Raw genomic sequence first — 288,358 nt, 5'->3', positions numbered from 1 at the left:
ACTGGAGTCATTTTCCTCAGAACAGAAAGCTGATGGGGAACCTGATTGAGGTGTACAAACTTATGATGGGCATTGATAGGCTGGATAGAAAGAAAAAATTCTCCGTAGTTGTGGGGTCAACAAGGAGGGGCATTGATTTAAGGTAAGAGTCAGGAGGTTTGGGGGGACTTTACTGTCACTAAGGGTGGGGTTGTTATCTGGAACTCACTGACTAAATGGTGGTAGAGACAGGGACCATCACAACATTGAAGAAGTACTTTTGTGAACATGAAATACCATGACAAATAAATTTACAGGCTGAGTGCTGGAAAATAGGATTTGAATAGATAGGTGCTTGATGACTGCTGTGACAAAATGATGGAAGGGCCTCTTTTGGTGCTCAAAAACTCTCTGAGCCCAAACTGAAAAATGTTTTGCTGAAAAAGAGATATGCTTTCAAACTTTTCATCACGTATTCATCAGGACAGGAGTGAGAATAACAACTTTTACAGAGAATAATAATTTAAATGCGGAAGTATCAAGGTGCTGATTGGTTGGTACTTTCACTCTGATTGGTTAAGGCCCTGTTGTGAGGGCATATTGAAGAACAGTAATGAGACTGTTGTTTAATTGGAAAAGTGCAGTCCTCAAAAAATTCCTTTTTCCTGTAGAGCAGTGCTTCCTGCATATGAATATGTGCATCTTCTAATGAGCTAAGCTGCGAGCCCAAATGATAATCTTAAATTTATTGTCAGTGTGATTCTTGGTACATTCGAGATTGTTGATTAAGTACTGCCCATTCGTAGAATCACATCTGATGTTTGTTAGGTACAGTTAGTCCTCTGCCTGTTGTGAGCAGCCGAAGGCACATACTGATTACCACTATCCATTAGTCATTGGGATGTATGGTCTATGAATCTGGCATCATCTGAAAAATGTGATCAGAGATAATGGGAACTGCAGATGCTGGAGAATCCAAGATAACAAAGTGTGAAGCTGGATGAACACTGCAGGCCAAGCAGCATCTCAGGAGCACAAAAGCTGACGTTTCGGGCCTCGACCCTTCATCAGAGTAGGATTTAGGCCTGAAACATCAGCTTTTGTGCTCCTCAGATGCTGCTTGGTCTGCAGTGTTCATCCAGATTCACACTTTGCTATCATCTGAAAAATGCCCAGGTGTGCTCTGAAAAGTTAAGGTGCCTGAATGTCTGCAGCAACAGGTGATGCTAGCTACCTTTTTGATGCTACACTAAAATAGCAGGTCAGTGCTGCTGTTTTGCCTATCGCACAAACACCTAATGAGCTGTTTGAATTTCGGTATAATTACATAACATAAGCCATACATCACAATGTCTTGTGGATCATCCTAAGCAGCACATCCTTTGCCTATTCATAATCAGCTGAGTATTGACTAAACGCAACCATCCTGCACCAGCAAAGCTTAGAATATTATGTCCAATGTTCAATGCAACCAGCAAATAAGTGGCACTTGTAAAACAGTCCTAGTTGTTTCAAGGATTGCACTAACAACAGACTTAAGATTAGTATTCAAGCTTACAATATGGCTTGTGTCCACTTGCTATAAGTTATTTTCACAAGCAGGTCCCAGACCTCTGCAGGAGAAAGGAATATTGGGCATTGTGCCATTATAATTAAGCAAAAGCATGGGGTACATTGTTCCTTTGTATGCTATCCATGGCAATGCCTTGACCAATTACAGAGATAACAAGGTGTGGAGCTGGATGAACACAGTAGGCCATGCAGCGTCTTAGGAGCGGCTCATAAGATGCTGCTTGGCCTGCTGTGTTCATCCAGCTTCACAACTTGTTATCTCGGATTCTCCAGCACCTGCAGTTCCCATTATCCTTGACCCATTACAGTCCATTTGCCAACCAATCAACATCCATTTTCTCATACAGCACAAAGTATTTTACCTCATGTTCATACTCTTGATGTACTACAGCTGAAAGGCTTTGGACAATGGCCTTTACCCATTGAGCCATCATTAAGCTATTGTAATCCACTGCTATTTTGCGATTTTATATTTCTTTGCTTCCGGTATAGTTGTTAATTACTTCTCTTAAACATGGCCAGCAAAAATGATAATGCTCTACCTAACTGCTGCCTGCATGTCCTCAATCTTTCTGACTTTCAAATGTGGGGGTGTCTCAGATTACTTGCCAATATTGACATTGTTCCATTCCCATCATTGTTCTATTCCCGTCATTGGTTTCATCCAAGGAAGCAGTGTACAGAAGAAAAAATTGGTTTACAAATTGAAATGAGTCAGGATTCTGTCTGCGTACAATCTTGTGCTTCATCTACTAAATGTGAATAGATAGGAGAGGTGCGAAAAACTTTGGGTTGTTTTCTCTGGAGCACCGGAGGCTGAGGGGAGGCTTGACAGAAGCCGATAAAATTATAAAGATGCATAGATAGGGTTAATGGGCAGAATCTTTTTTCCCACGGATGAAATGTGTAAAAGTACGGAGCATGCATTTAAGTTGAGAGAGGGAGAGTTTGCAGGCGATGTTACTGGCAATTTTTTTACATGGAGTGATAGCAGACTGGAACGCACTGCCAGAGTGGTGGCGGAGTCAGATATGATAGGGGTGTTCAAGGGAATTTTAGATAATGACATGAACATGCAAGAAATGAGGGATATTGGCCGAGGGTAGGCAGAAGTAGTTAGCTTAATTTGTCATCATTTTCGGCACAACATAGTGGGTCTAAGGGCTCATTCTTGTGTTGCACAAATCTGTGTTCTATGTCCACGATAGAAGCAAAATTTAAAATTACCTATGGCTGTTGCTTTAGAATTAAATAAATTACCTAAAATCAGTGATTGTAATTGTAGTTATAGTTGTTGAGAAATCCCTTGGCAAAGAACATTTCCAAACTATAGGTTCCAAAGCACACCTTGTTTCCTAGGATGCTATCATAACTTATGAAAGATCAGCAGAGACACAATTTATGTGTCAATATATGATTTCTGCTGATCTGTAATTGTAGATACGTAGCCAGTTCTTTGAACAACACCATTCCTACTCATGACCTCTACCACCGAGAAGGACAAGGGCAGCAGATACTTGGGAACACTACCATCAGCAAGCTCCCCTCCAAGTCATATAACATCCAACTTGCAAATATATCACTTCTCCTTCACTGTCACTGCGTCTAAATCCTGGACTTCCCTTCCCAACAGCATGGTGGGTGCTCCTGCATCCAAAAGATATCAGCAGTTCAAGAAAACAATGCACCGCCATCTTTTCAAGGGTAATTAGGAATGGATATGAATGCTGGATAAAACAGCAACACCTACTGTTCATGAATGAATTAAAAAAGAAGTCCCTGAATTAATCTCAGCGATAGCGTTGACTACAGTCAACACTGCCCTTACCTGAAATCAGCAAAAGATAAGGGCCCTAGGTCCATGAAGTCATAAATTTGTTCATTCTTCCAAATAATTCAATGGTTTCATATAATTCCATATAATTCAATAGCTTGTTTCAGTGGTATTCATTTCGATGTTTAAAATAGCTTGCTTGGTAGTTAGTTAACAGTTAATTTGAGGCAGAGATACTGTGCATTGGTTTCAATGTTTCCATTGCTATGAACATAGGCAATTGAGCCCAGTCACAAATAATCTTGTTTACTACTTTGCTACTGTGTAAAGTCAATAAACCAGGAGACTGGGTGTGAATAAGTCATTACAGTAGTTACTTTAGAAACTGGAATATACAAGTAAGCAACAGAGTGAAACTATTTATTTCCTGTTTTTCACAGAATTTTCCTAAAGAATGCAGAGTCATCAGTGATGTCTTAAATTATAAATGGTCTTGGTGGTGAATTACTACCAGGATTTCAGTTGAACTTCAACCTAATTTGATAGCATGGAAACCTTCTCTCAATAGGAAATGAGTGTGGGTGGCTTTAATTAAGTTTATAATTCTGTTTAGACTTTTGTCGAATGAACTCGTCCCTTTCTTTTAGTAAGTGATAACGTACATAAAATCTGTAAACTCTATGGTGAACCCCAATCTGTTACAATGATTGAAAAATTAGTCAGAGCCTGAATGTTCCAAGTGCTAGCCTTAAAGCAAATATTCTTGATTTCTGGAGCAGAGCCTCCACCAGCACCTTGATGTCAATTAATTGTGGGCAGAAGGTCCTTAAACAGGGATGAACATATGATTGTTACGGGTATGCCGGATATTACCAGCTATATTTGGTTGAAAGTGGTTCAGGACTTGTTTTTAGCAGTAGCGGCTGAAAAGAAGAGGACAGAATTATCTTTAGTGCAAGCATTGAAGCATATTTATAGAAGTTCCTGAAGAAGGGTCCAGACCTGAAACGTCAGCATTCCTGCTCCTCTGATGCTGCTTGGCCTGCTGTGTTCATCCAGCTCCACAACTTGTTATCTCAGATTCTCCAGTATCTGACTATCTTTGATATTTGTGAAAGTGCATTTTATTCCCTGATCCCTTGGAATTTGGTGATATCACACTCCCATAGATTTCCTTTACCACTATGCATTCTTTTCCTGCTCCTTCCCAATGGTAATGAATCTGAAATCAAGATTTCATTGTCTAAGGAATCATATTACTGGATTTTTCAGTAACACAGACTTATTGCAATAAATATTTGAAACAATTGCAGAATTTGACATGCTATTTGAAGAGTGCCTTTAAAGATCTGAGAATGTTATCTATACAAATTGCATGACTATAACTATTTACACTGTAATACAAAAGGAATATTAAAACTGAGGCTACTAAGCCACCTCTAATTGGCATTGTTGCTTTAGTTTTATTAAATTTTATGTTTTATCTAAATGATGCACTTTAAATGAGTATGTAATTCTTCATATGGTGGGAATGTAACACCTCAGACATAGCAATAATGCTTTAAAAATGTGTATCTAGTACAAAATCAAACAACATATTTTTCTGATTGACTTATATGTCTATTAAAAATGCCAGGATGATTTGCCAAAATATTTGAGATTAACAGAAAATAATATTGTTGATAAGGATCAAAGATCCTGTATGAAACCTGATAGCCAAAATACATTTTTCTTTGAAATCCAGCAGCCTAGAAAGAATGACCGTAACATGACACGTTCAAACATTCAGCTTTTTCTTGTTGCTTTAATCCATCAATTTCCTTTGTCGCTCAGATCAATATTTATGGCTAAATATTAAATTCCAGGAGAGGCATTTTGGGAGCAGATTCAGGCGAAGCAGAACTTCTGCTGCTCCACGGATATTCCCATGGTGCTATTTTATATCCAATGGTCAGTGAATTGAAATATTAGGGACAGATGCCCATGCCATTTGTACATTAATGTGGGACTTGGCCTTAGGTGCAGGGGACAATGTAATTGGATTGGCAATTTTGGTCAAGTAGTCTGAAGCAATGGAAATGGGCTTCAGTTGCATGCCATGCATCCAATATGACTGCATTCCTGTCATGGTTCAGCGGTAACACAAGCGCTGCTGAGTCAAAATGTATGGCTTCAGATCCCATCGCAGGAACTAAGCCTAAAAATCAAGGTTATTACTTCAGAGGAGTACAGTCAGAGGTGTATCTATCAGATGAAATATTAAACTAGGGCCCTGTTTGCCACTCAGTGGTTGTAAAAGATCCCATAACACTATTTTAAGGAAAAATAAGAGAGTTATCCCTGATGCTCTGGCCAAACTATTTCCTCAATCAAAGTTACAACGATCTATGTCACAAAGTCATTAAACCTTAAATGGACTTCATTGCCTTCAAAGTAATTTAGGCATCCTGTTGTTGTATAAGGTGCTAAGTTAATACAAGTCCTTCTTTCTGCAATTGGCATACAAGCTCACAAACATTGTCATCATAATTCAATTTTTTGACGTATGAAAAGAAACTTGAATTCTTCAGTGGGGCAGTACAACAGTGTTGAATGTTGCAAGATACACAATTATTGCATGGTAGCAGCACCAAGGGTTGGAAGCTCAGGGAACTTGGACACAGAACAGTGTTCCATGCACTGGAAGACAGGTTTGGGGGATAGTTTCAAGGCTCAGAATTTGACCGCAATTACCTTTCTTTGGATGCATATGCAGTCAGAAATGCTGTTTGTTTCATTTAGCTTGGACAACATATCTTGAATTTATTTTTGCAAGACCACACATAACCCAATTTCATTGCTCTTATTTTGAGTTAGCTAATATGGAGTAAGAATGAACTGTGTAAAGTCCCTGTTAAAATATTGAAATTAAAAAATCATGTTCTGCATCAAATCTTGTGACCTTCAATGAGGCGCAGCTCACATTTATCTTGCTTATTTGAAATAGCATCTTGACAAGCGCAAGTGGTCTTCTACCTCATTTAAGTCTGCAGTACTACAATAAAGAAGAACTCAGACCATTTTTCTGAGATTCCTTTGCTGTTGCTATAATATGAGAGTGCTCTCCAACTCCTTTCTGAACTTAGTGTCACTTCTCTCTGTGTTTTAACACCGTCCAAAATCCTGTAACCAACCCCAGTTCTCCCAGTTCTTTGTACCTCCCCAATACTCCTGTACAAATTGACTCATGTTTCCAAGTCCAAGAGCCATTCTCAAACATGAGTTGATGATTAGTCTTATTACTACTTCTTCAGTCACTGAAGATGAGAATCTGCCCCATGAAGGGTCTAGGCCTGAAATGTCAGCTTTTATGCTCCTCATGTTTATGCTGCTTGGCCTGCTGTGTTCATCCAGCTCCACACTTTGTTATTTGGATTCTCTAGCATCTGCAGTTCTCATTATCCCTGAATTTTAAAAAAAGACAGCACTGCTCAATCAAGTATGCAAGTGGCTTTGATGTAAAAGTTTGTGATCCAGAAGATTTAGAACATTACAGCACAGTACAGGCCCTTTGGCCCTCAATGTTGTGCTGACCTGTCATACCGATCTGAAGCCCATCTAACCTACACTATTCCATATACGTCCATATGTTTATCCAATGACGACTTAAATGTACCTAAAGTTGGCGAATCTACGACCGTTGCAGGCAAAGCGTTCCATTCCCTTACTACTCTCTGAGTAAAGAAACTACCTCTGACATCTGTCCTATATCTTTCACCCCTCAATTTAAAGCTATGTCCCCTTGTGCTCGTCGTCACCATCCTTGGAAAAAGGCTTTCCCTATCCACCCTATCTAACCCTCTGATTATTTTATATGTTTCAATTAAGCCGCCTCTCAACCTTCTTCTCTCTAATGAAAACAGCCTCAAGTCCCTCAGCCTTTCCTCGTAAGACCTTCCCTCCATACCAGGCAACATCCTAGTAAATCTCCTCTGTACCCTTTCCAAACCTTCCACATCCTTCTTATAATGCAGTGACCAGAACTGTACGCAATACTCCAAGTGTGGCTGCACCAGAGTTTTGTACAGCTGCAGCATAATCTCTTGGTTCCGGAACTCGATCCTTCTATTAATAAAAGCTAAAACACTGTATGCCTTCTTAACGGCCCTGTCAACCTGGGTGGCAACTTTCAAGGATCTGTGTACATGGACACCGAGATCTCTCTGCTCATCTACACGACCAAGAATATTACCATTAGCCCAGTACTTTGCCTTCTGGTTACTCCTGCCAAAGTGCATCACCTCACACTTGTCTGCATTAAACTCCACTTGCCACCTCTCAGCCCAGCTCTGCAGCTTATCTATGTCATTTAGGAACGTGTCCCATGATGCCTCAACAATCTTTCTGTCGACCGTTCTGATAACCTGCCACCTAAGAATCTCGTGCGATTACCAGGGACTGCTCTCAAATGCAACTCCTGCAGCTCCCATACCTACCCAGCAACTCACCGGTCAACGAAGCTGGCTGGTGCGGGCCTTGATACTAATTTTAAAATTGCAATGTGGGCCTGCTATTATTTTTGGTAAGAACTCTCTACTCCCACGAATTGTGTTGTCAAGTATGAAGGCCATTGCTGCAGATTTTATTTCTGTGATTCTTCACCAGCAGCACAACCCTTAGAAGTAAATGTTTGTTATTTAAAGCCCTTCCTTTTTAGCCACGATCTGCAGAAGTGAGACTCAATTGTTAGCACTTGCGTGCTTTCAGCCGTCACCATACATAATTTACAGTCAATTTAGTGCTAGCCCCAGGGTTTGAAACATTTGTTTCTTATCAGAGTATTTGTAAATGTTTTGGAAACAGAATATTGTGTTTGGGGGGATGACACAGGCTGCAAAGCAGTACTTAAAGAATTTGGTAAAAATCATGTTGTAATATGCAAGCTTATGCACATTTTCAAGTTTGCTATGTAAACACTTCTGTTCATGTTTAATTCAAATTTATCAGAGAAGTTAATGAAGAGTTTTCTTGGGGAGAGGAAGTTGTGATTGAGTGCACCAGCAGCTTGTTGCATGCCGTCTCTGATCCCCGTGATTGCACAGGCATGTTTGCATGAAAATTTGCTACCGGCATATGCCTATATAGTCATAACAGGAAGCTGTAATTCTTAGATAACCGGGTATAGAGCTGGATGAACACAGCAGGCCAAGCAGCATCAGAGGAGCAGGAAGCTGACATTTTGGGGCCGAATCGTCAGCCTTCCGGGTCCTCTGATGCTGCTTAGCCTGCTGTGTTCATCCAGCTCTACACCTTGTTATATTAGATTCTCCAGCATCTGCAGTTCCTGCTATCTCTAAGCTGTAATTCTTGTTGGCCTTAAAGACTTGTTATGTCTGCTTTCCTGCTTCTTGATTGAATTTCCGTCTGAAAATCTACTGCCTCTGAAGACATTTGTAGGTGTTTTCCACTTATTGCACTGACATTAACAAGTGTAGTTTGGTGCTACGAAAATAAAATACCTATGTTATTTACCAGCATCGTTCCATATTTGTGCTCCTGAGATGCTGCTTGGCCTGCTGTGTTCATCCAGCCTCACATTTTATTATCTATTACTCAGCTGTATAATTCAGTCGTTCTGCCTGGGCAAGATCTTCTGGAGGCTACAATGCTGATTTCTCCTTTTTGGATCTCAGATTATTGTTATGTGTGAGAACGACTGCGTACTGTAGCCAGCTGCCTCTCTTGTACCACATAATGGGGACTTTCATTGAACAGTGATATATTTATTGATGGGGAGAAGGCTAATAAGGATAATCCTCTTGGCATTTCTGGCTGGATACAATTATAGGTGCTTTAGCCCTGTCTTTTGTATTCCACATTGACATACTGGTTCTGCCATTGTTATTGATAAGAAGCTCAAGAATCCTCTTGCAAATGCCAGATCTGTTCCGTATAACAATGTCATTGCTCAGAAATGTGGAAACAGGTATATCCTGTCCCAATTTCTACATTTCTATTTTTCCATTTTCCCCAAGGATACTAGTGAATTGCTAGATTCATAATTCCCCATAACTAATGCAGGCTCTTTGTTCCAAATCTATGTAATTGACTGAATTCAAGTTCTCAAGATATTATGATCAGATTTGAACACTGGATCTCTAGATTTAAAGGCCAGGCCCCTGATTTATTTGTTCACTAGCATAACTGTTACGCCCTGCTGCGAGCCAACTTTAAATGAAAGTTCACTGGCAAGCAGGAAGTAGACTCATGGGAGCTCCCATGAAATGGAAGTGGAGAAATATGGGGAGCATAAACAAAGTTGCTGGAAAAGCTCAGCAAGTCTGACAGCATCTGTGAAGGAAAAACAGAGTTAACGTTTTGGGTCTGGTAACTTCCGTTCTGAGGAAGGGTCACCGGACCTGAAATGTTAACTGTGTTTTTGCCTTCATGCTGCCAGGCTTGCTGAGCTTTTCCAGCAGCTTTGTTTTTGTTCCTGATTTACAGAAGCCGCAGTTCTTTTGGTTTTTGTTGAGAAATATAGGGAGGCCTGGTTCCCTTGATGCCTCATCCTTCTGGACAGACAAGGGAAAGATTTTAATTCACTTACAAAGCCCATTCATCCTATTACTAGCTATCAACCTGGCCTTACATAGTAGTGAATTAGCCCTCAGATACACGTTAATATCCTGGGGTCTCATTAATGTAATTGGGCCTCTGTTTGTTCAAATGTATGAGATTTATGTCTCCTGTACAGTACATCAGCAACTAAACTGCATTGAACAGCTAAATCGGAATCTCCAAAGCAATGTGACAGTTAGGTTGAATGTTCCATTGAAGATTTATTCCAGGGTAACACAAAGGGGGTTAGAAATTCAATGCGACTGATTGTGGGGTAAATTCTGTTGTTACCTAGGAGTTAATCTAGGATTTCAGCTAACATGTCCTGGAGTAGTATTCAGGTAAGCAGCAGAGCTATACTCTTTTGTGGATGAACCCAAGGAGCAGAGGAATTGCACATCCCCATGTTCATTTTGAGAGCTCAGTGTGATTGGGGCACAATCAAATAAACAGTCCTGTTTTCTCAGATTGAGATTTGTGGTGATGAAAAATGGGCAGAGCAATAACAGTGTAGTAAGAAACAGTATGTGGCTTTTTTAAATGTAAACAAGCCAACAAACTCTTTTGCCCATCTCTGATGTAGCTTCTTCGTGAGCTTAGTACACCAGACAGCAGCAAAATATGAGCCATACGAATGAATGGAGATTTCTGAACCTCAGCCCACACATGAGGGAGAGGTGACAAGCTGAGATAATGGAGTTCAGATCAGCTCAAAGCAGCTTAGAAACTTACAGAAATGTATTTTTATTGCCGGCTTTTACAAACAAAGCTAACAATATTGAACATCGGAAACTTAGGTTCCATAAAGATTAGCTATTTTCTACTTTACTGACTACAAGATATGGTCAGTGGTCTACCACTACAGCAAGAAGAGGAGCCTTCAAGTTAACACCTCATTCAGTATCATTTTAAGCACCACACCCACACAAGTAGATAGTGATAATGATAATGAGGTGGAGGAATGACTTGGTGTACAACAAAGCACTGCTAATAAAGGTATAGAAGGGATCTTGCCTAGCAATGGATAGTAAAGCAAAATTTGCACTAGTTACATGCCTCTCCTCATAGTGGTCTCTGCAAGTTTAATGTTTAAGGCATTTCCACCAGGAGAAATGCAAAACCTACAGTCTGGAGCATGTTCTTGCATAATATTCATAATTACTGCAGGAATGTCTAGTCATTAGCTTAACCTGAATTTGATAAATAAGCAGCAATGATGGTTTTTAATGAACACAGCAATGAGATATGGGAACAGTGAACACAAGAGTGCTAAGGAGAGGTTTCAAGAAGTCAGTCAGGCACACTGATCTGAGCTGTCAACCCAGCAAAGGTATGCATATACAGGAAAAGTAACAAGTGACACACATACATCTAAAGAACATAATTGCTCAAGTATCAGAAAATCTGTGGAATCGCTGCGAATTGTGTTGAAGTTATCTTGTCACTGGCAACGCATGACATGACAACCTTTGATGAACTTGAGGAACAATTGGTCTTCTATGAGGTGACAGTGAATGTCACTAAAATGGTAGATCACACTTTGAGGGAGATTCTCAAGAAGCTATGGCACAGCTCCTATGTGGCCTGCATTCTTTTCATACAGTCTTTTGCAGCTGTGGCTCCATTATCACAAGTGTAATTTGAAAACAAAAACAGAAGTTGCTGGAAAAGCCCAGCAGGCCTGGCAGCATTTGTGAAGAAAAAAAAATCAGAGTTAAGATTTCTGGTCTGGTGAGCCTTCCTCAGAACTGATAGTGGCTGGGAAAGTGCCGGTTTATTTGCAAAAAATAGGGAGGGGGATGGGGTGGGACATAAACGATACGATAGAGTCTGACAAGAGAGCAGAGCAGTTGGATAGCAGCAAGAGTGGATCAGGGCGTCCCAGAGGGAATGGTACCGTGGTCGATATGGCTGTCAGTCAAATCCGATCCATCTCCGCTCTTCCGCCCTCACCCCTTGTCTTCCCTCCCACGACAGCAATAGGGTTCCCCTTATCCTCACCTACCATCCCACCAGCATCCACATCCAGAACATCATCAGACGCCATTTCCGCCACCTCCAGCGAGATGCCACCACCAGACACATATTCCCCTCCCCTCCCTTGTCCGCCTTCCGCAGTGACTGTTCCCTCCGGGACACCCTGGTCCACATTTCGTTCATGCCCAACAACACCCCACAGCCCCACAGCACCTTCCCCCGCAACCAGCAAAGGCGTAACGCCTGCCCATTTACCTCATCCCTCCCCAGTTTCCAAACATACCCTCCAGGTGAAGCAACACTTCACCTGCACTTCCAAGAATCTAGTGTATTGCATTTGCTGCTCACAATGTAGTGTCCTCTATATTGGGGAAATGAAGCATAGAATGGGCAACCGCTTCTAAGAACATCTACATTCTGCTCGCAAAAAGGACCCTGAGTTACCCATTGCCTGCCACTTTAACACACCACCCTGTTCCCTGGCCAACATCCCTGTCTCTGTCTTGCTGCAGTGTACCAGTGAAGGTCGGCACAAGCTGGAAGAACGACACCGCATTTTCCACTTGAGGACCCTGCAGCCCTCCGGACTCAATATCGAGTTCAATAATTTTAGGGCCTAAATTCTCCTACATTCCAGACCCCTAGCCCATGCACCAGGCCTTGTTATCACATACCCTGCCAGTACACACACCCTGTTGTTAGTCACTAACAGTCCCTAGCCTGATCATTGGCAATTCCTTTGTCCAACCAACTTGCTCCTCCCTCTCTTTGAGCTCTATCCCATCATTTACTCCCTACCCCATCCCCCTCCCTATAAGCTGACGTTTTCCCAGCTACCATCAGTTCTGAGGAAGGGTCACTGGACATGAAACTCTAATTCTGATTTTTTCTTTCCAGCTGATGCCAGTCCTGCTGAGCTTTTCCAGCAACTTCTGTTTTTGTTCCTGAGTTGCAGCATCCGCAGTTCTTCAGGAAAGTCAACGCTTTGGCCGCAGTCCTGACAAAGGGTTTCACCACAAACTGTTGGCATTCCTGCTCCTCGTCTATGCTTTTCCAGCTCCATGTTTATTGTCCTGAGGATTCATCAGGTATTTAATATTGCAAATCATGTTGACATATGTTATTAGAATTCTGAAATGGTCTGCTTTAGAGAAATTCCATGCTTCTTACATGTTCCAAAAGTGGCAAGGCACCTGTTACCCTTTATCACACCATTCCTTATCTTCCCAGATGCCATCTATCTCCTCTCCATAGCCTGTGCTTCATTCCCAGCCTTGACTCAACCCCATTGCTTTGTCTTTCTTGGTGTGGAACAGGGTCATCGTCACATTCCCATTGGCAAATATGGCCTCAGGGTGAATGTTGCATTGTATTTTCACTCTGTCTGTTGCATCAATATCTGCTTATGGAGTTTAACTAACTTTTCATTTAACCTGATTACTTTCTGGAATAAACAAAAATGAAACTTAAAGACTTATGTGATTATTGCTTATGGAGTTAAGTATAAACTCTCTATGTCATTGTAATTTCATTTGGAAATTCATGTGGATTAACTCATGTCACACCCAAATTTCACCCTAACACTATGCAATAGTTAATATGTTGGGCTTTGAATAGGTCTACTTTCACACAACGAACTTGAAAGGATTTCAAAGCTTGCCCATGTTTGAATTATTTCCATGGTATTGATGGATTTGCCTGCAAGAATAAGGAAATCAGACATGTAGAAGACACAGAGTGAAACTATCCACCATGGTACAGCATGGCTGGACTGATCTAGTCCCACTAGCAAGGGCCTTATCCATTGTTCCAACACCATATACTTGGCTACATTCTGTTGGAGATTGATTTAAGTTATATATATATTTCTGCTTTCTATATGCTGTGCTGTATGTTTTTCTACCATCCAGCATTTCTGAAGTTAATGATAGAGAATATATCACTTGACATTTTCCCATAACTAATGTATTATTTGTTACCTCATGCATATATCCATAGAGGATCATTGAAGTGAGCTCAGTATGTAAGAAATGAATAAAACTCCCCTTCTACCTGCTCCTGGATGAGCAGATTTATTCCATAAAATCTGTAACTCAAACAAAAGAAATTCTGAGCCAAATGTGTTCCATGATAGCTATAGTAATACAAGAACAACATTTACTCAGTTGCACTGAGGTCTTGGACTCTTATATCAAGGATAAGGTCTTGCAGAAAGACTTAGTCAGTTTAGGAGAGTGGTCCAGGAAATGGCTGATGAAATTCAATGTGAGCAAAAGTGAGGTTTTGCACTTTGGGGAAAAAAGAATACAGGCATGGACTATTTTCTAAACGGTGAGAAAATTCGCAAAGCAGAAGTACAAAGGGATCTGGGAGTGTTGGTCCAGAATTCTCTAAAGGTTAACTTGCAGGTAGAGTCCATAATTAAGAAAGCGAATATAATGTTGTTGTTTATCTCAAGAGGGTTGGAATGTAAAAGCAGCGATGTGCTTCTGAGACTTTATAAAGCCCTAGTTAGGCCCCATTTGGAATACTGTGTCCAATTTTGGGCCCCACACCTCAGTAGGACATACCAGCCCAGGAGCGTGTCCAGCGGAGATTCACACGGAAGACCCTGGAATGGTAGGTTTAACGTATGATGAACGGCTAAGGATCCTGGGATTGTACTCATTAGAGTTTAGAAGGTTGAGGGGAGATCTAATAGAAACTTACAAGATGATGTATGGTTTAGAAGGAGTGGATGCTAGGAAGTTGTTTCCGTTAGGCGGGGAGACTAGGACCCATGGGCACAGCCTTAAAATTAGAGGGGGTAAATTTAAAACTGAAATGAGATGACATTTCTTCAGCCAGAGAGTGGTGGGCTTGTGGAATTCATTGCCACAGAGTGCAGTGGAGGCCAGGACGTTGGATGCCTTCAAGGCAGAGATCGACAAATTCTTGACCTCAGAAGGAGTCAAGGGCTACGGGGAGAGTGCAGGAAAGTGGAGTTGAAATGCCCATCAGCCATGATTTAAATGGTGAAGTGGACTTGATGGGCCAAATGGCCTTACTTCCACTCCTATGTCTTATGGTCTTATGGTCTTATGGATATATTTAGAGCATCTCCGCGCATATGGCTTGGAGGAAATATTCTTTTATTGTTTTGTCTGGCTCACAGTGAACAAGGTAATTGTGTCCCTTATTTAACTACCCTTTAATTGGATTAATGTCTGGTAATTGGATGTTACTTCAAGGACGCCTTGTAACTAGATTTCCTGACAATTCTATTTGTTATTCATGGTTAGAAAAGGAAAAGAAAATCCAAGAATGTTTTAGGTGTAGAAGCTTGATTACACACTATGGGTAGAATGGGGCCTGAGTGATGTGGGTTATAGTGATATGTATGGCAGAAACAGACGACAAGTCCAGTGAGGCGCATCTCAAACCAAGAAACAACCTGTACCTTCTTTTATGCTTTTTATAAACGCACGCTGAGATTCTCCTTTGGGAGTGGTGAGTAGGCAATGGTGATTATTGGTTCTTAAATGCCTCACCGCATTGATATTCAGCCTCTCATAATATTCATATGCTCTAAACAAGTCTGATGTTCAGAATACTCAACGAGGAAATCAAAACATGCGCTGAAAGGCCTCCATGTTAGAAATCAGGGAGCATCATCTCTGGCACACTCCATGACCACTGGCCACATGCATCCCACATCCACAGAGATTGACATCCAACAGGTGCCAGCCTCTGAGCATATTCATGGGCACATCCCTGATCTACATTATAAGAGGCTGCTGGGCTTCAACTCTGCACAGGTAACTACCATTATAATTTCTGTGGCAAGGACAATACACACTCAGGGATATCAACAGCTCTTATAATGCTGACTCACTCTGACTTTATCTGGATGTTCAGATTATACCTGCATTGCCTTGTCTTACCTTGGTTTTTTGTACTTTTCCCCCTCAGGCAGAAATACCAGGATACTGCTGCCTTGCCTTGCCTTGCAGGTACAGAGACAGGAAGCTTGGATGTAAGTTGAGGAGGTTAGCCTTTGCTTAAGATTTCCTAGAGCAGCAAGTCCAGGGGCAAACTCTGATATCAGCCCAGGCCCTGCTCAGGGTGGTGAGAGCCAGGATGCCCTCTACATCGAAGGTGAAGAGCAGGATGTAGGACAGGTTATCACCCATCTTGCTTCTTTCTGCCATGGTGTGTGTTGTTTTCCTGCTGGAATGCAGGAAAGCAGATATTACAGGTGATGTAAATGGGTGGCAGAGTTGCCTTTTTTGTGAAAATGGGGAGGTGCTCCAAGCAAAGGAGTAGGCAGCTTAGAGGGCAATACAAGGTTCATAGTTTCAGGGTTTGGGCTTGGTGTCAGCAAGTGAGAGAAGATGTTGCCTGCAATAGCAAGGGTGCCAAAAGGGAAAAAGTTTAAAAATGGTCAGTAAAAGCTTGAAAATGAACATATTGGTCTTAAAGGGGCTCCATTTTGAAGTATACAAGTATGCGTCATTGACAGGTTTTATTATTTTATTCCTTGAGTGGTTTAGCTTGAGTGTTGGTGGGAGATGGCGAGAATGGCAGAGGCAGGGTCTGTGTGAGGTATCAGAGATAGAAGATAATGGCACTTAGGCTGGCAGAGTGATGAAGGATTATAATGCTGGGCATTCCTGTAGATGGATTAGACGACTTTGACACAGTTTGCAACTTTGCAGTAGGCTGGCAAACTCCAGTGTAATGATGTCTGATGCTGGTCCTCGTGGAGGAGGAAGTCTCACCAGGGCACCACCCCGTCCAGAAGGACTTCCAAGTCCCTGCCTACAAAGCAGGGTGTTGATTTTCCCCATGTCCAGGGCCAATGTCAGCAACTGTGTTGAGCAACTCCGGACTGACAAGAAGGACATTCAAAGATGCCACTGGTGCAAGAGATGGTGGTCTTTTGTGGATATCGACAGAGTGGCGTGTAGTTTCAGGTCAGCATACGGTAACTGAAAATAGATATCGAACATGGGAGATGTCAGATGTGTGGTCTGAATAATTAATGAGACAGCTTTGATATGACATGTCAAGAAAACACTCTAGGCCTCAATGTGAAAAACACTCAACATAACTCGGACTTAAAATAAACCATAAGATTCAGACTTATGTCTCAAGCAAATTGGAATTTTGGAATTTCATTTTATTAGAAATGGTGAAACAAGCCCCAAAACATGAAATGCTTTGAAATTAATACATTTGTGAGTTTACATTTTTGCAATTGATTGGCTTTGAGAAGTTTGTTTGGAAGTTGTTCTTTCAAATTTATTGTAATTAAAAGCATGCATTTACATTGAACATTTGATGACTTCAGCATGTAGCTAAATATTTCAAGCCAATGAAATACTTTAGACATCATGACATTTTTAATGACTTGGACATAGTAAGAACTGCAGATGCTAGAAACGAGAGCCAATAAATGTGGATCTGGAAAAGCACAAGAGGTCAGACAATATCTGAGCAGCAGGAAAGTAAAGACTTTGGGCTGAAACCCATTATCAGGACTGAGGAGGTTGAGGGGAGCCCAGAAATAAATAGAGAGAGAGGGGTGGAGCTGAGGGAAGGTAGGTGGGATGGAGATAGATGGTTGTAGGCAGATAGTTATTGTGGTTTGTCACTAGGAAGGGTGGATCAGATAAGTGAATCAGAAGATGGACAGTTTGAGGGAGGACAGATTTTTAAGCTGGTGAGGTTAATATTCAGGTCATTAGGCTGTAAGCTTCTAAGGCAAAACATCAGGTGTTGTTCCTCCAGTTTATATTTGGCCTCACTCTGACAGTGGAGGAAGCTAAGGATGGACATGTCACCAGGAGAGTAGGAGGGGGAGTTAAAGTGGATGGCAACCGGAACGTTGGGTTGGTTGATGTATGCAGAGCACAAATAGTCCGCAAATCAGTCATCAAGTTTACGTCTAGTCTCCCCCATGTAGAAGAGACCACTTCGGGGGCAACGGATACAGTAGGTGAGGTTAGATGAAGTGTAGGTGAATCTCTGCCATATTTTGAAGGATTGTTTGGGGCCTTGGATGGAGGTGAGATGGGAGGGATAGGGGCAGGTGTAGCGCCTCCTGTGGTTACAGGGAAAAGTGCTGGGTGTGGTAGAGGTTGTCAGGCTATAGCAAAGGTAGCAGATAAAAATCTATCTAATGGATTACTTTGAAGAGCAGCCACTGTTACTTTGTTGGCAAGGATGACATCTAAATTGCATTTAATAAAGTTCCATGAACAGCATTGAGATAAATAATCAAATGATTTTTTTTGTGGTGTTGGTTGAGGGATCAATATTGCTTAGAATGTCTCCACTATTTTTCAAATTGTAGCCTGTAATGTTTTCCATCTACCTGAAAGAGTATACCAGGCTCAATTTAACATCCCACATGTAAGAGTGGCTGAGAGTTCATGACGGACTCATCATCTGGGGCAGTGCCACATGCTCAGACTAAAACATCAGCTTTGCTTATGTGGGTCAGTACATGGAATTCACCTTCAACCACAGTCTTCTTCCTGGAGAGGAAAGTGCTATTAATTGAGCTAGTTTTAGAAAAGAAATTCACAAGACATGGGCATTACTGAGTCAGTCCCTACTTCAGGTCCCTTGAGAATTGCCTTCAGGATTCCTTGCAATCCACGTGCTCTAGGCACGCCCCCAGTGCTGTCAGGAAGAGGATTTTAGGATTTTGACCCTGCAACAGCAAAGAAATGGTGATTTCCGGTAAAGTCCCAACATTTACTGGTGTTAAATTATTGGAAAACTTTGCAAACAAGTTAACAAACAAAGAAGGGCTTTTATAAAAGGAAGTACATTCAATAAATTCCAAATACTAAAAAAATTACACAGTAAGATAAAACACAACATAAACAATTACTTCAATAAATATCAATATGTCCCATTGGAAAAACAGTGTAGTAAAATAAATATATAGAATTTGTCACATTTCCTCTGATCGTAAAGTACTCCAGAGTTCAGTGGTGTAGCTGGTGGAGTTTTAATTAAAGGTGTAGTTGGAGGGAGGGGTGAATTGTATGATGTAGACATTGATGTGGCAGTAGATAAGAATAATGTTTTTGCACTGTTTCACCTTTTGGTTTTGAATTTTAAAATGCTCCCAGCAAGGACCAAATAGCAGAGTCAATCACTCAATAAAAAACAATACTTCTTGCCATATTTGTATCTTACTCTGTTACCTGTTTTATTTTAAATTCTTCAGCTGAATTCATGAGGTCTACCATCATCTTTGCCGTAAGTTGAGCTGTCTGAAGCGCTTCTTCCTCTTCCCTTTCGCATTCAGTTAATTTCCCCAGTTCTTCTGCTGAGAATTCTGCTTGATGAGATTGAAGCCACATTCCTGCTTCTTTGTAGCCAGGCTTTCAAGTGCTCTCCCTCCGACTTGTTTTGCCAACTCAACAAACCCAGCATCCAGACTGGGGAATCTGCAAACCATTCACAGCCTCTGTTGCTCTTTATTTCAGAAGGTATTTCGGTATTTTCTAATCAGACTGCATGGAGATGTTATTACACACCTCCGCAAGGGGTGGGACTCAAACCCAGATTTTCTGGTTCAAAAGGTACAACACAATGCAAAAGGTACAATCCTATAACACAAGAGCCTTTCAGCAGACATTTGTAGTTGATTCTCTAATCTCATCCCATAAATTGTTAATTAACTCTGTTGTGAGGATTTTGAATTCCTTCCAATGCCCTTGAAGGACAAGAAATTTTTTCTCAAATTATACCCTCAGGCAGAAAGTGATTCTCAAACCAGTCAACAATCACTGCTGCTGTAACTCAGGTACTCCCGTTAGCCTTCCAAAAAACTGATAAATCAGATTTATTTTTCCCTCTAAGGTCTCAAATATTTCCTAATCCTATAAGCCAAAATGATTTACACTTAAGTCAGTCACATTGGCACAGGAAGGGCAATAACCTATGCTTTGCTGTTTAAAATTAGGTGCTGTCCTTGCTTCTTTAGTTATGTAAGTCATTTAGCATTTTTTTCCAAATTAGGTCACTTCAGTCTGCATTAATTCCTTGTTTCGGTTGGTACTTTCTCTCTTCAATACATTTCTGAAACTCCTTGGGATGGTCTTCCACAGTTACATGTTCAGCTGATACAGCCTTCCCCACCAGCTTCGCACTCTGAAAAGCAAAATGCTTTCTATTGAGATCAAACAGGGGGATGAAAATACTTTAGAACAGGAAAGGGCATCCATCCCATACCACCTTCATTGCTACTATTATCACCAATACCACCAGCACCACTCTCTTTGCCACATTTTATGTGCCGGTATGATTCAAGCACCTTTATTTCTAATAATTGGGCAATTGACTGGGATTTTTTTGGCAGGGCTAGCGCTCTATCTGCACACAGGTAACTTCCCTGTTGTGTTGTAACTATTTCTTCCAAATATCAATCTTTGTGATTTACATATGTTAACGTGGCAGTGTGACTGCAGCGGCACTAGGACTGCCCTTATTTTACCTTCAGATTGCCTCAGAATCTAAACTGTAGGATCATCAATGACCAATATGGTAGCACCTAGCACCATTTTTTAGTGTACCTAATAGTGTTCATTTTTGGATATTGTCATCATTTTTGTACTGCTTGGTGCAAATTCAATCAATTTTAAATAACAATGACAGAAGGTTTGACCAGATACTGTACCTGTACAGTAATACATAGTACTATACACTTAATCATCAATTACTGTAAATCATGACAACAATGAACACCCATGTGCAAACATCCCAATCCAAAAAAATTATGGACATTTCTCCCATTGTGTGCACTTTCCAGAGCAGAAAATATAGTTCTGATATGTCATTAATGTGTCCATATCTTAGTTCTTTATCAACACCTTTTCTTTCTTTTGATGTTTTCTGCAAGTTTCCTTTTCTTTTTGTAGACTGCAGGGAAGCAAACCTTAGATTTACAATAGGTGAAACCAGTGCACATTAGGTTTTGTTTGAAAAGACAGTGAAGATGCAAAAGGCAGGACTTTGCTGCACTTCCAACTCAGGATAGTGTGCAGCATGGAGGGCAAATTGCAGATGGTGATTCCATGCATCTGCTGGGTTTGTTTTTATAGGTGGTAGAGATCGCAGGTTTGGAACATATTCTTGAAGGAGCATTGGTGAGTCATTGAGGTGCACCTAGTAGAAGGTACACAGTGCTGCTTCTAAATGTAGTGTTGGGGGTACTGAATGCTTGAGCTAGTCATTGGGTGGCTAATCGTTCAGGCTATATTGATCCAGACATTGTCAAGCTTCTTGGGCATTATTGGAGCCACTGTAAGAAATTAATGGTGGTATGTTAAAAAGCAAAATGTTTGCTGAAGTAACTTTCCAGACTCTGTCCTCTCTTACTTAAAGAGAAAGTGCAGTCCTAGCATTGAAGCTGTAATCACTTGAAGCTACTCCATTGGGTAGAACATGTTCTTCTGCAATGACAACAGACTTGTGAAACAGCTGTTCTACACAGAACCTGGTCACACTGGAAGACTCTCTGGAGGAAGATAAATGCTGTGGGAGACACTCAAAACACACTTGAAGAGACTATGCATCCTTAGTGACTCATGGAGGTCTCAGGCTTGTGACTGACAGGAATGGAGAAGGCTTATTCCGCTGAACGTCTGGAATATGCAGAGCCAAATTTGAAGCGTTGCAGAATGTGCACAAACCTCCAAATAATGCATCTGCCCAACCTTCAAGCACCACTGGTCTGCACCTGGCAGTTGTATCATTGATACCCAGCGGTGAAGTGCTGGAAGATGGAGGCTGGCTAACTTTGTTCCACTATTTTAGAAACGTGGTAAGGAAGAGTAAGGGAACTATAGAATGGTGAGCCTGACATCAGTGGTGGGCAAGTTATTGGAGGGAATCCTGAGGGACAGGATTTACATGTATTTGGACAGTCAAGGACTGATTACGGATAGTCAACATAGCTTTGTGCTTGGGAAATCGTGCCTCACGAACCCGATTGAGTTTTTTGAAGAAATACTCAGGACGATTGAGGGCAGAATAGTGTATGTGATCTATATGAACTTCTGTAAGGCGTTCAACAGGGTTCATCATGGTAGACTGGTTAGCAAGGTTAGATCACACAGGATACAGGGACAACTAGCTATTTGAATACAGAACTGGCTCAAAGGCAGAAGACAAGAGTATGGTGGTGGAAGGTTGCTTTTCAGACTAGAGGTCTGTGACTAGCAGTGTGCCACAGGCTTGGTGCTGGGTCCACTGCTTTTTGTCATTTATATAAATGAATTGGTTGTTAACATAGATTGAATGGTTAGTAAGTTTGCAGATGACTGTAAAATTGGCGGTGTACCGGACAGCGAAGAACGTTATCTCAGAATACAACAGGATTTTGATCAAATGGCCAATGGGCTTAGGAGTTGCAAATGGAGTTTAATTTAACTAATGTGAGGTGCTGCATTTCAGAAAGGCAAATCAGAGGAGGACGTATACACCTAAAGGTAAGGACCTGGGGAGTGTTGCTGAACAAAGAGACATTAGAGTGCAGATTCATATTTCCTTGAAAGTGGAGTCACGGGTAGATAGGACAGTGAAGAATCTGTGTGGTTTGCTTGCCTTCATTGGTCAGTGCCTTCAGTATAGAAATTGGGAGGTCATGTTGCAGCTGTACAGACATTGGTTCGGCCAGTTTTGGAATACTGTATTCAATTCTGGCCCCCCTCCTGTAGGAAGAATGTTGTGAAACTATAAAGGTTTTGGAAAAGATTTACAAGGATGTGGCCAGGGTTGGAGGGTTTGAGCTATAGGGAGAGGCTGAATAGGCTGGAGCTATTTTCCCTGGAGCATCGGAGGCTGAGGAGTGACCATATAGAAGTTTCTAAAATCATGAGGGGCATGGAAAGGGTAAATCGGCAAGATCTTTTCCCTGGGGTGGGAGAGCCCAAAACCAGAGGGCATAGGTTTAAGGTTAGAGGGGAAAGATATAAAAAGGACGTAAGGGGAAACATTTTCATGAAGAGGTTGGTGCATGTATGAAATGAGTTCCCACAGGAAGTGGTGGAGGCTGGTACAATAACAACATTTAAAAAGCATCTGGATAGGTGTATAAATAAAAGGAATTTTTTAGGGATATGGACCAAATGCTGGCAAATGACTATTATGAGGTGGCATAATTTTAAGGTGGTTGGAGGAAGGTATGGGGGGGATGTCAGAGGTAGGTTCTTCACGCAGAGAGTGGTGGGAGTGTGGAATGTGCTGCCAGCAGCGATAGTGGAGTCAGATACTTTAGAGACTTTTAAGCAACTCTTCAATAGGCACATAGAAAATAGCAAAATGTGTGGTATGCAGGGCAGATTGTTGTTAGTAGGATCATAGGTCGGCAAAACATCATGGGCCGAAGGGTCTGTACTGTGCTGTACTGTTCTACGTTCTATGTTCTTAAATAGAGCTATATTTGTATCAGATATCTGGTCAGCATGGACGAGTTGGATGGAAGGGTCTGTTTCTATGCTGGACATCTCTTTGACTCAGTAAGCATCTTTAGCAAATAGTCATTATAGAACCAGCATAGAAGCAAGTTATCCCTGAAGTTAAAATAATCCGTAACACAGAAAGAGCTGATAGTTACATGGTAGTTTTTACAACATTGTGGTTATCTAAAACGTTTCATACCAGTAAATTACTTTTGGATGCAATTAATGTTGGAAAATATGCAGCAATTTGAATGCAGTACATTCCTGAAACATCAACAACATAATAAGCAACATAATCTATTTTAGTGAGGTTGATTGAATATTGCCAGCACCCTGCTCTTCACAGGAACTTCACACCCACTTGTTAAAGCAGACAGTTTAATGTTAACATTAATTAATGTCTAGATTCTTTTCCTTTTCATTAATTCAGTAGCAAGTGTTTCTAATGCCTGTTCTTAAAATTCCACAGCACACTAGTCCACACTTTCAAAGATAAGGCCAGTAACTCTCACATTTCTGAGTAAAACTCACTGTTAATACCATTTTTTTATGTAAGCTAGGAAGAATAAAATTCAGGAAGAGACAGATTCCTGCTTAAAAGAGGTTGAGTAGTAAGTCTCAGATGATCTCTTCCTTTTTAGTCTCTCCATTTGAAAGTTTCCCTGGCTCTTTACAAGTGTGACATCGCTAAATTCCTCTCCATACAGCAACCGAATTGACAGCGCAGTCACCTTTTGGCTCTATCTCTTTAAAAAAAAAACACACAATTTGCACTTAAAAGTTCAGTATATCTGTAGGTGATTTGTGATTATGACCCCTGGTCATGATATAGCCAATGAAGTATTTTTGAATTGTAGTCACTGTTGTAACCTGAGAAGTACAGCTGTCAATTTCCATAAAAGATCCTCAAAGAATGATATGAAAATAACCAATTTGTTTTTGTTTTATTAGTTCATCCTTCATCTTTCTAAAGAGAAAAACCCTAGCTTTGTCAACCTTTCCTCGTAAGACCTTCCCTCCATTCCAGGCAACATCCTGGTAAATCTCCTCTGCGCCTTTTCCAATGCTTCCACATCATTCCTGTAATGAGGTGACCAGAACTGGACACAGTACTCCAGATGTGGCCGCATCAGGCTTTTGTATAGCTGAAGCATAGCTTCACGGCTCTTGAACTCAATTCCTCTGTTAATGAAATCTAACACACCATACGCATTCTTAACAACTCTATCCACCTGGATGGCAGCTCTCAGGGAACTGTGAACATGAACCCTAAGATCCCTCTGCTCCTCCACACTGCCAAGAATCTTTCTGTTAACCCTGTATTCTGCTTTCAAGTTTGTCCTTCCAAAATGAATCACCTCACACTTTTCAGGGTTAAACTCTATCTGCCACTTCTCAGCCCAGCTCTGCATTCTATCAATGTTCCTTTGTAACATAGAACAGCCCACCGCACTGTCTACAATGTGACCCACCTTCATATCATCCACAAACTTGCTAATCCACCCTTCCACTCCTACATCCAAATCATTTACAAATATCACAAACAGAAGACGACTCAGAACAGATCCTTGTGGTACCCCACTCGTACTGACCACCATGTTGAATATTTTCTGTCCACTACCACCCTTTGTCTTCTCAGGGTCAGCCAATACTGAATCCAATCTGCAACATTTCCCCCTGTCCCATGCCTCCCTACCTTCTGCATGAGCCAACCATGGGGAACCTTATCAAACACCTTACTTAAATCCTCGTTCCCCACTTAAGGATCCCCGTTTTATTACAGACTTGAAAAGGGATGAAATGTGCCACCTTTATTCATCCACTCTCATAGTTGGCTACAATGAAGTTTATTTAAAATAATCTCTTCCCCTTGTGAATAACCTTTTCCCAGATGAAGGTAATTTATGTTTTAAAAGGATGCAAGTTAACCAGACTTAGCAAAGGATTGCGTCTATTTGTTAGAAGAGGCAATAACACAACACACCCGCACTTAAATTACGACTAAGAAGTGACCCCCAAAATGAAGTTTAATAACAAGATTTATGGTTGTTTCTGAGTGGACAATAAAATGTTATGTCTGTTACAATGGATGTCATTGGTGACGTTGACTTTGTTGGATGTCAGTTTCAAGATTCAAGTTGCAGCCACATCTGGAGTACTGTGTCCAGTTCTGGTCACCTCATTACAGGAATGATGTGGAAGCATTGGAAAAGGTGCAGAGGAGATTTACCAGGATGTTGCCTGGAATGGAGGGAAGGTCTTACGAGGAAAGGTTGACAAAGCTAGGGTTTTTCGCTTTAGAAAGATGAAGGATGAGAGGTGACTTGATCGATGTGTACAAAAGGATCAGAGGTATAGATAGAGTTGACAGCCAGACACTTTTTCCTCGGGTGGAGGTAACTATAACAAGGGGGCATAATTTTAAATTAAGTGGAGGTAGATATGGGGGAGACGTCAGAGTTAGGTTCTTTAATCAGAGAGTGGTCATGGTGTGGAATGCATTGCCGGAGAGGACGGGTAGTGGATTCGGCCTCATTCGAGGCATTTAAGAGGCTATTAGATAGGCGTATGGATTATAATGTAAGGTAGGGGTGGAAGTTAGATAGACCTTAGGATTAGGGTAAAAGTAGGCTTTTACGTTGTGGGCTGAAGGGCATTACTGTGCTGTACTGTTCTATGTTCTATGTTCTAACCTCACTGGGGACTGGTTATAGCAGTTATAAACAGCATGAAGACATCTGGTTGTGAAAAGTGCTAAATAAATGGGATTCTTTCTTTTCTTCTTTCCTTTGAGTGAAAGATTCTGCTGGACGAAACTAAATTCAAAGATTTGTTATTTCCTGAATGTAGATATGCATGAATTGCTAGCAAGGTGATTAAAATCACCCAAAGCAAAATATGTAGGTGCAAGAAACTTGGTCAGTTTAAGAAGTTATGTTGTAGTCTGAAACAACAACATGGTTTCTGTGTCAATTGCCATTATAAATGGATCTTCTCCTACAGGTGTTCTGGATGTGAGTTTGCTCGCTGAGCTGGAAGGTTAGTTTTCAGACGTTTCGTCACCATTCTAGGTAACATCATCAGTGAGCCTCCGACGAAGCGCTGGTGTTATGTCCCGCTTTCTATTTATCTGGTTAGGTAACCTAACCAGATAAGTAGAAAGCGGGACATAACACCAGCGCTTCGTCGGAGGCTCACTGATGATGTTACCTAGAATGGTGATACCAGATAAATAGAAAGCGGGACATAACACCAGCGCTTCGTCGGAGGCTCGCTGATGATGTTACCTAGAATGGTGATGAAACGTCTGAAAACTAACCTTCCAGCTCAGCGAGCAAACTCACATCCAGAACCTCAACCTGAGCTACAAATCTTCTCAAAACTCACTAACAGGTGTTCGCTTTCTCATCTACATCTGCTCTTATTCCCACTTTCTTCAAACTTAATCCTTGAAAACTATTGTCCCAAACCCAACACCTCCCCAGCTTTTCTTTCCAAAGCCCTTGTTGTCACCTTCCACATTTGCACCCATTTTTTCTGGAGCTCCCTGTTTGAATCCCCCAGCTGGATTTTCACCCTAACACAGTACAGCAATAGCCATCAGCAAAGACACAGATGAAATCCTGTATGTTTGTCGCAGGGATAAACATGCCTCTTTACCCTTCCTAAACCTGTCAGCAGCCTTTGACACAGCTAACCACTCCACACGTGTTCCAATGCATTTCCACTCTTCTACTACTTTCACATAGATCCATTCTTAATTGTGTAATTTTAACCAGAGAGTAACACTCAAAATAGCTTAACTCTTGCTTCAGTACTGCTACCTTGTGTACTCCCTCTGAGCTTCCTCCTATTTTTGACCTGTATGCTCCCACTGTGTGACATCATCCAAAGGCACAATATTAATTTTCAAATATAAACAGATCAAATAAAACTAGATATACCTCACCAACTATCTCAACTCCCCCACCATTGCTATCAGGCTGTTTATCCAACGTCTAATGCATCATGAATAGAAATTTCCTTAATTAAATATTGAGAAGACTAAAGCTTTGTTTTCAGTGCTGGTTCCAAATTGCATTCTCAATCCACAGACTCCATCCTTCTCTCTGGCAAATGTCTAAGATTAAGCCGGTTCGATTGCAAACTTGTCTCATGTTTGGGCTCAAAACGAGTTTTTGAATTTGTGACATCACACGGAATGCTTATTTCCATAACCTTGTCAGACTTCTTATTTAATTGGCCGCTGAATTCCTTGTTCATGGCTTTATTATTGTTAAACTTAACTATTTCAATGCACTGATCTCGCATATTCTATCCTCCGTAAACTTGAGGTCATCTTGATCTTTGCTGCCCCTGTATTAACTCATGTGTCCCATTCTCCAAACTGTGCTGCTGGCCTACATCAGTTACTCATCAAACAATATCTTCATTTTAAAATTCTACTTCTTGTTTTCAAATCTCTCCATATACTTGTCCCTCCCAAGTCTGTAATCTCCTTCAATTGCATAATCTTCTGCATTCCTTGAATTCTGGTGTTTTGTGCATTCCCAAATTTAACTGTTCCACTGTGGACAGTAATTCTTTCAGCTGCTGGGCCCTCAGCACTGGTGGTCCCTTCCTATAACTCTTTGCTTCTCTACTTCATTTTCTTCTTCCTTGAAAATACCCCTTCAATCTGAGGTCTTCAACCAAAGTTTGGCCACCATATCCCTTATGTGGCTTAATATGCTCAGCTCTCCCATTGTTGATGATGGGGATTTTTGTGAAACCCGTTCCTCTTGTTAGTTGTTTATTAGTTCACACCATTCACAACTGGGTGTGGCAGGACTGGAGAACTTAGTTCTCATCTGCTAATTATGGGATCATTTTGATCTGTCTGTCTCAAGCTGATCCCAACATTTGGTGTGCAAGTTCATTGTAGCCTCACCAGGCTGACATCTCATTTTTACATATTCCAGTAATATTACATGATGCCAATATTTCCCCATTAGTATTTCTATAAAATGTAAAACTTATCTTAATTTTTTTGACTGTTTAAGAATCAAATATAGTATAATTCATCATCAAAAAAGGTGTCAAATGAGATGCAATGGATTGTCTTCTGGTCATAGCCCCTGTCCCAATTTTCAGTTCCAGTTATTAGAACAGCATATATAAAAGGTTACTGTCCCTTACCAACTCTTTTGATTGCCTCTGTTCATGTCCTCTGCTTCTTAACTTTTTAAAAAATTCTTTCGTGTAAGCACATTTTCGCCCATTCCCCGGAGATTCTATTAATATATATCTTCTTTGCAAATATGCATCCTATTCCATATGAAATGAAGTTTTAGTCTGCACCACAGTTACAACTTGTGATGAAGCATTCCACAGTCAAAGAGCCCCAAGTTCAAAAGCTTTCCTCCTCCTTTCCCATTTGTTTCTTCCAGTGGAAATCTGTGTTTTTCATCTCTATTTTTCCACAAGATTAGTGAGTTCATTGGCTAAGGGCATGTTGCTTAGCAATGCTAATAGCACTAGTACAGGCAGCTCTTGGGCCAGTTTACTTAAAATGGCACAGGCATTTGTGGGTAATCTATGAATAGCAACCATTGGAAAATGAACAAGCTACATGAAGAGGGAGTTCCCATTTTTCCATCATTGGAAATTATCTTTCGATATTTACCCACATTAATTTTTCTTGGTTTCCCTTATGCCTTAAGAGTCTTCCATTCTATGTCAACACCATCCTCATGACTTGGTTTGATCTGTGTCGAATCTCAGTCCCCACACCCATTCCCAGTACATTAATCTCATTGCCATAAAGTACATGATACAGCCAATGGCAATGTACTTTAGGAGAATTGCATATTGAGATCTCAGGTGTCTCCGGCTACACATATGCCACCTTTGAGTCTACTTGCTTCTTACCACTAATTAACACTCTTCAATAATGAAGGCAAAATACTGCAGATGTTGGAAATCTGAAATAAAATCAGTCAGTGTTAGAGAAACTCAGTGGGTCTAGCAGAATCTGTGGAGTCAGAAACAGAATCAACATTTTGAGGCCAGCTCTTCAACTCATTATGTATTGTAACACTCCTTTACTTACCATTCAATATGCTGGGTTATCATATACAGCTATCTAACACAGTATCGAAGACTTCTCTCCTCACATACTCATTCTAGACTGGTGTTTCTCTCTTGCTGATGCCAGTGTCATGTTAGCAGTTACATCACCATGGTTTACTTAGATCACACTGCCTCCATTCAAGACCAAACTTCCTGACCACCATTCCCCCTTCTCGGTAATGACATCCTATCTACTAATTTCAATCTCATTTCTCAAGCTTCCATTCCTCAGTCTCAATCTTTGTTCAGACCCCAACAACAAAAAGATAATGGTAGCATTGTGGCAAAATTATTTAACAAACAAATACAGGGAACACCACTAATTCTCTGGAGACATGAATTCAAATCTTGTCATGTCAGTTTAGAAATTGACATTCAATGAAATTAATATTATGATCGGACTGTGAAGCTGAGAAATTTTTGTTAAAAGGTCCCTCCAATGCAGTATGTTCTTTAGAGAAGGAAATCTGCTGTGATTACGCGGTCTGACTTGTATGTGATTGACTCCCATCTGACCTCTGAAATGACTTGTCACTCAGGGCAATTAGGGATGGACAGTAAATAATGGCCTAGCCCACATCCCATGAAAGAAGGGAATAAAAATTCCAATCACAGAAAATGTGCTTTCCGAAAAAAAACATACTATTCTCACTACATTCTCAATTGAGGAGGGAGAAAATATACATAATATAGGGATCACTTTGCACAGGTTAAACTATTATCAAATTTATGTGTACATAGAAGTGTGGCGATAAAAACGAACTGTTGATTTTTTTTTAGCTCTTAGATGTTCATGGAAATGGCCCAACAAGCAAGTTACTTTATAAAACTGTTACATAAATGCCAAATAAACTCAACAAGACTGCCTGCCTTTGACCTAGGCCCCTCAAAATGACAGAAGAACACCAAGCCCAGTAAATTCCACAAAGCCCTTCACGATACTAAAGGAGAATTGGTTCAAAATTAATAGAGCTGTTCTAAAAACTATTTAAGCAACAATAATCATACTCACAGGCTTATGCCTTTCAGCCACAATATAACTTGTCCTAGTGGATGAACAGCCCACCAGATGAGGCAGAATAGTGATATAGCAGGGAGGGCATTGAGGGTCATCAACATTGACTGAAGCCACCTGTGATGCTTCATGAGATGAGGTTAAACATGGAACAGGAATCTTCCTACTAATTATCACTTACTGCCTTCCCTCACCTAATCAATCAGTACTCCTCCAAGTTGAATAATATTTGGTAAAGCACAGACAATCAAGGATGACATCAGGGCGGTGCTGAGAGATGATATAGGTTCTATGGCGAATGAGGTTGAATCTATTTAGGTGGAAATTAGAATTGCTATGAGGAAAAAAATCACTGATAGGCGTAGTCTATCGGCCACCAAATAATAACTTCACATTGAGGCAGGCAATAAACAAAGAAATAACTAATGCCTGTAAAAAATAGGTAAGGCAATTATCATAGGGAATTTCAAGCTACATGTAGATTGGTCGAACCAGTTCGGTCAGGGTAGCCTTGAGGTGCTGGTGAGGCCACACCCGGAGTACTGTGTGCAGTTTTGGTCTCCTTACTTGAGGAAGGATGTATTGGCACTGGAGGGGGTGCAGAGGAGGTTCACTAATTTGATTCTGGAGTTGAAGGGGTTGGCTTATGAGGAGAGACTGAGTAGATTGGGATTATATTCATTGGAATTCAGAAGATTGAGGGGGGTCTTATAGAAGCATATAAAGTTATGAGGGGAATAGATAAGATAGAAGTAGAGAGGATGTTCCCACTGGCAGGTGAAGCTAGGACAAGAGGGCATAGCCTCAAGATTAGAGGGAGCAGATTTAGGACTGAATTGAGAAGGAACTTCTTCACTCAGAGGGTTGTTAATCTATGGAATTCCTTGCCGAGTGAAGTAGTTGACACTACTTCAGTAAAAGTTTTTAAAGCTAAGGTAGATTTTTTTTTGAACAATGAAGGAATTAAGGGATACGGTGAGAATGCAGGTAAGTAGATCTGAGTCCATGAAAAGATCAACCATGATCTTATTGAATGGTGGAGCAGGCTTGAAGGGCTGATTGGCCTACTCCTAGTTCTTATGAATGCACTTCAGGTACAGGGCTTTGAATGGCTGCATTTACCTTTTCTTCACTTAACCTATTTTTCTAGTTATTCTGTTCAGAGATGTTGTTATACATCTCTGGAGCAAGTGGGAATTGAACCTGGGTGTCCTGGTCCAGGAGTAGGAACACTACCTCTGCACCATAACAGGGGTCCTCTGGCTTATACTTAAATAGAAGTAGATTAATTGCAATCAATTCATCTGTTCATCTTAGATGCTTTTCAGCGACAAGTTTCCTTGCACCTGTTTGATCTGATGCCATGAAGAATCTCAAAGTCAATGTTGAAATATACTTGCATCACTCCTTCCTGATTGCGTACCACTGTGCCATCATTCCTGATTTGTCTCTCCTGCCAAGTACAACATACAGAAATTACATAAGAATGGTAGTAAAGGAGACTCAGATATTGGCTGTATGATGCTACGAGTATGGCAATGTTAGGCTGTTACAAAAACAGAAAATGCTGGAGAAAGTCAGCAGGTCTGATATTACCTGTGGACAGTAAAAAAACAGAATTAATGTTTTGAGTCCAGTTGCTCTTCTTCAGAACAGCATTATTCTGAAGAAGGGTAATTGGACTTGAAACATTAACTCTGCTTTCTCTCTACAGGTGCTGCCAGACTTGCTGAGCTTCTCTAGCAGTTTTGGTTTTTGTCTCAGATCGTCAACATCTGACGTTCTTTATTTTATTTTAATGTCAGGCTGTTGCCTAACTAGTCCGTAGCTCAGCTCTCCCAATTTTGGCCCAAGTCTCCAGATGTTTGTGAGGAAGGCTTTAAAGGTCCAATAGGATCGATTTTGCCTTTGTTATTTCCAGCGTCTAGGTTAGTGATGGGTGGTCTGTCCAATTTTGTTCAAAATCAATCCCTCTCCAAAGGTCGGAGGCAATTCACTGGGTAATTAGAAACACAGGTTTTTGTGGTTTGTCTTTAGAGCTACATGTAAAAACTTAAGATTACACATTCATCAATTTACAGAAGAAGATTGAGGGAGATAGAAAACCAACTATTTGGTACATTGGGTAGCATTCAAGAAAGCCACCATTCAAAACAGAGGAGCCTGACCTGAATTTGGCACAGGGCTTTACGCATACACATACCAGATTTTATTCAATTCCTTGAACAATATCTCTTAAACAGATTTAGCAAAATATTAAAAACCTTTGTTTGTTTCGGTGGTAAGAAAACATCTTTAAGAGTTTTCATACTCTCTGAAACTTTTGCAGCCAGTGATGCATTCGCACATTTCTCTGTAGAACAAATTTGCCATCTACTGTATAAAATTAGAATATTATTTTCCAAAGCCTTTTCTGATTCTCGATTTCGTTTCAACCGTACTGGGTGAAGAATAAAATCTGTCAACACTAGAAACAGAGTACTTTCCCCTTTTCAGCACCAAATGTCAACACCAAGCACTTTCAAGTCAAGTGCAGCATGTAGCATTTTCTCCAATAATTTCACTATCAATTAGTCAATTTAACAGCACCCTCTAATGGAGTAGTAATATTTTTTCACATTTCACATTAATTATTTCCATAGCTTCCCTGAGTAAATGAGATAACTTATTGCCAATTTCAGACAAGTTAGGAGCTTGCATCCCACTCCTGTTAGATTTGAGCATTTGCAATCAAGTTTTTTAAAAAATGGGAAGGCAAAATAATAGACAAAGTTGAAACTGGCTTTTTAAAACTTCTTAAAAATAATTTCTGAAGAAGGGACTCAACCCGAAACATCAGCTTTCCTGCTCCTCTGATGCTGCTTGGCCTGCTGTCTTCATCCAGCTCCACAGAGAAGCTGCATTTGCCTCTGGAAACAGACAGGAGTTGCACACATTTCAAGCAACAGCAAAGATCACTGTGCCCGTCCACATCTACTTGAACTGCCAATTCTGAAAAAGGGTCTCGACTCGAAATATCAACTTTCCTGCTCCTCTGATGCTGCCTGGCCTGTTGTGATCCCCCAGGTCCACACTGCGTTATCGCCAATTAAGTCTCGTCTGGCTACTGCAGACCTCTTATCATGCAGAAGGTGATGCTCCTCCTGATCAATGTTCTCAATTTCCTCCTCAGAAAACTGGTACCACTCTCCCACATTTTCAGCATCGATCAAATTCTCTCTTTGTTTGTTCCAATTATCCAATTACACTGACAATAGCACATCCTGTGTAGGATGTACTGCAAGGCCTCCCCAAATCAATTCAAGCATTGGAACCTCACATTTACCAAGCCTATCATTTTCTCCATGATAGGCCTGATGGAAGAATAGGCTGCAGTGTAACTATGCACAGCCTCAATCAATTGTTTGCTCAATACAGGCAGCAGCAATGCTTGCAGAGGGTAGCCTTGTTTCACAGGAATCACCCTTGTAAGGCAGTTTGCTCTTGAAACAAAGCAGTAAGATAAGAGTTCTCAGAGATGTTGGTAGCATGACAGCTTTCGGGGTACCTGGCACAAACTTCTAAGATGTGGTATCAATGATTACAGATGACTTAGAACATAGAACATAGAACATTACAGCACAATACAGGCCCTTTGGCCCTTGATGTTGTGCCGACCTGTCATACCAATCTCAAGCCCATCTAACCTACACTATTCCATGTACGTCCATATGTTTATCCAATGACGACTTAACTGTACCTAAAGTTGGTGAATCTACTACCGTTGCAGGCAAAGCGTTCCATTCCCTTACTACTCTCTGAGTAAAGAAACTACCTCTGACATCTGTCCTATATCTTTCACCCCTCAATTTAAAGCTATGCCCCCTTGTGCTCGCCGTCACCATGCTAGGAAAAAGGCTCTCCCTATCCACCCTATCTAACCCTCTGATTATTTTATATGTTTCAATTAAGTCACCTCTCAACCTTCTTCTCTCTAATGAAAACAGCCTCAAGTCCCTCAGCCTTTCCTCGTAAGACCTTCCCTCCACACCAGGCAACATCCTAGTAAATCTCCTCTGCACCCTTTCCAAACCTTCCACATCCTTCTTATAATGCAGTGACCAGAACTGTACGCGGCCGCACCAGAGTTTTGTACAGCTGCAGCATAACCTCATGGTTCCAGAACTCGATCCCTCTATTAATAAAAGCTAAAACACTGTATGCCTTCTTAACAGCCCTGTCAACCTGGGTGGCAACTTTCAAGGATCTGTGTACAGGGATACCAAGATCTCTCTGCTCATCTACACAACCAAGAATATTACCATTAGCCCAGTACTTTGCCTTCCGGTTACTCCTGCCAAAGTGCATCACCTCATACTTGTCTGCATTAAACTCCATTTGCCACCTCTCAGCCCAGCTCTGCAACTTATCTATGTCTCTCTGCAACCTACAGCATCCTTCGTCACTATCCACAACTCCACTGACCTTAGTGTCGTCTGCAAATTTACTAACCCATCCTTCTACGCCCTCATCCAGGTCATTTATAAAAATGACAAACAGCAGTGGACCCAACACCGACCCTTGCGGTACACCACTAGTAACTGGTCTCCAGGATGAACATTTCCCATCAACTACCACCCTCTGTCTTCTTTCAGCAAGCCAATTTCCGATCCAAACTGCTATGTCTTCCACAATTCCATTCCTCCGCATTTTGTACAATAGCCTACTGCAGGGAACCTTATCAAACGCCTTGCTGAAATCCATATACACCACATCAACATTGCACTGATGAAATTGAATGGAACCCATTTTTGTTGATGAGGTTAGCAGTGAGCTGGTATGGTGCCCTCAGTGCAATGTTTATACAGTCTGTAATGCCTTCTTACCTACGAGAAGCCAGCTAATTTGGTAAAGACTACTGCACAGACCTCATCATGGGTAAGCAAGATAAAGTGATGTGATTCGACATAAACTACAATTGTCGCAGACTTGACATATCTGTGCTGCAAGGGTTCCCAGTGGAACCTTGAAAGTGGCTGGTTGCAGAAAAATTTTGTTCAATATTCAGTTTGATATCTACCAGGATCGGATGGCCACCCAGTCCTTCATGTGATATGTCAAGCTCCAGCAGATGAGACAATTCTATGACAGTGTCCCAGGAAATCTTTAGTCTATGGCAACACTGTACCTCGTTCTTCTGGAGGAAAGGCATCAAGGACAATAGACTCTTGGCCTCCTGCATCTTCTGCCTATCCCGAGGGGAACTTCTGTTGCAATCTCTTGATGTGGAGGCTGTTTAACAGAGGTTGCTACTGGTCTTGAGATTGCTGGTGCATCAGTTGACTTTGTTTTTCCCTTCACATCAGTTGACCCTCACTTTCTCTGTGCCTTTATTATATTGCAGAAACAGTGACAGTACCCCTGCTGAGGACAGAACTCAGACATTAACTTTGTTTTTCCCTCCACAGGCCTTCTGACATCCACTAGAATATCCTGGTTTTATTATCATGCTAGACTGTCTGCCCTGCTTTGGACCAAGGGGGTTGTGGCTGCCGATCACCATCCCTCCTGAAGAAACCATGTCTTCCAATGCACTATCATCTTTTCGCTCTTGGCATCCCATGCTGCCTCCAATCTCCAGAAGGAATTTGCCCAATTTTTCTACCACAGGAATGGCCCTGGACAACACCCTTGTAATTTTCATTGATCTAGCCCCCTGGTCTGACCTTGGCCTACCTCCGTGGCTGACTTGGAGGCACTGCACCCGCCCAAATTAGTTGTATGGGAGCTGCAGACCTGACTGCGGCCCATGTTACAGATGATATTGACATAGAACCTCTGACCATGACAGCCCCAAGCTGCTGATCATGCTCAAGCCCCTGGGCTTTTATCAGAAACTGCCCTTGACTTACTGTGCTCAGACATCCCCTACCCTGACTGAAAGTTCTCTCCCTTCAACTGGGTGAGCACGACATCACTTGGCATTTGAGGCATGATCATGTGGTTGTAGCGTATTTAGGGTATCTGCTGCACAGAATTCTTATTTGCAGAAATAGGCCATTTGGCCCATCAAGTCTGCACTGACTCTCCAAAGAGCATCCCACCCAGGCCCACGCAATCCGCTTAACCTCGCATATATCTTGGCTAACCCACCTAACCTGTACATCCCTGGACATTATGGGGCAATTTAGCATGGCGATCCATCCAGCCTGCACATCTTTAGACTGTGGGTCTGGCAGAAACCCTCACAGATACCGGGAAACATGTACAAACTTTGCACAGTCACCTAAGGCTGGAATCGAGATAGAGTCTCTCGCACTGTGAGGGACCAGTGCTAATCACTGTGTCACTGTGCTGACCACAATAAACTGCTAGCACATGGCACAGTTGTGAGACTGATGTACCACAATGCTTTAACAGCAACATGTCCACCCTGCGACTGATCACTGTTGATAGCCATGACAAGCAGCCTGGATTTATGTCTGTGCTAAAAGACAAGTCAAGAAGTCAATGCAGAAGTACTATAGCTCTGGCCAAGTGAGTAACATGCAAAAAAGCAAGGCAGGAAAAGATGCTGTGAACATCCAAGTAACCAGAAAGTGAGTGAGTGCTAGGACAGCTAGCAAGGAGGCCTGAGATGCACTCGGGAACAATCTACGAGATGCGTCTCTGACACAGCACACTAAGTGTCCTGCAGCAACAATACAATGAGAGGGTCTGGTGCACTCCAAACTACATCAGTGAAGTGCAGAATCATTGTGTAAGTGGATCAGGAATGTGGCATGAGGGTATGAAGAAGCTGGTACAGATGCTAACTGCCCATGAATTATATTCTCAGTGCTGGTGACTGCTGTCCAAGGTGAGGCTCACAGTAGCAAATGGCGAGCTAGTGTCATCAGGTCGAATTGATGCTGTCCAGTTTCTTTCTGGGGGAGGTGTGGGAGCCCAGAGATTATATATCAATATGGCAACATTTGGCAACAATATAATACAGGCAAGCAGATGCTCCTGGTCTCTCACCACACAACATATTCTTGTCCTATCATTCAAACCTTGGAGAATTGAGTTTTGTCATCTCAATATGGAGAATCTCATTTCTGTCAATCTCACATTATTTTCCTGACTGAGTCACCAATGTTGACGTAACTCAGAGACTGGGAAGATTCCACTAAAAATATCAGCTATCTCACTCGCCAATTCTTTTAAGACCCCATGATAAAGTCCATTAGGTCTCAGGAACTTGAAGCCCAGGGCTGTTCAAATTCTGAATGTCATTTCTCTGTTAACTCTAATTTTTTTGAAATGTTCCCTCCCTTTCTTTCCTGAAATGCAGCGACATATCAGATTTCATTTGAAGACCAGGGCAAAATACTTGTTCATGTCACCTTACTATTTTTTCAAGATCACTTTCTATTGGCCCAACACTTTGTTAACTTTTTCCTTTTAAATAGTCGTGAAAACCCTTACTACCTGCGTTTATATTTTTAACCCTGTTTTCTCTCATTCTATTTTGCCCTCATTTATCTTTTCATCAATATTTGTTGTTTTAAATATTCTGTTGAGTTAAAAACTACCGACAGTGGTCTCTCCTTGAAATATTTCTTTCTTGTTGGAATGTATCTATTCTGTGCATTCTGAAATATTCTCTTAAATCTCTGCCACCGCATCTCTATTGACCTATTCCTTAACCTAACTTGCTGGTTCACTTCAGCTAGTTGTAATCATATTTGCTTTCATTTAAGTTTAAAATACTAGTTTTGAACCTCAGTCCTCTTTCTCTGAAACTGAATGTAAAATTCAATCATATCATGCCTGTTGTGACCTGTGGGTACCTTCACTAAGATGTCATTAATTAATCTTGTTGCACAATACTAAGCCTACCATACATTTACCTCTCGTCAGTTCCAGAATATGCTATTTTAAGAGAGTATTCAAAATTATTCTACGAATTCCTCTTCTAGGCCACTTTTCCCCATCTGATTTTTCTAATCTATACGTAGATTAAAATGTTCTAGGGTTATTACCTTGCTTTTTTGATGATCATGTTATTTCTTCCTTTATACTCAATTTACTGTGTGGTTATTGTTGAGCAGCAGTGGGGATGGGGCTGAGCACTACTCCCACAAGTGACACTTACCTTTGTCATTACTGATCTATAAACAAACCATGATTTCCTAAGATCATCCCCCTCAATTGTATTAATATCATCAGTAATCAATAGAACTACGACTCCACCATTTCGTAGCTTCCTATCCTTCTTAAATTTCTTATATACTTCAATACTTATTTCCCAATCCATGTCATCCTGGTGCTTTGTATCTGTAATGGCCATCACATCATACTAAATATTCAAGATAATAAAATGCGAGGCTGGATGAACACAGCAGGCCAAGCAGCATCTCAGGAGCACAAAAGCTGACGTTTCGGGCCTAGACCCTTCATCAGAGATGATGAAGGGTCTAGGCCCGAAACGTCAGCTTTTGTGCTCCTGAGATGCTGCTTGGCCTACTGTGTTCATCCAGCCTCACATTTTATTATCTTGGAATCTCCAGCATCTGCAGTTCCCATTATGTCTGATACTAAATATTCATCTGTTTTGGTTCAGATGCCATGTGCATTCACATACAGAGCCTTTTGTATTGTCTTTTTGTTACCTTTGTAACTTATATCATTAGCTCTTGATTCACTTAGACGTGTACTCGCTATTCATTTGTGTCATAGTCTATTTATCATTTCCCATACCTATATCTTTCCCTCTTGCATTGTTTCTACTTTTTGAACTACCTCCCTATTTCAAAGTTAATTCTTTGTCTCCACCAGTCAGCTTAAGGTTTGAAGCTCTGCCTACTTCCCTAGTTATGCACCTTGATACAATTAATATGGACAAGTTACTGGTTCTAATGAGTCTAGCTCTGAGGGAAAATTGTCTGTCTCAATCAGATGCCTGCTGACTTGAAAATATTTCTCAGCAAGCTGTTATTTTCTTCAGCTTCTGCAGAACAAATGGGCATTCTGTAGTCACTGTAAGAAAACAGAATTCAACAGTTTCCAGTGGACACAACATTTTAAGGACAGGAGGAATGAAGAATGAGGTAGGAAGATGAAAGTATTTTTAGCAGGACTGGCTATTACAGAAAATGATAGAATTATCCAATGGCTTGTGAAAAAGTGCAATGCAAATACTGAAATTGCACTTGGATGTGACTCTTGCATCAGGAAACAATCACATAGTGGGGAAAATCCCACCCCACCCCGTGGTTGTGCGATACAGAGGTATCATTATAAAGATATAGTATCAGAGATAATGGGAACTGCAGATGCTGGAGAATTCCAAGATAATAAAATGTGAGGCTGGATGAACACAGCAGGCCAAGCAGCATTTCAGAAGCACAAAAGCTGACGTTTCGGGCCTAGACCCTTCATCAGAGAGGGGGATGGGGAGAGGGAACTGGAATAAATAGGGAGAGAGGGGGAGGCGGACCGAAGATGGAGAGTGAAGAAGATAGGTGGAGAGAGTATAGGTGGGGAGGTAGGGAGGGGATAGGTCAGTCCAGGGAAGACGGACAGGTCAAGGAGGTGGGATGAGGTTAGTAGGTAGATGGGGGTGCGGCTTGGAGTGGGAGGAAGGGATGGGTGAGAGGAAGAACCGGTTAGGGCGGCAGAGACAGGTTGGACTGGTTTTGGGATGCAGTGGGTGGGGGGGAATAGATGGGCTGGTTGTGTGGTGCAGTGGGGGGAGGGGACGAACTGGGCTGGTTTAGGGATGCAGGAGGGGAAGGGGAGATTTTGAAACCTCTTCCGCACCTACACAGGCCCCAAACCCCACCTCTTCCTCCGGTACATTGATGACTGTATCGGCGCCGCCTCTTGCTCCCCAGGGGAGCTCGAACAGTTCATCCACTTCACCAACACCTTCCACCCCAACCTTCAGTTCACCTGGGCCATCTCCAGCACATCCCTCACCTTCCTGGACCTCTCAGTCTCCATCTCAGGCAACCAGCTTGTAACTGATGTCCATTTCAAGCCCACCGACTCCCACAGCTACCTAGAATACACCTCCTCCCACCCACCCTCCTGCAAAAATTCCATCCCCTATTCCCAATTCCTCCGCCTCCGCCGCATCTGCTCCCACGATAAGACATTCCACTCCCGCACATCCCAGATGTCCAAGTTCTTTAAGGACCGCAACTTTCCCCCCACAGTGATCGAGAACGCCCTTGACCGCGTCTCCCGTATTTTCCGCAACACATCCCTCACACCCCGCCCCCGCCACAACCGCCCAAAGAGGATCCCCCTCGTTCTCACACACCACCCTACCAACCTCCGGATACAACGCATCATCCTCCGACACTTTCGCCATTTACAATCCGACCCCACCACCCAAGACATTTTTCCATCCCCACCCCTGTCTGCTTTCCGGAGAGACCACTCTCTCCGTGACTCCCTTGTTCACTCCACACTGCCCTCCAACCCCACCACACCCGGCACCTTCCCCTGCAACCGCAGGAAATGCTACACTTGCCCCCACACCTCCTCCCTCACCCCTATCCCAGGCCCCAAGATGACATTCCACATTAAGCAGAGGTTCACCTGCACATCTGCCAATGTGGTATACTGCATCCATTGTACCCGGTGCGGCTTCCTCTACATTGGGGAAACCAAGCGGAGGCTTGGAGACCGCTTTGCAGAACACCTCCGCTCAGTTCGCAACAAACAACTGCACCTCCCAGTCGCAAACCATTTCCACTCCCCCTCCCATTCTCTAGATGACATGTCCATCATGGGCCTCCTGCACTGCCACAATGATGCCACCCGAAGGTTGCAGGAACAGCAACTCATTTTCCGCCTGGGAACCCTGCAGCCTAATGGCATCTATGTGGACTTCACCAGTTTCAAAATCTCCCCTTCCCCTACTGCATCCCTAAACCAGCCCAGTTCGTCCCCTGCCCCCACTGCACCACACAACCAGCTCAGCTCTTCCCCCCCACCCACTGCATCCCAAAACCAGTCCAACCTGTCTCTGCCTCCCTAACCGGTTCTTCCTCTCACCCATCCCTTCCTCCCACCCCAAGCCGCACCCCCTTCTACCTACTAACCTCATCCCACCTCCTTGACCTGTCCGTCTTCCCTGGACTAACCTATCCCCTCCCTACCTCCCCACCTATACTCTCTCCACCTATCTTCTTTACTCTCCATCTTCGGTCCGCCTCCCCCTCTCTCCCTATTTATTCCAGTTCCCTCTCCCTATCCCCCTCTCTGATGAAGGGTCTAGGCCCGAAACGTCAGCTTTTGTGCTCCTGAGATGCTGCTTGGCCTGCTGTGTTCATCCAGCCTCACATTTTATTATATTATAAAGATATAGTTAGCCATAAGAGTGCATACCTTTCAGAGATTAGACAAGGAAATAAAGGTTTGGCCAATCTTAGAACAAAGGTAGAAGCAGAATTCCTAATAATCATTAAGAACGTAAGACCATAGACAATAAGTTAAAGGAGCAGAATTAGGCTATACATTCCACTGAGTCTGCTCTGTCATTCAATCATGGCTGATATGTTTCTCAACCGTGTTCTCTTGATAACCTTTGATTCCCTTACTAATCAAGAGCCTATCTCTGTCTTAAATACAGTCAATGACTTGGTCTCCTGTCTTCTGTGGTAATGAGTTGCACAGATCTAACACCCTCTGACTGAAGAACTTCCTCTTTATTTCAATTCCAAAAGGTCATCCCTTCATTCTGAGGCTATGCCCTTAGGTTCTGGTCTCTCCTTTTAGTGTAATCATCTTCTCCACATCCATTCTGTCCAGACCTCTCACTACTTTGTAAGTGTCAATGAGAACACACCGCTCATCATTCTAAACTCCATTGAGTACAGATGCTGAGTTCTTAATCACTCGTCATATGACAAGTTTTGGTGGCTGCCAATAAACTTGAACAGAGACAAACACAAGGAATCAGACCTTTGGAGACAGTTTGGAGTTTATTTTAAGAAACCAGATTTGGAGCAACCCAACTTTAACATATATGGATTTAGACTTTAAAAGTCCTCGCACAGGGAAGTTTGAAGAGCAGACTTAGCATTAGGTTCAAATCATAATTATCCTTCTCTTTATTGGACAGCAGATTTTTTTGCTATTATCATTTACACCTCCACTACGTGCATATTTTGTTTCTTTTCCCCAATGCCTTTGTTCAGAATTCTTTTTCAATGTTTAATCTCTTCTGCCTTTCTCATTATCAGAGACGTTACCTAATGACCTCTCCACCCTGCAACATCTTCCTGGTGTCTGTACTTGCTTGAAGCTTTTACAAATTTAGCTTTTCCCAGTAATAACAAAAAAAAGTTCCCTCCATTACAGACCAAACTCAGCATCTTTTAGGGCCATTTACGAGTAGACACCAACCATGGATGTTCTCAGAACCTTCCTATAAGAAATACCATGAAATAACACCCAGTCATTCTTCCAGTCGGTTTTCTCATCACTAATTTAACAGACGTTTTCGGGTGGAATGACTTGCACAGAAATATTTCCAGTCTTTCAGCAAAAATCATGCTCTAGATATCATACTCTATTAAAGAAGGTGGCTTATTCAGTATTGCTTAACGTAGATCATCAGTTTGGCAGGACACATAAATATTTGTCCATGATGAAGCTGATGCTATATTAGGAAGCTAAGTGGCAGACATCTCAGTGTTTCCCATTGCCACAAATGAAATGTAGAGTTTGATTCTGAATCTTGTTCATGTGCCAAAGGAAAAATATCCAGTGTGTTACAATGATTATATATATGGACAATCAAATGTTCTTCCATCGTCAGTTATATCGGAGATCATTTAAGGACTAAAGTGGTTTCAAAAAATGGTTGCTGTGGTCACCTGACCACAGACTGAGGCAAGTCCAGAAGACTACGGTGGAATAAATGAGATCTTGAATTTACCGTTTCATCTGAAGATATTAAAACTAAGTAACTAAGTTTGTGTCAAGAAATTTGCACCATCTTACTTAAGTTCACACTTGTATGTTAATATCACATACTCACAAACGAAAAGCTCATTTTCCACTGAGCCAGCTTGGAGAGGCAATGAAGTTAAGAGTTGGAAATACATGGATTAACTATATTTCAGTAACTGTTTTGAACAGCATGTCAAAGGGAAGGAAACATGAAGTTGTAACAAGTTGTTGAAATGCTTCTCTCTCTCTTTTCTCTTCATCTTTGAAAACTACACATGGTGGAAATATAAATTAGAGAAGTAACTATTTACCAAAAACTCTCAAATATCCTCAAACTTTGCTACCACTAAAGATACAATCAACAAATAAAGTGAAGCCTTCATTATTCCTATCTCTGTCAGACCTTTTTAATAAAAATATTTATTATCTGATGTGTGTGAGAGAGAGACTTAGATTGCCTTTTATCATTTCTTCTCAGCGTAAGTAACTAATACCATTTCTCCTATGTTCAGTGAAGAATATCTTGCAATTGACTCCTTAATTTTGGTAAGGTGTACATTTTAATTTTAACGTGATAAATGCGCGTTTAAAAGAAATAAAAATATTTACTGCAACTGATAGTGTTAAAAAGAAGCGAGATGACTTTGCCCCCTCTCACCCGGTTGCAACATAGCATGTTTGGAGTTTTTTTGATATCACTTATTGAAAATAATCTTGATTTTATTTATTTTTGATTTTTGACTTTGTCGCATTTGAACAGAGACCTTAAGGACCAAAGTATCTTTCATTCCTTCTGAGCTGTCTTCTGAATTATGTTCAATCAGGTTGACATAATGACTAAATAAACAAGCTTTATTTTTGAACAGGTGATAAAACACACCATGGATAATCATTGAAATACTATTTATTGACTTTACTGACATTTTGTATCTAGCACTGCAGTTTTGTATGTTTTCGTGATTGAATCAACCATCCCTTTCTCAAATCTCATGGCACACCAGCAAAGCAAACCAATCTCAGTAGCACCGACGATGCACAATGAATGGGCCCCGTTCTTTGTAATCTTCCTGGCGAACCCACAAAGACTGGAAGGCGTGGAGTGAGGCCAAGATTGAGCCACCAATCCAGACGCCGTACTTCCTCTCTGGGACAGCGTGCACATTGGTTTTGGTATCTTTGGAGACCAATGCAAAAATCTCTCTGCAAAACCGTGAGTAAAATCCCTCGAACATAGTGGAGCCTCCGCTCAACAGGACGTTATCGTACATGAGTTGCTGAACCTGGGGCTGAGTTTTTTTCAAGCTGTTGATGGTCATCACGTGAATCCCTTCTTGGTTCGAGCCCATGACCGACGGCTTGAAGAGAGCTTCTGGACATTTCATTCGCTCCTTGCCAATGGTAATAACATGGCCATCGGGGAGTTCATAGTCCACTAGGTACTCTTGGTCAGACAAGTTGGGCTGTTTGTCCTGATCCACGGCCACGTAGCAGCATTTCTGCTTGATGTCTTCGACGATGTACCTGCCTTTCTCATGAAACGCGTTGCCGGCCTCACTCAGCAGCTTGATCAGGTAAGTGGTGAGATCGTGGCCTCCCAGGTCGATCCGGCTGATACCATCGGGCATGTTATAGCCGTCATGGACGGGGACAGAGTGGGTGACGCCGTCACCGGAATCGACCACCAGCCCGGTGGTTTTCCCGTAAGAGTAGACAGCCAGCACGGACTGGTAAGAGACATGCATAGCGGGCACATTGAAGCGCTCGAACAACAGCTCCGCGATCTTCTCCCTGTTGGTGGTGGGGCTGAGGGGAGGGTCTGAGATCAGGATGGCGTGCTCCTCCGGCGAGACCTTCAGATCCTCGTAGAAGACGTGGCGGAGGAGATCTTCCGCCGCGACCCAGTCCACGATGATTCCTTGGCGAGTCGGCCGGATCAGTTTGAGGTCTGGCTCGGTCGAGACCATTTTGCCCACGGTGATGTTGTTCCGTTTACTCCTCCCCCTCGGGTAGCCCACCACTGAGCCAACCAGTGACTGGGGCATGGGGTCGCCGGCGTAGCCCACTTTACAGCTGCCCGAGCCTATGTCCACGACCAGCGCCCCCGTCCTCATCACTGAGATTCTGGGCGGAGCCTCTGGCTTATCTTTTGACTTGACATCCTTAATTGTCCCGGACAGTGAAGGCGGTCTGGAGATTTTCGCCTTGTCCACTGTGCGAGACGGAGGCCGCTGAATTTTCTGTAACATTCTCGTAGTCTTCAAAGAACAACTAGGCGGGTGTGCTGTGTTTGATAGTCGGGGATATCAAGTTAGTAAAGCAGCAGGTGTGACATTTGTTAAATTCACCTTTACAAGGCAGGACATCACAGTCACAATTTACTTCATCAATTATGACGGCGCTGAGATGCAATTTGCAGCTTCAGGCAAATTCTGGCAACATTTTGTTGTCATGATCTGGAAACGAGTTACTCTATTTTTTGGCTGAAATAAGGACGCCGCTTTGATCCGATTATAATCTAATGTGCACATAATAGCTCGAAAAGTATTCTTACAAAAAAATTGTCACATACAAACTGCTGAAGACTTGAGGGCGGGCTGCTATTTTAACTCGAAGGTTGCTCTATGAATCACTTATAATTCGATGTGATTTTGTAAGCTTTCACAAAATATTTAATATTTTAATTTGCAAATTAAGTACTTGTTTTATTATATTCTTGGTATTTTACATGAACTTATTTTTAATGTTTCCTTTTGACTACAGTAAAAATCTTAAGAGTTCAGTTATAATCTAAATGCATGGACATTACAGTTGCCTGCACAGGATTGTGTACAGTTTGTTAAATTCAGAAATGGCTTTGCACCAGTGGCTCCTGTCCTAATCTTGATTCAGGCCAAACTGAGGTGAGTGTGTTTACATTGCTGGAGATGCAGATGAATGATGGGATCATGAAACCTCTGAAAGATGTGTCTCCGCTGAGGGAGCCAGAGATAATCCAAAACTGGGACATTCCCCTTACAAAACTGGCCACATCGTGCAAATAGGCAATGATAAGAATTTGGGCCATATAGTAGATACTTCAGCAAAACCAGCCTCACAGGTAATCATGTCCATATGGTCACATGAAAATAAAGCTATCAAATGACCGTGCACACCAGAATCTCCCAATTCACCATTGTGTAAGATTCAACACTATGCCACCCCACACCCTCATCATGATTTCAATAGTGCATCCTCCATCAGAGTCAGACTGTATCGGTTCAATACCCCTCTAAGACATTTTGTTAAATGGTGTTTTCTCAAACAGGATGAAAGAAAATATACAAAGCCATCCTCCCTCACCTCTTCCGGAATGTCATCCTCAAAAAAAGGTCATTCTCCTCGGTGATGTCCCCTTCTCAGAGACAACTGGCCATGTGATCTGACAGAGGAAGAACTGTAGGAACTCAGGTGCTCAGCTCATGTGTACATCTGTTTATACAAGACTTGGCTCAATTTAGGAGACAGAAGGTGGTGATAGAGGGTTGCTTTTTGGAGGCCTGTGATCAGCAGTGTGTTGCAAGGATCAGTGCTGGATCCACTGCTTTTTGTCATTTATATAAATGGTTTGGATGTAAATATAGGAGGTATGGTTAGTAAGTTTGCAGATGACACCAAAATTGGTGGCATAGTGGACAGTGAAGAAAGTTATCTCAGAGTACAATAGAGCCTTGATCAAATGGGCACATGTACTGAGCAGTGGCAGATGGTGCTTAATTTTGATAAATGTGAGGTGCTGCATTTTGGTAGGGCAAATCAGGGCAGGACTTATACAGTTAATGGTAAGGTTCCGGGGAGTCTTACTGATTAAAGAGACCTTGGAGTGGAGATTTATAGTTCTTTGAAAGTGGAGTTGTGGATAGACAGGGTGATGAAGAAGGCATTTGGTACACTTGCCTTTATCAGTCAGTGCATTGACTATAGGAATTGGGATGCCATGTTGTGGCTGTACAGAGTATTGTTTAGGCCACTTTTGGAATAATGCATTCAGTTCTGTTTCCCTGCTATGGGGAAGATGTTGTGATGAGGTGAGGGAGGATGGCTTTGTATATTTACTCTCATCCTGCTATGGGGAAGATGTTGTAAAACTTGAAAGGGTTCAGAAAAGATTTACAGGGATGTTGCCAGGGTTTGAAAGTTTGAGCTATAGGGCGAGGCTGAATAGGCTGGAGCTATTTTCCCTGGAGCATCGGAGACTGAGGAGTGACCATATAGAAGTTTCTAAAATCATGAGGGACATAGATATGATGAATGTTCAAGGTCTTTTTGCCAAGGTAGGGGAGTCCAAAACTCGATGGCATTGGTTTAAGGTGAGAGGGAAAAATTTAAAAGGGACCTAAGGGGCAACTTTTTCATGCAGAGGTTGTTGCACATATGGAATAAGCTGTCATAGGACATGGTGGAAGCTGGTACAATTACACCATTCAAACTGGGTATATGAATAGGAAAGGTTTGGAGAGATATAGGACAAATGCTGGCAAATGGGACTCGATTAATGTAGAATATCTGGTCAGCATGGATGAGTTGGTTCAACGGGTCTGTTTCTGTGCTATCTCAATGACTGTATGACTCTAGAAACCTGTCACTCACCTTTTCTGATGTATCAGATCATTGAATCTCTTTCTGAACCAGACCTGTGTCCGTCTTTGCTGCTGGGCTCCATTGCCAACTAAGCCTCTCTGGATGCATTGCTTCTGCCAGAAGATAGTGTGGTATTATAAACTTTAAAACTTTAATAACTGTTCAAAGATTGAAAGAAGTAGCAATAACGCTGTCTGGAATAAACTTTTAAAGGACAAGATAAACTTATATATTAATTGAAAGCAATTAGCTATATCAGGATGAAGAACAAGTTGAGGCCACAAAAACAAAACTTCTGATATCTGCTTGATAAATAGCTGCTTTATGCCACAAGGACAACTGATTATCCTGCAGAAGAATTTAAGAAATTAACTTCAATGTCTACAAACATTCAACACTGAATGTAACAAGGAACAGACAAGTTACTTTTGATAAGGAAGCAAGCTGTAGACTCAAGAACTCCAAAAGAATAATCAATATTTGGTTTGGAAGAATCTAAAATCATCAATATTGTTACACCATAGACCAAAAAGATGAAATCATAAGAAATCCACTCCTGAGCCCTTCATTAGCAGAACTTCAAAGAATAAATCTCTGGACATTACAGACAGATACTGTTGGTTGAAATTGTTGCTAAATTTGGCCTTTAATTGGGTAATAGCAAAGTTAAGTTGAGACTTAACTTGCTTTCTTAAGGGGTCTTATTTTGGTTGTTACAAGCAATAAAGTTTAAATCATTGTTTCACTATTTGATTGTCTAGGAGATTTCTTAATAAGTAGCTGAATTAAATGTGGCTTGTGGTGACTTACGCACAATAATTCAAACAGATAGCTTTAACAAAAACTGAAAGAAATGCGGACGCTGTAAATCACGAACATAAACAAAGTTGCTGGAAAAGCTTAGCAGGTCTAGCAGCATCTGTGAAGGAAAAAACAGAATTAATGTTTTGAGCCCCGTGACCTTTCCTCAGAGGCCAAGATATCTTTAATGGCTGGCACTGCATTGATTAACAGTGCAAGGTTGCATCTGAGAAACTTGGTACTGCATGAGGATTCATGACCAAGTCTGTGGTGACTTTTGAGGTCCCTCCTGCTCCATAATGATTGCCATTCACTGTTTCAAATTGTCTTGTTTAACTATGCTACACCTCCAGGTTCCTCCTCATATTGCTAATTTACTGCTGAACTGGCTTCCCCTTAGGGTATGGAAATTGCTAATACTGCCACAGGGTCAGAATCTGAAAATCCAATCCTAAGTATTAGAATAAGGCAAATCTGAAATTGTTTCCTCTGACCCAAACATACTCTATATCCCACCATGCTAGTGACTGACATAAAAAAAATAACACAGAGAGTTGTGAGAGCATGGAATGCGTTGCCAGCAGCAGTTGTGGAAGCAAGGTCATTGGGGTCATTTAAGAGACTGCTGGACATGCATATGGTCACAGAAATTTGAGGGTGCACACATGAGGATCAATGGTCGGCACAACATCGTGGGCTGAAGGGCCTGTTCTGTGCTGTACTGTTCTATGTTCTATGTTCTAATCAGACACAGTCGCAGGGAGCTAGTTAGCTTTGCTGGACAGCTGGTTAATGACGCAAACAGCGTGGGTCCAATTCCTGCACTGGCTGAGGTTATCATGAAAGACTGTCCTTCTCAACTTTTCTCCTTACCTGAGGTTGTCGTGTTAAATTGTCAGCAAACGATTCTCCTTAGCAAGAGAGCAGCCCTATGGTCTTGTAGGACTACAGACTTAATTTTGTCCTCAACTAATTCATGTGGGTTCTCTTTGATCAAGTCATACCATTTTACGCAAAGAGATCAAATTGTATCTGATGATAGAATCCGGTAACTTCTCCTGTTTACTTCTGGAATTAATGCAGGACTTCCCATTTCTTACTTACAAGTTGCCCCTTGAGAACATGACTGCAAAAACAGCAGATTCCACATGTACTATGACAACACTCAGCTGTTTATCTAGCATTTTTATTGATACCTCCATTGCATTAGATTTTACATAATGAAGACATCTAGTATTGGATGTATAGAAATATATTCCAAACTAATACAAAGAAACTTATTTGAAATTGATTAGTTTCCAACTTCATACCTTCTCAATTTCTGTCTTTACAATGTATTCCTCTCCACGATTGCATTGGTCCACCTGCTGTCTGAACACTTTGTTACCTCTAGACTCGACTATTCTATGAATCTCCTAGCTGGTCTCATAGATTCCATCTTCAACACGAGTGCCTTTATCCTAACTTACAATAATGTCCCATCCACCTTGAATCTTGCTGTTGTACGTTGATTCCCAGTTCAAAAATGCTTCTCATTTTAACTTCTTATCTTTGTTTAAATCCTTCTATGTCATCAGGTTTCCACATTTTGTGAAACATCTTCAGTTCTTTAAACTCCTTAAAGGTGGCAGCATGGTGGCTCAGTGGTTAGCACTGCAGCCTCATAACACCAGGGACCCAACTTTTATTCCAGCCTCAGATAACTGTGTGGAGTTTGCGCATTCTCCCCGTTTCCTCCAGGTGCTCCAGTTTCCTCCCACAGTCCAAAGATGTGCAGGCTAGATTTTTAGATTAGATTCCCTACAGTGTGGAAACAAGCCCTTTGGCCCAACAAGTCCACACTGCCCCTTGAAGCATCCCACCCAGACCCATCCCCCTATAACCTATACCCCCTGAACACTACAGGCAATTTAGCATGGCTGATCCACCACCTTTGCAAGCTCTGCATTGTTCCAGTTCTGGCCTGTTACACATCCTGATTTACTGTACTAGAGCATTAGCAAGCACTGCCTAGGAACTAAGCTTTGGAATTGCCTCACTAAATCTCCTTATTGCTTCTTTCCCTCTCCTCCCTTTTTGAAACTCCTTAAAATCTGCCTTTGATCAAGCTTTTGGTCACCTGTCTTAATAGGTTCATCTGTGTGTCAGAAGTTGAATGTTGTTTGATAAGACTTCCACTAAGCATTTTAGAATGTTATATGTCCTTTGTACTGTTAGATAAATATAGCAGTTTTTGCTCTAATTTTAGTATGGTACCTATCCTAATTTGCATAAGAATAATATACTTGATAAGATGGGCAGTGCACAATATAAGGTGTGGTTTATGTGTTCTGTCTGAGGACAGGTCTTTGGCCCATTGTCTGCTGATGCTTCATCCTGAGATGATTTCTTGCCACTTTTTGCCAATGGTGGTATTCCATTATCTTCCCTGAAGCATGGCAAAGACGCAGAGTTCAAATTGACCTTGGCCAGAATGGGAATTAAATCCACAGTGTCGACATGATCCTGAATTTTAGCCAACTAAAGTTACCAGCCCAACTAAGGCTTTTGGAAAGCTGACTGACAATGCACTGAGTTTGATTGGCCATTTGGGTGACAAATTGGCCATGATTTTCCGGTTCGGCCCATATAATTTATCATCACTGTTGTAGGGCATTTAACAAACATACTGTTGCAGCTTTTCAGATTAAAAACTGGAGGTCACCAGGAGCTGCTGCCAGTAAAGCTCTGAGCAGTGGAACGTGGATTGCAATCACAGGATAATAACTGCACAGGTAATATTTTTATTTCAAAACTTTTTTTTAACCTTTATTCATTCACAGGATGACAGCGTCACTGGCTAGGCCAGCATTTATTGCCCATCCCAAATTGCCCAGAAGGTAGTTGAGAGTCAACCACATTGCTGTGGGTCTGGAGTCACGTGTAGGCCAGTTCTGTTAAGGATGGAGGTTTCCTTTCTGAAAGGACACTAGTGAGCCAGATGGGTTTTTCCCAACAATCGACTCATTGTCATCACTAGATTCTTAATTCCAGATATTTACTGAATTCAAATTCCACCATCTGCCATGTTATCTGGATCTCTGGATTAACAGTCCAGCAATAATACCACAAGGCCATTGCCTCCTCTTATATCAGGCCTGAAATGTTAACTTTGAGTGTTTCTCACTCCACAGATGTTGCCAGACCTGCTGAATGTCTCTATGACTTTCTGGTAATCTGTCAGATCCTGAGCAAACTTTGCTTTCTTTTCTTTGTGTGTTTCCTGGAAGTACACTCTGGCTTCACTGAAATCACCAGAACTATCTAAAGATTTACCTTTAGGGTGACACTGCTCTCTTATAAGCAATGAAGCTGTTTAAGTCAGGTCCTATCTAAAATGGCAATCAGAGTCTTATTTACATTACAAGACCTCAATTTTCAAATGAAAACTAGTGCACTACTCGAATCAACTGGACACTTTGAATACACTGTAGGAGGCTACTTTTGCATTAGAGCTGAATGTTGTGTTACATCAGACTTCTCAAACCTTGGAAAGTCTTACATTCGGCAAAATAAAGCAAGTTATCTGCATCTTTGTGTACATTTCTTTAATGATTTTATTCCTTAAATATAATTTCTAACGAAGTATTTTTAAATAATACAGTAATCTAGAAGCTCACCTGAACATATGAAGAAACATATTTGAGATTGATATTAATAGTTCTGAATATTTGATAGCAAAAATTAAGAAGCAAGTTAATGTATTAACTTTTTTATCATCCCTACACAAAATGACAAAGTTTAAATCTTTAATATTTTGAAACTATATTAGTGCAAAAGACGAACATGGTTCTCAGTAGCATCTACGATGCACTATTAACGGGCCTTCTTCTTCATAATCTTTTTGGCGAATCCATAAAGACTGGAAGGCGTGCAATGAGGCCAGTATAGAGCCACCAATCCAAACAGCATACTTCCTTTCTGGGACAGCGTGGATTTTGGGTTTAATGTCAGGAGGGGCCAGAGGAAAAATTTCTTTGCAGAAACGAACATTGAAGCCATTGAATAATGTGGTGCCTCCACTCAGCAGAACATTACTGAGCATGAGCTTTCGAATCTGGGGCTCTACTCGGTTCAAACTGTTGCTGGTCATGATGTGAATACCTTCTTCGTTTGATTCCATGACCGATGGGTTGAAGAGAGCTTCCGGACATTTACATCTTTCCTTGCCGATGGTGATGACCTGACCGTCTGGTAGCTCATAGTCTACATCGTGGGTTCCCTCGTTCGCATAATCCACGGCCACGTAGCAGCATTTCTGCTTGATGTCTTCGACGATGTACCTGCCTTTCTCATGAAACGCGTTGCCGGCCTCACTCAGCAGCTTGATCAGGTAAGTGGTGAGATCGTGGCCTCCCAGGTCGATCCGGCTGATACCATCGGGCATGTTATAGCCGTCATGGACGGGGACAGAGTGGGTGACGCCGTCACCGGAATCGACCACCAGCCCGGTGGTTTTCCCGTAAGAGTAGACAGCCAGCACGGACTGGTAAGAGACATGCATAGCGGGCACATTGAAGCGTTCGAACAACAGCTCCGCGATCTTCTCCCTGTTGGTGGTGGGGCTGAGGGGAGGGTCTGAGATCAGGATGGCGTGCTCCTCCGGCGAGACCTTCAGATCCTCGTAGAAGACGTGGCGGAGGAGATCTTCCGCCGCGACCCAGTCCACGATGATTCCTTGGCGAGTCGGCCGGATCAGTTTGAGGTCTGGCTCGGTCGAGACCATTTTGCCCACGGTGATGTTGTTCCGTTTACTCCTCCCTCTCGGGTAGCCCAGGATTGACGTGAGAACCGAGTCGGGCCGGGGCTGGCCGGCGTAGCCCACTTTGCAGATACTGGACCCCATGTCAATGACCAGAGCCCCCGTCCTCCGGGTGAAGCCATTGGAATTGAGCCTGGCCTGAGGTTTCATCCCGGACGGAGGCTCCTTCTGTCCCATCCGTGATGACGAGGACTTCGACCCTTTCCCCTGCTCCGCGGGAGAACCGGGAAAACTTGTGGACATTTTGTTTCGTGCGCACCAGCCGATAAAGAATGCGGGAGTTCAATCTCTTCATTATCACCACGTGGGTACATCACAAAGTCAAACAAAAGTATCCATTGTGACGTGGATAGATGTATATATTTTGTTGGTCGTTAATTTTAATTTTTTTTGCCCATTCTCTAGCAATAAAATATGTACTTTTTTTTCTGTGCAAAGCCAGAGCTCTCTCCCTCCTCCCCCCCGCCCCAATCCAAAAGGACGCACATGGAACGACAAACCGGCTTCTCCTTCGCTTCTGAAGGTGGAACAACTGAAGACTTCTGGAGAATCGCGGGAACGAAAACCGTAACGTTGCAGCCGTGTCAAGGAATTAGCCGTGAGTATGTCAGGCTGAAAGTTACGGCAGATAGCAGGAACTGCAGATGCTGGAGAATCCGAGATAACAAGGTGTGAAGCTGGATGAACACAGTAGGCCACGCAGCATCTGAGGAGCAGGAAGCCTGACGTTTCGGGCCTGGACCCTTCTTCTGACCCGTCTACACCTTGTTATCTCTGAAAGTTAGGAGACGTTGGTTCTCTCGTGAGCACAACGTGCTGAGAGTGACTCATCTAGAGCAGGATCCCGGGAGGGAGAGAAAGAAATCAGCCGGGATTTTCCTGACAATCGTTATTGCAGCGCAACCGAGGAATTGCCCGGAAGGTTCTCTATGTTAATTGCCTGGCCGCCTGGAAAAGTGTGGGAGAATTAGGAAAGTTTGAGCGAAATTTAACATAGAAAATAGGAACAGGAGTGGGCCTTGCGGCCCTGCGTGTCTGCTCTACCATTCAACGTGGCCATGTCTGATCAACTCAGTGTCCTGCTGTCCCTTTCCCCTCAAACCCTTTGATCCCCCTTACCCCTTCAAAACTGTCAAACTCCTTGAAAATAGTCCAACCCTTGCCCTCAAAACAGAGAATAACATAGGCTCACCACTGTCTGGGTGAAGAAATTCCTGCTTGTCTCAGCTCTGTATTCCTGAGTAATTTTTCAACTATTTCACACACTGCCAACTACACCTCCACTCCAGATCCTGAACTGACAACACCAACCTCACTCACCGTGAAACAACATCCCACTTCTCAATATTCCGACAGCCAGACCAACGCAATCTTTCTTCCAACTCCACCTTTAATCCCCCTTTACCACCTGTGTTCACATTCCTTTTTCCTCTGCTGTGCACCTGATCTCCATCCCCATCACTGCACGCAATCCTCCTTCCCCCATTAGGTACTCATCCCTTCCCTTCCCCTCTTCATCGGATGCGGCCCTCAGAATCTGATACACACCCTCCCTAACCCCACCCCCGCTCGACCGAATTTCTCCCACCCGTCCCAACTGACCCTAGACAATGCATTGTATTCCAGACACCTCTCCTCCTGCCTTCCTACCCTCTACCCAGGTGGCCCCCCATCCAGCTTGTGCCCTCCATCTACTCAAAAAAATCCAAAGAACTATTGATGCTGGAAATTAGAAGCAAAAACAGAAAAAACATCTTTTTTGATGAAGGGTCACTGATCCAAAATGTTAATTTTGCTTTCTCTCTAAGATACTGCCAGACCTGCTGATTTATCCCAGCAATTTCTTTTCTTGTGTCCGACCTCTACTCATCTGGCCCCATACCCTCTACCTAGCTGGTAGCTTACTTACCAGGCACACAGCTGTACCCTAACATTGTATTTACGTACTTATGGTTTGATAGCAGCTGTCAAAGTGACTGGACCCTTAAACGTCAGAACACAGCAGCTGACTGCTGTGAATAGGAAGCGTGGTTTGTCTTCCTCCAACATTTCTGTGACAAGAAAGAATGATCAGAATGGAAGGCCATCTCTGTATTTCTGAAGCAGCTCTGTTCAGAATCTCATGTGGAACTCGTGCTTTTCATAAAAACGTGCTGCTCCTTGGAAAATTTAGCCCTTCATCTTGTATCAGAACTGGGAAATATTAGACATGTAATATGTTTTAAATAGATCAAATGGTGGAGAATGGAAAACAGCACAAAAAGGAAGCTTTGTGATAAACCAAAAGACAAAGTGATTCCACAAATATATTAAGAGTAAGAGGGTAACTAGAGAGAGGGTAGGGCCGCTTAAAGATCACGGAGGTCATTTTTGTATTGAGCCCCAGGAGATGGGAGAGATACTAAATGAACATTTCATGTCAGTTTTTACAGAAAGAAATTGAGGCTAGAGAACAGAGAGAAATAAATATTGACATTTTAAACACAGTTCACATTACAGTAGAGGAAATTCAGGATGTCTTAGAAAATATAAAAGTGGATGAATCTCTAGCACCTTATCTAATGTATCCGAGAACATTGTAGGAAATAAGGTTGGAAATTGTGAGACCTCTGGAAAAATATTTGTGTCATCTATAACTATGGGTTAGGCGACTGATGTCTGGAGGGTGGCTAATGTACCTTTTTGTAAGAAAAGTTGTAAGGAGAAACTGGGGAACCATAGACCTATGAGTCTGACTTCAGTTGTGGGTGAATTGTCAGGGGTGATTTTAAAAGATGGGATTTATGGACATGTAGAGAGGCAAAAATTGATTAGGGATGGTCAGCGTGGTTTTGTGTGAGGAGGATTGTGTTTCACAAACTTGATTGAGTTTTTTGAGCAAGTTATGAAAAAAATTGATGAGAGCAGAGAAATAGGAATAGAAATATTTGGACTTTAGTAAATCCTTCTGTGTGGTGGACTAATTAGTAAAGTTAAGTCACATGGGATTCAGGGTGATCATACCAATTGGATATAAAATTAGTAGAATGACAGGAGACAGAGAGTAATGGTGGAGGGTTGTTTTTTAGACTGGAGGCCTGTGACTAGCGATGTTCCATAGGGATCAGTTCTGGTCCTCTTTTATTTGTCATTTAGGTAAATAATTTGCATAAGAGTATAGAAGGCTTGGTTAGGGATCTTGCGGATGTCACCAAAGTTGGCGGCATTGTAGACAGTGAGGAAGGTTTTCTAAGATTACAGAGGGATCCTGATCAAATGGGTCAATTGGCTGGATAAATATGAAGTATTGCACTTTGGTGCAACAAACTACTGTGTGAAAGTCTAATAGAAACACAATAAAATGGACGAGCCTTTATTGATCTAGACAGTGGAAATGACAAACATGGGCCCTGTTCAGTTGACCTGATAATGTCCTTCTTTGTCCTGTGTGAGAGAGACCTGTCCCACAGACTAGCCCAGCAATAACATGCATACAGCATAGCATAAACATATATAATTGTAATGTTGACAATTAATGTCACAGATTCCTCTATTATCATCATTGGGCATTTCTGTTATATTGGCAATACAGAGCCATTAGGAATGGCTCAGTAGTACCACTACCGATTGCACTAGTCCTGAAGGACAGATTAGACATCTGGCATGTAATGAGACCCAGTTTGACCTCTTCATTACTGTTACGAATGTACCTACCCGTGACAATGTTGTAAAAGTGATCACTGCCAGAAGACCTAACATAATCAAATTTTGCCTCAATGATACTTTCCAAAAAAAAACTTTTGAGATGTCACAGTTCTTTTCACATGAAGCCAGAGATGCACTTAATGCCCCCATGGTGTGCCAGGTGGTGAATACCCAGTTTGACGATTTCCTGGATGTTATCAAAGGACTTTATGGTGCCCTTTTTCAGTACCAAAGCCTTTATCACCAGTATCATGGCCCAGAGACAAAGAAAAAATAGCGAGATTATAAATCTTGTTGGTGGAATTGGGAGTTGGGATCTGCCTATGAAAGTTGTCTAAGATATAAATGTTTAAACAGTCTAAATGTTAAGAACGTTAGAAGAGATCCTTAAACCTAACAATTCGAGAACATTATATTGTAGCGCTTTACAATGTTAAGTAACATCATTTTCCCAAAATCCAGAAATTTGGTCATGCATGACAGCATTCATTGCCCTAATGATAATGGATAGAAATGGTTATTTTTTTGGGATATTGCTAAACTTTGTATGAAGTGAAAATTCTAAGTAACATTTCCATGACAAATCATTTTGCACGTTGCATAGTTCATTCGCAGTTTTTGAAACGTGAACTTGAAAAGTAAATGGCAGAAACTGTATATGATTGTGCTTTTTAAACTTTGAAATAACATATATCTAAATAAAACATTGCGCAAACCTCACTAAAGTAGGGAATATCAATGAAATACTTCATGCTGTAGGAATAGAGGGAGTGCAGCAGTCGTTTAGTACACTAATTCCTTGGATGACACAACTATTTTATGAGGAGGAATTACACCTATGTTCTGTGGAGTTTAAAAGAATGAAAGGTGATCTCATTAAAAGTTACAAAATCCTTAAATGGCTTGACAGAAAGAACTTTTCTCCTGGCCAGACAACAGTATTGGAGTGAGGACCGAGTCATGTAGGCTGGGATGGAGACGAATGTGTTCACTTTGGTGTTGAATCTTCTCTGTCCTGCAGGGCTGTGATATCTCAGTCATTGTGTATGAGCAAGAAAATAATTGATATATTTCTAGACACTAGTAAAATCAAAGGATATGTGCATAGCATGGGAAGATGCCAGTGAGATCTATGATCAGCCCGATCTAGAATGGCAGAGCAGATTCAAGGGGCTGAATGATCTATAGTGGCTCTTGTCTTTTTATATTACGTATTCAAGAGTGGCTGAATAAATTCTGTATTTTCATATACTTTAGAACTACACCAGGTGGCACCATAGACACACATGAAAGATACATTGGTGATTCTCATAACAAATATACCATGACAGCTTATAAATGTATGTGGCACAATGGTCTAGTTATACAAAATGTAACACTACTGTTGAATTTTCATTGACCTTTTTATCACAGAAGAGTGTTTTGCATGCAAAAATTACTAACTTTTAAACAAAAGTATGTGATTGAAGGATCACTTGGCTTCAGGAACTGCAGATTTGATCACACATTGAATGTACATTTACTTTTAGTCCAGCAGTTCATTAATAGCTGGTTTTGTGTGGTGTTAAATTAAGCTAAATTCACAGCTAATAGCCGGTGAGAAATGTTTGTGAGTTATTTTAACAAATTTATTTTTAATATTTTTGGGATAGTGTGTTAGAGTAAATAAGGAGACATTGTTCCCACTGGCATGGCATCAGTATAAATCCAAGGTAATTGGCAAAAGAAACAGGCAGTGAAAATTTTTAATACAGCAGATTGTAATAAGTGGGAATGCACTGCTTGAAAGAATGGTAGATGGTTGAATTGTAATTTTCATAAGGCTACATATATTTGAAGGGGACAATTTTGAAGAGCTACTGGAAAGAGTGACGGAGCTGCACTAATTGGATATTACTTACCAAAAGTGTGTACAGGCATGACTGACTTCCTTTTGTGTAGTATAACTTCATTACATAAGGAAGATTTAGCAATTTCCTTTGTTACTTTATCATTATATAAATCTGGTGCAATTGACTCTTCGACCCTAGAACTGCTCCTTTTATGTAGTGCGTTCCAGATCACTATTCCTATCTCACATTCCTTTTCTTGCCAGCCTATGGTCAGGGAGCTCCCTGCCAGTGGAAACAGTTTCCCCTTTTTTAATTTGTCAAAAAATCTGGAAAGGAAGGTAATAATAGAACTAAATAAATGATTTTATTCCCTTGTGCTTTGGGTTTGTAACTAGTTTGGTCATTGAATTTTTCAGTCTGAGTTCAATATTAATGTAATTTATATTTGGAAATTATAAATTGAGGCAGCTTACTTTGTGTGGGAAGTAAGTATTGACACTCTTCATTTTTCTCCTCATAGCAATGGTAAACATTAAGTGTCAATTATTGAGATTTTCAATACAAAACACAAAAGACAATATGATGAATTACACATGCATATTAAGTAATCATGACAGAGATGCCTTCAAATGACTGTGTGTCAGATTTAGTTTACTATCATAGGACCCCATACATCTGTTAACATGTTTCACTCACCGCTGTTTTATTGATAATCAAAGTCTTTTAAAATCTGTTTCCCAGCAATAAGCAAGATATAAAAACAATACAACACTAAAAATGCTCAGCATGCTAAACGGTTTCAGTAGTTTTTCTTTTTGTTTCAGATTTTCCAGTATTCAGCTTTTGTATTAATTTTATTCAAAACACAAATCTCCACCCCAGATTATTAAAAGACACGAGTGTCAAAATTGCAGGTGCTTTCGTCATGATTTTGCTAATTAGACTGGTAGGTTCTTAAAGGCAGTCAACTATTTAAGACAGATAAACAGGCAAATTATAGGCTCAGTGATAATGGGAACTGCAGATGCTGGAGAATCCAAGATAATAAAATGTGAGGCTGGATGAACACAGCAGGCCCAGCAGCATCTCAGGAGCACAAAAGCTGACGTTTCGGGCCTCGACCCTTCATCAGAGAGGGGGATGGGGAGAGGGTTCTGGAATAAATAGGGAGAGAGGGGGAGGCGGACCGAAGATGGAGAGAAAAGAAGATCTCTCCATCTTCGGTCCGCCTCCCCCTCTCTCCCTATTTATTCCAGAACCCTCACCCCATCCCCCTCTCTGATGAAGGGTCTAGGCCCGAAACGTCAGCTTTTGTGCTCCTGAGATGCTGCTGGGCCTGCTGTGTTCATCCAGCCTCACATTTTATTAAATTATAGGCTCATTTGTTGTGAGGAAGTTACTGGAATTTATTACCCAAAGGCGATCTCATCAGTGAATCTTGCACAACTTAGTGCCCTGTACTGAAGGAAAAATAGCAAATAAAGCCACCACGTGTAAATTGGTGTCTCCCATCTCATTTCAAATCCTAATCTTATTAACGTCAAGTTTTTCATTAAAAACACAGGCAGAAAGTTTCAATTTCTTAACCAATGGAATAAACCTTAAAATTTTGTTACTTCACTTACAGTTAGCACACTTGGCTGAAATACCAAAGAGAATTTTGGCTGTACCTGATTGGGAAAAATCAGCAACTTCTTATTATCAAAAAAGTAGAAAATGTGAAAACTGATGAAGCTTCCCCACTAACAGGTTAAAACAACGCTAGAAGCTGTTAGTGCCTTGAAGGTGACAACAGATACCAAATCCATCAAGTTCAGAAGGAGTTCAACCGTAAAAAAAATAAGGTTTAAACTTTATTTTGCCATGACAGAATATCTGTGCTGGATGAAAACAGGTAATTGATTTTATTGTGATTTAAATTATGTACGAAGGTGACGCCCATGAAAAACTTGTTCTTCAAACATCATGCACTTGTAAAGTTATTTAAAAAAACAGAATTTCAATGATGTGGGTTGTAAACTGGAGGACTTAAATTCATTGAGCATCATCTTCTTATGAACTAGGAGCGGGGATGACATTTGATGGTTCCCTTGAAGTGAAAATTGTGCAGGGTTTTAGGGAAAAAGCAGGCAGGAGAATGGCAGTAAATCATAATGCTTATTTAGAAACTGGTGAACACAATTGGCCAAATAGCCTCCTTCCACTGGGTAACGGTTTTGAGGTTCATCTCTGTGTTAAATGGACAATTTGATATTTTTAAACTGTTAAGTCTAGCGTTAGGCTCCCCCACAAGAGGAAATATTATTTTCCCATCCACCTATAATTCCTCAGAATCTTAATTGAGAAGAGAAATATTGGAGAAACTCAGCGGATCTAGCAGCGTCTATGGAGACAGAAACTGAGCGAATGTCTTGAGTCTGATTATATGACTGTATTTCAGGACTGATCTTATATGGTTCAATCAAATCCTCTCTTCCAGTGCAAAGTTTGAGTATGAAGCAGGCACAAGCCTCTTGTCCAAATTTTCTTCACAAGGCAGTCTGTCCATTGTAGTTGTTAGTCTAGCAAACATTCGCTGAACTACTTGCAATACATTTACATCCTTCTTACATAAGGACTATTAACCCAACACTGTATACAGTACTTCAGATGTGGCCTCAACAATGTCCTGTGTAACTAATCCCTAACTTCCCTACTTTTGTTTTAGTTCCTTTACAATAAACAAAAGCATTTTGCTAACTTCAGTAGTTACTTGCTGTACCTGCCATGCCAACCTTTTGTGATAAATTCACTTAGAGAGCCAGATTCCTTTGCATCTCAGAGCTGTGCAATTTGTAACCATATAAATAATATGCTTCTTTATTTCTCCTGCTAAATTTGACAAATTTACATTTTTCCCACTTTGTACTCCATCTGTCAGATGTTTTCCTCATCATGTAGTCTATTCATATAATACTTGTATCTATATTATTTTGTTCAATGACCTTCAATGTGGCACCCTGCCAGGCAATCCAAATGCACCACATCACCCCATTATCCATGTTGCTTGTTGCTTCCATAAAATGATAAACTAGTCAAAGACTATTTCCTTTTTCATAAAAACATGTTGACTGTTACTCAGTTTCAGATAGTTTTCTGCCATAACCTCTTCAATAATGGATTGACTATTTACCTTATAACAATTTTTAGGCTAATTGGCCTGTAGTTCACAGCTTTCTGTTTCTCTCTTTTATAGAAGAATTATATTTGTTATTTTCCATACCGCAATTAATTATATTTGTCACCATTCTCATTTTTCCTACAAAGGATTCATGACCAACATGATGTTGAAGAGGAGAATAGTGAAGAAGCCGTGTTGGAAGTAGAATGTATTAGAGTTGAGTGCAGTAATATATTTTGTGAATATGGAATATCTAGGATGAAGTTAAGTCAGTTGAGAACTGTGGGAAATAAAGTTCCCAACCTACTCAGAAAATAAGAGATAACAAGATGTAGAGCTGGATGAGCACAGCAGGCCAAGCAGCATCAGAGGAGCAGGAAAGCTGACGTTTTGGGTCGAGACCCTTATTCAGAAATGGGGGAGGGGAAGGGGATTCTGAAATAAATAGGGAGAGGGCAGAGGCGGATAGAAGATGGATAAAGGAGAAGGTAGCTGGAAAGGAGACAGACCGGGCAAAGAGGCGGGGTCGGAGCCAGTAAATGTGAATGAAGGTGGGGAGTTAGGGAGGGGATAGGTCGGTTCAGGAAGGATGGACAAGTCAAGGAGGCAGGATGAGATTAGTAGGTAGGAGATGTGGATGGGGCTTGAGGTGGGAGGAATGGTTAGGGAGGCGGGGACGAGGTGGGCTGGTTTTGGGATGCAGTCGGGGGAGGGGAGATTTTGAAGCTTCTGAAGTCCACATTAATACCCTTGAGCTGTAGGGTTCCCGAGCGAAATATGAGATGCTGTTCCTGCAGTCTTCGGGTGGCATCGGTGTGGCAATGCAGGAGGCCCAGGATGGACGTGTCGTCCAAGGAGTGGGAGGGGGACTTGAAATGGTTCGCTACTGGGAGGTGCAGTTGTTCGTTGTGAACCGAGCATAGGTGTTCCACAAAGCGGTCCCTAAGCCTCCGCTTGGTTTCCCCGATGTAGAGGAGGCCACAATGGGAACAGCGGATACAGCATACCACCAACTCAGAAAATAGTTCACTTTGTCCAGTGAGAATATTAGTGCTGAAGTTGTTGCTGAGGTGAACAATTTTGAATATTTTCTTCAGAACGAGAGCTTTCTCTTTAGCAAATGGAGTAGACTGGCTGGAAAGCCCTTGATTCTGATAGGTTACATGGATTGAAATTTCATAGTGCTGCATGAAGCCTCTTAACTAACATTGGGAACCTGATGTCTAATGAGTAGAACCAAACAATGCTGAATTTCACCTTTCTGTTTGTACACTGTTTGGGGAAAATTGGATCAAATATGAAAGCAAATACAAGAATTGCAGTATATGTTTTGTTTATACTATTTCTTTCTGATCTAGACAGTATATGAATTTCATTCTGCCTGCTCACGTACAAGTTTGTGGTCAACATTAAGTGAATTGTGAGTGGCTTGCCATTTGAGTAAGTGCAAAACAAACCTACACTTGGTAAAGGGGATATATATTTGGCCAGAGCTGATGTTGGAATTCATTGCACATTTCGGTGTATTATGGGGAGCACATAGGAATGGTACAACATGGCAGAGAATGGGCTGTAAGTTTCCCTGGCATGGCATTAGAACTCTTGGGTTAGGAGGTTGACAGGAGGAGAGGTTCTCTATTTATAGGCAGCCCTCCAAACAAACCCTGACAAAGCAATGGGAACAGATAGGTATCCAAATCAGTCTCAGCAGTTTATCCCCATGGGCCTGGATGTAATGCCAAATGAAGGTGAAAATAGCGAACACAATGCCACATGACAAATGCCACCAATTGCCACCACTAGTTCATTTGTGACCTAGCGGCAATCCTCATCAACCACATCTTTTACACTTAACATTCATAGCTTCATCTCACCGGGCAGGCCTCACATCCAATTTCATAACTTGAGTGCAGTGCTGGCTGTTCAGTTGTGACATGCTACATGAGCACATTGTACCACACTCAGTGTCACACTTTCTTCTGTCATGCAGGACAGGATGGTGGACAACTGAAGGCAGCAGCAACTAATTGTACAGAGGCATAGGTGTATGTCTTCAGGCATATGTGTGTATCCTCAGTCCAGTGGAGGAGATGGTACTCACTGTCATTTGTGGCAGCTGTGACTGAGGACATAGCCAGCAGTGAGGCTGAAAGGATCAAGGTAATGCATGGTCAAAACCTAATTTTCTTGCCACTTCAGCCTCATCATCAAGTTTCCACTGATGCTTAAGATGCAGCTCTTTCTTTCCATTGTTCCTGTCATCCCAGTCCTGTCCTCTGACTTTCTCTTTTCAGATGTTGATAATTTAACCTGGCAGCAAGGCAAAGGTTTAAGAGTGTGTAGCGGAAAACACTGATGATGTATCTTACAGTCACAGGTATGGCCACAGAGACTGGCACTCTGCATACCTTAGAGGGTGGCATAGAGGGAAGATGTGCATGTGATAAATCACCAGGCATGTGACTTGCAGCCTGATGAGAACTAAAAGGTCACTCATTTGCCTGCTTGCCAGAGAGTGAGATCAGAGAAGAGTTCTGCTAAAAGAGACACAGAACATTGCTGAGATCGGAAAAGGTTGATTGACATATATAAAGAAATGCTTAATTGCAGCAATTGTGAAGAAACATGGAAGAGTTTGGGATCAAAATTGGTACAGGTTTTGTGCAGAGCTCAGAGTTCATCATTTCCAGCACGGACAAAGGGAGGTCAATTCTACAAGGAACGTACAGACTAATGATCTCATTGTCTGATGTTCAAAGATTCAGTTTCCGTTGAAACACAGAACATCAGTCTTCTGAGTGCTGTATTAGAAATGTAGACAGATGTCACAGAAGCTCAGCTTGTGGTCATGCCAGTGCAGCTGATTGCCATGTGATTTGAGGGAGCTACCACAACAGATCTTAGCAGTCCAGCATTCTGTTCTTCGCCAGTTTAATAGACTTGATGAGGTGCTGCTTTGTGGATGTGACAATGGCTCTGTGCAGCACAAACCTGCTTTCCACCCTTAATATTACAGCCTCCAGGCTCACAATGCTGTCATTCTGCCAGTGTCCTTGCCATTGCCTGTCAGCCACCTACTGCACATGCTGGGGCCAAATCCAGACCTTTTCAGGCCAACGCTGTTTGAGATCATGCTGCAAGGCTTCCTGCAGACTTTACCACTGAAAGTCAGCAATGTTCCACCAGGCATGTTGAAGCTTGTGGCATAAGCAGCACGAAGCCAAACAAAGACAGAAGGAGACAGGTTCCAGGGGAATACAGCAGGCAGATTAGTTAAGTTGGGGCTGGATTTTACAATAGCTTGTGGGATCTGGAGGGAGATGGGGGGTGCTTTTCAACCGTCCCCTCACTAGGAAAATCCAACTTGCTTCTTGCAAGCCCACCTAATAGCCAAAGCACTGTGCGGGAGGGCTAGATTAGTTGACAGTGGGATTTTGAGCTCTCATTTAGGAGTCCTGCACTCAGGAGCTGCTGGCATCATCAGAGTCAGGAAGAGAACAAGACTCAGAGATCATCCAGGATTTTAGGGCAGCAAGGTTATCCTAGAGTCCATGGACTGGAAGAGGGGACATGACATCTTTTGGGGGAAGGGGGTGGGTTGTGACTTGATGCACGCAGGGGAATCCCTACCCCAAAACAGAAATGCCCTATTATCTGCTATTTTCTTATATAAACCACTCCTGCTTGACTGGCCATGCCAGCAGTGTCTTGATGAGTTCAATGTATTACTCATGTTAATGGATTTATTAACAAGCCTAATTGACTCTTCAATAATTATTCACATACAGCAAGTAGGCAGTCAGTTTCAGCACTCATCCATTTTAAGTATTAAAGAGCTGAGGTCAAGTTTGGGTGGCCTGACAGTGAGCTTAATACCTGACCAATTGTAAGTGCCCGCCCTTCCAATAATGCATCCAGTGGGCAGTGTTGGTAAAAGTTATTGGATGGTTTGTTCGATAAAAGTTAATTTAAGACATCTGTTTAATTTGTGATGACTTTTATTTCGGAATTGTGGTGAAAAGCGTAGTGGGAAAGTAAGTGGAGAGCATGGAAATTGGTTACTGAATGGGGTTGCATACTGTAATGGGTTGAATTGATACTTGTGCAGCATAAAGATATTGTGGGTGCTTGCAGAATACCAGGCATTTGGTCTGTGTGCTGAGCATGGTCACATTTTTAAACTGCATTTGTGGAGTGAAACCCCTTATAGCAAGTTGGATAAAATGCCTGCAAAGCAACTTTTAATCTCAGATAAAGAACATTTTGTGAATAACTCATTTAACCAAATTACTCTTGATTAACATTACATACTTATTTTCAGGGTGAATTTGTGCAGCATTGTTCATTCCTAATTGTTGACAACCTAGGAATGTTTTCCAATGTCTTTTGACAGATTTTAATTGAAACTAAGGTGAGGAATTACAAACATTAAACAGTTTCAGAATGTACTGTTGAAGATTGACAATCATTAAATTGTCTGTCTTTCGTACTGATTTTTGCTTGACATTTAGCTGCTAAAAATGACAATACCATTCCACCCAAGGAGCAGTTAGGGTGTAGATCTTTTGCATTTGTGTCTAATATATTCTGGAATTATTTCTTGTGTTTTAATGATTGAATTCTGCGACACTGCATTATTCAGTGTTATTTTAATTGAGAATATGGAAAACGATGGAAATAAACATCAATCAATGTATGCATTTACCCCTCTGTTTTTGACTTTTTACATGTATCCATTTCTAAAATTGAAAATCTAAATGCAGGATACAAGCTGAACAATACAATATATTTAGTAGTAATAGTGAGGGGTATGGAAGGCAGTCCTGTTCTTCAGTAACAATGGGATAAAGACCTATAAGAGGTGACACTCGGGAATGATCCTAAGCTTTGGTAGCAGAAGAAATAATCCGACAAGTTGATGGAACTGGAGTAATGGTTTTAATGCCTGGTAATAGATACGGGGCTGCCTGGAGTTTGGCTATATGAAGTGGATGCAGTAATTCTTTGATACGGCATCAATATTGAGGGGAACTCTTGGGTTTTGAGAAGGCAAACTGACAGTGAGGTTTAGCTTAATGATGGATCACTGGTATGTGTCAACAGTGAGGGAAAGTCTAGGTTTTTACCTGATAGCAGTTCCATACCATGCCTGGCATCACTGCCTTGTGATGTTTCATGATTCTCCATAAGCAACAAAATCAGTGTTTTCTGATTGGATCCAGCTCATTTCCACTTTGCATGTGCCTTTTGTACTTTGACTCTTTGGGGTCAGTTTCAACACAGAACCGTGAATGAGTATATTTTTAGCACCTGCATTGCTGCACCCTCAACTTAATTGTGTCAGCAGGAAGACTGAGCTGGTTAGAGCAAACACAGAGAATGCTGGAGAAACTCATTAGACCTGCCCGCATTTTTAGAGGGAGAGTTAACATTTTGAATCCAGTATGACTTTTCTTCAGAACTGAGCTACTTGGAGGCGTGGGCCTCATTAGTCTTCCACTTGTGAGCTGTAGGTGTCAAATATGCTGACTATTGCAGTTTCCCAGTTAAAGAAGATAAAAGTAGATTTACAGCCAGCTAGAGCTGATTAGTAACTGGGACCAAGATTGGTAGGATTTGGAGGAACTGTTACAGGTCATGAGACCTCATATAGGCTGGAGTTTTCTGCTGCTGCTCCACTGAAAAGAAAAATGTTCCTCAACTACTTTGTGAATGGCCTTTGGTACTGATTAGGATATCCAGACTACACTGCACAAGGCATAAGGATCCAGTTTTCATATGGAAACAAGTGGATTGCTCAATCTTTTTCAAGCGCGTTGCAAAGTTGTAAAAAACCAATCTTAAAATTGCCCCATTAGAAGATAGAATATGTAGTTAGATCATTAAAAATTAAATTCATTCTTTTTGTTTTGAAGCATAATTAACTGAAGAAAGAAGTTTACAAATGCATTTCCCTACGTCTGTCAGTCTATAACAGTTAATGACACTTTTCAATTTAATGGACAATGAATAGTGTGTAAGTAGTGGATAGCCTGTCATTTTCTTCACTTTGCGTATAGATATATCTTCATTGTTTATGCTTCATAGATAAGTGCTTGGGTATATGATCCATGCCAGGATATATCTGATTGTACCCTTCCCTGGTCATTGTACAAAATAATGCTGTGTCCTAACCAATGCCACGTTGAAACCTATCACCTTTCAGTCAGATTATCAAGTTCTAAATTCTATTGGCCTTGTTCATGCATTTATCTGTATACACTTGTACTTTGAAATAATAATATACTTGAACCACAAACTGTCTCACTTAATTGATGTTTCAGTATATTTTGGTTGAATCTAAAATCCTGAGTAAAAAGATAATGGTGGCTTCCATCCAAAAATGTAGTACCTCAACTCTTCTTTCTCCTAAATTACACTAATCAAATATCTGTCCATTCCACTAACCTGCCTATAACCTTTGAAACTATTTTACCATCTTCCTCTTTATGTCAAACTTTATTGCGCCTCAACAGTAAATTGCAATTCTTTACTTCTGTTCCAAATCATCAAAAGAAATGTAAGTTGACCTATCCTTGACCTTTGCTGTTTGCTGATTCCCTTCTCTGATTCTAACAAATTTAGTGCCACCAATGGCAGCTTATAAGGTGGCAGATTTCAGTATTAACTGTATGAAGGCCAATGGACATCTGCGGTTATCTGTATTCCAGTTCTGGTGCAGCCAGTGAGCACTGACCTGAAACCCGCCTCTATATCCTTCAATGGAGACTTGATGAGATTTGAGGGTAGGGCATGTGACACACCAGGCAGAATCTCATTCGCTTTTCAGTTACTAAACTATTTTTTGACTATCAACAAGGTGGGTGTCACATCTTATATTTTCTCATGTTATCATTTAGTTCATTACCATTTAATTCCCCTTTTCTTATCAAGATTGAATTAAAACATCTACAAAGCTCTTGCAAAGGCTCAAACATTTTGAGTTTTGCAACTTAACCTTTCATTGGCCATGTTCCTTAACAATTTAATTGCATCCAGTTTTGTTTTCCTAGTGTGAGTACTGAATTGCCTTATAACAGAAAAGTACTTCCTATTAGCAGGTTACTATTCTGGTGATGCTTACTCCAGTTGTTAGTTATGTAGACATGACTAACACTCATTTAAGAATATGAAGTCTTTTGTCTCTGCCTTTAATATAAAACAGTCTCAAGGGAAGTCTACAAAAGAGAATCCAAGAAGGGAAATTAATGTGAACTGTTTTTGCACCTGTCACTCTCTGGCAAGCAACATATTTTATGCAGACTACAGCAAAAGTTAGTCTTTTGACTTGACCTCAGAATGTTTACAGTTGTTTTGTATAGACCTGCAAAACCTGCAGATTAGTTGGCAGAGCAGAGAGCGATTAGCACCTTATTTGTTGAGACATGTACTTGTCATACGCTACTCTTATTCCTGCCGAAGGCTGACTTTTGAATTGAACCAGCATATAGGACACCATTGGGAATAAAAATCAAATGTGCAGAATGACGTAATCTCATTTATTCTCTAAACAGAACATAGAGCCATACTGAATAGAAACAGGTCCTTTAGCCCACCATGTCAATGCTGATCAACAAATACCAAACCATATTAACCCCATTTACTTGCATTTGGTTCATTACCGACTCTGCCCTGGCTCTCTAAGTGCTCATCCAGATGCCTTTTAAATGTTGTCCTCCACCCTGTCAGGCAGCATGTTCCATATTTCTACCAGCGTCTGGGTGAATACTTTTTCATATCTCCTTTAAACCAATTCTCCACACTTTTAACTTTTGCCTTCTGGTCTTATGTATCTGATGTATCTGCCAAGGGGAAGAGCTCCTCTGCCTTTGCCCCTTATAATTCTGTAATTTATAATGCCTCAATAAGATCCCTGCTCAGCCTCCTCTGCTCCAAGGAAAAGAAACCCACCCTATCCAGTCTCTTCTCATAACTAAGACCTTTCATCACATACAATATCCTGATGAATTTCCTCTGCACCTTCTCTAGTATAACCACATTCTTCTGGTTGTGTGGCGACCAGAGCTGTACACAATACTCCATATTGTCAAACCAATGTTTTGTAAAGTTGTAACAAGACTGCCTAGCTCCTATATACTATGCCCTGGCTCATGTCAGCAAGCATTCCATGTGCTTTCTTCACTGTCCCTGTGCAGTCACCTTCAGGGATCTATGGTCTTATACACCAAAGTTCCTTTGTTCATCAGTAGTCCCTTAGGAATTACCATTAATTGTCCTTAACCTTCCTTTATTAGACTTTCCAAAATGCATCATCTCATACTTATTGAGGTTAGTTTACCAACTGACCAATGTCAGACTGCAGCCTGAGACCATCCTCCCCACTATCAACAACGCCACCAATTTTTGTGTCATCTGCAAACTTACTAATTAAACCTTCTACATTGACCAACCCTTATGAGATTTTTGCATATCCCAACTTCAAATGTGACCTTACCTACCTTACTAAATAGTTCGTGCCCCCTCCTGCTGTGACTATGAAAATTCCCTCTGCAAGTTGACGTTTACACATTGGACTCGTGGACAGTATGATGTCCCTGTGCTGATAAATGAGGATTTTTTTCAATTTGATAAAGTTGACCATTTTTGACTGTTTCCAACAAGTTATACTAACAGTGTTCACTGTTTCCAATGGGGAAAAGCTGCTGGAATCAATTATATCTGACGGATGTCATGTACCAATTACCGTAATAGTTCAACCATTCCAGTTAAACTCTTTTTTCCCTCCTGGGATATGACGGCAGCATTTTACTTTGAAAGAAATGTATATTGGTAGGTATCTGGGTACAAAAGCTCCTCTCAACACTTTCTCAGAAACTCGTAGAAGGACTCACCCTGCCAGTCATCATCGGGTTTATAATACAGACTCTCAAAGTTATGATACTGGATTAGCAACCCCAAGGTTATGGGTTCCAATCAAACACTGAACACAGAGACGTGAATGAGATTAGTGGTTAGGTTTTGGAGATGGTGGGAGTGACAGCACAGTCAGCATTGAATCTCTCAGATAGAGAGAGTGACTGGCTGTGGCACGGTTTTGCGATACAAAGTCTTGGCTGTGCTTTGGCAGGGATGAGGACTGTTATGAATGTTTGCAGGTTGATCGCACAGACCTGCAACTGTTGCATCAACACGAGCATAGTGTTAAAGGAAACCCATTGTAAACTGCAAGAATCCGTATAACAAACTTGTAAATCTCTTGTCTCTCCCTGACATGAGTTAGATGCCTTGCGTACACTCTCCCCCTGCCCATCACTGGCATGTTTGTTGTGTGCAACACAGTTCTCATTAATTTTTCTTCACCCATTCATTCATCTAAAACATTTTTCTCACGTAAAGTAATTTTAATTAAACAATGTGTTTCTTTCTGTCACTCCTTTATGACTCATGTGTTTTCAGATTGCTAACATTGTGGTTTACGTCAGTTGTTCTTAATTGTACTCAGGTTCCTATAGTTACAATCTACAGGCTAGGTCACATATGAAGTGTAAGGCTGATAAATATAACACTGAATTTCTCAAACAGATTGAACCCAAGTCCTTGAATAGACCATCAGTGAGCTATGTCTCTGGCTTATCCACTTGTGCTTCCTTTTGAGGGACTGCCCGGGATGATATCATGTTCTCCTACCCTGAGGGATAGTCAACATTGTGCCAAAAGATGCCCGGCATGGCAAGTCATTAGTTGTCATGGATTTTGAGGGTTGTGAAATTACTGTTTACTCTCAAATCCTGAAAGGCCCAGGGCCTGTTTGTCTTCAGCTGTATTCCAAAAGCCTGGAGACCAATAAAATTGTAATTTGCAAGCTTTCGCTTGTGGACTCAATGACAGTAGCCTGCATATCCGCTTGGGTTGTTGTGGTGGCAGAAACCTTGATAGGTGTGTCTGAAGCTGCTGGATACTCCAGGCTGTGAGAAGTATAGTCTTATTTCATGGTTTCATGAATACAGGCAATGGCCTGTTCCATTATTGATCCTATCTGTTGCATATGGTCATGAAGAAAATGATATGTGAAGTAAGAAGCACACTAATGGAGTCACAGGTAGATAGGATAGTGAAGAAGGCATTTGGTATGCTTGCCTTTATTGGTCAGTGTATTGAGTATAGGAGTTGGGGATGTCATGTTGCAGCTGTACAGTACATTTGTTGCCAGGGTTGGAGGGCTTGTGCAGTAGCAGAGTCTGAATAGGCTGGGGCTGTTTCTTTGTAACATTGGAGGCTGAGGAGTGAGCTTAAAGAGGTTTATAAAATCATGAGGGGGATGGATAGGGTAAATAGCCAAGATCTTTTCCCCAGAGTGGGGGAGTCCAAAACCAGAAGGGCATAGGTTTAAGGTGAGAGGGGGGGAATTTAAAAGGGACCTAAGGGGCAACTTTTTCATGCAGAGTGTGGTGCATGTATGGAACAAGTTGCCAGAAAAAATGGTAGAGGCTGAGTTTTAAAGGCATCTGGATGGGTATATGAATAGGAAGGGTTGAGAGGAGTATGGGCCAAATGTTGGCCACTGGGACTAGATTAATTTAGGATATCTGGTTGGCATGGACAAGTTGGACCAAAGGGTCTGGTTCCGTGCTGTACAACTCTAAGACTCAATGACTCTAATCTCACTACCTCACTGCACAGTTCCCTCAAAATAGAATTATTGTATTATTGTTTGCCCAATTCTTTGTCCATTTATTTTTTTTTTCTTTATATTCTTCAAGAGCATCATTGATTCAACTACATCACATATAGCAGGTCTACTGTATCTGTATATCAAATGCTGAACGTGTATGTCAAAAGGTTGATATTTTTGTTTATTAGTAAATTAGTGACCAAGTTGTTATGATTGTTGAAACAATTGCAGACAGTCAATATTAGGGTGAATGTGATTATAATATAGTAGCAACATGGCAGAAAAGACTTACAATACTGCCTGTCTCTACCCTATACTGACTAATATGAATCAATATTTGGGGGAATAATGTAGATTGTACACAGCATTGAAACAAGCCATTCTGACCAAATCAGTACATACTGATGTTTCTCAATCAAGCCTACTCCCATCTTTCTCCATTGAATCTATCTATTCTCTTCTCCATCATATGCATGTCAACCTTCCCATGGAATGAAAAATTATCTCTGTATTTACTTTATTAAAATCTCTCATAAGTTTAAACTCTCTATTCAGTCAACTCTCAGCCTTTCTTTTTGAGAGAAAAGAGAACCAGTCTGTTAATGTTTTCTGTTGTCATCTTTGTAGATCTTCTCTGCAACCTCTTCAATACCTCTATGTCCATTTTGTAATATGACAACCAGAACTTCACACAATATTTCAAAGTGTTGTCTAACCTGGATTCAATTCAGATTTAACATACTTTTCAATTCTATTCCTCTAGAAATAACACCTTGAGTTTGATTTCCTTTATATGGCCTTGCCAACCTGTGACGCAACTTCTAGTGATTGATGTACTCTGGAGATACCTCCTCCACACCACCTAAACTTGCAGTTTCACGGTAATAATTGACTTGCTCATTTTTCCTACCTTGTATTTGTCTGTTTGAACTTCATTTGCCAATTATATGCCCAGATGGCTGCCACCTCATTAGATTATTAAGATCTTTGTATCAGTCATAAGTCGCTGATGGATAAATTGAATATTGAGTGGGTCAACCTGATTGCGTTGATGTCAGAAAAAAATGGCCTTTTTTTTGTTACAGACTAGGAAGGTATATTATAATGTAAGGAAAGTACATGCATCCTACACAAATGCTTTGTGTACCTATGCAATAGATAAGCAAAATTCACAATTGCATGGTGCATTGTACAAAATGACATTTATAAATTCAGTAGCACCCAGCTTTAGTTATGTACTCACTTTTAGCATTGGCCAAGAACAATACAAGTGCTCTTTATGGTGGTAGATGACCATACCTCTTCTTCTGGTGTACTCTATTTATTTTACTGTATACAGACATAAATGTAATCACTCTTTTGCTCTTACTGGTTAATAGAAATGTATTTTCTGGAAAAAATCTTGTTACTGCCTTTATGAACTGTCAAGGGAGTAGCAGCCTCTCCCTTTATGAAGTAATTCAAAGAGTTTAACATATTACTCAAACTTTCTCATGCAATGTTAGAATGGCACAAGGAGTTGCATAAGTTTTTTGACTGCCATTGATTCAGTATTTTGTCCCTGGACCAAAAAGATTGATTCTCTTCTTTTACAGATGGAAGCATCTTACATTTTTTTGGCTAAATCCAAGTTGCATTGAGTTTATTGGGGGATTTTGTTTCACTGCCAGACCTAACGCATTCTCTCACTGTATCTTACCAGACTCACCTCGTTAATTATCTACTCCACTCCTATGACATCCAACATGTCCTATTCCAGAACTGTCTTGCTATGTGCCATTCCCAGGCTAACTCAGCACTGAATTGATATCTGCCAAATGACTGGCATCCCTCATGGTTGTACCACTTTTAAAAGGCAGCTGGGTACCCAAACAAGCACTGGCATTCCAAAACTGCACTGTTCACTCAATAATGTTCTTGGAAGACTGCAGAAAAGGGGAGGTGGCACCACAGTTCTCTGCTAGAAGTCTGGATGTCTTGGTCAATGGGATGGTGCAAAGGAGGACAGGCAGAGGAAACCATGCCACGAAAACCTAGCAATCTGGTCTGAGGTTGCCACCAAGGTCAATGGCATATCGATGGCCAGGACGAATGACCAGCAGTTTCAGAGAAATGTCAGTGATCTTCTCCATTGCACCAGGGTAGGTATCACACTCCCCTCTCTACCATTTCACACTCAAAGGAGCCAAAACTGAATGCAATCCTCTGGATGCCATATCACCAAAGCCTCGTACAGTTGCAGCAACAAATACTGACTTTTACATTCTATTCCTTTTGCAGTAAATGCCAAAATTCTATTTGTCCTTTTTACTTGCTGTACCTGCCGTACTACCTATCTGCACTTCATGCATAAGGGCACTTAGACTTTTCTGCGCTGGAGTATTTTAAAGTTTCTCGCCATTTAGATAATAGGTTACCTTTTATTCTTTTGACCAAAACGGATAAACTTGCACATATCCACTTTAAGCCCATCCAGCAAATATTTGCACATTTACCTAACCATACATATTCATTTGTAAATGTCTGATTTCTTCATTTTAACTCACTTTCCCACTTATTTTAATGTTGTCTGCAAATTTGGCTGAGTACTTTCTATCCTTCCATCCAAGTCATTAATGCAGATTATAAACAAGGTTCAGTCTGAGGATCAAACCCTATGATATTCCGCTAGTTACTGCTTGCCAACCAGATAAAAGACTCATTTATTCTGACTGTCTGCTTTCTATTGATTAGTCAAACTTCTATCCAAGCTAATATTTATACCCCTAAACCTGTGTGAACTGAGCTTGTGTATTAACCTTTTGTGTTGCATTTTATCAAATGACTGCTGGTAGTCCACATATATTGCATCTATGGGACCCCATTTTCCACCTTGCTTGTTACAGATTTAACGACCTCAAGCAAATTAGTCAAAGATGATTTATCCGTCATTAAACCACGAGGACTCAAATGGATTGTGTTTTGCCTTTCCAAATGACTCCCTCTTATTAAGGAATTCTAACAATGACAGATGTTAAGTTAGCTGGTCTGTAAGTTCCTACTTTCTGCCCCTCTGCCTTTTTGAATAAAAGAGACATATTAGCATTTTTTCCAGTCCACTGGAACCTTTCCAGAATTGAGGGAATTTTGGAATATTCTAACCAATGCATTCAGTATCTCTGCTTTCACTTCCATTAAGACCATAGTATATAGACCGTCAGGCCCCAGGGGCTTTGGCAAATAGATTGACAAATAGAAAAGATTTTGGGTTAAACCTAAGTTTTAGGTTACCCTAAGGTTTAGGTTTGATGCACATTGCTCTGATCAAAGTAAGATTAGAAATGATTTATGTTGCAGATTATTCTGTTTTGTTTTTAACTGTTACAGGCAATTTGAGCATAACAAAGGGAATGTGGTAGTGAAATTTTCTAGTGATGAATGATTATAGCAGTACAATCCTGATGTATATGTCTTTATGGTACCAGTTGTAGATTTACACCCATGATGTTTCTAAAGGTGGAGTCTGCAGGTGTAAAGCCTCAGTGATGCATGGGTGCATCCGCAGCAACTTCTTTGCAAAATGAAGGATCCTGAAAACTCTAAATAGTAGCGGGCTGCCTGAAAGAAAGTACCGGCTTCCCTCACCAAAAGAGGAATCGTTAAGGGAATCTGCTATAAAAGTGCGTATTTAATACCTTCTCAAATGTTCTACTCATTTTCAAGAATCTAGGCCTGGACTCCAGATGGGTTGCCTCCCATCAAGACATCCATCTGTACCTGATGAGTCTGAGCAAGCCTGTGATATTGGACACCTCTGAGTCCTGAGGAACAATCAAACCTGATTAAAGAAATCTCCATCCTTAAACAAATATCAGTGCCTTTTGCTGGTTACCACAGGTTCATTCCCACAGGATGATCCTGAATATTTGTATGTTGAAACCAAGGCTATCCTAACATAGCATGGGTGTGAATTGTATTAACTGCGCAATGTTTGTGTTTGTATCAGTGGAACTGAATTGATTTTAAAACTGAGAAAAACATACTAACAACAATTTTAATCCCCAATGCTCACAAACAAACTTTACTAGATTTAGTGACAAACTCAGGGAAGTTATTGTACACAGTGTGCGCTATGACATTGTTTAAATATAGTTTGTGACCTTTCGGTAACCATCTCTGGTATTCTGAACTTTGCAGCTGGGAGAAAGCCAAATACAGGAGTAGAGATTCAATTTTGGTCATATTTGGCAAACATGTTTTTTCAAAGTGTGCTTGAAAATGCATGTTTTATCAAAGTGAATACGTAGTTGAAAATAATTTTCATAGCCACAAGCAGAAAATCTTTCTTTAACCCATGCAATTGGTCAATACAACAAAATATATCTATTCATCGATGTAGCAAAGAGTGGTAATTTGGTGCAGTTCCATTAATATCACTGAAATGCGTGCATTTTAAAGTAAAAGAATTTTTGAGATGAGTATCTCATACTTCAATAGTAAATAATCTGATTTTAAATTCATGCCGAATGCACCTCTGGCATTTCAAAGCTAATGTTGATCTTGCTTTTGTACACCTCCTGTACAGCTGTAACTTTGTATGCCTGGCTCTGTTCAAACACCTAAGATCTGTGTGTCCTTGTATATTATGATCTGCCTGTACCACATGCAGAACAAAACTTATCACTGTACTTAGGTGCAGTGACAACAATAAATCATATCGAACAAATCAAATTACTGAAAATGACTTCAACAAACACATTTGTTCATTTCATTGTTGTATGCTAGCCAATTTTCATTTTGGTAAATTCTATAATCCTTGATTTGTTAAAATTTTTATGCAAGCCTACAATTGCCTGTGCATCGAAGAAAATAAAACTACCTCAGTTTGAAGAAGCTGACAAAAGGCTAGAATTTCGGCACAGTTGGTGGAGGTTCTTTATTATTTTGGCTTGGGTGTGGCCAGTTTTGCAGAGGGATAAGAGATGAGAAAATCTCAATGTGCAATTAAAAATTGGAACCTTGAAAGTCATAATTTCTGGCTTACTCCCAATGCCAAATTCAAATGAGGGAAAGAATGGCTGTAGAGCTGGTGTTTTGTTCAGGGATTCAGATTTCTGGACAATTGGAATGTCTTTTGGGTTAGAAAAGACCTGTTCAAAAAGGATAGGTCTAACGTAAACTGGAAAGGGACTAATATCTGAGCAGGGAGATTTGGTCATTCCGTTAAGGGAGACTTTATTCTGATAGAAAGGGGGAGTGGAGAAATTATAAGTAGCAGTATAAACAGAAAGATTGATGGGGAAAGTTCTGAATGTGAGGAGAGCATGATAATTAGAAAAGAAAGACAAGAGAGATTCAGAGTATCTAGAAACTCTGAAGAACTAAATTGCCTAAATTTCAATGCAAGGGGAATTACAGGTAAGGCTGATGAACTCAGGGCATGTTTAAGAACATGGGATTTGGATGTCATAGCTATTACAGAAACTTGGCTGAGAGATAGACAAGACTGGCAGCTCAATGTTCTGGGAACGATAGAAAAGGAGGCATGAAAGAGGTCTGAGGCATTTTAAATTAAGGAATACATAACTGCTGTAACTAGGGAAGATATTTCTGAAAAAGTGTACAATGAAAACATCTAGATAGAAATTACAAATAAGAAAGATCACTGTGATGGGATTGTACTATAGGCCCCCGAATAGTAAGAGGGAAATAGAGAAACAAATATATAGGGAAATCTCAGATACTAAGCAAAATAAGGTTGTAAAAATGTGGGATTTTAATTTTACAAACATTCACTGGGGCTACCATAGTGTTAAGGATTTGTCAAATGTGCTCAAGAAAGTTTTCTTTATCAATATGTGGATGCTCCTACTAGAGAAGGAGCAAATCTAGACCTTTTTGGCAATAAGGCAGGGCAGTGACTGAAGTAAAAGTGGGGGAACACTTTGGATCTAGCAATCATAATTCTATTAGTTTCAAAATGGTTATGGAAAAGGATAAGATGGAGTAAGGCAAATTTTAATGGCATGAGACAAGAACATTCAAAAGTTGATTGGAATAGACTGTTCGCAGGTAATAGGACATCCGACAAGTGGGAGGCATTCAATAGCGTGATGACAAGAGTTTAGAGGCACTTTGTTCCTGTTAGAGTGAAGGGTAAGGCTGGTAAGATAAAGGAATAATGGATGAATAAAGATATTGAGGTTCCAGTCAAAAATAAAAGAGAACCTTATTTTACATGCAGACGTCTGCGTTCAATTGGATCTCTTAATCAATATAAATAGTGTAGGGGCATTCTTAAGACAGAAACCAGGAAGGCAAATAGGGGATATAAGATACCATTAGCTGATTGGGTTAAGGATAATTCAAAGAGATTCTACAAGTACATTAAGCGACAAGAGAGTGACTAGAGAGAGGGTAAGTCCTCTTAAAGGTCAAGGTGGATGTCTTTGCGTTGAGCCCCAAGAGAAGGGAGAGATACTAAATGAATATTTTGTGTCAGTTTATACTGTGAAGAAAGAAATGGAGTGTAGAGAATGCAGAAAAATAAACATTGATGTTTTAAAAGCAGTTCACATTACAAAAGAGTAAGTTCGAGAGGTCTTAGAGAATAAACAGGTGGATAAATCTCTAGGACCTGATCTAATGTATCCCAGAATATAATAAGAAATAAGAGAGAGGTGCCTGATGACTGGAGGATGGCTAAAGTTGTATCTTTATTTAAGAAAGGTTGTAAGGAGAAACAGGGGGAAACTACAGACCTGTGAGTCTGACTTTAGTTGTGGTTAAATTGTTGGAGGTAATTATAAAAGATTGGTTTTATTTTTAGAGACATTTAGAGAGGCAAACATGGATTAGAGATAGTGTGGGTTTGTGTGAGGAAAACCGTGCCTCACAAACTTGATTGAGTTTTTTGAGGAAATTACCAAAAGATTGATGAGGGCAGATCAGTTGATGTTGTTTACTTGGATTTTAGTGAAGCCTTTGACGAGGTTCTGCATAATAGACTAATTTGTAAAGTTAAGTCACAGGGAGTCAGTGTGAGCTTGCCATTTGGATACATGAATTGGCATAACAGCAGGAGACAGAGAGTAATGGTGGAGGGTTGCTTTTCGGACTGGAGGCCTGTGACCAGTGGTGCTCGACAGAGATTGGTTCTGGATCCTCTTCTGTTTGTCATTTATGTAAATGATTTGAATGAGAATATAGGATATGAAAGTATAGGGTGTGGAAGGTTTAAGTTATGAAGAAAGGCTGGATAGGCTGGGACTTCTTTAACTGGTGCATAGGAGGTTGATAGTCAACATGATAGAAGTTTATAAAATAATGAGAGGCATAGATAGAGTTAATGGTAGTTATCTTTTCCTTAGGATGACTAGGCATGGTTAGTAAGTGCAGATAACCCAAAACTAGTGGCATTGTAGACAGTGAAGAAGGTTCTGTAAGATTACAAGGGGATCTTCATCAGATGGGTCAAGAGGCTGAAAAATGGAGTTCAGTCTGAATAACTGTGAGGTATTGTGTTTTGGTACAACAAACAAGGATAGGGCTTATGTAATTAATGGTAGGGCCTTGTGTAGTGCCATAGAGCAGAGGGACTTAGGACTGCAGGTGCACAATTCTTTGAAGATTGTGTCACTTGTAGGCAAAGATGGTTACAAAGGCGTTGGTCATGCTTGCCTTCATGCTCAGTCCTTTGAGTGTAGGATTTGAGAAGTCATGTTGGGAGACATTGGTGAGGCCTCATCTGAAATATTGTGTTCAGTTCTGAACATCCAGTGAAAGGAAGAATGTTATTAAGCTGGAGAGGGTTCAGAAGAGACTTACCAGGATGTTGGTGGGTGTGGAAGGTTTGAGTTATAAAGAAAGGCTGGATAGGCTGGGACTTCTTTCACAGAGCATAGGAGGTTGACAGCGGACATGATAGAAGTTTATAAAATAATGAGAGGCATAGATAGAATTAATGGTAGTTGTCTTTTCCCGAAAATGGGGGATTTCAAGACTAGGGGGCACATTTTTAAGGTGAGAGGAGAGAGATTTAATAAATATGTAAGAGGCAATTTTTTTTTACACAGCAGGTGGTTCGTGTGTGGAATGAACTTCCTGGTGAATGTGGGTACAGGTATAATGTTCAAAAGAGATTTGGATAAGCACATGAATAGGAAAAGTTTGGAGGGATAGGGACTAGGAGCAGGCAGGTGGAACTAGTTTAGTTCGGAATTATGTTCAACATGAACTGGTTGGACTGAAGGGTCTGTTTCTGTGCTGTGTGACTCTGTGACTGTCTGACCTAATGCAATAATCCGGCAAAGTAAGTTAGTGCTTTAACTGGTTACAGAAGTCCTTAAATCAGTCCTGACTGACTTAAAGCTCAAATGCAAAAGGAGGTGATTTTTTTTACAGGAATATTGGAATCAGCCAGGACATTGTTCCAGTTCGAAAAAGTGAACAATGACCATAATATGATAGAGTTTAGTATTTGGCTTATATGGAATGAGTTGCCAAAGGAAGTGTAGAGGCTGGTACAATAACAACACTTAAAGGCATCTGGATGTGTACATGAGTATGAGGGGTTTAGAGGGATATGAGCCAAATGCTGGCAAGTGGAACTGGATTAATTTAGGATATGTAGTTGGTATGGATGAGTTAGACCAAAGGGTCTGTTTCCATGCTGTACATCTCTATGACTCTATGGTTTGAAAGTGAGAAACTTGGGACAAAAGCAACTATGCTAAACCTAAATATAGCTAACTTCATAGGGATGATGGCATCATTAGTTGGCGTATACTGTAAAGAGTTTAGCAAAAATGATGTTTGAGAAACAGTGGAAGTTGTTTAAGAGAATAGTTATAACTTACATTGAAGATAAATCCCAAACAGGAAGATAAATTCAAAGAAGAATGTAAACAGACCGTGGTTAACCAAGAAAGTTAAAGATAATATCAAATTGAAAGTAGAAAAGACGGGCAATATGGCAAAGTTAATGGTAAACTAGAGGATTGAGAAAGTATTCAAAACCACAGGAAATGATCCAAAATAATAGAGGGAGAAAAATTAGCTGTAAGCCAAAGCAGCAATTCACATAAAACAAAGAGTAAGGGCTTATTTTAAATCAATAAAAAGCATAAGAGAAGTTGAAATGAACAAAGATAATAGGAACTGAAGATGCTGGAGAATCCGAGATGACAATGTGTAGAGGCGGATGAACACAGCAGGCTAAGCAACATCTTAGGAGCAGGAAAGCTGACATTTTGGGCCTAGACCCTTCAAGGGTCAAGGCCCAAAATGTCAGCTTTCCTGCTCCCAAGATGCTGCTTGGCCTCCTGTGTTCTCATCCAGCTCTACACCTTGTTATCTTGAAATGAACAAAGGCCTTTTAGAGAACAAAGAACAATACAGCACAGGAATAGGCCCTTCAGCCCACTAGGCATGCACACATCCTAGTCCTTATTTAGACCTGCTAAATACTTCTGTCTTTGTGGTTGAGGGTTGAAAATTGATATGGACACTGTTTGGGAACTGTGAGGACAAGGGCCTGTTAGAAAGGAAGCAGGCCTGCCGTACCTTAGTCAGAGCCCCACAGTTTCCATTACTGCCTCAGATCTTGCATCTGCATAATTTTAGCTTGTGGTCCCAATGAGGGTCCCAACCCTTACTTTGGAAACTCTGATCTACTCTCAATCATCAGCAAATCAATTGATGGGGATTTGTGTCAATTGGCGCTTAGTCAACAATAACCAGCTCAGTTTATGCTGCACCAGGTTCTGGAGGTGGCTCATCAAAGTCTTCACAAAGGCAATCAGAAATGAGAAAAATAAACGCTGGCCCAGCCAGCCACACCCTCTTCCCTCTAAAGAATAAAAAAACATTGTTAGGCTGTCTTGAATACTGTGTAAGAACACTCAGAAAGCCCCATCTTTATCATAATTTTAACAAAAAAAATTGAACAGAACAAAAGTCATTTTGACCTGGCAAAAGGATGTTTATTTCAACAAAAGTTGCCAGACCTGCTAAGTGTTGTTGATTTTTTTTCCCCTTTGATGGCAGATTTCCAGCATCCTCAGTATTTGCTTTTTCACACCTCTATCATGTTTGCCAGCAAGTTTAATTATGATGGTCATTACCAGGGTAAAAGCTGTAACTGCGATAGGTGCGGTCATAAATATTGAAATATCAGTTCCTGACAGAAGTTGGGCTTCCCGCTTTGATTTTACACCTTCTCGGTATTCGTGAGCATTAAACAGTTGCCATATCTTTTGCCTGGTCCATCTATCCACAACTTTTTAATTTCTATTTGAACATTCACAGTTTGTAATAAACATGACACAGTATTGAAAGAAGTCTTCTCCACAGACTTCCTGTTTGGGAATATTCAATCAGGAGTGGGCCTTTTAGCTCTTGATGCCCATTTTGCCTTTCAATGAGACCATCATGATCTGTTAAGTTAATACCCTTGGTCTTGGAGAATTTCTTTTGATACTTTTTAGATGATAAAAGTCCATCAGTCTCAGGTTTTGTATTTACAAATTTTCTATCATTAAATTTCTTCTTGTTGAAGAGAATCTTAAACTTTTCCCATCATATGTGCACAGGAGTATTTCCTGACTTCAGTCTTAATGACTATGATTTTAATTTTTAGACCGCAGCACCTAATCTTTGTCAGCAGAAATAATTTATTTCTACCTGTCCTGTTTGTTCACTTTAATAGTGTGAAGACTTTGTTCACATATCCCCGAAATGCTTTAAATTTCAGAGAATATGATCCTGGTTTGTGTAATGTGTTCTGTAATTTAAACCTTAGAGTGCAGGTGTCATCTTTTCATCTCGTTCTGGGCCCCCTCCACGATCTAGCTCTCCACAGAATGCTGCCAGAATTGCAAGTAGTACTTTAGATGTCGTCTATCCAGACCTATCCATAGTTGTAGCACAATCTCAACCTACTGGTCGATATAAAGGCCAGCATTCCATTTTGCTTTCTGAATATTTTCTTGTACATTTTTGTGATATTGTTATGACCTATGTGCCTGAAATCCTAAATTTCTTTGGACATTTATTGTTTCTCACTTATCACCAATTAGAAAATGCAACTTGTATCTAACTGTCTAAATTGTATGAATACATTTTCCTACATTGAAATCTACTTGTCACAATGCCTCTCCTTCACCTACTGTATCCATATCTCTCTGTGATGTTATGTTTCCGTGTCCACTGCTTCTTATGATACCTGCCTTCCTGCCATTGGCATATTTAAATACGTGGCTTTCTGCTTTGTCTTCTGGGTCATTAATAAATTAATAAAATTTGTATCTTTGCTTAGGGGACATGAGGAGCATGTCCTCCCAAATAGAACACCTGCCTTTTACACCTATTTTCTATCTTTTTCTGCTAAGTCAATTTTCAAAAAGTAAACAATTGCTTTCAATTCCATGGACTTCAGCATTAGCTAATAATCTCTTAGGAGGGATTTTATCAAATACTATTCTCAATGTCTACATTTTTAACAACAATGGGCATTCCTGTACCTGTTATTTTAGCCCAATTGTGTTTGTCAGACATATGACTTTACAAATTATTTACAATTTTATACTGGCTCTCTGACTGAAAATTTTCAAGATGTTCGGCCACGCCACCTTTAATTTAGTAATTTCTCACAACAGATGTGAGACTTAAAGATAGTAAGAACTGCCGATGCTGGAGTCAGAGATAACATTGTGGAGCTGGAGGAACACAGCAGGCCAGGCAGCATCAGAGGAGCTGGAAAGCTGATGTTTTGGGTTGGGACCCTTCTTCAGATATGGGGGAGTGGAAGGAACTTTGAAATAAATAGATCAAGGAGGTGGCAGTGATCACAGGCAGATAGTGGAGCGGATAGGTTGGAGAGAATACAGACAGGTCAAGGAGGCGGGGATGAAGCTAGTAAAGGTGAGTGTAGGTAGGCAGGGGTGGGGATTGGTCAGTGAGGTGGGAGGAGCTGATAGGTGGGAGGGAAGATTGTCAGGTCAATGAGGTGGGGTGAGAGGGGGTGCTGGTCTTGGGATGAGGTTGGTGGTGGGGAGATTTTGATGTTAGTAAAGTCCACATTGAGACCATTGAGTTGTAAGGTTCTAAGGTGGAATATGAGGTGTTGTTCCTCCAGTTTCTAGGTGGCGTCATTGTGCCACTGGAGGAGGCCCTGGATGGACATGTCACCCAGGGAGTGGGAGGGGGAGTTGAAATAGCTTGCGACTGGGAGGTGTTGTCATTTGTCGCAAACTGAGCACAGGTGCTCGACAAAGTGGTCTCTGGACCCTTCTTCAGAAATGGGAGGGGGGGTGAAGGAGGTTCTGAAACAGAGAGGAGAGGGGTGGGGCTGGGGCAGGTAGGCGGGATGGTGAAAGGTAAATGCAGGTAGGCAATGGTGGGGATTGGTCACAGTATTCTAATCTAAAGGATTGGCTCTTGGATTGAGAAAATTTTGGAAGATTATTGATAGTGCATCAGAAATGTTCTGCATTATTACTATTTTTTTCCTTTTGTTAGTTTTTGTGAGGCTGTCTCTGATGATTTCCGTCATGCTATCTTCTCTGTCACTCTAAATGTCAATGCATAGTGATTATTCAAAATCTCTATGTTTTCTTTATTTTGAATAGCAGTAACATTTTTATAAGTTTTTAACTGGCCCTCCTGGCCACTCTCTATTCCCTAATATAATAGCATTTTTTTTAGTCTTTCTTTTTGATTCACTTGCAATTTTATTTTGATAGTCGAATTGCCTGCTGCTTGTTGCTCTTTGTATCTTTTCCATATAACTGGGCGTGTGTTTTTTATTTTGCACTTTAGTAAATCTTTTGTCTGTTGTAGGTCATGTCTTAACTCTTTCTCATCCACACTCAGGACATAAACTGGTTCTGTATCATATTGTATTCCTTCTTAGTCACCTTTTGCTGACTTTCTATCACTTTATCTGTTAAAAGATTTCGACAGATTAATGTGGGCAGTGTGTATCATCATGTTGAAATCAACCATGTCGAAATCTAGGTTCAGATGATAAAAATAGAGAAAAACAGTTCCATTGCACAACTGCATGCAGTAGAAACATCAAATTGAATGAATACAGGCAAATTTAATTTGGAGGCTATAACATTGACATTACTAAGATCTAGTTGCAAGACAGTCAGAAATGGCAATTAAATAAACAAAGATTTTAATGACTGGAATAGGAGAGATGCAATGGCAGGGAGGAGGAATTTTGATTCAAGGATGAAATAATTTCAGTGCTAGAAGTGCATGTAACCAAAGGGGAGCAGGTAGTGCAGATTTCACAGGTAAACCTAAGAAATAAAAAAAAATTTAAGACAGTGAGGAGTGTTGTATATAGACCCTTCGTAGCAGCTGTGAAATATCAAATTGTGTCATTCCAATTATTAGACACACACATAGCCAAGGTAATGTGACAGACCAGCATGTTAAAAATGACTGAATTTCCTGACCAGACAGGATTACTTTCATCAGCAAAACATACAAAAAAATGGGCAAAAGTGGGGTATTGTCAGCTTGGCAGGCTATGACAAGCACAGTGTTCAAGGATCAATGATGGGACCACAGCTATTTACATCAAGATTAATGACTTAATCAAAAAGGCACAGAATAATGTATCAAAGTCTGGGACAATACAAAGTAATAAAGGAAGGTAAGTTGTGAGAAGGATCAAGGCAGGCTGTAAGCAATTTAGGCAAGTTAAAGTGTGTGACAAGATGACAGAGTATAATATGGAGAAGTGTGAAATTATTCACTTTAGGATGTAAGAATATTTTTAAAATGGCATCAAACTTGTAATTGGTGATGTTTAAAAAGACAGGGGTATGCTTATATAAGGAACACACAAAATTGTACACAGATACAGCAAGCATTTCGTCACCATTCCAGGTAACATCATCAGTGAGCCTCCGACGAAGCGCTGGTGTTATGTCCCGCTTTCAATTTATCTGGTTAGGTTTCCTTGGGTTGGTGATGTCATTTCCTGTTCTTTTTCTCAGGGGATGGTAGATTGGCTCCAAGTCAATGTGTTTGTTGATGGAATTCCTAGAAGCATGGCATTCCAACCGGAATTCCATCAACAAACACATTGACTTGGAGCCAATCTACCATCCCCTGAGAAAAAGAACAGGAAATGACATCACCAACCCAAGGAAACCTAACTAGATAAATAGAAAGCGGGACATAACACCAGCGCTTCGTCGGAGGCTCACTGATGATGTTACCTAGAATGGTGACGAAACGTCTGAAAACGAACCTTCCAGCTCAGTGAGCAAAGTCACATCCAGAACCTCAACCTGAGCTACAAATCTTCTCAAAACTCAACAGCAAGCATTTGGGAAGGAAATGCTATTATTGACTTTTGTTGTACAGGGATTAGAATTCCAAAAATAAAGAAGTCTTGATATAATTGTCCAAAACTTTGTTTAGATCACAACTGGAGAGCAGTGTGTAGTTTGGTCTCCATATTTAAGGAAGAATATACTTGCTTTGAAAATTGAAGGTCATTTTATTTGCCCTGAAAGAAGGGGGCTGTCCTTTGATGAGAGATTGACAAATTGGGCCTGCATTCTCTGAAGTGCAGAAGAATCAAAGTAATCTCATTGAAAAGTACAAGATTCTGAAGGGGCTTAATGGAATGATCATGGAGAGATTGTTTCCCCATGTTAATAAATCTAACATAAGGGTAGATAAGAATAATGATTCGGTCATCCAGGACTTAAAGCGATGAGATATTTCTTCACTCAAACGGAAACTTTGGAATTCTCCCTCCTCGAGGGTTGTATGTGCTCCTTTGTTGACTATATTTAGAGCTGGGATAGATGTAAAATTGTATATTTGGTCTGTCAGGGAACCATAGAATTTGACAAGCAATAGGGAAAATGGAGACAAAGCCCAAGTTTGTATTGAATGTAGACTCAGACTGCTGAATGGTATACTCCTATCTCTTGCAAATTTCTGTGTTGAAAATAAAAAGCAAAAAGTAGTCCTTTTCTCATCAAATCCCACATTGTTCTGTGTTTGCTCTTTGATAACCATTCTATGGTAAAGCTGATATTGTTGCTTTCTGTACACTCCTTTGGGCCTCACTCAACTTACAGCTATTCACTCAATAGCTTTCTAATATTAATTGTCACTAATTGAGGCAACAAATTCAGATCATTGACTACCACTAATAGTTGTATTAGCGATAATAGGAACTGCTGATGCTGGAGAATCCGAGATAACAAAAGCGTTGAGTTGGATGAACACAGCAAGCCAAGCAGCATCTTAGGAGCAGAAAAGCTGATGTTTTGGACCTAGACCCTTCATCAGATAATCATCTGATGAAGGGTGTAGGCCTGAAACGTCAGCTTTTCTGCTCCTAAGATGCTGCTTGGCCTGCTGCGTTCACCCAGCTCCACACTTTGTTACCGCTGACAGTTTCCGGTTAATCCTGATGAATTTTTCTGCAGTTTTTATAGTTTCAAATTAATTTCAAATTTAAGCTTAAATTTAAAGTAAAACTGAAAAGTCAAGCTAAATTTCAGTTAAGCAGTACTGATTTATTTGAACCTTATTTCTGACTGTTGTACTGTGCTCTATGTTGACCACTGTCATCCTCATTAGATATGGTGTCACATAAATAACATGGAAATTGGCCAGGATGTTGCATTATTTTTGGCTAAGTGTGGGGCAGGTGCCTTTAAAGGTGAGTTACAGCCCCGTCCACAATCCCTTGAAGTGAGAAAGCTTGCTGGAGCAGTGTCAATCAGGGACTGAGGTGCTGATTGGCAGTCTTTTCAACCAATCACCTGGAGGGAGGCTGTCAGGGTGCAGACTACTGGCTAAGAAGCAGCCATAGAGATGGGGATTAGTGAAAAGGTAAGTGATTTTTATGGAGGATTCATGGAGTGCAAGTTGTATAGTGAGAGGTCTCAGTGTAGGGGTTGTAGGCATGAACCTTTCCCACTAACCCTTCTTATTATCTCTTTTTTAAAATTTCTTCTACATAAACATAGATTCTTGTTCTAGCCATTCGTGACTTTCATTTTTGAGTCTTCTAATCTTCAGAGAGTTATCCCTATTAACAGTTCATATGACAATAAAATATGAAGCGCTCTTGGGATACTTCTCGACGACTTCATGTAGATCACAGGTATCCATTTTATAGATCTGTTGCCAGTCCAGGTGGAATTTTTGTAGCCTGTCCCTTCCCAAAAGTTGCGTCCTGATCCTTGCACCACCATTAAGGGGAGTCAGACTGTCTGTTGCCAAGATTTACCTGGGGTTACAACGATCCCAGTAATATATAAGGGTTCCTAGTGCTGGTGGCCAATCAAGTCTTGCAAGCTTAAAGGCATAATGCTCCATCTGAGCTTCCTAATGGTTTTCTCCCAACAATAGATACAGTGATACGTGAATCTACCCCCATGTCTACGGAGTGGCCACTTACTTGGAATTCTATCTTAATTGGGGCCATTTATGAAGCAGTGATGCAAATTGAACTGTATCAATTCCTCATCCTCAGGCATACCCTTGTCTTGCAGTGGCTTCACCCTTTGACTTAGGTGGTATACGTTTTGCTAACCTTGTGTGGGGCAGATCCAAGACTACAAAATTGATATGGATGTTCTTGTTTCTCCCTATTTGTAAAGCAATGTCCTGTCCAGTTCTGGAACCTTGCAGCCTCTGATTCCATTTATCCTTCCTTACCAACCAATGGGAACTGCAGGTGTTAACTGCTGGGGACTTGGTGCTAAAGTGTAGGGGTAACCCAAGGCTGAGGATGGTACCATGTATGGACCCCTGAAAGTCCAGAGCTCTTTTTCTGCATTTTTGCAGGAAAGGGCTAGTTCTATGGCCTTTTTGAGGTCCAGCTATGGTTGAGTAAGTAACTTCCTTTGGGTCACAATAATATTAATTCCACAAACTAAGTGATGTCTTAACATTCCTTGAAATGCTCACCCGTGCTTAGTGTTTACCAATGTCTTCAGCCTCATCAAGAATTCAATAACAGGTGGTCTATCTACCATGTTCAACCTGCACCACTACAATATAACAGATGATTTGGGGTCATAGTCATCTGCTACCATTCCTGTCAGTCAAAAAATTCTGACTGTGGATACTGGAAGTCAGGGTCCCACAAGCAGTCAAGAGAATGAAGTTTTGATATGGTCCCCTTATATCATGTTTGCTTCAATAAGATATCTGATTCTTCTGGCGTACTCGGGCCTATCCTCCACAACCACATCATAAGGTTCGAGTTTCCCAAACAGTAATGTTCCAATACTTACCTGTCACGGTCTTACAGATCTCGTTGAAAGGCAACACAATTGGAAACTTTACTCTCTTCGTCAATTTAATAGTTCAGGAAGCCAGACCAGAAAGAAACATTATTTATTGTTGAACATCAAAATAGAGCCACTACTCGTGGCATACGTAGGCTAGTCCTAGCCCAGGACAGGCAATTGTAAAGAGTTCAGGTGATAAGTTTTAGCTGGGCAGGCCGTTGCCTGTATCCAAGAGAACTCCTGCTCATTGAGTTCCACAGGGAGGTTAATTAGTGATTCCTTTTGGTCTTGTCATCACACACACAAATGCCAGGCAATGACCACCTCCAATAAGAGACAATCTAACCACAGCATCTTGACTTGCAATGGGATTATCACCATATCCCCCACTATCAAAATTATGGGAGTTATCAATAACCAGAAACTGAATCAGACAAGGCATATGAACACAGTGGCTACAAGAGCAGGTCAGTGGCTAGAAATCTTGTGAGTAATTCACTTCCTACCTCTCCAAATCATGTCCACCATCTACAAGACACAACTCAGGAGTCTGATCACGTGCCTGCTAGACAGCAGTTCCAAAAATACTCAAGAAGCTTGACACCATCCAGGACAAAGCAGCTAGCTTGATTGGCAGCACATTCATGCCTGCCACCATCAATGATCAGTAACAGCAGTGTTTACCCACTGCAGAAATTCACCAAAGCTCCTTAGACAGCAGCTTCAAAACCCGCAAATACCTGCACCTGCTTCAGGCAAGATCCTTTCCAAACCGCTCACCACCCTGACATGGAAATATATCTCATCCCTTCAGTGTTGTTGGGTCCAAATCCTGGAATTTCCTCTCTGATAGCATTGTGGATCTACTCATAGCACAGGGACCACAACAGTTCTAGAAAGTGGCTCACTGCCATCTTTTCAAGGGTACCTCGGGATGGGAAATAGATGCTGACCCCGCCATCAACACCCACATCCTATGAATGAATAAAAATTCCTCGCCGTGTAATCACTGTTGCATGCTCCTTAGTGTTGGATTTCTATTTGCCAAATTTCAGTAAAAGCACTTATCCAAGGTGGAACAGCATTGAGGGTTATCCTGTGGAGAAAAGCTGAGTCTCCACCTTTGTTCTGTATACTGCTAGTTTTGATTGATGAAAATGTGTAGTTTTGAAGAAACATCCAGATGCAATGGTGTTAATAATGAAATATGAAATGAAATATAAGTAATTTATTCTTGGCTCTCATTATTTTGACACGATTTACAAAAATAGACAGCTTTTAAATGTTCATCACCCAGAAAAAAAATTATAAATATTTTAACCTACTTCTTCTATTATTCAAATATTTTAAATAGTTTCCAATAATTATGTAATAGAATTCTTAGATCACCACAGTACTGATTATTATTGAAGTTCATATCATTGATATTCTTGTAGGTGACAGAGATAAATCTAACATTTAATATGATGCAGATGTATGGACTGATGATAATAATTTACTGCAGCTGATACACAATGAAAATATTCAAGACAGAGGAGTGTGACAAGCATTTGCCTCTTTTAATATTTTTTAGCTTTAATACCTGAACATTTTGTCATCAGTATAAAATATTCTTTGACTGCTATTTTCCTTCAGTGCTTTTCTTCAAGTAAAGTCTGAAAAGTTTCATAGAGGAATGCAGAGAGTTGCAACAAATAATTCATTTGGATTAGTTCCATTTAGTTACATAATTGTAACATGCTATTTCTACTTTAATCATTTTCTAATTTGCATTTTTGCTGTTTATCACCAGATTTTTCTTATCATTAATGCTTCTTGTCAGTAGAATTTTTGATGTGGAAAGTAGAAGCCAGCAGGGTTTTGCATCATGTTGTAGGACCCCTGGTACTTTCTTTTCAAGCACAATGCAATCTGAAAGAATAAAATGTTGGTAACTAAACAGATGAGAATTATCTCCCCTTCTGGCCACTGAGCGTTTGGCTCCTGATGTGTTCCACCTAGCAGCAATATCTCAATTTTTACTTGGGTATTGCGAAGTTAATCTCTGGTCTGAATATTGACCAATATAACTTTAGAATTTCTGTATAACTTTCAGTTTCTTTTTATCAGGTAATGTTAGTGATCTGATGTGGTTTATAGAAACTTTTCCTCCCTTATTTGCTTATTTTGCTCTCTTTGAACAGATAATTCTCTACAAATGCTGACTTGATCTGTGTTTTCAGCACTTTTTTTATGCTTAACACATGCATGCTTGAGAATATTTTTAGAGGAAACGTTAGAACTTGTTCTGCCTTACAACAATAATTATGCACTGTTAAATCGTGGACATAAATGATTCCTCTGACTTGTTTGGCTCATGATGTTACATGGCATGCCTTTATTCTGATCTTACTTCTACAATTTCCTATTGTATTCTCTACACTTATAGATTTCAGCACTATGCACAATATTGTATAATCTGTTGTACGTACCAGTATACCTCCAAGGACGAACAGAAATAGAATAAGGAGTGCAGTTAGAACGATGAGTATGATTCCCCAGTATGGAATTTCTACTTTGTTACTGGAAATCGGTGCTTTAGCTTCTGCATAAATACAATACAAATTGCAAAACAATTAATCGTGAAATAAATGTGAATTAAATCTTACAGTGCAAGTGATGTACCACAACTTATAAGGTACATTTGTCAGTAAGTTGGAAACTATATGGGGGTCATTCTACTTTTTTAAAATTTTGGGTGAAGGCAACTGTTGTTAAAATCAACTAGACTCAGAGATAGAGCTACATCATAGCTCTGATTCTGTCAGCAAAACTTCCATTGGGAACTATCCCTTGCATAGCCTTATTTGAATGAGTTCAAACATGCAACTCATAGTGGACTATTTTGAAAAGGTTGTTCACTATATCTGGTGTGAAAAGTTAATTTCAACTTTAGATGAATCTAAAATGTCTTACAGATATGGTAGTTAGCCTCAGAATCATTATTCCAAATATGATAGTCTGGATGAAGCATTTAAATGTACCAGTGATGGTGTCAGATAGTGGTCTTGTGGTCAAGTACTAATTCTGACGGTACTGTGGCTGTACCTACACCGAAAGAACCAGAAAGGCTCCAAAAGGCAGCTTACTGGCACTTTCTGAAATATAATGAGAGGTGGGCAATTAATACTGGTTTTGCTAGTGATGCCCAAATCCCAAGAACAAATCAAAACAAGCTAGATGATGCATTGTACAGAGGTACTTGATTCAATTGGTCAGAGATAAAGGTATGAATGTAGGAAAGGTGTTGAAATTGTCTGGCTCACAAGAAATCTGCAGTCTGTAAGAACATTCATAAAGCAATTTTTTTAAGGGAAAAACATTAAATTACGATATATACTTTTAATCAATCCATTCAGAAATATTATGATACACTTATGGAATAGGTGGGACTTGAATCTGGGCATTCTAATCCAGAGGTAGGGACACTACCACTATGCCAGAAGAGGCCTACGGAATCATGATTGACCACAAAAAGGTTAGAATATACCAAGCATGACTGGAATTGTAAATTTTAAGTTGACCAGAAGTGAGCCAGAACAGCTGTCAGAGTTAGCATTTAATACTTGAAGTAAGATGGATTGTTTGCAACCATTGGCAATATGTTGAATATAGGCAGTGAAACATGTAGATTGGTGCCTAGTATATTGGTAGCAGTGATGATGATAATGATTTGTTATGGCTCACAATCAGTATGTAAGTACAGCTTTAAGAGACACACTTAAGATATAATCACTGTATGATAGCGAGTGTCCTGAGAATGTAATGGTCTTAGGTGTTATCTTGCTTGGGACCACTTGCAGGACAACATGCTTTGAAAGCATGCTGCTCTTCAGTGACTGAATCGTCTAATACTAGCCAAGGCACTCATGTGTCTGTGTAACTGAATGTAGTAGACAGCTATTAAAAAAACTGTACATAATCATTCAGTTCCTCATAATCCACACCAAGTCTCTTATGTTACAGGAGATATCATAAGCATTGCCACATCTGGCAAATTGACCTCAGCATAGGGGAAAATTCTTGCAGATGCTGAAATCTAAACCGAAAAGAAAGAAATATTAGAGATCACAGCAGGTCAGGCAAAATTCATGGAGTGAAAGCTACCTAGCATTTTCAGTCTGATGACTCTTCATCAGAGCACCCTTCAGCTCTGATGAATTGCCATCTAGACTTGAAACGTTCGCTTCTGCGTCATTCCATCATTCTACAGTAATTTGCTGTGTCATTTGCATTTGAGTTGCCAGATCTACTGAGTGACTCAGACTATCTGCCGATGCATAACTAGTGATCACATGATGACTGCCTCACTGCCACACCAAATGTCATGACTATTGACATGATGAAGCAACAAAGCAACACTGAACTATTTGGGAAGTAGCACTCAGCAGAACTTATGTCACTGTTTACTAATAATTTCTCTGAAAGCCAGCACTGTCGCATTCCCTCAATGTGGAGGTGCTGGTGTTGGACTGGGGTGGATAAGGTCAAAAATCACACGAGACCAGGTTATAGTTCTGGAACAGTGAGGTATTCTATATTATTTGCTGTCTGCCTGGGTTGTCTATTAAGAACTCATCCACTGGTGACGCTAATAACAGCAAAACTAATTTTCCATTCGCTAACTGTGTCACACCTTGTTTCTGCATTGATCTTCATAGCATGTGCTTGGTTGTAAAACAAAATAGAGGCCACTTCAAAACTGCAGATCAGGTGAAATCATGCCGTACCATGTATGGACATCAACTAATCAACCTTGCATTCTCTTCCTTCCTGTTTCCCACGTGCTATAATTTGTCCTAATGCTCCCAAATGGCTACCTAGGTGCATGACTAGTGGCCAGGAACACCTCTGACTTTAAGAGGCGAAGAGTACAAATGACCTTGGAAGACAACTTTTGGTAATTCCAAGTCTAGAGAATCTAGTTTCATGATGCTCATTCACCTTTGTACACACAACAAACAACTGTGACATCAAAGGCATGAGCAGAGTGACAGGCTTGGGTAATGAATGCAGTCATGCTGAGAGAGGACAGTAGGATTTTGTTCCACGGTTGTGCATGGGATATCAACCTAGCCATCCTGGAAATCTATTGGAGGACAGATTACTGAACTGCTGTGACACCATGACACCAGTTTGCAGACAGCAGTTCACAGCTATGTTAGCAGCAGCCTGAGCTTGCATGGAAGCATGTCTGAGATTGCATTCAGTTGCTAAATGGTTTCTGCAGCTCTTGCTGCAGTAGGCTTAGGAGCTTGGATGTCAGGCATGGTTGGATCCACAATGGTGCAAATGGAGTTGGCTATCCTTTTCATACTAAGAAGAAAGGAATCCATGCTGTGTGCAAAGCCCTGTGCCAATTTGGGGGTGCCCCCCCACCCAACCCATGTTCCTTGACATTGACTATTGGTTCTCTGGCAGGCTTCACAAAGCACAAAGCAATTCGTTGTGCAGGGCCACCAGCTTTCATCAATAGATGCAGAGTAAGTGATAGCCTGGTGTTACTATTACTGCATTGTAAATCCAAAGACCCGGGTAATGTTCTGGGAATCTGGATGTGAATCCTGCCACGGCAGATGACGGAATCTGAATTCAATGTAAGTCTGGAATTAAGAGCTGATAATAACCGTGAATGCATTGTTGGGAAAACTCATCTGATTCTGTAATGTCCTTTAGGAAAGGAAACTGCCATCTTATCTGACCTGGCCTACATGTGACTCTAGATCTGCAGCAATAAAGTTGATTCTGAACTGTCCTCTGGGTAAATTAAGGATGGGCAATAGATGCTAGTCTAGCCAGTCAACTCCTCGTCCTGTGAATGGATAAAAAAGATGCCTTTTGAAGTGCGCGTTTGAGTCTCATGGAGTGGAAACAACTTTGACCTCTAGTACATTTGGCCATCTGAAAGTGAATGGCAGTATGGCTGTGGTGTGACTAGTGATGGGTGTGGATTCCTATGTTATGATCTTCTGGATGTGGATGCTGGTGGGATGGTAGGTGAGGATAAGGGAAATGTTATCGCTGTTGCGGGAGGGAAGAAAGGGGTGAGGGCAGACGTGAGGGAGATGGATCGGACCTGGTTGAGGGCCCTGTTGACAAAGGAGCTGGGGAATCCTTGGTTGAGGAAGAAGTTGGATATTTCAGAGACTACCTTGATGTTGGCCTCATCTCAGCATATGCGATGCAGACAGTGGAACTGAGAGAATGGGATGGAGTCTTTACAGGAAGCAGGGTGTGAGGATTATAGTCCAGATAGCAGTGCTTTTCACCCTCCCAGCCTGATCGTTAGCGTCTCCTTTGACCGTCCAACTGTCTTTCTCTGTCTTTGGGCTCTATCCCATCGTTTACTCCCTACCCCACCTACCTCCCTATTTTCTGCATATAATCTGACGTTTTCCCAGCCACTATCAGTTCTGAAGAAGGGTCACCGGACCAAAAACGTTAACTCGGTTTTTTCCTTCACCGATGCTGCCAGACCCACTGATCTTTTCAGGAAACAGCAATACCTAGTTAGCACATTATTAAATGTTATAAGCCCATTTATAAGGCATTGCATGGAAGAATGAACAAGAGAAAATGATGCATTGGTTAAAGCATTCAGTGCAGTCCCAGAGGAAATTATGTGTTCTTAGCACTTGGAAGAATCAATAGAACTATTTGTCATGTATTTGTAACACGTATCAAGATGTTGCATGTCTGGAGATTTAAGGATGAATTAATTAGCCTGTATCATAGTTGGTCTGAGGGATGAGAATTTGTTGGACTTATTTCAAACCAAGGGAGGTTTGACATTGGAACAGGTAATCACATTAAACATTGAGGCAAAAACAAAGGACCCAACTTAACCTGTTCTGCAAAGAAACATTGGGAATCCTTTTGGCATGGTCAGATGGGTAGGCCCTAAGATGGCACCGTCATCATCCCAAAGACAACCAAAATGCTAAACAGTGGGATTCAGCGTAATTGACTAAATTTAAGTTGTACAAATATGGGCCAAAGCAGAACCATTGGCAATGAATGGCCAGCAGGGATAGCTGTCTGCATTAAAAGGAGTATAAGATATTAATTGCCTCAAAAACAAAGGAAACGTCTTGCTAAAGGAAAATTTCCAGAGCATTGAAAATCATACACAAGGTTTAGGAAAATAAAAATACAGTTTAAGTCAATGACCTTCTAATTGTGGTCTGAGAGAGTTAATGCAGATTTTAGACCATGAATTTGAAGGGTTTGAAACATAAGTCAATCTCAACACAGGAGCAAGTGTTTCAGTATTTGGAAACATCTTGCCATGGTTAAAGTCTGCAAGGCAGATCAGTAAAATAAAACTTCAAAGTCCAGGAGGCACAGATCTTCAGGTTACTGGGCAAACTACCACAAAATGTAGTTGTAAAGTATGAGATGTTGATGTCTCACTCGATATACTGAAGAATCCTATTAAATTGTTATGCAGCAATGCACATATTTTTCTGGATCTCACGGAGAGAGTGGATACAACTTTTCAGAATTATGACATGTCAGAGTTTCAGCCAGAATTTGCAATATTATTCAAAGTTTGAGGCAAATTGAAGCATAAGTATCATGTTATTCTGCAAGGAGATGTTAAGCTGATCTGCTTGTTTACTCCCAGGAAAATTCCTCATCCTTTGAGGAAGGTAAAATTACAGTTAGACCACATGGTTGAAAATAGAGACATGTCACTAGACACAATAATGCTCAGGGTTAGTGAGTGTCCCCAAGACAATTGGAGAACTAAGATTATGCTTGAATCTCCATATTGAATAAACAAGTTAGAAGAGAAATCTGCCTTATTTTGCCTGTCAATAACAGTTTGGCCAAATTGCCAACAAACATGCTTTTCACAAAACTGGATGAAAACAGTTCATTTTGCCAGATGTCCTTTCACCATAAGTCAAGGTTATTGGCAACATTTATTACACTGTTTTAGTATCATTATAGAGGAGTCTGTGAACTACAAGATGCATTGCAGAAATTCACCAAGGTTCCTCAGACAGCATCTTATAAATCCATGACCACCAGTATTGAGAAGGACTAGGGCAGCAGCTACAAAGCAACACCACCATTTTGCAAGTTCCGTTCCAATCCACTCACCATCCACACTTGGAAACTTATCACCATTCTTTGTGTTGGTGGGTCAAAGTCGTGGAGCACCAAGGTATTATGGGTATACCTACACCAAATGGACTGTAGTATTTCAAGAAGTTAGCTCACCACACCTTCTCAGGGGAAACATGATGGGCCATAAATGAGGATTTAGCCAGTGTTGCCCAGATCCCATGAAAAAATAAAGAAAACCAACTGCTGTTTAGGACCTCCTATGTAGCAGAGATTCCTAAAACAGGAATGTCTGGAATTCTGAAAGGGAAGTTGCAGACAATTTGCTACATGGATGATATCTGAATGCATGATAAAATGAAGAAGGATATGACCAGAAAGATATATAAAAATTAGGGCAAAACAAAATGCAGGCTAAGCACTTTGTCAGATATCATCATTCTGGAGAATTGGCATTAAACTCGAAGGACACCTAATCCAAAAAGTAAGGCATCATAGTAGATCCAACAAAGATCAGGACCAGTTGTGAATTTAAAGCACTGAAGCGTATAAATGATATAAATTGCTTCGTTGGCATGGTGAATGAAGTGGGACTCTTTATGCCTAATTTATCCAGTCTTACCCAACCTTTTGGAGAGCTTTGTAAGAAAGGCCAGCTTTGGCACTGGAGTCAAGAACAGACAGCAGCTTTTGAGAAGATTGAAAACAAGCTTTTTTTTTCTACTGATGAACTTGCACATCACAATCAAGGCTTCTTCACTATAGTAACCACAGATGCATCATCCACAGGAGACACTTTACCAAAGTGGAAACTGACGGAAGAAGAAAACTTTTATACTTTAGATCAAGAGTTTTGATGTAAACTGGATTGGGGTACACAGCCAGAGGGAAGGAACCATTAGCAGGGATGTAAAAGATTTATAGCCTTCCTTTTATTCCTGGTCATGTTACTGGAATTGAAAGAATTTTAAAAAATGCCTTTCCACATACAAAAATTCAGAATTAGACAATTGAGTATGAATATGTTACAGGCTATGTTACAGGCAACATGCTTATAATTAGGTGATAGCAACAGTGGAACAAACAGAAAAGGAAGATCTAACCCTGTGGCAGAAATGCAGCCTTATTCTACAGCCATAACCCAACAGTCTCCTGGCAACAGAGAGAAAACTCAGAGTAATTCCTACAGATCAAAAATCTGACAAGGAGAGCACAAAGGTCAAACAAACCTATCTGCAAGGGTGGTCAAAATATACCCCTGCAGACAAACTGCTGAAAAGTACTAGAAAACAATAATGGAAGATATATTTGTGTTTGACCAAGGTCGATGAAATGGTAAATTTTACAGAGGCTCCATAAGGAACATTTAGGCATCACCAAATGCAAGGCAAGAGTTAGGCAATCAGCACATTGGTAAGGCATTTCAAGACTAGATTATACTTTATCATACCATACATATGCCAAAAACAATTAACAGCCATTGATTTCCTCAAGATTTCCAGATAGACCATGGGCAGAACCATCCACTTTTTGTCCAATAGTGAACCAGCCTTGATTCATGCTAATTGGTAGTTCTAATGAAATAGTTCGAGTTGATACTTTACCCACTGTTAAGCTGTTACTTTTTAGCTGATAGAGATTTCCAAGTAAGGTTGTTTCATTTGTTCCAATAGCGAATTCTGTTCTGACTTCTTCTGCTGTTACTAGTTCATTTGTATTGTCGAGGTTGAAGTAGCTCAAGCAGGTGCATTTAACTGAACCATGTCTGATGAGGAAATTCAAAATAAAAGGTTTGAATCTTTTCCTCTTCATAAATATGCAAAGCCCAAATGGATGAATAACTTGACAATATGCGTATCCCAAAGATTCATAGAATCCCTACAGTGTGGAAATAGGCCCTTCAGCCCAACAAGTCCACACTGACCCTTGGAGCAGCCCACCCAGACCCAGACCCCAACAATCCACCCAACCTACACATTCCTGAACACTACAGGCAATCTAGCATAGCCAATCCACCAAGCCTACACATCTTTGGACTATGGGAGGAAACCAGAACACCCAGATGAAACTGGGTGCAGACACAGGAAGAATGTGCAAACTCCACTCAGTGACCTGAGGCTAAAATCAAACCTGGGCCTGTGGTACTGTGAGGCAGCAATGCTAACCACCGAGCCACTGTGCTGCCTGCAGTGATTGAGTGTATATCACAAGTACCTGCATTTCAAGTTTGAATCAAACTATCTCATTCTTTCACAATACCTTTGCAAATGCAACATTATAGTATTAGTTAGACTATAACTTTTGTTGTGCCATTATGCAATGTTCTCGAGAGATGTTCAGAATTCTGTAACACATAGGACACATTCTGTGACCAGGTTTCATTTCAGTTGTTCCCCATAGGACATAGTTCACAGAGCAAAGTGAATCAGGAACTTGTTTTGAACATTAAAGCTGTGTTTACATTTCTTTTACATTAAATATGTATTTCTGGAGCTGCTGAAAGTTGACCCAGGATATTTTGAACAAAGCATGCAGATTCTGATCAACAACTGGCTAGATGAACTATCTGTACATATGATCAGACAATAACTACAGGCAGGAGGAAGGCAGGAACTGTCAGAATAATCACCAGCAATTAATATGGGTGTGCATATTCTGTACCATGATGTAGTTGGTGAATTAATTGGGTGGGGAGGAATCAGGGAGATCAAGATCGTAAATGTGACTGGGGCAGCCAATGTTTTCCTTATGATTAAAGGTCATCACTTTGTTTAACCTCAATGGTATCTAGCTTGCACCATAAGTCTCTTACCTAAGCCCTGTAACTTTAGAGGTGCGGTAACTCTTCTTCAAAGAGCTCTTTTTAAATAATCCTGTGAGCTGAAAAACATATACCATAGTCAGTACAGATTTCAGATTTCGTATAAAATATGCAATAAGCACTCCTGAAAATGTTGAAAAGATCCATTGAGTTGATCTTAATAAAAAGAGCACAGATTAAGAATTGAATAACACCCCGTCAATAAAATTCATTGCAAGTGTGATAAAGATGCACATAAATACTATTATTTCAGAGTTTTGGAGAGTTCAAATGGAGTCAGATGGATTTTAGTTTCAGTTCTGTGACGGTACCTGATTTTTTAAAGGCGTCAGACATAAATATATCATTTCTAAGAAAGAATGTCATTCTATTAAATGCACAGCCGATGTGAGTGGTGTTATTTGATGAAATGCCAATACTAGTTTAATTCCCATTCAGCAGAATCAGGAGTTCATGAGAACAGCTTCACCTAGCGAAAGAATTCTAGTCTGTGAAACGTCCATGTTGTGAAAGTTTGTAAGGAAGTTTTTAAATTTTTCAGAATTGAAAAGAGGCATCAGAACAGTAAAAGAGGTCAGGCCAGCATAAGTAGAAAACAGACAAAACTATCATAGCAGTCCAAGAAGACAGAACTGCAAACAGTCAGTTATGCAAGAAATAAGTTGAGAAAAGAATGATACTTCTCTGGGACTTAGTAAGTCTAAAGGGTATTATTGAAAAATGGGTAGAAACTTCATTTTGTGATCAGAGATAGCAGGAATTGCAGATGCTGGAGAATCCAAGATAACAAAGTGTGGAGCTGGATGAACACAGCAGGCCAAGCAGCATCTTAGGAGCAGGAAAGCTGACATTTCGGACCTAGACCCTTCATCAGAGAGGGGGATGGGTGAGGGTTCTGAAATAAATAGGGAGGGGGGGAGGCGGAACGAAGATGGATGGAGGAGAAGATAGGTGGAGAGGAGAGTATGGGTGGGGAGGTGGGGAGGGGATAGGTCAGTCCGGGGAGGACCGTCAGGTCAAGGAGGCGGGATGAGGTTGGTAGGTAGGAAATGGAGGTGCAGCTTGAGGTGGGAGGAAGGTATAGGTGAGAGGAAAAACAGGTTAGGGAGGCAGGGACGAACTGGGCTGGTTTTGTGATGCAGTGGGGGGAGGGGAGATTTTGAAGCTTGTGAAGTCCACATTGATACCATTGGGCTGCAGGGTTCCCAAGCGGAATATGAGTTGCTGGTCCTACAACCTTCGGGTGGCATCATTATAGCACTGTAGGAGGTCCATGATGGACATGTCATCTGAGGAATGGGAGGGGGAGTTAAAATGGTTCGTGACTGGGAGATGCAGTTTATTGCAAACCCAGCATAGGTATTCATTTTATTAGGATCCTTATGACATGCCTTTATGTTTTTTTTTCATCTTTAGTGTAATAAACCTGTATTCTTGTGTTAAAGAATATTGGGGCCTTGTGAGAATATGTTGAGTGACTAGCCACCAATTATAAAAATGTAATTTATAATCTATCAAGTCACATTTTACTCTGAGATTTGACTCATACAGAAAAAGGCAAGTGATGTATTTGGTCTTCTGGACATGAAATTTAAATTTTAACAGTGATTAGAAAATAACCCTTACCATCCTGGTAATGTTGGCAGCAATGCTTTGATATTCAGGAGAATTTATGTCATTAAGTGCTTCAGTAAAATTTCTGTTTATTATTGTGAAGTTAAGCTCAAATGGCAAGTCTCCTTCCCGGACTGCAGGTAAAGTTACAGTTGGTGTTATAGTTGGTTTCAATTCTTGATAGCCTAAAATTAAGGTATGAAATGTAAATATGTTGCCCAGGGCTTCAGCAAAAGTATCAGTTATTATTCAGAATCTAAAATGCACTTGTTCCAAGGAAAGCATTCGAGATTCGTTTTTCTTTTGGTCATCGGATCATTTTCTGGGAATAATCTATATCAATTATGCTTTTCTTTAGCATTCATCATTTACATCTTGATTATTCATTAAAAATTTCAAAACTTGAAGAGAAAAACAGCAAGACAGGGCAGCAGTTTTTGTCACAGTTTGGGCGTTGGTGTTTAACAAAGTTCATAGCTGATGAACACCAGTCAAATTCAACCAATGTATTGTATAAACTGTGAAATGATGTAGCGTACAGTAACGTGTCACTGTTTAAGCTTTATTATTATTTAATTTGAATCAGTACATACCATTTACATAAAGGCTGTCTTTGTTCAATGCATATTCTCCCAATGCAGTGATTTTCTCAGTGTTGTCTCTGAACTCATTATAAACAATGGCTTTATCAACTTCATTCACAGTGGGGTTATTTTTAAAAGAACAGATTGCTTCAACCTTAGTCTTGCCTTCATTTCCAGGCCTGGGGAAAGTGAATATAGAATTTGTAAAAAAAAATCCCCACCAAATGCAACAATGATTCATTAAAATATTAACAATTCTCAATATTTTGCATTAACAATACATAGGCATCTTTTGTAAAATGACTAAGATTGTTTAATTGTTTTACTATTACAACACATTTTTGAAATATAGTGTAGATACTTTTTTCTATACAAAAACAACATTGGATATATTAACATTAGTCTGATTACTTGGCTATTTAACTAAAAATAGAACATAAAATATACATTTTTAAACAAATAATTTGTAATATAGTGAAGGTGTAACGAGCAAAAGGCAAATTGCTTGTCTTTTCCTGACACTGGCTTAAGGATTCTCTGACATCATCCAGAAAATTTATCCATTATGGTGGCCTCATGCCTAAAACATTGCACTTCCATCATAAGATCACTGAGGTAAGGTGTGTGTCTAGGATATGGACTGCCCATTTTGAGAGATCCAGGTTTCATACAATATCTGTGTTGTGGTGCAGCATCAGTACAATACACTGGCCTCCTCCAGATTGATGAAACAAATTCAAACAACTGTTAAAGCCACTTCCTGGTACATGCATACACCAGGGTCTTAATCAGCTATTTTTCTCAGAGAGTCAGGTTGGTCAGCTTCTTTTGTCATATATAAGCATTTCTCACGGGATTATTTAGGTTCAGTTCACGAGCCCCAACCATTGTTAATTTGATAGGAACAGATGCAGGTTCCCGTGGTGGGTATAATCTAATTTCCAAAGCAGTTATATCTCAGCATGATTTCCGTCATGCTTATTGAAAATAATCGTCAAGTGATCAAAATTAATTTTCAATATAGTTACAAGATGGTTGTACCTGATCATGGCCTTTATTTCTAATGTGAAAGCTGAAAGCTTATTAAACTGAAATAAGGACAGCTTTTAAGGGCAGGTAGTCACTTCGCTGAATATTTCCAATCTGTGGAGCAGCTACTAACCCTTGTCATTTTAGTTAGTTCTTCTCTGGTTCACTGCTATTGACCTTTTCACAGTTCCAATGAAGTTAATTCATGTTCAAGGAAAAAGATATATTTTCTTTCCCTTGGGTATTTTACTGCTGTCCAGTTTTAATATTGTTTCAATGACAGAATGCAGATATACTCCCTTCATGTTTCCTGCATGTTGCCAATCTCTCTTTTATAAGCATATTTTTCATTTTGCCTCTTACACTTTCATGTTAATATTGTTTCAGTCTCATAATCATTTTCTGTTTTCCATTTTATTACCTTGCTTCTCTGTGAGTGGATCCATGTGTGTATTTGTGCTTGTCTCAGTGTGTGGCAGAGTAGCTGTGTGTGTGTGTGTGTGTGTGTGTGTGTGTGTGTGTGTGTGTGTGTGTGTGTGTGTGTGTGTGTGTGTGTGTGTGTGTGTGTGTGTGTGTGTGTGTGTGTGTTTTTGTCTGCAGGTATGTTTTTGAAACTACCATTCATCTTATCTATACTTTTGACATTACCTCTTATTTTGATTGACCTGCTGAGAAATTCCAGCATTTCCTACTTCTGTTTTAAATTTTGTACGAAAGGCATTACTGTACTTTCAACAGGCTTCTGGAGAGATACGTTGATGCAAACAATGAATGGTTAATGGACACTAATCTTACCTGAAAGATGCAAGTTTACAATGTAAGAATGCTTTCTTTATCTTGCTTTTTCTGTAGAGATTTCTGAGCTATTAAAAAAGAAAATCACAGAAAATGTTTTCGAGACAGAAGCACACTGTTGATATTGATTGATATCAGTCAAAACATAATGTATAATTCCAGTCTCGACATACCAAATTAATAACATGGCTTGATGTAGCTTGATACGGAGAAGAACCAAGGTTTTGCAAATCTGGTATGAATGTCAGGTTACTAATTGTGAAGGTGACATTAAAGTCAGTGGATCTTGTCCCCTCATTTGGAGATTGTGTCACTATCACAACTGGCTCTTCAGCTATAAGGAATAAACGTTGTACAAGGAATAGAGCAGACATAAGAATTATGTAATTGAACATTTTCCTAACTTTGTACGTCACATTTGAATTAATTTGTAGCATCTAAAATATGATTTTCTTCATTAATATTAGAAACCAGAGAGAACTGTCTTAAACGTGGGGCACAAAATGTAGGTTACCATTTATGTCACACACACCATTTGTGTAATGGGGGTTTGGGGGTTTAGGAGTGCAGAAGAACAAATATCAAGTACTAGTGATTTGAGATAGCTTTGGCAGATAAGGAGAAAGATAATCCAAAGAGATTCTGCAAGATCATTAAAAGCGAGCGAGTGACTAGAGAGGGAGAGATCTTAAAAATCAAAGAGTAGCTTTTGTATTGAACCTCAGAAGACAGGAGAGGTAGAAAACAAATGTATCATGAAAAATTGCTGGAAGAGAGAAGTGGAAGCTAGAGAACTTGGGAAATAAATATTGATATTTTGAAAAAATACAGAAGAGCAAGTGCTGGAGGTCCTAAAACATGTAGAGGTGAATAAATCTCCATGATCTGATATAGTGTATCCGAGGATAGCACAGAAATACAGCAAGAACCTCTAAAAGGGAAAATAGATGCTGGGGAAAATTCTAGAAGTCCACAGTTGCAACCAGAAATATGGAGGCCGCAAATGCTGATGAGCACCATAATTTAGAAGCCTTGGTGTAACCAAAAAAAATTGAAGGGAAATTTATTTTCCTGCCTGAGATACCGAAAGTGCTTTGAAAATTGTAAACCACTGAAAGGATGAAATCCCATTAATGAGGAAAAAGATGGGAAGGAGCAAGGGAACAGAATGCAAGATCGGGAGAAAGTCAGAGGGCAAGGGAGATTGGAGATCACAGATGTCACAGCAGAAATCCCATTTAATGCAGGAGAAAGTTGCAGTATCAGAAGAAGCTCAACAAACTCACTTGAGTTGCCTAAGTATGAATACTATTCGGTACTTGCACCCCCATTATCATAGGACTCCCTTTTAATAATTTGCCTTTACTGTGTGACATTAACTCCTTCTCTTAAGGCCAAAAGTAAAAGCAGCATAGGCTACATGTCCCTTTAAGTATGCTGTTCAATAAGATGACAGCTGATCTTCAATTTCACTTCCCCACCTGCTCCTTTGATGCTTTGAAACCAAAATGCTGTGCTTCTAAGCATTAAAAATACAATATGACCCCATGTTCTAGATTCTCTAACCTCTCTATTTCTGAAGCAAAATAATGAGGATGCTGGAAATCTGAAATAAAAACAAAAGTACTGTTGAAACATATATCTGGCAGCGTCTGTGGTGTGAGGGACAGAGTCCAATATGACCCATCTTCAAAAATGAAGACAGGTGGAAAGTAACTTTTTTTAAATGAGGAAAAAGATGGGAAGGAGCAAGGGAACAGAAAGCAAGATCAGGAGAAGGTTAGACAGCAAGGGAGATTGGAGATCACAGATGTCACAGCACAACACAAAGTGCAACACCTCCTTTCACTGCACATGCTTACCATTTTAATACACCATCTTTCTCTCGTGCTCACATTTTTGTAATATGATTTGCAATGCTCCTTTGAAGCCCAGCAGAAGTTAAAATAACATAATCTCTGGACTCAGTTGAATTCAACTTTCATTTTGCTATGTATTTCTCTCTTTATCACCTTCTTTCTTCCCGACCCGGTATCTGGTTTTCCTTATTTTTCTTTCAGAACAACTAATCTAAATTCCACTATTTAACATCTATTAAGATATAGTCCAGACCTATCCCTCCTCTAAAACTATTACCACTCCCTTCTTCCTTTTGTTTTGTGATAACTGTGATGTTAAAACCACCTAAACCCTAAACTTTGTCTGACCTTTCATTTCATCCTCCCAACATTTTCTATTGCCATCACATTTTCACCTCTTCCTTCAGTTCCAAGAGAGAGTCACACCAGATGTTAATTCTGTTTCTCTCTTCACATATGTAATCTGACCTGCTGAGCTCATCAAGCACTCAACATTTCTATTGCTCTCTCTTTCTAACCCATTAAGCTTTTTAGAAACTTGTATTGTATTAAGATCACCCCTTATTCTTCTGAACTCCAGAGAGAATGTGATAGTGCCTCATGACAGTTCACTCAGGGAGTCTTAGCGGCATGTTGTGGTGTGGAGCTAGTCTTTGCACACATGGTTGACCAGGAATTTCTCCCACTCTTACCATCAGCTCTTGGCACGTTTTAGAAGGACTTGCACATTCACACTCAAAATGTCTGGCCACATGAAGCATGCATCTTCCTTGGCCATCAAGTCTTAGAGTAGGACTTGAACCAGAAGTTATGCTTGGTGACAGACACTTCCCAATGCATCACGTGACGTCCGCATTAGAACATAAATCCAATATAAATATAGATAAAAAAACCAGCTGAAGCTGTAAATAATAAACAAAAACAGAAATTGCTGGAAAAGATTAGCAGGTCTGGCAGCATCTGTGAAGAGAAATGAGAGTTAACGTTTTGGATCAAGGTTCTGATGAAGGGTCACCGAATCCAAAATGTTAGCTCTGATTTTTCTTCATGAATGCAATATATTCAGCCTGTCAATTGGGAACTAATTCTGTGAACCTTTTTCCACCAACATAGGGAATATCGTTTCTCAAATTACCACCATTTCAACTCTACTTTATCCCAGATCTATTGCGCTAAGCATTAGCTGGTCTACCTCAACTGACAAATTCTTCAAGCACCTCACAAGACCTATTAACACACTTCAATTTTGGCAGGAATAGAATGCACACAACGTAAGCTGAAACTGGAAGATGAAAGTCAGACTAAAAACCCACTTCTCATTTGAACTAAGTATTCCAGTTACTAGAGACAGTAAGAACTGCTAATGCTGGAGTCAGAGATAACTCAGTGTGCAGCTGGAGGAATGCAGCAGGCCGGGCAGCATCAGAGGAGCAGGAAAGCTGATGTTTTGGGTCAGGACCGTTCTTCAGAAAATTATGTTTGATGCTGCCTGACCAGTTGTGTTCTTCCAGCTCCGCACTGTGTTATGTATTCCAGTTACTAGTATGGTCATAGTGACTGATAAAACTGAAGAAGATTTCATGTCGGACTTCTTCCTAACTTAGTTGTTTTGCTCCTTCTGGCATCTATTTCACCCCACAAATTTTGTATTGGAACCTGCTTTAACCGCCAACATCTCTGATTCTGTTCTTCCACAAGCAAACGTTTTTTCTCTTTTATGGCAGGAATGCCTGTTAATGCCTCTCTGCGGGAAGGGGAGGAGGTAAGCCTTTCTGAAGATGCACCATCCTTCAATCAGACCTTCACAAGATCCAGTTGAGGTAATGGTATGCCTCATTTTGGGCCTGAGCGGATAGGGTCTAGGGCATAGGAATATGATACCACAATGTCAGCTGTCAAGAACAAATGTTTGCCCATTAATTATACTATCAAGAACTCAAGTACAAGTAGCATTCTGATGTTTATTCATCAAATATCAATGGGCCGAAGGTAATTTTAAAGGTAGACAGGATGGATTTGAGAATGAAAGCTTTAAAACTGTGATATTATCAGATCGTAACAGTCAACAAGTGGGAGGATGATAGACAAACCGGTGAACCTGAGTTAGGATGCAAGCTGCAAAGTTTTAAAGGGTGTGAGGTGCAAAGCCAGATAGGAGATCACGACCCATAATCAAGTTGAAAAGTAATGAGGCAGAGTTGAGGGCTTCAACATGAAATGAACTGAGGTAATGGACAGTGAAGCGATGTCATAGAAATGCAAGTGGAGAGCTTTGATGATGGAGAAGCAATGGAGTTCAAATTTCATCCTGGGATCAGATCCATGACTAACATGGTGAAGGATCTATTTCAGCCATAGACAATAGCCAAGAAGATAGATAGTGTTGAAGACAATGGGGAGCATGCTTTGAGAAAATGACCAATATCAATTACTTTGGTGACCCCGATATTTAACTGGGGAAGATTTCTCTTAATCTAATATGAAATGTTGGACAAGCAATGTGACAAATCAAATTCAGTGGAGGAATTGAAACAGGTGGTGGTGAGGCAGTTTGGAGATAATTATCAACATGCAGAAAATGATGTTTTTAATATCAGTGTTAATGGCAATTTTGCTTTTCGCAGTCACAAATCCTCTGGACCACTTTTTATTTCTTCACTTATTTAATTACTATTTCTGTTTGCCTTGCGGTAACAGTCCTTTTTTGTCATTTAATCCCTCCTGCTTTCCAATTTATCACAGACCTTGTCTTTTATTTTTTTCCCCTCCTGCCTTTCAATGTTTTTGCATTTTCTCTGACTCTCTCCCTATGAATGCCATCTGACCTGTAGAGTATTTTCAGAAGATTGTTTTTATTTCACATTTACAGTATTTGCCAACTTGGAATCTCAGGCTTCTTTTAAATTTCGCTGAGAGATCTAATTCAAAGTGCAAAATTCTGCTTCTGCTCTAGTTGCTCACAGCTGTGGTATCAGTTTATTAATATGGTTAACGTAAGCTCAAAGTATGGAGGAGCACATGTAGGTTTTCCAGCAGAGATTTCCAAAAAATTCTGAATTCCAAGAGTAAACCTAAACAGTTTATTGAAATAGGAAACTCTAAACACATTTTGGCCTGTAATAGCAAACATGGTCTCTCAAATATTTTGGACAGAATATAAGGTAACTTTACACTGGGAATCTCCTTTGAGATACCCGCTGTAATAAAAGGAAATAGTAAAGAAACAGAAATATAAACCATACTCACTGGAGGAGGGAACAGCTTCGTGGTAATCTGAAAAATCAAAATCATGTGTTTTCTGTTACATACACTTAATGGAAAGATTTCCTTAGAGTGAAATAAAATTCATGAATTTGGATGAAATATGCTCAATTTTACATGATTCATACAATGAAGCTCAAAGAATGGAATATAAAACAATGGATGTCTCCTTTAAATGCTAAATACCATTGACATAAAGGCTGTTAGTGTCCAGTGAATATGCTCCTAAAGTGGAGATGCTCTTTGTATTGTCTCTGAATGTGTGGTATACGGTGACTTTATTAACTTCCTGAGGATTGGAGTCATTTCTGAAAGAACAGACTGCATCCATACTGGTGTCCTCAATATTTGCCAGGCTGTAAAATAACCACATAGACAACAAAATTAATCAGAAAATATAACCTCAAGTGCAAGTGAAGTCCGTAAACTTCCATCGCTGTTTGAGCAAAATACTGAGGCACAAATTCCACAATTTTGTTTATCGAAAATATATGCCCATGTGTTGCTGTATTTAAAATGAATAAGATTTAACTAATGCTCATGGATGACCAAGCATGTTGAGATTCTATTTGTACAAGGATATTACTTTAAAATAGTGATTAATTTCCCATCCTATTCTATGACTGCTATTAATTTATATGTTCACATCTTCAGAACTCTGTAGAATAACTGGAAGATTATATCATTTTAACACATAAGTGACATGAAAGGACTTACTAAATGTTAAAGCAATCTTAAAATAAATTTCACTGAGGTTTAACATTCATTACCTGAAAGAACGAACTCTACAGCTTGAGAATGTTTTGTTGATCTTGCTGTTTGTAAACAGGTTATTTAGCTAAAGGAAAGTAATAATCAGAGCTTTAGAGATAAATTTAATACAACTACAATTAATTTCAATAATTAAGTTGTAAACTGACCTGGTAAGCAATAATATTTGCTGCAGATTTGTACAGTGCAGAACTGGAAGATTGTAGTGTTGCAGTCAGGGCCAGGTTAGTAATAATGAAGGTCACATTGAAATCGAAAGGCTGTGTTTGCAAGTTTGGTGTTGTGCTCACAGTTGGTGATACTGCTGTCATGAAGCAAAAGAAAAGCATTGAATTGGAAATAAAACATCTCTGTGACTACATCATTTGTCTTACAGACTGAAACAAAACAAACCAAAAGTTTGGAAGCCATCACAGGATATTTCAAATTGGAGTGAGGGCTTCTAGATGTTCGATGATAACGTTCACCCAAAATTCACTAGCAATATTTGCAATCACACAGAGAAAAATTTCTGAACTAGTGATTCTGCAATTGTTTGCTTATCTGCAGAAAACTGTCTGTTTGTTGTTTAGTCTCTTATCTTCTTTGTATCTTAAATTTGCTTTAAGTTTGGGTTACAGCCCTATTTGAAAGCATTGTCAGTCCTGTTCTTGTTGCTCACTGTGAGAGTATGAGTGTATTATCATGGCTCAAGTATGTAGACAGGGTGATATAGCACACACAATTCCAAGGTTCATAATAGTTTTTTAGAAGAATATTTGCAATAATATATAAACTGGGCTCAAATAAAAATATCCTCTCTGTTACCTATTATGATGAAAGGCAATATGACAGAAACAGAAATATAAACAATACTCACTGGAGGAAGGAACAGATTCGTAGTAATCTGAAAAATTAAAATCATGTATTTTCTATTATATATGTCTAAAGGAGACATATCTTTAAAAAGTGAAAAAGGTTCATGTAAATGCATTAATCATTCTCAATTTTATCAGATCCACACATTCAAGCTGAAAGAATGGAATATGAAAAAGACAGAATATCTCCTTTAAATGCTAAATACCATTGACATAGAGGCTGTTAGTGTCCAGTGAATATGCTCCTAAAGTGGAGATGCTCTTTGTATTGTCTCTGAATGTGTGGTATATGGTGACTTTATTAACTTCCTGAGGATTGGAGTCATTTCTGAAAGAACAGACTGCATCCACACTGGTGTCCTGAATATTTGCCAGGCTGTAAAATAACCACATAGACAACAAAATTAATCAAAAAATATAAACTCAAGTGCAAATGAGGGCTAAAAGCTATCGAAGGGCCTGAGCAATATTCTGGAGCAGAAATTCCTCAATGTTATTTATTTAAAATGTAGATCTGTGTTACAGTGGATAGGTTTAAAATAAATGGGATTTAATTCATGCTCATTGATGGTCAAGCACATTAAGATTCCATTTGTACAGGGATATTACAATTTCTTTAAAATAGTGATTAATTTCCCATTCAATTTGCAATGCAACAGCACATATTTGCTTATGTTGACTGAACTAAATTTATTCAGCTCTTCAGAAGTCACAGGCCATTTGTCCCTGCGAGCCTTTTTCTCTTTGGTAATGATCAAGGCTGAACTGATTGTGGCCTCACAGTACTTTCCTCTTACCCTATAAATGTCATTTGACTCACTTGTCATTATAGAATCAATTAGGAATCGATCTAACTCAGCTTCAACAGTATTCAATGATCCTAGCTCCACTGCTGTCTGGGAAGCAGAATTCTTCAGATAAATGACCCGCTCAGAAAAATAAACTTTCTTTGATTTCTGGGAGCTCATATTTTTACATTGTGTCCCCTCAGTTATGGTCTCGCTTATAAGTCCAAACCCCCTTTCAGCATCTAGCCTGTCACATATACCCGGATTCTTATTTGTTTCAATGACCTTAATTTACTGTAAATTAAAACTGGTGGTGGTCTAAGCTTTTCTCATAAGATATGCTGCTTTGATCATCAGATGATTAGCATTATTTATTTGTTCCTGCTACATAGCTATGGGTTCAATAAGCAAAGATTTTCCTATTTTTCACTAAACATTTTGAGTTGTGAGGGTTAAATGACTCAATAAAATGATGATCGTTCCTGAGCCAAGATGCCACAGGATCAAAAAGCCACAGAATACTGCACAGGGTTAGACAATCTCAGGAATGTATGTTAATAAAATGTGAGGCTGGATGAAAACAGCAGGCCAAGCAGCATCTCAGGAGCTTGTGCTCCTGAGATGCTGCTTGGCCTGCTGTGTTCATCCAGCCTCACATTTTATTATCTTGGAATTCTCCAGCATCTGCAGTTCCCATTATCTCAGGAATGTATGTCTTTGCTTTCTACGAGCTAAGGTAATGAAATTTTTCACAGTGGTCAAGTAGCATTAGCTGTTCCTGGAGCAGCTTGCATTCTCTCTTATCACTGAAGAATACCCACAAAGTGGAAACGGGCCATTCAGCTCAACAAGTCCACGTTGATCCTCTGAGGAGCAGCCCACCCAGACCCCTCCTCCTAACCATGCATTTTCCCGAACCTACACATCTCTGAACTCTATGGATAATTTAGCATGGGCCAATACACCTAACCTGCACACCTCTGGAGTGTGGAAGGAATCCAGAGCACTTGGCAGAAACCCACGCAGACACAGAGAGAATGTACAAACTCCACACAGACAGTCGCTCAAGGCTACAATTGAACCTGGGTCTCTGACGCTGTGGGGCAACAGTGCGAACCACTGAGCCAGAACTTGGTTGAAGGTGTTTAGACTTTACAAGTGCTTAAATGACCATATTAAAGCAAAAGTAATTTTTGGAGGACAGAACTCAAATATTGGTGAAAAAAATACATTGTCAATGATTTTCAGTCATTCAGACAATGCACAGGACAATAACAAAAGGAAAACAACATGTATACTGCAGGAGAGGGGAGTGCTGTGTGTCACAGAGTCATAGAGTCATAAAGCACAGAAACAGACTCTTTAGTCCAACCAGCCCATGCCGAACATAATCCCAAACTAAGCAAGTTTCACCAGCCAGCTCCTGGCCCGTATCCATCCAAAACTTTCCTAAACTGTATATAGCCAAATGTTCTTTAGACATTGTAACTGTACCCACATCCACCACTTCCTCAGGAAGTTCATTCCACACGCGAACCACCCCCTGTGTAAAAAACAATTGCCTCTTATGTCTTTTTTAAATCTCTCTCTACTCACCTTAAAAATGTGCCCCCTAGTCTTGAAATCCCCCATCCTAGAGAAAAGACAACTACCATTAACTCTATCTATACTTCTCATTATTTTATAAACTTCTATCAGGTGGCCTCTCAACCTATGCTCCAGTGGAAAGATATCCTAAATATCAAGCTTTTCTTTATAATTCAAACCTTCTTCACCCAACAACATCCTGGTAAACCTCTCCAGCTTGATACTAACCTTCCTATAACTGGGCAACCAGAACTGGACACAGTATTCCAGAAGAGGCCTCACCAATATCCTACACAAAATCAACATAACGTACCAACTCCCATACTCAAAGGACTGAGCATTGAAGCCAAATATGCTATATGCCTTTTTAAACACCCTGTCTATACGTAATGTAAACTTCAAAGATTTATGTACCTGCACTCCTCAGTCCCTATGTTCTATGACACTGCACTTGGCCCGAAGATTAATTGTATAAACCCTACCCTTGTTTGTCGTACCAAGATGTAATACCTCACATTTATCCAGATTGTACTCCATCTGCCATTTTTCATCTCATTGACCCATTTGATCAATATCCCCTTGTAATCTTAGAAGACTTTTTTCACTGTCTACAATGCCACCAATGTTGGTGTTTCTGCAAACTTACTAACCATGCCTTCTATATTCTCATCCAAATCATTTATATAAGTGGTAAACAAAAGAGGGCCCAGAACTGAAACCAATGGAACACCACTGGTCACAGGCCTCCAGTCCAAAAAGCAGCCCTCTGCTATAGAACATAGAACATAGAACAGTATAGCACAGAACAGGCCCTTCAGCCCACAATGTTGTGCCGACCATTGATCCTCATGTATGCACCCTCAAATTTCTGTGACCATATACATGTCCAGCAGTCTCTTAAATGAGACTTTAAACTGTGACTTTCTGTCTCTTGCCATTAAGTCAATGATGTATCCAATTGGCAAGCTCACCCTGAATTCCATGTGACCTAACTTTACTAATTAGCCTACCTTGCGGAACTTATCAAATACTCTACTCTACTAAAATCTAAATAAACAACAACTACTGCTCTGCCATCATCCTTTTCGGTAACCTTCTCTTTCTCTAATGGTACAACATTAGTCACCCTCCACCACTGCATAGTTATAAATGATGCAAATATTTCTGCAAGGCGATCTCTTAATTTCCTCGATAATTTCCAATAACATGGTGGGATACATTAGATTGGAGATTTAACTATCTTTATATTCTCTAAGACCTTCTGAACTTCCTCTTCTGCAATGTGAACTGTTTTTAAAACATCAGAGTTTATTTATCTGCATTCTCTTGACTCCATTTCTTCCTCCACAGTAAACACTGACGTGAAGTATTAATTTAATATCTCTCCGGGGGCTCGACACAAAGGAGGTCTCCTTGTTCTTTAAGAGGCCCTACCCTGTCTCTAGTTCCTCTCTTGTTGTTAATGTATTTGTAGACTCTCTTTGAATTATCCTCAACCTTATCTGCCAATGCATCAATACCCAGTTATGGGGTACCTTCAGAACTCTGTAAAATAACTGGAATATTATATCATTTTAACACAAATGTAACATAAAAAAACTTACTAAATGTTAAAGCAATCTTGAAACATGGTGCTGTGGTTTAACATTCATTACCTGAAAGAACGAACTCTACATCTTGAGAATGTTCTGTTGATCTTGCTGTTTGTAAACAGGTTATTTAACTAAAGGAAAGTAATAATCAGAGTTTTAGAGACAAGTCTAATACAATTACTTAAATTAGATATTTTTAATAATTAAGTTGTTAACTGACCTGATAAGCAATAATATTTGCTGCAGATTTGTACAGTGCAGAACTGGAAGATTGTAGTGTTACAGTCAGGGCCAGGTTAGTAATAATGAAGGTCACATTGAAATCGAAAGGCTGTGTTTGCAGGTTTGGTGTTGTGCTCACAGTTGGTGATACTGCTTTCAGGAGTAAAGAGAAAAGCATTGAATTGAAAGTGTCAGATCTCTGTGGCCATATCATTTGTCTTAAAGAGTGAAACAAAGCAAACTAAAAATATGGAAGCCACCACAGAATATTTAAATTTGGAGTGAGGACTTCTAGACGTTTGATGATAACATTTACCCTAGTAATATTTACTATCATATGTCCAAGTGGAGAAAAATTACTGAACTAGTGATCCTGCATTGTTTGCTTATCTGTACGAAATATCCAGATGTTGTTGCATCTCCTCTTACCTTCTTATTATCTTTAATTTGTTTTAAATTTGGGTTACAAGACTATTTTTAAGTAGTGCTGGTTCTGTTCCTGTTGCTCACCCTCTAGTTTGTTAATATGGTTCAGGTATGCAGACAGGATGATACAGCACAAACAGGATCCCTAGTTGAAATGTCATAAAATCTCATTTCCAAGGGCAAACCTTTTATAGAAGTAGAATTACTTATTGACTTTAAAAAGTAAATACTGTACACCTAATGTTTGCAATAATATATAAACTGGGCTTAAATAGAAATGTCCTCCATGTTATTCATTGTAACGAAAGTAAATATTAAAGAAACAGAGAAATATAAACCATACTCACCCGAGGAAGCAACAGATTCGTGGTAATCTGAAAAGTCAAAACCATTTTCTGTTATGTAAAATTGATGGACAGTCACCTTTAAAGCTTGAAACAAATTTCATGTAATTGAATTAATCATTCTCGATTTTATCAGATCCACACATACAAACTGAAAGAATGGAATATGAAAAAAGTCAGAATATCTCCTTTAAATGCAAAATACCATTGACATAGAGGCTGGTATGGTCCAGTGAATATGCTCCTAAGGCAGAAATGCTCTTTGTGTTGTCTCTGAATGTGTGGTATACGGTGACTTTATTAACTTCCTGAGGATTAGAGTCATTTCTGAAAGAACAGACTGCATCCACACTGGTGTCCTGAATATTTGCCAGGCTGTAAAATAAACACATAGACAACAAAATTAATCAGAAAACATAACCTGAAGTGCAAGTAGGGGCCCATTATTTTCGATGGGTGCCTGTGCAAAGGTTTAAAATCCTGAAGCAGAAATTCCTCATTGTTGTATATCTAAAATATATTTCTCGTGTGTTAAAGGGAATTGGTTCAAATTAAATGGGATTTAATCATGCTGACTGATGATTTTGTACATTGAAATTCATTTGTAGGAGATATGTCTACTTGCTTAAAATAATGCATCCATGGCATTCACAAGGTAGCATATTCAACACATCCAGTATCAAATCTCACCAAACCTGAGAACTGATAACCGGCTTCTTTTGCATGCATCTTCTTCTTCAGACAGCATCTTGATTATTTGAGGGCTTCCTAATTATATGGGCTCTGCCAAGGAGGCAGTGCTGAAGTCTGCCTTAGCTGGAACAAAATCAAACTTTGTGCTGTCGATCTTATTATGGGACCCACACTAAACAAAGTTAATTGGCCAGGGATGACCATATCAAATACAAGGAGACAGCTGGAAGCCACAACCCCAGGATAGAGAATAACACTGGTCTCACTGAGGTTCCTTGTAAATGGTGATTTTTTTTTCAAAGAAATGGTAAGCACCCTCATCAGTAAGAATCTACAGCTCAGGAGGAATATCAGGTCTCAGTGCAATTTACTGCTCCAATACTGTAATTTAAGCACTTCCAACATCTGAATGCCTTCAACAAGAGACAAGCAAGTTGCTTGAGGCCATACGTATCTTCTCCGATCACTGTGAAAGCTTTCATTATCTCAGCCTGCAGAAACAGTAGAGTGCAAAGATGTATATTCTGGAGTGTTTACAAAAATACAGCAGAAATTGGAGTATCCCCGTCATGTCTGTTACATTTTGGATTTTATGACCTGTTGATGCTTTGGGTCCTGGCTCAGGAAAATCTATCCTTTTTAATAGGCGATTTAAATCTTTCAACACAAACTGTTTCAGGAAATATAGAATTATCTTGCTACCTAAAACATGCACAGATATCTAACGCAAACAATTTAAAATTAAATAATGCTAATGCACTCAGTACCAAATCCACAATCAGAACTTTGTAGAATAACTGGGAGAAATTACCATTGTAATATTTTTGTAGGATAAAATGATTTATTAAATGCTAGAGTAATCTTTAAATAACTACTGTGAAGCTTTATTGTCAATATTCCTTACCTGAAAGAGCAAACTTTGCAGCTTAAGAATGTTCTGTTGATTTTGCTGTTGGTAAACAGGTTGTTCATCTGAAAGAAGGCAATAATCAGTGTTTTAGAGGCAATTGTAATTCAATTCATTAGAATACATATATTTTTTTAAATAATTATGTTATGGACTGACCTGATAAGCAATAATATTTGCTGCAGATTTGTACAGTGCAGAACTGGAAGATTGTAGTGTTGCAGTCAGGGCCAGGTTAGTAATAATGAAGGTCACATTGAAATCAAAAGGCTTTGTTGGCAGGTTTGGACTTGTGCTCATCATCGGTGGTACAGCTATTAGAACACGTGAGAAAAGCAGTGAATTGAAAATAAAACATCTTTGTATAGCAATCACTTGTTTTAAAGTCAGTAGGGCAAAACAAGGCCAACATATAAACCACCACAAAATATTTCAAGTTGGAATTAGGGCTTTTTGATATTTGCTAATAGTGTGCATTCAAAGGCCTTTCAACAATATTTGCTATCCTCTGTGCAACAAAACAATGTCAGAAGTCACATGATACCAGGTTACAGTCCAACAGGTTTATTTGAAATCAGAAACTTTCAGATCACTGCCCCTTCATCCTGGTGTAGTGTATCTTCCGACCTTATCCACTCCAGTCCAAGACCGGTACATCCACATGAACTCAACAACATCTTATGAACAGGTGATCTTGCAACTGTTCGTTTGTTATAGACAATTGTCATGTCTTGTTGAGTCTTGCTGGAGCCTTGAATTCTTTTGCAATTTCTTCCAAGAGGCCAGATTCTGAATGCTGCATACTTTGTTCTAACTGCTTATTGTTTTAGTGTCAGTCCAATACCATGACAGACATAAGGACAGAAGATTATCATCTTCGTCTCTAGCATATATACAAACTCTGGTGAAAATTTCATGAGTTCTCAATTCCATGAAGGAATGGTTTATAGAAATAAAAATATCTAGTATCGCTAATCAGTAAGTATTATGTCCTTAATGCCTGCAACAATTTAAGTAAATAATCTGTCTGTGCTATCTACCAAAATAAAAGGGAATTTACTCACTGGAAGACGGAACAGCTTCATGGTAATCTGAAAAATCAAAATCACATATTTTGTGATGTACGTCTAGTGGCATGTTATTATTAAAGAGTGAAATAAAGCTCATAAATTTAGATTAATCATCTTGAATTTTATCAAATTTACACATTCAAAATCTTAGAATGCAAAGTAATATTCAGAATTTCTCCTTTAAATGTAAAGTACCATTTATGTAGAGACTGTTAGTGTCCAGTGAATATGCTCCTAAGGTGGAGATGCTCTTTGTGTTGTCTCTGAATGTATGGTATATGGTGACTTTATTAACTTCCTGAGGATTAGAGTCATTTCCAAAAGTGCAGACTGCATCTACACTGGTGTCCTCAATATTTGCCAGACTGTAAAATAAACAGACATACAACAAAGTGTCTTAGACAACGTAATCAGAAATGCAACTAAGGCTGTAGAGTTTTCATGATGTCTGAGCAAATGGTTAAAAAGTTAGGGCGCATAATGTCCTTGTTGTGGTACATTGTATGTTAAAGTGAATAGGTTTAAATTAAGTTGGATTTTATCATGCTAATTGACTATTGTTTTCATTGAATTGCCTTTTTACAGGGATTTATTTTTAAAAGAAGTTATTATATCCCAAAATACTAGCTACTGGTATTTGCAAGGGACAAACATATTTTGTTGCAGATCCAAATCTATTTAGCTGACAGAGCTGATAATTGGTTTCTTGTGTATTCTTTTGCTTATGGTACCTTCCTTGATTATTTGAGGATTACTGAGCTCCTGCAAAAACAAAGATTTTACTGCAGGGCAAGGAGCCTGGCTCCAAGACTTCCTCAGTCTGAATGAAGATCAAAATGCTGTGAGTGTAATTGTAAACCACACACTGGCCATCTCGCCAATTGAGTTAACTGGCCAGGAATGACTTCTGAGCAAACATTTTAAAAGTTAAGATGTAAACATCCTTGTTTTGGGCACACTGAAAATGTTTAAAGCATTCCCAAACAGAAGCTACCTGCTAGAAGCCAAACCCAGGATGCAGAGCAACACTGACTTATGAGTTTAATGTGAATGATGAATATTGCAAAGAAATAAAAAGCAAGTCATGACTTCTCCTGTACAAAACATCAGCTTAGATGATCGGTGCTATTATCTAATAGAATATTGTTACTCAAAGCACTTGTAATGTTCGGAAGTTTTCAACATGAGTAAGCTATTTGAAGTCCATGCAAATGTTGCAAAATCACTGTCAGAAACTGTCAAACATTTTTTAATCTTACATTGCAAAAATGGTAGTGAGCAAGGACGTACATTCCTGAGTAAATCTTCAAAAATATGGTGGAATTTATGATATCTCTTTTATGTTTGATTACATGCCAGAATTTGTGACCTGTTGATGCTTTTGGATCTTGCCAGAAAAATCTGTTAGTTTTAGTCAGTCACTTAAGTCTCACACCTCAGAGTTTCATGAAATATCGATAAACCATGGCACTTACAGAAATTGCATATGCCTGATTAGTAACAAACTGAACATTAAAATATATTAATGTTTTGATCACAGAATCATGGAGCAGAAGTCTACAGAATAAGAAGAAACTTTATCTTTTTTTAGGATTTTTGAAATAGGTTTACTACATGTTAATGTAATCTTGAAATAAACACTGAAGTTTATTGTCAGCATTCCTTACCTGAAAGCATGAACGTTACAGCTTAAGAATGTTTTGTTGATCTTGCTGTTACTAAACAGGTTGTTCATCTGAAGGAAAGTAACGAACAGTTTTAGTGACAAAGGTAATACAACTAATTTAAATATATATTTGTAATAATTGTCAACTAACCTGATAAGCAATAATATTTGCTGCAGATTTGTGCAGTGCAGAACTGGATGATTGTAGAGTTGCAGTCAGGGCCAAATTAGTAATAATAAAGGTCACATTGAAATCAAAAGGCTGAAGGTTTGGAGTTGTGCTCATAACTGGCAATACCGCTGTCAGGAAATATGTCAAAACCATTGAATTGAAAACGCAATATCTCTGTGATTGCACCATTTGTATTAAAGACAGTACAATAAATTATTCAAGGTAGAAACTGTTGCAGATAGTTTCAAACAACCAGATTTTAATGCCTGATTATATTTTCACTTAAACAGCCATCTGGTAATATTTGTAATCACAAATGCAATTGGTCAAAAACTACCTTTCTTGATTATCTTGCAATAATTTGCCTCTCTGTGGAAAATTGTCCTGATTTTGTTGAAGCTGTCACCTCCCTTGGTTTAAATTTGGGATACAGGTCTAATTCTAAATTTTTAAAAAAATGCTGCTCCTCTTCTTGTTGCTCAGAGTATTTGCATCAGTCTGCAAATATAACTGACATAAACTGTCAGGACTACATTGTACACAGACCATTTGCAGCTGAAACTAAAAAATTCTGAATTCCAGGATATAACCAGATGGGTTTTATAAATGGGACTATCTGTTTACAGGGCAGATGGGTAAATAGTGGTAGTATCACTGGACTAATCAGTCAGAGGTTAAGGTTAATGCTTTGAGGATATAAGTTTGTAGCTCAACACAGCAGCTTGTGAGATTTAAATTCAATCCAATAAATCTGGAAAATAAAACTAATTTCAGTAATGGTGATAACCCTATCATGGATTGTCATAAAAACCCAACCGTTTAACCGATGTCCTTTAGGAAGTAAATCTGGTCACCAATTGAGCTCAGTTGGCTGGAAGATGAGTTTGCAAAGCAGCTTGATGCCAACAGTATGGGTCTAATGCCCATCACCAGATGAGGTTACCAAGAAGGACTCTCCTTCTCAATCACTGCCTTTGCCTGAGGTATGGTACTCCTCCAGGTTAAATTACTTCCAGTCATCTCTCTCTAAACAGAGAGCAGCCCTGTGACCTGGTAAGAACTGTGGCGACAACAAAAAATCTGTCAACTTTACATGGTCAACCTACATGTGACTCCAGTCAGACAGCAATGTGGTTCACTCTTAACTGTCCTCAATTTACGGGCAACCAAATATTGGTCAGTGAGATCAATAGTCACAGACGGTGAAATTTATTTTTTGAAAAAGTAAATATCACATCACAATTGATATCTGGCAATGCAGGCATCTGAATTTCCTCTGTGTTACCCACCGCAATGTTTAAGAGAAACATAAATATAAACTATACTCACTGGACAAAGGAACAGATTCATGATAATCTGAAAAAAAAAATCAAGTGTTCCTGTGATAAAAGTCAGGTGGAAAATGATCACCAAATACTGGAATAAATTCATGCGTTTGATTTAATCTTCCTCAGTTTATCAAATTAACAATCAAATTAATGAAACAGAATGTAATAGACAGAATGTCTCTTTTAAATACTAAATACCATTTACGTAGAGACTGTTAGTGTCCAGTGAATATCCTCCTAAGGTGGAGATGCTCTTTGTATTGTCTCTGAATATGTGGTATACAGTGAACTTATTAACTTCCTGAGGATTAGAGTCGTTTCTGAAGGTGCAGACTGCATCCACGCTGGTGTCCTCCATATTTGCCAGGCTGTAAAATAAACACATTGACAACAATGTGAGTTTGAAAATATAAATGGTAGTGCACATTAGGAGTACTTCATGGTGCTTAAGTATGTTTTTAAAATACTGAGGCAGAAATTCTTCAATGTGGTACATCTTAAAATATATCCATATCAGCTGTATGCTGAAGTGAATAGGTTAGAAGTAAATAGGATCTTATCATGGTGATTGACTATGGTGTACATGGATTTTATTCTGTACAGGGATATTGTTTGTTTAACATAGTGCATTACGGTCCCATAATATTCACAAGGTGACAATATATTTTTGTTCATGATATCAGAACCAAATCTGATTCACTCATGGAGCTGAAGACTGGTGCTTTCTACTTCATCATTTAGCAGCCCTGATTAATTGAGGGTCACCATGTCACAGCTTATATCATAGTTTTACTAAGGTGCGGGAGTAGATGATGTGCTCCAAGTGTTCCTCACACAGATTGAACATGGTGGTGTAATTGTGAACCACAAATGAGTTATCTCCTTTAATGAGTTAACCAGCCTGAGAGGCATGTAGCCAAAGACGCACAGGATATAGAGCTCACTGAAGCTCAATGTGAATGATCTTTTCTGGTCCAAGACACCATAAGTGAATTGTGCCTTTACCAGGAAGAAAACTGCATCTCAGATGAAGCATCATTCTCTGTGCTGTGAACTGCTCAAATCACCATTCAAGCTCAAGCAATATCAGAATGTTTTAACAAAAATAGCTAGTTGCTGAAGGTGACACGCAGATGTTGCATAATCGCATAAAAGTTTTCATTGTCTTAGCTTTGTGAAACAGCTGAGATTGTATCCATGAAAGTGTTTTCAAAGTATGCTAGAAAGTTTAGCTCTTCCTTTATGTCTGGCTGTGCAAGAATGCGACTTATTGGTAGCTTGTAGTTTTATGTGAGGAAAATATATTCTTTTCATCGGCCATTTAATCCCACAACCCAAAGTTCTCAATTAAAAAAGACCTTGACCCTCTACTTATATCTAACTGAAACAATTAACAATACGAACCATCTGATCACAAAAACGACTGTCAAAACTTATAGAATAACTGAAAAAGGTTGCCATTGTAACTTTTCTGTCAGACAAAATAATTTAATAATTGTTTAAGTAATCTTTAAACCTCAGGAACATTTATTGCATATCAACATTCCTTACCTGAAAGAGCGAACTCTACAGTTTGAGAATGATCTGTTGATCTTGCTGTTATTAAATAGGCTGTTCATCTGAAAGAAGGTAATAATCAGTATTTTAAAGACATATTTAATTCAATTAATCATAATACATTGTTAATAATTAAGATGTGGACTCACCTGGTAAGCAATAATATTTGCTGCAGATTTATACAATGCAGAACTAGGAGATTGTAGAGTTGCAGTCAGGATCAGGTTAGTAATAATGAAAGTCACATTGAAATCAAACGGCTTTGTTTGCACGTTTACAGTTGTGCTCATAATTGGTGACATGGCTATTAGGAAACATGAGAAAAATGTTGAATTAAAAGTAAAACATTTCTGTGTCTGTCTCATTTGTTTCACAGACAATAGCACAAAATGCACCAGAATCTAGGTGTACATGCAGATTGTTTCAAGTTTGTGTTAGGGCTTTTGGATATTTGGGGATATGATTCATTCAAAGTGCCATCTGACATATATTTGTGATCACCTACACTACTGGACAAACACTGCTTGATGATCCTGAAGCAGTTTGCTTGTCTGTAGTCTGAAAATTGTCCTGATTTTGTTGACTATCTTCTGATTTGGAGTTCAGTGCTTGTTTTAAAATTGAGCGACACGTTTAACTCTATGCACAAAATGCTGTTTCTGTTCTGTTTCAGCATGAGCCCATCAATATAATTCACATAAAATTTTAGAATGAACATAGCACAGAGTCTGTGGCTGAAACTTCGAAAATTTCTCAGTTCAAGGTGTTTATTTTGTCTAATAAACAAGATTATCTAATAACAATAGACATAGATCAAAGAATGTCTACAGTGTGGAAAACAGGGCCTTTGGTCCAACAAGTCCATGCCAACCCTCAGAGCATCTCACCCAGACCCATCTCCCTATAAACCACCTAATATACACATCTCTGAACACTATGGGCAATCTAGCATAGCCAATTTCCTGGCTTACACATCTTTGGACTGTGGGAGGAAGCCAGAGCACCAAGAAGAAACCCAAGCAGACACGGGGAGAATGCGCAAACAGACAGTCACCTGAGGGAGGGGTTGAACCTGGGTCTCTGGCGCTGAGAGGGAGCAGTGCTAACCACTGAGCCACTGTGCTGCCGTAAATGGTAACACGGCGAAATGGAAGTAATATCATTGGGCGAGTATCCCAGAGGCTCAGACAAGTGCTCTAGGGCCATGGGTTCCAATATCACCACAGCAGCTGGTGGAGTTTAATTTTGTCCAAAAAGTTAGGAATATAAAACTCTCCAAAGTAGTTGACGAACAGCAATATGATTGCCACTTAACTTCCTTCAGGGGCAATCAGGGATAAGCAACAAATGTTAGCCTTGCCATCAATGGCACAGCCCCGTGAAATGATTGAAAGAAAACTCGAAACAGTAGCTACTGCCTCTCCGATAATTTTTGGCAATTCAAGCATTTTGATTTCCTCTATGTTATCCATCGTGTTAAAATGCAGAGTTAAAGGTATACGGAAATATAAACCATACTCACTGGAAGAAGGAACAGATTCGTGGTAACCTGTAAAATCAAAATCAAGTGTTGCAATGAAAAATACACGGTGAAAAATTATTATTATAGAAGGTTATCCTTGATTTTATCAGATCAACCCATTTAAATTGATCAAATAGAATGTATCAGACAGAGTATCTCCTTGAAATACTACATACCATTTACATAGAGACTGTTATTGTCCAGTGAATATGGTCCTAAGGTGGAGATGCTCTTTGTGTTGTCTCTGAATGTGTGGTACACGGTGACTTTATTAACTTCCTCACGGTTAGAGTCATTTCTGAAAGTGCAGACTGCGTCCACACTGGTGTCCTCAATACTTGCCAAGCTGTAAAATAAACACGTAGACAACAAAGTGACTCAGAAAGCATAATCTGAAATGCAAGATAGGAGGACTAAACATTTGTGAGTGCATCAACATGTGCTGAAAATACTGGGGCAGAAATTCATCAATGTTGTGTATCTTAGAAGAGTATCAGCTATGTGTTAAAGTAAATTAGTTCAAAGTAAATGGCATTTGATCATGCTGGTTGACTGTTGCGCCCACTGAAATTCCTCTATCCAGGGATATTATTTGTTTAAAATGATGTATTAATTTCCCATAATATTCACCAGATGACAGCGTACTCCTGCTTATGTTCTCAATATTTAGTCTTTTCTATTCCATGACAACTGTTTTCTGATGCATTCTTCTTCTTCAGGTAGCAACCTTGGTTAAGGGGGGCCACCAGGTCTGGCGTATATCACGATTTTACTAAGTTGCAGGGTGCGTCAGTGCAGGTTGAGTCAGTGCAGGGTGAGTAGGTGCAGGGTGAGAAAGTATAGGGTGAGTAGGTGCAGGGTGAGACAGTGCAGGGTGAGGAGGTGCCGGGTGAGGAGGTGCCGGGTGAGGCGGTACAGGTTGAGTCGGTGCAGGGTGAGGAGGTGCAGGGTGAGACAGTGCAGGGTGAGGACGCGCAGGGTGAGAAAGTGCAGGGTGAGGAGGTGCGGGGTGAGAACGTACAGTGTGAGGAGGTGCAGGGTGAGAAAGTACAGGGTGAGAAGGTGCAGGGTGAGAAGGTGCAGGGTGGGTCGGTGCAGGGTGGGTCGGTGCAGGGTTGGAAGGTGTAGGGTGGGTCGGTGCAGGGTGGGAAGGTGCAGGGTGGGTCGGTGCAGGGTGGGAAGGTGCAGGGTGGGTCGGTGCAGGGTAGGTCGGTGCAGGGTGAGTCGGTGCAGGGTGGGTCGGTGCAGGGTGTGTCGGTGCAGGGTGGGTCGGTGCAGGGTGGGAAGGTGCAGGGTGGGTCGTGGCAGGATGGGTCGGTGCAGGGTGGGAAGGTGCAGGGTGGGAAGGTGCAGGGTGTTTCGGTGCAGGGTGGGAAGGTGCAGGGTGGGTCGGTGGAGGATGGGAAGGTGCAGGGTGGGTCGGTGCAGGGTGGGTCGGTGCAGGGTGGGTCGGTGCAGGGTGGGTCGGTGCAGGGTGAGTCGGTGCAGGGTGGGTCGGTGCAGGGTGGGTCGGTGCAGGGTGGGTCGGTGCAGGGTGACGAGGTGCAGGGTGACGAGGTGCAGGTTAAGTCAGTGCAGGTTGAGGAGGTGCCGGGTGACAAGGTGCAGGTTGAGTCGGTGCAGGTTAACTCGGTGCCGATTCAGTCAGTGCAGGGTGGGAAGGGGCAGGGTGTGTCGGTGCAGGGTGGGAAGGTGCAGGGTGCATCGGTGCAGGGTGGGAAAGTGCAGGGTGCGTCGGTGCAGGGGGGGAAGGTGCAGGGTGGGTCGGTGCAGGTTGGGAAGGTGCTGGGTGGGTCGTGCAGGGTGAGAAGGTGCAGGGTGGGTCAGTGCAGGGTGGGTCGGTGCAGGGTGGGTCGGTGCAGGGTAGGAAGGTGCAGGGTGAGTCGGTGCAGGGTGGGAAGGTGCAGGGTGAGTCGGTGCATGGTGGGAAGGTGCAGGGTGAGTAGGTGCAGGGTGAGTTGGTGCAGGGTGAGTCGGTGCAGTGTCAGAAAGTGCAGGGTGAGTACGTGCAGGGTGTTTCGGTGCAGGGTGTTTTGGTGCAGGGTGGGAAGGTGCAGGGTGGGTCGGTGCAGGATGGGAAGGTGCAGGGTGGGTCGGTGCAGGGTGGGTCGGTGCAGGGTGGGTCGGTGCAGGGTGGGTCGGTGCAGGGTGAGTCGGTGCAGGGTGGGTCGGTGCAGGGTGGGTCGGTGCAGGGTGGCGAGGTGCAGGGTGGCGAGGTGCAGGGTGGCGAGGTGCAGGGTGATGAGGTGCAGGTTAAGTCAGTGCAGGTTGAGGAGGTGCCGGGTGACAAGGTGCAGGTTGAGTCGGTGCAGGTTAACTCGGTGCCGATTCAGTCAGTGCAGGGTGGGAAGGGGCAGGGTGTGTCGGTGCAGGGTGGGAAGGTGCAGGGTGTGTCGGTGCAGGGTGGGAAGGTGCAGGGTGCATCGGTGCAGGGTGGGAAAGTGCAGGGTGCGTCGGTGCAGGGGGGGAAGGTGCAGGGTGGGTCGGTGCAGGTTGGGAAGGTGCAGGGTGGGTCAGTGCAGGGTGGGTCGGTGCATGGTGGGAAGGTGCAGGGTGAGTAGGTGCAGGGTGAGTCGGTGCAGTGTCAGAAAGTGCAGGGTGAGTACGTGCAGGGTGAGTAGGCGCAGGGTGAGTAGGTGCAGGGTGAGTAGGCGCAGGGTGAGTAGGTGCAGGCTGAGTAGACGCAGGGTGAGTAGGCGTAGGGTGGGAAAGTGCAGGGTGAGTAGGCGCAGGTTGAGTCGGTGCAAGGTGGGAAAACGCAGTGTGAGAAGGTGCAGGGTGAGTATGCGCAGGGTGAGAAAGCATAGGGTGAGAAGGTGCAGGGTGAGTAGGCACAGGGTGAGTAGGCACAGGGTGAGTAGGCGCAGAGTGAGTAGGTGCAGGGTGAGAAGGTGCAGGGTGACTAGGCGCAGGGTGAGTAGGTGCAGGGTGAGAAAGGACAGGGGTGAGTATGCGCAGGGTGAGAAAGCACAGGGTGAGTAGGCGCAGGCTGGGAAAACGCAGGGTGAGAAGGTGCAGGGTGAGTAGGCGCTGGGTGGGAAAGTGCAGGGTGAGTAGGCGCAGGGTGAGAAAGCGAAGGGTGACCTGTCGCTCGGTGAGAAAGCACAGGCTGAGAAGGTGCAGGGTGGGAAAGTGCAGGGTGAGTAGGTGCAGGGTGGGAAAACGCAGGGTGAGAAGGTGCAGTGTGAGAAGGTGCAGAGAGAGAAAGTGCAGTGTGAGGAGGCGCAGGGTGAGTAGGCACAGGGTGGGAAAACGCAGGGTGAGGAGGTGCAGGGTGAGGAGGTGCAGCCTGAGTAGGTGCAGGGTGTGATGGCGCAGGGTGAGATGGCGCAGGGTGAGTAGGCGCAGGGTGGGAAGATCCAGGGTGGGTTGGCACAGGGTGGGTCGATGCAGCGTGGGAAGGTGCAGGGTGGGATGGTGCAGGGTGGGAAGGTGCAGGTTGAGTCGGTGCAGGGTGGGTAGGTGCAGGGTTTTTCGGTGCAGGGTGAGTAGGTGCAGGGTGGGAAGGTGCAGGGTGAGTCGGTGCAGGGTGAGAAGGCGCAGGGTGAGTAAGTGCAGGGTGAGTAAGTGCAGGGTGAGTAGGTGCAGGGTGAGAAGGCGCAGGGTGAGTCGGTGCAGGGTGGGAAATTGCAGGGTGAGTAGGTGCAGGGTGAGTAGGTGCAGGGTGAGTCGGTGCAGGGTGAGTAGGCGCAGGGTGAGTCGGTGCATGGTGAGAAGGTGCAGGGTGAGAAGGCGCAGGGTGAGTAGGTGCAGGGTGAGTGGGCGCACGGTGAGCAGGCGCAAGGGTGAGTAGGCGTAGGGAGAGTAGGCGCAGGGTGAGTAGGTGCAGGGTGTGTAGGTGTAGGGTGAGAAAGTGCAGTGTGAGTAGGTGCAGGGTGAGAAGGTGCACGGTGAGAAAGCGAAGGTTGAGTTGGCACTCGGTGAGAAAGTGCAGGGTGAGTAGGTGCAGGGTCAGTAGGTGCAGTGTGAGAAAGCGAAGGTTGAGTTGGCACTCGGTGAGAAAGCGCAGGGTGAGTAGGCGCAGGGTGAGAAAGCGCAGCGTGAGTAGGTGCAGGGTGAGTAGGTGCAGGTTGAGTAGGTGCAGGTTGCGAAAGCGCAGGGTGAGTCGGTGCAGGGTGAGTAGGTGCAAGGTGAGGAGGTGCAGGGTGAGGAGGTGCAGGCTGAGTAGCTGCAGGGTGAGAAAGCGCAGGGTGAGTAGGTGCAGGGTGAGTAGGTGCAGGGTGAGGAGTTGCAGGGTGAGGAGGTGCAGGGTGAGTCAGTGCAGTGTGGGTTGGTGCAGGGTGGGAAGGTCCAGGGTGGGTCGGTGCAGGGTGGGATGGTCCAGGGTGAGACGGTGCAGGGTGGGTGGGTGCAGGGTGGGAAGGCGCAGGGTGGGTCGGTGCAGGGTGGGAAGGTCCAGGGTGGGTCGGTGCAGGGTGGGATGGTCCAGGGTGAGACGGTGCAGGGTGGGTGGGTGCAGGGTGGGAAGGTGCAGGGTGGGTCGGTGCAGGGTGGGAAGGTGCAGGGTGGGTCGGTGCAGGGTGGGATGGTCCAGGGTGAGACGGTGCAGGGTGGGTAGGTGCAGGGTGGGTAGGTGTGGGGTGAGTCGGTGCAGGGTGAGTAGGCGCAGGGTGGGAAGGTGCTGGGTGGGAAGGTGCAGGGTGAGTAGGTGCAGGGTGAGTAGGTGCAGGGTGAGGAGGTGCAGGGTGAGGAGGTGCAGGGTGAGGAGGTGCAGGGTGAGGAGTTGCAGGGTGAGGAGGTGCAGGGTGAGGAGTTGCAGGGTGAGGAGTTGCAGGGTGAGTCATTGCAGTGTGGGTAGGTGCAGGGTGGGAAGGTGCAGGGTGGGTTGGTGCAGGGTGGGAAGGTCCAGGGTGGGTCGGTGCAGGGTGGGATGGTCCAGGGTGAGTAGGTGCAGGGTGAGTAGGTGCAGATGAGTAGGTGCAGGGTGAGAAGGCGCAGGGTGAGAAAGTCCAGGGTAAGGAGGTGCACGGTGAGAAAGCGAATGTTGAGGTGGCGATCGGTGAGTAGGCACAGGGTGAGTAGGTACAGGGTGAGAAAGTGCAGGGTGAGTAGGCGCAGGATGAGTAGGTGCAGGGTGAGAAAGCGCAGGGTGAGTAGGTGCAGGGTGAGTAGGTGCAGGGTGAGAAAGTGCAGGGTGAGAAGGTGCAGTGTGAGTAAGTGCAGGGTGAGTAAGTGCAGGGTGAGAAGGCGCAGGGTGAGAAGGCGCAGGGTGAGTAGGCGCACGGTGAGTCGGTGCAGGGTGTGTAGGTGCAGGGTGAGAAAGTGCAGGGTGAGGAGGTGCACGGTGAGAAATTGCACGGTGAGTAGGCGTAGGGTGATTAGGTGCAGGGTGAGTCAGTGCAGTGTGGGTAGGTGCAGGGTGGGAAGGTGCAGGGTGAGACGGCGCAGGGTGAGAAGGCGCAGGGTGAGAAGGTGCAGGGTGAGTAGGTGCAGGGTGAGTAGGTGCAGGGTGAGTAGGTGCAGGGTGAGGAGTTGCAGGGTAGTCAGCGCAGTGCGGGTAGGTGCAGGGTGGGATGGTGCAGGGTGTGAAGGTGCAGGGTGGGAAGGTGCAGGTTGAGACGGTGCAGGGTGGTAGGTGCAGGCTGGGTAGGTGCAGGGTGAGTCGGTGCAGGGTGAGAAAGCGCAGGGTGAGAGGGTGCAGGGTGAGAAAGTGCAAGGTGAGTAGGTGCAGGGTGAGTAGGTACAAGGTGAGAATGCGCAGGGTGAGTCGGTGCAGGGTGGGAAATTGCAGGGTGAGTAGGTGCAGGGTGAGTAGGCGCAGGGTCAGTGGGCGCAGGGTGAGTAGGCGTAGGGTGAGTCAGTGCAGTGTGGGTAGGTGCAGGGTGGGAAGGTGCAGGGTGAGACAGCGCAGGGTGAGAAGGCGCAGGGTGAAAAGGTGCAGGGTGAGTAGGCGCAGGGTGAGTAGGCGCAGGGTGATTAGGCGCAGGGTCAGTAGGTGCAGGGTGATTAGGCGCAGGGTGAGTAGGCGCAGGGTGAGTAGGCGCAGGGAGAGTAGGCGCAGGGAGAGTGGGTGCAGGGTGAGTAGAAGCAGGGTGAGTAGAAGCAGGGTGAGGAGATGCAGGGTGAGTAGGCGCAGGGTGAGAAAGTGCAGGGAGAGTAGGCGCAGGGTGAGTAGGCGCAGGGTGAGTAGGCGCAGGGTGAGTAGGTGCAGGGTGAGTAGGTGCAGGGTGAGAAATTGCAGGGTGAGTAGGCGTAGGGTGATTAGGTGCAGGGTGAGTCAGTGCAGTGTGGGTAGGTGCAGGGTGGGAAGGTGCAGGGTGAGACGGCGCAGGGTGAGAAGGTGCAGGGTGAGAAGGAGCAGTGTGAGTAGGCGCAGGGTGAGTAGGCGCAGGGTGAGTCGGTGCAGGGTCAGTGGGCGCATGGTGAGAAAGCGCAGGGTGAGTAGGTGCAGGGTGAGAAAGTACAGGGTGAGAAGGCGCAGGGTGAGTCGGTGCAGGGTGAGTCGGTGCAGGGTGAGTAGGTGCAGGGTGAGGAGTTGCAGGGTAGTCAGCGCAGTGTGGGTAGGTGCAGGGTGGGATGGTGCAGGGTGTGAAGGTGCAGGGTGGGAAGGTGCAGGTTGAGACGGTGCAGGGTGGTAGGTGCAGGCTGGGTAGGTGCAGGGTGAGTAGGCGCAGGGTGAGAAGACGCAGGGTGAGTAGGCGCAGGGTGAGAAGGCGCAGGGTGAGTCGGTGCAGGGTGAGTAGGCGCAGGGTGAGAAGGCGCAGGGTGAGTCGGTGCAGGGTGGGAAATTGCAGGGTGAGTAGGTGCAGGGTGAGTAGGTGCAGGGTGAGTCGGTGCAGGGTGAGTCGGTGCAGGGTGAGAAGGTGCAGGGTGAGAAGGCGCAGGGTGAGTAGGTGCAGGGTGAGTGGGCGCACGGTGAGCAGGCGCAAGGGTGAGTAGGCGTAGGGAGAGTAGGCGCAGGGTGAGTAGGTGCAGGGTGTGTAGGTGTAGGGTGAGAAAGTGCAGTGTGAGTAGTTGCAGGGTGAGAAGGTGCACGGTGAGAAAGCGAAGGTTGAGTTGGCACTCGGTGAGAAAGTGCAGGGTGAGTAGGTGCAGGGTCAGTAGGTGCAGTGTGAGAAAGCGAAGGTTGAGTTGGCACTCGGTGAGAAAGCGCAGGGTGAGTAGGCGCAGGGTGAGAAAGCGCAGCGTGAGTAGGTGCAGGGTGAGTAGGTGCAGGTTGAGTAGGTGCAGGTTGCGAAAGCGCAGGGTGAGTCGGTGCAGGGTGAGTAGGTGCAAGGTGAGGAGGTGCAAGGTGAGGAGGTGCAGGGTGAGGAGGTGCAGGCTGAGTAGCTGCAGGGTGAGAAAGCGCAGGGTGAGTAGGTGCAGGGTGAGTAGGTGCAGGGTGAGGAGTTGCAGGGTGAGGAGGTGCAGGGTGAGTCAGTGCAGTGTGGGTAGGTGCAGGGTGGGAAGGTGCAGGGTGGGTCGGTGCAGGGTGGGAAGGTCCAGGGTGGGTCGGTGCAGGGTGGGATGGTCCAGGGTGAGACGGTGCAGGGTGGGTGGGTGCAGGGTGGGAAGGTGCAGGGTGGGTCGGTGCAGGGTGGGAAGGTCCAGGGTGGGTCGGTGCAGGGTGGGATGGTCCAGGGTGAGACGGTGCAGGGTGGGTGGGTGCAGGGTGGGAAGGTGCAGGGTGGGTCGGTGCAGGGTGGGATGGTCCAGGGTGAGACGGTGCAGGGTGGGTAGGTGCAGGGTGGGTAGGTGTGGGGTGAGTCGGTGCAGGGTGAGTAGGCGCAGGGTGGGAAGGTGCTGGGTGGGAAGGTGCAGGGTGAGTAGGTGCAGGGTGAGTAGGTGCAGGGTGAGGAGTTGCAGGGTGAGGAAGTGCAGGGTGAGGAGGTGCAGGGTGAGGAGTTGCAGGGTGAGGAGGTGCAGGGTGAGGAGTTGCAGGGTGAGTCATTGCAGTGTGGGTAGGTGCAGGGTGGGAAGGTGCAGGGTGGGTTGGTGCAGGGTGGGAAGGTCCAGGGTGGGTCGGTGCAGGGTGGGATGGTCCAGGGTGAGTAGGTGCAGGGTGAGTAGGTGCAGATGAGTAGTTGCAGGGTGAGAAGGCGCAGGGTGAGAAAGTCCAGGGTAAGGATGTGCACGGTGAGAAAGCGAATGTTGAGGTGGCGATCGGTGAGTAGGCACAGGGTGAGTAGGTACAGGGTGAGAAAGTGCAGGGTGAGTAGGCGCAGGATGAGTAGGTGCAGGGTGAGAAAGCGCAGGGTGAGTAGGTGCAGGGTGAGTAGGTGCAGGGTGAGAAAGTGCAGGGTGAGAAGGTGCAGGGTGAGTAAGTGCAGGGTGAGTAAGTGCAGGGTGAGAAGGCGCAGGGTGAGAAGGCGCAGGGTGAGTAGGCGCACGGTGAGTCGGTGCAGGGTGTGTAGGTGCAGGGTGAGAAAGTGCAGGGTGAGAAAGTGCAGGGTGAGGAGGTGCACGGTGAGAAATTGCACGGTGAGTAGGCGTAGGGTGATTAGGTGCAGGGTGAGTCAGTGCAGTGTGGGTAGGTTAAGGGTGGGAAGGTGCAGGGTGAGACGGCGCAGGGTGAGAAGGCGCAGGGTGAGAAGGTGCAGGGTGAGTAGGCGCAGGGTGAGTAGGTGCAGGGTGAGTAGGTGCAGGGTGAGTAGGTGCAGGGTGAGTAGGTGCTGGGTGAGTAGGTGCAGGGTGAGGAGTTGCAGGGTGAGTAGGTGCAGGGTGAGTAGTTGCAGGGTGAGAAATGTCAGGGTGAGTAGGCGTAGGGTGATTAGGTGCAGGGTGAGTCAGTGCAGTTTGGGTAGGTGCAGGGTGGGAAGGTGCAGGGTGAGACGGCGCAGGGTGAGACGGCGCAGGGTGAGAAGGCGCAGGGTGAGAAGGAGCAGGGTGAGTAGGCACAGGGTGAGTAGGCGCAGGGTGAGTCGGTGCAGAGTCAGTGGGCGCATGGTGAGAAAGCGCAGGGTGAGTAGGTGCAGGGTGAGAAAGTACAGTGTGAGAAGGCGCAGGGTGAGTCGGTGCAGGGTGAGTCGGTGCAGGGTGAGTCGGTGCAGGGTGAGTCGGTGCAGGGTGAGTAGGCGCAGGGTGAGAAAGCGAAGGTTGAGTTGGCGCTCGGTGAGAAAGTGCAGGGTGAGAAAGTACAGGGTGAGTAGGCGCAGGGTAAGAAAACGCAGGGTGAGAAGGCGCAGGGTGAGTAGGTGCAGGGTGAGTCGGTGCAGGGTGAGTAGGTGCAGGGTGAGTAGGCGCAGGGTGAGAAGACGCAGGGTGAGTAGGCGCAGGGTGAGAAGGCGCAGGGTGAGTAGGCGCAGGGTGAGTAGGCACAGTGTGAGGAGGTCCAAGGTGAGTAGGTGCAGGGTGAGTAGTTGCAGGGTGAGTAGGCGCAGGGTGAGCAGGCGCAGGGTGAGTAGGTGCAGGGTGAGTAGGTGCAGGGTGAGTAGGTGCTGGGTGAGTAGGCGCAGGGTGAGTAGGCGCCGGGTGAGTAGGCGCACGGTGAGTCAGTGCGGGGTGTGTAGGTGCAGGGTGAGAAAGTGCAGGGTGAGAAAGTGCAGGGTGAGGATCTGCACGGTGAGAAAGCGAAGGTTGAGTTGGCGCAGGGTGAGTCGGCGCAGGGTGAGAAAGGACAGGGTGAGTAGGCGCAGGCTGAGTAGGTGCAGGGTGTGTAGGCGCAGGGTGAGAAAGTGCAGGGTGAGTAGGCGGAGTGTCAGAAAGTGCAGGGTGAGTAGGTGCAGGGTGAGTAGGTGCAGGGTGAGTAGGTGCAGGGTGCGTTGGTGCAGGGTGAGGAGGCGCAGGGTGAGGAGGCGCAGGGTGAGTAGGCGCAGGGTGAGTTGCGCAGGGTGAGTAGGAGCAGGGTGAGTAGGAGCAGGGTGAGTAGGTGCAGGGTGAGTAGGTGCAGGGTGAGAAATTGCAGGGTGAGTAGGCGTAGGGTGATTAGGTGCAGGGTGAGTCAGTGCAGTGTGGGTAGGTTAAGGGTGGGAAGGTGCAGGGTGAGACGGCGCAGGGTGAGAAGGCGCAGGGTGAGAAGGAGCAGGGTGAGTAGGCGCAGGGTGAGTAGGCGCAGGGTGAGTCGGTGCAGGGTCAGTGGGCGCACGGTGAGAAAGCGCAGGGTGAGTAGGTGCAGGGTGAGAAAGTACAGGGTGAGAAGGCGCAAGGTGAGTCGGTGCAGGGTGAGTCGGTGCAGGGTGAGTAGGTGCAGGGTGAGTAGGCGCAGGGTGAGAAAGCGAAGGTTGAGTTGGCACTCGGTGAGAAAGTGCAGGGTGAGAAAGTACAGGGTGAGTAGGCGCAGGGTAAGAAAACGCAGGGTGAGAAGGCGCAGGGTGAGTAGGTGCAGGGTGAGTAGGTGCAGGGTGAGTAGGCGCAGGGTGAGAAGACGCAGGGTGAGTAGGCGTAGGGTGAGAAGGCGCAGGGTGAGTCGGTGCAGGGTGAGTAGGCGCAGGGTGAGAAAGTACAGGGTGAGTAGGCGCAGGGTGAGAAGGCGCAGGGTGAGTCGGTGCAGGGTGGGAAATTGCAGGGTGAGTAGGTGCAGGGTGAGTAGGTGCAGGGTGAGTCGGTGCAGGGTGAGTAGGCGCAGGGTGAGTCGGTGCATGGTGAGAAGGTGCAGGGTGAGAAGGCGCAGGGTGAGTAGGTGCAGGGTGAGTGGGCGCACGGTGAGCAGGCGCAAGGGTGAGTAGGCGTAGGGAGAGTAGGCGCAGGGTGAGTAGGTGCAGGGTGTGTAGGTGTAGGGTGAGAAAGTGCAGTGTGAGTAGGTGCAGGGTGAGAAGGTGCACGGTGAGAAAGCGAAGGTTGAGTTGGCACTCGGTGAGAAAGTGCAGGGTGAGTAGGTGCAGGGTCAGTAGGTGCAGTGTGAGAAAGCGAAGGTTGAGTTGGCACTCGGTGAGAAAGCGCAGGGTGAGTAGGCGCAGGGTGAGAAAGCGCAGCGTGAGTAGGTGCAGGGTGAGTAGGTGCAGGTTGAGTAGGTGCAGGTTGCGAAAGCGCAGGGTGAGTCGGTGCAGGGTGAGGAGGTGCAGGGTGAGGAGGTGCAGGCTGAGTAGCTGCAGGGTGAGAAAGCGCAGGGTGAGTAGGTGCAGGGTGAGTAGGTGCAGGGTGAGGAGTTGCAGGGTGAGGAGGTGCAGGGTGAGTCAGTGCAGTGTGGGTTGGTGCAGGGTGGGAAGGTCCAGGGTGGGTCGGTGCAGGGTGGGATGGTCCAGGGTGAGACGGTGCAGGGTGGGTGGGTGCAGGGTGGGAAGGCGCAGGGTGGGTCGGTGCAGGGTGGGAAGGTCCAGGGTGGGTCGGTGCAGGGTGGGATGGTCCAGGGTGAGACGGTGCAGGGTGAGAAGGCGCAGGGTGAGAAGGTGCAGGGTGAGTAGGCGCAGGGTGAGTAGGTGCAGGGTGAGTAGGTGCAGGGTGAGTAGGTGCAGGGTGAGTAGGTGCTGGGTGAGTAGGTGCAGGGTGAGGAGTTGCAGGGTGAGTAGGTGCAGGGTGAGTAGTTGCAGGGTGAGAAATTGCAGGGTGAGTAGGCGTAGGGTGATTAGGTGCAGGGTGAGTCAGTGCAGTGTGGGTAGGTGCAGGGTGGGAAGGTGCAGGGTGAGACGGCGCAGGGTGAGAAGGCGCAGGGTGAGAAGGAGCAGGGTGAGTAGGCACAGGGTGAGTAGGCGCAGGGTGAGTCGGTGCAGAGTCAGTGGGCGCATGGTGAGAAAGCGCAGGGTGAGTAGGTGCAGGGTGAGAAAGTACAGTGTGAGAAGGCGCAGGGTGAGTCGGTGCAGGGTGAGTCGGTGCAGGGTGAGTCGGTGCAGGGTGAGTCGGTGCAGGGTGAGTCGGCGCAGGGTGAGTAGGCGCAGGGTGAGAAAGCGAAGGTTGAGTTGGCGCTCGGTGAGAAAGTGCAGGGTGAGAAAGTACAGGGTGAGTAGGCGCAGGGTAAGAAAACGTAGGGTGAGAAGGCGCAGGGTGAGTAGGTGCAGGGTGAGTCGGTGCAGGGTGAGTAGGTGCAGGGTGAGTAGGCGCAGGGTGAGAAGACGCAGGGTGAGTAGGCGCAGGGTGAGAAGGCGCAGGGTGAGTAGGCGCAGGGTGAGTAGGCACAGTGTGAGGAGGTCCAAGGTGAGTAGGTGCAGGGTGAGTAGTTGCAGGGTGAGTAGGCGCAGGGTGAGCAGGCGCAGGGTGAGTAGGTGCAGGGTGAGTAGGTGCAGGGTGAGTAGGTGCTGGGTGAGTAGGCGCAGGGTGAGTAGGCGCCGGGTGAGTAGGCGCACGGTGAGTCAGTGCGGGGTGTGTAGGTGCAGGGTGAGAAAGTGCAGGGTGAGAAAGTGCAGGGTGAGGATCTGCACGGTGAGAAAGCGAAGGTTGAGTTGGCGCAGGGTGAGTCGGCGCAGGGTGAGAAAGGACAGGGTGAGTAGGCGCAGGCTGAGTAGGTGCAGGGTGTGTAGGCGCAGGGTGAGAAAGTGCAGGTTGAGTAGGCGGAGGGTGAGAAAGTGCAGGGTGAGTAGGTGCAGGGTGAGTAGGTGCAGGGTGCGTTGGTGCAGGGTGAGGAGGCGCAGGGTGAGTAGGCGCAGGGTGAGTAGGCGCAGGGTGAGTTGCGCAGGGTGAGTAGGAGCAGGGTGAGTAGGTGCAGGGTGAGTAGGTGCAGGGTGAGAAATTGCAGGGTGAGTAGGCGTAGGGTGATTAGGTGCAGGGTGAGTCAGTGCAGTGTGGGTAGGTTAAGGGTGGGAAGGTGCAGGGTGAGACGGCGCAGGGTGAGAAGGCGCAGGGTGAGAAGGAGCAGGGTGAGTAGGCGCAGGGTGAGTAGGCGCAGGGTGAGTCGGTGCAGGGTCAGTGGGCGCACGGTGAGAAAGCGCAGGGTGAGTAGGTGCAGGGTGAGAAAGTACAGGGTGAGAAGGCGCAAGGTGAGTCGGTGCAGGGTGAGTCGGTGCAGGGTGAGTAGGTGCAGGGTGAGTAGGCGCAGGGTGAGAAAGCGAAGGTTGAGTTGGCACTCGGTGAGAAAGTGCAGGGTGAGAAAGTACAGGGTGAGTAGGCGCAGGGTAAGAAAACGCAGGGTGAGAAGGCGCAGGGTGAGTAGGTGCAGGGTGAGTAGGCGCAGGGTGAGAAGACGCAGGGTGAGTAGGCGTAGGGTGAGAAGGCGCAGGGTGAGTCGGTGCAGGGTGAGTAGGCGCAGGGTGAGAAAGTACAGGGTGAGTAGGCGCAGGGTGAGAAGGCGCAGGGTGAGTCGGTGCAGGGTGGGAAATTGCAGGGTGAGTAGGTGCAGGGTGAGTAGGTGCAGGGTGAGTCGGTGCAGGGTGAGTAGGCGCAGAGTGAGTCGGTGCATGGTGAGAAGGTGCAGGGTGAGAAGGCGCAGGGTGAGTAGGTGCAGGGTGAGTGGGCGCACGGTGAGCAGGCGCAAGGGTGAGTAGGCGTAGGGAGAGTAGGCGCAGGGTGAGTAGGTGCAGGGTGTGTAGGTGTAGGGTGAGAAAGTGCAGTGTGAGTAGGTGCAGGGTGAGAAGGTGCACGGTGAGAAAGCGAAGGTTGAGTTGGCACTCGGTGAGAAAGTGCAGGGTGAGTAGGTGCAGGGTCAGTAGGTGCAGTGTGAGAAAGCGAAGGTTGAGTTGGCACTCGGTGAGAAAGCGCAGGGTGAGTAGGCGCAGGGTGAGAAAGCGCAGCGTGAGTAGGTGCAGGGTGAGTAGGTGCAGGTTGAGTAGGTGCAGGTTGCGAAAGCGCAGGGTGAGTCGGTGCAGGGTGAGTCGGTGCAGGGTGAGGAGGTGCAGGGTGAGGAGGTGCAGGCTGAGTAGCTGCAGGGTGAGAAAGCGCAGGGTGAGTAGGTGCAGGGTGAGTAGGTGCAGGGTGAGTAGGTGCAGGGTGAGGAGTTGCAGGGTGAGGAAGTGCAGGGTGAGGAGGTGCAGGGTGAGGATTTGCAGGGTGAGGAGGCGCAGGGTGAGGAGGTGCAGGGTGAGTCAGTGCAGGGTGGGTAGGTGCAGGGTGGGAAGGTGCAGGGTGGGTCGGTGCAGGGTGGGAAGGTCCAGGGTGGGTCGGTGCAGGGTGGGATGGTCCAGGGTGAGACGGTGCAGGGTGGGTGGGTGCAGGGTGGGAAGGTGCAGGGTGGGTCGGTGCAGGGTGGGAAGGTCCAGGGTGAGACGGTGCAGGGTGGGTAGGTGTGGGGTGAGTCGGTGCAGGGTGAGTAGGCGCAGGGTGGGAAGGTGCTGGGTGGGAAGGTGCAGGGTGAGTAGGTGCAGGGTGAGTAGGTGCAGGGTGAGGAGTTGCAGGGTGAGGAAGTGCAGGGTGAGGAGGTGCAGGGTGAGGAGTTGCAGGGTGAGGAGGTGCAGGGTGAGGAGTTGCAGGGTGAGGAGGTGCAGGGTGAGTCATTGCAGTGTGGGTAGGTGCAGGGTGGGAAGGTGCAGGGTGGGTTGGTGCAGGGTGGGATGGTCCAGGGTGAGTAGGTGCAGGGTGAGTAGGTGCAGATGAGTCGGTGCAGGGTGAGAAGGCGCAGGGTGAGAAAGTCCAGGGTAAGGAGGTGCACGGTGAGAAAGCGAATGTTGAGGTGGCGATCGGTGAGTAGGCACAGGGTGAGTAGGTACAGGGTGAGAAAGTGCAGGGTGAGTAGGCGCAGGATGAGTAGGTGCAGGGTGAGAAAGCGCAGGGTGAGTAGGTGCAGGGTGAGTAGGTGCAGGGTGAGAAAGCGCAGGGTGAGTAGGTGCAGGGTGAGTAGGCGCAGGGTGAGTCGGTGCAGGGTCAGTGGGCGCATGGTGAGAAAGCGCAGGGTGAGTAGGTGCAGGGTGAGTAGGTGCAGGGTGAGAAAGTGCAGGGTGAGAAGGTGCAGGGTGAGTAAGTGCAGGGTGAGTAAGTGCAGGGTGAGAAGGCGCAGGGTGAGAAGGCGCAGGGTGAGTAGGCGCACGGTGAGTCGGTGCAGGGTGTGTAGGTGCAGGGTGAGAAAGTGCAGGGTGAGAAAGTGCAGGGTGAGGAGGTGCACGGTGAGAAATTGCACGGTGAGTAGGCGTAGGGTGATTAGGTGCAGGGTGAGTCAGTGCAGTGTGGGTAGGTGCAGGGTGGGAAGGTGCAGGGTGAGACGGCGCAGGGTGAGACGGCGCAGGGTGAGAAGGTGCAGGGTGAGTAGGTGCAGGGTGATTAGGCGCAGGGTGAGTAGGCGCAGGGTGAGTAGGTGCAGGGTGAGTAGGTGCAGGGTGAGTAGGTGCAGGGTGAGTAGGTGCAGGGTGAGGAGTTGCAGGGTAGTCAGCGCAGTGTGGGTAGGTGCAGGGTGGGATGGTGCAGGGTGGGAAGGTGCAGGTTGAGACGGTGCAGGGTGGTAGGTGCAGGCTGGGTAGGTGCAGGGTGAGTCGGTGCAGGGTGAGAAAGCGCAGGGTGAGAGGGCGCAGGGTGAGAAAGTGCAAGGTGAGTAGGTGCAGGGTGAGTAGGTACAAGGTGAGAATGCGCAGGGTGAGTCGGTGCAGGGTGGGAAATTGCAGGGTGAGTAGGTGCAGGGTGAGTAGGTGCAGGGTGAGTAGGCGCAGGGTGAGTAGGCGCAGGGTGAGTAGGTGCAGGGTGATTAGGCGCAGGGTGAGTAGAAGCAGGGTGAGGAGGTGCAGGGTGAGTAGGCGCAGGGTGAGAAAGTGCAGGGAGAGTAGGCGTAGGGTGAGTAGGCGCAGGGTGAGTAGGTGCAGGGTGAGTAGGTGCAGGGTGAGTAGGTGCAGGGTGAGTAGGTGCAGGGTGAGTCGGTGCAGGGTGAGGAGTTGCAGGGTAGTCAGCGCAGTGTGGGTAGGTGCAGGGTGGGATGGTGCAGGGTGTGAAGGTGCAGGGTGGGAAGGTGCAGGTTGAGACGGTGCAGGGTGGTAGGTGCAGGCTGGGTAGGTGCAGGGTGAGTCGGTGCAGGGTGAGAAAGCGCAGGGTGAGAGGGCGCAGGGTGAGAAAGTGCAAGGTGAGTAGGTGCAGGGTGAGTAGGTACAAGGTGAGAATGCGCAGGGTGAGTCGGTGCAGGGTGGGAAATTGCAGGGTGAGTAGGTGCAGGGTGAGTAGGTGCAGGGTGAGTAGGCGCAGGGTGAGTAGGCGCAGGGTGAGTAGGTGCAGGGTGATTAGGCGCAGGGTGAGTAGGCGCAGGGTGAGTAGGCGCAGGGTGAGTAGGTGCAGGGTGATTAGGCGCAGGGTGAGTAGGTGCAGGGTGAGTAGGTGCAGGGTGAGTAGGCGCAGGGTGAGTAGGCGCAGGGTGAGTAGGTGCAGGGTGAGTAGGCGCAGGGTGAGTAGGCGCAGGGTGAGTAGGCGCAGGGTGATTAGGCGCAGGGTGAGTAGGCGCAGGGTGAGTAGGCGCAGGGTGAGTAGGCGCAGGGTGATTAGGCGCAGGGTGAGTAGAAGCAGGGTGAGGAGGTGCAGGGTGAGTAGGCGCAGGGTGAGAAAGTGCAGGGAGAGTAGGCGCAGGGTGAGTAGGCGCAGGGTGAGTAGGCGCAGGGTGAGTAGGCGCAGGGTGAGTAGGTGCAGGGTGAGTAGGTGCAGGGTGAGAAATTGCAGGGTGAGTAGGCGTAGGGTGATTAGGTGCAGGGTGAGTCAGTGCAATGTGGGTAGGTGCAGGGTGGGAAGGTGCAGGGTGAGACGGCGCAGGGTGAGAAGGAGCAGGGTGTGTAGGCGCAGGGTGAGTAGGCGCAGGGTGAGTCGGTGCAGGGTCAGTGGGCGCATGGTGAGAAAGCGCAGGGTGAGTAGGTGCAGGGTGAGTAGGTGCAGGGTGAGAAATTGCAGGGTGAGTAGGCGTAGGGTGATTAGGTGCAGGGTGAGTCAGTGCAGTGTGGGTAGGTGCAGGGTGGGAAGGTGCAGGGTGAGACGGCGCAGGGTGAGAAGGCGCAGGGTGAGAAGGAGCAGGGTGAGTAGGCGCAGGGTGAGTAGGCGCAGGGTGAGTCGGTGCAGGGTCAGTGGGCGCATGGTGAGAAAGCGCAGGGTGAGTAGGTGCAGGGTGAGTAGGTGCAGGGTGAGAAAGTGCAGGGTGAGAAAGTACAGGGTGAGAAGGCGCAGGGTGAGTCGGTGCAGGGTGAGTCGGTGCAGGGTGAGTCGGTGCAGGGTGAGTAGGTGCAGGGTGAGGAGTTGCAGGGTAGTCAGCGCAGTGTGGGTAGGTGCAGGGTGGGATGGTGCAGGGTGTGAAGGTGCAGGGTGTGAAGGTGCAGGGTGGGAAGGTGCAGGTTGAGACGGTGCAGGGTGGTAGGTGCAGGCTGGGTAGGTGCAGGGTGAGTCGGCGCAGGGTGAGAGGGCGCAGGGTGAGAAAGTGCAAGGTGAGTAGGTGCAGGGTGAGTAGGTACAAGGTGAGAATGCGCAGGGTGAGTCAGTGCAGGGTGGGAAATTGCAGGGTGAGTAGGTGCAGGGTGAGTAGGTGCAGGGTGAGTAGGCGCAGGGTCAGTGGGCGCAGGGTGAGTAGGCGTAGGGTGAGTCAGTGCAGTGTGGGTAGGTGCAGGGTGGGAAGGTGCAGGGTGAGACGGCGCAGGGTGAGAAGGCGCAGGGAGAGTGGGTGCAGGGTGAGTAGAAGCAGGGTGAGTAGAAGCAGGGTGAGTAGGCGCAGGGTGATTAGGCGCAGGGAGAGTAGGTGCAGGGTGAGTAGGCGCAGGGTGAGTAGGTGCAGGGTGATTAGGCGCAGGGTGAGTAGGCGCAGGGTGAGTAGGCGCAGGGAGAGTAGGCGCAGGGAGAGTGGGTGCAGGGTGAGTAGAAGCAGGGTGAGGAGGTGCAGGGTGAGTAGGCGCAGGGTGAGTAGGCGCAGGGTGAGTAGGCGCAGGGTGAGTAGGTGCAGGGTGAGAAATTGCAGGGTGAGTAGGCGTAGGGTGATTAGGTGCAGGGTGAGTCAGTGCAGTGTGGGTAGGTGCAGGGTGGGAAGGTGCAGGGTGAGACGGCGCAGGGTGAGAAGGCGCAGGGAGAGTGGGTGCAGGGTGAGTCGGTGCAGAGTCAGTGGGCGCATGGTGAGAAAGCGCAGGGTGAGTAGGTGCAGGGTGAGAAAGTACAGTGTGAGAAGGCGCAGGGTGAGTCGGTGCAGGGTGAGTCGGTGCAGGGTGAGTCGGTGCAGGGTGAGTCGGTGCAGGGTGAGTCGGCGCAGGGTGAGTAGGCGCAGGGTGAGAAAGCGAAGGTTGAGTTGGCGCTCGGTGAGAAAGTGCAGGGTGAGAAAGTACAGGGTGAGTAGGCGCAGGGTAAGAAAACGCAGGGTGAGAAGGCGCAGGGTGAGTAGGTGCAGGGTGAGTCGGTGCAGGGTGAGTAGGTGCAGGGTGAGTAGGCGCAGGGTGAGAAGACGCAGGGTGAGTAGGCGCAGGGTGAGAAGGCGCAGGGTGAGTAGGCGCAGGGTGAGTAGGCACAGTGTGAGGAGGTCCAAGGTGAGTAGGTGCAGGGTGAGTAGTTGCAGGGTGAGTAGGCGCAGGGTGAGCAGGCGCAGGGTGAGTAGGTGCAGGGTGAGTAGGTGCAGGGTGAGTCGGTGCTGGGTGAGTAGGCGCAGGGTGAGTAGGCGCCGGGTGAGTAGGCGCACGGTGAGTCAGTGCGGGGTGTGTAGGTGCAGGGTGAGAAAGTGCAGGGTGAGAAAGTGCAGGGTGAGGATCTGCACGGTGAGAAAGCGAAGGTTGAGTTGGCGCAGGGTGAGTCGGCGCAGGGTGAGAAAGGACAGGGTGAGTAGGCGCAGGCTGAGTAGGTGCAGGGTGTGTAGGCGCAGGGTGAGAAAGTGCAGGTTGAGTCGGCGGAGGGTGAGAAAGTGCAGGGTGAGTAGGTGCAGGGTGAGTAGGTGCAGGGTGCGTTGGTGCAGGGTGAGGAGGCGCAGGGTGAGTAGGCGCAGGGTGAGTAGGCGCAGGGTGAGTTGCGCAGGGTGAGTAGGAGCAGGGTGAGTAGGTGCAGGGTGAGTAGGTGCAGGGTGAGAAATTGCAGGGTGAGTAGGCGTAGGGTGATTAGGTGCAGGGTGAGTCAGTGCAGTGTGGGTAGGTTAAGGGTGGGAAGGTGCAGGGTGAGACGGCGCAGGGTGAGAAGGCGCAGGGTGAGAAGGAGCAGGGTGAGTAGGCGCAGGGTGAGTCGGTGCAGGGTCAGTGGGCGCACGGTGAGAAAGCGCAGGGTGAGTAGGTGCAGGGTGAGAAAGTACAGGGTGAGAAAGCGCAAGGTGAGTCGGTGCAGGGTGAGTCGGTGCAGGGTGAGTAGGTGCAGGGTGAGTAGGCGCAGGGTGAGAAAGCGAAGGTTGAGTTGGCACTCGGTGAGAAAGTGCAGGGTGAGAAAGTACAGGGTGAGTAGGCGCAGGGTAAGAAAACGCAGGGTGAGAAGGCGCAGGGTGAGTAGGTGCAGGGTGAGTAGGTGCAGGGTGAGTAGGCGCAGGGTGAGAAGACGCAGGGTGAGTAGGCGTAGGGTGAGAAGGCGCAGGGTGAGTCGGTGCAGGGTGAGTAGGCGCAGGGTGAGAAAGTACAGGGTGAGTAGGCGCAGGGTGAGAAGGCGCAGGGTGAGTCGGTGCAGGGTGGGAAATTGCAGGGTGAGTAGGTGCAGGGTGAGTAGGTGCAGGGTGAGTCGGTGCAGGGTGAGTAGGCGCAGAGTGAGTCGGTGCATGGTGAGAAGGTGCAGGGTGAGAAGGCGCAGGGTGAGTAGGTGCAGGGTGAGTGGGCGCACGGTGAGCAGGCGCAAGGGTGAGTAGGCGTAGGGAGAGTAGGCGCAGGGTGAGTAGGTGCAGGGTGTGTAGGTGTAGGGTGAGAAAGTGCAGTGTGAGTAGGTGCAGGGTGAGAAGGTGCACGGTGAGAAAGCGAAGGTTGAGTTGGCACTCGGTGAGAAAGTGCAGGGTGAGTAGGTGCAGGGTCAGTAGGTGCAGTGTGAGAAAGCGAAGGTTGAGTTGGCACTCGGTGAGAAAGCGCAGGGTGAGTAGGCGCAGGGTGAGAAAGCGCAGCGTGAGTAGGTGCAGGGTGAGTAGGTGCAGGTTGAGTAGGTGCAGGTTGCGAAAGCGCAGGGTGAGTCGGTGCAGGGTGAGTCGGTGCAGGGTGAGGAGGTGCAGGGTGAGGAGGTGCAGGGTGAGTAGCTGCAGGGTGAGAAAGCGCAGGGTGAGTAGGTGCAGGGTGAGTAGGTGCAGGGTGAGTAGGTGCAGGGTGAGTAGGTGCAGGGTGAGGAAGTGCAGGGTGAGGAGGTGCAGGGTGAGGAGTTGCAGGGTGAGGAGGCGCAGGGTGAGCAGTTGCAGGGTGAGGAGGTGCAGGGTGAGTCAGTGCAGGGTGGGTAGGTGCAGGGTGGGAAGGTGCAGGGTGGGTCGGTGCAGGGTGGGAAGGTCCAGGGTGGGTCGGTGCAGGGTGGGATGGTCCAGGGTGAGACGGTGCAGGGTGGGTGGGTGCAGGGTGGGAAGGTGCAGGGTGGGTCGGTGCAGGGTGGGAAGGTCCAGGGTGAGACGGTGCAGGGTGGGTAGGTGTGGGGTGAGTCGGTGCAGGGTGAGTAGGCGCAGGGTGGGAAGGTGCTGGGTGGGAAGGTGCAGGGTGAGTAGGTGCAGGGTGAGTAGGTGCAGGGTGAGGAGTTGCAGGGTGAGGAAGTGCAGGGTGAGGAGGTGCAGGGTGAGGAGTTGCAGGGTGAGGAGGTGCAGGGTGAGGAGTTGCAGGGTGAGGAGTTGCAGGGTGAGTCATTGCAGTGTGGGTAGGTGCAGGGTGGGAAGGTGCAGGGTGGGTTGGTGCAGGGTGGGATGGTCCAGGGTGAGTAGGTGCAGGGTGAGTAGGTGCAGATGAGTAGGTGCAGGGTGAGAAGGCGCAGGGTGAGAAAGTCCAGGGTAAGGAGGTGCACGGTGAGAAAGCGAATGTTGAGGTGGCGATCGGTGAGTAGGCACAGGGTGAGTAGGTACAGGGTGAGAAAGTGCAGGGTGAGTAGGCGCAGGATGAGTAGGTGCAGGGTGAGAAAGCGCAGGGTGAGTAGGTGCAGGGTGAGTAGGTGCAGGGTGAGAAAGCGCAGGGTGAGTAGGTGCAGGGTGAGTATGCGCAGGGTGAGTCGGTGCAGGGTCAGTGGGCGCATGGTGAGAAAGCGCAGGGTGAGTAGGTGCAGGGTGAGTAGGTGCAGGGTGAGAAAGTGCAGGGTGAGAAGGTGCAGGGTGAGTAAGTGCAGGGTGAGTAAGTGCAGGGTGAGAAGGCGCAGGGTGAGAAGGCGCAGGGTGAGTAGGCGCACGGTGAGTCGGTGCAGGGTGTGTAGGTGCAGGGTGAGAAAGTGCAGGGTGAGAAAGTGCAGGGTGAGGAGGTGCACGGTGAGAAATTGCACGGTGAGTAGGCGTAGGGTGATTAGGTGCAGGGTGAGTCAGTGCAGTGTGGGTAGGTGCAGGGTGGGAAGGTGCAGGGTGAGACGGCGCAGGGTGAGACGGCGCAGGGTGAGAAGGTGCAGGGTGAGTAGGTGCAGGGTGATTAGGCGCAGGGTGAGTAGGCGCAGGGTGAGTAGGTGCAGGGTGAGTAGGTGCAGGGTGAGTAGGTGCAGGGTGAGTAGGTGCAGGGTGAGGAGTTGCAGGGTAGTCAGCGCAGTGTGGGTAGGTGCAGGGTGGGATGGTGCAGGGTGGGAAGGTGCAGGTTGAGACGGTGCAGGGTGGTAGGTGCAGGCTGGGTAGGTGCAGGGTGAGTCGGTGCAGGGTGAGAAAGCGCAGGGTGAGAGGGCGCAGGGTGAGAAAGTGCAAGGTGAGTAGGTGCAGGGTGAGTAGGTACAAGGTGAGAATGCGCAGGGTGAGTCGGTGCAGGGTGGGAAATTGCAGGGTGAGTAGGTGCAGGGTGAGTAGGTGCAGGGTGAGTAGGCGCAGGGTGAGTAGGCGCAGGGTGAGTAGGTGCAGGGTGAATAGGCGCAGGGTGAGTAGAAGCAGGGTGAGGAGGTGCAGGGTGAGTAGGCGCAGGGTGAGAAAGTGCAGGGAGAGTAGGCGTAGGGTGAGTAGGCGCAGGGTGAGTAGGTGCAGGGTGAGTAGGTGCAGGGTGAGTAGGTGCAGGGTGAGTAGGTGCAGGGTGAGTAGGTGCAGGGTGAGGAGTTGCAGGGTAGTCAGCGCAGTGTGGGTAGGTGCAGGGTGGGATGGTGCAGGGTGTGAAGGTGCAGGGTGGGAAGGTGCAGGTTGAGACGGTGCAGGGTGGTAGGTGCAGGCTGGGTAGGTGCAGGGTGAGTCGGTGCAGGGTGAGAAAGCGCAGGGTGAGAGGGCGCAGGGTGAGAAAGTGCAAGGTGAGTAGGTGCAGGGTGAGTAGGTACAAGGTGAGAATGCGCAGGGTGAGTCGGTGCAGGGTGGGAAATTGCAGGGTGAGTAGGTGCAGGGTGAGTAGGTGCAGGGTGAGTAGGCGCAGGGTGAGTAGGCGCAGGGTGAGTAGGTGCAGGGTGATTAGGCGCAGGGTGAGTAGGCGCAGGGTGAGTAGGCGCAGGGTGAGTAGGTGCAGGGTGATTAGGCGCAGGGTGAGTAGGTGCAGGGTGAGTAGGTGCAGGGTGAGTAGGCGCAGGGTGAGTAGGCGCAGGGTGAGTAGGTGCAGGGTGAGTAGGCGCAGGGTGATTAGGCGCAGGGTGAGTAGGCGCAGGGTGAGTAGGTGCAGGGTGATTAGGCGCAGGGTGAGTAGAAGCAGGGTGAGGAGGTGCAGGGTGAGTAGGCGCAGGGTGAGAAAGTGCAGGGAGAGTAGGCGCAGGGTGAGTAGGCGCAGGGTGAGTAGGCGCAGGGTGAGTAGGTGCAGGGTGAGTAGGTGCAGGGTGAGAAATTGCAGGGTGAGTAGGCGTAGGGTGATTAGGTGCAGGGTGAGTCAGTGCAGTGTGGGTAGGTGCAGGGTGGGAAGGTGCAGGGTGAGACGGCGCAGGGTGAGAAGGCGCAGGGTGAGAAGGAGCAGGGTGAGTAGGCGCAGGGTGAGTAGGCGCAGGGTGAGTCGGTGCAGGGTCAGTGGGCGCATGGTGAGAAAGCGCAGGGTGAGTAGGTGCAGGGTGAGTAGGTGCAGGGTGAGAAAGTGCAGGGTGAGAAGGTGCAGGGTGAGTAAGTGCAGGGTGAGTAAGTGCAGGGTGAGAAGGCGCAGGGTGAGAAGGCGCAGGGTGAGTAGGCGCACGGTGAGTCGGTGCAGGGTGTGTAGGTGCAGGGTGAGAAAGTGCAGGGTGAGAAAGTGCAGGGTGAGGAGGTGCACGGTGAGAAATTGCACGGTGAGTAGGCGTAGGGTGATTAGGTGCAGGGTGAGTCAGTGCAGTGTGGGTAGGTGCAGGGTGGGAAGGTGCAGGGTGAGACGGCGCAGGGTGAGAAGGCGCAGGGTGAGAAGGTGCAGGGTGAGTAGGCGCAGGGTGAGTAGGTGCAGGGTGAGTAGGTGCAGGGTGAGTAGGTGCAGGGTGAGGAGTTGCAGGGTGAGTAGGTGCAGGGTGAGTAGGTGCAGGGTGAGTAGGTGCAGGGTGAGAAATTGCAGGGTGAGTAGGCGTAGGGTGATTAGGTGCAGGGTGAGTCAGTGCAGTGTGGGTAGGTGCAGGGTGGGAAGGTGCAGGGTGAGACGGCGCAGGGTGAGAAGGCGCAGGGTGAGAAGGAGCAGGGTGAGTAGGCGCAGGGTGAGTAGGCGCAGGGTGAGTCGGTGCAGGGTCAGTGGGCGCATGGTGAGAAAGCGCAGGGTGAGTAGGTGCAGGGTGAGAAAGTACAGGGTGAGAAGGCGCAGGGTGAGTCGGTGCAGGGTGAGTCGGTGCAGGGTGAGTCGGTGCAGGGTGAGTAGGTGCAGGGTGAGGAGTTGCAGGGTAGTCAGCGCAGTGTGGGTAGGTGCAGGGTGGGATGGTGCAGGGTGTGAAGGTGCAGGGTGGGAAGGTGCAGGTTGAGACGGTGCAGGGTGGTAGGTGCAGGCTGGGTAGGTGCAGGGTGAGTCGGCGCAGGGTGAGAGGGCGCAGGGTGAGAAAGTGCAAGGTGAGTAGGTGCAGGGTGAGTAGGTACAAGGTGAGAATGCGCAGGGTGAGTCAGTGCAGGGTGGGAAATTGCAGGGTGAGTAGGTGCAGGGTGAGTAGGTGCAGGGTGAGTAGGCGCAGGGTCAGTGGGCGCAGGGTGAGTAGGCGTAGGGTGAGTCAGTGCAGTGTGGGTAGGTGCAGGGTGGGAAGGTGCAGGGTGAGACGGCGCAAGGTGAGAAGGCGCAGGGAGAGTGGGTGCAGGGTGAGTAGAAGCAGGGTGAGTAGAAGCAGGGTGAGTAGGCGCAGGGTGATTAGGCGCAGGGAGAGTAGGTGCAGGGTGAGTAGGCGCAGGGTGAGTAGGTGCAGGGTGATTAGGCGCAGGGTGAGTAGGCGCAGGGTGAGTAGGCGCAGGGAGAGTAGGCGCAGGGAGAGTGGGTGCAGGGTGAGTAGAAGCAGGGTGAGGAGGTGCAGGGTGAGTAGGCGCAGGGTGAGTAGGCGCAGGGTGAGTAGGCGCAGGGTGAGTAGGTGCAGGGTGAGTAGGTGCAGGGTGAGAAATTGCAGGGTGAGTAGGCGTAGGGTGATTAGGTGCAGGGTGAGTCAGTGCAGTGTGGGTAGGTGCAGGGTGGGAAGGTGCAGGGTGAGACGGCGCAGGGTGAGAAGGCGCAGGGAGAGTGGGTGCAGGGTGAGTAGAAGCAGGGTGAGTAGAAGCAGGGTGAGTAGGCGCAGGGTGATTAGGCGCAGGGAGAGTAGGTGCAGGGTGAGTAGGTGCAGGGTGAGGAGTTGCAGGGTGAGTAGGTGCAGGGTGAGTAGGTGCAGGGTGAGTAGGTGCAGGGTGAGAAATTGCAGGGTGAGTAGGCGTAGGGTGATTAGGTGCAGGGTGAGTCAGTGCAGTGTGGGTAGGTGCAGGGTGGGAAGGTGCAGGGTGAGACGGCGCAGGGTGAGAAGGCGCAGGGTGAGAAGGAGCAGGGTGAGTAGGCGCAGGGTGAGTAGGCGCAGGGTGAGTCGGTGCAGGGTCAGTGGGCGCATGGTGAGAAAGCGCAGGGTGAGTAGGTGCAGGGTGAGAAAGTACAGGGTGAGAAGGCGCAGGGTGAGTCGGTGCAGGGTGAGTCGGTGCAGGGTGAGTCGGTGCAGGGTGAGTAGGTGCAGGGTGAGGAGTTGCAGGGTAGTCAGCGCAGTGTGGGTAGGTGCAGGGTGGGATGGTGCAGGGTGTGAAGGTGCAGGGTGGGAAGGTGCAGGTTGAGACGGTGCAGGGTGGTAGGTGCAGGCTGGGTAGGTGCAGGGTGAGTCGGCGCAGGGTGAGAGGGCGCAGGGTGAGAAAGTGCAAGGTGAGCAGGTGCAGGGTGAGTAGGTACAAGGTGAGAATGCGCAGGGTGAGTCAGTGCAGGGTGGGAAATTGCAGGGTGAGTAGGTGCAGGGTGAGTAGGTGCAGGGTGAGTAGGCGCAGGGTCAGTGGGCGCAGGGTGAGTAGGCGTAGGGTGAGTCAGTGCAGTGTGGGTAGGTGCAGGGTGGGAAGGTGCAGGGTGAGACGGCGCAAGGTGAGAAGGCGCAGGGAGAGTGGGTGCAGGGTGAGTAGAAGCAGGGTGAGTAGAAGCAGGGTGAGTAGGCGCAGGGTGATTAGGCGCAGGGAGAGTAGGTGCAGGGTGAGTAGGCGCAGGGTGAGTAGGTGCAGGGTGATTAGGCGCAGGGTGAGTAGGCGCAGGGTGAGTAGGCGCAGGGAGAGTAGGCGCAGGGAGAGTGGGTGCAGGGTGAGTAGAAGCAGGGTGAGGAGGTGCAGGGTGAGTAGGCGCAGGGTGAGTAGGCGCAGGGTGAGTAGGCGCAGGGTGAGTAGGCGCAGGGTGAGTAGGTGCAGGGTGAGTAGGTGCAGGGTGAGAAATTGCAGGGTGAGTAGGCGTAGGGTGATTAGGTGCAGGGTGAGTCAGTGCAGTGTGGGTAGGTGCAGGGTGGGAAGGTGCAGGGTGAGACGGCGCAGGGTGAGAAGGCGCAGGGAGAGTGGGTGCAGGGTGAGTAGAAGCAGGGTGAGTAGAAGCAGGGTGAGTAGGCGCAGGGTGATTAGGCGCAGGGAGAGTAGGTGCAGGGTGAGTAGGCGCAGGGTGAGTAGGCGCAGGGTGAGTAGGCGCAGGGTGAGTAGGCGCAGGGTGAGTCGGTGCAGGGTCAGTGGGCGCATGGTGAGAAAGCGCAGGGTGAGTAGGTGCAGGGTGAGAAAGTACAGGGTGAGAAGGCGCAGGGTGAGTCGGTGCAGGGTGAGTCGGTGCAGGGTGAGTAGGTGCAGGGTGAGTAGGCGCAGGGTGAGAAAGCGAAGGTTGAGTTGGCACTCGGTGAGAAAGTGCAGGGTGAGAAAGTACAGGGTGAGTAGGCGCAGGGTAAGAAAACGCAGGGTGAGAAGGCGCAGGGTGAGTAGGTGCAGGGTGAGTAGGCGCAGGGTGAGAAGACGCAGGGTGAGTAGGCGCAGGGTGAGAAGGCGCAGGGTGAGTCAGTGCAGGGTGAGTAGGCGCAGGGTGAGAAAGTACAGGGTGAGTAGGCGCAGGGTGAGAAGGCGCAGGGTGAGTCGGTGCAGGGTGGGAAATTGCAGGGTGAGTAGGTGCAGGGTGAGTCGGTGCAGGGTGAGTAGGCGCAGGGTGAGTCGGTGCATGGTGAGAAGGTGCAGGGTGAGAAGGCGCAGGGTGAGTAGGCGCCGGGTGAGTAGGCGCACGGTGAGTCAGTGCGGGGTGTGTAGGTGCAGGGTGAGAAAGTGCAGGGTGAGAAAGTGCAGGGTGAGGATCTGCACGGTGAGAAAGCGAAGGTTGAGTTGGCGCAGGGTGAGTCGGCGCAGGGTGAGAAAGGACAGGGTGAGTAGGCGCAGGCTGAGTAGGTGCAGGGTGTGTAGGCGCAGGGTGAGAAAGTGCAGGGCGAGTAGGCGGAGGGTGAGAAAGTGCAGGGTGAGTAGGTGCAGGGTGAGTAGGTGCAGGGTGCGTTGGTGCAGGGTGAGGAGGCGCAGGGTGAGTAGGCGCAGGGTGAGTAGGCGCAGGGTGAGTTGCGCAGGGTGAGTAGGAGCAGGGTGAGTAGGTGCAGGGTGAGTAGGTGCAGGGTGAGAAATTGCAGGGTGAGTAGGCGTAGGGTGATTAGGTGCAGGGTGAGTCAGTGCAGTGTGGGTAGGTTAAGGGTGGGAAGGTGCAGGGTGAGACGGCGCAGGGTGAGAAGGCGCAGGGTGAGAAGGAGCAGGGTGAGTAGGCGCAGGGTGAGTAGGCGCAGGGTGAGTCGGTGCAGGGTCAGTGGGCGCACGGTGAGAAAGCGCAGGGTGAGTAGGTGCAGGGTGAGAAAGTACAGGGTGAGAAGGCGCTAGGTGAGTCGGTGCAGGGTGAGTCGGTGCAGGGTGAGTAGGTGCAGGGTGAGTAGGCGCAGGGTGAGAAAGCGAAGGTTGAGTTGGCACTCGGTGAGAAAGTGCAGGGTGAGAAAGTACAGGGTGAGTAGGCGCAGGGTAAGAAAACGCAGGGTGAGAAGGCGCAGGGTGAGTAGGTGCAGGGTGAGTAGGCGCAGGGTGAGAAGACGCAGGGTGAGTAGGCGCAGGGTGAGAAGGCGCAGGGTGAGTCAGTGCAGGGTGAGTAGGCGCAGGGTGAGAAAGTACAGGGTGAGTAGGCGCAGGGTGAGAAGGCGCAGGGTGAGTCGGTGCAGGGTGGGAAATTGCAGGGTGAGTAGGTGCAGGGTGAGTCGGTGCAGGGTGAGTAGGCGCAGGGTGAGTCGGTGCATGGTGAGAAGGTGCAGGGTGAGAAGGCGCAGGGTGAGTAGGTGCAGGGTGAGTGGGCGCACGGTGAGCAGGCGCAAGGGTGAGTAGGCGTAGGGAGAGTAGGCGCAGGGTGAGTAGTTGCAGGGTGTGTAGGTGTAGGGTGAGAAAGTGCAGTGTGAGTAGGTGCAGGGTGAGAAGGTGCACGGTGAGAAAGCGAAGGTTGAGTTGGCACTCGGTGAGAAAGTGCAGGGTGAGTAGGTGCAGGGTCAGTAGGTGCAGTGTGAGAAAGCGAAGGTTGAGTTGGCACTCGGTGAGAAAGCGCAGGGTGAGTAGGCGCAGGGTGAGAAAGCGCAGCGTGAGTAGGTGCAGGGTGAGTAGGTGCAGGTTGAGTAGGTGCAGGTTGCGAAAGCGCAGGGTGAGTCGGTGCAGGGTGAGTCGGTGCAGGGTGAGGAGGTGCAGGGTGAGGAGGTGCAGGCTGAGTAGCTGCAGGGTGAGAAAGCGCAGGGTGAGTAGGTGCAGGGTGAGTAGGTGCAGGGTGAGTAGGTGCAGGGTGAGGAGTTGCAGGGTGAGGAAGTGCAGGGTGAGGAGGTGCAGGGTGAGGAGTTGCAGGGTGAGGAGGCGCAGGGTGAGGAGGCGCAGGGTGAGTCATTGCAGTGTGGGTAGGTGCAGGGTGGGAAGGTGCAGGGTGGGTTGGTGCAGGGTGGGATGGTCCAGGGTGAGACGGTGCAGGGTGGGTGGGTGCAGGGTGGGAAGGTGCAGGGTGGGTCGGTGCAGGGTGGGAAGGTCCAGGGTGGGATGGTCCAGGGTGAGACGGTGCAGGGTGGGTAGGTGCAGGGTGGGTAGGTGTGGGGTGAGTCGGTGCAGGGTGAGTAGGCGCAGGGTGGGAAGGTGCTGGGTGGGAAGGTGCAGGGTGAGTAGGTGCAGGGTGAGTAGGTGCAGGGTGAGGAGTTGCAGGGTGAGGAAGTGCAGGGTGAGGAGGTGCAGGGTGAGGAGTTGCAGGGTGAGGAGGTGCAGGGTGAGGAGTTGCAGGGTGAGTCATTGCAGTGTGGGTAGGTGCAGGGTGGGAAGGTGCAGGGTGGGTTGGTGCAGGGTGGGATGGTCCAGGGTGAGTAGGTGCAGGGTGAGTAGGTGCAGATGAGTAGGTGCAGGGTGAGAAGGCGCAGGGTGAGAAAGTCCAGGGTAAGGAGGTGCACGGTGAGAAAGCGAATGTTGAGGTGGTGATCGGTGAGTAGGCACAGGGTGAGTAGGTACAGGGTGAGAAAGTGCAGGGTGAGTAGGCGCAGGATGAGTAGGTGCAGGGTGAGAAAGCGCAGGGTGAGTAGGTGCAGGGTGAGTAGGTGCAGGGTGAGAAAGTGCAGGGTGAGAAGGTGCAGGGTGAGTAAGTGCAGGGTGAGTAAGTGCAGGGTGAGAAGGCGCAGGGTGAGAAGGCGCAGGGTGAGTAGGCGCACGGTGAGTCGGTGCAGGGTGTGTAGGTGCAGGGTGAGTCAGTGCAGTGTGGGTAGGTGCAGGGTGGGAAGGTGCAGGGTGAGACGGCGCAGGGTGAGACGGCGCAGGGTGAGAAGGTGCAGGGTGAGTAGGCGCAGGGTGAGTAGGCGCAGGGTGAGTAGGCGCAGGGTGTGTAGGCGCAGGGTGAGTAGGTGCAGGGTGAGTAGGTGCAGGGTGATTAGGCGCAGGGTGAGTAGGCGCAGGGTGAGTAGGTGCAGGGTGAGTAGGTGCAGGGTGAGTAGGTGCAGGGTGAGTAGGTGCAGGGTGAGGAGTTGCAGGGTAGTCAGCGCAGTGTGGGTAGGTGCAGGGTGGGATGGTGCAGGGTGTGAAGGTGCAGGGTGGGAAGGTGCAGGTTGAGACGGTGCAGGGTGGTAGGTGCAGGCTGGGTAGGTGCAGGGTGAGTCGGTGCAGGGTGAGAAAGCGCAGGGTGAGAGGGCGCAGGGTGAGAAAGTGCAAGGTGAGTAGGTGCAGGGTGAGTAGGTACAAGGTGAGAATGCGCAGGGTGAGTCGGTGCAGGGTGGGAAATTGCAGGGTGAGTAGGTGCAGGGTGAGTCGGTGCAGGGTGAGTAGGCGCAGGGTCAGTGGGCGCAGGGTCAGTGGGCGCAGGGTGAGTCAGTGCAGTGTGGGTAGGTGCAGGGTGGGAAGGTGCAGGGTGAGACAGCGCAGGGTGAGAAGGCGCAGGGTGAGAAGGTGCAGGGTGAGTAGGCGCAGGGTGAGTAGGCGCAGGGTGATTAGGCACAGGGAGAGTAGGTGCAGGGTGAGTAGGTGCAGGGTGAGTAGGCGCAGGGTGAGTAGGCGCAGGGTGAGTAGGTGCAGGGAGAGTAGGCGCAGGGAGAGTGGGTGCAGGGTGAGTAGAAGCAGGGTGAGGAGGTGCAGGGTGAGTAGGCGCAGGGTGAGAAAGTGCAGGGAGAGTAGGCGCAGGGTGAGTAGGCGCAGGGTGAGTAGGCGCAGGGTGAGTAGGTGCAGGGTGAGTAGGTGCAGGGTGAGAAATTGCAGGGTGAGTAGGCGTAGGGTGATTAGGTGCAGGGTGAGTCAGTGCAGTGTGGGTAGGTGCAGGGTGGGAAGGTGCAGGGTGAGACGGCGCAGGGTGAGAAGGCGCAGGGTGAGAAGGAGCAGGGTGAGTAGGCGCAGGGTGAGTAGGCGCAGGGTGAGTCGGTGCAGGGTCAGTGGGCGCATGGTGAGAAAGCGCAGGGTGAGTAGGTGCAGGGTGAGAAAGTACAGGGTGAGAAGGCGCAGGGTGAGTCGGTGCAGGGTGAGTCGGTGCAGGGTGAGTCGGTGCAGGGTGAGTAGGCGCAGGGTGAGAAAGTGAAGGTTGAGTTGGCGCTCGGTGAGAAAGTGCAGGGTGAGAAAGTACAGGGTGAGTAGGCTCAGGGTAAGAAAACGCAGGGTGAGAAGGCGCAGGGTGAGTAGGTGCAGGGTGAGTAGGTGCAGGGTGAGTAGGTGCAGGGTGAGTAGGCGCAGGGTGAGAAGACGCAGGGTGAGTAGGCGCAGGGTGAGAAGGCGCAGGGTGAGTCGGTGCAGGGTGAGTAGGCGCAGGGTGAGAAAGTACAGGGTGAGTAGGCGCAGGGTGAGAAGGCGCAGGGTGAGTCGGTGCAGGGTGGGAAATTGCAGGGTGAGTAGGTGCAGGGTGAGTAGGTGCAGGGTGAGTAGGTGCAGGGTGAGTGGGCGCACGGTGAGCAGGCGCAAGGGTGAGTAGGTGCAGGGAGAGTAGGCGCAGGGTGAGTAGGTGCAGGGTGTGTAGGTGTAGGGTGAGATGGTGCACGGTGAGAAAGCGAAGGTTGAGTTGGCACTCGGTGAGAAAGTGCAGGGTGAGTAGGTGCAGCGTCAGTAGGTGCAGTGTGAGAAAGCGAAGGTTGAGTTGGCACTCGGTGAGAAAGCGCAAGGTGAGTAGGCGCATGGTGAGAAAGCGCAGCGTGAGTAGGTGCAGGGTGAGTAGGTGCCGGTTGAGTAGGTGCCGGTTGCGAAAGCGCAGGGTGAGTCGGTGCAGGGTGAGTAGGTGCAGGGTGAGGAGGTGCAGGGTGAGGAGGTGCAGGGTGAGGACTTGCAGGGTGAGGACTTGCAGGGTGAGGAGTTGCACGGTGAGTAGGTGCAGGGTGAGTAGGTGCAGGTTGAGTAGGTGCAGGTTGCAAAAGCGCAGGGTGAGTCGGTGCAGGGTGCGTAGGTGCAGGGTGAGGAGGTGCAGGGTGAGGAGTTGCAGGGTGAGGACTTGCAGGGTGAGTCAGTGCAGGGTGAGTAGGTGCAGGGTGGGTAGGTGCAGGGTGGGTAGGTGCAGGGTGGGAAGGTGCAGGGTGGGTCGGTGCAGGGTGGGAAGGTCCAGGGTGAGGAGGTGCAGGGTGAGGAGGTGCAGGGTGAGGAGGTGCAGGGTGAGGAGTTGCAGGGTGAGGAGTTGCAGGGTGAGAACTTGCAGGGTGAGTCAGTGCAGGGTGAGTCGGTGCAGGGTGTGTAGGTGTAGGGTGAGAAAGTGCAGTGTGAGTAGGTGCAGGGTGAGAAGGTGCACGGTGAGAAAGCGAAGGTTGAGTTGGCACTCGGTGAGAAAGTGCAGGGTGAGTAGGTGCAGGGTGAGTAGGTGCAGTGTGAGAAAGCGAAGGTTGAGTTGGCACTCGGTGAGAAAGCGCAGGGTGAGTAGGCGCAGGGTGAGAAAGCGCAGGGTGAGTAGGTGCAGGGTGAGTAGGTGCAGGTTGAGTAGGTGCAGGTTGCGAAAGCGCAGGGTGAGTCGGTGCAGGGTGAGTCGGCGCAGGGTGAGGAGGTGCAGGGTGAGGAGGTGCAGGGTGAGGAGTTGCAGGGTGAGGACTTGCAGGGTGAGTCAGTGCAGGGTGAGTAGGTGCAGGGTGGGTAGGTCCAGGGTGGGAAGGTGCAGGGTGGGTCGGTGCAGGGTGGGAAGGTCCAGGGTGGGTCGGTGCAGGGTGGGATGGTCCAGGGTGAGACGGTGCAGGGTGGTTAGGTGCAGGGTGGGTCGGTGCAGGGTGGGTCGGTGCAGGGTGAGTCGGTGCAGGGTGAGTAGGTGCAGGGTGGGAAGCTCCAGGGATGGAAGGTGCAGGGTGAATAGGTGCAGGGTGTGAAGGTGCAGGGTGAGTCGGCGCAGGGTGAGAAAGCGAAGCGTGAGTAGGCGCATGTTGAGTAGGCGCAGGGTGAGAAGGCGCAGGGTGAGTCGGTGCACGGTGGGCAAGTGCAGGGTGAGTTGGTGCTGGGTGAGTAGGTGCAGGGTGAGTCGGCGCAGGGTGATTAGGTGCAGGGTGGGAAAGTGCAGGGTGAGTAGGTGCAGGGTGAGTAGGAGCAGGGTGAGTAGGCGCAGGGTGAGAAATTACAGGGTGAGTAGGCACACGGTGAGAAAGCGCAGGGTGAGAAGGCGCAGGGTGAGTCGGTACAGGGTGGGAAATTGCAGGGTGAGTAGGTGCAGGGTGAGTCGGTGCGGGGTGAGTAGGCGCAGGGTGAGTAGGTGCAGGGTGAGTCGGCACAGGGTGATTAGGTGCAGGGTGAGAAGGCGCAGGGTGCGTAGGTGCAGGGTGAGTAGGTGCAGGGTGAGTAGGTGCATGGTGAGTAGGCGCAGGGTGAGTAGGCGCAGGGTGAGTAGGCGCAGGGTGAGTTGGTGCAGGGTGAGTAGGTTCAAGGCGATTACGAGCAGGGTGAGTAGGTGCACGGAGAGTAGGCCTAGGGTGATTAGTTGCAGGGTGAGTAGGCGCACGGTGAGAAAGCGACGGTTGAGTTGGCACTCAGTGAGAAAGTACAGGGTGAGAAGGCGCAGGGTGAGAAGGCGCAGGGTGAGTCGGTGTAGGGTGGGATGGTGCAGGGTGGGTCGCTGCAGGGTGGGAAGGTGCAGGGTGGGAAGCTCCAGGGATGGAAGGTGCAGGGTGAATAGGTGCAGGGTGTGAAGGTGCAGGGTGAGTCGGCGCAGGGTGAGAAAGCGAAGCGTGAGTAGGCGCATGTTGAGTAGGCGCAGGGTGAGAAGGCGCAGGGTGAGTCGGTGCACGGTGGGCAAGTGCAGGGTGAGTTGGTGCTGGGTGAGTAGGTGCAGGGTGAGTCGGCGCAGGGTGATTAGGTGCAGGGTGGGAAAGTGCAGGGTGAGTAGGTGCAGGGTGAGTAGGAGCAGGGTGAGTAGGCGCAGGGTGAGAAATTACAGGGTGAGTAGGCACACGGTGAGAAAGCGCAGGGTGAGAAGGCGCAGGGTGAGTCGGTACAGGGTGGGAAATTGCAGGGTGAGTAGGTGCAGGGTGAGTCGGTGCGGGGTGAGTAGGCGCAGGGTGAGTAGGTGCAGGGTGAGTCGGCACAGGGTGATTAGGTGCAGGGTGAGAAGGCGCAGGGTGCGTAGGTGCAGGGTGAGTAGGTGCAGGGTGAGTAGGTGCATGGTGAGTAGGCGCAGGGTGAGTAGGCGCAGGGTGAGTAGGCGCAGGGTGAGTTGGTGCAGGGTGAGTAGGTTCAAGGCGATTACGAGCAGGGTGAGTAGGTGCACGGAGAGTAGGCCTAGGGTGATTAGTTGCAGGGTGAGTAGGCGCACGGTGAGAAAGCGACGGTTGAGTTGGCACTCAGTGAGAAAGTACAGGGTGAGAAGGCGCAGGGTGAGAAGGCGCAGGGTGAGTCGGTGTAGGGTGGGATGGTGCAGGGTGGGTCGCTGCAGGGTGGGAAGGTGCAGGGGGGGGTCGGTGCAGGGTGGGAAGATGCAGGGTGAGTTGGTGCAGGGTGGGAAGGTGCAGGGTGAGTCGGTGCAGGGTGAGTCGGTGCAGTGTCAGAAAGTGCAGGGTGAGTAGGCGCAGGGTGAGTAGGCGCAGGGTGAGTAGGCCCAGGGTGAGTAAGTGCAGGGTGAGAAGGCGCAGGGTGAGAAGGCGCAGGGTGAGAAGGTGCAGGGTGAGTAGGTGCAGGGTGAGTAGGTGCAGGGTGAGTGGGCGCAGGGTGAGTAGGCGCAGGGTGAGAAGGTGCAGGGTGAGTAGGCGCAGGGTGAGTAGGCGCAAGGGTGAGTAGGTGCAGGGAGAGTAGGTGCAGGGTGAGAAAGCGAAGGTTGAGTTGGCACTCGGTGAGAAAGCGCAGGCTGAGTAGGTGCAGGGTGAGAAGGCGCAGGGTGAGTCGGTGCAGGGTGTGTAGGTGTGGGGTGAGAAAGTGCAGTGTGAGTAGGTGCAAGGGTGAGTAGGTGCAGGGTGAGTAGGTGCAGGGTGGGTAGGTCCAGGGTGGGAAGGTGCAGGGTGGGTCGGTGCAGGGTGGGAAGGTCCAGGGTGGGTCGGTGCAGGTTGGGATGGTCCAGGGTGAGACGGTGCAGGGTGGTTAGGTGCAGGGTGGGTAGGTGTAGGGTGAGTCGGTGCAGGGTGAGTAGGTGCAGGGTGGGAAGCTCCAGGGATGGAAGGTGCAGGGTGAATAGGTGCAGGGTGTGAAGGTACAGGGTGGGAAGGTGCAGGGTGAGTCGGCGCAGGGTGAGAAAGCGAAGCGTGAGGAGGCGCATGTTGAGTAGGCGCAGGGTGAGAAGGCGCAGGGTGAGTCGGTGCACGGTGGGCAAGTGCAGGGTGAGTTGGTGCAGGGTGAGTAGGTGCAGGGTGATCAGGTGCGGGGTGAGTAGGCGCAGGGTGAGTAGGCGCAGGGTGAGTAGGTGCAGGGTGAGTCGGCGCAGGGTGATTAGGTGCAGGGTGGGAAAGTGCAGGGTGAGTAGGTGCAGGGTGAGTAGGCGCAGGGTGAGTAGGCGCAGGGTGAGAAATTACAGGGTGAGTAGGCACACGGTGAGAATGCGCAGGGTGAGAAGGCGCAGGGTGAGTCGGTGCAGGGTGGGAAATTGCAGGGTGAGTAGGTGCGGGGTGAGTAGGCGCAGGGTGAGTAGGTGCAGGGTGAGTCGGCACAGGGTGATTAGGTGCAGGGTGACAAGGCGCAGGGTGAGAAGGCGCAGGGTGCGTAGGTGCAGGGTGAGTTGGTGCAGGGTGAGTAGGTTCACGGCGATTACGAGCAGGGTGAGTCGGCGCAGGTTGAGTAGGCGCAGGGTGAGTAGGCCCAGGGTGAGTAAGTGCAGGGTGAGAAGGCGCAGGGTGAGAAGGTGCACGGTGAGTAGGCGCAGGGTGAGAACGCGAAGGTTGAGTTGGCACTCGGTGAGAAAGTGCAGGGTGAGAAAGTACAGGGTGAGTAGGCGCAGGGTAAGAAAACGCAGGGTGAGAAGGTGCAGGGTGAGTAGGCGCAGGGTGAGAAGGCGCAGGGTGAGTCGGTGCAGGGTGGGAAAGTGCAGGGTGAGTCGGTGCAGGGTGAGTAGGCGCAGGGTGAGAACGCGAAGGTTGAGTTGGCACTCAGTGAGAAAGTGCAGGGTGAGAAAGTACAGGGTGAGTCGGCGCAGGGTAAGAAAACGCAGGGTGAGAAGGTGCAGGGTGAGTAGGCGCAGGGTGAGAAGGCGCAGGGTGAGTCGGTGCAGGGTGGGAAAGTGCAGGGTGAGTTGTTGCAGGGTGAGTGGGTGCAGGGTGATTAGGTGCGGGGTGAGTAGGCGCAGGGTGAGTAGGCGCAGGGTGAGTAGGTGCAGGGTGAGTCGGCGCAGGGTGAGTAGGCACAGGGTGAGAAGGCGCAGGGTGAGTCAGTGCAGGGTGGGAAATTGCAGGGTGAGTAGGTGCAGGGTGAGTAAGTGCAGGGTGAGTAGGTGCAGGGTGAGTCGGCGCAGGGTGATTAGGTGCAGGGTGATTAGGTGCAGGGTGAGAAGGCGCAGGGTGAGTAGGTGCAGGGTGAGTAGGTGCAGGGTGAGTAGGCGCAGGGTGAGTAGGCGCAGGGTGAGAAAGTACAGGGTGAGTAGGCACAGGGTGAGAATGCGCAGGGTGAGAAGGCGCAGGGTGATTCGGTGCAGGGTGATTAGGTGCAGGGTGAGTAGGTGCTGGGTGAGTAGGTGCGGGGTGAGTAGGCGCAGGGTGAGAAGGCGCAGGTTGGGAAATTGCAGGATGAGTAGTTGCAGGGTGAGAAGGCGCAGCGTGAGTCGGTGCAGGGTGAGTAGGTACAGGGTGAGTGGGCGCAGGGTGAGTAGGCGCAGGGTGAGAAGGTGCAGGGTGAGTAGGTGCAGGGTGAGTGGGCGCAGGGTGAGTAGGCGCAAGGGTGAGTAGGTGCAGGGAGAGTAGGTGCAGGGTGAGAAAGCGAAGGTTGAGTTGGCACTCGGTGAGGAAGCGCAGGCTGAGTAGGTGCAGGGTGAGAAGGCGCAGGGTGAGTCGGTGCAGGGTGTGTAGGTGTGGGGTGAGAAAGTGCAGTGTGAGTAGGTGCAAGGGTGAGTAGGTGCAGGGAGAGTAGGCGCACGGTGAGAAAGCGAAGGTTGAGTTGGCACTCGGTGAGTCAGTGCAGGGTGAGTAGGTGCAGGGTGGGTAGGTCCAGGGTGGGAAGGTGCAGGGTGGGTCGGTGCAGGGTGGGAAGGTCCAGGGTGGGTCGGTGCAAGGTGGGATGGTCCAGGGTGAGACAGTGCAGGGTGGTTAGGTGCAGGGTGGGTAGGTGTAGGGTGAGTCGGTGCAGGGTGAGTAGGTGCAGGGTGGGAAGCTCCAGGGATGGAAGGTGCAGGGTGAATAGGTGCAGGGTGGGAAGGTACAGGGTGGGAAGGTGCAGGGTGAGTCGGCGCAGGGTGAGAAAGCGAAGCGTGAGTAGGCGCATGTTGAGTAGGCGCAGGGTGAGAAGGCGCAGGGTGAGTCGGTGCACGGTGGGCAAGTGCAGGGTGAGTTGGTGCAGGGTGAGTAGGTGCAGGGTGTCAGGTGCGGGGTGAGTAGGCGCAGGGTGAGTAGGCGCAGGGTGAGTAGGTGCAGGGTGAGTAGGTGCAGGGTGAGTCAGCGCAGGGTGATTAGGTGCAGGGTGGGAAAGTGCAGGGTGAGTAGGTGCAGGGTGAGTAGGCGCAGGGTGAGTAGGCGCAGGGTGAGAAATTACAGGGTGAGTAGGCACACGGTGAGAATGCGCAGGGTGAGAAGGCGCAGGGTGAGTCGGTGCAGGGTGGGAAATTGCAGTGTGAGTAGGTGCGGGGTGAGTCGGCACAGGGTGATTAGGTGCAGGGTGACAAGGCGCAGGGTGAGAAGGCTCAGGGTGCGTAGGTGCAGGGTGAGTAGGTGCATGGTGAGTAGGCGCAGGGTGAGTAGGCGCAGGGTGAGTAGGTGCAGGGTGAGTCGGCGCAGGTTGAGTACGTGCAGGGTGAGTAGGTGCAGGGTGAGTCGGTGCAGGGTGAGTCAGTGCAGGGTGAGTCGGTGCAGGGTGAGTAGGCCCAGGGTGAGTAAGTGCAGGGTGAGAAGGCGCAGGGTGAGAAGGTGCAGGGTGAGTAGGTGCAGGCTGAGTAGGCGCAGGGTGAGAACGCGAAGGTTGAGTTGGCACTCAGTGAGAAAGTGCAGGGTGAGAAAGTACAGGGTGAGTAGGCGCAGGGTAAGAAAACGCAGGGTGAGAAGGTGCAGGGTGAGTAGGTGCAGGGTGAGTAGGCGCAGGGTGAGAAGGCGCAGGGTGAGTCGGTGCAGGGTGGGAAAGTGCAGGGTGAGTTGTTGCAGGGTGAGTAGGCCCAGGGTGAATAGGCGCAGGTTGAGTAGGTGCAGGGTGAGTAGGTGCAGGGTGAGTAGGTGCAGGGTGAGTAGGTGCACGGAGAGTAGGCCTAGGGTGAGTAGTTGCAGGGTGAGTAGGCGCACGGTGAGAAAGCGACGGTTGAGTTGGCACTCGGTGAGAAAGTACAGGGTGAGAAGGCGCAGGGTGAGTAGGCGCAGGGTGAGTCGGTGTAGGGTGGAATGGTGCAGGGTGGGTCGCTGCAGGGTGGGAAGGTGCGGGGGGGGTCGGTGCAGGGTGGGAAGATGCAGGGTGAGTCGGTGCAGGGTGAGTCGGTGCAGGGTGAGTAGGCCCAGGGTGAGTAAGTGCAGGGTGAGAAGGCGCAGGGTGAGAAGGTGCAGGGTGAGTAGGCGCAGGGTGAGAACGCGAAGGTTGAGTTGGCACTCGGTGAGAAAGTGCAGGGTGAGAAAGTACAGGGTGAGTAGGCGCAGGGTAAGAAAACGCAGGGTGAGAAGGTGCAGGGTGAGTAGGTGCAGGGTGAGAAATCGCAGGGTGAGTCGGTGCAGGGTGGGAAAGTGCAGGGTGAGTTGTTGCAGGGTGAGTAGGCGCAGGGTGAATAGGCGCAGGGTGAATAGGTGCAGGGTGAGTAGGTGCACGGTGAGTAGGTGCAGGGTGAATAGGCGCAGGGTGAGTAGGTGCTGGGTGAGTAGGTGCTGGGTGAGTAGGTGCAGGGTGAGTAGGTGCAGGGTGAATAGGCGCAGGTTGAGTAGGCGCAGGGTGAGTAGGTGCAGGGTGAGAAAGTGCAGGGTGAGTCGGTGCAGGGTGAGTAGGCGCAGGGTGAGGAGGTGCAGGATGAGTAGGTGCAGGGTGAGAAAGCGCAGGGTGAGTAGGTGCAGGGTGAATAGGTGCAGGGTGAGTAGGTGCAGGGTGAGAAAATGCAGGGTGAGTAGGTGCAGGGTGAGTCGTTGCAGGGTGAGTCGTTGCAGGGTGAGTAGGAGCAGGGTGAGTAGGTGCAGGGTGAGTAGGTGCAGGGTGAGAAAATGCAGGGTGAGTAGGTGCAGGGTGAGTCGTTGCAGGGTGAGTCGTTGCAGGGTGAGTAGGTGCAGGGTGTGGAGGTGCAGGGTGAGTAGGTGCAGGGTGAGAAGGCGCAGGGTGAGTAGGCGCAGGGTGAGTAGGTGCAGGGTGAGTTGGTGCAGGGTGAGTTGGTGCAGGGTGAGTTGGTGCAGGGTGAGTGGGCGCAGGGTGAGTGGGCGCGGGGTGAGTAGGTGCGGGGTGAGTAGACACTGGGTGAGAAGGCGCAGGGTGAGTAGGCGTAGGGTGAGTAGGTACAGGGTGAGAAAGTACAAGGTCAGTAGTTGCAGGGTGAGTAGGCGCAGGGTGAGTAGGCGCAGACTGAGGAGGTGCAGGGCGAGTAGGTGCAGGGCGAGTAGGTGCAGGGCGAGTAGGTGCAGGGTGATTAGGTGCAGGGTGAGTAGACACTGGGTGAGAAGGCGCAGGGTGAGTAGGCGTAGGGTGAGTAGGTACAGGGTGAGAAAGTACAAGGTCAGTAGTTGCAGGGTGAGTAGGCGCAGGGTGAGTAGGCGCAGACTGAGGAGGTGCAGGGCGAGTAGGTGCAGGGTGAGTAGGCGCAGGGTGAGAAAGCGCAGGGTGAGTAGGTGCACGGTGAGTAGGCGCAGGGTGAGTAGGCGCAGGGTGAGTAGGCGCAGGGTGAGTAGGTGCAGGGTGATTAGGCGCAAGGTGAGTAGGTGCAGGGTGAGTAGGCGCAGGGTGAGAAAGCGCAGGGTGAGTAGGTGCACGGTGAGTAGGCGCAGGGTGAGTAGGCGCAGGGTGAGTAGGTGCAGGGTGAGTAGGCGCAGGGTGAGTAGGCGCAGGGTGAGTAGGTGCAGGGTGAGTAGGTGCAGGGTGAGTAGGCGCAGGGTGAGAAAGCGCAGGGTGAGTAGGTGCAGGGTGAGTAGGTGCAGGGTGATTAGGCGCAGGGTGAGTAGGCGCAGGGTGAGTAGGCGCAGGGTGAGTAGGTGCAGGGTGAGTAGGCGCAGGGTGAGTAGGTGCAGGGTGATTAGGCGCAGGGTGAGTAGGTGCACGGTGAGTAGGCGCAGGGTGAGAAAGCGCAGGGTGAGTAGGTGCAGGGTGAGTAGGTGCAGGGTGAGTAGGCGCAGGGTGAATAGGTGCAGGGTGAGTAGGCGCAGGGTGAGTAGGTGCACGGTGAGTAGGCGCAGGGTGAGAAAGCGCAGGGTGAGTAGGTGCAGGATAGTAGGTGCAGGGTGAGTAGTCTCATGGTGAGTAGGTGCAGGGTGAGTAGGCTCAGGGTGAGTAGGCGCAGGGTGAGTAGGCGCAGGGTGAGAAAGCGCAGGGTGAGTAGGTGCAGGGTGAGTTGGCGCAGGGTGAGTAAGCGCAGGGTGAGTAGGTGCAGGGTGAGAAAGCGCAGGCTGAGTAGGTGCAGGGTGACTGGGTGCAGTGTGAGTAGACACAGGGTGAGTAGGCCCTGACTGAGGAGGTGCAGGGTGAGTAGGCGCAGGGTGAGTAGGTGCAGGGTGAGTAGGTGCAGGGTGAGAAAGCGCAGGGTGAGTAGGTACAGGGTGAGTGGGTGCAGGGTGAGTAGGTACAGGGTGAGTGGGTGCAGGGTGAGTAGGCGCAGGGTGAGTAGGTGCAGCGTGAGTAGGCGCAGGGTGAGTGGGTGCAGGGTGAGAAGGCGCAGGGTGAGAAATTGCAGGGTGAGTAGTTGCAGGGTGAGTAGGTGCAGGGTGAGTAGTCGCAGTGTGAGTATGTGCAGGGTGAGAAAGCGCAGGGTGAGAAAGCGCAGGGTGAGTAGGCGCAGAGTGAGATGGCACAGGGTGAGTAGGTGCAGGGTGAGAAAGTGCAGGGTGAGAAAGTGCAGGGTGAGTAGGCGCAGGGTGAGTACGTGCCGGGTGAGTGGGCGCAGGGTGAGAACGTCCAGGGTGAGTAGGTGCAGGGTGAGAAAGTGCAGGGTGAGTCGGTGCAGGGTGAGGAGGTGCAGGGTGAGAAAGTGCAGGGTGAGTAGTTGCAGGGTGCGTAGGCACAGGGTGAGAAAGTGCAGGGTGTGTCGGTGCAGGGTGAGTAGTTGCAGGGTGAGTAGGCGCAGGGTGAGAAAGTACAGGGTGAGGACGTGCAGGCTGAGAAAGTGCAGCGTGAGTAGGCGCAGGGTGAGTAGGCGCAGGGTGAGTAGGTGCAGGGTGAGTAGGTGCAGAGTGAGTAGGTGCAGAGTGAGTAGGTGCAGAGTGAGTAGGCGCTGGGTGAGTAGGCGCAGGGTGAGTTGGCGCAGGGTGAGAAGGTGCCGAATGAGGTGGTGTTGGGCGAGGTGGTGTTGGGCGAGGTGGTGCAGGGCAAGGTGGCGCAGGGCGAGAAGGCGCAGGGTGAGTATGCGCAGGGTGAGAAGGTACTGTGTGAGTAGGTGCAAGATGAGGGGGTGCAGGGCAAGGTGGTGCCGGGTGAGGTGGTACAGGGTGAGAAGACGCAGCGTGAGAAGGCAGCTCCTGAGGCTACCTCAGTTGGAATGAAATTCAAACCCACATACTGTCAGAGTTATTACGAACTGAAATTTTATCGCAGCTTACTGAATGAATTAACCAGCAACATATACACACATAGCTAATGAGGGTTAACAGTTAGAATGCCAGGATACAGAGCAGAAGTGATCTCTCTCAGGCTGAACGTGAATGATCTTTTAAGATCCATGACGCCACAAGTGAATTATGTCTTTACCAGGATAAAAAGTGATTCTCAGAAAAAAATCAACCTTCTGTACTACTTGAATGTTGTCAGTCAAACACATGTAATGGCATCATGTTTTCAGAAACAGAAGCTAGGTGACATGTAGATATGCATCATTAGTGTAAAAGCTTTCATTATCTTAGCTTTGAGATACAACAGAGAATACAACCCTGAGAATGTTCACAAAACTGTTAGAAATTTTAACTCCTCCTTTATTTCTGGTTGTGCTAGAACTTGTGACCTCTTTTGAGGAAATTAATCAGTCATTTAAATCCCACAACCCAAACCATTTGGCTGAGAAAAGGAAAAGTGTTGACAATTAAAACATTTACTGACATCTTAATGAAATAATTAATAATACTAAACATCTGACCATAAAAACAACAATCAGAATTCTGTACAATAACTGGACTATTTTATCATTTCTGTGGTATGAAGTAACTTACTAAATCATTGACTCCCTACAGTGTGGAAGCAGGCCATTCGGCCCATCAGGTCCACACCAATCCTCCAAAGTGCATCCCACCAGACCTACCCCTTACACTGTTCCTACAACCCCGCATGTCCCATGGCTGATCTATCTGACTGACCCATCCTTGAATACTATGGGAAATTTAGCATGGCCAGTCCACTTAAACTGGACAGTCTTCAGAATGTGGGAGGAAGCCCATGCAGACACGGGGAGAGTGTGCAACCTCCACACAGACAGTTACCTGAGGGGTGGATTCAAACCCAGGTCCAGGTGCTATGAGGCAGTAGTGCTAAGTATAGAGCCACCCAATGTTTAAGTAATCTTTAAGCCTCAGGAGCATTTAACTCATATCAACATTCCTTACCTGAAAGAGCGAACTCTACAGCTTGAGAATGTTCTGTTGATCTTGCTGTTATTAAACAGGTTGTTCATCTGAAGGAAAGTAGCAATCACAGTTTTAAGAACAAGGGTAACATAATTAATTTAATTAATTTAATGACATTATTGGAATAATGAAATTGTAGACTGACCTGATAAGTAATTATGTTTGCTGTAGATTTGTACAGGGCAGAATAGGGAAACTGTAGATTTGCAGTAAGGATCAGTTTAGTAATAATGAAGGTCACATTGAAATCAAAGGGTTGTGCTTGAAGGCTTTGAGTTGTGCTTATAATTGGTGATACCGCTGTTGAGAAACATGAAAAGCATTAAATTGAAAATAAAATATCTCTGTGACTGCATCATTTGTATTTAAGTCTGTGATGGAAACATATTCAACAATATAGAGATCACAGTAAACTATTTCAAACTGGAGTTAGAGCTCTATGAGATTTAGAGACCACTCAATAAAAAGACTGCAGAGTAACCTATTCTCATCACACACAGAAGTAGACAGAAACTGCCCCATTCAGTGCTCATGAAGCTGTTTGTCCAATTGTATTAGAAGTGCCTCTGATTCTTTGAGTGATTTCATTAAATGGGAGTCTTCCACCATTTTTAATTTTGGGCTGCAAGCATTAGTTCCCCTTCTATTCCATTTATTTATAGCTGAAGTATCAATCTCAATTGAGAAGATACTCAAACAACAAATGATGGCATATCCAGAACGATACTGATAAGATTTCACAAAAGAAACAGTTAACAAACAGAAGAGTATTGGGCTTAACCTATTGACCTTTTTGTGGTTGGTTGGCTCGCTGAGCTAGTTCATTGTTTTTCTGCAGACGTTTCATTACCCTGCAAGATGACATCATCAAATCTACTCCAAAACCTAAGAAACCTTGGATAGGAAATTGGTTAAGACATAGGAGAATGATTTTGAATAATGGGTTTGTACTCATTTTGACAAGATGTATCCCATCCACAATGACTGACAAACTTAGCTTTTTGAGTGTCTATATTAATGATTTGGCCAAATGCTGTGAATCCTCAGTGTGCTGATAACTGCCTTGACAGGTAATTGAGAGCGTGCTTGAAACAGAAGGTGCCCTCTCTGATTCTTTGTTAATAATTTGATTTGGGATAGAGAGAGAGAAAAAGAAAGCATCCCTCTGTGTGTTCATGGATTTGGCCAAGGTGGGAAACGAGGGCCCCTCTTCAAAGCATCATCTCACCACACCATCATCCAGGTGGGCTATGGGTGGGTAGGGGGAGATGGGACAATAAGACTTGCCTGGAACGCTCTGATAACTGCTGAGTGCCCGTCTTTCCAGCAGCAAAACTGACTCTTAACACAATGGGAATTTAGAAATAAACTGTAAAATTCCAGATAGCCTCCTTAATCTCAAATTAATAGTGGTCTTAATAAGCCCAACTGCCTTGCTTTTTTGAGGGAGTGGGCAGTCTTGTTGACACCCCAGCCTGTGTACTCAAAATGGCTGGTGCTGTTGGGAGTGGTGTCAGGGGCGTTTCTTTGTAATTTTCAGGACCCATTCATCATGGGAGGCCAGGGAATTCAGCTGAGAATCCCTGGTAAATCCCTCAAAATATTTCTCAACATAAACTTAGAAATGATGTATCAGTTTTAAGTGAGAAACTTTCCAAATTTGGTAAGTTATCACTGTTTTTGTATAGAATTTGCTTTGTTACCCACAGTAATAAATAATATTGTGAGAAGAAAGAGAAACAGAAACAGTACTCACTTGATGATGGAGTTGATTCATGGTAACCTGAAAAATCAATATTTTGAAATATCAGTATTTTTTAACAGATGAGGCCAATGGAACGTCATTGTTAAAGATTGAAAATGGGGTTTTCATTTTCAATTTAAATGCGTCAACTAATTCAAATAAATAGAGTAAAACTTAATAGCTCAAGATATTGAAATTAAATGCAAAATACCATTTACATAAAGGCTGTTATTGTCCAGTAAATAGCTTCCTAGGGTTGAGATGTTCCTTGTGTTGTCTCTGAACTCGTGATACACAGTAACTTTATTGGCCTCCTGAGCAGTAGAATCATTTCTAAATGTGCAGATCGCATACATGCTGGTGGCATCATTCTTTGCCAAGCTGCAAAATAAATAGTATGCAGTTAATTGAATAAATAAAATAGAAATTGAAATTTTGGTTGCAACCTTTATTGGAAGAGTGTGGGAGATTGAGGCCAAATAGGCAGGGAGAGTTAAAATGGTCAGGAACCTAAATTGCAGAGCCACACCTGTTGGATACACAGAGAGGCTCCCCCTAGCAGTCACATAATTGGTGTTCAGTCTCTGCTTGTAGATAACAGTATATTGTAAAAAATGAACATAGTATGCAAAATTCAAAGTATAAGTTATTTCAGTTTTGCCACAAAGTGAGTCAGGCATGGACCTGAGACAAGCCAAGAATCAAAAGATAAGTTGAGAAAGGATGTAAGCTTTCATCTTCGGAGGAAACAGCGAATGGACAAGTGACCTATGAAAGAGCATTTTCTTGAAACAGTGTTTGCGAAAATTTCCCCCATCAGTCTGTGCCATAACTTAAATCAAACACCTTAAACAAGTCGATGGTGAGTCACAAAGAAACCAATATTGCTGACAGCAGTAGGAGTTTTGACAGTCAACTAGAACAAATTACCCTTCAATGATATTAAAGATTTAAGCGCTGAAACAACTAGTTCTGAACAATAACTGGAAATTTTAATTAGTTTAGACATTTTAAATGTTACCTATTTACTTAAATGATCTTGAAATGAATTGCATTGAGATTTAATATCAGCATTCCTTACCTCAAAGACATAACTCTGCAGCTTGAGAATGTTGTTTTGATATTGCTGTTATTGAATAATGAGCCCAGCTAAGGGAAAAGACAGAAACATATTGAAAATCGACAGATAAATGAAATATTAAAATTCACTTGCATTTAATTTCATAATTAGAGTCAACCTCTAACCTGGAAAGCAATTATATTTGCTGCAGATTTGTATAGTGCAGTTGTCGAGTTTTGTAGAGTTGTTGTTGGGGCCAAGTTAGTTATAATAAAGGTCACATTAAAATCAAGGGTCTTCATTTCTGGGTGTGAAGTGGTGCTCATGATCGGCGATATTGCTATTAAAAAGAATTAGCAAAGTATTAAATTGAACAGAGCATACCTCTCTAATTGCATAATTTGTGTTAAAAATGTTGAACACAATATCGACTAAGAATAGTGAAACCACAGGGAAATATTTCTTGTCAAACTGAAAATTCTTTAAGCTGGGCCAAGAGCTCATATTCAACGTACCTGTCCTTTCCAGGTATTTCCTGAAAAAGCTGTTTGGGGATGTTCTTACACAGCTCTGGAGTGAACGACACTTAAACCTGGGCCTCCTGGCTGAGATGCAGGGACAATTTTGCCTTGTACTGATAGTGCAATTACACTGAAATTGTCTGAGTGACTGAACTTGCAGTGGATTTAATTTTAATAGTGAGATCTGACAATATTCAGTAAGGGTGTTACTGATTTAGTTTTTTTACAGTCACGTTGCTGGTCCAAATCTACCGGTTCTGTTCCAGACGGTCATTTCTTTTTTATTAATTTGTGGGATGTGGGTGTTGTTGGCTGGCTGACATTTATTGACCATCTCTAGTTGCCTTTGAGAAGGTAGTGGTGAGCTCCCTTCTCGAACCACTGCAGCCCATCTGCTGTAGGTTGACCCACAATGCCGTAAGGGAGGGAATTCCAGGATTTTGACCCAGCAACAATGAAGGAACAGCGATATATTTCCAAGTCAGGGTGGTGCGTGGCTTGGAGGGGAACTTCAAGACCGTGGTGTTCTCATATATCGGTTGCCCTTGTTCTTCTAGATGGAAGTGGTTGTGGTTCGGAAAGTGTTGTCTGAAGATCTTTGGTGAATTTCTGCACTGCATCTTGTAGATAGTACACACTGCTGCTCTGAGTCTCGGTGGTGGAGAGAGTGGATGTAATACGAGTCAAGCACGTTGCTTTTTCCTGTACCATCTCAAGCTTCTAGAGTATTGTTGGATCTGCACCCATCCAGGCAAGTGAGGAGTATTCCATCACACTCCTGACTTGTGCCTTGTCGATGAAGGACAGGCTTTGGAGAGTCAGGAGGTGAGTTACTCACCACAGTATTTCTAGCTTCTGTTCTTGTAGCCACTGTGTTTATATGGTGAGTTCATTTGAGTTTCTGGTCAATGATAACCTCCAGGATGATGAGAGTGGGGGATTTGGTGATGGTAACACCATTGAATGTGAAGGGGCAGTGGTTAGATTGTCTCTTATTGGTGATGGTCATGGCCTGGCATTTGTGTGGCATTAATATTATTTGTCCCTTGTCAGTTCAAGACTGGTTATTGTCCAGATCTTGTTCCATTTGAACATGGAATGCTTCAATATCTGAGGAGTCAGGAATGGTGCTGAACATTGTGCAATCATCAGCAAACATCCCTACTTTTGATGTTATGATGGATGGAAGATCATTGATGAGACAGCTAAAGATGATTGGGCCTAGGACACTACCTGGTGGAACTCCTGCAGAGATATCCAGCAGCTGAGATGACTGACCTCCACCATCATGACCATCTTCCTATGTGTCAGGTGTGACTCCAACCACAGGAGTGTTTGCCCCCCCGATACCTATTGATCCCATGCTAGGTAGAACGCAGCCTTGATATCAAGGGCTGTCACTCTCACCTCACCTCTGGAATTCAGTTCTTTTGTCCATTTTTGAGTCAAGGCTGTAATGAGGTCAGGAGCTGAGTGGCCCTGGCAGAATCCAAACTGGGCATCACTGAGCAGGTGCTGCATGACAGCATTACTGATAACACCTTCCATCACTTTACTGATGATTGAGAGGAGACTGATGGGGCAGTAATTGGCCAGGTTGGATTTGTTCTGCTTTTTACATACAGGACATACCAGGGCAGTTTTCCACATTGTCGGGTAGATGCCAGTGTTATAATTGTACTGGAACAGCTTGGCTAGGGAAGCAGCAAGTTCTGGAGCACAAGATTTCAGTACTATTGCCAGGATGTTGTCAGAGCTCACCATCTTTGCAGTATCCAATGTCTCCACCTCCAACGAGGTGTACAAGGTAATGAGAGGCATGGATAGAGTCGATAGCCAGAGACTTTTCCCCAGGGCAGGATTGACTGCCATGAGGGTCATAGTTTTAAGATGATAGGTAGACGGTATAGAAGAGACGTCAGAGGGAGGTTCTTCACCCAGAGAGTTGTGAGCACATGGAATACTTTGCCAGTGGTAGTCGTGGAAGTGGAGTCATTAGTGACATTTAAGCGACTGCTGGACATGCACATGGACAGCAGTGAATTGAGGGGAATGTAGGTTAGGTTATTTTATTTTTGGATTAGGATTAGGATTATTCCACGGCACAACATCGTGGGCCGAAGGGCCTGTACTGTGCTGTACTTTTCTATGTTCTATGTTCTACATTTCTTTGTATCATGTGGAATGAATCGAATTGGCTGAAGACTGGCATCCATAATGCTAGGGATCATTGGAGGAAGCCAAGATGGATCATCCACTGGGCACTTTGGGCTAAAGATTGCTGAGAATGCTTCAGCCTTGTCTTCTGCACTGATGTGCTGGGCTCTTCCATCAATGAGGATGGGATATTTGTTGAGTGACCTCCTACAGTGAGTTGTATAATCATCACAACTGGATGTGGCAGGGCCGCAGATCTTGGATCGCTTAGTTCTGTCTGTCACTTGCTGCTCATGCTGTTTGGTGTGCAAGTTGTCCTGTTTGGTAGTTTCACCAAGTTGACAAATCATTTTCAGGTATACCTGGTGCTGCTCCTGCACTTTCTGTTGAGCTAGGGTTGACCACCTGGGTTGATGATAAAGGCTGAGTCGGGGTGGGGGGTGGAATATGCTGGGCCATGAAGTTACAGATTGTGTTGGAGTGCAATTCTACTGCTGTTGATGGCTCGCAGTGTCTCATGGATGCCCAGTCTTGAGGTGCTAGATCTGTTCTTAATCTGAGCACAGTGATAGTGGCATACCACACGATGGATGTTATTCTCAAAGTGAAAGCGGGACTTCATCTTCACAAGGACTGTGTGATGATCATTCTAATTGATACTGTCAATGGACAGATGCATCTACAGCTGGTAAAGATGAGATCAAGTATGCTTTTCCCTCTTTTTGGTTCCCTTACCAGCTCCTGCAGCCCCAAGTCTAGTATTTATGTCCTTGTGGACCTGGCCAGCTTGTTCAGTAGTGCTGCTGCCAAGCCACTGTTGGTGCTGGGCAGTGAAATCCCCCACCCAGAGTATGTTTTGTGCATTTGCCATCCTCAGTGCTTCCTCCAGGTGTTGTTCAAATGGAGGAGTACCGATTCATTAGCTGAGGAAGGCGATGCATGCTAATCTGCAGGAGATTTCCTAAATGATGTTTAACCTGAAGGCATAAGATGTTGTTGGGTCTGGAGTCAATGCTGAGGACTGTATGGCACTGTGCCACCATCTCTGCTAATCTGGGAGTAAGAAAGGAAGAGGGCAGACATGTAGTTTGAAGGCACCAACTTGGCAGATCAGTTTAATGGAATGAACGGCCCTGTGGCCTATTACTTGGGAAAAGCCAGGTACAAAGACAGAAGCTCTGGTGAAACTTACACTAAATTCTTCATTTTGAAGATTCACAAACACATCCAACGTACAGGGAATGAAACCCCAAGTGGAAATGAGAAAAATCATAATTAAAAGGCAGATTGTTTGACAATATATCAAGTAGTGTTGGTTTGGTTTTGGTTTCACTTTGTTATCACCAACTTTAATCGAAGGAAATGTTCATAGACAAAGCATAGAGAGAATACTTACTGGGAGGAAGGATTAGTTCATGGTAACCTGCAAAATCAAGTGCATAAGTTTGCATCAGTTCAGCCATTTGAAAAATCATCATTTGAGTGAAATAAAATTGGATCACAGCCTTTAAAAGTAACTAATTCAATGCAGCTATCAAATTAAAAAGCATAGAATACAAGAAGATATTATACTAAGCAAAATTTACCATTGACGTAGAGGCTGTTACTGTCCAATGTATATACTCCTAATGTAGAGATATTCTTGGTGTTGTCTCGGAATGCACGGTACACGGTAATTTTGTTCACCTCCTGAGGATCAGAATCATTTCTGAATGTACAGATTGCGTACACACGGGTATAAGCAACATCTTCTGGCCTGTTAAATCCAAACAGAAAAAAAGTGTTTAACCAAATGACATTGATTGTTTTGAATCAAATATTGATCTTTGCAATTAGAATCTTTAAAACCTTCAATTTCAATCATTGAAGTTGCACACATCCCATATGTCAGTAATTTACATAAATATTAAAATTTCACTTGTTTTGGAAAAAACTGGTTTTGAAACACAATTGCTTGCTCTCTAACACGGCGTCCCAATGTAAACTGAGTGTCAAAGCAAATGATCATGAAAAGCACAGGAATCCATTCTGTGCCATATTGTAATGCAATCAGACTCCAGCATCGGCAGTTCAGTTCCTACTATCTCTGCTATAAAAGTAAGCACTATTACTAAACTTAATTGTTTTCACACAGTTCAAATGACCCTTTCATGATGCAGCCTCTTATTCATTAATCATGTTGACACTTATTTTCAAGACAGAGTAATGAAATATCTCACCTGAAGGAAAGAGCTTTACAATCCGAAAATCTTGCATTAATTTTACTGTTGTTGTACAGGTCAGTGAGCTGTAAAACAAAGGAAGAATGTTTGAGGGAGAAGCTCGCATTGATGAGTGATACAATCATATTAGTTATTAGTTTCAATACATGTCACAACACAAATGTGTCTGGAAAGTGATACATTATCACAGGTTAGTGTAACGTATTGAGTACCTGATAGGAAATATTCTTTGTCACAGAGCTGTACAATGAAGAATTTGACTTTTGTAGACTCTCTGTAAACTCTAAGTTGGTGATAACAAAGGTCACGCTGAATTCAACAGGCTTTTCTTTGACACTTGGAGTTTGTGTTGTGGTCATAGTTGGTAATGTCGCTATTGACAAACATAAGAGAAATATTAGACTAGAACTAAAGCAAGCAGAAAGAATATCATTGGTAGGAGAGCTAAATGCAGATAAATTAACCTCGGTATCCTACAACCGCCAAATGTTCTTGAACTGCAAATGTACATGCTTGCCCATTTGATATCCCAGTGCTTTCTACAACAACAGATGAGATTATGCACCCATCTCTGCTTTTGAAGTACATTCCATTGATAAGGAGAAAATAACTCTCTTTGTTTCTGTGTTTTCATCACTTATGTGGAATATTATATTTGGGAGTAAATTCTGGTTCCACTGCAGTGTTGGCTATCTGCTTGGTGCATTTATATTCAGAATTATTGGATTACTATTCCTCAGATCAAACAGAGAGATTATAAAGCCATCATAATATTAATTGAACTTCCTAGATCTGCAACTTCAGGATTCCACAGTCATTAAATGGGAAAAGTGGGATGCAGGTGATGCGAGAGTAAACACCTTCAAAAATAATGTAATGGTATTAGTTAATATATAAACAGATAACAGGAAGGAATTTCTTCTTTGTTGTCATTTTAATAGATATCAGCATAAATATAACAAAAGTTCATGAATAATACTCACTGGGTAAAGGAGTTATTTCATGGTAACCTGAAAGATTAATGGCATGCATTCAGATTGATGTGTGTTGGGTGAAAAGTCATCAATATAGATTTTAATAAATTAACAATGGAAAAACATAGTTAAATTCAATCCAAATAACATATTGAAAAAAATGAACAATGTATTTCTTTAAATGGAAATACCATTGACGTAGAGGCTGTTACTGTCCAATGTATATGCTCCTAATGTAGAGATATTCTTGGTGTTATCTCGGAATGCATGGTACATAGTAATTCTGTTCACCTCCTGAGGATCAGAATCGTTTCTGAATGTACAGAGTACGTACACACGGGTATTAGCTACATCTGCAGGCCTGTTAAAACAAAATGGAAAGAAGTGTTGAACCACATGACTTTAACTGTTCAGAACTGGTTCTTGATCTTTGTGATTAGAATCTTTTTTATCTCTCATTTCAGTCACTGAAGTTGTATACTTCTGAAATAGAAGTAATTTACTTAAACCTAAAAGTTTGCTCGTATTTGAAGAAACTAGTTTTGTGTACAGTTGCTTGACCTCCAACATTGAGTTTCAAGGTAAACTGAACCTCAGTGTAAATGACATGTAAAGGAATCAAATCTATCACGCATGGTAGCATAATCTATAATATTAAATGTTTTCACACAGTACAAGTGACCCTTTTCTGACACAGGCTCGTATTTATAATTAGTGTTGATACATATGTGTGATATAGATGATTGAAATACCTCACCTGAAAGAAACAGTTTGGCAATCTGAAAATCGTGCATTTATTTTGCTCTTGTTGTACACGTCAGTGAGCTAGAAATAAAAGGATCAAAGTTTGAGAGAGAAGCTCTCATTGACGGTTGATATAGTTGTATCCGTTATTACTTTAATTATACTTCATAATACAACTGTGTCTGGAAGGTGATGTATTTTCACAGGCTAGTGTAGTGTATTGATTACCTGGTAGGAAATATTCTTTGACACAGCATTGTACAGCGAAGAATTGGAATTTTGTAGATTCTCAGTAAACTGTAAGTTAGTGACAACAAAGGTCACATTGAATTCAATGGGCTTCTCTTTGAGACTTGATGTTGTGGTCACAGGTGGAAATGTTGCTAATAGTAAACATAAGGGAAATATTAGACAGAGAATAGAACATACTGTAAGAACACAATTTATATGAGAGCTAATTGTAGTTAAATTTACGTTACTCCACCTGCAACAGATCACATGTTCTGGAAATGCAAAACTACATGCTTGCTCATTAGAGATCTAGTTTTTTCTACAACTTCAGGTGAGTAGGCACAGATTATGCACCCATCTCTGCTCTTGAAATGGATTTCACTCATAACCATACCTCCCAACAGAATCCGAAAGAACTGCAGATGCTATAAATCAGGAACAAAAGCTGAAGTTGCTAGAAAAGCTCAGCAAGTCTGTCAGCATCTGTGAAGAAAATCATCAGAGTTAACGCTTTAGGTCCGGTGACTCTTCCTCAGACCCTGTCCAGAATGCTCTGAGGAAGGGTCACTGGACCCGAAATGTTAAGTCTGATTTTTTCTTCACAGATGCTGCCAGATTTGCTGAGCTTTTCCAGCAACTTCTGCCTTTGTTCCTGATTTATAGCATCCGCAGTTCTTTCGGATTCTGTTAGGAGGTATGGTTATGAATGAACTTTTCCAGCAACTTCTGTTTCTGTCCCCCGATAGAAGTTTACCGACACTGTTGCATGGGAAGGATGTAGTTAAACTTCAAAGGGTGCGAAAAAACATTTACAAGGATTTTGCCAGAATTGCAGGGTTTGACTTACAGGGAGAGGCTGATTATGCCGATGTCTTTTAGCCTGCAGAGGCAAAAGAATGACCGTATAGATGTTTATAAAATCATGAAGGGCATGGTGGGGTGAATAGCCAAGGTCTTATTCCAAAGATGGGAGGGGGCAAAACAAAAGGCCATTGGTTTCAGGTGAAAGGAGAAAAGATTTAAAAGGGAGCTCAGGACTGCCTTTTTCATGCAAAAAGCTGCTGTGTGTATGAAACAAGCTGCACAGGAAGTGGTGGAGGACGGTACAATTAAAACATGTAAAAGGCATCTGGATGGGCACATGAATGGGAAGGGTTGAGAGGGATATGGGCCAATTGCTGACAAATGGGTCGAGATTAATTTAGGATATCGGCTCATTGCAGACAGGTTGGACTAAGGGCCTGTTGCCTGTACAAGCCAATGATTCTATGAGGGGTAACAAAGTCCTGCTTATTTGTGTGTCCATCAGCGCTGTAGAATTTTATATTTGCGTGAAAATTCTGGTTACAATGCAATCAGCGTTTTCTCTTCTCAATTCCTTTATATGCAGCAATATTGGCCCAATATTTCTCAAAGAAAAGAATGACACCAATGACCTCATTCAAAAATGTTAGCTGAACTTTCACAGATCAGCAATTTCAGAATTGCAAGTAGTGATTAAATGGGAAATGTAGGATGTAGAAGATACAAATCAAAATGTTATTTTCGAAATAACATAATCGTATTTGACATTGTATAAAGAGATATCAGTAAGTACTTTTTTGTTGTCTTATTAATCAAAATAAGTACAAATAGAACAAAGGTTCATGAATATCACTTACTCGGTAAAGGAGTTGATTCTTGGTATCCTGAAAGATTAAAGTCATGCATTTAGATTGGTATGCGTCAGGTAAAAACACTACCAATACAGAATTCAGTAAATTTCCCCTATTGAAAACATAGCTAAATTCAATCCAAATAACATATTGAAAAAAAACATGATCACAATATGTCTTTAAATGGAAATACCATTGACGCAGAGGCTGTTACTGTCCAATGTATACGTTCCTAATGCAGAGATATTCTTGGTGTTGTCTCGGAATGCATGGTACACAGTAATTCTGTTCACCTCCTGAGGATCAGAATTGTTTCTGAATGTACAGATTGCGTACACACGAGTACTAGCAACATCGGCTGGTCTGTGAAAACAAAATGGAAAGAAGTGTTGAACTACATGACTTTGACTATTCAGAACTTATTCTTGATCTTTGTGATTAGAATCTTTAATATCTTCTATTTCAATCAATGAAATCATACATCTGAAATAAGACTAACTTACTTTAAACCTTAAAAGTTCACTGTTTTTAAAAGAAAGTGTTTTCATGGACAGTTGCTTGACTTCCAACATTGTGTTCCAAGATAAACTGAACCTCTATGCAAATGAACTTGACATGTGAAAGACTCAGATCTACGGCACATAGCAGCATAGTTCGATAAAATTACACATCTATGAGCAATTGAAAATATTTTCACACAGATCAAGAGACCCCTGCCTGATGCAGGCTCCGACTTAAAATTAATTGATACATGATTTTGATATAGCTAATTGAAATATTTCACCTGAAGGAAACAGCTTTACAATCTGAAAAGCTTGTGTTAATTTTGCTCTTGTTGTACAGGTCAGTGAGCTGCAGAAAAAAAACAATGTTTTAGGGCAGACCACTTATTGACGTGTCACAACATAAATGTGTCTGGAATGTGATGCATTTTCACAGTGTACTGGAATGAATTGATTACCTGATAGGAAATATTACTTGACACAGCATTGTATAGCGAAGCACTGGAATTACGTAGACTCTCTGTAAACTCTAAGTTAGTGATAACAAAGGTCACGTTGAATTCAATGGGATTTCCTTTGATGATTGGAGTTTGTGTTGTGCTCACGTTTGGTAATGTCGCTATTAGCAAATGTAAGGAAAATATTAGAGAATAGAACAAGCTATAAGAACTAACTTGTATAAAATAATCAAATATACTTGAAATGCAGATATATGTGCTTGCTTATTAGAGATCCTAGTATTCTCTCCAGCATCAGATGAGTGGGTACAGATTACGCACTATCTCTTCTCTTGAAATGAATTTCAAGGAGGAACAAAGTCCTGCTTATTTTGTGTGTCCATTTGTGATGTAAAATTTTATATTTGGATGAAAATTCCAGTTACAATGCAATCAGCATTTTCTCTTCTCGGTTCATTTATCTGCAGTATTATTGGCCCAATATTCCTCAAATAATAGATGACTATGATCTCGCTCAGGAACGTTAGCTGAACTTTCACAGATCAGCTGTGAAAGCTGATTGAGGGATTTCAGAATTGGAAATAGTGATTAAATGGAAAATGTGGGATGGAGAAGGTACTAATCAGAATGTTATTTTGGAAATAATGTGATGATACTTGAGATTATGTGAAGAGATATCAGTAAGCAACTTTTTATTGTTTTGTTAATTGAAATAAGAACAAATAGAACAAACATTCATGAATATCACTTACTCGGTAAAGGAGTCGATTCATGGTACCCTGAAAGGTTAAAATCACACATTTAGGTTGATATGTGTCAGGTAAAAATCCATCAATTCAGAATTCCATAAATTTACTCTTTTAAATATCATAGCTAAATTCAATCCCAATAACATAGTGAAAAACAAAATATGAACATATCTCTTTGAAAGAAAATACCATTGACATAGATAATAAAATGTGAGGCTGGATGAACACAGCAGGCCCAGCAGCATCTCAGGAGCACAAAAGCTGACATTTCGGGCCTAGACCCTTCTAGGCCCGAAACGTCAGCTTTTGTGCTCCTGAGATGCTGCTGGGCCTGCTGTGTTCATCCAGCCTCGCATTTTATTATCTTGGATTCTCCAGCATCTGCAGTTCCCATTATCACTCACCATTGACATAGAGGCTGTTACTGTCCAATGTATATGTTCCTAATGCAGAGATATTCTTGGTGTTGTCTCGGAATGCACGGTACACAGTAATTCTGTTCACCTCCTGAGGATCAGGATTGTTTCTGAATGTACAGATTATGTACACACGGGTATTAGCAACATTTGCAGGCCTGTTAAAACAAAATGGAAAGAAGTGTTTAAGCAAATGACATTGATTGTTCTGAACTAATTATTGATGTTTGTGATTAGAATCTCTAAAGCCAGCCATTTCAATCACTGAAGTTAAATGCATCCTTTATATAAGTAAATTATATAAATATTAAAAGTTCACTTGTCTTTTAAAAACCAGTTTTGAACACAATTGCTTGCTCGCCGACATTTCATTTAGTTCAAGTAACCCATCTTTTACAATTCTTATTGATAAACATTTTCAAGACAGAGTAATGAAATGTCTCACCTGAAAGAAACAGCTTTACAATCTGAAAATCTTGCATTAATTTTGCTCTTGTCATACAGGTCAGTCAGCTGCGAAACAAAGGAAGAATGTTTGAGGGAGAAGCTCACATTGACAAGTGAGAGAATTGTACCAGTTATTACTTTCATTACATGTCACAACATAAAAGTGTCTGGAAGGTGATGTATTTTCACAGGCTTGTGTAATGTATCGATTACCTGATTAGAAATATTCTTTGACACAGCGTTGTAGAGCGAAGAACTGGAATTACGTAGACTCTCTGTAAACTGTAAGTTAGTCATAACAAAGGTCACGTTGAACTCAATGGGTGTCCCTTCGAGGCTTGAAGTTTTTGTTGTGCTCGCAGTTGGTAATGTCGCTGTTAGCAAACATAAGGGAAATATTAGACAGAGAATTCTACAAGCTGTAAGTACATCGTTTGTAGGCAGACAAATTGACTTATTTCTCCTACAGCCATCAGATATTCTTGAAATGCAGACACATGCTTTCTCATTAGAGATTGTGGTGTTTTCTGCAACTTCAGATTAATAGGTACAGATTATGCATCCATCTCTGCTCCTGATGTATTTCATTCATAACTTCCTATCAACATTTAACTACATCCCTGCATAGGGAAGATGTAGTTAAATGTCAGAGTATGCAGAAAAAATTTCCAAGGATGTTCCCGGAACTGGAAGAAGAGGCTGAATAGGCTGGGGCTATGTAGCCCGGAGCATTGGATGGAGAAGGGTGACCTTCTAGAGTTTTGTAAAATCATGGGGGGCATGATTGGGTGAATAAGCAAGGTGTCTTTGCAATGGTGGGGAGTCCAAATAGAGAGAGCATAGGTTTTGAGGTGAGACGGAAAGGATTTAAAAGAAACCTGAGGGGCAACTTTTTCCTGCAGAAGGTGGTGCATGTATGGAATGAGGTGTCAGAGGAAGTCCTGCTGATTTTGTGTGTTCATCAATGATGTAGAATTTTATATTTGGGTGAAAATTCTGGTTACAATGCAATCAGTGTTTTCTCTTCACGGTTCATTTATATGCAGAATTACTGGCCCAATATTCCTCAAATAAAAGCCCGACGACTATGACCTCACTCAGGAACGTTAGCTGAACTTTCACAGATCAATAATTTCAGAATTAGAAATAGTGACTAAATGGGAAATGTGGGATGGAGAAGATACCAATGAAAATGTTATTTTGGAAATAATGTGATGGTACTTGATGATATGTAAACAGATATTAATAAAGACTTTTTTAGTTGCTTTGTTAATTGAAATAAGCACAAATAGAACAAATGTTCATGAGTATCACTTACTTGGTAAAAGAGTCGATTCGTGGTACCCTGGAAGATTAAAGTCATACATTTAGATTGATATGTGTCAGGTGAAAAACAATCAATACAGAATTCAATAAATTTATCATTTTAAAAATCATAGCTATGTTCAATCCAAATAACATATAGAAAAAATATGAACAACATATGTCTTTAAAAGAAAGTACCATTGACGTAGAGGCTGTTACTGTCCAATCTGTAAGCTCCTAATGTAGAGATATTCTTGGTATTGTCTCGGAATGCATGGTACACAGTAATTCTGTTCACCTCCTGAGGATCAGAATCGTTTCTAAATGTACAAATTGTGTACACACGGGTATAAGCAACATCTTCTGGCCTGTTAAAACAAAATGGAAAGAAGTGTTTAATCAAATAACACTGATTGTTCTGAACTGACTATTGATCTTTGTGATTAGAAACTTTAAAATCTCACATTTCAATCACTGCATTTTCAAACATCCTCTACATAGTAAGCTATATAAATATAAACTAGAGCGGCAGGGGGCTGGCAACAAGAGCAGCAGGCCAGCAAGTGGAGAGATTGAAGGTAAGGTGATGTACTGGACCCAAAATGTTAACTCTGATGTTTTCTCACAGATGTGGCCGGACCTGCTGAGCTTTTCCAGCAATTTTGTTTTTGTTATTGAAGTTAGAAATAAAGTATAGGCAGAGGCAGGTAAATGAACACAATGGTAATACAGAGCTGAAGTGTGTTCTTATTCATACAAGGAGTTTTATAGGCAAGGCAGATGAGTTTAGCCTGGATTAGTACATGGAACAATGATACTGCGGCAGTTACGGAGATTTGATTTAGAGACAGAGACAGGACTGGCTGTTCAACATTCCAGGGTTTCAGTATTTTGGCCTTCCAGGGTTTCATTGTTTTAGATGACTACCAATCAGGGAGAATGCCACATCTGTATGCAGAGAAGACATACTGGATGGCTCATCCACCAAGACTGTCTGGGTAGAGCTCCACAATAAGATGGGTGAAATCACTCCGACAGGAGTATCCTATCGGCCTCCCCAACAGCCGCAGATACATTGAGGAACAAATATGTTGGTACATTATGGAATGAAACAGTTGTGACGGGTGACTTTCACTTCCTCAATACTGACCGGGGCACCCTTAAAGCAAGCGGCTTAGATGGGGTAGAGGTTTTTCAGTGAATCCAAGAAGGTTTCATTAAACAGGATGTGGATACTCCAAGTGGAGAACGAGCCATATTGGACCTTGCACTGGCTGATGAGCCTGGCCAAGTGACTGACCTTTCAGTGGGAAAGCATTTTGGAAACAATGTTCACAACAGCTTTTTAAAGGTTTAAGTCTACAGGCAGTGATGAATAAGTATAAGTCAGGACTGTGGGAAGGTCCTAAATTGGGGGAGGGCAAATTAAATCGGGATTAGGCAGGAGCTGGGGAGTGCTAATTGGAAGGACCCGTTATCAGGCAAATCCACGTTTAACATGTGGGTTTTATTTAAAGACCTACTGATCAGATTTCAGGACCGGCATATGTCAGGAAGGAGAAAGGACAGGGATGGCAAGGTATGGGACCCTTCAATAATGAAGGAGTTTGTGAATTTAGTCAAAAGGGAAAAGGAGCATATATAAACTTTAGAAAGATAAAATTGGACAGGGCCCATGGGGAATATAAAGAAAGCAGGAAAGATCTCAAGCAGGGGGTTAGGAGAACAAGAAGAGGCCATAAAATGGCTTTGGAAAGTACAGTTAAAGAGAATCCCAAAGCATTCTATACATACATTAAAAACAAGAAGATAACTAGAGGGAAGGAAGGATCATGCAAAGATAAAGGAGGGAAATTGTGCTTGGAGCCGGACGATGTGGGTGAGATCCTAAATGAGAACTTTGCATTGGAAATCACCTAGGAGAAGGAGATAGGGGACAGTGAGATTTGTGTTGGAGGGTGCCAATATGCTTGGGCATTTTGAGATCAAAGAAGAAATGCTGTTTGGTCTCTTCAAGAGCATTACGATGGATAAGTGTTCAGGGCTCAATGGTACGTACCCCAGCTTATTGAGAGAGGCAAGGCAGCAGATTGCTGGAGCCTTGACCAAGATCTTTTTATCCTCAATAAAAGCTGAAAGAATTGCGGATGTCATAAACCAGAAACCGAAATAGAAATTGGTGGAAAAGCTCAGCAGCATTAGCAGAAATCAGAGTTAATGATTCAGGTCAAGTGACCCTTCCTCAGAATCTGGCTAGATGGGAGTCAGTGCCCAGATTTTGCTTAGGCCTCATTTACAATATTGCATTCAATTCTGGTTGCCACATTACAGGAAGCTTGTTGAGGCATTGGAGATGGTGCAAAAGAAGTTTACCAAGATGCTACCTAGATTAATGTATATGAGCTATGAGGAAAGGCCAGAAAAACACAGAGATAATGGGAACTGCAGATGCTGGAGAATTCCAAGATAATAAAATGTGAGGCTGGATGAACACAGCAGGCCAAGCAGCATCTCAGGAGCACAAAAGCTGACGTTTCGGGCCTAGACCCTTCATCAGAGAGGGGGATGGGGAGAGGGAACTGGAATAAATAGGGAGAGAGGGGGAGGCGGACCGAAGATGGAGAGAAAAGAAGATAGGTGGAGAGAGTATAGGTGGGGAGGTAGGGAGGGGATAGGTCAGTCCAGGGAAGACGGACAGGTCCCACCTCCTTGACCTGTCCGTCTTCCCTGGACTGACCTATCCCCTCCCTACCTCCCCACCTATACTCTCTCCACCTATCTTCTTTTCTCTCCATCTTCGGTCCGCCTCCCCTCTCTCCCCAGAAAAACACAGGTTGTTTTCAATGGAGTAGCAGAGGGTGAGGGGAGATTTGATGGAAGTCTATAAAATTATGAGATGCATTGACAGCATCGACACATAGAATCTTTTTACCCAAATCTGAAACGTCTCATAACAGGCCGCACGCATGTTGGGTGAGAGGGGAAAGTTCAAAGGAGGTGTGAGGGGAAAGGCTTTTACACAGAGAGTGTTGGGGATGTGGAATGTGCTGCCGGGGAGGGTGTGGTCGGTGCAGGGAGATACAATAGGGGCATTTGAGAGACTTTTAGATGATCACATGAACATTCAACGAGTTGAATGATATGAGTCAAGGGCAGGCAGAAGGGATTAGGTTAATCTGATGTCATGTCCAGTACAACATTGTGAAGAGATTGGCCCGTTAATATGCTGTACATTTCTATATTCTATTAAAAGATCACACCTTTTGGGAGAAAAAAAAGGCTGGTTTTGAAACACAGTTGCTTGCTCTCCAACAGTGTCCCAAGGTAAACTGAACTTTGAAGCAAAACGAACATGAAATGCATAGGAGATAATGGGAACTGCAGATGCTGGAGATTCCAAGATAATAAAATGTGAGGCTGGATGAACACAGCAGGCCAAGCAGCATCTCAGGAGCACAAAAGCTGACGTTTCGGGCCTAGACCCTTCATCAGAGAGGGGGATGGGGGGAGGGAACTGGAATAAATAGGGAGAGAGGGGGAGGCGGACCGAAGATGGAGAGTGAAGAAGATAGGTGGAGAGGGTGTAGGTGGGGAGGTAGGGAGGGGATAGGTCAGTCCAGGGAAGACGGACAGGTCAAGGAGGTGGGATGAGGTTAGTAGGTAGCTGGGGGTGCGGCTTGGGGTGGGAGGAAGGGATGGGTGAGAGGAAGAACCGGTTAGGGAGGCAGAGACAGGTTGGACTGGTTTTGGGATGCAGTGGGTGGGGGGGAAGAGCTGGGCTGGTTGTGTGGTGCAGTGGGGGGAGGGGATGAACTGGGCTGGTTTAGGGATGCAGTGGGGGAAGGGGAGATTTTGAAACTGGTGAAGTCCACATTGATACCATATGGCTGCAGGGTTCCCAGGCGGAATATGAGTTGCTGTTCCTGCAACCTTCGGGTGGCATCATTGTGGCAGTGCAGGAGGCCCATGATGGACATGTCATCAAGAGAATGGGAGGAGGAGTGGAAATGGTGGCCGCAGGCCCGACCAGGCCCCCTCCACCGACACTCTCATCCGCCTAGCGGAACTCGTCCTCACACTCAACAACTTCTCTTTTGACTCCTCCCACTTCCTACAGACCAAGGGGGTGGCCATGGGCACCCGCATGGGCCCCAGCTATGCCTGCCTCTTTGTAGGTTACGTGGAACAGTCCATCTTCCGCACCTACACAGGCCCCAAACCCCACCTCTTCCTCCGGTACATTGATGACTGTATCGGCGCCGCCTCTTGCTCCCCAGAGGAGCTCGAACAGTTCATCCACTTCACCAACACCTTCCACCCCAACCTTCAGTTCACCTGGGCCATCTCCAGCACATCCCTCACCTTCCTGGACCTCTCAGTCTCCATCTCAGGCAACCAGCTTGTAACTGATGTCCATTTCAAGCCCACCGACTCCCACAGCTACCTAGAATACACCTCCTCCCACCCACCCTCCTGCAAAAATTCCATCCCCTATTCCCAATTCCTCCGCCTCCGCCGCATCTGCTCCCACGATAAGACATTCCACTCCCGCACATCCCAGATGTCCAAGTTCTTTAAGGACCGCAACTTTCCCCCCACGGTGATCGAGAACGCCCTTGACCGCGTCTCCCGCATTTCCCGCGACACATCCCTCACACCCCGCCCCCGCCACAACCGCCCCAAGAGGATCCCCCTCGTTCTCACACACCACCCTACCAACCTCCGGATACAACGCATTATCCTCCGTCACTTCCGCCATTTACAATCCGACCCCACCACCCAAGACATTTTTCCATCCCCTCCCCTGTCTGCTTTCCGGAGAGACCACTCTCTCCGTGACTCCCTTGTTCGCTCCACACTGCCCTCCAACCCCACCACACCCGGCACCTTCCCCTGCAACCGCAGGAAATGCTACACTTGTCCCCACACCTCCTCCCTCACCCCCATCCCAGGCTCCAAGATGACATTCCACATTAAGCAGAGGTTCACCTGCACATCTGCCAATGTGGTATACTGCATCCACTGTACCCGGTGCGGCTTCCTCTACATTGGGGAAACCAAGCGGAGACTTGGGGACCGCTTTGCAGAACACCTCCGCTCAGTTCGCAACAAACAACTGCACCTCCCAGTCGCAAACCATTTCCACTCCCCCTCCCATTCTCTTGATGACATGTCCATCATGGGCCTCCTGCACTGCCACAATGATGCCACCCGAAGGTTGCAGGAACAGCAACTCATATTCCGCCTGGGAACCCTGCAGCCATATGGTATCAATGTGGACTTCACCAGTTTCAAAATCTCCCCTTCCCCCACTGCATCCCTAAACCAGCCCAGTTCATCCCCTCCCCCCACTGCACCACACAACCAGCCCAGCTCTTCCCCCCCACCCACTGCATCCCAAAACCAGTCCAACCTGTCTCTGCCTCCCTAACCGGTTCTTCCTCTCACCCATCCCTTCCTCCCACCCCAAGCCGCACCCCCAGCTACCTACTAACCTCATCCCACCTCCTTGACCTGTCCGTCTTCCCTGGACTGACCTATCCCCTCCCTACCTCCCCACCTACACCCTCTCCACCTATCTTCTTCACTCTCCATCTTCGGTCCGCCTCCCCCTCTCTCCCTATTTATTCCAGTTCCCTCCCCCCATCCCCCTCTCTGATGAAGGGTCTAGGCCCGAAACGTCAGCTTTTGTGCTCCTGAGATGCTGCTTGGCCTGCTGTGTTCATCCAGCCTCACATTTTATTATCATGAAATGCATAGGAACCAGTTTGATGCCACATAATAATGTAACGCTATAAAAGTACACAGCTATTAGAAATTTAAACACTCTCACATCGCTCACGTGACGTTTACATGATGCAGACTCTTGTTTCGAATTAATATTGATACATTTTTTAAGTCGGAGTAATGAAATATCTCACCTGAAGGAAACTGCTTTACAATCTGTAAATCTTGAATTAATCTTGCTGTTGTTATACAGGTCAGTGAGCTGCAATAAAAGATTGAATGTTTGAGGAAAAAGCTGGCACTGATGGGTGACAGAACTGTATTAGTTACTACTTTCATTATGTGTCACAGCATAGTGTGTCTGGAAAGTGCTGTATTTTCACGGGCTAGTGTATCGTATTGCATACCTGATAGGAAATATTCTTTGACACAGAGTTGTATAGTGAAGAACTGGAATTACGTAGACTCTCTGTAAACTGTAAGTTGGTGATAACAAAGGTCACGTTGAACTCAATGGGTGTCCCTTCGAAGCTTGGAGATTTTGTTGTGCTCTCAGCTGGTAATGTCGCTATGAGCAAACACAAGGGAAATATTAGACAGAGAACTCAACAATCTGTAAGAGCATTACTCAGACCAGACCTAAATGCAGGCAAGTTAAATTTCTTCCACCTACAACCATCAAATGTTCTTGAAATGCAGACATACATTACATACATTCTTGCTCATTTGACACACTAGTTTATTTCTACAACTTTGGGTGAATTGGTACAGACTCTTGAAATCGATTACATTCAGAGAGCTGATCAAAGCCCTGCTTTTTTGTGTGTCCATCAGTGATTCGGAATTTTCAATTTGTGTGCAAATTCTGCTTAAAATGCTTTTATCTTCTCAGTTCCTTTATATTCAGCAACATTGGCCTAATATTCTTCAAAACAAAGAGAGAACTCAACACGCTGAGAAATGTTAGCTGGACAGTAATAAAGCAGCCATTTCAGAATTTTCAAACAGTGTTTCAATGAGAAATGTAGGGCGTAAAAATTGCAAATGAAATTGTACTTTCTAAACTAATGTGATGATGCTTCTTGATGACATATGAAGAGATATCAGTAAGGAGTTTGTTTTATTGTTATCTTGTTAATAAAAATAAGTACAAACAGAATAAAGTTTCATAATCCTTACTTACTTGGTAGGGGCATTGTTTCATGGTACCCTGAAAAATATAAATCATGTGTTTAGATTGAAATGTGTTAGACGAAAAACTATCCATCCAGGATTCAACAAATTTACAGTTTTAAAAATTACAGCTAAATTCAATCCAAATAACATATTGAAGTAAAATATGAAAACATATCTCCTTAAGTGGAAGTACCATTGACAAAGAGGCTGTTACTGTCCAATGTATATATTCCGAAAGTGGAGATATTCTTGGTGTTGTCTCGGAATGCACGGTACATGGTAATTCTGTTCACCTCCTGAGGATCAGAATTGTTTCTGAATGTACAGATTGCGAACACATGGGTATTACCAACATCTGCAGGCCTGTTAAAAGGAAATGGAAAGAAGTGTTGAACCAGGTGGCATTGATTGTCCTGAATCGATAAATGTCTTTATGATGAGGAACTTTAGACCTTCCCATTTCAATAACTGCAGTTGCATATATCAGTAATTTATATAAATATAAAACGGTTACTTGTTTTTGAAAAAAAAACAGGTTTTGAAAAATGTTGCTTGCTCTCCAACACTGTGCCCCAGGGTAAACTGAATGTGAAAGCAAATGAGCATGGAATGCATAGGAATCAATTCTAAGCCACTTGGCAATGTGATGCTACAAAATTACACAGCAAATTGTCATTTAAAATGATTTCACATAGTTCAAGTGACTCTTGCCTGATGCAGGTTTTTACATGTAATGAACGTTGATGGATATTTTCAAGGTAATGAAATATCTCACCTGAAGGAAACTGCTTTACAATCTGAAAATCTTGCATTAATCTTGCTGTTGTTGTACAGGTCAGTGAGCTGTGTTAAAGAAAGAATCAGTGTTTGAGGGAGAAGCTCTCACTGACTGTTGATATAATCATGTCAGTTATTGCTTTCATTATGTGACGTAACAGAAAGATGTCTGGAAGGTGATGTATTTTCACAGGCTAGTGTAATGTATTGATTACCTGATGGGAAATATTCTTTGACACAGAGTTGTAGAGTGAAGAAGTGGGATTATGTAGACTCTCAGTAAACTGTAAGTTAGTGATAACAAAGGTCACGTTGAATTCAATGGGCTTCTCTTCAAAGCTTGGAGTTTGTGTCATGGTTACAGTAGGTACTGTCGCTGTTAGCAAACATAAGGGAAATATTAGACACGTAATGGAACAAGCTGTAAGAACAGTACACTGTAATTCTGCTCACCTCCTGCACAAAAAGTAACTTAATTTGACGGATTGCAGTACTGCAATCCAGAAATAGATGCTTGTCCATTTGAAATCCCAATGTTTTCTGCAATGTCACATGTGTCAATGCAGATCACAGATCCTTCACTGTTCTTGCATTTATCTATCTATCAAGGCCCTAAGTTCTGCTTATTACAGTGAGTCTATTAGCAATTTGGAATTTTGAATTTGTTTGAAAAGTTTGGTTTCATTTACAGTATTCTGTTCATGTGTTGTGTATATCACCCTCTAACAATCAATGTCTTAATGTTTCTCACTTCAAAGAGGATAGAGGAGATTCCACATAACATAATGCTTGTTGCATTTTCACTGATGTGCAATTTCAGAACTTCAATTTGTCCTCATCCAGGGCATTTACGAATCCCATAGCTCACATTACTACATTATTTTTGCAATGACGAGTTATAAATTAGTCATATATGAAGTGGTATCAGTAATGAAGTTGTTTTGGTAGTTATCATTTTAAGAAAAATAAAGAAATGAACGTAGGAACAAGCAGCAGGGGTAGTCCACTCGGTCTCTTGAGCCTACTACATCATTCAATATGTTTATGACTAATCTGATTATTCCCTCAAATGCATATTCCAGGTAATCTTTGATAACTTTTCACATCTGCCTTAAAATCATTCAGGCATTCTGCTTCCATCTGCTTTTCAGGTGGAGAGTTTCAAAGATTCACAAACCTCTGTGAGAAATCTTGTTACCTCAACTATGTTTTAGTGTGTTTTTTTTAATTTTTTATTTTTTTTTGTCTCTGAACCTTTGTTCTGTATTCTCCCTTCCAAGGAAACTTGGTTTCCACATTCACCCTGTCTGGTTCCCTCAGGATCTTGATATGTTTCAGCCGAGGGTGGCACAGTGGCACAGTGGTTAGCACTGCTGCTGCACAGTGCCAGAGACCCAAGTTCAATTCCAGTTCCAGGCAACTGTCTGTGTGGAGTTTGCACATTCTCCCCGTGTCTGTGTGGGTTTCCTCCGGGTGTTCCAGTTTCCTCCCACAGTTCAAAGATGTGCCAGTTAGATGGATTGGCCGTGCTAAATTGCCCGTAGTGCTCAGGGAGGTGTTGATTAGGTGGGTTATAGGGGGTTGGGTCTAGGTGGGATGCTCTGAGGTTCAGTGTGGACTTGTTGGGTCAAAGGGCGTGTTTCCACACTGTAAGGATTCGAATTCTAAAAAGTTACCTATTCCTATTCAAAAACCCAGTGGTCACAAACCTATCCAACATTTCTTCACAAGACATCCCAGCCCTTTCAGATATTAGTATTGTTAACCGCTGCTGAACTGCTTTCAATGTCTTTACATTTTTCATTAAATAACATGACCAATACTTTACATTGCAACAAGTGAGAACATATATGAAGTACAATGAACTAAAGCATAACACCCTCAATTTTGCATTCAATTCCTTTCCCCCTTAAGTAACTTTCGTATTTCAGTGTACCAATATTTTGCGACTTAAGCGCTAAGAAATCCATATCTTTCTGCACTTCACAGCTTTGCAACTTCTCACCATTTAGAAAATAAGCTTTTTTTTTAATCCTTTGTGCAAAAAAATAGGAAATTTACCACATTGTACTGTAATTTATTCACCAGATCTTTGCCAAATCACTTAACCTGTTAATACTTTTTTGTACCATCTTAATGTTCTTCTCACAAGTCATTTTCTTACTTTGTGTCATCAGAAAATTTGCCAATCATTCTTCCTGTATCTTCATCCAAATCATTTACGTTAATTGTAAACAGTTGGGGTCCCAGCACCGATTCCCTTTGGCACACCATCCATTACATCTTGCCAACCTGAAAATTCCTCCTTTCTGCTTTCTGTTCACCTGCCAATCTTCAATTCATGCCAATATGCTCCCCGTTATACCATGAAATTTTATTTTCCACAATCACCTAGCTGTGACATTTTTATAAAAGTCTGCTGAGAATTTGAATGCTCTGTACCAACCAGTTCTCCTTGATCCACAGCACATGTTACTACCTCAAGTAACTCCAATAGATTGGTTAAACATGATTTCACTTTCACAAAACCGCCTTGACTCTGTATTCTGAAGAAGGATCACTGGACCTGAAAATTTAACTCTGCTTTCTCCCCACAGATCCTGCCAGACCTGCTGATTGCATCCTGACTATGCCTGATTCCTTAGGCTTATTTAAAGTGCCATGATGTAATTTCTTTAATAATAGCTTTCAACATTTTCCCTTTGGCGATGTGAAGCTAACTGACCTGTTTTCTACCTCCATCCCTTTCAAACATCAAGCAATCAAAAGAACTGAAAGAAACTTTGTTGGTTGAATTTATTCTGGGGGTCAATACATTTGATATTTGAACCTATAGCGTAATGTTGAATCCACTTTACTTCTTTATTCTGTGGATTGAAATATGAGTGTCTCACCTATTTCAAATCTGAACAGGAACCTCAATAAATTTCTGCCTTGGGAAAGTAACTCAATTCTCACCATATTATTCTCAATGAAACCTGAGTCGGTGTTTGCTTGGATATTCCTTGGAATTATTGTCAAGCAGATACCATTAATTTAAATGGAAGAGGCACCATGACAGTCTCCTAATTTTTGACATACTATTCAGCTGAGATAATGAAGTATAACAGAGACCACTGGAGATATGTAATTATCAAGGCTCAGATATGAAACAAATTCAGTGGAAAGTTTGTACAGATATGAAACAACACTGATAACAAAGACTGTTATCACACTTACTGGTTAAAACAGCTGATTCATGGTAACCTGCGAAAAAATTGTTTGGAAAGGATTACTTAAAGTGTTTATGATATGGTTCTTTGACCTTGCAATTAATCACTTCAGTTTGACATAAATTAAACCAGAACCAGGTGCCTGTGACAGCTTGCATAAAACGTTCAACATTCTGTCAGAAATTGATCATGTGAATGACATTGAAATGGAATGAATAATAATACATTCTCTTTGATTTACAAGTGAAAAATCAAAACAACAATATGTAAACAAAGAGATTGGGAGTGAGTGAAAGACAAGCAACACACCAAGGGTGAGGAAGCAGAGATATCAAGAATGGCAGAATGTAAATAGACCATCACCGAAGTTGAGTCAAGTAATTAATAAATTGTTTGCGAGTGAAGGGGTAGCAGTTTGACAGGTCACCTGGAAAGAGGATACTGCTGAAAAAAGAAACAACTTCTAACAGCATAATGAAAAATGAATATTTATTTAAAGTGCGATATGTAATCAAAGTGAGTATTTACCATCTACATAGAGGCTACTGCTGTCCAGTGTATAATTTCCTAAGGCGGTGATGCCCTTTGTGTTATTTTGGAATTCATGGTAGAGTTTAACTTTATCAGTTTGAGAGGTATCAGCACTCTTTTTGAAGGTGCAGATTGCCTCTACTGTACTGTTGCCATCACTTGCAGGCCTGCAACATTCAAACACAAGATAATTAATTTATTTAAGGCTGAAACATGAAGTAAAGTGTTGGCATTTGGATGGTATTAAGACAGAGACTGAAATATCATGAACGACTTAAATAATAAATAATAATTTTAAAATGTGCTTTCAAAGCTTCAGTAATTAATGATAATTTAACAAATTTACACAAAAATAAAGGTATATTTTCAGTCTAGATTAAGCAGTGAATGTCATACATATTCACATTGAATCCCAGTAGCATGCTACTTGAATAGATCATGAGCATCTTTCATAGTTCTGCACATTTTGGAGGTTCTGCACATTGAGAAGGTTGAGGTTTATCAGGAGAAGAACCTTACTGTACAATTCAGAGCTAGTTTGGTTGAAACATTGACTTGATCTAATCAATAGAAGATGGGTAAAGCCTTTCAGTAGAATCAGTTTACCTGACCATTTGTCACTCACAGTGCAAAACACATGGTGATTGGACACGATCCACATCATTTTGTAATCTTCGGAGAGGATATTGTGAAACTACAAATGGAAAATCTGTGTATCTGCTACTGTAACATCTGAGGGTCTGAAAATAAACTCTTGTGTTTTTAGCAGGAGTTTTATGAGAAAGCTGAGTGCTACGCTCCAGCTTAAAAGTAGGAGCCTGTGTGCCCACATTTTGCTGGATCGGCACAAAGCCGTTTAACAGGCCTGTCCATGGTGGCACATCAGTTTTCACCAGTAAATAAGTGACATCTCAATCAGCCGACAGACAATCAGGCCACCTGACACCTCTCCCACCACTGCTTTGGTGGCTAATTGTGTGGCCTCCATTGCAGCTCCGTTGTCTTAAACATGATAATACTTAACAACTTGATATGGCTCTGTCAAGCTCAATAACCAACAGTAGTTCAAACTTTAATGGCTTTTTACCGAAAAAAAGAGGGGTTTTAAAGGCATTATCTGCTACCTGCAGGTGCACCATTCAGTTACTGTACAAGTCAATATGTACAAAGCATATCATAATCTCACACAAATGGTCATTTGTATAGCTTTTACTTTGTGACACATTTAGCTGGATCAGTTCTGCTGAATTGATAAAAGGTTGGGGATTGCAGTAATGCAGTTACAAAATTAAATCAGTCAATAACCTCAAGGAAATGATTTTCCTCAACTTTTTATCTGTTCAGAATCAATTTGATTTGGAATTTTCTCGTTAATAACTAAGCTCTTACCTAAAAGATGCAGATTGACATCTCAAGAACGCTGATTTCACTTTGCTATTGACATACAGATTACTGAGCTGTAGAAAATTAAAACGTTGCATTTTAGCACAAAACATGGAATGAAATATAACATATTCTTCCCAAATGACTTTGCTAAAGTACTTACTTTGTCAAGAATGCTACTTGATACAGCCAGGTACAATGGAGAGCTGAGATTTTGTAGATTAGGTGTGAATGGCAGTGAGAGCACAGTGAAGGTTATGTTAAATTCTCTTTCCTGAGTTCCTTCATTTGGATTGCCTGTTGCAGGTATAATCGGGGGTTCCACTATAATGAGATGCAGAGCAAAGTGCGTTTAGTGAATTAACTTGCAGAATCCTTATTTCAAAAAGGAAATAAAATAGAGCAAATATATATTAAATTTAAAACATTGTACACAAAATGAAAAAAAAATCAGTTATGTGGAATTAAGGGAAAATATAAAAGAACAAAACACAAAAGTTTTTCTGATACTTTTTAAAAAAACATTACAACATTAGTTTTCTTCCGAGAGAACAAGATTACTGAAAAATTGTTCAGGAATTAGCTTGACATACTACTCTATTAAAGCCTAAGGTGTTGCAGGGCTGAACTTAAGAATTCAGGCATATAATGATTCGAAGTTTGCTATACATATAGATAGTGATAATGGGAACTGCAGATGCTGGAGAATCCAGGATAATAAAATGTGAGGCAGGATGAACACAGCAGGCCCAGCAGCATCTCAGGAGCACAAAAGCTGACGTTTCGGGCCTAGATCCTTCATCAGAGAGGGGGATGGGGTGACGGTTCTGGAATAAATAGGGAGAGAGGGAGAGGCGGACCGAAGATGGAGAGAAAAGAAGATAGGTGGAGAGGAGAGTATAGGTGGGGAAGTAGGGAGGGGATAGGTCAGTCCAGCGAAGAAGGATATGAGATGAGGTTAGTAGTAGGAGATGGAAGTGTGGCTTGGGGTGGGAGGAAGGGATGGGTGAGAGGAAGAACAGGTTAGGGAGGCAGAGACAGGCTGGGCTGGTTTTGGGATGCAGTGGGTGGAGGGGAAGAACTGGGCTGGTTGTGTGGTGCAGTGGGGGAAGGGGACAAACTGGGCTGGTTTTGGGATGCGGTGGGGGAAGGGGAGATTTTGAAGCTGATGAAGTCCACATTGATACCATTAGGCTGCAGGGTTCCCAAGCGGAATATGAGTTGCTGTTCCTGCAACCTTCGGGTGGCATCATTGTGGCACTGCAGGAAGCGGAATATGAGTTGCTGTTTCTGCAACAGTATCAATGTGGACTTCACCAGCTTCAAAATCTCCCCTTCCCCCAGCGCATCCCAAAACCAGCCCAGTTCGTCCCCTCTCCCCACTGCACCACACAACCAGCCCAGCTCTTCCCCTCCACCCACTGCATCCCAAAACCAGTCCAACCTGTCTCTGCCTCCCTAACCTGTTCTTCCTCTCACCCATCCCTTCCTCCCACCCCAAGCCGCACCTCCATTTCCTACCTACTAACCTCATCCGACATCCTTGACCTGTCCGTCTTCCCTGGACTGACCTATCCCCTCCCTCCCTCCCCACCTATACTCTCTCCACCTATCTTCTTTTCTCTCCATCTTCGGTCCGCCTCCCCCTCTCTCCCTATTTATTCCAGAACCCTCACCCCATCCCCCTCTCTGATGAAGGGTCTAGGCCCGAAACGTCAGCTTTTGTGCTCCTGAGATGCTGCTTGGCCTGCTGTGTTCATCCAGCCTCACATTTTGTTATCATACATATAGATAGTGTGGTTTAGAGGGAATTTGGCATGCTTGCCCTCATTGCTCAGTGCTTTGTGCATAGGAGTTGGGAAGTCATGTGGAGGTTGTACAGGATGTTGGTGAAGCCTTCTTCTGGAATACTGTGTCCAGTTCTGGTTGCCCAGTTATAAGAAAGATATTAATAATCTGCAGATGGTTTGGAGCAGATTTCCAAGGATGTTGCTAGGTATGGAAGGTTTGAGTTAGAAAGAAAAGCTGGATAAGCTGGGACTTTTTTCACTGGAGCCTTGGAGGTCGAGAGATAACCTTACAGAAGTTTATAAAATCATGAGGGATGTGGATAATGTATGGTAGTTGTCTTTTCCCGAGGATAGGGGATTTCAAGATTAAGGGGCACATTTTTAAGCTGAGAGGAGAAAGATTTTAGAAAGACATGAGAGGCAATTTTTTTTATACTGGTTTGTGTGTGGAATAAACTTCCTGAGGAATTGGTGGATGCGGGTATAATTTTAATCTTTAAAAGATATTTGGGGAAGTACATGAATAGGAAAGGTTTGGAGGGATAGGGGCCAGGACCAGGCAGGTGGAATTAGTTTTGTTTAGGATTATGTTCAGCATGGACTGGTTGGGCCAAAGGGTCTGTTTCTATGCTGTATGACTCTATGATTGGACGTTACACTATCTCACTGGTGGGTTTGAAGGCATATGGGATGGAATGTATCTTGTTAGAAATTTAATGGTAATAAAGACCCAATTAATATCCACTTAAATCTCTTATCTAGTTGTCCCTGACATTTTACAAATTTCATCTGGAAATTATCAGGGACAGTTCCCACTACATGGGAAGACTGTCTACTTTAGGTTCTTGGGTTGCTGTCAGGCTGAGTGGCAACCTCCTTTGATAGGCACCACCGATCTTTTAGAGGCCTTCCCCCACTTAAACTATCTCTGCAGGTACCTCCTTGATTCTCAAACCGCTCTTTCACAGCTTTTGCTGGCCTCAGTGAGATCATCAACACTGGATTTACCCAGGGCTCCTACCGTGGTGGGAGTACCTCTATTCCCAGGAGTATGCACCACTCCTGGAGGCACTATTGGGAACACAGAGGCCATGTGCCCAACTAGGCTGTTCTAGTCCCTAAGGCATGTGACCTCCTCCTGAGAAAGGAAGGTTGAGTCAGCAGCCGGGCCTTAAAATAAATCAGTGATCTGCTCGCCTTCAATTGCTGTGGGGCGGCTCTCAGAATTATAGATGGCCTCCCTGCTGAAATTCTATATAAAGTCTGACAAGTCCCAATCACTCCTGATTCAAGCTGGCTTAGACGTTTCACAAATCATTCATAACACTATAGCCGCAGTTTCAGTGTAGATTCCAAAGGTAAAAACCGCAATTATACAAAACATGGAGCAACAGGCTTGAGCTCTGTGAGGGGAGGAGCAGGGAGAGCATTCTTGAACTCTCTGAATACCTTTGATAAGCAGCCATTAGATCCAGTTTCAAGAAGGGGGCATAGGTGCATCTTTAGGTTGCAAGCAAGCTTCAATCAGAAGACAGTAAATACATTTAATTTAAAAACTTATCTGAATTTCTGGCAGCAATTATCTCATTCCTCTGGCAATTAGCAGGTCCTCCCTATCAGACAGAGCACCCAAAAATCATATCATTTCATCGTGAGGCCCTGTACTTGTGTACACACCTCTTCCTGTTTCAAACAATGACATACCCTCAGTGGAAGTAAGCAGCGCATGAAGACTGACGATTATCACACACTGCACTGTGGAACTGTCACCCTCATATTCTCACATAACCTAGCCACATTGCCGCATGATCATTGACCCGCACATATGCGAGGTTTTCAGTGGGAATTCCAGTATCTTCTCTTCATGCTTACAACATCTCATGTTAACACAAATATTCCTCTTATAAAATGAAAGACCATACATGGGTAGGATAAGATGATCTATGTGCTACCACTTATGACAGCGACCTAATCTGCAAACTTAACATTTTTTTCTGCAGATGTCCTGCTCAGCTTTTCAGGGGAAGTAGTGGTGACATGGACAAAAAGGAATCCCATGAATGTGAAATAGTTGTAAAAGGTTGTGATAAGGAATCACATCAAAGGCTGCTGCACAAAATCCATGGTGCAAAGGGCAATATACTAACATAAGAAAACAATTGGCGAGTTGACAGGAAGCAGACAGTAGAATTTTCAAACTGTCACTAATGCAGCACCACAGGAATTATATCTGAGATTTCCACAATTTACAATCTATATCAATGCACTGATGAAAGAAACTAATGCATAGTAACTAAATTTGCTGATGACATCAGGGCAAATTTAAATTAAGTTGTTAAGGGAGGTCAAGAGTGTACAAACGGATACAGAAGGGCTAAGTGAGCAAACAAAAAATGCCATTTGGCACATAATGTGGGAAAATGTGAATGTATTTATTTTGGCATGAAGAACAGTAGAACTCCCTGAGGTTGTTTATATTGCATTATTAACAGTTTACCAACTCAAAAAAAACTTTACTCTTTGCTTCCTGTCAGCTAGCCAATTGCTTCCTTATGTTAATACGTTGCCCATTGCACCAAGGATTTTGTGCAGCAGCATTTCATGTAATACCTTACCAAACCTTTTACAACCACACCACATTAATAGGATTCCTTTTGTCCACACTGCCATTACTTCCTCTGAGAAGCTGAGCAGGACATCTGATGAGGCAGGGCTTGATGGAAAGGTTAACGCTGCAGTGCCATCAGTAAATCTACTGTTGCTGTGACAGTGTTACCCTAGTTAACAGAAAACCTGTAAAAATAAATACAGAGAGCTATACATTAAAGTCAGCTGCGATATTTTGTTAAAACTTGTATATCTCCAGTTAAATCTGCAATTTGTTACTGTCTCTCCTTGACAACATTATGAGAAATTGATGGCCTAGTGGTATTATCACTGGGCTGTTAATGCAGGAACTGAGGTCATGTTCTGGGAATCTAGGTTCAAATCCCACCATGGAAGACGGTGGAATTTGAATTCAATAAAAGAAAATCTGAAATTAACAGTCTAATAATGACGATGAAATCATTGTTGGAAAGATCATCTGGTTCTCCAAGTCCTTTAGGGAAGGAAACTACCATCCTTCGGTGGCCTGGCCTACACGTGACTCCAGACCCACAAGAAATGTGGTTGACTCTTAACTGCTCTCTGGGCAATTCGGAATGGGCAATCAATGCTGGTCCAGCTAGTGATGCCCTTGTCCCATGAATAAATTGAAAAAATCATAGCTGATATCAGACCATGTCAGCAAGGAAAGACCAAATTTCATTTGCACATGATTTTCTTTGCAGATGACAAATTATGACAATAGCTTTTCTCATCTATTTGAAGTGTACTGAAAGGAGTCAGAAAGGAACAGCTGATTAGGAAGCATTGTTTTTCTCACCACTTGCTAATTTTGTGATTGTTGTTGTTTCAGTTGTCGACACTTCAGCAAATCTCACGGTAATTGCTGGAGTTAATTTACTTGATGTAGAGTGCAATTTTGTTGTGGAGACTTGTGTACTTTCAATCAATGTTTCTGTTAAGAAAAGAGATGATGCAATTATTCAAGTAAATGGAAAATATGAATATAGCATTCTATATTCAGTTAATAATCATAAATAATGCACATTACTCAGTAACGTAACAAAAGCATGTTGCAATAACACTAGACTACCAATGATACGAAGGTTGACGGTCCCCAATATCAGGCATGAGTCCTGTAAAAGGTAACATACATTATTATTGCAGTAGGAATGGATAGTGAGAGAGAAATTGAAGACAAGTAAACCCATTAAAGAATGGAAAAAATGGAAATTGGGCATGGAGACTCCCACTGATTCTTTGGATGGCAGGAACTGGACGTACAAACCTAACTTGCATTTGCTTCATCCATTCATAACCATAGCCAAATACATACTCCTGTAATCTTTTGTTACTTTTCCTCTGTGTGTTTCCATCTTCCAGTAGCTCTACCCCAATCGGAATTGAATGGCTGAAGATTTTATTCAGCCCATTTGTTGATAGGCATAGTGTTGTGACTGCTGTTGCTTCAGTTGTTGATGTTTCAACAGTGTTAACTTGAGTTATTTGCACTATAGCACTTGTGGAGACCAAAGCTAATATAAAGGATTGTGCTGCTACAGATGTCTGTATATTTGTAGCTGACATTTCTGCAGCTGGTGTTGTTAAAATACATAATAAGTTTAGTGAGGTATGGAAAAAGTATTGAATAATCTATTTGGGTTTATAGGACAAAAGTTGCCATCCAGACTTTCAGGTAATGCACAGGACTCAGTAACCTAACATAGTCATGATGAAACATTGATAATCACATGTCATTTGTTATTCTATAGTGTATAGCATTAACCAGCAGCAACTTCTTGTCTTTTGTTAGTTTTCATTATCTGTTCCTAAACCTGCAGAACAATTGATGGAATCAAAATTGCTCAACTATATCAACAACAACTCATGTACTCACCATTTGTTGAAGGGATTAATGTTACTGTCGTTGCTTCAGATGTTGATGTCTGTGTCGAGCTTGCTGTAGATGTTTCTGCTGCTGGACTGGGTGAGGCACGAGCTGTTGTAGAGGTTGGTAGTGCAGCGGTTGGCTGTTTATTTGCAGTCGAAGCTTTTGTTGCTACTGCTAATAAAATAATAATCAACTCAAAAAAATCATGGAATATATAAAAAACGTGGAACAACATCTATTTAGCACAGAAGTCACATACAAGCATACAAATTAAGAGCAGGTGTTGGCCTTTCAGCTTTTCAAGCCTGCTCTGCTGTTCACTAAGATGATGGCTGCATTAATTTCTCACATCCTGTCAAAAGCCTTTCGCTCCTGTCTTATGAAAAATATACATACCTCTGCCTTAGAAATGTTCAAGGACTCTCCATTCACTGCCTTTTGAAGAAGAGAGTTCCAAAGACGCTTTAACTCTGTCTGAAATAGGCGATCCCTAATTCTAGATTCTCCCGCAAGAGGAAAAACCCCTTCCTTGTGCACCCTGTCAAGACCCCTCTTCTAAACTTCATTGGATGCAAGCCTAGATTTTCTGACCTTTCCTCATAGGACAACTCATCCATTCCAGGTATTAGCCTGGTAAACCTTTCCTGAACTCCTATCTATGCATTTACACTATTCCTTCTATAAAAAGACCTCTACTGGCCACCATCGACAAGGCACAAAATCAGGATTTTAATGGAACACTCCCCTCTTCCCTGGATAAGTGCAGCTCCAACAATACTCAAAAAACTTGACAGCACCCAAGACAAAGCAATCTACTCTTTCAGCACCACATCCAAAGCATTCACTCACACCACTTACTAATGCTCATTAGCAGCAGTATGCATGCCAAAAGATGTATTATGGAAATTTACCAACGACTCTTAAAGCACCTTCCAAATCCATAGCCACTTCCATCTGGAAGCTCAAGGGCAGCAGATACATGAAAAACCAACACCTACAAGTTAACTTGGAAATATAATCCTATTCCATTCGTGTTGAAGGTCAAAATCCTGGAATTCCCTCCTTAAGGGTATTGTGGGTCAACCTACAGGACACGGACGGCAGCTGCATACGAAGGCAGCTCGCCACCTTCTCATGGGCAGGAAGGGGTGGACAATAAATGCTCAACAGCCAGCAAAGACCACATCTCACGAGTTCATAGCACTCCAAATAACATTCTACCTGTTTTCTTAAGTTTTGAGCTACCTTCATATTAACCCTTTAAGATTCATGTGCTACAACACCCTGATTCCTCTGCATCTCAGAACTCTGTGATCTCTCATCACTTACATAATATGTTTTTTTCCACTCTTCCTGTCAAAACAGACAAATTTCACATTTTTGCACATTATACTTCATTTGACAGATTGTGCCCATTCACTTAACCGACTATTGTAACTCCCTTATACCCTCTTCTGGGCTTTCCTACATATTTTTGTGTCATCAGCAAATTTCGCAACCATATTTTCATGCCCTTCACCCAATGTTATTTATATTAATTGTAAAAGATTGAGGTTGCAGTACTGATCCCAATGGTACACCGTTCACTATCCAACCTTCCAACCATAAAATAACTGACTTGTGCCTTCTTAGAACTTGTAATTGATGCAACTTAGTAGGTCTAGTTATATCATGCCATTCTGTAATCTTGTAGCCAACTTTCTGCGATCATCTTTACTTACTTGATGTGTTTTTGACATTGTAAAAGAGTGAAGGAAATCTGAATGTTACAAGAGAGAGGAGAGCACTGGTACTCACCAGTTGTCGTGGCGAGCGACGACACTGTCGTTGCTTCAGATGTTGATGTATGTGTCGAGCTTGCTGTAGATGTTTCCGCTGCTGGACTGGGTGAGGCACGAGCTGTTGTAGAGGTCAGTGCTTCTGTGGACGTTTGTGTATTTGCTGTTGATGCTTCTGCTGCTGTTGTTGAAACAGGGTATATTAGTTGTGAAGTAAAGAGAGCGTAGTGAACAAATTATTAGACATTTTACACATAGGCCATGCTTTATGTTTTGTTGCATTCACATATGATGCAACTTCCTTGATAGAGTAATGTGGCCTCATAGAATTGTAACATAAGTAAAGCACCAAGATTAATTTGTATATAATTATGGCCAGATACGTACTGATATAATATTTTAGAATGTTTCCAGTTTACATTCTAACTTCCAGTAGATTGACAGTATGAAGGGTTTCTAAACTTGGCTGAAAAAGGGACAGCGAGCAATTATGAACCTAAATGGCGCACAGGCATTTATTGCAAAGGGGTAGGAGTACAGGAATAAGTAAGTATTGTTACAATTGCGTGGGGTTTGATAAGACTATATCTGAAGTACGGTGTACCGTTTTTATCTCCACATTTAGGAAACAACATGCTCACATTGGGAGACAGTACAAGATGACTGAGTGAATTGTTCCCTGTGATGTTTTGATTGTCTTGTGATGAATGGCTGAGAAAATTGATTCGATATTCTCTGGAGTTCTGAAAAATGAGAGGTGATCTCATTGAACCACATACAGTTCTACCGCTGCTTGATTGGGAAGATGCAGAGAGATAATTTCCATTGGTCAGGCCCTGTAAATCACACAGGCATAGTCTTATGATATAGGCCATGCATTTAGGGCTATAAAAATTTTACTCTTAATTTCAATGTTACCTACTCACCTGATCCTTCAGCACTGGAATTTCGATTTCTGAATTTTATAATTTTAATCAATTGGTTTTAAGCTATCAAATTTTAGCAGTGAGGTCCTTTAATAAGATCAAATGGAAACTCCTGCATTTATATAACACATTTTGTGACCATTAGACATCCCAGAGCAATAGTTAATGAAGTTCCTTTTTGAATTGTACTCACTGTTGTGATATAGTGAACCCACAGATGACAATGTGATCATGACAGATAATCTTATTTGATCACTTGAGGGTCAAATAGACCTCAGTCTGACCTATCAGTTGAAAGAAAGTGAAGTATCAGGATAGATTGTTGTAGTTAAGTACTCGATTGGGATTTAAACCTGCAAGTTTCTGACTCAGAGATAAGAGAGTCACCAACTGACTCAGTGCTGACACATTAGTGAAACAGAACTCTGAAAATGTCTACAATTTCATGATGCAAGTCACAGACTAATGATTCCCAAAATAGTTCTTGTAGGCTATGTTGATATGAAAATAAATATGAAACTTTCAATGCTATCTTTATATAAAAAGCCACCACAGTCTTGGAGAGAGAGGGATGACTGGTAATGGTTTAACTTGAGGGTCACCACGCCTCAGTTGAGGGAAGAGGTTGAGAAGGAAAGTCCTTTATGGCAGCCTCAGCCACTGCAGGAAGTGAGCCCACTCTGTTGGCACCACTCTGCACTGAAAACCAACTGTTCAGCTGACTGAGCTAACTGACCCCCAAAGTATTGATGCTATAATCTACTGTGCTTCTCTCTAGAGAGAGGGAGAGAGATAACTGCTGGTGGCTTAATCTGAGGATCACTATGTAAGAGAAGAGAGGGGAGATTGAGAAGGAAAGAACATCAGCTTGTGCAGGAATTGAAGCAATGCTGTTGGTATCACTCCGCATTGCAAATCATCTTTATAAAGATATATCAAACAGTAATATTAACTGAACAACAATAGTCATCTACTTACTGGTTACGACAGTTGATTCATGGTAACCTGAAAAATCAAATACATTTGGAAAAGATCATCTAAGCTAGTTAAAATATTTTTCTTTAACATTGCAATAAATTATGTGTTAGATATAAATTAAAGCAGTGTCAGATAGATGTGATGGTTTTTAGAGGAGGTTTCACATTTTCTAAGAAGCTTAACTATTCAGTATTTGAAAACAGCAGTAACCTATGATTTGGATTTTTACCAATATTTAAGATCCACAGGCAACAGCAAGTTGAAATCAAATGATCAGGACAGAGTGACGGACATCAGATCGAGAGTGAAGAAGCCAACAGATCAAGAATACTTTAGAACTGGTAGACCAAGACTGAAATTGACTCAAGTCATTAGTAAAGCCGTAGCATTTGTTTTGAGACAGTTTGTGGCAAGATGATGATCAACAAGAAAGACAATGGCTATGAAATAAAGATTCCACTGATTAAAAGAATAAAAAAATTGAATGGATATTGGACTAAATTCAGCATTTACCATCTACATAGAGGCTATTGCTGTCCAGTGTATATGGTCCTAAGGTGGTGATGCCTTTTGTATTGTTTTGGAATTTGTGATAGAGTCCAACTTTATCAACTTGAGGGGTGTTGGTGCTCATCTTGAAGGTGCAGATTACTTCAACTGTACTGTTTCCATCACTTGCAGGTCTGTTGCACATAAATACTAGATGGTTAATTTGTTTAAAAATTTTAATGATTACATTGTATAATTGAATCACCAGGATGTTGTGATGAGAATGAAATAAGAGCATGAGCTCTTGACCTCATTTTGAGCCTTTGTGATGTCTGACAAAAAGTCAATATCAATTTACAGCTAATAGTAACATTACTTAATAGGGATTCCCAGAGTCACACACTTATAAGGTCATCAAGCTTCCATTGCACTGAATAATTCCATAAACAGGGAATCAGGAAATGAATAATGTTTGGAAAGAACAAATTAAAGTATTCGCTACTTATATTGACATTGAAAACAATTATACCTCATTGAATAAGACTTAAAGTTTTGGAGATGGTTGTACGTAATATGCGAATGGTCCAGTAAATAACTCAGTTCAAATGACAATCTGTGTTTGACAATAAATGCTGGCCTTGCCAGTAATGAACACATCATGTGAAAGATAACGATTTCTGCATTAACGAGTGCTGACATTGAATCCTGAAGTTAATCCTAAATCCAATTCAAAGTTATACTGATGGTAATCCCCTCTGCAAATTCCAGGCCAATAGTTATCAACATTATAAAGCTATGTTTATAATTTGTTTGCGGCACAGATTTCGAAAGATAATGGAATAACTACTACTTCTTGAATGATGACACACCACATAGTCTTAGAAAGATCAACAAAGACCTTTCTCAGTTGATGGTTCTGCACATTGAAAAGGTTTTGTTTGAATGGAAGGATGCTTACTCCAGAAATCAGTACTGATGAGCTGCACTGGGCCTCTGACAAAATCAATCAATTAAAAAAAATGCTGAAGTCTTTCAGTAGAATCAGCTTTCAGATCTCACTTACAGTTGATCAGGCATGGTAGTTGGATGGTTCCCAACAGTTTTCAATCATCTAAGAGCACCAGTGTGAACAACATTAGTTTGTTCAAAATCCCGTGCACTTGTCACTTTAGCAACTTAAACTCAAAGCGCCTACTAACATGGTACAAGGGGAATTTTACATGGAAGCAGCAGCTCTGTATCCTGGGTTGAACCTCAGGTTCGTGTTTCCCCTAGCCAGCCAAATAGCACATAAAACAACTTCTGTTCCCATTGTGGGAGATATCTGACCTCCAAGGACTGCCTGCCATCAATAGACAGCTACATCAAGAGGAACCATCGAGCTGGACAAAGAGGGATGGAAACTGGGTTTGGACAGTGGCTGGAAGACTCATGCAATAGGGGAAAAAGACATTTGGTAATGTATCAATTGGGCACAGGGTCAGCCTCCTTTACTGGCAACATTGCTGCCAGGTTTTACTGGGTCTGGGCACGCTATACCACAGGTAAAATTCCATTGGCAGTGGACGGAGACCCTTAATTATCCCCTAATTTGTCATTTAAGAGCCTTAATTATCTTAAATGCTTCCTCAGTATTGGCATCTACCAGTGGCATCAAGTACAGTGCCACCATGATGGCATATGGTTTTGTAACCCTCCCTGCCGCCTAATAAAAACCAAAAGAACTGTGGATGCTGTAAATTAGGAACAAAAACAGCTCAGCAGCCCTGGCAGCATCTGTGAAGGAGAAAACAGAGTTAATATTTTGAGCTCAGTGACCCTTCCTCAGAACTTATGGTGGCTGGGAAAACATCAGTTTAAATGCAGAAAATAGGGGAGGTGGATGGGGTAGGGAGTAATCGACAGGATAGAGCCTAAAGAGAGAAGAGCAGTTGGACAAAGAGTTGATAACGAAAGGACTGGGAGGGTGAATAATTGTTATTGGGGACTATTACTGACTAACAACAGGTAGTGTGTAATGGCATGCTATTTGGTAACAAGGCGACAATGTGGTAACAAAGTAGTTGTAAGAATTGTATTTTTTTTCTGAAGAAGGGTCTTGACCCGAAATGTCAGCTTTCCTGCTCCTCTGATGCTGCTTGGCCTGCTGTATTCATCGAGCTCTATACCTTGTTATCTCAGATTCTCCAGCATCGGCAGTTCCTACTATCTCTGTGGAAAGTACACCACAGTTTCACATGTTATGGCAATATGAGGTCGCTTTCACTTTGTTGTTAGTGAGATCAGGAGCAGTTCTGACAAGCTAATAAAGGTTAGGTGTGTGGGATTGAAACATTCATGCAGTCAAAAAATTATCTCACCAAGCAATTATATTGAGGAAATCCTTTTTTATCACATCAATAATTTTTTTGACTTAAGTCATAAAACCCAGATCACTTAAACATCAACATATTTTACAGATCCAACTTAAATTTTCGCTGTAAAGTTAATTTCTTACCTGAACGATACAGACCGACAATGCAAAAACGATTTTACATCGCTTTTGGCAATCACCTTACTGAGCTGCAAAAAATTAAAATGTTCCATTTAATGTCAAAAATGCAAAGAAATATAACGTTTTCTTCCCAAATGACATAGACGACATGCTTACTGCATCAAGAATGTTGTTTGATTCAGCTTTATATGATGAGGAATTGTGATTCTGAAGGTTCGATATGAAAGGAAGTTTGAGAACAGTGAAGGTTATGTTGAATTCTTTTTCCTGGATTCCTTCATTTGGGTTGACTGTTGCAGGTACAATGGGAGGCTCCACTACAGAAAAGAAAAATCACAAAGCAAACTGTGGTTAAAAAACATCTCCATCCAAAGTAAGGGTTATAACTCTTCTAGCTCAGATTTAGAAGAGAACAATGAAGGAACGGCATTCGCTGTTCACCTCATCTACTATTGCCCACAGATGTTTGATAATCTTTTCTGTGGAAGATTCTCCTTTTCCATCGTTGGAATTTGGCACCCTCTCCAGCATCTACGGGAAGGAAAGCTATTCGGCCAATTAGATCTTCACAGAAACGAAGCAGGAAGCTTTTCTCACATGCATAGCTCAGGGAAAAGACATAACAGTGCAGAACATAAAGATTTTATAATGTTTGGATTGTATATTTTTCAAAGTCTATATCTTTTGTCCAAAGGATTCAGGTACCATGCTTGTAATATAGTTTTTCAAGGCTCCAGAGGTTGATTAGGAATAATTTCAGCATACTCCTCACTAAATTCTTAATTTGAACACATTGAAAAAAGCTTAAATTTTTCAACAGTTCTTCAGCATAATTATAGTTGTAATTAGCTTAAGTGCATGGTGTAACAACAGTTTCGCTATGGATTCTATTGTGGAACAGAGTCCAATGTCCCCTCCAAGTTGAGTGGCTGTGCATGTATGCAGTCAGCCCAAAGGTCTGCACACGCTCAATCAACTCGTAAAGAAACTTTGCAACCTTGTGGGCATTGGTTGAATGATTAACCATGACGGCAAGCAACCACAGAAATTAAACGTATGATCTATCAAGACAGATTTCACTTTGGGATCTGACTTTTCAGAATTACCCTCAGCTGGGATCACAACAGTGGCTTATCCTGTAACAATGGTAAACATTAACAGCTTCATGAAGGGAGGTTTCACTATGTGTGCAGCCAGATGCATTAAGTATCAGAAATTGAACGAGTTGGTAAAAGCACGCATGGAGGAACTCATCATTAGCTTCCTATGCAGCTAAGAGGTCAGATTTGTTTGATATTTCCAGTTGTTGTACCCAGGTAATGCATTGCAACTGGGTGAAGACTAACTAAAATTGGCCGATCAAATCTGTTCAAAATTTCATTCAATTCCACGTGCAGCTCACGCGATCAACGCTAATGAAGTCTGCCCTTCACAAAGTACCTAACCTCATGTTAGATCAATGAGATCAGATATTCCAAAAGCTCATGATCCAGTTTGGTGATTTATTTATTGTCATGTGCATTTTATTACAAAATGCAGTGGCTGAACAGCAGAGAAATCTATCCCAATACACTAGATATCGAAATGTTAGAGATACTTCAAATATATTTAAAAAGTCAGAAAAAAGACAAAGATAATAAAATAATTGATTAAATTATGATATAAATACACATATCAGTCTTATCCTGTCTGTACCTGTCATTAGGATGGTTGTTTGTGTTGTGGATGCTTCACTGGTATTGATTGGTGTTGCTGAGCTTGTCGAAGGTAAAATTGTGGAGATTTGAATAGATGTAGAAAGAGTTTCTGTTCCTGATGTTGTTGAAATAGAAGATGACTCTAGTGCACAAGATAGAATGTTAAATACTGTCACAGGAGTGTCCCCAGTCAGCCTTTCCTTTTGCTTTTAGATTATGAAACTGTTGCATGAGACGAGTATGGATTAGAATTCTGATCTTAGGATACGATATGAGAATTGAAAATCAGAGCATGCATCAGTTCTGCTATTCTTCTCCTTGTTCAAAGCACATACATTTGTAAATAGATACAAGGTGGATGTTTCTGTGCTCAGTTCTCCATGTGCCACACCTCAGAGGTGAATTTATGCAGTCGTAGGGGAAGGGCAGAAGGGATATGGTGGTTGAGGTTCCTGATCTCTCCACATACACTCAATATGTTGCCATTCAACCCAAAAGTAGGAAACAAGCTTCAGACTCTTACTTGGCTTTAAGTGAGCCTTAACTAGAATTGATCATATATATCTATATCTCTCAATTTCTGCTCACACACACCACTGGCTATTCATCTACATCAGACATATTCAAGCATATTGCCCTGCACTCAGTGAGAGAACCCAGTCTCTCTCATATGAGGTGATCTACAAAAGGAACTAAGCCACGATGTGGCTAATGCTTACTACAGATCTCATACAGTTTCATGGCATCAGGAAGGTAATGGTCAAAGAAATCGTGCTGATTACAACCGAGCAATAGCCACAACTGATACATCAGATCATGTCTGAGTTGAACACTACTGTGAAGAAGCAAAAGGGGAGCAAGAACAGAGAATGTACTCTGGTTGTGAAATTTCAATGCCACTCTGCACAAATAACTTGCTTGTCTGCACCAATAACTAAGCTTGCTGATGGAGCTTGCGACATGTAGTGACAGAACCAAGGAAAGAAAAAAAGCTCACATGAAAATGAAAATAATGGATTAATACATTAACCTTTTTCATGGTATTTGGGCTATAAGTTCTGTTAAAAGTTCTTATTCAATGCAAGATACTAACTCAGTAGTGTGACAGATTTGAGAATGGAATGGCTGCAAAGAGTGTTCTTGTATACTTACCATGAGGCGATGGGAGTGACGTAGTCATTGTTGTTGCTTCAGTTGATGACACCTCAGTCGAGCTCTTTTTAGTTATTGGTGAAGCTGTACTTGTTGACACATGGGCTGATGCAGAGGTTGCTGCTGTTGTGGAGCTCTGAACACTTCCATTCGATGTTTTTACTATTGCTGTTGATGAAACAGATTACATTACTTTGAGGAGAAAAGAGGTTATGGTGCAATATATGAAAAATAAATTCAGTGCTTCAGTTGGTTTTATGGATTAACATGCACGTGTTTAATGCAGATTTTGATTGCAGAGCATAAGTCTTGTAACAGAAGTAAAGCAACAAGAGTTCGAAGCCCATGATTCTCACATGCACAGTTATGTCAACAACATACTGCTATAAACCTGTGTCACTTCTCAAGTTGTGGTTCGAACTTCAAGTAGTTTACACATGATTGAGAATGGAGTAGTTGAAGTAAGCACTTTTGCGTATGTTTTTAGTGCTATCGGGACTCTTGTTTCACTTGTTGATGTTTCACTAGACCTCCCTGTAGTTGTTGGGGGTCTTATACTTGAGGAGGCAAGAGTTGATGTTGAGGTTTGTGCGGATGTCTGTGCAATTACCATTGAAGTTTTTGTTACTGCTGTCATTAAAATAGGTGACATAGGAGTTGTGGTTCTAGGTTTTGTTTGGAACTCAGATAAAAAGATCATACAAAGAAGTATCCTGGCCTTGCTGTAACAGCAAAATATCACCAAGAGTGTTTTGCATATCATTGGCACTCCATACATTGAGATTGCCAGGTTTGAAAATGGATTAGTTCAAAATACCATTTGTTGAGGGGATTGATGTAGTGACTGTTATTGCTTCAGTTACTGGTGTTTCACTTGCGCTCACTGTAGTTTCTGATGCCCTGGTCTTTGTTGATAAAGGGGCAGAAGTAGAGGTTTGTACTGCTGTGGATGTCTCTGCATTTACAGTTGAAGTTTGCCTTTCTGCTGTTGGTAAAAGAGATGATTAACTTAATGAGGTGTACAAAAATCATTAAATAATATGAAAATATTCGAGCCAAAAAGTCACCTTCTCAGTCTGAAATATGATGCAACTTATTGACCAACGTGACACAGTCATGTTGCGAAGCAGCAATCAGCAAATTGAATTTGTATCTTATTCCACACTGCGTTATTGGAGTCAACATCAAACTGCACTGTTATGATTCTTTGTGCCTCATTATACTCAAAATAGAGTGAAAGATATCCAAATGGAACAGCAGCGAATACAGAAATTGTACTCACCACTTGTTGGAAGAAGTGCTGTTGTCATTATTGCTTCAGATGTTGATGCTTCTGTTGAGCTTGCTGTAGATGTTTCTGCTGCTGCACTTAATGAAACAGGGGCTGATGTAGAGGGCAGTGCTTCTGTTGACGTCTGTGTTTTTGTTCTCAATGTTTCTGCTGCTGTTTTTAAAATAGGCATGACTTGTTATTGAGAGATATTCTGGTTATGGGATACTGCATCAGTTTAATACGTAAGATTTGTGGTTCTAGGTTTTGTTCAAAACTCAGATTAAACAGGAAATGCTAAGAAGCGTCCTGATCTTCTTTTAACTGCAGAACACCACCATGAGTGTTTTGCATATGTTTAACAACTGCATGCATTAAACCAACAATATATCACAATATCTTTACATTTGTTTCCAGTCTGCACTTCAATATTGCAGCAGCTAGAAACTGTTTATGGAAGAGTTGTTGTGAAGTGCACTTCTGTATACCCACCAGCTGTTGTTGAGGCTGACAGAGTGAATGTTATTGCTTCAGTTGTTGACCCTTCAGAAGCACTCAGTGTTGATGTTGATGCTGTTGTTCTTGTTGAGGCAGGAATGGAGGAAAGTGTCGTTGCTGCTATGGAGCTGTGTACACTTGCAGTCAATGTTTCTGTCACTGTTGTTCAGACAGTATGGGGGTAAACACAGAACATGGTACAATTTATTACAGATTTGTATAAAATTTGTGCTTAATACTGTGTTACATTCATATACTATGCAAGGTGCTGCATAATGTAATTTAAGCTCATTACAGAGCTAAAGGAAGCCAGCACTGATTAATATGTGTATTTCCCATGCATGGTTATTGCCAACAACATAGTGCTATAATGTTTAAATGCTTTTCCAGTGTGCATTTCTAACTTCCAGGAGTTCGGTAGGATTAAGAGTGGAATGGTTCCACAGGGTGCTTTCACATATTCACCATTTGTTGAGTGGAGTGATGTAGTGACTGCTAATGCTTCGGTCAATTGCCATAAAACCCGTTTGTGTCCTTTAGGGAAGGAAAGACCATCTGTACCTTTGTCTGGTTGATATATGAGTCCAGACCCACAGAAATGTGGTTGACTCTTGATTGCCTCTGAATAGTTTGGAATGGGAAATAAACGCTAGTCTAGCAAATGATGCATTCATCCCCTGAATAAAATTGTTTAAAAAAATTGATGCTTCACTTGAGTTCGCTAAAGTGGTTTGTATAAGTGGCCTTGTTGATACAGGAGCTGATATGAACATTTGTGTTGCAGTGGACGTGTGCGCGTTTATAGTTTAAGATGGTGGTTGCTGCTGCTGTTAAATGCGGTGTACATAAAGCACTGAAAAATCATTCTATTTTCATGTGCAGAAATGAGATGAATACCTGAATGTTTGCTGTTGTTTGCTTTCTTCTTTTTGAAGACCAGATGACAGGCTTAAAGTGGCGCAGAAAAAACATGGTCCCACTTCTGACTATCATGGCCAAAACCTTGCCTTCTTGGTCTCATTTATGATGCAACAATTGACTAATATACATGACCATGTTGCAAGGCGGGAATGGGCAAATAGTATTTTTAAAGTTTTCTACTCTGTGCAATCACATCCAACCTCATTTCATATTATTTTAATACCTATTGCTTGTGTTTTTGTAAACATGCAGTAAAGTGAGATGACAGCGCTCATACTCACCACTTGTTGTGGCCAGTGGTGTCACTGTCGTTGCAGATATCGATGTTTGTGCTGCTGTACTTGTTGAGGCAGGAGCTGATGTAAAGAGAGCAGCTGTCATAGCTGTCTGTGGACTTGTTGTCAGTGTTTCTGCCAATGTTAGTAAAGTCGGTATGTATTGTTATGGAGGGGAATGCAAAGTATAGAAACATTTATTTTTGCACGGCAAAGATGCTTGAAGTATTGTTCAAACTCATAAATAATTAAATGGAAAATGGCCTTGTTATTAACAGAAGTGTCCAAACATTTCTGGATTTTGTTAGCACTCCATGCACATTGCCAACAATGTATTACTACACCCTTTTGTTTGTCCCATTGTGTGCTGTTTTCTTCCAGTAGTTTATACAATGTAAGAAAAGAATTTGTTGCAAAGTGTGCTTTCTGCTTTGCCATTTCTGCTACTTTTTTTTGAGCTTACTAGACAGCATAAAACAGTATGTTAAATATATTGCACAATATACTGCTTGATATTTTGTTACATACATATATGATGCAAGCTATAACATAATGTAAAATTGTTTTGTTGAAACACAGCAAACTTATGCCCAGAGTCACCAGCATGTGATTTCCTCATGCATCATCAACCACATAATGCTACATTCTTTTGTTACCTTTTCACTGTGTGTTTCCAAAGTTTGAGCTTGACAGGATTGAGAATGGAATAGCTCCAAAGTGGGCTACATACTCACCGTTTGTTGAGGACAATGATGTAGTGACTACTGGTGCTTCAGCTGTTGATGCTTCGCTTGCACTCCCCACAGTTGTTGGTGACCTTGTACGTATGGAAGCAGGAGATAATGCAGAGGTTTGTGCTGCAGTGGATGTCCGTACATTTACACTCAACATTTCTGTTGCTGCTGTTATTAAAATAGTAGTCAGACTTAACAAGACATGCAAAAGCATTGAACGACAGCTTAATCCCAGTCTTGGTGCAGCCAAATGTCACCTTCTAGCCTCGAATGTAATGCAACATTTCGATGGATGGTATGTGTTCAAGTTCCAAATCAGTAAGCAGAAAATTACACTTGAACCTTATTGAATGCTACAGAATTGTAGTATTGACATATTATAATTCATATAATTGTGTTGTGTGTTATTAGTACATAGCAGAAAGAAACAAACTAGAATAGTAGAACAGAGAAGACAACAGTCTTGTACCTACCAGTTGTTGGAGAAATTGATGTTGTAAGAAAGTGGTACAAGAGAGTGGAGAACACTGGTACTCACCAGTTGTTGAGGCGAGCGACGACACTGTTGTTGCTTCAGATGTTGATGTCTGTGTCGAACTTGCCGTGGATGTTTCCGCTGCTGGACTGTGTGAGGCACGAGCTGTTGTAGAGGTCAGTGCTTCTGTGGATGTCTGTGAACTTAGATTCGATGTTTCTGTTGCTGTAATATAATGAGAAACACGTGGATATGAGAGAACTCAACTGGAGAGAACAATGTGAAAATATTCCAACAGAAATGGTACTCCATGTAATCTTCATACATATGTTGCAAGATGCCAAGAAGGAAAACATGGGCAATTGGTATGACCAGGGTAACGCCAAGGATGTTGCCTATTCTAACCAGCGGCCAAATAAAGTCAGCATCATGCTCCTTAAATATTCAGTTGTGTTTCATGTACTTGCTTTCCTCCGTAATCAATTCAAAAATTTGTCACTCGAAGAATAGCTCACAAGTGTGAATTTGTTTACCCACCAGTTGTTGAAGAGACTGATGTCGTTGTTGAAACTTCAGAAGAGGACAGTGTTGACGTTGAAGCAACTGAACTTGTTAAGCTCGCGGCTGATGAAGTGGGTGGTGGCGTTGTCGGGATCTCCGTACTTGCACTCGAAGTTTCCTCCACTGTTGTTGAATCAGATTACATTATTATTTTCACACAAATACAGCAGGGAACGAGACTTTTCCAAACTTGTCTAAAGTTTGAGCTCTTACAAATATGATATCTCAAATGTCATAGAATTGTCCTGAATGACGCAAATTCTGGATTTTATCAATAGTTCAGGCATGAAGAGCCAATCACACACGATAACCCATGCAACATTATTATGAGCAACATGGTACAGTCATGTTTGCAATGATTTTTCCAATCATTCTTTCTCATTTACAATACTTTCACAGAAAGCGTGAGTTGAACATCGGCAAAAATTCTTTCATTTACTCACCACTTGTTGTGCCGCCTGCAGTAGTGACTGTAGTCGGTACACTTGTTGATGTTTCAGTCGGCCTCCCTGTAGTTATTGGTGTGACCGATGGAGTGAATGTCGTTGATCCAGTTGTTGAAACTTCGCTTGTGGACAGTGTTGCTGACGATGCTGTTATGCTTGTGGCGATTGGAACTGATGTCGAGCTTGGTGACGTTGATGGAATGTGTGCACTTGCAGTCGAAGATTCTGTTCCTGAAATAGGTTACAGGATCATTCAGAAAATTCAAATACAATTGATCAAGATTTTCTGGATTTGCACAAAATGATGTAGATAATTGTAAATCTTGTTCTTTGGATTGGGACAGGGACTGATGTTACTTTGTCTTTTAGGTTCATTACTAGAGAAGCCTTCAGCTGTGGGACGACTTGTGCTTGTGAAGTCAGTCGCTGATGTACAGTTGTGACCCGCAGTGGATGTCTGTGAGATTACAGTCCGAGATTCTGTTGTCGTTAAATCAGATGACGGCATGAATGAGGTGCAAAAAACCATCAGTGGAATACCATCCCAATATTGCAGCTACACAGTTTCAAGAGAAGATTAAGATACTGACTAGCGTGAGACAATCATACTGCCAAGCAAGTATCACGAGTTTGTAAGTGCATCTTATGGTACTCTGCTGACTTCTCGTCCTTGTCAACAAGGAACATTATTCTGCAATAAATTGCTTATGCTTTATGAAACATACAGGACAGTGAAAGACATCTGAATGGTAGGAGAGAGGAGAGCACTGGTACTCACCAGTTGTCGTGGCGAGGGATGTCACTGTCGTTGCTTCAGATGTTGATGTCTGTGTCGAGCTTGCCGTAGATGTTTCTGCTGCTGGACTGGGTGAGGCACGAGCTGTTGTAAAGGCCAGTACTTCTGTGGATGTCTGTGAAATTAGATTTGATGTTTCTGGTGCTATAATAAAATGACAAACACTTGGATATTAGAGAACTCAACTGTAGAGAACAATATGAAAATATTCCAACAGAAATTTTACTCCAGGTAATCTTCATACATATTTTGCAAGATACCAAGAAATAAAACATGGCCTATTGGTATGATCAGGATAATGCCATGGATGTTGCCTGTTACAACCTGCGGCCAAATAAAGTCAGTATCACACAACTTAAATATACAGTTGTGTTTTCATGTACCTGCTTTCCTCTTGAAGCAATTAAAAAAATGTCATTCGAAGAATAGTTCACAAGTGTGAATTTGTTTACCCACCAGTTGTTGATGAGACTGATGTAGTTGTTGAAACTTCAGAAGAGGACAGTGTTGACGTTGATGCAACTGAACTTGTTGAGCTCGCGGCTGCTGAAGTGGGTGGTGGCGTTGTCGGCATCTCCGTACTTGCACTCGAAGTTTCCTCCACTGTTGTTGAATCAGATTTCATTGTTATTGTCGCACAAATACAACAGGGAATGACACTTTTACAAACTTATCGACATTTGAGCTCTTACAAATATGATATCTCCAGTGTCACAGAATTGCCCTGAATGACGCAAATTCTGATTTTTGTCATTAATTCAAGCATGAAGAGCCAATCACACACGATAAGCCATGCAACATTATTATGAGCAACATGGTACAGTCATGTTTGCAATGATTTTTCCAATCATTCTTTCTCATTTACAATACTTTCACAGAAAGGGTGAGTTGAACATCGGCAAAAATTCTTTCATTTACTCACCACTTGTTGTGCCGCCTGCAGTCGTGACTGTAGTCGGTACACTTGTTGATGTTTCAGTCGGCCTCCCTGTAGTTATTGGTGTGACCGATGGAGTGAAAGTCATTGATCCAGTTGTTGAAACTTCACTTGTGGACAGTGTTCCTGACGATGCTGTTGTGCTTGTGGCGATTGGAGCTGATGTCGAGCTTGGTGACGTTGATGGAATGTGTGTACTTGCAGTCGAAGATTCTGTTCCTGAAATAGGTTACAGGATCATTCAGAAAATTCAAATACAATTGATCAAGATTTTCTGGATTTGCACAAAATGATGTAGCCAATTGTAAAACTTGTTGTTTGGATTGGGACAGGGAATGATGTTACTTTGTCTTTTAGGTTCATTACTAGAGCATCCTGCAGCTGTGGGGCGACATGTGCTTGTGAAGTCAGTCACTGATGTACAGTCGTGACCTGCAGTGGATGTCTGTGAAATGACAGTCCGAGATTCTGTTGTCGTTCAATCAGATGACGACATGAATGAGCAGCAAAAAACCATCACTGGAATACCATCGCAATATTGCAGCTTCACAGTTTCAAGTGCTGATTAAGATACTGACTAGCGTGAGACGATCATACTGCCAAGCAAGTATCACCAGTTTGTAATTGCACCTTATAGTACTGTGCTGAATTCTGGTCCTTGTCAACAAGGAACATTATTCTGCAATAAATTGCTTCTGCTTTATGAAACATACAGGACAGTGAAAGACATGTGAATGCTACGAGAGTGGAGAACACTGGTACTCACCAGTTGTCGTGGCGAGCGACAACACTGTTGTTGCTTCAGATGTTGATGTCTGTGTCGAACTTGCCGTAGATGTTTCCGCTGCTGGTCTGGGTGAGGCACGAGCTGTTGTAGAGGTCAGTGCTTCTGTGGATGTCTGTGAACTTAGATTCGATGTTTTTGGTGCTGAAATTAAATGACAAACACTTGGATATTAGAGAACTCAATTGGAGACAACAATGTGAAAATATTCCAACAGAAATGGTACTCCAAGTAATCTTCATTCATATTTTGAAAGATACCGAGAAATAAAACATGGCCTATTGGTACAACTAGGGTAACGCCAAGGATGTTCCCAATTTTAACCTTCGGCCAAATAAAGTCAGCATCATGCAACTTAAATATTCAGTTCTATTTCATGTACCTGCTTTCCTCTTTAAGCAATTAAAAAATGTCACTCAAAGAATGGTTCAAAAGTTTGTTTCGAATTAATTATGATTTTCTGGATTCGCATAAAATGATGTAGCCCATTGTAAAACTTGTTCTTTGGATTTGAGTGGAGAGAAATTGAGAGGATTGGGGAGTATAAATCACTTTTTACTTTAGTTTTTAAATATTTTTAAAATAGTTTTTAATCGAAGTGGAACAATGTATTTGTTTTCTCTGTAATGAATGGCTCTTGATTTTTTGAGAACTCTTACCTTATTAAAACAGAGAAACGCTAACCAAGTGTCATTAGCACATGAATCTTCCATGAAAAATTACAGCCACCAATAAAGTGTTGTAGTATTTCATCATTTTTCTGTTGTGTTTTTCTCGCTTCCAAGATTTGCAGGATTGAGAATGAACTAACTCAAAAGTGTGTCGTCTCATACTCACTATTTGTTGAGGGGTGTGAAGTCATGACTGATGTTTTTTCGGCTGTTGGCACTTCACTTAAGCTCACTGTAGTTTCTGATGTACTTGTTATTGTTGACATCGGTGCAGAAGTAGAGGTTTGTACTACTGTGGATGTCTGTGTATTCACAGTTGAAGTTTGTCTCTCTGCTTTTGGTGAAATAAGTAATGAACTTTCAGACATTTACAAAAATCATTGAACAATATGAAAACATCAGAGCCAAAAAGTCACCTTCTCACGTGGAAATATAATGCAACTTATTGTCCAATATGACATGGTCTTGTTGCAAAGCAGAAATCAGCAAGTTTTATTTGTACATTGTTCTACACTCTGTATTTGTAGTCAAAATCACATGATAGTCTATTTTTCCGATTCTGTTGTGCCTTGTTATATTCATGGGATAGTGAAAGTCATTGGAATGATACTGTAGTGAGAAGAGACATTATGCTCACCATTTGTTGAAGGAAATGATGATGTCATTGTCGTTGCTTCAGATGTTGTTGTTTGTGTTGAGCTTGTAGGAGATATTTCTGCTGCGGTACTGGTTAAGGTCAGAGCTGACATAGCAGTCAGAGCTGCTGTGGACGTCTGTGAACTTGTCAATGTTTCTGCTGCTGTTATTGGAAAAGGTTACACCATTATGAGGGAAATGGAGAGTATGGAACAATATTTTAGACCTAAATTGTGCTTTTTATTTTGTGCAACTCATGCATTATGCAACTCAGTGAGTGAAAGAAGGCATCATTGTTGCAATGAACGTAAAGCACCACAAGTCATTAGCTGTAATGAGATACTGCTGTAATCTTTCAGTAAACTTCTGCTTTGCATTTCTAACTTCCAGTGTTTTGACAGTGTCAATGGCTTTTGAACTTGGAGTCATGTAGAAAAGCAAGCAATTATAGAAAATAGGAGCAATAGTAGGCGATCTTGACTGTTAAACCTAGCCTATTACTTAATATGATCATGGCTGTTTGTTTACCTCAACGCCTTGTGCACAGTCTCTCCCTAAAATCCTGTGTCACCTGTCCTTTATATAATATGTTCAGTGCATTTACCTCCACAGCCTTTTGTGGCAGTGAATTCCACAAACAATTCCATATCAGTTTTGGTTACAAATGGCATGTTGGCAAGAGGATCAGAATGCAGGAATAGAGTAATTTTGTTGTATTTGGACACAGTTTCAATTAAACCACATCTGAGTTCAGTTTTGATATGTACATGTGCCAAATGATATGCTTGCCATCAAGGAAGTACATCGAAGGTTCATTAAATCATTCTCTGTGATGATGCAGGTGTCCTGTGAATTTTGCCTGAGAAGATGGTGTTTACAAAAATGAGAGGTGCTCCATCAGAACGATAGAATATCCTAACGCAGCTCGAAAGGTTAGATGTGGGGAGATTATTTCTGCTGATCAGACCCTCTGAAACACGAGGGCAGTCTCATAATACACAGCCATGCATTTAATGTTAAGTTGACGATCATTTTTTTTCCTCTGAACATTTGTGAATCTTTACAATTTTCTGTTCCAGAATATAGAAGAGTCTGCCCTGTTGAACCTATCAGGAGGCCAACAGTTATGGTGAGCTCACAGGAAAATGGAACCCGAGATCCTCCACGATCACATTGAATGGTGGAGCTGGCTTGAAGGATCATGTGGTCTATTCCTGTTCGTACGACTTGAATCCCAGTGAAAAGTATTCAAAAGGTAGAACTAATAAGGGAACTTGCATGCTCACCTCTTGTTGAAGTTAGTGATAATGTAATTGGCGTTACTTCAGTTATTGATTCTGTTGTAGAGCTCACAGCCAGTGTCGACGCTTTTCCACTTGTTGCAGCAGGAGCTGATGAGGAGGTGTGAGCTGCAGTGGATGTCTGTGTATTTACAGTCAAACGTTCTGTTGCTACTGTTATTAAAATAGGTTACAGACTTATTCAGGTGTACACAAGCATTAAACAACATCCTAACATTACCGCCAAAAGTCATATCCTTTGCCTTACATATGAATCAACTTATTATCCAATCTAACACAGTAATATTTCAAAGCAGCAATCGGTAAATTGTGTGTTTGTACATTATTCTACACTGTGTAACTGTATTCAACATAACACTACATCACAATAGGCAATTACAATTCTGTTGTGTATCTTTAAACTTGCAGTAGAGTGAGAGATATCAGAATGGTACAACAGAGAAGAGAGCACTTGTACTGACTACCTCTTGTTGATGTTGTTGTTCCAGATGTTGATACTTCTCTGGAGCTTGTTGTAAATGTTTCTGCTGCAGTACTCGTTGAGGAAGCTGCTGTTGTAGAGGTCCTAACTGCTGTGGAGATCTCGGTACTTGTTATCAATGTTTCTGCCGCTATGATTAAAAAAGACATGACTGGTTTTGGGAAATGCTGATTATGGAAGAATATATTAACTCATGCACAAGAATTGTGGTTCTATATTTTGTTCAACTCATACAGAAAAGATAATACTAAGGAGCGTCCTAACCTTGTTGTAACAGCAGAACATCACCAAGTGTGTTTTGGATATCAGTAGCATGCAATGCATTAAGCCAACAACATTTTTTTTATTGGTTTCCCTGCTTCTATCAGCAGCTAGAAAGTGTGCTTTTGTTCACCTACCAGTTGTTGATGAGACTAATGGAGTGAATTTCATCACTTCTGTGGTTGACCCTTCAGTAGAACCCAGTGTTGATGTTAATGTTGTTGTTCCTGTTGAGGTGAGAATGGAGGAAGATGTCGTTGCTGCTGTGGAGGTGTGTATACCTGCTGTTGATGTTTCTGTCACTGTAGTTCAATTAGGTTTTATCATTGTTGTGTAACCACAGAGCACAGTACAACTTACAAAAGATTTTGCATAAAAGTTGTGATTGCTATTTCATCATGACCATTTGTAATACAAGACATGGCATAACATCATGTAACATCATTGTAAATAAAACAAAGCAACGGCAATTAGTATGTGAATCTCCCATGCATTATAATAGCCAACAATACAGAACTGTGAGGCACTAAGTACTGCCAATGCTGGAATCAGAGATAACACAGCGTGGAGCTGCATGAACACAGCACAATGTGGAGTTGGAGGAACACAGCAAGCTGGGCAGCATCAGAGGCTCATTCAGAGATAGTAAGAACTGCCAATGCTGCTGTCAGAAATAACACAGTGTGGAGCTGGAGGAACGCAGCACAGTGTGGAGCTTGAGGAACACAGCTGAAGAAGGGTCCCGACCCAAAATGTCAATTTTCCTGCTCCTCTGATGCTGCCTGGCCTGCTGTGTGCCTCCAGCTCCACACTGTGTTATACAGTATTATGATATTTTGTCACTTTTCCAGTATGTATTTCTAACTTCCAGGAGTTTGGCAGGACTGAGAGTAGAATGGTTCCACAAGGTGTTTTCACATATTCATCATTAGTTGAGTGTAGTGACTGCTAATGCTTCAATTGTTGACACTTAACTTGAGCTCCCCGTAGTGGTTTGTGTAATTTATCTAATTGACACAGGAGATTATGTAGAGGTTTGCGCTGCAGTGTGTATTTATTTTTGAAGGTGGTGCTGCTGCTATTGTTGAAATGAGATGTATATAAAGCATGGCACAAATATTATTTTCGAAGCAAAAATGAGGTGAATACACTTAAATTTGCTGTTGCTGTTTCACTTCTGCTTTCTTTCTGAGCAGGTGTCAGATTTAAAGAGGTGTATAAAAATCATAGAACAACATCCTACTACCAGAGCCAAAACCTTGTCTTCTTAGCCCTGTTTATAATGCAACCAGTGAACAATGTAACGTGATCATGTTGCAAAGCAGGAACCAACAAATTGTATTTTTGTATTATGTTATTCTGCACAATCGCAGCCAATCTTGTGTCCTGACCCCAAACATCAGCTTTCCTGCTCCTCTGATGCTGCCTGACCTGCTGTGTCACTCCAGCTCCACGCTGTGTTATCTCTGACTCCAGCATCTGCAGTTCTTGCTTTCTCCAATCTCATTTTATCTTGTTTTAATATCCATTGATTGTTTATTTGTAAACATGCAATCACGTGAGCAAAATCAGAATGGTACAAGAAGAAGGAACTAGTATTCACCTGTTGAAGTGATTGATGTTATTGCAGACATTGATATTTGTGTCAAGCTTGCTGTAGATGTTTCTGTGATTATACCTCTTGAGCCAGGAGCTGATGTAGAAGTCAGAGCTACTGCGGAGTTCTGTGTACTTGTAGTCAATGCTTCTGCTATTTTTATAAAGTGGGTAGGTATTGTTACGGAGGGAAGTGAAAAATATAGAAATGTGTAAGCATTTTTTTTCAGAGTAGTTACACTCAAATATTGTTCTCAAAATGACCTGATTGTAACAGAAGTAGGTGTCCAACAAATTCTGTATTTCATTAGGACACCATGCACATTGTCGAGAATGTATTAATATAATTTTCTGGTGATTTTCCATTGTGTGCTTTTATATTTATTATCTTCACAAGAAACAAAAAAAGGGTGAAAAGCGTGCTTATGTCTGCTCACCAGTCGTTGGTGTGACCGATGGAGTAAATGTTGTTGCTTCAGTTTTTGCGATTTCAGTTGAGGATAGTGTTGATGTTGATACTATTGTGCTTGAAATAGGAGCTGATAAGGAGAACGGTGACTTTGATGGGCTCTGTGAACTTGCAATCGATGTTTCTGTTGCTGAAATGGGTTATATCATTATTAAGGTAACTGTAGGAAATTGATCAAGAAATGAAAGATTAAGCACAAAATGCTGTGATCCATTGCAAAGCATCAAGTGCTGTTGCCAAAATGACACTTAAGTACATAATTTTGCCAACAACATAACTGCTGCAATCTTTCACACTCTTCCAGAATGTCTGTCAACCTTTGAGTCATTCTATTAAGCACCTAAATTTTGCAGTGTGCTTTTGTGAGCTCAATAGTTATTGATGAGTGTTACAATGTCAATGTTTCCGCCACTGTTATTGAAAAAGATATTGCTACTGCTGAGGCTATCCAAGCATGGGACAATGTACTACACTTAGATTGTGCTTTATATCTTGTTACACTCATAAAAATGTGAGTTAGAGTAAAAGCGTGGCCTTGTTGAAACAGAACAAGCATCAACCAAGAGTCATTAGCATGTGATTCTCCTAGGTATCATTATGGTCAACAGCATGATATCTAAACCATTGTCACTTCTGTTGATTTTCTGAAGAAGGGCCTCGACCCAAAACATCAGCTTTCCTGCTCCTCTGATGCTGCTTGATCTGCTGTGTTCATCCAGCTTCACACAGTGTTGCCTCAGATTCTCCAGCGTCGGCAGTTCCTACTATCTCTGTAATCACTTTTGCATTGTCTGTTTCTATATTCCACGTTTGACAGGATTGGTAATGGAATGATATTAGAGGTTTATGCTGCAGTGGACGTCAGTGAAATACTTGATATTTCTATTGCTAGCATTATTAAAATGGTTGTCAGACTGAACAAGACGTACTAAAAACATTGACGAGCAGCCTGACATTACAACCAAAATGCCCACCTTCTTAGTTTCACATATAATGTAACTTGTTGACTGAGGGGATAGGTTCATGTTGCAAATCAGCAAACAGAATATTGCATTCGGAGAGTATTCTATGCTACAGAATTGTTGTCATGATATATTCTATTGTTGCTTTTTTAGAGGAAATACAAAGTTTGGAAGAATGCATTGCTTTTTTGCATAATACACGTGCTTTGGGTTTTGTTCAGGCTCTCAATATAATGATGTACACTACAACACAACATGATCTAGCAGTATAGCTTAGACCACCAAGTGTATTCTGCATTTCTTTAGCACTCCATGCACTTTATCAAAAACTTAGTACTATAATATTTTGATGCTCTTCCAATCTATACTTTTGTCTTCCAGCAGTTAGAAAGTGTACAGAAAAGAAAGGTTGCAAAGTGTGTTTTTGTTCACCCACCGATTGCTGGTGTGACTGACGGAGTGAATGTCATTGCCTCAGATGTTGAAACTTCAGTAGAGGACAGCGTAGATGTTGATGCTGTTGTACTTGTTGCGATAGGAACTGATGTGGAGGTCGGGGATGTTGTTGGGCTCTGGATACTTGCAGTCGATGTTTCTGCAACTGCTGCTGAAACAGATTACATTGTAATTGTGGTCTACTGGTTATTAACATCATATTATTGTGATAACCAGAGAGTATACAACAATCCATTCATGATTTTGCCAGAAGATTATAGTTGATATTTTGTCACACAAAATATAACACAAGTTATTGCATAATGTGACATAGCCTTGTGGTAACAGAATGAAAGTAAGTCAAGAGTGATCAACCATGATTCTCCTATAAATAATTTTGGACAAAAACACAGTAGTATATTTTTTACCTTCTGCTGAAAAATAATAAAAATTGAATGAAACAGTATCCATTATCTTCTGAGACAGAGTTCCATAGTTGCAGTCTCTGATAGAGAAATAACCTCCTCATCTCTGTCCAAAAGAGAAACTCAAACATTTCAAATAGTGCCAACTAATACTTTATGGACCCAAAAGAGGAACAACATTCCCATGTTGACATTGTCATATCCATTTTGGATCTCATATAGTCCGACTATGTCAGTCCTCACTCTTCTAGACTTTGGTGGAAACAAACCCTATCTGTCCAACCTTTGCTCAGATGGCAAGCTGATCTTTTTAGGCATCAAGCTAAGCATCCATTCTTGTAATATTTTCCAGATCAGCTGCAAATGCTAAAAAAAGCAACCTCTAGTTTGTGTGAAAAGGGCATGTATTTACAAAGAGAAAGTCTACGCCATTGGGAATTAACAGAATGCAATTGCTTGGTAAGATGGATGCACAAAGATTTTTTTTTCCCTGGACAGAGAAACTGAAACATAGAGCCTCAGTCTCCCAATATAGGGTTGGGCAATGTAGAACTGTGATGAGCAAAAAATGTCATGAGTCAAGGGATTGTGGATCTTTGTAATTCTCTGCTTTAGAGGATTGTGAATCTCCATCGTTGAACATCTTTGAAGGCTGTGACAGGCAAAATTTATTTCTCCCAGATGTTCAAGAGATATTGGGGAGGGAAGAAAAATCAAATCAATGCCTACTATTGGCCAAGATTGTATTGAATGGCAGGTGAGGTTTGGTATGTTCAAATGATCTCCTCCTGCTCCTATTTATTGTGGCTAATTCAAAAGGAAGAGGTCTGAACGGTGAAATTAATTATGGAAAACTTGCATACTCTCCACTTATTGAAGGTTGTAATGTAATGACTGACATTATTTCTGATGTCAATACTTTTGTTGAGCTCACGACAGATATCAGTGCTATGTTTGTTGTTGAGGGAAGTGCCAATGTGGAGGTTTGTGCTGCAGTGGTTAGCTGTGCAATTACACTTGAAGTTTCCGTTGCTGCTACTATTAAAATATTTATTAAATCAACTCATTGAGATGTAAAATAAAATCATTGAGCAACATTCGAACATTATAGTAAAAATATCACTTCTGTAGTTTCACATGTAATGACGCATCATGTTACAAAACAGTATTTGGTAAGTTTTATTTATTCATTATTCTATTCTGCATAATTGGACAAAGTATCTTATCATACTCTTTTTGCCAACATTCCATTGATAGTTTTCCAAACATGCAATAGAGTGAAAGAAATCTAAATGGTGCAACTGTGAATAAAGAACACTGGTATTCACCACTTGTTGAGGGGAGTTTTGATGTCGATGTTGTCGCTGAACGTGTTGATGCTTTTGTCAAGCTTACTGTAGATTTCTCTGCTACTGTGCTTGATGGGGCGGGAGCTAATGTAGAGGTCAGAACAGTTTGCATGTTTGTGTATTTTTAGTCAGTATTTGTGTGCCTGTCATTATTATTGTGTTAAACAAAAAAAATTAATATTTTTACACAGAGGTTGTGCTTTGTGTTTTGTTACACTCATATATAATGCAAGTTACAGAGAAATGTAGTTTTACTGTAACAGAACAAAAGCACCAACAGGCTTTAGCACACAATTCTCACAGTGATGATCAGCATACTGCTACCTTTTGTTAGATTTCCAGCTTCTAATTTCTAACAGGTTGAGAGGACTGAGAATGCAATGTCTCCGAAGCATGCTTTTCCATACTCACCACTTGTTGAGAGTGGTGTAGTAACAGTGGTTGATTGAGATGTTAATGCTTGACTTAAGCTTCCTGCAGTTCTTTGTGTTACTGTGTTCGTCGGTATAGGAGTTGATGTGGAGGTTTGTGCTGTTGTAGATCTTTGTGTATTTGCAGTTGAAATTTCCGTTGGAGCTATTGGTAAAATAGTTAGACTTAAATTTGTGTACAACAATGCAGGAAACAACATAATAACAGTCCAGTACAATCGCAAACTGTTTAGAATCCAATACAATGAAACCGAGTCACTCAGTTGCACATCTCAAGTGTGCAATATTCTCGAGACAAAGAAACTACAGCTACTAGAATCCAGGTGGACAAACAGGAAGTTGGAAGAACACAGCAAACTAGGCAGCATCTGGAGGAAAGGAGCAGCCAACATTTCAGGTATTGCATTGACTTCGCCTTTCCTCCTGATGCTGCCTGGCTTGCTGGCTTCTTCCAGCCTCCTGTTTGTCTACCTGCATGTTATTTAACTCTGGGCAGTTGCAGAATTTAGCTTAAGTCCTATGCTATATCAAAAGGAAGGATTTTTACACACCATATTTCATGACTACTGGATGGGCTAAAGTAACGTTTTGAGAAGATTTGTAGCTCAGGTTGAGGTTCTGGATGTGAGTTTGCTCGCTGAGCTGGAAGGTTAGTTTTCAGACGTTTCGTCACCATTCTAGGTAACATCATCAGTGAGCGTCCGACGAAGCGCTGGTGTTATGTCCCGCCTTCTATTTATCTGGTTAGGTTTCCTTGGGTTGGTGATGTCATTTCCTGTTCTTTTTCTCAGGGGATGGTAGATTGGCTCCAAGTCAATGTGTTTGTTGATGGAATTCCGGTTGGAATGCCATGCTTCTAGGAATTCTCGTGCATGTCTCTGTTTGGCTTGTCCTAGGATGGATGTGTTGTCCCAATCAAAGTGGTGTCCTTCCTTATCTGTATGTCAGGATACGAGTGATAGTGGGTCATGTCGTTTTGTGGCTAGTTGATGTTCATGTATCCTGGTGGCTAGCTTCCTGCACGAGAATTCCTAGAAGCATGGCATTCCAACCGGAATTCCATCAACAAACACATTGACTTGGAGCCAATCTACCATCCCCTGAGAAAAAGAACAGGAAATGACATCACCAACCCAAGGAAACCTAACCAGATAAATAGAAAGCGGGACATAACACCAGCGCTTCGTCGGAGGCTCACTGATGATGTTACCTAGAATGGTGACGAAATGTCTGAAAACTAACCTTCCAGCTCAGCGAGCAAACTCACATCCTAAAATAATGTATTAACAACAAAGTACTTTTTAAAATATAGTCACTGAAAGCAATGTACCCAAGATCAGAATATCTGTCCTTTGTGATATCATTAGAGATCATTTGCTGCTGTTTCTCAAATCAGGGTTTGGGGATCTTTCATATTTATCAGAGAAAGCAGATGGGGCTTCAGTTTGACATATCGCTTGGAATTCTCGGGGGAATTTATTGCACTTGAATCCCCGTGTGAGTGTGAAACCACAGCTTCTGACACTGTGTCCGTAGTATGACCAAGGGAACTATAGCTCACACAATAATGAAAGTTTGTTCAATGTACTGGTTCTAACAGAGTTCTAAACAGATTGTTAAAGAATAAGCGTACAATTTTTCAATACCTAATACATATAGAAGTATGATTCTTGTCTTAGGTCTGTCTGTTGTAAGATTGCTCATAAAAATGATTGGACAGGACCTTTGTAGTGATGTTAACATTATTAACTAAACAGAAATAGTGATTATACTTACCGACCACAACTGCTGATTCATGGTAACCTGAAGAACAAATTTATTTGGAAAGGATTACTTAACCTAGTTAAAACACTTCAAAATTGCAATAAATTACTGTTAGATATAAATTAAACCAGTGTCAGATGTGATGGCTTAGATGTTTCACATTTTGAAAGCAAATTAATTTTGCAACATTCTCAACTGGAAGTAAAAATAAAAGCAAAACACTGCTGATTCCGTAAATTTGAATTAAAATGGAAAATGTTAGAGAAACTCAACAGTCCTAGCAGAATCTGTAGATGGCTTAACAGCTAAAGTATGACTGACAAACAGTCAGATTGGACTGAAAACATTAATTCTGTTTTTCTACCCACAGCTGCTGCCAGAGCTGCTGAATTTCTCCAGCACTTTCTGCTTTAATTTAAAAGAAAACCCTGTGTATACTTTTTTTGACAGCTTTAATAATGAATAAGCAGACACCCAAGCAATAGCAAGATGGAGTCAACTGATCAGGAATGAGTGACAAGCAAACAGACCAAGGGTGGGAAAACCAAAAGATTAAGACCGGCTCGTAATCAAAGGTTGAGCAAAGTGACGAATAAAGGCAGAACATTGTCTGTGAGAGTCTGTGACAAGATGACAACAGCAGGGAAGAGAATGCGTTTAAAATTTTTTTTACAGGTGATGGTACAACTAAAAGTGAACAGCAATTGAATGAAAATGAATACTTACCATCTATGTAGAGACTATTGTTATTCAGCATATATGTTCCTAAAGTGGTAAGACCCCTTGTGTTGTTTTGGAATTCATGGTAGAGTTGAACTTTATCAACTTGTTGATTATTGAGACTCTTTTTGAAGGTGCAGATTGCCTCAACTGTACTGTTGCCATCACTTGCAGGCCTGCCACATGCAAATACCAGATGGTTAATTTATTTTCAAATGTTAATCATTACATTGAAAAGTTGAAAGGCTGAGATTTGGTGGTGAATGGTGAAGTAAGACCACCAGCCACCAACTTCATAGGGAGGTTTGTGAAGAAATCTCATGAGCTGTGTGGTGAACTTTTTAACTCCCTCAATGTGCAAATGAATGCAGTGTTTTTTTTTGCTGCGGATTCCCCAGGTTACACAATAATATCATTGATTATCCTTATCACCATTCATATTAAAATGAGCCTCCATGCTCACATCTTTGGACAAGAGCCCTCCACGCATCCCACAGACCCCTTTGTCCCGTTCCAACACTCTCCCTCCTCTTGGACCCCTCCCCTTCTGGCCTTTTACCTGCACTCCATCTGTTCATTGAGAACTGTTGGCGTGACAGTAGTTGCCTCAAGTTCGCTTCCCCTCTCACCAAATCCAGCCTACCTCCCTCCGAACTGACTGCACTCCGGACACTTAGATCTAACCTTGACTTTGTTATTAAGTCGGCTGAGAAGAGTGGTGGTGTTGTCATCTGGCTTACTGACCTCTACCTTGCAGGGACTGAGCACCAACTCTCAGATACCTCCTCGTACCTTCCCTTGGACCATGACGCATTAGGTCATTGTATCAACTATGGTAACTGATCTCTGGCCCACTGCTTTCCAAGCTGATAGTTCCCCAGTCCTGCACAGCTCGTTTCTACCTCCTGCCAAAAATCCACAAACAGGACTGTCTGGCAGACTTTGTTTCAGCCTGCTCCTGCCCCACAGAACTTATGTCTTCCTACCTTGATTCAGTCTTCTCCCATCAATTTCTCTGATGCCTTACACCAGTTTCAAAACTTCCAGTTTGCCGGTTCCAGCCACCTACTCTTTACCATGCAATCCCTTTACACATCCATTCTCCACCAGGAGGGTCTTAGGGCTCTCCACTTCCTCCTGGAGCAAAGACCTGAACAATCCCCACCTACCACTACCCTCCTCCGCTTGGCCGAGCTTGTCCTCACCCTCAAAATCTTCTCTTTTAACTCCTCCCACTTTCTTCAGGAAAGAGGTGTTGCCATGGGTACCCCCATGGGCCCTAGTTATGCCTGTCTCTTCATGGCGTATGTGGAACATTCCTTGTTCCAGTCCTATTCCGGCTCCCACCCATAACTCTTTCTCCAATACATCGATGATATCATCGGTGCTGCTTCCCTCGCTCGTCTGGAATTGGAAAAGTTCATCAATTTCGTCTCCAATTTTGACCCTGCCCTCATTTACACCTGGTCTATCTCTGACTCCTCCTTTCCCTTCCTCGACATTTCTGTTTCCAATTCTGGGGATAGACTGGCCACTAATATCCACTAATAAACCCATTGATTCCCACAGCTGTCTGGACTATTTATCCCTGTAGCCCACTTCCTATAAAGACTCCATCCCATTCTCTCAGTTCCTCCATCTCTGTCGCATATGTTCAGATGAGGCCAACATCAACAAGGGAGTTAGTATCAGAGATGATGGGAACTGCAGATGCTGGAAATTCCAAGATAATAAAATGTGAGGCTGGATGAACACAGCAGGCCAAGCAGCATCTCAGGAGCACAAAAGCTGACGTTTCGGGCCTAGACCCTTCATCAGAGAGGGGGATGGGGGGAGGGAACTGGAATAAATAGGGAGAGAGGGGGAGGCGGACCGAAGATGGAGAGTAAAGAAGATAGGTGGAGAGGGTGTAGGTGGGGAGGTAGGGAGGGGATAGGTCAGTCCAGGGAAGACGGACAGGTCAAAGAGGTGGGATGAGGTTAGTAGGTAGCTGGGGGTGCAGCTTGGGGTGGGAGGAAGGGATGGGTGAGAGGAAGAACCGGTTAGGGAGGAAGAGACAGGTTGGACTGGTTTTGGGATGCAGTGGGTGGGGGGGAAGAGCTGGGCTGGTTGTGTGGTGCAGTGGGGGGAGGGGATGAACTGGGCTGGTTTAGGGATGCAGTAGGGGAAGGGGAGATTTTGAAACTGGTGAAGTCCACATTGATACCATATGGCTGCAGGGTTCCCAGGCGGAATATGAGTTGCTGTTCCTGCAACCTTCGGGTGGCATCATTGTGGCAGTGCAGGAGGCCCATGATGGACATGTCATCAAGTGAATGGGAGGGGGAGTGGAAATGGTTTGCGACTGGGAGGTGCAGTTGTTTGTTGCGAACTGAGCGGAGGTGTTCTGCAAAGCGGTCCCCAAGCCTCCGCTTGGTTTCCCCAATGTAGAGGAAGCCGCACCGGGTACAGTGGATGCAGTATACCACATTGGCAGATGTGCAGGTGAACCTCTGCTTAATGTGGAATGTCATCTTGGGACCTGGGACCCAGGCCCCAAGATGACATTCCACATTAAGCAGAGGTTCACCTGCACATCTGCCAATGTGGTATACTGCATCCACTGTACCCGGTGCGGCTTCCTCTACATTGGGGAAACCAAGCGGAGGCTTGGGGACCGCTTTGCAGAACACCTCCGCTCAGTTCGCAACAAACAACTGCACCTCCCAGTCGCAAACCATTTCCACTCCCCCTCCCATTCTCTAGATGACATGTCCATCATGGGCCTCCTGCACTGCCACAATGATGCCACCCGAAGGTTGCAGGAACAGCAACTCATATTCCGCCTGGGAACCCTGCAGCCATATGGTATCAATGTGGACTGCACCAGTTTCAAAATCTCCCCTTCCCCTACTGCATCCCTAAACCAGCCCAGTTCATCCCCTCCCCCCACTGCACCACACAACCAGCCCAGCTCTTCCCCCCAACCCACTGCATCCCAAAACCAGTCCAACCTGTCTCTTCCTCCCTAACCGGTTCTTCCTCTCACCCATCCCTTCCTCCCACCCCAAGCCGCACCCCCAGCTACCTACTAACCTCATCCCACCTCTTTGACCTGTCCGTCTTCCCTGGACTGACCTATCCCCTCCCTACCTCCCCACCTACACCCTCTCCACCTATCTTCTTTACTCTCCATCTTCGGTCCGCCTCCCCCTCTCTCCCTATTTATTCCAGTTCCCTCCCCCCATCCCCCTCTCTGATGAAGGGTCTAGGCCCGAAACGTCAGCTTTTGTGCTCCTGAGATGCTGCTTGGCCTGCTGTGTTCATCCAGCCTCACATTTTATTATCAACAAGGGAGTTGATGTCCACCTTCTTCCTCAACTGAGGATGCCCCAGCTCCATTGTCGACAGGGCCCTCAACCAGGTCCGACTCATCGCCCGCTCTTCCGCCATCACCCCTTCTCTTCCCTCCTGCAACAGTGATAGGGTTCCCCTTATCCTCACCTACCATTCTACCAGCATCCACATCCAGAAGATCATCACACGACATTTCCACCACCTCCAGTAAGATGCCACACCAGACACATATTCTCCACCCCTTTCTTGTCCATCTTCCGCAGGGACCGTTCCCTCTGGTACACCCTGGTCCACACTTCCTTCACCCCCAACACATCCCCACAGCCCTGCGCCACCTTCCCCTGTAATCGGCGAAGGTGCAACACCTGCCCATTTACCTCCTCCCTCCCTCCCCACTACCCAAGGGCCCTAACATACTTTCCAGGTAAAGCAACACTTCACCTGCACTTCCCAGAATCTGGTCTACTGCATTTGCTGCTCACAATGTGGTCTCCTCTAGATTAGATTACCAACAGTGTGGAAACAGGCCATTCAGCCCAGCAAGTCCACACTGCCCCTTGAAGCATCCCACCCAGACCCATCCCCCTGTAACCCACACACCCCTGAACACTTTAGCATGGCCAATCCACCTAGCCTGCACATCTTTGGACTGTGGGAGGAAACTGGAGCACCTGGAGGAAACCCACGCAGGCACAGGGAGAATGTGCTAACTCCACACAGACAGTCGCCCGAAGCTGGAATCAAACCTGGGTCCCTGGCACTGTGAGGCTGCAGTGCTAACCACTGTGCCACCGTGCCGCCCTCTACATTGGGGAAACAAAGTGTAGATTTGGCAACCGCTTTGCAGAACATCTACGTTTTGCTCACAAAAAAGACCCTGAACTACCTGTTGCCTGCCACTTCAATGCACCACCCTGCTCCCTGGCCAACATCTCTGTCTCTGGTTTGTGGCAGTGTTCTAGTGAAGCTCAATGCAAATTGGAGGAACAACACCTCATTTTTCGCTGAGGAACCCCATAGCCCTTTGGGCTCAATACTGAGTTCAATAATTTTAGGGCCTAAACTCTCCCATGTCCCAGACCCCTACCCCACACACCAGGACTTGTTACCACATAGCCTGCCATTACCCCCTGTTGTTAGTCTCTAACAGTCCCATTAACAACTATTCACCCTCCCAGCCTGATCGTTAGCAACTCCTTTGTCTGTCCAACTGTCTTTCTCTCTGTTTGGGCTCTATCCTATTGTTTACTCCCTACCCCACCCACCTCCCTATTTTCTGCATATAAACTGACGTTTCCCAGCCACCATCCATTCTAAGGTAGGGTCACTGGACCTGAAAACTCTGTTTTTGCCTTCACAGATGCTGCCAGACTTGTTGGGGTTTTCCAGCAACTTCAGTTCTTTCGGTTTTTAAATAATTTTCATAGACCGCCAACAGGAAAATAATATTCAAATCACTGGCAAAAGAAGGATTGGGACAGATTCGTGCAGTTAGGGCTAAGCTACTAAATGCTCATGCTGAGCTGCTGGACAATCAGATACAGCTCTTTAAGTCCTTGTTATACCACAAGGACAGATGCAGCATGGAACTCAACATCCTGATAAAACTGGGCTTTCTCCAGGGCCAGACTGAATACAAGGAACCTGGCCTAGCTGGCAACAACATGGTCACTCTGTGACACTGATAACATGTCAGAGGCAGCAGGAACACGCCTTTAATTAGCCACCTCAAGAGTTATATTGGGGTACTGGCGAGTGGGCTGCTGAACACATTCCCTGTGTTTAGAAAATATAAGTGAACAACTGGCAACCAATTTTACATTCTACATACCCCCCAGTATTAGTCCACAAATACCACTCATTGTGGGTGGCTGGAGGGCACATAATATTTTGGCCATAATAACTAATTAGCAAGTGTTGGCTTGGCACTGTCAAGTTCAACATTCATAAGGCTTTCTCTCGCTGACTGTTTAAGGACATTTGCACGTTTGTAATGGTGAAGTTCCTCTATGATTCCCTGTTCGTCCACAGCTACATTATTCAATTACTTTGGCTAAGTCATTCAGTGAGAGCCATGAATTATATTACATAATTATGGGAATTTGAGTGAATTTCTGGGAGGATTAGTCATTATGTTGATGCAGGTTGGGTGTGTGGGTGCAGTGAGAAAATTTCCTTAATAGGCTGTGCTACTGACGAAATCATGTTAGAAAGCTTTTATGATCTATTTTTGTGTGTTGTGCAACGAATCTGGGTCATTTAATCATGTTGTGTATTCAATATATCTTTGCATTTTCATGGTAGAAGTTAATATGAGAGGAACAGGGAATTTCTTACCTGAAGGATACAGACTGACAGTTCAGGAACGTTGAGATTATTTGACTGGAATACAGATTACCGACCTGCAGAAAATGGAAATGTTACATTCAATATGATGATTGCAATTAAATATAACATTTTCTTACCAGAATACTTAGATAACTTACTGCATCAAGAATGTTGTTTGATTCAGTTGTGTACGACAAGGCATTGATATTTTGCAGACTTGGTGTGAAAGGTAGGTTGAGCACAGTGAAGGTTATGTTAAATTCTTTCTCCTGAATTCCTTCTTCTGGTTTGACTGTCACAGGTACAACGGGAGGCTCCACTAGAAAACAGAAACAACAGAAAGCGAAGTTGATTTACAAATCCCATCAGTTTGCTGCCCGAAGACAACTCAGTGGAGAAAGCAAACTCGATCCCTCGAGAGATCAAAATACGAGGGATACTTCAAAATGAAAAGATGAAAATGATTTCAAATCATGGGTGAAAAGTACACCACAGAGACAACATGAAAATAATTGACAGAATCTGGACAAAGTAAATATCTATCTGTACCTGTCAATAAGGGGGTTGTATCAGTTGCAGATGCTTCTCTGGTGGTCACAGGTGTGACTGAGCGACTTGCTGTCATTGGAATAATAGGTGATTCTGTCACAGAAGATAGAATGTGAAAGACTGCGCCAAAAGGACTTGTATACAGACTCATTGAATCAAACAGGTCAGAAAAAGACCCTTTGCTCCAACTCATCCAGGTTTCCTCAATTAAACTCAACTTTTTTGCCTGTGTTTGGCCAATATCCCTTCAAAATTTTGGTATTCATGCAACTATCGAAATGACTTTTGAACGTTGTTAACAGAAACCACCTCCAGCACTTCGTCTGCAACTCATTCCAGTCATGGACAACCCTGTGTGTGAAATACCTGGCTTTGAAGTCCCTTTCAAATCTTTCCCCTGTCATCTGAAAACATGCTGAATAGCATTAGACTCCCCAGTCGTGGGGAAAAGATCTTGACTAGTCTTACGATGCCACGGATGAATTTTTTAACATCTGTAAGGTCACTCCACAATGTCCGAATGAACAGGGGTAAAAAAATCCACAGCTTATTCAGACTCTACTTATGCATCAATCCCGCCAGATTTGCTAACATGCTGATCAATTATATGCACTCTTTCCAGTTTGAGAAAGTTCTTCTCACAGCAGGCTGATCAAAATCACATGCAGTGCTGTAAATGTGGCCTCAATAATGTGCAAACCTTGTTGATGTGATTGGGGGATGGAATGTGGTTACTTTGTGTTTTAGGTTCATGACGAGACCACCCTGCAGCTGTGGTGCAAAATGTACATGTGAAGTCAATCAGAGATGTACAGTCGTGACCTGCAGTGGATGTCTGTGAGATTACAGTCCAAGATTCTATTGTCGCGAAATCAAATGATGACATGAATGAGGTGCAAAAAGCCATCTCTGGAATACCTTCGCAATATTGCAGCTTCACAGTTTCAAGTGCTGATTAAGATACTGACTAGCGTGAGACGATCATACTGCCAAGCAAGTGTCACTAGTTTATAAGGGCACTTTATGGTAGTCTGCTGACATCTCGTCCTTGTCAACCAGGGACATTATTCTGCAATAAAGTGGTTCTGCTTTGTGAAACATACAGGACAGTGAAAGACATGTGAATGCTACGAGAGTGGAGAAAACTGATACTCACCAGTTTTCGTGGTGAGCGACGACACTGTTGTTGCTTCAGATGTTGATGTCTGTGTCGAACTTGCTGTAGATGTTTCCGCTGCTGGACTGGGTGAGGCACGAGCTGTTGTAGTGGTCAGTGCTTCTGTGGATGTCTGTGAACTTAGATTCGATATTTCTGGTGCTGTAATAAAATGACAAACACTTGGATATGAGAGAACTCAACTGGAGAGAACAATGAGAAAATATTCCAACAGAAATTTGACTCCAAATATTCTTCATACATATGTTGCAAGATACCAAGAAAGAAAACATGGACAATTGGTATGATCAGGGTAACGCCAAGGAGGTTGCTGATTCTAACCAACAGCCAAATAAAGTCAGCATCATGCAACTTAAATATCCAGTTGTGTTTCATGTACCTGCTTTCCTCCGTAATCAATTCAAAAATTTGTCACTCGAAGAATAGTTCACAAGTGTGAATTTGTTTACCCACCAGTTGTTGATGAGACTGATGTCGTTGTTGAAACTTCAGAAGAGGACAGTGTTGACGTTGATGTAACTAAACTTGTTGAGCTCGCGGCTGCTGAAGTGGGTGGTGGCGTTGTCGGCATCTCCGTACTTGCACTCGAAGTTTCCTCCACTGTTGTTGAATCAGATTATATGACTATTTTCACACAAATACAGCAGGGAATGACACTTTTCCAAACTTGTCTAAAGTGTGAACTCTTCCAGTTACGATATCTCAAATGTCACAGAATTGCCATGAATGACACAAATTCTGATTTTTGTCATTAATTCAAGCATGAAGAGCCAATCGCACACGATAACCCACGCAACATTATTATAAACAATATGGTACAATCATGTTTTCAATGATTGGAAAAATTATTCTTTCTCATTTACAATACTTTCACAGAAAGGGTGAATTGAACATCGGCAAAAATTCTTTCATTTACTCACCACTTGTTGTGCCGCCGGCAGTAGTGACTGTAGTCGGTACACTTGTTGATGTTTCAGTCGGCCTCCCTGTAGTTATTGGTGTGACCGATGGAGTGAATGTCGTTGATCCACTTGTTGAAACTTCACTTGTGGACAGTGTTGCTGACGATGTTGTTGTGCTTGTGCCAATTGGAGTTGCTGTCGAGCTTGGTGACGTTGATGGAATGTGTGTACTTGCAGTCGAAGATTCTGTTCCTGAAATCGGTTACAGGATCATTCAGAAAATTCAAATACAATTGATCAAGATTTTCTGGATTGGCACAAAATGATGTAGCCAATTGTAAAACTTGTTCTTTGGATTGGGACAGGGACTGATGTCACTTTGTCTATTAGGTTCATTACTAGAGCACCCTGCGGCTGTGGGGCGACATGTGCTTGTGAAGTCAGTCACTGATGTACAGTCGTGACCTGCAGTGGATGTCTGTGAGATTACAGTCCGAGATTCTGTTGTCGCGAAATCAGATGATGACATGAATGAGGTGCACAAAGCCATCTCTGGAATACCATCGCAATATTGCAGCTTCACAGTTTCAAGTGCTGATTAAGATACTGACTAGAGTGAGACGATCATACTGCCAAGCAAGTATCACCAGTTTGTAAGTGCACCTTATGGTAGTCTGCCGACTTCTCATCCTTGTCAACCAGGGACATTATTCTGCAATAAATTGCTTGTGCTTTGTGAAACATACAGGACAGTGAAAGACATTTGAATGCTACGAGAGTGGAGAACACTGGTACTCACCAGTCTTTGAGGCGAGCGACGACACTGTCGTTGCTTCAGATGTTGATGTCTGAGTCGAACTTGCCGTAGATATTTCCGCTGCTGGACTGGGTGAGGCACGAGCTGTTCTAGAGGTCAGTGCTTCTGTGGATGTCTGTGAACTTAGATTCGATGTTTCTGGTGCTGAAATTAAATGACAAACACTTGGATATTAGAGAACTCAACTGTAGAGAACAATGTGAAAATATTCCAACAGAAATGGTACTCCAAGTTATCTTCACATAGATTTGGCCAGATACAAAGAAAGAAAACAGGGGCAATTGGGATGACTAGGGGAACACCAAGGATGGTGCCGATTGTGACCAGCGGCAAAGTAAAGTCAGCATCGTGCAACTTAAATATTCAGTTTTGTTTCATGTACCTGCTTTCCTCTGTAATCAATACAAAAATTTGTCACTCGAAGAATAGTTCACAAGTGTGAATTTGTTTACCCACCAGTTGTTGATGAGACTGATGTAGTTGTTGAAACTTCAGCAGACGACAGTGTTGATGTTGATGTAACTGAACTTGTTGAGCTCGCGGCTGATGAAGTGGGTGGTGGCGTTGTCGGGATCTCCGGACTTGCACTCGAAGTTTCCTCCACTGTTGTTGGATCAGATTACATTATTATTTTCACAAAAATACAGCAGGGAATGAGACTTTTCCAAATTGGTCTAAAGTGTGAACTCTTCCAGTTATGATATCTCAAATGTCACAGAATTGCCATGAATGACACAAATTCTGATTTTTGTCCTTAATTCAAGCTGAACTGCCAATCGCAGACGATAACCCATGCAACATTATTATAAACAACATGGTAGAATCATGTTTTCAAAGATTTTTCCAATAATTCTTTCTCATTTCCAATACTTTCACAGAAAGGCTGAGTTGAACATGGGCAAAAATTCTTTCATTTACTCACCACTTGTTGTGCCGCCTGCAGTAGTGACTGTAGTCGGTACACTTGTTGATGTTTCAGTCGGCCTCCCTGTAGTTATTGGTGTGACCGATGGAGTGAAAGTCGTTGATCCACTTGCTGAAACTTCACTTGTGGACAGTGTTGCTGACGATGTTGTTGTGCTTGTGCCAATTGGAGTTGATGTCGAGCTTGGTGACGTTGATGGAATGTGTGCACTTGCAGTCGAAGATTCTGTTCCTGAAATAGGTTACAGGATCATTCGGAAAATTCAAATACAATTGATCAAGATTTTCTGGATTCATACAAAATGATGAAGCCAATTGTAAAACTTCTTATTTGGATTGGGACAGTAAATGATGTTACTTTGTATTTTAGGTTCATTACTAGAGCACCCTGCAGCTGTGGGGCGACTTGTGCTTGTGGTGTCAGTCACTGATGTACAGTCGTGACTTGAAGTGGATGTCTGTGAGATTACTGTCCGAGATTCTGTTGTCGTTAAATGAGATTATTTCATGAATGAGCAGCAAAAAACCATCACTGGAATACCATCCCATTATTGCAGCTTCACAGTTTCAAGTGCTGATTAAGATACTGACTAGCGTGAGACGATCATACTGCCAAGCAAGTGTCACTAGTTTGTAAGGGCACCTTATGGTATTCTGCTGACAGCTTGTCCTTGTCAACCAGGGACATTATTCTGCAATAAATTGCTTATGCTTTGTGAAACATACAGGACAGTGAAAGACATGTGAATGCTACGAGAGTGGAGAACACTTGTACTCACCAGTTGTCGGTGCGAGTGACGACACTGTTGTTGCTTCAGACTTTGACGTCTGTGTCGAACTTGCCGTAGATGTTTCCGCTGCTGGACTGGATGAGGCACGAGCTGTTGTCGTGGTCAGTGCTTCTGTGGATGTCTGTAAACTTAGATTCGATGTTTCTGGTGCTATAATAAAACAACAAACACTTGGATATAAGAGAACTGAACTGGAGAGAACAATATGAAAATATTCCAACAGAAATTTTACTCCAGGTAATCTTCATACATATGTTGCAAGATACCAAGAAACAGAACATCGACAATTGGCATGATTCGGATAACGCCAAGGATGTTGCCTATTCTAACCAGTGGCCAAATAAAGTCAGCATCATGCAACTTAAATATTCAGTTGTGTTTCATGTACCTGCTTTCCTGCGTAATCAGTTCAAAAATCTGTCACTCGAAGAATAGTTCACAAGTGTGAATTTGTTTACCCACCAGTTGTTGATGAGACTGATGTAGTTGTTGAAACTTCAGCAGGGGCCAGTGTTGACGTTGATGCAACTGAACTTGCTGCGCTCGCGGCTGCTGAAGTGGGTGGTGGCGTTGTCGGCATCTCCGTACTTGCACTCGAAGTTTCCTCCACTGTTGTTGAATCAGATTACATTATTATTTTCACAAAAATACAGCAGGGAACGAGACTTTTCCAACCTTGACTAAAGTTTGACCTCTTCCAGTTACGATATCTCAAATGTCACAGAATTGCCATGAATGACACAAATTCTGATTTTTGTCATTAATTCAAGCATGAAGAGCCAATCGCACACGATAAGCCATGCAACATTATTATAAACAACATGGTACAATCATGTTTTCAAAGATTTTTCCAATCATTCTTTCTCATTTACAATACTTTCACAGAAAGGGTGAGTTGAACATCGGCAAAAATTCTTTCATTTACTCACCACTTGTTGTGCCGCCGGCAGTAGTGACTGTAGTCGGTACACTTGTTGATGTTTCAGTCGGCCTCCCTGTAGTTATTGGTGTGACCGATGGAGTGAAAGTCGTTGATCCAGTTGTTGAAACCACACTTGTGGACAGTGTTGCTGACGATGCTGTGGTGCTTGTGCCGATTGGAGTTGATGTCGAGCTTGGTGACGTTGATGGAATGTGTGTACTTGCTGTGGAAGATTCTGTTCCTGAAATAGGTTGCAGGATCATTCATAAAATTCAAATACAATTGATCAAGATTTTCTGGATTCGCACAAAATGATGTAGCCAATTGTAAAACTTGTTCTTTGGATTGGGACAGGGACTGATGTCACTTTGTCTTTTAGGTTCATTACGAGAGCACCCTGCGGCTGTGGGGCGACATGTGCTTGTGAAGTCTGTTCCTGATGTACAGTCGTGACCTGCAGTGAATGTCTGTGAGATGACAGTCTGAGATTCTGTTGTCGTTAAATGAGATTACAACATGAATGAGCAGCACAAAACCATCACTGAAATACCATCCCAATATTGCAGCTTCACAGTTGCAAGTGTGATCAAGATAATGACTAGAGTGAGACGATCATACTGCCAAGCAAGTATCACCAGTTTGTAACTGCACCTTATGGTAGTCTGCCGACTTCTCGTCCTTGTCAACAAGCTACATTATTCTGCAATAAATCGCTTCTGCTTTATGAAACATACAGGACAGTGAAAGACATTTGAATGCTACCAGAGTGGAGAACACTTGTACTCACCAGTTGTCGAGGTGAGCGACGACACTGTTGTTGCTTCAGATGTTGATGTCTGAGTCGAACTTGCCGTGGATTTTTCCGCTGCTGGACTGGGTGAGGCACGAGCTGTTGTAGAGGTCAGTGCTTCTGTGGATGTCTGTGAACTTAGATTCGATGTTTCTGTTGCTGTAATATAATGAGAAACACGTGGATATTAGAGAACTCAACTGGAGAGAACAATGTGAAAATATTCCAACAGAAATGGTACTCCATGTAATCTTCATACATATGTTGCAAGATACCAAGAAGGAAAACATGGGCAATTGGTATGACCAGGGTAACGCCAAGGATGTTGCCGATTCGAACCAGCGGCCAAATAAAGTCAGCATCATGCTCCTTAAATATTCAGTTGTGTTTCATGTACCTGCTTTCTTCTGTAATCAATTCAAAAATTTGTCATTCGAAGAATAGTTCACAAGTGTGAATTTGTTTACCCACCAGTTGTTGAAGAGACTGATGTAGTTGTTGAAACTTCAGAAGAGGACAGTGTTGACGTTGATGCAACTGAACTTGCTGCGCTCGTGGCTGCTGAAGTGGGTGGTGGCGTTGTCGGGATCTCCGGACTTGCACTCGAAGTTTCCTCCACTGTTGTTGAATCAGATTACATTATTATTTTCACACAAATACAGCAGTGAACGACACTTTTCAAAACTTGTCTAAAGTGTGAACTCTTCCAGTTACAATATCTCAAATGTCACAGAATTGCCATGAATGACACAAATTCTGATTTTTGTCATTAATTCAAGCATGAAGAGCCAATCGCACACGATAAGCCATGCAACATTATTATAAACAATATGGTACAATCATGTTTTCAATGATTGGAAAAATTATTCTTTCTCATTTACAATACTTTCACAGAAAGGGTGAGTTGAACATCGGCAAAAATTCTTTCATTTACTCACCACTTGTTGTGCCGCCGGCAGTAGTGACTGTAGTCGGTACACTTGTTGATGTTTCAGTCGGCCTCCCTGTAGTTATTGGTGTGACCGATGGAGTGAAAGTCGTTGATCCACTTGCTGAAACCTCACTTGTGGACAGTGTTGCTGACGATGTTGTTGTGCTTGTGGTGATTGGAGTTGATGTCGAGCTTGGTGACGTTGATGGAATGTGTGTACTTGCAGTCGAAGATTCTGTTCCTGAAATAGGTTACAGGATCATTCAAAATTTTCAAATACAATTGATCAAGATTTTCTGGATTCGCACAAAATGATGTTGCCAATTGTAAACCTTGATCTTTGGATTGGGACAGGAACTGATGTTACTTTTTCTTTTGGATACATTACTGGAGCACCCTGCAGCAGTGGGGCGATTTGTGCTTGTGAAGTCTGTCACTGATGTACAGTCGTGACCTGCAGTGAATGTCTGTGAGATGCCAGTCTGAGATTCTGTTGTCGTTAAATGAGATTATGACATGCATGAGCAGCAAAAAACCATCACTGGAATATCAGCCCAGTATTGCAGCTTCACAGTTTCAAGTCCTGATTAAGATACTGACCAGCGTGAGACGATCATACTGCCAAGCAAGTGTCACTAGTTTGGAAGGGCACCTTATGGTAGTCTGCTGACATCTCGTCCTTGTCAACCAGGGACATTATTCTGCAATAAATTGCTTCTGCTTTGTGAAACAAACAGGACAGTGAAAGACATGTGAATGCTATGAGAGTGGAGAACACTGGTACTCACCAGTTGTCGTTGCGAGCGACGACACTGTTGTTGCTTCAGATGTTGATGTCTGAGTCAAACTTGCCGTAGATGTTTCCACTGCAGGACTGGATGAGGCACGCGCTGTTGTAGAGGTCAGTGCTTCTGTGGATGTCTGTGAACTTAGATTCGATGTTTCTGGTGCTATAATAAAATGACAAACACTTGGATATTAGAGAACTCAACTGTAGAGAACAATATGAAAATATTCCAACAGAAATTTTACTCCAGGTAATCTTCATACACATGTTGCAAGATACCAAGAAAGAGAACATCGACAATTGGCATGATTCGGGTAACGCTAAGGATGTTGCCTTTTCTAAACAGTGGCCAAATAAAGTCAGCGTCATGCAACTTAAATATTCAGTTGTGTTTCATGTACCTGCTTTCCTCCGTAATCAATTCAAAAATTTGTCACTCGAAGAATAGTTCACAAGTGTGAATTTGTTTACCTACCAGTTGTTGATGAGACTGATGTAGTTGTTGAAACTTCAGAAGAGGACAGTGTTGACGTTGAAGCAACTGAACTTGCTGCGTTCGCGGCTGCTGAAGTGGGTGGTGGCGTTGTCGGGATCTCCGGACTTGCACTCGAAGTTTCCTCCACTGTTGTTGAATCAGATTACATTATTATTTTCACACAAATACAGCAGGGAACGAGACTTTTCCAAACTTGTCTAAAGTTTGACCTCTTCCAGTTACAATATCTCAAATGTCACAGAATTGCCATCAATGACACAAATTCTGATTTTTGTCATTAATTCAAGCATGAAGAGCCAATCGCACACGATAAGCCATGCAACATTATTATAAACAATATGGTACAATCATGTTTTCAATGATTGGAAAAATTATTCTTTCTCATTTACAATACTTTCACAGAAAGGGTGAGTTGAACATCGGCAAAAATTCTTTCATTTACTCACCACTTGTTGTGCCGCCGGCAGTAGTGACTGTAGTCGGTACACTTGTTGATGTTTCAGTCGGCCTCCCTGTAGTTATTGGTGTGACCGATGGAGTGAAAGTCGTTGATCCACTTGCTGAAACTTCACTTGTGGACAGTGTTGCTGACGATGTTGTTGTGCTTGTGCCAATTGGAGTTGATGTCGAGCTTGGTGACGTTGATGGAATGTGTGCACTTGCAGTGGAAGATTCTGTTCCTGAAATAGGTTACAGGATCATTCAGAAAATTCAAATGCAATTGATCAAGATTTTCTGGATTCGCACAAAATGATGTAGCCAATTGTAAACCTTGATCTTTGGATTGGGACAGGGACTGATGTTACTTTTTCTTTTGGATTCATTACTGGAGCACCCTGCAGCAGTGGGGCGATTTGTGCTTGTGAAGTCTGTCACTGATGTACAGTCGTGACCTGCAGTGAATGTCTGTGAGATGCCAGTCTGAGATTCTGTTGTCGTTAAATGAGATTATGACATGAATGAGCAGCAAAAAACCATCACTGGAATACCAGCCCTGTATTGCAGCTTCACAGTTTCAAGTGCTGATTAAGATACTGACTAGCGTGAGACGATCATACTGCCAAGCAAGTGTCACTAGTTTGGAAGGGCACCTTATGTTAGTCTGCTGACATCTCGTCCTTGTCAACCAGGGACATTATTCTGCAATAAATTGCTTCTGCTTTGTGAAACATACAGGACAGTGAAAGACATGTGAATGCTACGAGAGTGGAGAACACTGGTACTCACCAGTTGTCGTTGCGAGCGACGACACTGTTGTTTCTTCATATGTTGACGTCTGTGTCAAACTTGCCGTAGATGTTTCCGCTGCAGGACTGGATGAGGCACGCGCTGTTGTAGAGGTCAGTGCTTCTGTGGATGTCTGTGAACTTAGATTCGATGTTTCTGGTGCTATAATAAAATGACAAACACTTGGATATTAGAGAACTCAACTGTAGAGAACAATATGAAAATATTCCAACAGAAATTTTACTCCAGGTAATCTTCATACACATGTTGCAAGATACCAAGAAAGAGAACATCGACAATTGGCATGATTCAGGTAACGCTAAGGATGTTGCCTTTTCTAAACAGTGGCCAAATAAAGTCAGCGTCATGCAACTTAAATATTCAGTTGTGTTTCATGTACCTGCTTTCCTCCGTAATCAATTCAAAAATTTGTCATTCGAAGAATAGTTCACAAGTGTGAATTTGTTTACCTACCAGTTGTTGATGAGACTGATGTAGTTGTTGAAACTTCAGAAGAGGACAGTGTTGACGTTGATGCAACTGAACTTGCTGCGCTCGCGGCTGCTGAAGTGGGTGGTGGCGTTGTCGGGATCTCCGGACTTGCACTCGAAGTTTCCTCCACTGTTGTTGAATCAGATTACATTATTATTTTCACACAAATACAGCAGGGAACGAGACTTTTCCAAACTTGTCTAAAGTTTGACCTCTTCCAGTTACAATATCTCAAATGTCACAGAATTGCCATGAATGACACAAATTCTGATTTTTGTCATTAATTCAAGCATGAAGAGCAAATCCCACACGATAAGCCATGCAACATTATTATAAACAACATGGTAGAATCATGTTTTCAATGATTGGAAAAATTATTCTTTCTCATTTACAATACTTTCACAGAAAGGGTGAGTTGAACATCGGCAAAAATTCCTTCATTTACTCACCACTTGTTGTGCCGCCGGCAGTAGTGACTGTAGTCGGTACACTTGTTGATGTTTCAGTCGGCCTCCCTGTAGTTATTGGTGTGACCGATGGAGTGAAAGTCGTTGATCCACTTGCTGAAACTTCACTTGTGGACAGTGTTGCTGACGATGTTGTTGTGCTTGTGCCAATTGGAGTTGATGTCGAGCTTGGTGACGTTGATGGAATGTGTGCACTTGCAGTGGAAGATTCTGTTCCTGAAATAGGTTACAGGATCATTCAGAAAATTCAAATGCAATTGATCAAGATTTTCTGGATTCGCACAAAATGATGGAGCCAATTGTAAAACTTGTTCTTTGGATTGGGACAGGGACTGATGTTACTTTTTCTTTTGGATTCATTACTGGAGCACCCTGCAGCAGTGGGGCGATTTGTGCTTGTGAAGTCTGTCACTGATGTACAGTCGTGACCTGCAGTGAATGTCTGTGAGATGCCAGTCTGAGATTCTGTTGTCGTTAAATGAGATTATGACATGAATGAGCAGCCAAAAACCATCACTGGAATACCAGCCCAGTATTGCAGCTTCACAGTTTCAAGTGCTGATTAAGATACTGACTAGCGTGAGACGATCATACTGCCAAGCAAATGTCACTAGTTTGTAAGGGCACCTTATGGTAGTCTGCTGACATCTCGTCCTTGTCAACCAGAGACATTATTCTTCAATAAATTGCTTCTGCTTTGTGAAACATACAGGACAGTGAAAGACATGTGAATGCTACGAGAGTGGAGAACACTGGTACTCACCAGTTGTCGTGGCGAGCGACGACACTGTTGTTGCTTCAGATGTTGACGTCTGTGTCAAACTTGCCGTAGATGTTTCCGCTGCAGGACTGGATGAGGCACGCGCTGTTGTAGAGGTCAGTGCTTCTGTGGATGTCTGTGAACTTAGATTCGATGTTTCTGGTGCTATAATAAAATGACAAACACTTGGATATTAGAGAACTCAACTGTAGAGAACAATATGAAAATATTCCAACAGAAATTTTACTCCAGGTAATCTTCATACACATGTTGCAAGATACCAAGAAAGAGAACATCGACAATTGGCATGATTTGGGTAACGCCAAGGATGTTGCCTATTCTAACCAGTGGCCAAATAAAGTCAGCATCATTCAACTTAAATATTCAGTTTTGTTTCATGGACCTGCTTTCCTCCGTAATCAATTCAAAAATTTGTCACTCGAAGAATAGTTCACAAGTGTGAATTTGTTTACCCACCAGTTGTTGATGAGACTGATGTAGTTGTTGAAACTTCAGAAGAGGACAGTGTTGACGTTGATGCAACTGAACTTGCTGCGCTCGTGGCTGCTGAAGTGGGTGGTGGCGTTGTCGGGATCTCCGGACTTGCACTCGAAGTTTCCTCCACTGTTGTTGAATGAGATTACATTATTATTTTCACACAAATACAGCAGGGAACGAGACTTTTCCAAACTTGTCTAAAGTTTGACCTCTTCCAGTTACAATATCTCAAATGTCACAGAATTGCCATCAATGACACAAATTCTGATTTTTGTCATTAATTCAAGCATGAAGAGCCAATCGCACACGATAAGCCATGCAACATTATTATAAACAACATGGTACAATCATGTTTTCAATGATTGGAAAAATTATTCTTTCTCATTTACAATACTTTCACAAAAAGGGTGAGTTGAACATCGGCAAAAAGTCTTTCATTTACTCACCACTTGTTGTGCCGCCGGCAGTAGTGACTGTAGTCGCTACACTTGTTGATGTTTCAGTCGGCCTCCCTGTAGTTATTGGTGTGACCGATGAAGTGAAAGTCGTTGATCCACTTGTTGAAACTTCACTTGTGGACAGTGTTGCTGACGATGCTGTTGTGCTTGTGGCGATTGGAGCTGATGTCGAGCTTGGTGACGTTGATGGAATGTGTGTACTTGCAGTCGAAGATTCTGTTCCTGAAATAGGTTACAGGATCATTCAGAATTTTCAAATACAATTGATCAAGATTTTCAGGATTCGCAGAAAACGATGTAGCCAATTGTAAAACTTGTTCTTTGGATTGGGACAGGGACTGATGTTACTTTTTCTTTTGGATTCATTACTGGAGCACCCTGCAGCAGTGGGGCGATTTGTGCTTGTGAAGTCTGTCACTGATGTACAGTCGTGACCTGCAGTGGATGTCTGTGAGATTACAGTCCGAGATTCTGTTGTCGTTAAATGAGATTATGTCATGAATGAGCAGCATAAAACCATCAGTGGAATACCATCCCAATATTGCAGCTTCACAGTTTCAAGTGCTGATTAAGATACTCATCAGCGTGAGACTATAACACAGCCAAGCAAAGTATCACTAGTTTATAAATGGACCTTATGGTACTCTGCTGACGTCTCGTCCTTGTCAACAAGGAACATTATTCTGCGATAAATTGCTTATGCTTTGTGAAACATACAGGACAGTGAAAGACATTTGAATGCTACGAGAGTGGAGAACACTTGCACTCACCAGTTGTCGTGGTGAGCGACGACACTGTTGTTGCTTCAGATGTTGATGTCTGTGTCGAACTTGGCATCGATGTTTCCGCTGCTGGACTGGGTGAGGCACGAGCTGTTGTAGAGGTCAGTGCTTCTGTGGATGTCTGTGAACTTAGATTCGATGTTTCTGGTGCTGAAATTAAATGACAAACACTTGGATATGAGAGAACTCAATTGGAGAGAACAATGTGAAAATATTCCAACAGAAATGGTACTCCACGTAATCTTCAGATAGATATGGCCAGATACCAAAAAAGAAAACATGGGCAATTGGTATGACCAGGGTAACGCCAAGGATGTTGCCGATTGTAACCAGCGGCCAAGTAAAGTCAGCATCATGCTCCTTAAATATTCAGTTGTGTTTCATGTACCAGCTTTCCTCTGCAATCAATACAAAAATTTGTCACTCGAAGAATAGTTCACAAGTGTGAATTTGTTTACCCACCAGTTGTTGATGAGACTGATGTAGTTGTTGAAACTTCAGCAGACGACAGTGTTGACGGTGATGTAACTAAACTTGTTGAGCGCTCGGCTGATGAAGTGGGTGGTGGCGTTGTCGGGATCTCCGGACTTGCACTCGAAGTTTCCTCCACTGTTGTTGAATAAGATTACATTATTATTTTCACAAAAATACATCAGGGAACGAGACTTTTCCAAACTTGTCTAAAGTGTGAACTCTTCCAGTTACGATATCTCAAATGTCACAGAATTGCCATGAATGACACAAAATCTGATTTTTGTCATTAATTCAAGCATGAAGAGCCAATCCCACACGATAAGCCATGCAACATTATTATAAACAACATGGTACAATCATGTTTTGAATGATGTTTCCAATCATTCCTTCTCATTTACAATACTTTCACAGAAAGGGTGAGTTGAACATCGGCAAAAATTCTTTCATTTACTCACCACTTGTTGTGCCGCCGGCAGTAGTGACTGCAGTCGGTACACTTGTTGATGTTTCAGTCGGCCTCCCTGTAGTTATTGGTGTGACCGATGGAGTGAAAGTCGTTGATCCACTTGCTGAAACTTCACTTGTGGACAGTGTTGCTGACGATGTTGTTGTGCTTGTGCCAATTGGAGTTGATGTCGAGCTTGGTGACGTTGATGGAATGTGTGTACTTGCAGTGGAAGATTCTGTTCCTGAAATAGGTTACAGGATCATTCAGAAAATTCAAATACAATTGATCAAGATTTTCTGGTTTCGCAAAAAATGATGTAGCCAATTGTAAACCTTATCTTTGGATTGGGACAGGAACTGATGTTACTTTTTCTTTTGGATTCATTACTGGAGCACCCTGCAGCAGTGGGGCGATTTGTGCTTGTGAAGTCTGTCACTGATGTACAGTCGTGACCTGCAGTGAATGTCTGTGAGATGCCAGTCTGAGATTCTGTTGTCGTTAAATGAGATTATGACATGAATGAGCAGCAAAAAACCATCACTGGAATACCAGCCCAGTATTGCAGCTTCACAGTTTCAAGTGCTGATTAAGATACTGACTAGCGTGAGACGATCATACTGCCAAGCAAGTGTCACTAGTTTGGAAGGGCACCTTATGGTAGTCTGCTGACATCTCGTCCTTGTCAACCAGGGACATTATTCTGCAATAAATTGCTTCAGCTTTGTGAAACATACAGGACAGTGAAAGACATGTGAATGCTACGAGAGTGGAGAACACTGGTACTCACCAGTTGTCGTGGCGAGCGACGACACTGTTGTTGCTTCAGATGTTGACATCTGTGTCAAACTTGCCGTAGATGTTTCCGCTGCAGGACTGGATGAGGCACGCGCTGTTGTAGAGGTCAGTGCTTCTGTGGATGTCTGTGAACTTAGATTCGATGTTTCTGGTGCTATAATAAAATGACAAACACTTGGATATTAGAGAACTCAACTGTAGAGAACAATATGAAAATATTCCAACAGAAATTTTACTCCAGGTAATCTTCATACACATGTTGCAAGATACCAAGAAAGAGAACATCGACAATTGGCATGATTCGGGTAACGCTAAGGATGTTGCCTTTTCTAAACAGTGGCCAAATAAAGTCAGCGTCATGCAACTTAAATATTCAGTTGTGTTTCATGTACCTGCTTTCCTCCGTAATCAATTCAAAAATTTGTCACTCGAAGAATAGCTCACAAGTGTGAATTTGTTTACCCACCAGTTGTTGATGAGACTGATGTAGTTGTTGAAACTTCAGAAGAGGACAGTGTTGACGTTGAAGCAACTGAACTTGCTGCGCTCGCGGCTGCTGAAGTGGGTGGTGGCGTTGTCGGGATCTCCGTACTTGCAATCGAAGTTTCCTCCACTGTTGTTGAATCAGATTACATTATTATTTTCACACAAATACAGCAGGGAACGAGACTTTTCCAAACTTGTCTAAAGTTTGACCTCTTCCAGTTACAATATCTCAAATGTCACAGAATTGCCATGAATGACACAAATTCTGATTTTTGTCATTAATTCAAGCATGAAGAGCCAATCGCACACGATAAGCCATGCAACATTATTATAAACAACATGGTACAATCATGTTTTCAATGATTGGAAAAATTATTCTTTCTCATTTACAATACTTTCACAGAAAGGGTGAGTTGAACATCGGCAAAAATTCTTTCATTTACTCACCACTTGTTGTGCCGCCGGCAGTAGTGACTGTAGTCGGTACACTTGTTGATGTTTCAGTCGGCCTCCCTGTAGTTATTGGTGTGACCGATGTAGTGAAAGTTGTTGATCCACTTGCTGAAACTTCACTTGTGGACAGTGTTGCTGACGATGTTGTTGTGCTTGTGCCAATTGGAGTTGATGTCGAGCTTGGTGACGTTGATGGAATGTGTGCACTTGCAGTGGAAGATTCTGTTCCTGAAATAGGTTACAGGATCATTCAGAAAATTCAAATACAATTGATCAAGATTTTCTGGTTTCGCAAAAAATGATGTAGCCAATTGTAAAACTTGTTCTTTGGATTGGGACAGGGACTGATGTTACTTTTTCTTTTGGATTCATTACTGGAGCACCCTGCAGCAGTGGGGCGATTTGTGCTTGTGAAGTCTGTCACTGATGTACAGTCGTGACCTGCAGTGAATGTCTGTGAGATGCCAGTCTGAGATTCTGTTGTCGTTAAATGAGATTATGACATGAATGAGCAGCAAAAAACCATCACTGGAATACCAGCCCAGTATTGCAGCTTCACAGTTTCAAGTGCTGATTAAGATACTGACTAGCGTGAGACGATCATACTGCCAAGCAAATGTCACTAGTTTGTAAGGGCACCTTATGGTAGTCTGCTGACATCTCGTCCTTGTCAACCAGGGACATTATTCTTCAATAAATTGCTTCTGCTTTGTGAAACATACAGGACAGTGAAAGACATGTGAATGCTACGAGAGTGGAGAACACTGGTACTCACCAGTTGTCGTGGCGAGCGACGACACTGTTGTTGCTTCAGATGTTGACGTCTGTGTCAAACTTGCCGTAGATGTTTCCGCTGCAGGACTGGATGAGGCACGCGCTGTTGTAGAGGTCAGTGCTTCTGTGGATGTCTGTGAACTTAGATTCGATGTTTCTGGTGCTGTAATAAAATGACAAACACTTGGATATTAGAGAACTCAACTGTCGAGAACAATATGAAAATATTCCAACAGAAATTTTACTCCAGGTAATCTTCATACACATGTTGCAAGATACCAAGAAAGAGAACATCGACAATTGGCATGATTTGGGTAACGCCAAGGATGTTGCCTATTCTAACCAGTGGCCAAATAAAGTCAGCATCATTCAACTTAAATATTCAGTTTTGTTTCATGGACCTGCTTTCCTCCGTAATCAATTCAAAAATTTGTCACTCGAAGAATAGTTCACAAGTGTGAATTTGTTTACCCACCAGTTGTTGATGAGACTGATGTAGTTGTTGAAACTTCAGAAGAGGACAGTGTTGACGTTGATGCAACTGAACTTGCTGCGCTCGTGGCTGCTGAAGTGGGTGGTGGCGTTGTCGGGATCTCCGGACTTGCACTCGAAGTTTCCTCCACTGTTGTTGAATGAGATTACATTATTATTTTCACACAAATACAGCAGGGAACGAGACTTTTCCAAACTTGTCTAAAGTTTGACCTCTTCCAGTTACAATATCTCAAATGTCACAGAATTGCCATCAATGACACAAATTCTGATTTTTGTCATTAATTCAAGCATGAAGAGCCAATCGCACACGATAAGCCATGCAACATTATTATAAACAACATGGTACAATCATGTTTTCAATGATTGGAAAAATTATTCTTTCTCATTTACAATACTTTCACAAAAAGGGTGAGTTGAACATCGGCAAAAAGTCTTTCATTTACTCACCACTTGTTGTGCCGCCGGCAGTAGTGACTGTAGTCGGTACACTTGTTGATGTTTCAGTCGGCCTCCCTGTAGTTATTGGTGTGACCGATGAAGTGAAAGTCGTTGATCCACTTGTTGAAACTTCACTTGTGGACAGTGTTGCTGACGATGCTGTTGTGCTTGTGGCGATTGGAGCTGATGTCGAGCTTGGTGACGTTGATGGAATGTGTGTACTTGCAGTCGAAGATTCTGTTCCTGAAATAGGTTACAGGATCATTCAGAATTTTCAAATACAATTGATCAAGATTTTCAGGATTCGCAGAAAACGATGTAGCCAATTGTAAAACTTGTTCTTTGGATTGGGACAGGGACTGATGTTACTTTTTCTTTTGGATTCATTACTGGAGCACCCTGCAGCAGTGGGGCGATTTGTGCTTGTGAAGTCTGTCACTGATGTACAGTCGTGACCTGCAGTGGATGTCTGTGAGATTACAGTCCGAGATTCTGTTGTCGTTAAATGAGATTATGTCATGAATGAGCAGCATAAAACCATCAGTGGAATACCATCCCAATATTGCAGCTTCACAGTTTCAAGTGCTGATTAAGATACTCATCAGCGTGAGACTATAACACAGCCAAGCAAAGTATCACTAGTTTATAAATGGACCTTATGGTACTCTGCTGACGTCTCGTCCTTGTCAACAAGGAACATTATTCTGCGATAAATTGCTTATGCTTTGTGAAACATACAGGACAGTGAAAGACATTTGAATGCTACGAGAGTGGAGAACACTGGTACTCACCAGTTGTCGTGGTGAGCGACGACACTGTTGTTGCTTCAGATGTTGATGTCTGTGTCGAACTTGGCATCGATGTTTCCGCTGCTGGACTGGGTGAGGCACGAGCTGTTGTAGAGGTCAGTGCTTCTGTGGATGTCTGTGAACTTAGATTCGATGTTTCTGGTGCTGAAATTAAATGACAAACACTTGGATATGAGAGAACTCAATTGGAGAGAACAATGTGAAAATATTCCAACAGAAATGGTACTCCACGTAATCTTCAGATAGATATGGCCAGATACCAAAAAAGAAAACATGGGCAATTGGTATGACCAGGGTAACGCCAAGGATGTTGCCGATTGTAACCAGCGGCCAAGTAAAGTCAGCATCATGCTCCTTAAATATTCAGTTGTGTTTCATGTACCTGCTTTCCTCTGCAATCAATACAAAAATTTGTCACTCGAAGAATAGTTCACAAGTGTGAATTTGTTTACCCACCAGTTGTTGATGAGACTGATGTAGTTGTTGAAACTTCAGCAGACGACAGTGTTGACGGTGATGTAACTAAACTTGTTGAGCGCTCGGCTGATGAAGTGGGTGGTGGCGTTGTCGGGATCTCCGGACTTGCACTCGAAGTTTCCTCCACTGTTGTTGAATAAGATTACATTATTATTTTCACAAAAATACATCAGGGAACGAGACTTTTCCAAACTTGTCTAAAGTGTGAACTCTTCCAGTTACGATATCTCAAATGTCACAGAATTGCCATGAATGACACAAAATCTGATTTTTGTCATTAATTCAAGCATGAAGAGCCAATCCCACATGATAAGCCATGCAACATTATTATAAACAACATGGTACAATCATGTTTTGAATGATGTTTCCAATCATTCCTTCTCATTTACAATACTTTCACAGAAAGGGTGAGTTGAACATCGGCAAAAATTCTTTCATTTACTCACCACTTGTTGTGCCGCCGGCAGTAGTGACTGTAGTCGGTACACTTGTTGATGTTTCAGTCGGCCTCCCTGTAGTTATTGGTGTGACCGATGGAGTGAAAGTCGTTGATCCACTTGCTGAAACTTCACTTGTGGACAGTGTTGCTGACGATGTTGTTGTGCTTGTGCCAATTGGAGTTGATGTCGAGCTTGGTGACGTTGATGGAATGTGTGTACTTGCAGTGGAAGATTCTGTTCCTGAAATAGGTTACAGGATCATTCAGAAAATTCAAATACAATTGATCAAGATTTTCTGGTTTCGCAAAAAATGATGTAGCCAATTGTAAACCTTGATCTTTGGATTGGGACAGGAACTGATGTTACTTTTTCTTTTGGATTCATTACTGGAGCACCCTGCAGCAGTGGGGCGATTTGTGCTTGTGAAGTCTGTCACTGATGTACAGTCGTGACCTGCAGTGAATGTCTGTGAGATGCCAGTCTGAGATTCTGTTGTCGTTAAATGAGATTATGACATGAATGAGCAGCAAAAAACCATCACTGGAATACCAGCCCAGTATTGCAGCTTCACAGTTTCAAGTGCTGATTAAGATACTGACTAGCGTGAGACGATCATACTGCCAAGCAAGTGTCACTAGTTTGGAAGGGCACCTTATGGTAGTCTGCTGACATCTCGTCCTTGTCAACCAGGGACATTATTCTGCAATAAATTGCTTCAGCTTTGTGAAACATACAGGACAGTGAAAGACATGTGAATGCTACGAGAGTGGAGAACACTGGTACTCACCAGTTGTCGTGGCGAGCGACGACACTGTTGTTGATTCAGATGTTGACATCTGTGTCAAACTTGCCGTAGATGTTTCCGCTGCAGGACTGGATGAGGCACGCGCTGTTGTAGAGGTCAGTGCTTCTGTGGATGTCTGTGAACTTAGATTCGATGTTTCTGGTGCTATAATAAAATGACAAACACTTGGATATTAGAGAACTCAACTGTAGAGAACAATATGAAAATATTCCAACAGAAATTTTACTCCAGGTAATCTTCATACACATGTTGCAAGATACCAAGAAAGAGAACATCGACAATTGGCATGATTCGGGTAACGCTAAGGATGTTGCCTTTTCTAAACAGTGGCCAAATAAAGTCAGAGTCATGCAACTTAAATATTCAGTTGTGTTTCATGTACCTGCTTTCCTCCGTAATCAATTCAAAAATTTGTCACTCGAAGAATAGCTCACATGTGTGAATTTGTTTACCCACCAGTTGTTGATGAGACTGATGTAGTTGTTGAAACTTCAGAAGAGGACAGTGTTGACGTTGAAGCAACTGAACTTGCTGCGCTCGCGGCTGCTGAAGTGGGTGGTGGCGTTGTCGGGATCTCCGTACTTGCAATCGAAGTTTCCTCCACTGTTGTTGAATCAGATTACATTATTATTTTCACACAAATACAGCAGGGAACGAGACTTTTCCAAACTTGTCTAAAGTTTGACCTCTTCCAGTTACAATATCTCAAATGTCACAGAATTGCCATGAATGACACAAATTCTGATTTTTGTCATTAATTCAAGCATGAAGAGCCAATCGCACACGATAAGCCATGCAACATTATTATAAACAACATGGTACAATCATGTTTTCAATGATTGGAAAAATTATTCTTTCTCATTTACAATACTTTCACAGAAAGGGTGAGTTGAACATCGGCAAAAATTCTTTCATTTACTCACCACTTGTTGTGCCGCCGGCAGTAGTGACTGTAGTCGGTACACTTGTTGATGTTTCAGTCGGCCTCCCTGTAGTTATTGGTGTGACCGATGTAGTGAAAGTTGTTGATCCACTTGCTGAAACTTCACTTGTGGACAGTGTTGCTGACGATGTTGTTGTGCTTGTGCCAATTGGAGTTGATGTCGAGCTTGGTGACGTTGATGGAATGTGTGCACTTGCAGTGGAAGATTCTGTTCCTGAAATAGGTTACAGGATCATTCAGAAAATTCAAATACAATTGATCAAGATTTTCTGGTTTCGCAAAAAATGATGTAGCCAATTGTAAACCTTGATCTTTGGATTGGGACAGGAACTGATGTTACTTTTTCTTTTGGATTCATTACTGGAGCACCCTGCAGCAGTGGGGCGATTTGTGCTTGTGAAGTCTGTCACTGATGTACAGTCGTGACCTGCAGTGAATGTCTGTGAGATGCCAGTCTGAGATTCTGTTGTCGTTAAATGAGATTATGACATGAATGAGCAGCAAAAAACCATCACTGGAATACCAGCCCAGTATTGCAGCTTCACAGTTTCAAGTGCTGATTAAGATACTGACTAGCGTGAGACGATCATACTGCCAAGCAAGTGTCACTAGTTTGGAAGGGCACCTTATGGTAGTCTGCTGACATCTCGTCCTTGTCAACCAGGGACATTATTCTGCAATAAATTGCTTCTGCTTTGTGAAACATACAGGACAGTGAAAGACATGTGAATGCTATGAGAGTGGAGAACACTGGTACTCACCAGTTGTCGTTGCGAGCGACGACACTGTTGTTGCTTCAGATGTTGATGTCTGAGTCATACTTGCCGTAGATGTTTCCACTGCAGGACTGGATGAGGCACGCGCTGTTGTAGAGGTCAGTGCTTCTGTGGATGTCTGTGAACTTAGATTCGATGTTTCTGGTGCTATAATAAAATGACAAACACTTGGATATTAGAGAACTCAACTGTAGAGAACAATATGAAAATATTCCAACAGAAATTTTACTCCAGGTAATCTTCATACACATGTTGCAAGATACCAAGAAAGAGAACATCGACAATTGGCATGATTCGGGTAACGCTAAGGATGTTGCCTTTTCTAAACAGTGGCCAAATAAAGTCAGCGTCATGCAACTTAAATGTTCAGTTGTGTTTCATGGACCTGCTTTCCTCCGTAATCAATTCAAAAATTTGTCACTCGAAGAATAGTTCACAAGTGTGAATTTGTTTACCTACCAGTTGTTGATGAGACTGATGTAGTTGTTGAAACTTCAGAAGAGGACAGTGTTGACGTTGATGCAACTGAACTTGCTGCGCTCGCGGCTGCTGAAGTGGGTGGTGGCGTTGTCGGGATCTCCGTACTTGCAATCGAAGTTTCCTCCACTGTTGTTGAATGAGATTACATTATTATTTTCACACAAATACAGCAGGGAACGAGACTTTTCCAAACTTGTCTAAAGTTTGACCTGTTCCAGTTACAATATCTCAAATGTCACAGAATTGCCATGAATGACACAAATTCTGATTTTTGTCATTAATTCAAGCATGAAGAGCCAATCGCACACGATAAGCCATGCAACATTATTCTAAACAATATGGTACAATCATGTTTTCAATGATTGGAAAAATTATTCTTTCTCATTTACAATACTTTCAAAGAAAGGGTGAGTTGAACATCGGCAAAAATTCTTTCATTTACTCACCACTTGTTGTGCCGCCGGCAGTAGTGACTGTAGTCGGTACACTTGTTGATGTTTCAGTCGGCCTCCCTGTAGTTATTGGTGTGACCGATGGAGTGAAAGTCGTTGATCCACTTGCTGAAACTTCACTTGTGGACAGTGTTGCTGACGATGTTGTTGTGCTTGTGCCAATTGGAGTTGATGTCGAGCTTGGTGACGTTGATGGAATGTGTGCACTTGCAGTGGAAGATTCTGTTCCTGAAATAGGTTACAGGATCATTCAGAAAATTCAAATGCAATTGATCAAGATTTTCTGGATTCGCACAAAATGATGTAGCCAATTGTAAAGATTGATCTTTGGATTGGGACAGGGACTGATGTTACTTTTTCTTTTGGATTCATTACTGGAGCACCCTGCAGCAGTGGGGCGATTTGTGCTTGTGAAGTCTGTCACTGATGTACAGTCGTGACCTGCAGTGAATGTCTGTGAGATGCCAGTCTGAGATTCTGTTGTCGTTAAATGAGATTATGACATGAATGAGCAGCAAAAAACCATCACTGGAATACCAGCCCAGTATTGCAGCTTCACAGTTTCAAGTGCTGATTAAGATACTGACTAGCGTGAGACGATCATACTGCCAAGCAAGTGTCACTAGTTTGTAAGGGCACCTTATGGTAGTCTGCTGACATCTCGTCCTTGTCAACCAGGGACATTATTCTGCAATAAATTGCTTCTGCTTTGTGAAACATCCAGGACAGTGAAAGACATGTGAATGCTACGAGAGTGGAGAACACTGGTACTCACCAGTTGTCGTGGCGAGCGACGACACTGTTGTTGCTTCAGATGTTGACGTCTGTGTCAAACTTGCCGTAGATGTTTCCGCTGCAGGACTGGATGAGGCACGCGCTGTTGTAGAGGTCAGTGCTTCTGTGGATGTCTGTGAACTTAGATTCGATGTTTCTGGTGCTATAATAAAATGACAAACACTTGGTTATTAGAGAACTCAACTGTAGAGAACAATATGAAAATATTCCAACAGAAATTTTACTCCAGGTAATCTTCATACACATGTTGCAAGATACCAAGAAAGAGAACATCGACAATTGGCATGATTCGGGTAACGCTAAGGATGTTGCCTTTTCTAAACAGTGGCCAAATAAAGTCAGCGTCATGCAACTTAAATATTCAGTTCTGTTTCATGTACCTGCTTTCCTCCGTAATCAATTCAAAAATTTGTCACTCGAAGAATAGTTCACAAGTGTGAATTTGTTTACCTACCAGTTGTTGATGAGACTGATGTAGTTGTTGAAACTTCAGAAGAGGACAGTGTTGACGTTGAAGCAACTGAACTTGCTGCGCTCGCGGCTGCTGAAGTGTGTGGTGGCGTTGTCGGGATCTCCGTACTTGCACTCGAAGTTTCCTCCACTGTTGTTGAATCAGATTACATTATTATTTTCACACAAATACAGCAGGGAACGAGACTTTTCCAAACTTGTCTAAAGTTTGACCTCTTCCAGTTACAATATCTCAAATGTCACAGAATTGCCATGAATGACACAAATTCTGATTTTTGTCATTAATTCAAGCATGAAGAGCCAATCGCACACGATAACCCGTGCAACATTATTATAAACAACATGGTACAATCATGTTTTCAATGATTGGAAAAATTATTCTTTCTCATTTACAATACTTTCACAGAAAGGGTGAGTTGAACATCGGCAAAAATTCTTTCATTTACTCACCACTTGTTGTGCCGCCGGCAGTAGTGACTGTAGTCGGTACACTTGTTGATGTTTCAGTCGGCCTCCCTGTAGTTATTGGTGTGACCGATGGAGTGAAAGTCGTTGATCCACTTGCTGAAACTTCACTTGTGGACAGTGTTGCTGACGATGTTGTTGTGCTTGTGCCAATTGGAGTTGATGTCGAGCTTGGTGACGTTGATGGAATGTGTGCACTTGCAGTGGAAGATTCTGTTCCTGAAATAGGTTACAGGATCATTCAGAAAATTCAAATGCAATTGATCAAGATTTTCTGAATTCGCACAAAATGATGTAGCCAATTGTAAACCTTGATCTTTGGATTGGGACAGGAACTGATGTTACTTTTTCTTTTGGATTCATTACTGGAGCACCCTGCAGCAGTGGGGCGATTTGTGCTTGTGAAGTCTGTCACTGATGTACAGTCGTGACCTGCAGTGAATGTCTGTGAGATGCCAGTCTGAGATTCTGTTGTCGTTAAATGAGATTATGACATGAATGAGCAGCAAAAAACCATCACTGGAATACCAGCCCCGTATTGCAGCTTCACAGTTTCAAGTCCTGATTAAGATACTGACTAGCGTGAGACGATCATACTGCCAAGCAAGTGTCACTAGTTTGGAAGGGCACCTTATGGTAGTCTGCTGACATCTCGTCCTTGTCAACCAGGGACATTATTCTGCAATAAATTGCTTCTGCTTTGTGAAACATACAGGACAGTGAAAGACATGTGAATGCTATGAGAGTGGAGAACACTGGTACTCACCAGTTGTCGTTGCGAGCGACGACACTGTTGTTGCTTCAGATGTTGATGTCTGAGTCAAACTTGCCGTAGATGTTTCCACTGCAGGACTGGATGAGGCACGCGCTGTTGTAGAGGTCAGTGCTTCTGTGGATGTCTGTGAACTTAGATTCGATGTTTCTGGTGCTATAATAAAATGACAAACACTTGGATATTAGAGAACTCAACTGTAGAGAACAATATGAAAATATTCCAACAGAAATTTTACTCCAGGTAATCTTCATACACATGTTGCAAGATACCAAGAAAGAGAACATCGACAATTGGCATGATTCGGGTAACGCTAAGGATGTTGCCTTTTCTAAACAGTGGCCAAATAAAGTCAGCGTCATGCAACTTAAATATTCACTTGTGTTTCATGTACCTGCTTTCCTCCGTAATCAATTCAAAAATTTGTCACTCGAAGAATAGTTCACAAGTGTGAATTTGTTTACCCACCAGTTGTTGATGAGACTGATGTAGTTGTTGAAACTTCAGAAGAGGACAGTGTTGACGTTGAAGCAACTGAACTTGCTGCGCTCGCGGCTGCTGAAGTGGGTGGTGGCGTTGTCGGGATCTCCGTACTTGCAATCGAAGTTTCCTCCACTGTTGTTGAATCAGATTACATTATTATTTTCACACAAATACAGCAGGGAACGAGACTTTTCCAAACTTGTCTAAAGTTTGACCTCTTCCAGTTACAATATCTCAAATGTCACAGAATTGCCATGAATGACACAAATTCTGATTTTTGTCATTAATTCAAGCATGAAGAGCCAATCGCACACGATAAGCCATGCAACATTATTCTAAACAATATGGTACAATCATGTTTTCAATGATTGGAAAAATTATTCTTTCTCATTTACAATACTTTCAAAGAAAGGGTGAGTTGAACATCGGCAAAAATTCTTTCATTTACTCACCACTTGTTGTGCCGCCGGCAGTAGTGACTGTAGTCGGTACACTTGTTGGTGTTTCAGTCGGCCTCCCTGTAGTTATTGGTGTGACCGATGGAGTGAAAGTCGTTGATCCACTTGCTGAAACTTCACTTGTGGACAGTGTTGCTGACGATGTTGTTGTGCTTGTGCCAATTGGAGTTGATGTCGAGCTTGGTGACGTTGATGGAATGTGTGCACTTGCAGTGGAAGATTCTGTTCCTGAAATAGGTTACAGGATCATTCAGAAAATTCAAATGCAATTGATCAAGATTTTCTGGATTCGCACAAAATGATGTAGCCAATTGTAAAGATTGATCTTTGGATTGGGACAGGGACTGATGTTACTTTTTCTTTTGGATTCATTACTGGAGCACCCTGCAGCAGTGGGGCGATTTGTGCTTGTGAAGTCTGTCACTGATGTACAGTCGTGACCTGCAGTGAATGTCTGTGAGATGCCAGTCTGAGATTCTGTTGTCGTTAAATGAGATTATGACATGAATGAGCAGCAAAAAACCATCACTGGAATACCAGCCCAGTATTGCAGCTTCACAGTTTCAAGTGCTGATTAAGATACTGACTAGCGTGAGACGATCATACTGCCAAGCAAGTGTCACTAGTTTGTAAGGGCACCTTATGGTAGTCTGCTGACATCTCGTCCTTGTCAACCAGGGACATTATTCTGCAATAAATTGCTTCTGCTTTGTGAAACATACAGGACAGTGAAAGACATGTGAATGCTACGAGAGTGGAGAACACTGGTACTCACCAGTTGTCGTGGCGAGCGACGACACTGTTGTTGCTTCAGATGTTGACGTCTGTGTCAAACTTGCCATAGATGTTTCCGCTGCAGGACTGGATGAGGCACGCGCTGTTGTAGAGGTCAGTGCTTCTGTGGATGTCTGTGAACTTAGATTCGATGTTTCTGGTGCTATAATAAAATGACAAACACTTGGATATTAGAGAACTCAACTGTAGAGAACAATATGAAAATATTCCAACAGAAATTTTACTCCAGGTAATCTTCATACACATGTTGCAAGATACCAAGAAAGAGAACATCGACAATTGGCATGATTCGGGTAACGCTAAGGATGTTGCCTTTTCTAAACAGTGGCCAAATAAAGTCAGCGTCAGGCAACTTAAATATTCAGTTGTGTTTCATGTACCTGCTTTCCTCCGTAATCAATTCAAAAATTTGTCATTCGAAGAATAGTTCACAAGTGTGAATTTGTTTACCTACCAGTTGTTGATGAGACTGATGTAGTTGTTGAAACTTCAGAAGAGGACAGTTTTGATGTTGAAGCAACTGAACTTGCTGCGCTCGCGGCTGCTGAAGTGTGTGGTGGCGTTGTCGGGATCTCCGTACTTGCCCTCGAAGTTTCCTCCACTGTTGTTGAATCAGATTACATTATTATTTTCACACAAATACAGCAGGGAACGAGACTTTTCCAAACTTGTCTAAAGTTTGACCTCTTCCAGTTACAATATCTCAAATGTCACAGAATTGCCATCAATGACACAAATTCTGATTTTTGTCATTAATTCAAGCATGAAGAGCCAATCGCACACGATAACCCGTGCAACATTATTATAAACAACATGGTACAATCATGTTTTCAATGATTGGAAAAATTATTCTTTCTCATTTACAATACTTTCACAGAAAGGGTGAGTTGAACATCGGCAAAAATTCCTTCATTTACTCACCACTTGTTGTGCCGCCGGCAGTAGTGACTGTAGTCGGTACACTTGTTGATGTTTCAGTCGGCCTCCCTGTAGTTATTGGTGTGACCGATGGAGTGAAAGTCGTTGATCCACTTGCTGAAACTTCACTTGTGGACAGTGTTGCTGACGATGTTGTGCTTGTGCCAATTGGAGTTGATGTCGAGCTTGGTGACGTTGATGGAATGTGTGCACTTGCAGTGGAAGATTCTGTTCCTGAAATAGGTTACAGGATCATTCAGAAAATTCAAATGCAATTGATCAAGATTTTCTGGATTCGCACAAAATGATGTAGCCAATTGTAAACCTTGATCTTTGGATTGGGACAGGGACTGATGTTACTTTTTCTTTTGGATTCATTACTGGAGCACCCTGCAGCAGTGGGGCGATTTGTGCTTGTGAAGTCTGTCACTGATGTACAGTCGTGACCTGCAGTGAATGTCTGTGAGATGCCAGTCTGAGATTCTGTTGTCGTTAAATGAGATTATGACATGAATGAGCAGCAAAAAACCATCACTGGAATACCAGCCCAGTATTGCAGCTTCACAGTTTCAAGTCCTGATTAAGATACTGACTAGCGTGAGACGATCATACTGCCAAGCAAGTGTCACTAGTTTGGAAGGGCACCTTATGGTAGTCTGCTGACATCTCGTCCTTGTCAACCAGGGACATTATTCTGCAATAAATTGCTTCTGCTTTGTGAAACATACAGGACAGTGAAAGACATGTGAATGCTATGAGAGTGGAGAACACTGGTACTCACCAGTTGTCGTTGCGAGCGACGACACTGTTGTTGCTTCAGATGTTGATGTCTGAGTCAAACTTGCCGTAGATGTTTCCACTGCAGGACTGGATGAGGCACGCGCTGTTGTAGAGGTCAGTGCTTCTGTGGATGTCTGTGAACTTAGATTCGATGTTTCTGGTGCTATAATAAAATGACAAACACTTGGATATTAGAGAACTCAACTGTAGAGAACAATATGAAAATATTCCAACAGAAATTTTACTCCAGGTAATCTTCATACACATGTTGCAAGATACCAAGAAAGAGAACATCGACAATTGGCATGATTCGGGTAACGCTAAGGATGTTGCCTTTTCTAAACAGTGGCCAAATAAAGTCAGCGTCATGCAACTTAAATATTCAGTTGTGTTTCATGTACCTGCTTTCCTCCGTAATCAATTCAAAAATTTGTCACTCGAAGAATAGTTCACAAGTGTGAATTTGTTTACCTACCAGTTGTTGATGAGACTGATGTAGTTGTTGAAACTTCAGAAGAGGACAGTGTTGACGTTGAAGCAACTGAACTTGCTGCGCTCGTGGCTGCTGAAGTGGGTGGTGGCGTTGTCGGGATCTCCGGACTTGCACTCAAAGTTTCCTCCACTGTTGTTGAATCAGATTACATTATTATTTTCACACAAATACAGCAGGGAACGAGACTTTTCCAAACTTGTCTAAAGTTTGACCTCTTCCAGTTACAATATCTCAAATGTCACAGAATTGCCATGAATGACACAAATTCTGATTTTTGTCATTAATTCAAGCATGAAGAGCCAATCGCACACGATAAGCCATGCAACATTATTATAAACAACATGGTAGAATCATGTTTTCAATGATTGGAAAAATTATTCTTTCTCATTTACAATACTTTCACAGAAAGGGTGAGTTGAACATCGGCAAAAAGTCTTTCATTTACTCACCACTTGTTGTGCCGCCTGCAGTAGTGACTGAAGTCGGTACACTTGTTGATGTTTCAGTCGGCCTCCCTGTAGTTATTGGTGTGACCGATGGAGTGAAAGTCGTTGATCCACTTGCTGAAACTTCACTTGTGGACAGTGTTGCTGACGATGTTGTTGTGCTTGTGCCAATTGGAGTTGATGTCGAGCTTGGTGACGTTGATGGAATGTGTGCACTTGCAGTGGAAGATTCTGTTCCTGAAATAGGTTACAGGATCATTCAGAAAATTCAAATACAATTGATCAAGATTTTCTGGATTCGCACAAAATGATGTAGCCAATTGTAAAACTTGTTCTTTGGATTGGGACAGGGACTGATGTTACTTTTTCTTTTGGATTCATTACTGGAGCACCCTGCAGCAGTGGGGCGATTTGTGCTTGTGAAGTCTGTCACTGATGTACAGTCGTGACCTGCAGTGAATGTCTGTGAGATGCCAGTCTGAGATTCTGTTGTCGTTAAATGAGATTATGACATGAATGAGCAGCAAAAAACCATCACTGGAATACCAGCCCATTATTGCAGCTTCACAGTTTCAAGTGCTGATTAAGATACTGACTAGCGTGAGACGATCATACTGCCAAGCAAATGTCACTAGTTTGTAAGGGCACCTTATGGTAGTCTGCTGACATCTCGTCCTTGTCAACCAGAGACATTATTCTGCAATAAATTGCTTCTGCTTTGTGAAACATACAGGACAGTGAAAGACATGTGAATGCTACGAGAGTGGAGAACACTGGTACTCACCAGTTGTCGTGGCGAGCGACGACACTGTTGTTGCTTCAGATGTTGACGTCTGTGTCGAACTTGCCGTAGATGTTTCCGCTGCAGGACTGGATGAGGCACGCGCTGTTGTAGAGGTCAGTGCTTCTGTGGATGTCTGTGAACTTAGATTCGATGTTTCTGGTGCTATAATAAAATGACAAACACTTGGATATTAGAGAACTCAACTGTAGAGAACAATATGAAAATATTCCAACAGAAATTTTACTCCAGGTAATCTTCATACACATGTTGCAAGATACCAAGAAAGAGAACATCGACAATTGGCATGATTTTGTAACGCCAAGGATGTTGCCTATTCTAACCAGTGGCCAAATAAAGTCAGCATCATTCAACTTAAATATTCAGTTTTGTTTCATGGACCTGCTTTCCTCCGTAATCAATTCAAAAATTTGTCACTCGAAGAATAGTTCACAAGTGTGAATTTGTTTACCCACCAGTTGTTGATGAGACTGATGTAGTTGTTGAAACTTCAGAAGAGGACAGTGTTGACGTTGATGCAACTGAACTTGCTGCGCTCGTGGCTGCTGAAGTGGGTGGTGGCGTTGTCGGGATCTCTGGACTTGCACTCGAAGTTTCCTCCACTGTTGTTGAATGAGATTACATTATTATTTTCACACAAATACAGCAGGGAACGAGACTTTTCCAAACTTGTCTAAAGTTTGACCTGTTCCAGTTACAATATCTCAAATGTCACAGAATTGCCATGAATGACACAAATTCTGATTTTTGTCATTAATTCAAGCATGAAGAGCCAATCGCACACGATAAGCCATGCAACATTATTATAAACAATATGGTACAATCATGTTTTCAATGATTGGAAAAATTATTCTTTCTCATTTACAATACTTTCAAAGAAAGGGTGAGTTGAACATCGGCAAAAATTCTTTCATTTACTCACCACTTGTTGTGCCGCCGGCAGTAGTGACTGTAGTCGGTACACTTGTTGATGTTTCAGTCGGCCTCCCTGTAGTTATTGGTGTGACCGATGAAGTGAAAGTCGTTGATCCACTTGTTGAAACTTCACTTGTGGACAGTGTTGCTGACGATGCTGTTGTGCTTGTGGCGATTGGAGCTGATGTCGAGCTTGGTGACATTGATGGAATGTGTGTACTTGCAGTCGAAGATTCTGTTCCTGAAATAGGTTGCAGGATCATTCAGAATTTTCAAATACAATTGATCAAGATTTTCAGGATTCGCAGAAAACGATGTAGCCAATTGTAAAACTTGTTCTTTGGATTGGGACAGGGACTGATTTTTACTTTGTCTTTTAGGTTCATTACGAGAGCACCCTGCGGCTGTGTGGCGACATGTGCTTGTGAAGTCTGTCACTGATGTACAGTCGTGACCTGCAGTGAATGTCTGTGAGATGCCAGTCTGAGATTCTGTTGTCGTTAAATGAAATTACGACATGAATGAGCAGCACAAAACGATCCCAAAAATACCATCCCAATATTGGAGCTTCACGGTTTCAAGTGCTGATCAAGATACTGACTAGAGTGAGACGATCGTACTGCCAAGCAAAGTATCACTAATTTATAATTGGACCTTATGGTACTCTGCTGACTTCTCGTCCTTGTCAACAAGGAACATTATTCTGCAATAAATTGCTTCTGCTTTATGAAACATACAGGACAGTGAAAGACATTTGAATGCTACGAGAGTGGAGAACACTTGCACTCACCAGTTGTTGAGGTGAGCGACGACACTGTTGTTGCTTCAGATGTTGATGTCTGAGTCGAACTTGACGTGGATGTTTCCGCTGCTGGACTGTGTGAGGCACGAGCTGTTGTAGAGGTCAGTGCTTCTGTGGATGTCTGTGAACTTAGATTCGATGTTTCTGTTGCTGTAATATAATGAGAAACACGTGGATATTAGAGAACTCAACTGGAGAGAACAATGTGAAAATATTCCAACAGAAATGGTAATCCGTGTAATCTTCATACATATGTTGCAAGATACCAAGAAGGAAAACATGGGCAATTGGTATGACCAGGGTAACGCCAAGGATGTTGCCGATTCAAACCACCGGCCAAATAAAGTCAGCATCATGCTCCTTAAATATTCACTTGTGTTTCATGTACCTGCTTTCTTCTGTAATCAATTCAAAAATTTGTCATTCGAAGAATAGTTCACAAGTGTGAATTTGTTTACGCACCAGTTGTTGAAGAGACTGACGTAGTTGTTGAAACTTCAGAAGAGGACAGTGTTGACGTTGATGCAACTGAACTTGTTGAGCTCGCGGCTGCTGAAGTGGGTGGTGGCGTCGTCGGCATCTCCGTACTTGCACTCGAAGTTTCCTCCACTGTTGTTGAATCAGATTACATTATTATTTTCACACAAATACAGCAGAGAACGACACTTTTCAGAACATGTCTAAAGTGTGAACTCTTCCAGTTACGATATCTCAAATGTCACAGAATTGCCATGAATGACAAAAATTCTGATTTTTGTCATTAATTCAAGCATGAAGAGCCAATCGCACACGATAAGCCATGCAACATTATTATAAACAACATGGTACAATCATGTTTTCAATGATTGGAAAAATTATTCTTTCTCATTTCCAATACTTTCACAGAAAGGGTGAGTTGAACATCGGCAAAAATTCTTTCATTTACTCACCACTTGTTGTGCCGCCGGCAGTAGTGACTGTAGTCGGTACACTTGTTGATGTTTCAGTCGGGCTCCCTGTAGTTATTGGTGTGACCGATGGAGTGAATGTCGTTGATCCAGTTGTTGAAACTTCACTTGTGGACAGTGTTGCTGACGATGCTGTTGTGCTTGTGGCGATTCGAGCTGATGTCGAGCTTGGTGACGTTGATGGAATGTGTGTACTTGCTGTGGAAGATTCTGTTCCTGAAATAGGTTACAGGATCATTCAAAATTTTCAAATACGATTGATCAAGATTTTCAGGATTCGCAGAAAACGATGTAGCCAATTGTAAAACTTGTTCTTTGGATTGGGACAGGGACTGATGTTACTTTTTCTTTTGGATTCATTACTGGAGCACCCTGCAGCAGTGGGGCGATTTGTGCTTGTGAAGTCAGTCGCTGATATACAGTCGTGACCTGCAGTGGATGTCTGTGAGATTACAGTCCGAGATTCTGTTGTCGTTAAATGAGATTATGTCATGAATGAGCAGCATAAAACCATCAGTGGAATACCATCCCAATATTGCAGCTACACAGTTTCAAGTGCTGATTAAGATACTCATCAGCGTGAGACTATAACACAGCCAAGCAAAGTATCACTAGTTTATAAATGGACCTTATGGTACTCTGCTGACGTCTCGTCCTTGTCAACAAGGAACATGATTCTGCGATAAATTGCTTATGCTTTATGAAACATACAGGACAGTGAAAGACATCTGAATGCTACGAGAGAGGAGAACACTGGTACTCACCAGTTGTCGTGGCGAGCGACGACACTGTTGTTGCTTCAGATGTTGATGTCTGTGTCGAACTTGGCATCGATGTTTCCGCTGCTGGACTGGGTGAGGCACGAGCTGTTGTAGAGGTCAGTGCTTCTGTGGATGTCTGTGAACTTAGATTCGATGTTTCTGGTGCTGAAATTAAATGACAAACACTTGGATATGAGAGAACTCAATTGGAGAGAACAATGTGAAAATATTCCAACAGAAATGGTACTCCACGTAATCTTCAGATAGATATGGCCAGATACCAAAAAAGAAAACATGGGCAATTGGTATGACCAGGGTAACGCCAAGGATGTTGCCGATTGTAACCAGCGGCCAAGTAAAGTCAGCATCATGCTCCTGAAATATTCAGTTGTGTTTCATGTACCAGCTTTCCTCTGCAATCAATACAAAAATTTGTCACTCGAAGAATAGTTCACAAGTGTGAATTTGTTTACCCACCAGTTGTTGATGAGACTGATGTAGTTGTTGAAACTTCAGCAGACGACAGTGTTGACGGTGATGTAACTAAACTTGTTGAGCGCTCGGCTGATGAAGTGGGTGGTGGCGTTGTCGGGATCTCCGGACTTGCACTCGAAGTTTCCTCCACTGTTGTTGAATAAGATTACATTATTATTTTGACAAAAATACATCAGGGAACGAGACTTTTCCAAACTTGTCTAAAGTGTGAACTCTTCCAGTTACGATATCTCAAATGTCACAGAATTGCCATGAATGACACAAAATCTGATTTTTGTCATTAATTCAAGCAGAACTGCCAATCGCACACGATAACCCATGCAACATTATTATAAACAACATGGTACAATCATGTTTTGAATGATGTTTCCAATCATTCCTTCTCCTTTACAATACTTTCACAGAAAGGGTGAGTTGAACATCGGCAAAAATTCTTTCATTTACTCACCACTTGTTGTGCCGCCGGCAGTAGTGACTGTAGTCGGTACACTTGTTGATGTTTCAGTCGGCCTCCCTGTAGTTATTGGTGTGACCGATGGAGTGAAAGTCGTTGATCCACTTGCTGAAACTTCACTTGTGGACAGTGTTGCTGACGATGCTGTGGTGCTTGTGCCAATTGGAGTTGATGTCGAGCTTGGTGACGTTGATGGAATGTGTGCACTTGCAGTGGAAGATTCTGTTCCTGAAATAGGTTACAGGATCATTCAGAAAATTCAAATGCAATTGATCAAGATTTTCTGGTTTCGCAAAAAATGATGTAGCCAATTGTAAACCTTGATCTTTGGATTGGGACAGGAACTGATGTTACTTTTTCTTTTGGATTCATTACTGGAGCACCCTGCAGCAGTGGGGCGATTTGTGCTTGTGAAGTCTGTCACTGATGTACAGTCGTGACCTGCAGTGAATGTCTGTGAGATGCCAGTCTGAGATTCTGTTGTCGTTAAATGAGATTATGACATGAATGAGCAGCAAAAAACCATCACTGGAATACCAGCCCAGTATTGCAGCTTCACAGTTTCAAGTCCTGATTAAGATACTGACTAGCGTGAGACGATCGTACTGACAAGCAAGTGTCACTAGTTTGGAAGGGCACCTTATGGTAGTCTGCTGACATCTCGTCCTTGTCAACCAGGGACATTATTCTGCAATAAATTGCTTCTGCTTTGTGAAACATACAGGACAGTGAAAGACATGTGAATGCTATGAGAGTGGAGAACACTGGTACTCACCAGTTGTCGTTGCGAGCGACAACACTGTTGTTGCTTCAGATGTTGATGTCTGAGTCAAACTTGCCGTAGATGGTTCCACTGCAGGACTGGATGAGGCACGCGCTGTTGTAGAGGTCAGTGCTTCTGTGGATGTCTGTGAACTTAGATTCGATGTTTCTGGTGCTATAATAAAATGACAAACACTTGGATATTAGAGAACTCAACTGTAGAGAACAATATGAAAATATTCCAACAGAAATTTTACTCCAGGTAATCTTCATACACATGTTGCAAGATACCAAGAAAGAGAACATCGACAATTGGCATGATTCGGGTAACGCTAAGGATGTTGCCTTTTCTAAACAGTGGCCAAATAAAGTCAGCGTCATGCAACTTAAATATTCACTTGTGTTTCATGTACCTGCTTTCCTCCGTAATCAATTCAAAAATTTGTCACTCGAAGAATAGTTCACAAGTGTGAATTTGTTTACCCACCAGTTGTTGATGAGACTGATGTAGTTGTTGAAACTTCAGAAGAGGACAGTGTTGACGTTGATGCAACTGAACTTGCTGCGCTCGCGGCTGCTGAAGTGGGTGGTGGCGTTGTCGGGATCTCCGTACTTGCACTCGAAGTTTCCTCCACTGTTGTTGAATCAGATTACATTATTATTTTCACACAAATACAGCAGGGAACGAGACTTTTCCAAACTTGTCTAAAGTTTGACCTCTTCCAGTTACAATATCCCAAATGTCACAGAATTGCCATGAATGACACAAATTCTGATTTTTGTCATTAATTCAAGCATGAAGAGCCAATCGCACACGATAAGCCATGCAACATTATTCTAAACAATATGGTACAATCATGTTTTCAATGATTGGAAAAATTATTCTTTCTCATTTACAATACTTTCAAAGAAAGGGTGAGTTGAACATCGGCAAAAATTCTTTCATTTACTCACCACTTGTTGTGCCGCCGGCAGTAGTGACTGTAGTCGGTACACTTGTTGATGTTTCAGTCGGCCTCCCTGTAGTTATTGGTGTGACCGATGGAGTGAAAGTCGTTGATCCACTTGCTGAAACTTCACTTGTGGACAGTGTTGCTGACGATGTTGTTGTGCTTGTGCCAATTGGAGTTGATGTCGAGCTTGGTGACGTTGATGGAATGTGTGCACTTGCAGTGGAAGATTCTGTTCCTGAAATAGGTTACAGGATCATTCAGAAAATTCAAATGCAATTGATCAAGATTTTCTGGATTCGCACAAAATGATGTAGCCAATTGTAAAGATTGATCTTTGGATTGGGACAGGGACTGATGTTACTTTTTCTTTTGGATTCATTACTGGAGCACCCTGCAGCAGTGGGGCGATTTGTGCTTGTGAAGTCTGTCACTGATGTACAGTCGTGACCTGCAGTGAATGTCTGTGAGATGCCAGTCTGAGATTCTGTTGTCGTTAAATGAGATTATGACATGAATGAGCAGCAAAAAACCATCACTGGAATACCAGCCCAGTATTGCAGCTTCACAGTTTCAAGTGCTGATTAAGATACTGACTAGCGTGAGACGATCATACTGCCAAGCAAGTGTCACTAGTTTGTAAGGGCACCTTATGGTAGTCTGCTGACATCTCGTCCTTGTCAACCAGGGACATTATTCTGCAATAAATTGCTTCTGCTTTGTGAAACATACAGGACAGTGAAAGACATGTGAATGCTACGAGAGTGGAGAACACTGGTACTCACCAGTTGTCGTGGCGAGCGACGACACTGTTGTTGCTTCAGATGTTGACGTCTGTGTCAAACTTGCCGTAGATGTTTCCGCTGCAGGACTGGATGAGGCACGCGCTGTTGTAGAGGTCAGTGCTTCTGTGGATGTCTGTGAACTTAGATTCGATGTTTCTGGTGCTATAATAAAATGACAAACACTTGGATATTAGAGAACTCAACTGTAGAGAACAATATGAAAATATTCCAACAGAAATTTTACTCCAGGTAATCTTCATACACATGTTGCAAGATACCAAGAAAGAGAACATCGACAATTGGCATGATTCGGGTAACGCAAAGGATGTTGCCTTTTCTAAACAGTGGCCAAATAAAGTCAGCGTCATGCAACTTAAATATTCAGTTGTGTTTCATGTACCTGCTTTCCTCCGTAATCAATTCAAAAATTTGTCATTCGAAGAATAGTTCACAAGTGTGAATTTGTTTACCTACCAGTTGTTGATGAGACTGATGTAGTTGTTGAAACTTCAGAAGAGGACAGTGTTGACGTTGAAGCAACTGAACTTGCTGCGCTCGCGGCTGCTGAAGTGGGTGGTGGCGTTGTCGGGATCTCCGGACTTGCAATCGAAGTTTCCTCCACTGTTGTTGAATGAGATTACATTATTATTTTCACACAAATACAGCAGGGAACGAGACTTTTCCAAACTTGTCTAAAGTTTGACCTCTTCCAGTTACAATATCTCAAATGTCACAGAATTGCCATCAATGACACAAATTCTGATTTTTGTCATTAATTCAAGCATGAAGAGCCAATCCCACACGATAAGCCATGCAACATTATTATAAACAACATGGTACAATCATGTTTTCAATGATTGGAAAAATTATTCTTTCTCATTTACAATACTTTCACAGAAAGGGTGAGTTGAACATCGGCAAAAATTCTTTCATTTACTCACCACTTGTTGTGCCGCCGGCAGTAGTGACTGTAGTCGGGACACTTGTTGATGTTTCAGTCGGCCTCCCTGTAGTTATTGGTGTAACCGATGGAGTGAAAGTCGTTGATCCACTTGCTGAAACTTCACTTGTGGACAGTGTTGCTGACGATGTTGTTGTGCTTGTGCCAATTGGAGTTGATGTCGAGCTTGGTGACGTTGATGGAATGTGTGCACTTGCAGTGGAAGATTCTGTTCCTGAAATAGGTTACAGGATCATTCAGAAAATTCAAATGCAATTGATCAAGATTTTCTGGATTCGCACAAAATGATGTAGCCAATTGTAAACCTTGATCTTTGGATTGGGACAGGGACTGATGTTACTTTTTCTTTTGGATTCATTACTGGAGCACCCTGCAGCAGTGGGGCGATTTGTGCTTGTGAAGTCTGTCACTGATGTACAGTCGTGACCTGCAGTGAATGTCTGTGAGATGCCAGTCTGAGATTCTGTTGTCGTTAAATGAGATTATGACATGAATGAGCAGCAAAAAACCATCACTGGAATACCAGCCCAGTATTGCAGCTTCACAGTTTCAAGTCCTGATTAAGATACTGACTAGCGTGAGACGATCATACTGCCAAGCAAGTGTCACTAGTTTGGAAGGGCACCTTATGGTAGTCTGCTGACATCTCGTCCTTGTCAACCAGGGACATTATTCTGCAATAAATTGCTTCTGCTTTGTGAAACATACAGGACAGTGAAAGACATGTGAATGCTATGAGAGTGGAGAACACTGGTACTCACCAGTTGTCGTTGCGAGCGACGACACTGTTGTTGCTTCAGATGTTGATGTCTGAGTCAAACTTGCCGTAGATGTTTCCACTGCAGGACTGGATGAGGCACGCGCTGTTGTAGAGGTCAGTGCTTCTGTGGATGTCTGTGAACTTAGATTCGATGTTTCTGGTGCTATAATAAAATGACAAACACTTGGATATTAGAGAACTCAACTGTAGAGAACAATATGAAAATATTCCAACAGAAATTTTACTCCAGGTAATCTTCATACACATGTTGCAAGATACCAAGAAAGAGAACATCGACAATTGGCATGATTCGGGTAACGCGAAGGATGTTGCCTTTTCTAAACAGTGGCCATATAAAGTCAGCGTCATGCAACTTAAATGTTCAGTTGTGTTTCATGTACCTGCTTTCCTCCGTAATCAATTCAAAAATTTGTCACTCGAAGAATAGTTCACAAGTGTGAATTTGTTTACCTACCAGTTGTTGATGAGACTGATGTAGTTGTTGAAACTTCAGAAGAGGACAGTGTTGACGTTGAAGCAACTGAACTTGCTGCGCTCGCGGCTGCTGAAGTGGGTGGTGGCGTTGTCGGGATCTCCGTACTTGCAATCGAAGTTTCCTCCACTGTTGTTGAATCAGATTACATTATTATTTTCACACAAATACAGCAGGGAACGAGACTTTTCCAAACTTGTCTAAAGTTTGACCTCTTCCAGTTACAATATCTCAAATGTCACAGAATTGCCATCAATGACACAAATTCTGATTTTTGTCATTAATTCAAGCATGAAGAGCCAATCGCACACGATAAGCCATGCAACATTATTATAAACAATATGGTACAATCATGTTTTCAATGATTGGAAAAATTATTCTTTCTCATTTACAATACTTTCAAAGAAAGGGTGAGTTGAACATCGGCAAAAATTCTTTCATTTACTCACCACTTGTTGTGCCGCCGGCAGTAGTGACTGTAGTCGGTACACTTGTTGATGTTTCAGTCGGCCTCCCTGTAGTTATTGGTGTGACCGATGGAGTGAAAGTCGTTGATCCACTTGCTGAAACTTCACTTGTGGACAGTGTTGCTGACGATGTTGTTGTGCTTGTGCCAATTGGAGTTGATGTCGAGCTTGGTGACGTTGATGGAATGTGTGCACTTGCAGTGGAAGATTCTGTTCCTGAAATAGGTTACAGGATCATTCAGAAAATTCAAATGCAATTGATCAAGATTTTCTGGATTCGCACAAAATGATGTAGCCAATTGTAAACCTTGATCTTTGGATTGGGACAGGGACTGATGTTACTTTTTCTTTTGGATTCATTACTGGAGCACCCTGCAGCAGTGGGGCGATTTGTGCTTGTGAAGTCTGTCACTGATGTACAGTCGTGACCTGCAGTGAATGTCTGTGAGATGCCAGTCTGAGATTCTGTTGTCGTTAAATGAGATTATGACATGAATGAGCAGCAAAAAACCATCACTGGAATACCAGCCCAGTATTGCAGCTTCACAGTTTCAAGTGCTGATTAAGATACTGACTAGCGTGAGACGATCATACTGCCAAGCAAGTGTCACTAGTTTGTAAGGGCACCTTATGGTAGTCTGCTGACATCTCGTCCTTGTCAACCAGGGACATTATTCTGCAATAAATTGCTTCTGCTTTGTGAAACATACAGGACAGTGAAAGACATGTGAATGCTACGAGAGTGGAGAACACTGGTACTCACCAGTTGTCGTGGCGAGCGACGACACTGTTGTTGCTTCAGATGTTGACGTCTGTGTCAAACTTGCCGTAGATGTTTCCGCTGCAGGACTGGATGAGGCACGCGCTGTTGTAGAGGTCAGTGCTTCTGTGGATGTCTGTGAACTTAGATTCGATGTTTCTGTTGCTATAATAAAATGACAAACACTTGGATATTAGAGAACTCAACTGTAGAGAACAATATGAAAATATTCCAACAGAAATTTTACTCCAGGTAATCTTCATACACATGTTGCAAGATACCAAGAAAGAGAACATCGACAATTGGCATGATTCGGGTAACGCTAAGGATGTTGCCTTTCCTAAACAGTGGCCAAATAAAGTCAGCGTCATGCAACTTAAATATTCAGTTGTGTTTCATGTACCTGCTTTCCTCCGTAATCAATTCAAAAATTTGTCACTCGAAGAATAGTTCACAAGTGTGAATTTGTTTACCTACCAGTTGTTGATGAGACTGATGTAGTTGTTGAAACTTCAGAAGAGGACAGTGTTGACGTTGAAGCAACTGAACTTGCTGCGCTCGCGGCTGCTGAAGTGGGTGGTGGCGTTGTCGGGATCTCCGTACTTGCACTCGAAGTTTCCTCCACTGTTGTTGAATCAGATTACATTATTATTTTCACACAAATACAGCAGGGAACGAGACTTTTCCAAACTTGTCTAAAGTTTGACCTCTTCCAGTTACAATATCTCAAATGTCACAGAATTGCCATGAATGACACAAATTCTGATTTTTGTCATTAATTCAAGCATGAAGAGCCAATCGCACACGATAACCCGTGCAACATTATTATAAACAACATGGTACAATCATGTTTTCAATGATTGGAAAAATTATTCTTTCTCATTTACAATACTTTCACAGAAAGGGTGAGTTGAACATCGGCAAAAATTCTTTCATTTACTCACCACTTGTTGTGCCGCCGGCAGTAGTGACTGTAGTCGGTACACTTGTTGATGTTTCAGTCGGCCTCCCTGTAGTTATTGGTGTGACCGATGGAGTGAAAGTCATTGATCCACTTGCTGAAACTTCACTTGTGGACAGTGTTGCTGACGATGTTGTTGTGCTTGTGGCGATTGGAGCTGATGTCGAGCTTGGTGACCTTGATGGAATGTGTGTACTTGCAGTCGAAGATTCTGTTCCTGAAATAGGTTGCAGGATCATTCAAAATTTTCAAATACAATTGATCAAGATTTTCAGGATTCGCAGAAAACCATGTAGCCAATTGTAAAACTTGTTCTTTGGATTGGGACAGGGACTGATGTTACTTTTTCTTTTGGATTCATTACTGGAGCACCCTGCGGCTGTGGGGCGATTTGTGCTTGTGAAGTCAGTCGCTGATATACAGTCGTGACCTGCAGTGGATGTCTGTGAGATTACAGTCCGAGATTCTGTTGTCGTTAAATGAGATTATGTCATGAATGAGCAGCATAAAACCATCAGTGGAATACCATCCCAATATTGCAGCTTCACAGTTTCAAGTGCTGATTAAGATACTCATCAGCGTGAGACTATAACACAGCCAAGCAAAGTATCACTAGTTTATAAATGGACCTTATGGTACTCTGCTGACGTCTCGTCCTTGTCAACAAGGAACATTATTCTGCGATAAATTGCTTCTGCTTTGTGAAACATACAGGACAGTGAAAGACATCTGAATGCTACGAGAGAGGAGAACACTGGTACTCACCAGTTGTCGTGGCGAGCGACGACACTGTTGTTGCTTCAGATGTTGATGTCTGTGTCGAACTTGGCATCGATGTTTCCGCTGCTGGACTGGGTGAGGCACGAGCTGTTGTAGAGGTCAGTGCTTCTGTGGATGTCTGTGAACTTAGATTCGATGTTTCTGGTGCTGAAATTAAATGACAAACACTTGGATATGAGAGAACTCAATTGGAGAGAACAATGTGAAAATATTCCAACAGAAATGGTACTCCACGTAATCTTCAGATAGATATGGCCAGATACCAAAAAAGAAAACATGGGCAATTGGTATGACCAGGGTAACGCCAAGGATGTTGCCGATTGTAACATCCTTCTGTTACAATTTTCTGAATGATCCTGTAACCTATTTCAGGAACAGAATCTTCCACTGCAAGTGCACACATTCCATCAACGTCACCAAGCTCGACATCAACTCCAATTGGCACAAGCACAACAACATCGTCAGCAACACTGTCCACAGCAACAGCGGCCAAGTAAAGTCAGCATCATGCTCCTTAAATATTCAGTTGTGTTTCATGTACCAGCTTTCCTCTGCAATCAATACAAAAATTTGTCACTCGAAGAATAGTTCACAAGTGTGAATTTGTTTACCCACCTGTTGTTGATGAGACTGATGTAGTTGTTGAAACTTCAGCAGACGACAGTGTTGACGGTGATGTAACTAAACTTGTTGAGCGCTCGGCTGATGAAGTGGGTGGTGGCGTTGTCGGGATCTCCGGACTTGCACTCGAAGTTTCCTCCACTGTTGTTGAATAAGATTACATTATCATTTTAACACAAATGCAGCAGGGAACGAGACTTTTCCAAACTTGTCTAAAGTGTGAACTTTTCCAGTTACGATATCTCAAATGTCACAGAATTGCCATGAATGACACAAAATCTGATTTTTGTCATTAATTCAAGCTGAACTGCCAATCGCATACGATAAGCCATGCAACATTATTAAAAACAACATGGTACAATCATGTTTTGAATGATGTTTCCAATCATTCCTTCTCATTTACAATACTTTCACAGAAAGGGTGAGTTGAACATCGGCAAAAATTCTTTCATTTACTCACCACTTGTTGTGCCGCCGGCAGTAGTGACTGTAGTCGGTACACTTGTTGATGTTTCAGTCGGCCTCCCTGTAGTTATTGGTGTGACCGATGGAGTGAAAGTCGTTGATCCACTTGCTGAAACTTCACTTGTGGACAGTGTTGCTGACGATGTTGTTGTGCTTGTGCCAATTGGAGTTGATGTCGAGCTTGGTGACGTTGATGGAATGTGTGCACTTGCAGTGGAAGATTCTGTTCCTGAAATAGGTTACAGGATCATTCAGAAAATTCAAATACAATTGATCAAGATTTTCTGGATTCGCAAAAAATGATGTAGCCAATTGTAAACCTTGATCTTTGGATTGGGACAGGAACTGATGTTACTTTTTCTTTTGGATTCATTACTGGAGCACCCTGCAGCAGTGGGGCGATTTGTGCTTGTGAAGTCTGTCACTGATGTACAGTCGTGACCTGCAGTGAATGTCTGTGAGATGCCAGTCTGAGATTCTGTTGTCGTTAAATGAGATTATGACATGAATGAGCAGCAAAAAACTATCACTGGAATACCAGCTCAGTATTGCAGCTTCACAGTTTCAAGTCCTGATTAAGATACTGACTAGCGTGAGACGATCATACTGCCAAGCAAGTGTCACTAGTTTGGAAGGGCACCTTATGGTAGTCTGCTGACATCTCGTCCTTGTCAACCAGGGACATTATTCTGCAATAAATTGCTTCTGCTTTGTGAAACATACAGGACAGTGAAAGACATGTGAATGCTATGAGAGTGGAGAACACTGGTACTCACCAGTTGTCGTTGCGAGCGACGACACTGTTGTTGCTTCAGATGTTGATGTCTGAGTCAAACTTGCCGTAGATGTTTCCACTGCAGGACTGGATGAGGCACGCGCTGTTGTAGAGGTCAGTGCTTCTGTGGATGTCTGTGAACTTAGATTCGATGTTTCTGGTGCTATAATAAAATGACAAACACTTGGATATTAGAGAACTCAACTGTAGAGAACAATATGAAAATATTCCAACAGAAATTTTACTCCAGGTAATCTTCATACACATGTTGCAAGATACCAAGAAAGAGAACATCGACAATTGGCATGATTCGGGTAACGCTAAGGATGTTGCCTTTTCTGAACAGTGGCCAAATAAAGTCAGCGTCATGCAACTTAAATATTCAGTTGTGTTTCATGTACCTGCTTTCCTCCGTAATCAATTCAAAAATTTGTCATTCGAAGAATAGTTCACAAGTGTGAATTTGTTTACCTACCATTTGTTGATGAGACTGATGTAGTTGTTGAAACTTCAGAAGAGGACAGTGTTGACGTTGAAGCAACTGAACTTGCTGCGCTCGCGGCTGCTGAAGTGGGTGGTGGCGTTGTCGGGATCTCCGGACTTGCACTCGAAGTTTCCTCCACTGTTGTTGAATCAGATTACATTATTATTTTCACACAAATACAGCAGGGAACGAGACTTTTCCAAACTTGTCTGAAGTTTGACCTCTTCCAGTTACAATATCTCAAATGTCACAGAATTGCCATCAATGACACAAATTCTGATTTTTGTCATTAATTCAAGCATGAAGAGCCAATCGCACACGATAAGCCATGCAACATTATTATAAACAACATGGTACAATCATGTTTTCAATGATTGGAAAAATTATTCTTTCTCATTTACAATACTTTCACAGAAAGGGTGAGTTGAACATCGGCAAAAATTCTTTCATTTACTCACCACTTGTTGTGCCGCCGGCAGTAGTGACTGTAGTCGGTACACTTGTTGATGTTTCAGTCGGCCTCCCTGTAGTTATTGGTGTGACCGATGGAGTGAAAGTCGTTGATCCACTTGCTGAAACTTCACTTGTGGACAGTGTTGCTGACGATGTTGTTGTGCTTGTGCCAATTGGAGTTGATGTCGAGCTTGGTGACGTTGATGGAATGTGTGCACTTGCAGTGGAAGATTCTGTTCCTGAAATAGGTTACAGGATCATTCAGAAAATTCAAATGCAATTGATCAAGATTTTCTGGATTCGCACAAAATGATGTAGCCAATTGTAAAACTTGTTCTTTGGATTGGGACAGGGACTGATGTTACTTTTTCTTTTGGATTCATTACTGGAGCACCCTGCAGCAGTGGGGCGATTTGTGCTTGTGAAGTCTGTCACTGATGTACAGTCGTGACCTGCAGTGAATGTCTGTGAGATGCCAGTCTGAGATTCTGTTGTCGTTAAATGAGATTATGACATGAATGAGCAGCAAAAAACCATCACTGGAATACCAGCCCAGTATTGCAGCTTCACAGTTTCAAGTGCTGATTAAGATACTGACTAGCGTGAGACGATCATACTGCCAAGCAAGTGTCACTAGTTTGTAAGGGCACCTTATGGTAGTCTGCTGACATCTCGTCCTTGTCAACCAGGGACATTATTCTGCTATAAATTGCTTCTGCTTTGTGAAACATACAGGACAGTGAAAGACATGTGAATGCTACGAGAGTGGAGAACACTGGTACTCACCAGTTGTCGTGGCGAGCGACGACACTGTTGTTGCTTCAGATGTTGACGTCTGTGTCAAACTTGCCGGAGATGTTTCCGCTGCAGGACTGGATGAGGCACGCGCTGTTGTAGAGGTCAGTGCTTCTGTGGATGTCTGTGAACTTAGATTCGATGTTTCTGGTGCTATAATAAAATGACAAACACTTGGATATTAGAGAACTCAACTGTAGAGAACAATATGAAAATATTCCAACAGAAATTTTACTCCAGGTAATCTTCATACACATGTTGCAAGATACCAAGAAAGAGAACATCGACAATTGGCATGATTCGGGTAACGCTAAGGAAGTTGCCTTTTCTAAACAGTGGCCAAATAAAGTCAGCGTCATGCAACTTAAATATTCAGTTGTGTTTCATGTACCTGCTTTCCTCCGTAATCAATTCAAAAATTTGTCATTCGAAGAATAGTTCACAAGTGTGAATTTGTTTACCTACCAGTTGTTGATGAGACTGATGTAGTTGTTGAAACTTCAGAAGAGGACAGTGTTGACGTTGAAGCAACTGAACTTGCTGCGCTCGCGGCTGCTGAAGTGGGTGGTGGCGTTGTCGGGATCTCCGTACTTGCACTCGAAGTTTCCTCCACTGTTGTTGAATCAGATTACATTATTATTTTCACACAAATACAGCAGGGAACGAGACTTTTCCAAACTTGTCTAAAGTTTGACCTCTTCCAGTTACAATATCTCAAATGTCACAGAATTGCCATCAATGACACAAATTCTGATTTTTGTCATTAATTCAAGCATGAAGAGCCAATCGCACACGATAACCCGTGCAACATTATTATAAACAACATGGTACAATCATGTTTTCAATGATTGGAAAAATTATTCTTTCTCATTTACAATACTTTCACAGAAAGGGTGAGTTGAACATCGGCAAAAATTCTTTCATTTACTCACCACTTGTTGTGCCGCCGGCAGTAGTGACTGTAGTCGGTACACTTGTTGATGTTTCAGTCGGCCTCCCTGTAGTTATTGGTGTGACCGATGGAGTGAAAGTCGTTGATCCACTTGCTGAAACTTCACTTGTGGACAGTGTTGCTGACGATGTTGTTGTGCTTGTGCCAATTGGAGTTGATGTCGAGCTTGGTGACGTTGATGGAATGTGTGCACTTGCAGTGGAAGATTCTGTTCCTGAAATAGGTTTCAGGATCATTCAGAAAATTCAAATGCAATTGATCAAGATTTTCTGGATTCGCACAAAATGATGTAGCCAATTGTAAACCTTGATCTTTGGATTGGGACAGGAACTGATGTTACTTTTTCTTTTGGATTCATTACTGGAGCACCCTGCAGCAGTGGGGCGATTTGTGCTTGTGAAGTCTGTCACTGATGTACAGTCGTGACCTGCAGTGAATGTCTGTGAGATGCCAGTCTGAGATTCTGTTGTCGTTAAATGAGATTATGACATGAATGAGCAGCAAAAAACTATCACTGGAATACCAGCTCAGTATTGCAGCTTCACAGTTTCAAGTCCTGATTAAGATACTGACTAGCGTGAGACGATCATACTGCCAAGCAAGTGTCACTAGTTTGGAAGGGCACCTTATGGTAGTCTGCTGACATCTCGTCCTTGTCAACCAGGGACATTATTCTGCAATAAATTGCTTCTGCTTTGTGAAACATACAGGACAGTGAAAGACATGTGAATGCTATGAGAGTGGAGAACACTGGTACTCACCAGTTGTCGTTGCGAGCGACGACACTGTTGTTGCTTCAGATGTTGATGTCTGAGTCAAACTTGCCGTAGATGTTTCCACTGCAGGACTGGATGAGGCACGCGCTGTTGTAGAGGTCAGTGCTTCTGTGGATGTCTGTGAACTTAGATTCGATGTTTCTGGTGCTATAATAAAATGACAAACACTTGGATATTAGAGAACTCAACTGTAGAGAACAATATGAAAATATTCCAACAGAAATTTTACTCCAGGTAATCTTCATACACATGTTGCAAGATACCAAGAAAGAGAACATCGACAATTGGCATGATTCGGGTAACGCTAAGGATGTTGCCTTTTCTAAACAGTGGCCAAATAAAGTCAGCGTCATGCAACTTAAATATTCAGTTGTGTTTCATGTACCTGCTTTCCTCCGTAATCAATTCAAAAATTTGTCATTCGAAGAATAGTTCACAAGTGTGAATTTGTTTCCCTACCATTTGTTGATGAGACTGATGTAGTTGTTGAAACTTCAGAAGAGGACAGTGTTGACGTTGAAGCAACTGAACTTGCTGCGCTCGCGGCTGCTGAAGTGGGTGGTGGCGTTGTCGGGATCTCCGGACTTGCACTCGAAGTTTCCTCCACTGTTGTTGAATCAGATTACATTATTATTTTCACACAAATACAGCAGGGAACGAGACTTTTCCAAACTTGTCTGAAGTTTGACCTCTTCCAGTTACAATATCTCAAATGTCACAGAATTGCCATCAATGACACAAATTCTGATTTTTGTCATTAATTCAAGCATGAAGAGCCAATCGCACACGATAAGCCATGCAACATTATTAAAAACAACATGGTACAATCATGTTTTCAATGATTGGAAAAATTATTCTTTCTCATTTACAATACTTTCACAGAAAGGGTGAGTTGAACATCGGCAAAAATTCTTTCATTTACTCACCACTTGTTGTGCCGCCGGCAGTAGTGACTGTAGTCGGTACACTTGTTGATGTTTCAGTCGGCCTCCCTGTAGTTATTGGTGTGACCGATGGAGTGAAAGTCGTTGATCCACTTGCTGAAACTTCACTTGTGGACAGTGTTGCTGACGATGTTGTTGTGCTTGTGCCAATTGGAGTTGATGTCGAGCTTGGTGACGTTGATGGAATGTGTGCACTTGCAGTGGAAGATTCTGTTCCTGAAATAGGTTACAGGATCATTCAGAAAATTCAAATGCAATTGATCAAGATTTTCTGGATTCGCACAAAATGATGTAGCCAATTGTAAAACTTGTTCTTTGGATTGGGACAGGGACTGATGTTACTTTTTCTTTTGGATTCATTACTGGAGCACCCTGCAGCAGTGGGGCGATTTGTGCTTGTGAAGTCTGTCACTGATGTACAGTCGTGACCTGCAGTGAATGTCTGTGAGATGCCAGTCTGAGATTCTGTTGTCGTTAAATGAGATTATGACATGAATGAGCAGCAAAAAACCATCACTGGAATACCAGCCCAGTATTGCAGCTTCACAGTTTCAAGTGCTGATTAAGATACTGACTAGCGTGAGACGATCATACTGCCAAGCAAGTGTCACTAGTTTGTAAGGGCACCTTATGGTAGTCTGCTGACATCTCGTCCTTGTCAACCAGGGACATTATTCTGCTATAAATTGCTTCTGCTTTGTGAAACATACAGGACAGTGAAAGACATGTGAATGCTACGAGAGTGGAGAACACTGGTACTCACCAGTTGTCGTGGCGAGCGACGACACTGTTGTTGCTTCAGATGTTGACGTCTGTGTCAAACTTGCCGGAGATGTTTCCGCTGCAGGACTGGATGAGGCACGCGCTGTTGTAGAGGTCAGTGCTTCTGTGGATGTCTGTGAACTTAGATTCGATGTTTCTGGTGCTATAATAAAATGACAAACACTTGGATATTAGAGAACTCAACTGTAGAGAACAATATGAAAATATTCCAACAGAAATTTTACTCCAGGTAATCTTCATACACATGTTGCAAGATACCAAGAAAGAGAACATCGACAATTGGCATGATTCGGGTAACGCTAAGGAAGTTGCCTTTTCTAAACAGTGGCCAAATAAAGTCAGCGTCATGCAACTTAAATATTCAGTTGTGTTTCATGTACCTGCTTTCCTCCGTAATCAATTCAAAAATTTGTCATTCGAAGAATAGTTCACAAGTGTGAATTTGTTTACCTACCAGTTGTTGATGAGACTGATGTAGTTGTTGAAACTTCAGAAGAGGACAGTGTTGACGTTGAAGCAACTGAACTTGCTGCGCTCGCGGCTGCTGAAGTGGGTGGTGGCGTTGTCGGGATCTCCGTACTTGCACTCGAAGTTTCCTCCACTGTTGTTGAATCAGATTACATTATTATTTTCACACAAATACAGCAGGGAACGAGACTTTTCCAAACTTGTCTAAAGTTTGACCTCTTCCAGTTACAATATCTCAAATGTCACAGAATTGCCATCAATGACACAAATTCTGATTTTTGTCATTAATTCAAGCATGAAGAGCCAATCGCACACGATAACCCGTGCAACATTATTATAAACAACATGGTACAATCATGTTTTCAATGATTGGAAAAATTATTCTTTCTCATTTACAATACTTTCACAGAAAGGGTGAGTTGAACATCGGCAAAAATTCTTTCATTTACTCACCACTTGTTGTGCCGCCGGCAGTAGTGACTGTAGTCGGTACACTTGTTGATGTTTCAGTCGGCCTCCCTGTAGTTATTGGTGTGACCGATGGAGTGAAAGTCGTTGATCCACTTGCTGAAACTTCACTTGTGGACAGTGTTGCTGACGATGTTGTTGTGCTTGTGCCAATTGGAGTTGATGTCGAGCTTGGTGACGTTGATGGAATGTGTGCACTTGCAGTGGAAGATTCTGTTCCTGAAATAGGTTTCAGGATCATTCAGAAAATTCAAATGCAATTGAACAAGATTTTCTGGATTCGCACAAAATGATGTAGCCAATTGTAAACCTTGATCTTTGGATTGGGACAGGAACTGATGTTACTTTTTCTTTTGGATTCATTACTGGAGCACCCTGCAGCAGTGGGGCGATTTGTGCTTGTGAAGTCTGTCACTGATGTACAGTCGTGACCTGCAGTGAATGTCTGTGAGATGCCAGTCTGAGATTCTGTTGTCGTTAAATGAGATTATGACATGAATGAGCAGCAAAAAACTATCACTGGAATACCAGCTCAGTATTGCAGCTTCACAGTTTCAAGTCCTGATTAAGATACTGACTAGCGTGAGACGATCATACTGCCAAGCAAGTGTCACTAGTTTGGAAGGGCACCTTATGGTAGTCTGCTGACATCTCGTCCTTGTCAACCAGGGACATTATTCTGCAATAAATTGCTTCTGCTTTGTGAAACATACAGGACAGTGAAAGACATGTGAATGCTATGAGAGTGGAGAACACTGGTACTCACCAGTTGTCGTTGCGAGCGACGACACTGTTGTTGCTTCAGATGTTGATGTCTGAGTCAAACTTGCCGTAGATGTTTCCACTGCAGGACTGGATGAGGCACGCGCTGTTGTAGAGGTCAGTGCTTCTGTGGATGTCTGTGAACTTAGATTCGATGTTTCTGGTGCTATAATAAAATGACAAACACTTGGATATTAGAGAACTCAACTGTAGAGAACAATATGAAAATATTCCAACAGAAATTTTACTCCAGGTAATC

At 43.4% G+C, this 288,358-nt stretch overlaps 4 protein-coding genes across 4 annotated transcripts; all 4 read right to left on the bottom strand.

Annotated features, from left to right (window-relative positions):
* Positions 1–44,246: 44,246 nt before the first annotated feature.
* On the bottom strand, positions 44,247–45,666 carry LOC125465655 (actin-like). The gene has a single exon (XM_048559383.2). It carries the CDS (start codon positions 45,664–45,666, stop codon positions 44,437–44,439), a length of 1,230 nt encoding a protein of 409 aa, XP_048415340.1. The 3' UTR covers positions 44,247–44,436.
* A 6,881-nt stretch (positions 45,667–52,547) lies between these two features.
* On the bottom strand, positions 52,548–54,047 carry LOC125465752 (actin-like). Its single transcript, XM_048559531.1, has one exon. It carries the CDS (start codon positions 53,880–53,882, stop codon positions 52,671–52,673), a length of 1,212 nt encoding a protein of 403 aa, XP_048415488.1. The 5' UTR covers positions 53,883–54,047; the 3' UTR covers positions 52,548–52,670.
* A 37,678-nt stretch (positions 54,048–91,725) lies between these two features.
* On the bottom strand, positions 91,726–211,792 carry LOC125465654 (mucin-16-like). The gene is made up of 73 exons (XM_059638429.1): positions 211,717–211,792; positions 211,446–211,613; positions 210,292–210,435; positions 208,753–208,913; positions 208,600–208,664; positions 206,127–206,296; positions 205,614–205,640; positions 203,729–203,890; positions 201,938–202,105; positions 200,861–200,995; positions 195,807–195,967; positions 195,650–195,717; positions 194,258–194,427; positions 193,737–193,763; positions 190,733–190,893; positions 190,516–190,583; positions 189,934–190,103; positions 189,748–189,774; positions 188,972–189,132; positions 188,759–188,826; positions 183,036–183,205; positions 182,851–182,877; positions 181,746–181,906; positions 181,531–181,598; positions 181,074–181,243; positions 180,673–180,699; positions 179,921–180,081; positions 179,744–179,811; positions 179,153–179,322; positions 178,966–178,992; positions 177,302–177,456; positions 177,087–177,154; positions 176,521–176,690; positions 176,339–176,365; positions 175,568–175,728; positions 175,353–175,420; positions 174,720–174,889; positions 174,530–174,556; positions 170,641–170,795; positions 170,477–170,544; positions 169,607–169,776; positions 169,408–169,434; positions 167,797–167,951; positions 167,631–167,698; positions 126,008–126,177; positions 125,832–125,858; positions 124,459–124,613; positions 124,304–124,371; positions 122,951–123,120; positions 122,754–122,780; positions 121,404–121,552; positions 121,254–121,321; positions 119,782–119,951; positions 119,581–119,607; positions 118,676–118,830; positions 118,514–118,581; positions 117,122–117,291; positions 116,145–116,296; positions 115,988–116,055; positions 112,164–112,333; positions 111,960–111,986; positions 111,250–111,404; positions 111,100–111,167; positions 110,516–110,685; positions 110,315–110,341; positions 105,383–105,543; positions 105,210–105,277; positions 103,395–103,564; positions 102,814–102,986; positions 101,179–101,246; positions 99,971–100,131; positions 92,726–92,838; positions 91,726–92,165 (listed from the first exon to the last, which is right to left on the bottom strand). Exons 1-73 carry the CDS (start codon positions 211,790–211,792, stop codon positions 92,073–92,075), a joined length of 8,163 nt encoding a protein of 2,720 aa, XP_059494412.1. The 3' UTR covers positions 91,726–92,072.
* A 31,893-nt stretch (positions 211,793–243,685) lies between these two features.
* Positions 243,686–278,659, bottom strand: LOC132206059 (serine-rich adhesin for platelets-like). Its single transcript, XM_059638428.1, has 64 exons — positions 278,557–278,659; positions 278,090–278,236; positions 277,616–277,777; positions 276,835–277,068; positions 276,368–276,514; positions 275,894–276,055; positions 275,113–275,346; positions 274,646–274,792; positions 274,172–274,333; positions 273,391–273,624; positions 272,924–273,070; positions 272,450–272,611; positions 271,669–271,902; positions 271,203–271,349; positions 270,729–270,890; positions 269,947–270,180; positions 269,480–269,626; positions 269,006–269,167; positions 268,584–268,706; positions 268,223–268,456; positions 267,756–267,902; positions 267,283–267,444; positions 266,502–266,735; positions 266,035–266,181; positions 265,561–265,722; positions 264,783–265,013; positions 264,316–264,462; positions 263,842–264,003; positions 263,061–263,294; positions 262,594–262,740; positions 262,120–262,281; positions 261,339–261,572; positions 260,872–261,018; positions 260,398–260,559; positions 259,617–259,850; positions 259,150–259,296; positions 258,676–258,837; positions 257,895–258,128; positions 257,428–257,574; positions 256,954–257,115; positions 256,173–256,406; positions 255,706–255,852; positions 255,232–255,393; positions 254,450–254,683; positions 253,983–254,129; positions 253,509–253,670; positions 252,728–252,961; positions 252,261–252,407; positions 251,787–251,948; positions 251,007–251,240; positions 250,540–250,686; positions 250,066–250,227; positions 249,284–249,517; positions 248,817–248,963; positions 248,343–248,504; positions 247,562–247,795; positions 247,095–247,241; positions 246,621–246,782; positions 245,840–246,073; positions 245,373–245,519; positions 244,899–245,060; positions 244,507–244,600; positions 244,244–244,351; positions 243,686–243,797 (listed from the first exon to the last, which is right to left on the bottom strand). Exons 1-64 carry the CDS (start codon positions 278,657–278,659, stop codon positions 243,686–243,688), a joined length of 11,163 nt encoding a protein of 3,720 aa, XP_059494411.1.
* Between the last annotated feature and the right edge of the window lie 9,699 nt (positions 278,660–288,358).

The sequence above is a fragment of the Stegostoma tigrinum genome, chromosome 30 (genome assembly GCF_030684315.1).
Source record: "Stegostoma tigrinum isolate sSteTig4 chromosome 30, sSteTig4.hap1, whole genome shotgun sequence".
In the NCBI taxonomy this organism is placed as follows: domain Eukaryota; kingdom Metazoa; phylum Chordata; class Chondrichthyes; order Orectolobiformes; family Stegostomatidae; genus Stegostoma; species Stegostoma tigrinum.
Note: the sequence above shows the minus strand (reverse complement) of the source record. Positions and strands in the feature narration are given on the sequence as shown.

Excerpts from the sequence above, each read along its gene's own strand:
- LOC125465655 (XM_048559383.2), bottom strand. The coding sequence starts at position 45,666 with ATGTTACAGAAAATTCAGCGGCCTCCGTCTCGCACAGTGGACAAGGCG.
- LOC125465752 (XM_048559531.1), bottom strand. The coding sequence starts at position 53,882 with ATGTCCACAAGTTTTCCCGGTTCTCCCGCGGAGCAGGGGAAAGGGTCG.
- LOC125465654 (XM_059638429.1), bottom strand. The coding sequence starts at position 211,792 with ATGGGCTTCGAACTCTTGTTGCTTTACTTCTGTTACAAGACTTATGCT. Across the intron at positions 205,641-206,126 it reads CAATAGCCTCTATGTAGATG|GTTACCATGAATCAACTGTC; the intron begins GTAAATGCTGAA and ends TTGATTTTTCAG. Across the intron at positions 124,372-124,458 it reads CAAATATTATTGCTTACCAG|ATGAACAGCCTATTTAATAA; the intron begins GTGAGTCCACAT and ends ACCTTCTTTCAG.
- LOC132206059 (XM_059638428.1), bottom strand. The coding sequence starts at position 278,659 with ATGACTTTCACTCCATCGGTCACACCAATAACTACAGGGAGGCCGACT. Across the intron at positions 272,612-272,923 it reads ATCAGTCTCATCAACAACTG|CACCAGAAACATCGAATCTA; the intron begins GTGGGTAAACAA and ends ATTTTATTATAG. Across the intron at positions 262,282-262,593 it reads ATCAGTCTCATCAACAACTG|CACCAGAAACATCGAATCTA; the intron begins GTGGGTAAACAA and ends ATTTTATTATAG.